At 38.8% G+C, this 288,358-nt stretch overlaps 1 protein-coding gene across 4 annotated transcripts; it reads right to left on the reverse strand.

Moving 5' to 3' along the window:
• Positions 1–17,013: 17,013 nt before the first annotated feature.
• Positions 17,014–222,216, reverse strand: pcdh9 (protocadherin 9). Of its 4 annotated transcripts, none has more exons than XM_085272264.1 (5): positions 221,403–222,216; positions 217,763–220,899; positions 166,104–166,205; positions 81,222–81,297; positions 17,014–20,142 (listed from the first exon to the last, which is right to left on the reverse strand). In XM_085272264.1, exons 2-5 carry the CDS (start codon positions 220,796–220,798, stop codon positions 19,772–19,774), a joined length of 3,585 nt encoding a protein of 1,194 aa, XP_085128390.1. In that variant the 5' UTR covers positions 220,799–220,899; positions 221,403–222,216; the 3' UTR covers positions 17,014–19,771. The 4 variants fall into 4 exon arrangements, with proteins under 4 accessions (XP_085128390.1, XP_085128374.1, XP_085128399.1 ...); XM_085272248.1 differs by having other exon boundaries at positions 81,222–81,423; XM_085272273.1 differs by lacking the exon at positions 166,104–166,205.
• Between the last annotated feature and the right edge of the window lie 66,142 nt (positions 222,217–288,358).

Genomic DNA, 288,358 nt, shown 5'->3' on the forward strand with positions numbered 1-288,358 from the left:
CTGCTCCTTCCATAATTCTTCCTCTGCCCCACTGCAATCCGGAAATATTAAATATTTAGGTATTAATATCTCTCCTAAGCTTTCAGACTTAACTAAATTAAACCACATCCCACTTCTAAAGAAAGTAGAAGGCGATCTGACTAGATGGAAATCTTTACCCATATCACTCATGGGAAGGGTCGCCACTATAAAAATGATGATCTTGCCAAAAATAAATTACTTATTTTTGATGATCCCTAACAAACCATCACAAGATTGGTTCAGATCTCTGGATTCATATATTTCCAAATTCCTTTGGAAAGATAAACCCCCGCGTATTAGCTTAAAAACACTACAAAGAACCAAGGATAGAGGAGGATTAGATCTGCCTAATTTTCACCAATACTTCTTAGCCAACAGGCTTCAGTTCATCTCAGAATGGTTAAAACATACCTTCTTAGTTGAGCCCTGGCTAGATGTTGAACAGGCACTATGCAAGGATCTAGAGATTTCAGACCTACCATTTATTAGCTCAAACATCAAAAGACATGAATGCTTTAAAAGTATCAACATCAGCTTTTCTCTAACAGCATGGTGGGAGTTTCTAAAAATAACGGAGTCTTCATTAATCCCATGCAAACGTACACCTATCTGGAATAACCCTGACATATTACAAAACAATAATATGATTAATTTCCCAGAATGGAGTTGTAAAGGAATTAAATACTTAGAACATATATTAGAGGGAACAGAATTTATTCCATTTGACAGACTAGTTGAACAATATGGGATCAACAAGACAAGGTTTTTAGAATATCAACAAATTAAATCCATAGTAAAAAAGAAATTTAACCTCAGTCAAGTTGAATTACAAACACCACTAAGTGCGGCACATTTTCTTACTCTTAAATCCCCCAAATTATTATCTAAAATATACAGAACACTTTCTAAATTAGATGAATCAATATCCCTTCCTACTGCAAAGTGGGAAGCAGATTTATCAGTCAACCTAGACCAAAACTTCTGGTCTCAGATTTGCTTAAAAACTTTTAAATTAATTAAAAATCCCAGTCTGCAATTAATACAATACAAAATACTTCATAGAGTGCACTATACAGGTCATCGGATGTTCAAGATGGGCTTTACATCTTCCAACATCTGCTCACACTGTCAAGGCAATACACCAGACAATTACATTCACGCTCTTTGGTTCTGTCCACCAGTGCAAAAGTTTTGGCGCGAGATATGTGAAGACTTATCAAAATGTCTGAAATGTAACATTCCAACCTCCCCCTTAGTGTGTTTGTTGGGCAGCTTAGATAATGTCACTTCAGAAAAGAATATAGCCCATATGATCTTCACTGCCCTATGCATAGCCAAGAAAACAGTCCTCATGAACTGGAAAAATAAAAATAATCTTAATTCTAACCAATATAGAAATTATCTATTAGATTACATTAGTCTTGACACAGCCTCTGCCACCACATTAGATCAATTGCTCTGGGCCCCTTTTATCAGCTCCATCACCTAGTGGGGGTGGGGGGTCATAGTTTGGTCCCGCCTTCACTGTTGTGATTGGTGAGGGGGTAGGGACAGGCTTAGGGCGTCGGGGGGTTCCCCGGAGGCATCTTCCTTGGGGGGCTCAACCCGGGGTAGCGGTCACGTCCGGTTGAGGGCTCTGTTGGCTCTCAGGTGACTGTTTCCTCGCGGCTGCGTGCAGCGGGGCTAGGGGAGGGTCTGTGCTGACGGACGCGGGTTACTGACCTGGCAACCTGGCTGCCCCTGGGTGGGTCCGGGATGGGCGTGAGGTTCTGGGGGCGCTCCGTCTCTGGGCTGGGGCCCGGGCCGGGCCTCGGGGGCTCGGGTCCTGGTTGGTGTGTTGCCGGGGTTGTGGGCGGGTGGGTGCATGGGGGCCCGGCCCTGGAGCAGGGTGCCGCCGGTGCATCGAGCCGCCTGGGGGGCTCTTCAACTGGTGGGGGGGATGGTCACATCTTGCAGGAGCTTTCTTCTCTCAGGAACTCTCTGCAGGAGGGGGAGATACAGGAGAGGTGGAGGAAGATCTCAGCCTGGGCGTTTACCGTCTTATGTAGTCTGGAAGATGTGTGGTTGGTGGGGTGGGTGCAGTTTTCTCTGTGGTGGGGTTGGGTGGACTGTCCAGGGCTCTGTGGAGCCGGGGGGCGCTACTGCACTGGGCCCCGGTCTGATGGGCCTGGGCCCCCCTTCCTTGGCGGGTCGCGGAGGGTGGGAGTGCCTACTGGGGTCAGCGGGGGAGCTGGCCCCAGGGAGGGGTTACCTGCCCCTCCCTTCCTTCCCTCCCCATCTCCAGCTGCCTCCCTCTTCCCGCTCCTCCACAACCACCCACACATGCAGGGCCTTGGAGTGGGGGTATGTCACCAGGGTGCAGAGGAGGCTACCCCCCCCTGTTCCCTTCTGGCTGCCTCTGCCTCAATTTTATCCCACAACTTAGACATTCACATTATTCACACTCTCATTACACATACATATAGGATCTTGGGGGTGGGCACAATCACGGAGTCCAAATCACCATCAGGGTGTATACCTCACCCCTGACGTCGTTGCCCACCTCTCAATTTTAAATACACTTAGTCATTGAGGGTTAGCAGGAGGGACTATGCGCTTACCTGCTGCTCCTTGGCAGGTAGCTCCATGCCCTCCTGGGTTTTAATTGCACCTTAGAACACATATGCATCAACACTACAATGAGCGGGTGGAGGGAGGTTTGGAGTCTTCTCCCACCCCCATTCTCTGCAGCCTGCTGGAGCGGGAGGGCTAGTAGGAGGAGTTGGCCGTCCGACTGCGGTCTGGGGTGTGGGGCCTCCCTGCTGCTGCGGAGTCGGGGTGGTCTGCCTCTCCCCACCGCAGGGAAAAGGGTAACACCACCTGGGTCTGGGTGCAATTCCCCCCTCCAGGGGCAAGGGTACCTAGACCCGGTTTGTAGAGTACGCTTGGGGAGTGTGATTGTGTGTACAGCGTCTCTTTATGTCTGTCTCCACGTTGGTTGAGTGTGGAGTGAGTGCATATGAGAGCATGAGGGTGGGAATGGATGTTTGTGTCTGTGTGTGCCTGTATGTCTGTGTCTATATGTCAGGTTGGGTATCAGACGCCACCTCTCTGGGGACACCTCAGGCCCTCGAAGGTTTGGAGGCCTATCTCCACCCACCACCACTTCCCCTGCCGGTGGCGGACTCCCTCAGGTGTCGGTGTGTTGGTGGTTCTTTGTGTCTGGGGGTGGGCGTCCGGGTACACACCGGCTCACTCCTTGGCGGCCGCTTGTCGGGGCCTGGGGCCTGGGGCTCGCTCGGGCCCCTTTGGAGGTGGGGTGCCCCCGGCCTCTCGGCCTGGGGCTCGGTCACTCAGGCACAGCTGGGGGCCGGCGGAGCTCACGGGCGCGTCACTGCAACTCCCCCTGACTTCTGCTCCGCGGCTGCTGGGCGAGCCCTCATCTGGGACTCTCCTCAGCTCTTACTGGGACAGTGGCGCGGCTGCCCCTCTGTTGGTCTTCCATGGTCTCTTGTGTTCTGGGGGCCTCTGGATGTCTGGAGTTTTGATCTCCTCCATACCCGCTTCACACCCTGGAGGACGGGGCTGTGGCCCCCCCACACTCCCTAGCAGATCATTACATGGAGAAACCTTTGGAATGCAAGCATGCTGATCCACACAGGTATGCACACATGGGTATTCACAGACGCGGACTAAAGCTTTCTTGGCTGCTGCCTCAAAGCACACTGTGCGCTGTCTATCTTGCGTGCTGCACAATATCGTTTATTACTTAGTAAATACTGATATCTATGACTAGCTAGTTTATTGTGATGGTGCTTTGTTTTCTCTATTATTATGTTGCTCTTTGTTGTTTGCTGTCTCCTCTGTTTGTTTTTGTTTGTTTGTTTGTTTTTTTTTCTCCATACAGGTGACCCAGGAGTTTTTTTTTTTTTTTTTTCTCTCTCTTCCCCCCCCCTTCTCACCGTCTCTTCTCCCCTTTGGTTTTCTTTCTTTCTCTCCCCCTCTCTCTCTCATTCATTCCCCCTGTCCTATTTATTAAAAAAAAAAAAAAAAAAAAAAAAAAATGACAAAGGATGAACTGAAGCTCTGCCATCACGTAATGTCGCATACTGCTGTTTCTGATGTCATTTAGAAAAAAAAAAAAAAAGAAAAACAACAACAACAAAAAACCCTCCCACATACTTGGATCCACATCAAAAACGGTGATTATGGCAAGAATGTCAGCACGAGTCTGTATTGAGCTCCACCAACATCAATATTAACTTGTTTGTTGCAGGTGTACAATCTGGATTACTCTGAGCTATTTTGATTGTGTTTGCTAGGTACAAATTAAATGCCGAGATCATTTCTGCCACATCTCCTGCAGCTTGATTTCAAGGTGGCGTTTCTTTGATTCATTTCTATTCCTACTTGGCAAAATCATGATTAAATGGAATGACTGCAAATCAAATCAAATCAAATCACTTTTTATTGTCACATAAATAAAAAAGAAAAAGAAAAAAATAAATAAATAAATAAATAAATTTTGGGCGACGTGGGGTCTGGCCTTGCAACTTCTGACTGGTTGAAGTGATGTGAATGCAGCATTGTTACCTTGATTCTATTGGCTCAAATGATTAAAAAGAGGCGCCAATCATACAAATTGGCCAAAAGAAGACGGAGCTACAGGCCCTCAGACTTTTAAGCACCAGAGGCCATTTAAAAACTCCATGCGCAGGGCAGAAAGAGCCCGTCACCTGTGAATGTGTGCTTGATTCTTCACAAATATTCAGAAAATAGGCATTTTTAGGCATGTTAATGAAATTAAATAATTTCTGCTGTTTAATACCTAAAAAAATTCAGCTCACATATAGTTTCCAATGTGTGCCAAAATTGGACAGGGCTGGACAACGCCTGAATATTTATTTATCAAAAATGCTGTCATTTTTCACTGTTTCACTTTAGAAACATAAATCTTTGCACAGATGATGTTTATATATTGATTACTGAATTTGTGGGTTAAAATGTAAACTAAAGCATATTCTTGAGTCATATTTTAGTCATATGCTAAAAATAAATAAATAAATAAATTAGGTAAGGAAAAAATCTACTTACTTTTTCTGTGTTCCAGCCTCAGTAACTATGACACAGTAACATCTGCAATTTTTACACCTCTGATGAAATTTCACAAGTGTTAGCTTTATTTTGATGCCAAGATTGTTTACACAGAATTTATAATTGCAGAGAAATACTGTGTTCATTTTGGGCATGTCATTTTTTCAAGCAGGAAGCTCAAAAAGGGCCTGTCAAAACATAGTATTACCATTGTTCAAGTGAGTTAGTTTAGTGGAAGAACTCTAAGTTTTGAAAGCAGAATAATTACATGATTATTCTCTCTCATTTTTCACAGTTAGTGTGGACTTAATACTTTTAGAGGGGGAGGCCACTGGTATTTTTTTCCCTTCTCATCTTTTTTGACTGTTGGTCATCTGGCCAGGGTCAGTGTCAGTACTGGTAACATGAGTCTATATCCAGACCGTGCAGAGGTTGCACAGGTTGCCCAACTCCTCCAGGATTGCAAGAAGATTGGCTATGTCTCCCAGCACAGTCTCAAGAGCATGGAAGTGATTCCAAGAATCAGGCAGTTACTCTGAGTAAAAAAAGCTGTAAAAGGTCAGAAGGACCAGTATCTGCTTCTTTGTGCAAGGAGAAACTGCATAGGTTCTGGTCACAGCCCTACAAAATGGCCTCTAGTACCCAACTGGTGTGAATGTCTCCAAACAATAAGAAACAGACTTGACAGTGGGCTGAGTGCAGAACGTCCTCTAGTGGGCCCTGTGCTCACTACGCAGCACCATGGAGTGACTGACTGGCTGAGAGCGGGTTCACCCTGAGCATATGTGACTGATGTAAAATGGTCTGGAGAAAGTGTGTAGATTGTTATGCTGCTTGTAACATCATTCAGCATGCCCAGTTCGGTGGTGGGTTACTGATGATCTAGGGTCATGGTGGAACATACTGACCTCTACACGCTAGACAATTGCACGTTGACTGTCATTAGGTATCGGGATGACCCATGGACACCATTACCAGCACTGGTGTAGTGGCTACTGCATCTTCTCTACATCATATATGTTGGCCTAGGTGTTTAGCAAGTAAAAACTCATCTGTTGGGATCCTAAATACCTGAAGCTCACTTAGTGCCAGCTGGGTTTCACCCAAATTCACGCAGATAGCAACTGATCTCAGAGCAGCTTGTCTCACACGCTGGCCTCACAGCTTGCAGACATGTCCATAAAATGGAGGCAGCTACAGTTCTCTATGAGTAAAAGACAAGCGGCGCTTTCAGCGACAATAGCTAACTGGAGCCACGTGACGGCAGTTATGAATAGAATATAAATATCCTTTATTGTTGCTCATTGGGGAAATTCATACAAAGGATGGGTAAGGAGCTTCACAAAAGCCCTTTCTTACATGAGAGGAAAAAGAGCACTTTACTTTGGTATGTTTTTAATTTGTCTATTTTTAGATTTGACATCCACTTTCATGAGTAAATCATATATGTTTTTACTATTTCTTTTCCATATGGGCAGGAAACATGCATATCAACGTATTTTGTTTCTTCTAAAATCAATGTGTCAGTGAATTATTCTAAATGAATTGGCTCATGCTTACTGTCTGCAATCTTCATACTCCCACACTTTTTGTCAACATAAGGACACAAGTTTTTCCTGAAGGGGCGGAATCATGATAGTTTTATATATATTAAAAGAAGCAGCAATAAGGCTGCTATAACCGAAGTAGTATAATTTATTTGTGACACAAGCAGTGTGGGTGAATGTGTTTTAATAAATGTGGTTTCATGTATTAAGCGTTTATAGCTAATAATATCTTTGGATTTTTTTCTGTTCGGTCTTTGTGCTGGTACAGTAAACCTAACTGTGAAAGGGTTATTAATTAAAATATGTTATATCAGAAGGTATAAAGTTTTCATGTTTTCTGTAAATATTTCATATATTTTACATTTCATTTGTTTTTGTTATTACTTTACTTACTTTTCATGAACCCACTGTTTCTGAATGGGGTTTTTTATACATAAAACAAAAAGGTTGACGTGAGTTTTGCAGAGATTTGAATTTATCAAAGAGAATTTCAAAAGTTTAAAAACAAATTTATAAAACAAAAAGTATGTGAAATCTTTTCAGGAATGGTATGAATGTGTCATTGGTGAGTTTATCACTTGCCCACAAAGCAAACCTTGAAAGCAAACTCATATGCCCACTCCTCTAGTCCAGCCCTCCAGTCTTCCCCAGCTGATTCACCTTTCTGTTTATTTTCTCTCTGTCTTTAAGAATGTGTGTGATTAACCAGTTCTCTGCTTGCAGGGGTGGGATCCCCCTGGGTTTCCTGACCTTAGTTCTTTTACACCTGGACTTGATGAGTACACCTGTGTGTCATCAGCTCATCCTGCTTCCCTTACTTAAACTGACAGAAGTTCATCAGAAGATGTCTGATCCTTTAACTAACACCATTAGTGCAGTTGGCTCCTCCCCAATGTATGTATGCTATGTTTTGGTCCTGTGACTGGCACTTATTTCTCTTTCTGTGTAGGACAACCTGTATGGAGAGAAATATGTCTGAAAAGGGTTACAAATGTGTAAGGTATGATCCACAAGCATAAACTAAGATTTACGAATGTATGCAGTCATTTGTGTGTAACTTTTGAGAGATGTTACTTGGAATTTGAAATTTTTATGCACACAAAGATACAATTATACCATTTGTGAAGCTGAACTTAATAAGTTGTGTATAAATGATGAGTATTTATTCATGTTTTGATGTAAAGATTTGTAAGACAGTTTCACGTGTAGTAAAATTGCTTTGCTTTTATGTGTGGATTTAAGCACATACTTGTGAGACCTCAAACGTTATTAAAAAAAGATGTCAATCTCAGTTTGCTCTTGTGGAGCATACTGTTTGCATTTGTAACGATTTTGAGATGAATGTCTCAAAAACATAGAACATAAACTGGGTTTCTGGGAGAGTTTTGAGAGAGGACCCATTGTGGAAGGACCATACTTTGGAATTTTGTGTTTGTGGACCTGGACCTGCACTAACTAGAATATTTTTGCCTCAATGTTCTGTTGCACTTTTTTTTTTCTAAATAAACTTGTGAACTTTTATTCATTTACACTGAAAAATGTGCTGCAAGTAGCAATCGTGTAAAAGGAATACACCTATTCACTGGGCCATGCTCAAAGGCTACACAAAAATAATCAAAGATAATCTACACCACATCACGAACCACAGTTAAGACCATGTGTGTGGTGTGCTCATAGAGCAATTTAGCCACATCGATAAAAGTGTGAAAAATACTTGCCACAGTGTACAAAGAGGAAGACAGGCATCTCCGAAAACGTTAGAGCACTTATGCAAGTATGTGATGTCTTGATAAATCGAGCAGATATGTGAAGTTTACACTGCACCATTCTCGCATGAAAATATCTTAAATGTTTATTTTGTGACCCAGAAAGAGTAATATTTCAAACTCCGCCACTCTGTGTTCCTCCGCCCCCTCCTCGTTTGAGTTTTGGACGAAATGGATTCTGGGATATTGCATTTCGTCATTTCGAGCTGATTGGAGACCAAAACAGCCAATGAGATTTTTTTGCATCCAAGTCTGTGATTGGCTGGTTTTGTGGCACAAATATAACGGTGTACAGAAAGAGTTGAGCGCGCACGGGCAGAAATGTTGAGAGCGCAAGCAACACATTGCGAGCGAGCGCAAATGCAAAAACTGAGCGACAGGGGCTGCTATTGTGTGTGTGTGTGTGTGTGTGTGTGTGTGTGTGTGGATAATAGCAAACACTGAAATACATTTTTTGCACGCAGCACTGAATTTTGTTCACTCAAATTTAGCTTTTCTTCGCTCAAAATAAATTTCTCCTCAAAATACAACACTTGCATCTGCAAAATTTTTTTACGTGCGCTCAACTTTTTTTTGCGTGTGCTCAGAATAGTGGCACAAAAATAACGCCATAGTAGATGTTTATACTTTTCATTTCAAATCAGCATCAGAATGACTTATGTCAACAGGCCAGATGAAGCTGAAGTGGCACAGTGACCTCTTTAGAAGGGCCTGGATCCCAAATACCAGCACATAGTGCTGATGGTGCAGAATAGACTTTTTGTCCTGAATTGTTTAAACTCTGTCTTAAAAAGAGAACCTTCATTTAACTGACTTATATTAAAATCAAGACCTCTGGTATTTTGAAAAACCATACACAAAAATGACACTGACGATTTGGCTTTTTTTTTTTTTAACTGTGTCAGTGTTTTGAAACTGAAGATTTACAGGACAGTTTCAGCCTTACAGAGGTACTCTCTTGTTTGCATTTGAAACAGTACGTGTTGAAGCATTTTTAGTGACACCCTCAGTATTCAGCTTTGACCTACAGTAGTGACCTCTAGGGATGTAATAACTCAAATGCCTCAGATTTGTGGTTTAAGGTCATAGTAAGAGGGAATAGTAAAGGTACAATTTCTTCTGACAGACTCTTAATCTGTCATAGTTATTGCAGTGGCTATTGCATGACAGTTCCTGTTCACTTATCATCTTCTCCACTGACCTTCATGATTCATTTGGCCAGCCAAGTCTTTTACTGGGTAGATAAAATTAATATATGCCCTGCTGTTTATTTAAATTCTGACCATTAAGAAGAGTGTTATAGACAAAATGCATATAATCTATCCGATTGTTAAGTGATGACGTGACGAATCCTACTTCCGGGCCTAAAGTAGTCTGCGTTTAATATGGCTTTTGTGTTGTTAACATGTTTAATGTTATGTATTTTCTTCTATTTAATCTCAAAAAGCTCCTAAAACAGTCAGTGATCACTGTTGACCTCCCTCGGCTTTTATTATCGCTAATCATTTATTTAATCTCAGTTTTTAAAACCTTAGGATGTAACTACAGCCCAGCCCATGCAGCAGTATATGAATGACTAACCTCATATTGTGGATGGATTATCTCAGTTGTTCTCCTGGCTGAAGTTTGGTCCTTTTACAGCATCCTGCCATATCTGCTCGATTTATCAAGACATCACATTTGTTCCTGACCACCGAGAACACTCGCGTTAACTTTTATCGAGTGGAAAAAAAGTTAGCTTGTTTATATTATGCTAACATAGCTGTGTCGCTAGCGGTCACGTAGCACATCATTATATACCAGCTAGCCCAACTTCAGTAACCCTACAAACGTCACTGCTGTTTAGTTTTCTGTCTTCATTTATGTTGGAAGTGATAACAGAGCTGTACGTTTTAATTTGTTTCCAAAACCCCGCAGTCAGGACATGCTATATTGTATTTAGATAGAAGCTAGCGAGCTAACTCCCTGCTAACTTCTAACTCCGTTAAATGTCATAAATTCCATTTTCATGGATGCCTGGATGTTAAACTCAATTGTTACACCTGGTAGAGCAGAACGCTGATCAATTTATTAAAGACTTCCTCCCCTCCCTCCTTTTCCTCCCCATCCCCGGCTACCTCCCTCTTCCCGCTCCACCACACTCACCCACACAGGTAGGGCCTTGGGGTGCGGGTGTGTCACAAGGGTGCAGGGGAGACATTCCCCCCCTCTGTCCCCTTCTGGCCACCTGTGCCTCAATTTTATCTCACAACTTAGACATCCACATTACTTACACTCTCATAACACACACATATATATAGGGCCTTGAGGGTGGGCACGTTAACGGCGTCCAGTGGACGGTCTGTGTACTCAAACCTACCTCTGGCGCTGGTGCCCACCTCTCAATTTTAAATCCATGTAGACATTGAGGGTTCTCGGGAGGGGCCGTGCTAACACCTGCTGCTCTCTGGCAGCAGCACCCTTGTTTTAAATGCACTTTAGAACAATATGCAGCAACACTACACATGAGCGGGAGGAGGGAGGTATGGGGTCTTCACACACTCCCGTTCTCTGCTAGCCATTGGGGGGGGCTGGGAGGAGATGTTAGCTGTCCGATTGGCCTCCCTGCTGCTGCGGAGCCTGGGACGGTCTGCTTGCCTCCACCCCGGGGGGAAGGGTAACATCTCTTGGGTCTGGGTTCTGTTTCCCCATCTGGGGGCGAGGATACCTGGACCCGGGGTATAGAGTATGTTTGGGGAGTGTGATTGTGTGTACATGTCCATTTATGTCAATCCTTACGTTGGGTGAGTGCTGAGTGTTTGTATATGTGTGCATGAGGGTGGGAATGCATGTTTGTGTCTGTGTGTGCCTGTTTGTCTGTGTCTATATGTCAGGTCGGGTCTTAGACTCCACCTCTCTGGGAACTCCCAGGCCCTCCAAGGCCTATCTCCCCTCACCACACTCCCTGCCGGTGACTGATGCCCTCAGGGGTCGGTGCATTGGTGGTTCTTGGTGTCCGGGGCTGGGCACTCAGGTATGTACCGGCTCACTCCCGGTGGCTACCTGGCGGGGCCTGGCGCCTGTTGCTCGGTCAGGCCTCCTCCGGGGTGCGGGCCCTTGGGCCTCCGGCCTCTGGGCCTGCGGCTCGGTTCACTCTGGCACAGCTGGCTGCTGGCAGAGCCGGCGGGCACGCCGGTGCAGCCCCCTCTAGCTTCTGCTCGGTGGCTACTGGGTGACACCTCGTCTGGGGATCCTCAGCCCTTCCCATGAGGGTGGCACGGATGCCCCTCCGGTGGTGCTCCTTGGGCTCTCGCACTCTGAGGCCTCTGGATGTCTGGGGCTTGGATCTCCTCCATGCCTGCTTCATGCCCTGGGGGAAGGGGCTATGGCTCGCTACATCCTCTTGCAGACCATTACATGTGGAAACCATTTGAATACAAGCGCGCTGATCCACACAGGTATGCACACGGGTGTTCACTGCTCGTAGACTTAAATTACACCTTTCTTGGCTGCTACTTCAAAGCACATTGTGCGCTGTCTGTCCTGCGTGCTGCACAACAACATTGAATATTTAGTATTTACTGCTGTTTACACTTAGCTAGATTAATGCGATGGTGTTGTGTTTAGTATGTTGCTTTGGGGTTGTTTTTTTTTGCTTGTTTTCTATTCTTCTCTCAACAGGTGATCCAGGAGATTTTTTCTCCCCCCCCTTTCTCACTGTCCCTCTCCCCTTCTGTTTTTCTTTTCCTTCCTCTTTCTTTCTCCCTTTCCTATCCCTCACTCATGTCTGTCCCGTCTGTAACATCTGAAAATAAAATATAATAAATAATAAAAACAAAGTTCGATCAAATGGACCAATACGGCAATGCCATGATGATCCATTTGGCAAAGTAAATCCATTGAGTATCCTTGTTGGTCTTCAGACAACAATTCTGATGGCTAAAGAACCAAATGGGACAGGCAAAAAAAAAAAAAAAAAAAAAAAAAAAGATGATAGACTTTAGACAGTTTTTCAACTCTCAGTAATGCCATAGTGATCGTTTGATATATGAACCTGCAGCGGAGTTTAGGTCCAGACACGGCTAGTGATGTCAGACTCAACAACCGGATAGCTTTTGGGAGGTATTCAGAAATTTCCATATAATACAAGAAAACCCACTACAGTTATGTAGTGCACTTTCAACCGGTGTTAAAGGCCAGAACAAACTGAACGAGTTACAATTAAGAGTATCTGTAAATGATTAATTGATTGTAATTTGTGTGTCACTTAGGCGCACAGTCAGTCTGTGGGAGCCACGATTGTTTATTTCACTCAGTAACTTGTAAATCAATTTATAAGTTTTATGTTATGTATTTTTCTAGATGTTTGGTTGTTGGTTGTCTCTCTCCATTAAAATCGAATTGCCATAAAAATGTGAGACTCTTCATTTCTTTCTAAGTGAACAAAAATACAAATTCAGCAGGGGGTCAAATTATTATTTTCCTCGCTGCTCAAAAAAAATTTAAGGATGACTTTTTTATCAGAGTTTGGGGGTTGTTTCAGTTTAGCTGCTTTGGTGTTAATGAAATAAACAACAGGTAAACCAGGGGCAACAACGAGACAACCCCCAAAACAGAAATGGTTCTACAGATGGAAGTCGCTGACAGTTTTCCTCTCCTTGTCTTTTTTTACTGTATTTCCCTAGTTTTGCATTTGGCTAGAATCAGTGACTTAATTGTTGCATGATGATATTTGTAGACCCTACAGAGGTTGCAGAAGTGGTCAAAGTCCTTCAGGATGGCGAATCAATATGTGCCATTGCCAGAAGGTTTGCTCTGTCTTCCAGCACAGTCAGAAGAGCATCGAGATTTCCAGGAGTCAGGCAGTTGCTCTAGGAGTTGGACAGAGGTGTTAAAGATCGTTAACCCATAAGCAGAACTAGTATCTGCTCTTTTGTGCAAAGAATTACAGGACTGCACTGCCACAGCCCAAAATGACACTAGCATGAATGTCTCCAAACAATCAGAAACAGACTTCATGAGCATGGGCTGAGGGTCTCCAGTGGGCCCCATGCTAAATACCCACCACCATGGAGTCCTATTGGCATTTGCCTTACAACACCAGAATTAGTATGTCCACCAATGGCACTTTCACAGATGAGAGCAGGTTCACCTTTAGCACCTTTGACAGACATGAAATGTTCTGGACAAGCTGTAGAGAATGATATACTGGATGATATGATATGTAGCATCATTCAGCATGACCTGTTCAGTGGTCTGGGAAGGCATATCCTTGAACGTACGCACCTCTACCTAATGACTGATAGCTAATAGCACAAACCTGCCATTTGGTATCGGGATGAAATCTTTGGAAACTTTATCCAGTCCATACCAGTATAGAGAGACAGCATGATGTTTTCTTCAAACATGTGCTGGTGTGCTCAGTGTAGCAGTGAGGGCAGAATAAAACAAATTCAACAAATGTTCAGCTATGAATTAATTAAGCTTTTCTTGCAAACAACCAACAATGGTTATGTTTTGTACAATAAGCTTAAAAAATGTTTTAAACTTTTGAAATTATCTTTGATAAATTCAAATCTCTCATGTCAACCTAATGTTATGAAAATAAAGTATTTAGTGCAAGTAGCTAAAGTGGGGGTGGGGAAAAAATCTGTCCTGCAGATGTGTTCTTGATCCAACACAGCTGATTTAAATGGCAAATTACCTCCTCAACATGTCTTGAAGTTCTCCAGAGGCCTGGCAATGAACTCTTCATTTAATTCAGATGTGTTGACCTAGGGTGATATCTAAAACCTGAAGGACAATGGCCCTTGAGGCCCCGAGTTCCCTACCCCTGATCTAAAGCATGAGTAGAGGGGAGACCTATCTTGCCAAACAAGGCTGCTTGGGATCCAAAGCTTTGGAGTACTGTCCTTCATTTCACTACAATTGACAGAGAAATGTGATACTTTTACATTTCCACAGCAACCAGTTTTAGATCTTGGTCTCCAGCAGAGCTCTCTTTTTTTAAATGAGCCATCCAGGAATCTCTGCTAACTCACGAGGTTCACAAGGCCACAGGGTCTTTTAGATTGTTTAAAATTCAGAATAGATATTCCCATGCTATTTACATAAAAAAGAAATTTATTTAAGTGTTTCAGAAAACTGAGCTTGATTTCTGCTCTTATTATACTAAAAGCTACCTCTAACAATATATAGATGCTGCTGCTTATGCCTACTGTATCCGTATGGAGAGTTCTCTTCGTCTGTCTGATGTGCATGCTCTCTCTGTGACTGATTCCCTGCTGAACATTCACTCAGTTCCACTTTGTGCACAGAGACTTCCCTGTCTGAAAAATATTCTCAAAGCCATATAAAAAGCAAATGCGATTGGGAACCTTTTTTCTTGGTTGTGGCGTGACACTAATTTAGTTCGCCTCACACTTCCAAGGCAATTAGCTTTGAAGCTTCTCAGAAACTATTCTTGCACCAGTCGATAGCTAGCATGGCAAGTAAGAATTTAAGCAGGTCCATTGGGCGACAACTGATAAATATATCAAATGAGGTTACACTGAAAAAGAGAAACCTAAAAGAATAAAGAAAATATAATTACTTCACCAATTTCACTGGTTGCCCGGCCCTTCATTACTGGCCAGAGGTATGAAAATTTATATCTGACTGGCTTTGACTTGATGAGCACAACAAACTGCAAGTTTTTTTGTGAGGAAACTTTGATGATTAAACCATGTAATGATACGTTCACTGAAGCACATTTTGTGTAAAGGAACAGCCTATGCAGGCATTTAGGACACCAGAAAAATTGAATATACATACATTTAACTTACCGTATACTGTTAATTGAATGTTCATTCTCTATGCGATTTGTAAATGAACTCAGACATGTTCATGTTTCAACGCATGATGAGACTCATGTGGTTGTTTGATGATTTTTTTTATTAGGTGATTGATAATTGATAAATTATAACAAAATATCTTCTCAGAGTTTTTACAAACCTGATTTATTGATCATTGTAAGCTTATAGGTGTATACTGCAATCTTGTCACTTAAAAACAAGTCGAATGGCCACAACTTCATTATTTTACCTGTTATGGAACTTGAAACTTGACACTGATACCCAAGACGGTGAAAAAAAGGTTCTTGTTTTCCATGTTGCTCGGATCTAATTCGAACCAATTACACATCACCACTTCTTAATGTGGTGTTAAAAGGGTATGATCATTTCATGTTATTTTTTCGCTTAGAGCATTGCAAGAAGCTGTTAAGGGCTCAATATCTTGAAAATGAGTGTGGATTGTGTTTTAGAAAGGTTATTAACTTTTAGATATGAATTAAGCAGTGTGAAAATATGCCACCTAATTTTACAGTGGCGCTAGTAGTAAGCACATTCTGTTGTTATCATGCATTCACCACTTACGCTGTTTTTCCCACTCCAGTGACAAAAAATCAAGATATATTTACAGTAAAATGCAGACTGAGTTTCCTCGTTTACGGATGCCCCATAAATATGTTGTTGTAACATTGATCCAAAAAGGGATAAAAATGAAGTTTACATCTCTGTAACACCAACTTGCATGCTCCCAAACACATCTGCAAAGGGTTAAAGTAGCGAAAGTCCGCGGTGATCTGAAAATGATGTGTCGGGAGTTGTGCCGTTCTCAGCGGCTCCAGTGACTCTCAAGCTCTCGGCTACTTATCGAACTGGTGGGTAGCAGACGCCTCCGAAAACGTCGGAGCACTTTTGCAAATATGCAATATCTTGATAAGCCGAGCAGATATTTGAAGTTTACACACCCACATTCTCGCCTGAAAATTAGTTAAAACTTTATTTTCTGACCCAGAAAGAGTAATAAGAGTAATATTAAAAACTTAGTAGCGGCCGCCATTGTTGAAAACTGGAATTGGCTGGGCCGTGCTATAAATTCTGGGATATGGTGGGCCACGAAGGACACACCCGACCCAGCCTTCAAATTCGGGGAAAAGGAGGACGCATTTGTCGGCCGCATTCGGAGGAGTCTACGAATTTGGACAGCCTCCGTTGCGTCTCTGTGACGCGTCGCTGCATCCTCCTGAGGCCTACAAATGCGACCTCAGGAGGATGCAGCCCATGAATTTGGACACGACCATGGTGTGTTATGTGGCTAGTTACAAAGCTACAGATAATATAAACACATTAGCACAGTGAAGCTGGAGGATAAACGCTAACTTTTTTCCCCTCAATAAAAGTTCATGTGAGGGCCCTGATGGGCAGATCCAAATGCAATCGCATGGCAGGAAAAAGATGCTGAAATCTCCAGCATTAATATAGTGCTGCATGGTTTGGATGACTTTCTATGAAAAATTCCTGATCCTCAGCTCCATGTACCCATTCAAAGATTTGTAAGTCTCAGAGTGATTCTTTTCTAACCTGTTCAAATATTTGTTGTCTGGCAAATAGTGAGGCAATGGGCTGTAGTTACATCGCAAGGTTTTACAAACTGAGCTTTAAAACATGCTGATGAATAGTGATGATAAAAACCCAGAGAGGCTCATTGACTATTCTTAGGGGGTTGTTCAGATTAGAGCAGGATATAAAGCATTAAAACACGTAAAAAAGACAGCGAGTCAAAAAGACAAAAGAGTCCTTCAGTTGATTCGGCACTCATCACATCAAGTTTTAAGACACCAAGGTGGCAATAACAAATGCTGAGTTTAAGTCTTCACAGCAGGACTTGACTAACTGATTGGTGATAGTATGGTGGTTTCAGCCATTGTTTATTTGTAGTCTTTGGTCAAAGCTACATGAGCTACCTGCCATGCCGTGATGTGACTGACTATCATCCCCATTCTGATGCTCAAGATGACATGCTGAAATTAAAATTGGCGGTGTAATGGTGTATGTCCATTCCTTCAGGACCACAATACACTCATCTGATGGCTGCTTCCAGCAGAAAAAGGCTCCATGTAACAAGCACAAATCAAACTGGTTGCTTGAACATGTGAGTGAGTGCACTGTCACTAGATCTCAATCTAATAGAGCACCCTTTGGAATATGGTGGAGCTGGAGAGTCACATCAAGGATATGCAGCAAAAAATTTACCAGGTTTGATACAAAAAAAATCCAGAAAGAGACCTGTTCTTTACTGTTACTAAACATAGTGAAGCTGAAAACCAAAGAAAAGTTACTGAAAGAAACTACTGGGAGTTTTTTTTTTTTCATGTTCTTTGGATGTTTAAGCCGTCTTCATTTCCATGGCAACTCACTTCCAGAAATTTGACCTTCCTAGATTGCTTCCCTCAGGATTTGACGCACAGTGACCCTGACATTAATGCTTTAAGGAAGCATTATGTGTATGGTAAGGACACAACATGCAAACTAAAGCAACAGGCAGAGGGATTATTACTCAAGAATCAGTCGTATCAAGGCTGTTTTGACACCTTTTTAAGGTAAAATATTTTAAGCAGAAAATGGGACCTGATAACAGGAAGAATCTCGCTGTGTTCAAAGAAATAAAAAAAAATTAGGAAAAACTAAATTGTACCTCATGAATGCACTGTGCTCTCAAAATAAAGGGGCTGGCTTGCTTTTTTTTACACTAAATTATTAAGGAAAAATGACCCAAGTGGGAATACATTTACAGCACACACATAGCTGCTGAGGCGATTATCCTGCACACAAATTAAGCATACACGTACTTAAAACATTTATTGCAGTAGCTGTATACCTGTAGAGTAGTAACAAGGATTAACTGTTCAGTATCTGTGTTGTCAAACACCCTCACAACTGACAAACATACTGCGATAAGCAAATCACTCCATCCCACTTAACTTCATTATATTGTGACATAAATATGAAAGTGCTTTACAAACTGAATCTCTCCTTAATGCACAAATCAACGCTATTCCAACAAAGTAAAATGACACAAAAATGATCAAGTTAATTTTAAAAGCTATATCTTTTAGCATGCTTTTTCCATCGTGTAATTTGCCCTCCATGCTGTGGAATAAAACAAACCTTTTCAGACAGTGGAATGACAGAAAATGGTCTCTCATGGTTAACCCATTATCTGCACATGCCTTTGTGTTTTTCTTCAGTATCATCTACTTGATTTTGTACTTTAACATGTGTGTGATTATGTCTCTAAATTTGGCAAACATTCAATGCGTAAGGCATTTGATTATCATACAGAATATTCTTTGTAGCCAACATGTTGTCATTGAAATAAGCACAATTCAGTATTTGAAGAAACATCATGAAGGCACAGTGATTAAAGTGTGATCTTAACCTGTGTTTTCTTATGTATGGAAAATAATAGTTTGTGTGGAAATAATACAGATATATACATATGCCAGGAAACTGCAGATACTACTGAGGGATTTTTCTCAGTCAAATCACAATTCGAATAAAATCTATACAGTAATAAGATCAACATTAGATAAAACATTTAGCCATTTACAAATATATTGCTATTTAATTTGTACTGAACACCTTCAAAACTGGTTTATGGAGAGCTTTCAGAACTTTTCATTTTTATAATGCACATATTGAGCACTGACATCCTTCATACAAAACATTTTGCTTTTTTGTTTTTTGTTTGTTTGTGTTTTTCTTTTGTTTTTTATAGAAAAAAAGATTTGGTTGTGGTTTTGCATTACTTGAAGAAAATTATTAAGAAATATGGGCAACACTGGGTATATTACGAGATGGAAAATTTGCTTAAATCAACAGTATTTTTTCCAAGAAATACATAAATGTCTTGTTGTTGTACATTTTCCCTTATTATAGAGCTCAGTCCAGCTAAAATCCCAAATTCTGATGACAAGGCATTATAATGATAACGGCCAAAAACTGTCCTATTCACTTTGGATATTACAGATACATGATAGTGGTTAATAAGTCTTATTTACAAACACAGAGACAATGACAGAATAAACAAGTGTTCACAAACAGTGTTAGAACAACACTTTCTGAAGTGTAATTCCATTTTCTTTGATTGTGTCGATTAAATATAGTCCTGAACAACTCAATAACAACCACACCACAAATATTTGTATATATTGGTCAGCTATGGTAGTTTTTTTTTCCTTTCTTCTAATTTCTTTTAATTTATGCACGTCCCCGTGGCACTTGTCCAATTCACACTCAACAAAAAAACCTTGCTGAATGTTAAAGAAATCCATAGAGGATCACACACACAGTTTCCTCTAGAGCCATGGTAACACAGCATAAGCACTATTTTGTGACCACCATAGTAAATGTGGCTCTTACACTGCAGAAGCATCAACTTAAGCGCGAAGAACAGAAATAAGAGAGAAAAAATAAAATGGGGAGGAGCTCCGATGATTGCTCCGCCTGTTCACTGTGTCCAGATGTAAGGACATCTAACAGCACAGAAGGAAAGTCCCTCTTATAGCTGCTGGTCCTTTGGGCTGTCTGGGCAAGAGGCTGGCTGGCAGGACTTGAGACTCACCAGTGGAATATCAGCCATGCCACTGCTGGTGAAGTGTCCCTCCCCACTTCCAAACTGCTTTCTGTCACCAAAATGCTCTGACCGCCCACTCTCATTTTTCCAGGTTCTGCTCAGAGTATGTCCATTGAGCAGTTTGTCCTTGGGACCCCACTCCCTCTGAGACCCGAAGCTGGTTACAGGTGACTTGGGCTGTTGGTATGTTCCCAGTGTTGGCGGCATCCAGCAGTTGTCTGAATGTCCCAGGACAAGGCACTCCTGTGTACACATCTCTGTAGCTTCCACTAGACCGCGTGGTCCAAGGGGGCCATCTAAAACAGAAGAACCAGAAAGAGAGTTGTTATATATTTTGCTGTTCTCGCTGAACGTAAGGTTCTCCACTCCAGAATAGCCCAGAATATGAGAGGGGGAACTTCGCATACTTTAGTGATTCAGAAAACAAGCTAGGAATGTAACAGAGAAGGAGATTTGCTTTGGGGAACTGGGAGACATGGTAGTGCTATAGATCTTAGGAAAGCCACCGTCTGGCAGATTTAAAATTGTTTCTAATAGTCTTTATTATTTATTTGTTAATCTAAACAGGTTTTTAAACACGTCAGCCAACGGTTATGTTATAAGCTATTCAAAGGCATAGAAGTTCACTAATTCCTTATTGTAAATCATGTTGCTGTCTCCACTATAAATGATTTTCTGGAAATTAGCCTACCTCACTTCACCTAAACCGGGAGGTGGGGGGAAGAAAGTTGAAGGACAATTTGCATCACAACAAATCATCTTTCCTTGCCAGCTCTCTGCCACCATCTGGCTACTCCTTGGCTGAACATACATCACCATCAAACAGTAAATATTTCAGGTGGTATTTGTTGAAATCTCATTTGATAGAAAACATGCATAATGCATGAAACGTAATGGAATTCTCCCATTTGAATAAATCTCCTTCTTTGAATCAGTTTTATTTTCTTAAAATTGAAAAACAAAGCAGTCATGTTTGTGTTTGTATAGTATAGCATTAGTGGGTAATTAATTCATATGGGTTTTTTTTCTGTTTTACCTAAAAGAGAAAATTATACCTATTTGTCCTAATTTGTCCCTTTGCTTCACAAACTGCTAATCGGCTGGTGCATCAGCTAAAAGGGGTTGCTTTTTGTTTTTTGCAAACCTGGGCATGAACTGGTTTTTCTCCTTCTTCATTTACATATATAAAATTTCAGATTAGTTATGTTACAAAGATATACCAGAAAATGGTATAGAGTGGTAAAACGTTTTTGCTAATTAAAGTTTAACTTAATATTCAGTGAATGGTCAAAGCCTTGCTGCAATGTTTACAGTGTGCAAGGTCTACTGAGAATCCATAACAAACACTTTTGGCTTAGAATAACATCATCACCTAACTGTTTTAGTCTGCTGACCTTTAAGGTCTGCATAACCTTTATCCTGTACCAATGTGATCAGAAAATTCAGCTGTAAACATTTCAAGGTCAGTTAAACATTTTGCATTGAAAGCAACCTTGCTGTACTTTACTTCTGGGATTAAGTTTGAAAAACACTGGAAATGTCTAAGAACCAAACTCACTACATCGGGCAGCTACTTTTATATTGAAACTGTTTTTGTGAGCTCTGTCAAAGACTTCTAGATGGATCAATATAATAACAATACAATAATTAGTAAATGTTAATGCTAAAATGCAATTGTGTGTATGTTTAGCACTGACTTTTAAGGGATTTTGATACATAAAACACCCACTTCATATAAAATATTGAGTCTGTAGTTCAAATTGCGAATTCATATTTTCAAAATTGATGTTGAGTTAACTGTAATCTAACATGATTGTCTTGGATTATGCAACACAGCATACAAATTGACATTTACATTTTTTATATTTGGAGATTCACATATTGTTTGTTTCTGACAGTCACTGCTTGGCCTATAAACCTTTTTATAAAGCTCATCTTGGGCAAAAATAAAACTGTTTTGCATGAGGAGAGCAATTTTTTCCTATTGCTATAATTATTCATGTCTTCTGATCCAAATGGGAACATTTTCTCATACTCCACTAAGCCTCGCTTCTTTAATACTGCTTTCTGACTTTTACAGCACATACTGGAAAATGATGTGAAGAAAGCAGAAGCAGGAGTCAGTCACTCTTCTGTGTGAATGTAGAGTCCATCACAATAACAGGCACCCATAATTGGCATATGAGGAGTATAACCAAGATACACATTATCATAGTTGCATGAAGAACCACAGAGAGCAATAATACATGGTACCCAGGAGACGGCAAGATGAATTCCTCAAATGAAATTGTAGATGAGTGAGTAGATATCTGGGGAACTCTTAAGGAAGAGAGATGGTAAGAAGGAAAAATGCCGTGTACATATACAGTACATGGTGTGCAGTTGAGAACAAATGAACAAGAAAGAAGGCTCCCATTTGCATCTACTTTTTTTAATAAGATAATAATGACGACATTAAAATCATTATGTCTCTGATGGCATTTCTTCTAACTTTGCAATCACTGGACACTTGAGAAATAATAATGTAATAACACAAGGTTGTAAATTAGACTATATACATATGATGAATTTGGACTTTGTGTATTGATTACAGCAGGATCAAATGACTGTAATGTCTATGTTTCCTGTTTAATTTTGATTCCTTTTTTAACAAAGCAGAGCCAGTCATTAATCAAGAACACTTTGTGCTTTGCTTTTCCCCTGGTGTAATAAACATGACCATTTGCATGCAGATTGGTACAATCAGTGGCCCCAGTGGGCAGCAGAGGATAATTTGAATCAGCCATTTTCACCGTTAATCTCTGTATACCTGCTGTTTGAGAAAATGCAGAGACAAAGCCTGATTGAAAAGACCACTTGAGGTATAGAGCTGATAGGTTACAAAATCTATTCATATACAAGAGTCTTATAATACCGGCCTATAATTCCCATACAGGGAAAGCAAATGAGTAGGGAAGTCAAAATAAATTGGATACCTAAATATAAAGGATAAAAGATTGAAATGTCCACACTCCACTGTACCCCAAGAGATGCTATGGAAAATACAGTAACATGACCATACATTGCAAAATAAATCAATCCAATAAAACATATGACAGGATTATCAGAACACTGTCCCTTCAGGTTTTTAGTCTTTTTTTTTAAAAACATTTATCTGAGGCACTGTTAGTAAAGCAACATATTTAAACTTCAGCAACAACTCCAGGATATCACTTCGCTATTACCAGCTTAATAAAAGTTCTGTGGTATATCACTCTCCAGGAGCCCGACTCCACACTTCCAAAAATGAAAGAAATGGAGAGTATTTAAAACTCAGACTCAGCAGACCAATTTCAAACAAAACCAAAACACCAGCAATCCTTCTTTACTGGCTCCCCATTGATGCACGCATGCGAACGGAGCCCTGTTCTTAAGTGTGCAGAAATATGTGAGTCTGTTTAATTGAAAGTACACTGTAAGAGCAGGAATTTTATCCCATTAGTCCACGTTGCCCTGGAGAAGACTTTTTGACACTGCAAGAGAATGCCTCCTCTTAGAGTGGGTGAAACCCATTTATTAAGAACAAAACCCTCATTTTAGCCAGCATTATTATTTTTCTTTATATTTTTTAATAATTTTTGTCATGTCCTTTTTTTTTGCTGGACTAGTCACAGTTTCCATATCCATAATCAATATGCACACGTAGTTAATTATGCATTTTTTAAAATAATTTCTTTTCCTTTCATTGCTCTTTATTTTAATCTTACCTGTTGATTGGGCTCAATTACCGAACTGGATAACACTGACTACCAGCACTTATTAGCTGCTAACTTTTCCTGGTTATCTTGTTCCGAAGAAAAGCTTCCCTTTTTGCCTCATTACCTTCTGACTTCCCAACTCTGTTCTCAGAGTTACATCTCATGTCATGTATTACAATTCGGAGTGGACTGGTGATGGACCATATAATTCATGAAACCCAGTTTCCTATTTGGATTGTAATTTATTTAAACATTCTTGCATAATAACATGGCTGCACATGCCAAACGTGTAATAAAAAACCTGTCACTGGTGAATGGGAATACTCCAGAGGATGTCAAATAACATCTTGTTACTCCTACTGAATCCTGAAGAGCGCTGGACGGACGAAAAGCACCAACAAACCATAACGTCACAACATCAACAGACCGAGTATGAATTCCTTTTGTGACTTGCGAAGTAATTGTAGAGAAAATACACCTCAGTGTCTCTTTTGTACCTTAGCTAAAGTTTTGATATAAACATAGCTTTCCTAAGTCACAGAGAAGTTCTTTTAATATACTGATGTTATGAACAAACAGATAGAGAAACAGAATTGTTTTCCGAATCTCCTGCCTAACATTATTGCGTTTTTGTTCATGTTTTTTTTTTTTTTTAAATACAGACAAAACGTGTCATTTGGAAACAAAACCAAAATACCCTAAGCTTTTTTAATGTTCCTTTCATTCATACAAAATTGCTTTCACATTATTTATTTCTACTTTATCTCTGCATAGTGTGTTGCTCATGGTTACTGTGCTCAGGAAGTCAAATTCCTCCCTGTGCTTGCACACACACACACACACACACACACACACACGCACACACACACGCACGCACACACACACACGCACACAAACGCACAAAGAAGCAAATAGCCGGTGGCTTGTGTTTGGTGCAGAGCCCCTGAGTACTTTAAATAACATTGTGGCACAGGTGTTGAGGAATGCAAGGGATTCAGAACTGTGTCAGATGGTTCTGACTTTTGCTTACAGCGCTGTGCAAATGTTGCAGATGTCCACAAAGACAGATACCTTAAAGACAAAGAAACCATTAGATTGCCTCCTGATACGATGTCATTAGGCTGTGCTAAGGGCTGGTGTGCTTAATTCTGCGGAAGCTGTGGAATAAATGTGAGGTACAAGAAATAGCTGTTTAACGATGGACACTTTGACCAAAAAAGTATTTACATGCCTCTCTTTCTCTCCTCCCACTCAGCATCAAAAGATCACAGAGGTTACAGAGGAGGAGAGAATCATCCTTATTTTTGACCAGAGGTTGTTTGCAACTATAAGGGAGTCTTGTTTTAGTCTTCTGGCTATTACTAATGAGATAACATTTGGCTAATTAATTGGATGCACACTATCAGTGCTGATGTGCCAGTCCCACACCAACAACTCACAGCCTTGAGAATGGCAAGGGGGAACGGGTGGAGAGGGAATGAGAGTGATTGAGTGTGGGGGATTTAGTGTCCACAGGGCTTGTTTATTTATCCATGCTGTTAAGCATGCCCAGATGTTGTTATTTAGGGATGAATGAGGCTTGTTTTAGTCCAGCACAGAGGCTAAAAGTTCCATAGTGCTGTTTTTCCACTACCACTCAAAAACCCTCAAGATATGTCAGAGAGATTTATTCTGTATGCTTCTGGTGTAAGTTTTTTCTTTGTGACCCTTTTATCTTCTACTACTAAGGATATATACGCATGCCACCTTTCCATCACTGTGCACACTAAGGCATGTAATGGCACACAATGTTATAAACATAACCAATACATAAAGGTCCGTCTTGTAGTAAAAGTGTATATATATATATATATATATATATATATATATATATATATATATATATATATATATATATATATATATATATATATATATATATATTGTAAATAGCCTGGGGAAATGTGTGAGTCTTATAGTGGTTGGTAACCAACGAGGCATAGAATCGCAGCTTCATACTGCTATGCAGCAAATTTGAAAACAGGCCCTGTGATCTACAGTAAAGGCTATCTAGGGTTGGATAGATATAATAGTGAGTGGAGCAGAACAGAGCAAACACTGGATGCATTCTCCTGAGAATACCAGTCTGGCTGATGGATCCTTTCTTGTGCTCCCTTTGAGGCCAGCAAGAAGCTTCTCATGAGAGGAGATGAAGCGCAGGATGGAGTCAAAATAGAAAAAAAAGACAAAGTTTGAGAATGGAAGTGAAGGGTGGTCAGATAAAAAAATTGAAGGGGAGCGAAGAAAAATAAAAGGGAAGTGAAGGTGAGCAATTGTAAGAAAAAAAACCACAAAGCCTGTCAAAAAATGACTATCATTTACATAATTTTCCATGATCAGTGGTAAATATTATTATCTTAGACCTCACTTAAAGCTATTCTCAGATCAATTTGTAATTCAAATTTTCAGTTAAAGCTACTCTCTCTCTCTCGACCAGACTTTTTTAATGTCAGCTGTACAGTATGGTGTGTGAAGAAGTATGTGTGAAACTGAACTTTGTGTGTTTCTTGGAAAAGAACCTCGAGAAATGTAATTAGCATTTTCCCTCCTTTTCACTTTTCAAAGAATAAGTCTCTTAACCTCCTATTTGCTCCTGTTCATTCTTCCAACATGTGCCCTGGACTACGGTTTGCCTGATTAGTAAGATTAATGATGATTTGGAAGCACACTAAAGTGGTAATTCTACAGTAGCATGGCTTGTTGCTTAAATGGCCTAGAGTGCTTTAAAACAGCATGTGGTCTGATAGCTCGCATTACCAAGTAACATAAATTACAAATTACAAGTTTCCTTCAACAAATCAACACGTGAGAGCATTTGGTGAGCATTTTCATTATTCACCTCTGTTAAAAACTCAATTAAACTCCTTGGCATGATATAAAGGTTTAAATCTGGAGCTACTAAGCCTTAGTGAAAAAGAGTTATCTTAGAAAAAGTTATTTCAGCTTCTTTCGACTTTCCAGCATTCTGCTTTAACTGCTAAGCCTTACAATAACTAATTCTGTAATCACATACCATATTTGTTATTCCTCTTTTTGCTCTTACATTTTCTACATGACTCTCTAAAAGTGATACAACAGATACTATTAAAATCATCTGGGCTCTCACACTTGGAAAACAAGTTTAAAGTTACTGGAATAATAGCACAGGGACAATACAGATGTTGAGGTTTTTTTGTCCATCTACTGTACACCACAAATTTCTGGGTCGTGCCACCTACAACCACTCTTAGCTGAAACTGCTTTTCACAGTGCAGCACTTGTGAGAAGAGAATTGGATTGTAGAAACATGAAGAGCTTTGGCAGTGTGGGAAAGCAAAATAAATTTCCTCAAAATCTGAAATACATTTGGGGGCAGCACGGTGGTGCGGTTAGCGCTGTTGCCTTACAGCAAGAAGGCCCTGAGTTCTACTCCACCAACTAGCCGGGATCTTTCTGTGTGAAGTTTGCATGTTCTCCCCCGTGTCTCCTCCCACAGTCTGAAGACGTGGTTAATTGGTGATTGTGATTGTAAATGGTTGTCTGCCCTGTGTGTCTCACCCTATGACAGCTCTGCGAGGCACATCGCAACCCTAAATTGGATAAGCAAAAAAGGATGATCGAATGGCTGAAAGACAAATGACCTTCTGAGACCAGAGTCTCCATTCAAGATTTCCAAAAGATCAAATATTTGATTTTTATATGAATGGAACCAAAATGCATTTTCATGTCTTCCTATATTTGCCTTAATACTATACATATCCACAGCAAACATCAACTCCCAGAGCAACACCGGCACCAGATATAGACAACTGACAAACTTGCCTCTACTGATTTTTTGGAAATAAATATATTCCTAGAGGAATAAGTAACTGAGAATGTGAGTAAGCACAGTGAAAATATGCTGAAGCTGCATTTGAAGACGTGGTGAGATTTCCATATTAAAAACAAACTGTGCTGTGCTGATAACATAGAGAGTTGGGGAGAAGAAGGGCAGATTAGACTGTTGTTGTTGAGCTCTGACTCTTAAGTGCATGCAGCAGACCATATGCACAGTATCAGCTCGGGGAAGCAACACTGTTCTTTGTGACGACGAAGAAGAAAAGGTACCGACAAGGAATTAATAAACTGGTGAAAAACCGCTGTTTGGCCTGGAGGCAACAGTAAAAAGGGATGATGAGGACTGAACTAAATTTCACTGTAGAAAACACCTTGCATCCTATTTATAGTGAGATCCAAAACACCTCAGCATCTGCACTTTTGTCACTGTTAGACTGTACATCGCACTATGACCCAGGGTAAGGATGAGTACTAGGTTTGGGACCAAATACAACTATAGTGCAAGTTAAAGAAAGAATTTAGGAAGGATCTCTACATTACACTGCAGAAAGCGACTCTTTTCTACACTGGAAAATTCAAAATATTTTTAGACTTCTGTTGTAATGTTGCATGCAGATTCTTTGCATGACACATTACATAGTTACTTGTGTAATGTAACTATGAGGTTAATTTATTCACTTCACTCACTTTTTCATGCTCAGATGACATAAATGTTCAAGAGTTAAGACTCGATGACAGTAATTTAAGTTTTGAGTTCAGTTGGAGAAAATTGCTTGACATCCAATTTAGGATTTCACACCATTATTAATCAATCTCAGCATATCTGGATAGGATCATTTAATGGGCAAATATATCTTTGTGTCATCAGCATAAAAAGGAGACATCAGCATTTTGAGATAAAAAGGTCACTTAGAAACTGGCCTATGATTTTAAAGGAAAGAGGGATCTAGCCCAAGTCTTCGGGAACAAACTACTTAACAAGGAAATATTAAAAATACCAAGAAGACTGAGCTCAATAGTATATATTACTTCAAGTAAAAAGAAGGCAGTATATATCAAAGGAAAGCACTCTCATGTGTGACAGCACTTCTAAAAGTACAGACAAAGTAATCAAATAAAACTGGTTTGAACAGTACACTTGTAATCAAAGACACAGTAGTAAGTTGGGTGTAATCAAATGCTAAGTGACTTCATTTTATCAGTAAAATAGGATTTAAAAAAAGAAAGAAAAAAACATTTCATGATGAGCAAAAGTGAAAGATGGGGATGGATTTATCAGTTTATCAAAATTCTTAAATAAAAGTATGACATAGTCTTAACAGGTGAAATGATATTCAATGAGGACACGCTGACTGTGTTGAAGGGATCAGCCAGGTTGTTTATGTGGGAATATTCAGACACGCGAGCCTTGGCTGTCAAATAGGGCACAGAATATTGAGACACTTTGATCACTGGCAGTGTTAATAGGGGATGATTCAGTTTGTGGTCAAAAGCAGCCATCCATCCATCCATCCATCTTCATCCGCTTTATCCGAGGCCGGGTCGCGGGGGCAGCAGCCTAAGCAGAGAGGCCCAGACCTCCCTCTCCCCAGCCACCTCCTCCAGCTTATCCGGGGGAACACCAAGGCGTTCCCAGGCCAGCCGAGAGATATAATCTCTCCAGCGTGTCCTGGGTCTGCCCCGGGGCCTCCTCCCGGTGGGATATGCCCGGAACACCTCACCCAGGAGGCGCCCAGGAGGCATCCTTGTCAAATGCCCGAACCACCTCAGCTGGCTCCTTTTGATGTGGAGCAGCAGCGGCTCTACGTGAGCCCCTCCCGGATGGCCGAACTTCTCACCCTATCTCTAAGGCAGAGGCCAGCTGGAGGAAGCTCATTTCTGTCGCTTGTATCCGCAATCTCGTTCTTTCGGTCACTACCCACAGCTTGTGGCCATAGGTGAGGGACGTAGATTGACCAGTAAATTGAGAGCTTCGCTTTTACACTCAGCTCCCTCTTCACCACGATGGACCGTGTCTGCATCACTGCAGCCGCAGCCCCAATCCGTCTGTCGATCTCCGGCTCCCTTCTCCCATCACTCGCGAACAAGACCCCGAGATACTTGAACTCCTCCACTTGGGGCAGGAACTCATCCCCGACCTGGAGTGGGCACTCCACGCTTTTCCGGCTGAGAACCATGGCCTCAGATTTGGAGGTGCTGATCCTCTTTCCCGCTGCTTCACACTCGGCTGCGAACCGTTCCAGTGCGAGCTGGAGGCCCTCACCCGATGAAGCCAACAGAACCACATCATCCGCAAAAAGCAGAGATGAGATTCTGAGGGCACCAAAGCGAAAGCCCTCCGCCACTTGGCTGCGCCTAGAAATCCAGTCCATAAAAATTATGAACAGAACCGGTGACAAAGGGCAGCCCTGGCGGAGCCCATCACCCACCGGGAATGAGTCCGACTTGTTGCCGGTAATGCAAACCAAGCTCTTGCAATGGTTGTATAGGGATCGAATGGCCCGTAGCAATGGGCCAGACACCCCATACTCCCGCAACACCTCCCACAGGACACTCCGAGGGACACAGTCGAAGGCCTTCTCCAAGTCCACAAAACACATGTAGACTGGTTGGGCAAACTCCCATGCACCCTCAAGTATCCTGGAGAGGATAAAGAGCTGGTCCAGTGTTCCGCGACCAGGACGAAAACCGCATTGTTCCTCCTGTATCCAAGGTTCGACTAGCGGACGAACTCTCCTTTCCAGCACCCTGGCATAGACTTTCCCAGGGAGGCTGAGGAGTGTGATCCCCCTGTAGTTGGAACACACCCTCCGGTCCTGCTTCTTAAAGATGGGGATCACCACCCCGGTCTGCCAGTCCACAGGTACTGCCCCTGATCTCCACGCAACATTGCAGAGGCGTGTCAACCAGGACAGTCTTACAACGTCCAGAGCCTTCAGGAACTCGGGGCAGACCTCATCAACACCAGGGGCTTTCCCCTCCTGAGACGCCTGACGGTTTGCCAGAATCTCTTCGAGGCAGTCCGAAAGTCTTTTTCCATGGCCTCTCCGAACTCCTCCCACACCCGAGTTTTTGCTTCAGCCACTGCCCGAGCTGTATTCCGCTTGGCCTGTCGATACCTGTCGGCTGCCTCCAGAGTTCATACATGTTTACAAAAATTTAGTTGGTATAAGTGCAGTAATAAACATTTATCTTTCATAAGGTTAAACAAAAGTAACATTAATGTAGATGGAAAATTAAAAAAAGGAGGAAAAATTGTGTATTTTAGATTTAGAAACTGATGATTAGGACAAGATGGCATGAAGAATGTTTTATTAAGTTCACGGTTCCTTGTAGACAAAGGTGAAGTCCAAGGTTTAAAAGGTTAAAGTTGTCAGTTGTAAATGATTATTTTCATAGTCAACATAAGTTAAAAAAAAGCTATAAAAAAATTGCAAAATACAGCCAGTAAAATATAATTTTAGGTAAGATAAAATTGTAAGATCAGCATATATTGCTGTAGCTCAGGTGGCAGAGCAGGTCAGCCACTAATCAGAAGGTCGGTGGTTCGATCCCAGGCTGCCTCCTGGCTGCATGCCAAATGTCCTTGGGCAAGATACTAACCCCATGTTTGCTTACTGGTGGTGGTCAGAGGGCCCGGTGGCGCCAGTGTCCGGCAGCCTCGCCTCTGTCAGTGCGCCCCAGGGCAGCTGTGGCTACAATGTAGCTTGCCATCGCCAGTGTGTGAATGTGTGTGTGAATGGGTGAATGACTGAATGTAGTGTGAAGCGCTTTGGGGTCCTTAGGGACTAGAAAAGCGCTATACAAATGCAGGCCATTTACCATTTACCATATATAATGCTACATTGTCAAACAGGAAATGACTGTGACCTGGCTTTTGCTGGTATTTCTTGTCATACTGCTTCTGAGGTCAACTTTCACTGTGGGTGGGGCCCAGGCCACTGCTCAACAGACAGCCAAAGAATATGTGTTACTCAGGGCTAACAAGCGCTTTTTGTTGTAAGAATCATTTGTACTACAACGTTTAGAAGAATAATTTCAAATGCAGATTGTTTCAAAGCTGCGCTTTACAGCACTGCTGTAGATACATTAACATTAACAGAAAAAGACAGAGGACGCAAAAAATGGCTAACTAGCTAAAGCTAACTGAAAGTATAACAGAGAGATGGACTTTATAATTCTTTGCTAATGTATAATTTTATTACCAGAACCTAAGAGTATATTATTGTTGTAGTTTTTATTCATTTTCTTTAAAGTATTACTATAATTTTTACTGTTTTTTTTTTTTTTTGATGACATAACATACTGTAAACCTACATAACTGCCAAAAAAATCCTTAAAGAATATATGATACTAATTTCTGGTTATGCCTAGTGTGACTTGATGTGTTACCTTGTGCACACTTACAATTACAGAAAGTGTTATATTATGTGTTTTTTTTATATATATATTATGAAGTGCATAGGGTTTTAAGACAAACGCTGCATATCTTTCTTACTAAACTATACTGTACTATACAATTTTTTTACAGAAAATTCTTTTACTTTTGAAAGCACTGCTATCTCTAACATAAGTAACACATATAACCCCCAAAAAAGTACCAAAAGAAATCCCATCGATACCAGAATAAAACCCACCAAAGACAAAGCGCATTATTCATGTTTATTGAGCAATGAATAGTTAAAGGGTTGCTAATGACAAATTTGCTGGAAGCATTCTAGCTTTGGAACAATAATGTCATTTTTCAGCAGTAGGCCTAATTAATTACAGTTTATGAGTCTGAACACCCAAATCTGAATGGTTAAATTAAGTCAGCTGTGCTACTGAAATGATTCTTTGTAGGGCACTGAGATAAGAAAATCCCTAATCCTTTCGTATTGTTATTCTTAAGTTTAAACAACTGTTGTTCTTATTTTATTTAAGAATTATATTAGCTAAATACACAGTACCATAATGATTTAATTGAACAAAGACTTGTTTTTAAATTTCTTTTCATTCTTTAAATTCTTCCTTGTTAGTAATTCACTTTCTTTATTAAGTTATTGTGCAAGGCAGTGTAAATACAAAGTTTGGTACGGTCCTGTGGAAGTGTTCAGTCGCCATGACAACAATTGGCATATGTAACTGATTTCATCTCCTTCTTTAATCTTCTACTACATAAAACTCAGTCACTGACCTTTTAATATGATTTCTCATCTAAGACAGTGAGTATCTCAACAGTGACACAAATGCATTTATTCATATTTTATATTACTATAGTTGATTACAATAACGAATAAAGTATGTGATGATAAATACAGTTTTCACAGTTGCCTCTTGCAGTCTAGTGAACGAATTTTATGGCAGGGGAGAATAAATTTTATTAAGCCAATTTTCTGGAAAACTCTTGGACAAATTGGTGCCCTGACAGTCCAAATATCAATTATTGAGGGACATAAATATATTACAATCCTGTCCTCAAACACACATACAAAAAACCCACCCAGATGATGGTTATTATGTTGCCATATGACGAATAGATTTCCAATTGAAAACAAGAGCATAATCTTTTAATTAGTGTGGGCTTGCTGTGCTTTTAATGATATAAGTAATGTAACATACAGATAATGATCAAGTTGACCCCATAAAAAAGTAATAGTGCACCAAAGCCCTAATTCTCTTTCCTGTATTAAAGAAGACATTAGAAAGTAAAATCTAAATGAAAGAAAATAATGACTGCTTCAGTGTAGCTCAGCGGTTCAGTTCAGTTGCTTCACGGCGTGCCATAATGCAGCGTGTCTTTATGTTTTTGTTTGTGATGTGGATCTTTGTTTTATGTAGTGAGTATTGATTTTAATCTTGAAGGGATAAGAAGAAAACAAATTGTCACTGGCAGCACAATCGCTATGTATTACATTTCATGTGAGCAAAAAAAATTGGTTTAGTGGTGTGTAACAGTGTAAACTACTGGTAATCAGCATCTCAAATTGTATGGTAGTGATTATATGCTACTGAAACAATATTCAGCAAGTATATTATTACGAATTGAAGCAGCCATTAGAATAAGAATAAACTTCAAAGTTGGGAGGTACAATTTACAGATTATTCACCTAATTCACAGCTCTCCTCTCTCTGCTGAGAGTTGTGTTTAAAACTGATTCTTCTATACTAGCTAAGGTATTTAGAATTGCAATACATTTGATTAACATATGTCAAAGATTTTATTCTGTTTAATAATATTAGATAAACTTATATTCAAAAATGTCAGATGTCAAAACTCGCTCTATATATATTCAAAACTCAAAATGTCTGTCTTCCATTGGTGTCCTGGTTAACACATTTGCTTGTCAGGCAAAAGGTTACTGGTTTAATTCCAGCTGGAGAAGACACAAATCGCCTTTGGTGAACCCTTGTGTAGGGGAGTATCTGTAGCAGCATCATGTTACCAAGCAACATGCTAATATCACAGACCAAATAATGCCATAGTATGGTATTGCAGTATAACTAATAAGCCTCTTTTTTTAGTAAAACACTGTATTTCCATCCATTTCTACAATTTTCAGTCTTACTTTGCTCTTTGCTTAAGTTGGCACAGTACTTTTGTAAAGGCATGAAATGTTGCTTGTAAAAAATATAATCAAATAACCCTTGAAAATCAGATGCATATAATATAATTTGTAGGAGACTGGGTTGAACTCTGTGGTTTACTGCAGTGCATGCATTAGGTTATATTGCAATTTTCTTTCATGGCTCCCCACAAAACTTGTACCTCAATAACATTCATTGCCTTCCATCATATATTTTACAATGTGTTGTAAAGCCATAATTATGTTTCGTTAATTAATCATTAATTCACACACACACACACACACACACACACACACACACACACACACACACACACACACACACACACACACACACACACACACACACACACACACACTTCTTTTCTTAAGTCTCTAAAACTGGGTAAATTTTTTGGCAACTCTTCATAGCTTCATCCCGTGATATAAAGCGCAGGTTTGCATGTCAATTCCATTAAAGTATGTAACAAGCTACTGAAGGGCACAGTAGGTCCAGTGAATGCTCATTTGCAGAGATACAGCAAGTGGGTAGCACAAAAAATGAAAATGGATGGGGGTGGGTGGGAGGCATAGACTGTAATGACAGAAAGACATGTAATTCTCTGTGTTGATCAGTACCTGGAGCCTGAAGGAATTTGATAATAAAACAGAATTTTGTTAATCCCAGGAGAGCTCTGTAATTGCAATATTGAGGTACATCTCCTCTCTGTTAATAACTGTAATTTCAGACAACGTTCTGCCTACATATACATTTATTCATAATTACCTGAGGGAGAGGACAGTGCCATAGTGTCTATTAAAATGTTCTGAATCAAATGGAAATAATGTATGCTTGAAAACTTGTGGCCCATAATCTATGATTTTGTATAAAACTTCAGCTTGTAAAAAAATGAAGGGTTGTCTCTTTTTTTTATTATTTCCAAGGTCACCTATATACTGCATGGATTATTCATTTCATGCAGATTACTTCAAAGTAACTGCATGCTATTTGTACTCTTGGCATTAACAGTGTATTGCTACTTGTTTTTGGTCCCTCACATCTAAACATAAGCTTGTAGCTACATCATACCATGTAGTTCGCAATGATTTCTACCTGTTAAATAAGCAAATGTGTCAAAATTTGCAAGTTGTTCAGGCATTAAATTGGCAGTGACAAAAAAGTTAGCACCTCCTCCTCAACTGTGAGAACCGTCTGCCTCGGCTACAGTGGTGTTAAGGTGTTATATATTTAAAGCTACTGGATCACATGAAGCTGTGTCCTCAGTAGTAGAAAATAATATTAGAAATGTACTAAAAATGCAAAGTCTAAATAAGAAACAGTCAAAGCGATGCAAGTTTGCAAAATAAAACTTTTAAAGTTTGTATTTCAGTCATCTGTGTCAAAGCTTTTCTTTAATGTACGTCTCTCACACTCGGGATAGATATTGTACAAATGCAAAAATCCCCACTGATTTGATAAACGTAAATTTAATGACAATCATCAGTAAATGATGATTTCCTACAGATTTATTGCAGTAATGAAAAATGAGTATTGTATTTCAGTGCATGTGTTTGCACAAAGCGACAAAGCAAGACTAAAAATGAAATAAAACCTGATAATAATAACATGGAATGTGACTGATAGCCATATGCAGAAATCTGCTCTGTGAGCTGGTGGGTGCACTGGGAGGAAGTGGAGGTCAGGGCCTGGCAGAAACCCCTGTTGGGTGCAGGTGGCGAATAACTTCTGTCAGCCAAGTAATTAAGTGTCCATCACATCTTTGCAGGAGGTCTGTGCAACCCAGAAGTCTCTTCCAATCTCCATCTGTGAGAGGGACCGGATCTACAATATGGCCCACGTATGATTGCTATATATATTCTTACAGACAAAAAGATGCACTGGTAAAAATATAGCATATATTTAGTTTGAGAGACTGTTTAAACTTCTCCAAAGAAATTTGTTTAAAAAGTACTGTATATATTCTATATCACTAATGCCATACCTCTTATGTGTAACAGACATTTTGTAGCTGAAAGCACAAACAAATTAAGAAGGTAAAAGATCTAAGTAAGCAGGAGGTAACAGCGACCTACTTAGTTATATCAAAAGTTTCAAAACAACACTTCCTAGTCCTTCATTGTCAGATTGTAACAACTATATGTCACGATGGTTGAGAAGAAAGTGTTTTTGCAGTTATTCTCACACTTTAAAAACACACTATATGTTAACTTTAATAAGACTGCATGATGAACAAAGCTGTCTTAATGGAATAAGAACCTTTACATCTCTTTTGGTTCCAGGCTAAATTCAGTCTTTCCAATTATTAAGAGTTTGAAAATGTGACTTGTTGATGGGCTGATGTATTTTACCTCACTACTTGAAAGATAAAAGGGAAGTCTAATTTACGGCTGAAGATGAAAGTGTGATTATCGAACTAGAAATAGTAGGAGATCAGCTTCCCATTTTCATCTTTTTGAAGAGAGAAATTAATCAGAACTAATGATGAAGTGGGATAATCAAAAACATTGATTTAATTTACATCGTTTCTGACCTTTAATGACATTCATGTCAAAAGCAAAAGGAGAACATACAACTATGTGAAGGTGGTATATTATTAATTTAGCCCACCAGTTCTATAGAAGTCAAATCTACATTTTCTCAGATGAAGAGGAAAAACCACTTTATTGTGATTACTTTGTAACAGTGGCAAACTCACATGACACCGAGCACCAATGTGGTCGGGAATTTTTGTGACAGGCTAGATGTTGTTACGTGGGGTTACTCAGTCTTAATGTCAGAACATGTGTGAAACTAATTTGTTGTTTTTGAAGATGGCAGCAATTAATCTCTCAAATGACCTAGCTAGATTAAATCAGAAGAAAGAGAGGATGCTAAGAAAATAAATGCCAGCATTAGGGAAGAAATTACAAGATGACCTTACTGAACAATGATTTATGGATCCCCCAGTCAAGCAATTACAGCAGGTGATACCTTTGAAAATTCAAACCATGGAAATTAAATTTGCTCCTTTGCAAACTGTGCACTTGTCAAGGACATTTAAACTGTTACCCACATCCTCTGCAGCCATATCCCTCTTCCCTTAACAAATCACTCAGCTTTCAGAGCAACAGAGCATATAAGGATGGAAAAATATTATTTTTCATGTTACATAAATATTAATAAGTGAAAAAAAGAAGCAGTAGAGCTCAAAGATGTAGATTTCAGAAGTGCCGGTTAGTAGGGATTGAAAATGTGCAATTGCATGAAGTTAACCTTTTAAATGATATTTGGACAAATGACAATGCTTCGCTTTTAACCAGCACAAGCAATCTGGTATGATTTTCTCTGTTTATCACAAGAAATAGATATGGTGGGTTGTAGTCACTGTTTAGATGAAATGCAACCATCTGGAATAAGTAAAATATGAAATAGTCATTATAACTCCCACTCATCAAAATGTTTTTTCTTTTCCTTCACTAATTTTACACATCTTGCATCTTTTGCTACTTCAAATGTGCTTTGGTGATAATACTCAGTTGACCTGTTAAGTGTAGATTTGTTTTTGTTTTTTTCCCAACACACTTTGACGTTCAACTTTACTGAAAAGAGGCATTCGGCATTCATTTCTGACACTGACAAATTTGACTATAATTGTAAATGTGGAAATTAGGGCTCTTTTTGAAATGTAAGGCTTTTTAAAAAAATTCTACCATTTCAGTTTTGAAAAAGGTACTCATAAAATCAACAGTCGAGCAGATATCATTATGCTGTCAGTGTACGCTTCTTTTCCACCTCACTTGTTTCGATAGAGGAGAACGATTATAACAACCTTGCTATTTTGAATCCTGTTGGAAGAAACAAATCAATCAAACTAATCTTAAGGATTATGTTCCCTCATTGGCTCTCTAAAGGACTGTTGTTAAGAGAATACCTTTGTCATGCTGCCTGTGTAAATGCTAGGCATTGAGGTACTCCTAAATCCTTACATCTGTGCCTACCACCATGACTCTCCCTTGCTACTCCTGTTGTAATAGCTCTTTCCAGCATGGAGCTGCAGAACATGAGGCATGAGGATGAAAGCAAAGTAATACACCACTCAGGTGTGTTTGGAACACATGTCTCAGTCCCGTATGCCACAGAAACATAAAACTACAAGGTAGATGAAAATACAAATGTAATATTGTTTTTATAGACAACTCTATGCCTACAATTATCAAACATATCTGTTGGTTTTAAAAAAAACCTTCAAATTCTATTTTAGTGCAGAAGTTTTCAGCTCACCTTAACAGCTGAAAAGAATAAACAAACAAATGGAGAGTTAAATAGATAATATAAAGTAGGTATTACAAATGCAGATGTTTCACACCATAAAGTATACAAAATATGAAAAATGTGCTACTGTAAAGAAATTCCACTCCATAATCTTCTCTAGCAATAACATTTTGTTTGTTTTTGTTGTTGACAATTAAACTAATATGGTGGTAAGTTGCCTTATTGTTGACATTTCTGTGCTTATGCAGTGTACATCCTCATAGGTTGCTTTGCAGTATTTATTTGAGTCCAGCCTCTCCATTTTTGAAATAGCAAAAAACAAAAACAGATCTTTCAATGTTTACCTCACAGAAATGTTCACAAAGGATATGCTGAGAAAACTAATATTTAAATAATAATAAGCGGCAACACAAACCCTTTTCAAGCTGTTGTTGAGGCAAAGAATAGGTAGTAAATTGTAAATGGCATTGTATCAAAAACCATTCCTCCTACAGTTCTCTCAGTCATTGGACATTTGATGAGTAGCTTTGTCTGTTCCCCTCTCAATGTCAAAAAATCAGCAGGCGCTCTGACTCTCTGATGGGGTCAAAGACCTTTGCCGCTGTGAGAGGGTGACCACGTTGAGTCGAGGACACGCTCTGTCATCACAAATAGACACAGAGAAACACATTTCCTGGGACATAATTCAAACAGTAGACTAGTATGATAAAAAATAAAATAAGTGAAATGAAATGTGCACAAGATAGTAATAACAGCCAGACATGTGGTGTCATTGCTGTGAACGTCTGCAGTTGTTATTTTTATCCTACATTTGAATCCTGTGACACATTAAATAATGCAAATCTGAATTCCCTGACAAAGGAGTGGATATGAAAAGGAAAGACATGTATGGGGCATTAGCAGAAATGGTGCCAGCGGCCTCATCATTTCATTTCCTTTAGCCCATCTATAAATGGCATGCATTTTAATCCTTTTAATTATGGATCCTCGCTACAATTACCTCAAATTAAATTACTTTGCAAACCTCAGAAGGATACATAGCTAACTGAGAAGAAGAGGATCATATTGCCAGGGATTTAACCTCAGTTTCTCTGTGACACATTGAGCTATCACCCCACCTCCTAAATCCAACTCCATATGGAACTGAAATATTGAGAATGCCTAAAAGCCCATACCGTACCCATTCTAGAACCCAATCAGCCCTCAAACTCCTCCAAATCCCCTCTTTCCCAGTCCTACTCTATTCATGGGGCTGTAGAGATTACAGAGAAGAACCCTGCCTGGCAGGCATGCCACACTTAAATAATCTCTGGGTGAAATCCCAGTGTTAATGTGGGGTTTCTGGATCATGGCACCGCAGTGCGTTGCGGCGCTCTGTGCCACGCTGGTCGCAGATGACAGCATGCACCAGGAGGCAGAAGATGTACAGAGAGAGGGCTAGACAATTAAGATGAAAGGAGGGAGGCCAAGAAGAGTGATGAGAAGCGAGAGAGAGAAGGAAATGGAGAATAGGAACAGACTGAAGAAAGAGAATTCAACAATGTGGCATGCAGCAATGGAGCAGATGAAAAGAAGAGGCAGGGGAAACATAGAGGGAATAGAGAGGATGAGAGAGATAGCACTGTGGAGGCGAGATAGTCCCCTGAGTGGGACACAAGAAGCTTGCCAAGGTCTAAATGACATTACTCTGCATGTTATATACTTCATGGCCTTGGGTGGGTGTCCCATGTGCCAAGAGATGCATAAAATCCTGACTGCTATTCTTACCCTTCTCAACAGCTGACCCATAAACACACTCGTCTCACACTCGAAGTGTGACATCAACCCAAGTATGCTCAACATACAAAATGAATTAATTACTTGATGTTTCAATTGCAGCGCAATAATTGCTTAAGTCCACAGGATAACCAAGAAAGTGAAAAGATATGCCAGTGAAGACGACAGCATAATGACAGGATTAGTGTGGGTCTTAAAGACTTCATCTTTCACAGATAGACATGGTAGAGGAGGGGGAGATAAAGACAGAATGACAGAGATGAATCTTTCCAAAGGAATACTCTTTAACAACAGCGCAGTGGCAGATAATTGCAGATGCAGGCGTGCTGTTTTTGCAAAATATCTGTGCATGCTCCCGAATCCTACACATTAATTTAATAATGAAAAGAACAACCCACAAAAGCCCTTAAGCTGTGCGTTCTTACTCCACCAATGGTTCTTCATTCGTGCAGGTAACCTTGTCATTACTTCATCACCTGGCCTTGATTCTTCCCTCTCTTGCCTCTCCAGTGAAATGAACTTCCCACTCAAGTCAGGACAGCAGAGTTACTCATCAAGAGCAAAAACTTGTCTGTTCAAAAGACACTTTACACATACCGTATATATCCTCCTCCTCAGCCTGCCTACAGGTGTTCTCTAAAGCATAAAGGACAAAGAAAATTATTCATACTCTCCTATAAAACATATGTTTGGTAGTAACACACAATAATGTGTATTCACAGCATTGCTGGGGCATTATGGCTATAATATATACGCTCTGGATGATGCTTGAAATGTGTGCAATTCAATAGTATAAAGTTATTCTGGCCATAAATTATAAATGGAAAAATATATAAATGCAAAGAAAAAAAGCATTGATATGTATTCAAAGTTGTATTAAAAGTTAATGCAGTGACGAATGGTGTTTTGGATGATAGGTCAAAAGTAGGTTTGTCACCATAAAAAGTGTTCACAGGCACTCTGTTTAGACAAGTTGAAAGAGTAATTAGGAGTAAATGGTATAACATTAGCTTGCGTCAAGGCCTTTGACACATCTAATTGTGTTTATTTAAGGACTTGACCTCTCGGCTCCAGGGAAATTCATTAGAAGGTGAAGCTGCCTGAATATCCAACAATGAATGTCAAGAGTTTGTAAAGAACACAAGATTTTGTATGGTTGCAAGAGGCGGAGGGGCTGGCGTAGACTGTTTGGTGTGTAGATGCAGTGGGGTGAGGGGAACAATCTGTACCAGTTAATTAGCACACACAAGAGGGCACGTCTAAATCCTCCCCTTCATCTCGTGCCACTACAACAAGACCTGCTAGATTAACCTGCACATAACATCATCTCAGCCAGTGGGGCTGTCAATACACCACAATGCTGGACATCTTCTACTTAAGTAGGAATATACACATGCAAAAGGAGTATAATTAGACTTTAATAAGAGCAGGCTGATGTGTTATACTGCCATATCCAGTTCTTCTGGCATTAGAAGTTATCCATGAAATGACACAAGCTTTGTTGCTTCACATTTCTTTTTTTTCTTTTTGTGAATGATGATTTATTTTTATGTGAGTGACAAAGAAAAAAGTCAAACTTTTAAATTCAGTGAGGAAAACATGAAGAAGGATTTAAAACTGACATTGTTTTAAAAACCCGCCTTTATAAATCATGTGAGGAGGACAAAATCACAGTATTTAAATAATTGCAGTACATAGCACATTACACTCCAGGTGGAAGCACAGTATGCTGCACAAAGCATAAGCTACCACAGCAGTTGCAGCAATGAAAGCAGGTTCACCAGTATTGGTGGAGACCAGTCTCGGTACAGTAGCTCTCGCCTACGCCTCAGCTGCAAGGAATAAATGGTCACAGTGCAAACCATTTAGGAAATGGCAATGGCACTGCATTAAAGCACTGCATGAAAGTGTGATGCTGGCAGTACCACTGCATGAAACTATTCCACATTATGTGAAGCAGCAGCTTCTACAGTCTTTCCTTGTTTCTGGGAGATACTAAAGAGCTGGGCCAATAGTGACACACTTTAGGGAGACAACCAGTGCCTTGTTTCCACTGAGTCAGCTGACCAATCACAACAGACTTTAAACACAATGCAACAAAACAGCAGTCTAGAAAGTGAAAAAAAAAAACCTAAAGTGTTAAAAATGAGCAATTTTTTGAACATTAAATTATGTAGACCTCAAAAAATTCATTCAGCAAATGAGTATAACATTCATACTCAACTTGAGACATGTCATATAATTTTTTAAGCACAAATATAAATAATAAGATGGTACATTCTTGTTCTATTCAAATGATACTGAACCTGACAAGGTAACAAAACCGCACTGGATTCTTTGACATGTCCAAATTGCGAGATGCATTTAATTAACTTCTCTATTACTTTGGCAGCATCACAAATGATCTCAGTGTGATAATTAACCTAATACCTCCCAATTAAAGTGATTCTAGTATATTAGCCCTGGGGAAGAAACTGCATCTAAGCTCTTTGCACATTTTATTGTAATGCAGCGGCACTAAAATGCATCAGGTTACGGCAGTAATATTTATGGGCTAATTAAATCTTTAAATCAATGTCTTTATTTAGCTTTTTTAGCTAAACCTTCCTAAAAGAATACTTGTTTAGATAATGCAACTTATGGTCCTTTTCACTTCCTTTAACGTCTCCCTGCTCAATATAACCTCCGCTTTAAACTTGACAAACATCAGGCACAAAGCACATGATCAAAAGTCACTCTCTTTCATGATATTTCTGGTCCTTCTCTCTACCGCCTTTGCTCAAAGTATTTCTCTTTCAAAGCATACATCATCATGCTCGAAAACGACTCCACTTTTTTCAATAAAAGATAAAGACCATCTTATTACCTTCCCATTAAGAACATAACATTTTGTTAAATGGACTCCTATTTAAAACACTCCTTCGAGCTCTGAGCCAGATTCAATGAATCTCAGCTGCATTTAATCAACTCTGGCTCTGCTATTTCCACATAGCCTTTTCATGATTAAGAAGAATAAAAATTCATAGTATTTGATTATTCCAAGTCCTAATTCAAAGAAGAGTCAAAGTCCCCACAGGGTAATCTTACATATATCTACATCCACAGTATGAAATATCAATATAATTTCCATTTTAGGGCAAGTGGAAGTGACACAGGTATCAGATATAAAGCAGCTCTCTCCCTTTTCTCACTCTCGTTCTCACATGCAGGAACACACACTCACACAATACAAGCCTGGGTGCACAGAACCAGTCACATGTGTTTAGTAACACACCGTACTCAGTGAAGTGGAAGGGATTCACACACATGTGTCGTGGGTGTGTGTGGTGTGTAATGTTTTTTTTAATTTTTACCAGCCAATTCACAACAGTCATCTTGGGGTACTTTACATTTTAACACAGTTAGTGCTAAGACAGTAATATGTTGCATTAATTTGACACTATCTATCAATCCAGAATGATGCATTTATATGTGACGCCTTTATATTCAAGACAAAAACATTAATTCCACATAAAAAAAAAAAATGTGAGAACAATTGGAAAGGCTGATAGCAGAGGTCATTTGGATGTAGATTTAAGCACACTAAGCCCATCAACCCAGATCATGAAGACTGTGAATAACAGAGCTTCTGGCAGAAAAGGTTATGAACATTGAAGATGCTTTGTAAATAGCAAAAGTGCTGCAGCACTAACAGCTGCATCAGCTGTTCTCTTCCAGACCGCTCTTGTACCCAAGAGAAAGGTCACAGTGTCCCATTTTAAGAGCCTTAACTCCAAGTGACTCATATCAGAGTCCATCATAACTGATCATGTGACACCCCAGGCAGTAACTGGCAGTTGTCAACATCAGTGAGTGCTTGTCATTTACTCAATTTCAAGCCTTTCCTGTGTTTTTCCCCTTAGCCTGTATCTGCAAAACGTCTTTATGTGATAACTTGGGCTTTAATGTTGAAACGACCTCAATTAGACCAATGTGATCTTAGTCCAGTAAAAAGAGCAGTCACATTAATGAATTAAAGGTAATAAAGGATACATCTCAAGTACTAACTCTGTGTGTTTCTTAAAACCTTCTCATATAATTTATAGCCTCATCCTCTAACTGACTTGTAGATAAAATGTGAGGATGACATCAGCTTTGTTCTAATCATGCAGCGATATGTTCCCCTGTTTTATATAATGAAATTTGTCAGGAATAAAAGGTTCTATGATACAATATGTTCGCTGTTTTGCACCATGCGAACAGAATTACTTCTTCCATTTTGTCGTTTCTGGTGCTGTTGTTTTAAAGTGTGCAAGTGCAATCTTAAAGCAAACATCTGCCACTTTTACGCACCAAGAGTTGGGATGCTATCCAAAGCACATATGGCCCCCCTGATAGGGTAGGTTTACTCTTTGTCTCTTCTGTAAACCCATCTGCTGCTATGTTACATCATGCCTTTTTGTACACTTCAACTTTATTTTTTTTTTCCCCAAGCAGCCATTTTGCTACAGTGAAGAATGAGAATTTGTTTATGTTTTTATTTATTTATTTTAAGCAAATAATTGCTTCAACAGTTGAATTCAAATTTGGAAGATACTTTGATTTGTGATGAACATTCATGTATGTGCATGGATATGTAAACGGAGCAGCAGTAATTCTGATACATTTAGTGTGCTTTTTATAATAAAGATCAGCATCTGATGCTAGCAGAACCAGGGAAGGATAGAGAGTTTTTTATTCCAATTTACCGAGCTAATTTTGAAGGGCCTAAACTCCACTGTTGTATCATTTAGCATGCGTTGAGCATATCATCCACTGCAGCAAATAATAGGCATCATAAGGGATAGTGCTTCATGTGCTTCCATTCATTATATGATATTTGCATATTGTGTGACACTACATTACTTTCAAATTAGTTTCAAAATTAAAATATGTAAATTAGTAACCACATCATGTTTGACGCCATCACAACCCCTAATGGTCATTAGTGCTTGTGACTCTTTTAGCTTTGTGACTCCTGTTATGTGTTTCATTTTCATATGTTAATGTGGCTTGCTTTAAATTAGCCTAAGCATTTAGTTATAAAACCACACAGACACAGACACACACATATATCTATATATACACACAACATTTTTGGTATTGGAAAATTTCTTGTACACTGAGTCCTGTTGAACAATCAAGTTGGAGTAGGATCTGATTGCACAGTTCACTCTCCGTGGAGTAAAAAAGAGAAGGATTACATTCCACTACATGGAATCTGAAACCAGCAGCTATAAACAATGAATGACAGGTAAAACTGGAAATCTTGGCCTGGATATTTGTTACCCACTATTCCTGATAGGCAGGCTCAAATGGAATCCCTGTAATATTGGCTGATGTGATGTGATATGAAATAGTTTATGTATCTAATAATGTGGAAAATTCCCAATTTTCTTGGGAAAATTTGTTGTCCCAAGAGGCTGAATTACAAAATAGCTGAAGCGTTCCTAATATTAATCAGATCAACAATTCTATAATAATTCTAACTAAAATGAATATATGGAAACACAAAATACTTCAAGTCTTCGTTCAGACTCTTACTTTATTTACATATATTTTCTTTCCCTGCTCACATCTCTTCCTTTATGTGGCCCACGCAAACAAATAGCTATTGAAAAGGGTGACAGCTAATTAGTAAATGACTGCAAAAAGTATAGCTTTCATCATTGCTTTCCTTTCATTTATGAATTTTATTTGTTTTTACATAGTGCCACTATATTATATTGAAAAATAGGGGAAGATTAGCATTGTCAGTGTGGATTTGTTGTGGCAAAACTTAGACAGACTTTGCTCACCATAGGCGTGAACAAAATAAAAACAAAGTTCAAATGCAGTTGTCAACCAATAGGAGCATTTTAGAGGCATGAAATAGAGACAAACTATCATATTTTTCTTTCTTGCATTGCTTGCAGACGTATCATTAACTGAAACTGCTGGATGCTGTGTGCTCTGTGGTTCACTCGCTCTCAATCCTGTGCGTTAGTAGATGCTCCAGTGTTTTTAGGGGAGTTCAAATGAGGATTTTTGACAGCTGTAGGAGCCCCAGAGCAAACAAACAAGAGATTGGAAATGGATTAAGATTTATTTATCTATGAAAAACAGTTACCAACAATTGATTAAAAATGTTTCGACTCAATTTGTTGTTCTAGCCGTAACAGACATATTCATTTGCCTGCAGTGTATGATCTAGCGCCATTGTGCAAGAAATAAAAGAACTGGGCAATATGTACCAGTAATGCAATTTTTAGGGGCTGCATTACCATTTATTTACCATGTATTAATAATAATAATGGTTGATGCTGACACGCTTGTGCGAGCATTTTTTGATAAGGATGATAATGACCAGGTTGGCCTTGATATCCTGTGCCTTCAGTGAATTCTCCAAATACACATTGTGTTTTATTTTCAATTATGTGATTAATATTTAATTTTTAATATTGTTTTGCATTAATTGTTGTTCTAATGGAAGCACTGTGAAGCCCTTTGAGCTCAGGATGTTTGTGTAGCCCTCAGCAGTGATTAAGGACTATCCAAATAAGCCCTTTGCTTTGTAGGGGTGTGTGGGTGTATGCCAGTGAGTGAGTGACATAGGAACTTGCACTGAGCAAACAGTGAGTGTGTGGTTGTTGTTTGTGAGCTTTACTCTTGCACACTCTCTACATTTCCTTATTTTTTTGAGCAAGATTATGTTGTAAAGTGAGACTTTTATGATAACTGGGACTTTTATGATCTCAATATATTTGTGTCCAAAGTATCTGTAAGTATCTTGGGGTTTACATATATTGCTGGATGTTGTGGTGTTGCCATTACTGCCTCTGGAAAATGGTTTTAATCTGAGCAAGAGAAGCCATATTTGCTCAGATGTTAACAAGAGCCACATTAGTTGTTGAGGAACCAGAACATACTGATAAAACTGGACTACAGCAAATAAGACATGCATGGACTGAGAAGATAATATTGATTTGACAGCTGATCACATGACAGAAGCTAAATGCAAAAATAGGGGACCTGCAGCATCATAGAAACCAATCCAAAGAGCATGTATCTGCCACTGCCACAGTTATCATAGAAACAATAAGATGAAGGATACTTGCAGTGAGAGCCTCCAGTGGCAATGGGTCTTGTGAACAGAGTGAAGTTTTTTTTCTTTTTGTTTGGGAGGGGGGCATTTTGTGGCATTTTGTTATCATACATCTGAATGGTCTAGACTGTCAAAGCTGTCAAAACATCTGCCTTTATAGAGTATGTCCTCATACTTGATCAGCTAATCATGCAATTTCTTAGCTGCCACTGAGTTTGATTAATTCCCAGTATGGGTGTAATTATTTTTTTCATAGGATGACATAGAATTCTATGAAGCGTTTCCTTTTCACATGACTTTATGCCCTTCTGGTCATCAGATACCCAGCTAGCAAGACGAGGAGAAGGAAGCTGCTGATGTCAAGACAGGAAAACTCACAATGCACAGAGGTTTCAACCATGAGGCAGGAATGTGTCAGAGTCACGATCCAGGATGAAACGAGGAGCATCTGTGAAGTAATCAGCAAGGTGGTCTGCTACAAGAGTGCCTCAGGCAGCTGAAGACAGATGGTCTGATAAGAAACAGGAGCAGGAAGAATCACGGAAGACGGTGCCCCTCCATGTGATGCCCCACTGACAGATTGAGAAGTGGTTGACATCAAGAAATTCTACCAGTAGCTATAAAAGGCTAGCATAAGGAGAGCACAGAGGCCCTGATCATGGCAGCAGAAAAACTGCCCTAAGCTGCAAATCCATAGAGGCAGAAGCCCACCATGGCCTACATGACCCAAGTAGCAGGCTGCGCAAAGGTGGACTGTCATTAACTGTCGCAGGCACCATCACTGTTTGTGTTCATAGACAAATCTAGACAGACATGTAAATCCAACAGAGTTTCAAAGTGATTTTGTTGTTTGAATTATGACAAATCAAGATGTAGTCATTTTGGTGTCCTTGCTACATTGTTACTAGATTTGTAAATTAATATAATTTTTCACATCATGAACTGGTCTTGGAGCAGTAAGTTCTGTGTAGAACGTTTCAACACAGACGGGCTTTACGCGTTACAATAAATGGAAGATGCATTGGACAGAATGCATTGTGGACACTAATTTACAACTGTGTGTATCTTTATAGCGGAAATGTACACATTTGTTCTTCACTGGGTAATGTAGGCTCGAGGGAATAAATACATTTTGATGTGTGATATCTTAAAAGCATTATATAGCCACAGTAAGTCTATAATAATCTGACATCTCAGGCGGGAAAAATAAATTATACTTGAGGTTTTAAGGAGATCTTCTTAAGGAGATTGTGTTTTCATCCCATAAATTTCACATACAGTGTCTGTCACATATTTGTTTCTATTTCTATCGTGTTCAAAGCCCTTCTTGTTCTGTCTTTTATTTTGATTTTTAATTTAAAAAAAAAAAACCTTAAAAATGGAAACAACTCTTCACTGCTCTTAAAGTGAAAACAACAAAACAATGAATTGACATGAAAAGATGTTTGTTTGGACAAATAGGTGAGTATACCAGTATTGATATATTGGTTAAAATATTTCTTTAGCATGCATGCCTGCGCCGTTATTTCACCTAACCTGAAGCACAAACCCTCTCATTAGTGGAATTTGCATTTCATTATTATTAGGCTTTGTGCCAGAGTGAGAAAAAAGTGCAAAGAAACATGATCGTATGTCCATACGTGGCTCAGTATAACCACCATGGTGATCAGGCTTCATTCCTGTTCACTGGTATTTTTTCTTTTTCGATTACTTCACATACAAAGCAAAGATAAATATCCAGCAAAACGATCTGACAAAAGCTTTGCACTCAAAATCCTTTAATAATACTTAAAAATAGACAGACATACATGTCCAAAAAAGAAAGAAAAATAACCGCAGACAAACATATTTTGGGGTGATTCAGCACTCCATTTGAGCGTGTGAAGACTCAGCAGCATACCAACCAGCAACACTGTCATTTCATCTGTTTTTTGTTTTTTTGGATTTGTTCCCTTCCTCACAGCAGGTTAACTGTCCCCAGACAGTGAGACTTGGCTCTGCTTCAGGGTCTACAGAGTAGGGACACTAGATAGACAGACAGGCCTTGTATTCAGGCAGAGCCGATAGGCCTGGCAAGTGTGTCCTGTTTGGCATTTAAAACACCTCCGCTCACTCTTATGTCGTGGGAGAAGTGACGGACCTGACAGGCTCAGTCTCTTGGGAGCCACTGGGCCTCTTTCCAATCTCCCTGGGTCAGTGCGGGGGTGAGACGCCAGTGAGGAGCTCCTGGCTAGAAACACTAATTATCATGGCTGCTTGCATTTAGTAGCACTGTGTTCAGCACTAGGTAGTGTGCACCTCCTGGTCACGCTGTCAGATACCTCACAGGACTGGCTCTAATTGTGGAGATTGTAAAGCTATGGGTGTTTAGGTTCAAGCTGCCAAAGGCAACTCTCTGCATCACTGACTTATGTAAATAAATGGGTAAACAAACAAGAATTTAATGCCACACCCCCAATTTACTGCTGCTGTTGATATTGTTTGTACGTGGTGTTAATAATGGTCCTGTTTTTAATTTGTGTGGAATCTTTTGATTGGTGGATCAGGGAGCGGTCCTGTCACAGATGGTGCACGTACTTACACCGCACTGCTGTGCTCTCACTAACACACACAGTAATGCCTCTGCCCAAACTCATGATAATTTAATAAATGCCTGAAGGCAGAGTTTGAGGCAGTGGACAAATATAAATATTAATTAACACACCAGGGACCCAAGTAGTGTGTGAAAACTTCTCTGCCTATTGGCTGCTGCCATATTAAAGGAAACTCCGGTCAGATTTTTAATGAGAATATGGATTAGAACTTCAAACATTAACTTCTAAAGTTAACATATTCTGATTTACAGTTGGAACTCGATGTAAGCTGCTGTAAGGGCAACATGCTTAAAATAAATCAATTAAAACATTTTAAAAATGGGTGGTTGACTTTGAGGAGTCAATACGTATTCTTTGACATGCTTTATAATGTGTAACTCACTAATGATAGTTACTCGTCAAAGTCTCAAACCTCTCATCTCGTGGCACGTGATCAATGCAAAGAAAATTATGGAGTCATCGTATGGAGTCCTTCTGCATTCTTTTAAAGACTCTGAGTGTTTGGATACAGAGCATCAACAGTGTGCCTGTGTGGCAGCTTTGAGGGCCCCTTAAATCTCTTAACTCCTACACTGTCTGACTTTTGCGTAGTAAAACTGAGGGAGTGAGCAAGTGGGATGTGTGACAGCTCGTGCTGAAAGAGGTGGGCTGAGTCTTGACATTTCTCATTTCCTTCTACATCGACGGCAGCCCATGCTAGTCATCTAAACAGCTGTCACTCCCACAGTGTTATTGATTACAAAGGTCTCCGAGTTAGTATAAGTGCTACGTGTTATCTAGTATGTAGTACTGAATTTAATACATTTGGTGTATTTTAAACACAGGAATCCGGTGATGTGAAGACCTGGGATTAATCTGCAGACCATCTGCACACTGTGTAGTTATCATAGTACAGTTTTTAAGGTGTGTGATTAGGAAAGAACAAAAAATGAAGAGCTGTATAAAGGCCACAGCTCGATAAGCACTGATGAGAAACACGGCTTCTAGACATAATCGTTAAGGTCGCATAAAATGCAGGTAGCAATGTAATTTCACTGCAACACGCCAGTATTTATCAATTAAATTAAAACATTTCATAAGTTTATAACACACAATGCAAATAACTCTCCAAACGCTGCTGGCGATTCCTCCCTTGAGTGAAATCCCTGCCATGTTACTTATTCAAGCGAATTCTCGCGTGTAGTCACAAAAGAGCCAAGATAACATCAGCTGGCAGGCTAAGCTTGAACTGAACACACACACACAGAAGCTCAATTACTCAGCCTACACCACAGTAATAAAAAAACCCTAATAATTAAAAAAAGCGATCTGCATGATTGATGTAGGTCAGATTTTCAGGTTCAATTTAAGGGACCGAGTTTTCAGTCCAACATGGTGTAGTCTATGATGTAGTTTTGTCAGTGGAAAGGCTAAGACATCAAGACATACATTATAGGAATTTCTTCAGTGATTGAGACAGCACTGGACAGCTGTAGTGACATACATGCTCAGCTGAGTTCTTTCATGTGTGAATTACAAAGCCGTAGACAAACAATGAACTCTCTCATCTCTCATAAGGAGAGTGCTGAAGTGCCAAGTAGAGGGAAGAGAGATGGGTGTGAGTTTTTTCTGCCAACTGTCTATACTGCCTTACACTGAACCATCACAGTTTGGCACACATGCTGTAAACCTCTTTTTTTTTAAGGGAATGTCTTATACAATAAATGTTATGGCTACAAGTTGGCAAGGAACACTTGTGGTTTAAATCGCCTGGTCAGCACTTCAACTCCAGCAAAACTACTGTGTAGTACTGACTGACTGATAAATCTATGACATAAAAATAATACAGACAGGGATTCTAGGGAGGAGAAGCTAAAGGTGTAAAAGTTGAGTAGAAGTAAAGGATAACACAGGGTAGCTGCTTTAACAAAACATAGGTACTGTAGTGTATACAGTAAAGTTTGTCCATATTTGCTGTAACTTAGACATGGAGCACATTAAACGTAAGACAAGTGTGTATAGCAGAATGCAGAACCTACTTAGCTAAAAACAAAATCTTCCAGCTTAGAGGTGACCAAAATGCAAATTACAGATCATTTGAAAATGTGAAAATGTATCCAAAACTCATTAGTTTTTTAAAAAGAATTTCCAAGTGAGATGCTGACCATTTTAAAGTTAAAAAGTTTGAGTTTAGTCCCTTAGGGATTGCCCTCTGTAAATCATAGTGTAAACTCCACTAAACACTTTATCTGAGTAATGCTGTCTACCATGCAAAATTGCAGCTTGTAATGGAGGATAGATTAAATGGAATCACTCTCACCTAGTGGCAAATTCCACACCAGTAAGCAACAAATGACTTGCCAAGCTCTGGGTGACATTTCTAGTGATTAGCTCATGATGTTAGAGGTTGAGGCAGGACCCAGTGGGAGGGGCAGTATCATAACATACTCCGCTCTAACAAACACACATATACTACCTTTTATTTAACTTATATATATATATTTCTAATAAAACCTCTAAATCCTACAAACTAATTTAAATAATTAATTCAAAGCACATTATTGAAAAAGCATTGTGCTGGAACTGACAGACCTCTTCCTGTACCTATGCATTTCTACTGTATGTATTCACTGTCAGCTTAAGTGTAAAGCCATGGATGCAAACTGGAACAGATGAGAAAATCAAAAATGTGGCTTTTTTTTTCAGAGGATCCTAACCTACAATTACTTACTGGCTCCTGACTTTATTTTTAGTCAGTAACTGATTGCCTTGTTCTGTATGTGTGTCACCAAATAAGTGTGCCTGTATCGCAGCCTTGCCTCTTGTTTTGTTTCATAAGGGTAATGCATGCAGATATGACATTGCATTTGTTTATTTTCCATTTCTTCTTTCTTCAGTCAAGTTGGGTCTTGTACTTCAGAATATTCCTCACCTTTGTTTTGACCCTTTGCCTTTAGCGCAACAGTGTGAACTGAGAGAGGGGAAGTGAAAACAATGCAAAGCTACCCTCTAGCTTCTTATACAAAATCAACTATTAATGCTGATGATGGAAATGTGGTCTAAGTAATGATGAGCTGAGGTAGGTAAGGAAGTGAGGATGGACGGAAGCAGCAGGGATAAATGAAAGGAAGCAGTTGATGTGTGGAGTGAACAGAAGAGAACGTATAGGGAGGGTGTTGCACCTCCCCTTCAGCTTGGAGTATACACATAAAGGCAATGACATTAGCTGAGTCAGAATACCGTCAATCAATTTTCGGTCTCCTAGAATTAAATTACAATGAATTACATTTAAATGGTCAGCTTGGGAACTATAGGATCCCTTTAGACACCTCTAATGTGCAAAATCACTATGATGAAAGGTTGAACCACAAAGAGAAAATCTTTATCCTAAAGGTTGTTTTTATTTACCAATGACAAAACACCACTACCAGTTCTCTGTACACTTCAAAAACATGAATGTGCATTAAGCATCTTAAAATACAGCTGATCTGAGTTTTCTTTTACAGTTTTACAAAAAAATGTAAAATGTGGTTTGTTTGTTTGTTTTTTTCCCCACATTTAAACTCTAAATGTACTTTATAATAAAGTGGCCTCGTTTTCATTTTTATATGATATATTCTGCAATCAAGGACCATGGACAGAAATTTTGCACAGTACAAGTCATCATGTTGTCATCACATACACAAAGTGAAGCCAACCACAGAAAACCTCCGTGTTTAGCTGTGACATTATTATGTGGCAGAGCTCGCTATTGACCACAGGATTTGTCAGTAGTGTAGGTAAATAACTGAATCAATGATCCATTCCAGGCTGTGATATATCAGAATTACTATACATTCACTTATACTATCAACCACCATCGCAGTGTCAGCCTGTGGGAAACTCTGCCTTTATTCTTTCGCTGTGCTATTGTCGACGCAGAGAAGCTCTGAGTGTTTGCAAAAATTTCTCTTCTCAAATCTGCTTTATTTTGTCTATGACCTTTTCCCACTTATCGCTTGCAGTATCAGTATGCATTCTACTCCTACAGTGATTACTTCTCACTCTGTCAGCTCACCTTGACTTTACCTGTCATCCCTCTGTCTATTTTTTTTCTCACCTCTTATTAGTTGTGCCTATCTGAGTCTGTGTTAAGTACTCATCTTTCTGTCTCCTTCTCTGTCACACACACACACAACTTCATCAGCTATTTCCTCAACTATTAATTCATTATTTCGTTAAATATCAATGAAAAAGAACCCAACACAAACTGAAGAAAAAAAATGTTAATCCCATTCCTCATACGGCAAGCTTTACCTTTACTTTAAAATCATGAAAATATTGTCCTAAAAGTGCTAAAAGCTATGAATGCATTTGTAAACATTCCAAATTAGAGCAATACTCCTTACTAGTACATTCGTTTCATGCTTTTACCAGTTTGTATGACACAAACATCATCATTCACACGAATATAGGAGTAAGAAGTACTTGAACGTTTCTTGTAAAACAAAAAATATATATCTAAACCACTATTCTGTCTGAAAACAGAATAAAATGCAGCAGTATCTAATACCAAGAGTAAACATGTTGTCCTCTATTGCCGTGAAGCCCCTGTCAGCCTGTCACTAACAAATATGTCACCTTTGTTGACCCTTAATTGTTGATCTGCCTTCAGCTATTCAGTGTCATTTTAAATACTTGAGTGCAGCAGTGAGATGCATCATGCTACCACGCTGTGTCAAAATCAGATCAACAGTCCCTGAGATATTGTGCTTGACACATGGGGGAGCAAACAAATAATTCAGCACCTCTTATGTTTTCTTGCATTTGCAATACTTTAGGACTTATTTTAGATCTGACTCATCACAAGCGATGCCTGGCAATTTATTGTATTTACATGTTGTATTTACATAGAAAATGTCAAAGTGGTTCTAGCCCAGTAACACTAACCTATTTTAAACTGACATTTACAAGCATCAAATGCTTATTGGATCATATATTATAACTGTATTGTTCAATTATGCTTCATAATGTGTTTCATATTTGGTGAAGTAGTAGATGTGTGGAAGTTTTGTACTCATAGTACAAAAAAACAGATTATCATTATAAGAAATTAATATCTTAATGAAACCACACGCAAATTACTTTACAAAAAAAGGATCATAAAATAACATTTTGAATGCAAATGAAGGATCATGTGGGCCATTCAGTCATTAGATAAGAATAAAAAGAAAACAACTTTCAAGGTTCTACTATCATACTAATTAAACAAGTAGGTATATAAAAGATAGTTGTCAATTGAACCTGTGTTTGCTTCACGTGTTAATACTGCACCGTCTAATGTGCACCTGGGAATTTTTTATTTTTTTAAATGTAACGTTCCAAACATCTGCCAGAGTTCTCAGTGTCACAATCTGAAATCTAAATTGGTAAATTTCTGCAATTAACCAGGAGGCATCAGCAAGACTCCTAGTGGAGTTTTCCAAAAGCTAAATATGCTTGTGCCATATGCTTCACTGAGAAATTCACTGTATCCCCACCCACCCACCCACACACACACACACACGCACGCACGCACGCACGCACGCACGCACACACACACACACACACACACACAGAAACACAGTCTTCCTGTAGAATCATGCAATGCATACGGTTTAAGATTCCATCCCATTTTGAAAAGATGTCTGAAAGGATTCATCACGGTGACAGCACCACTTCAACACATTTTTCAGTTTGTCAGAAGTCTCTTTCTTAGCACTTGTTCCTCACTTCTCCTTGGTGTCCTCTGGTGTATTACCCTGAGTCCCGCTCAAAGCGCACAGCAGGGGATTAGTCCCTATCACAGCACTCACTACCCCCAGATCAGTTCACCAGGGTTAAGGTGCAGCTTTTTTCTGAAGATACCGCTTTTCTTTGGGAGAATTCTCATAGTGACGCGTTAAAGGAGACCAGTCAAAGTGGAACATTAATGCTATGATAACCTATTTAAATTGCATTCCTATAAATACTCTTTCTATTGCACACTTTTGGTCTGTCCCCCCTTCCGTCTCTTTAACTCTTAGGGTCTGTAGGTTTACATTACTCCATTACACTCTAGCAAAAAAACCCACAATATTTAAGATTTATATTCTAATATATATCTCACCTAATATATATTAGGTGAGATATATCTTTGATATATATTTATATATATATCAAAGCACTGTGGGATCTGGACTATTAAATGTGACAGCAAACATCAATGACATGGGTGAAAGACAAATAGAAAAATCCAACATATGGTCATGTGAAAGAGTTTTCACAGGACTGCAGACTCAGTCCTGCAGATTAGCACAGACTCTGCAGTCCTGTGAAAAACTAAGCACACGCATATTGCTTCCATAGAATTAGGAGAGTAAGTAGCAGCCAGGTGCTGGTAATCAAATCCATTTGACCAGCATTAATATGTCCGAATACCTTTATAAAAGCAGAAGCAACTTGCTTTTATAGCAATTTTTTGGGCAATTTAATGGTCTGAAGCCAAAGGCTTACCAGGAGTGGACATTCCAGCAAATTCATCAAAGTCAAACCATGCAATACTCAAAGAAAATGCAAAAAGTCTGCATCTCAGACTTATTCATTGCAGTGATTTTCTCATCATGGTCCGACAGATCTTGTGCTCCTTCCGTTTTTGTCCTCCACCTGCTTTCTTCTTTTTCCAGCAGTCTGTTAGTCTTTTCTCATAACTTAACTTTAAGTCACTTGAACCACAGTAAGTTTCTCAGGGGAAACATTATTCAGCGTCCCCATTATTTCAGCCCAAACATCACATTTTAGTTATTTTTTAATGGTTGCCGCTCCTGTAGAAATACTTCGGAAAGTTGCCCCTTTTCTGGCTTTCTCTCTGGACCTCAGACATAACTAGAAAAATTTGCATTTCCTGCGAAAATGCAGTGTGGATGCTTAAAGCTGAAGCTGTATGCAAAAACTAGCTGAAAAAGCTGAAAAGTTGCAGAAATTGTAAAAACTTTGCAGAAGCAAAAGAAGTTTGCTAAAATGGAATAACTTAGCAGAACTGCAATATCTTAGAGGAAACATAATACTTGGCAGAAATACAATAGCATAGCAGAATTTAGCAGAAATATTGTAACTTACCAGAAACATGATAACTTCTCAAAAATACAAGAATTTAGGAGAAATAGTATAAGATAACAGAAAGAATATATTTAGCCAAAAATACTTAAACATTACAGAAACACTATGATTTAGAAAAATAGTACAAAAGAGCAGAAATATTGTGATTTACCAGAGACACTGTGATGAACTATGAATATTGTAATTTTAAATTAAGACTATGTTTTAGCACAAATATTATAATTTGGCAGAAATACTATAATTTAGCACAAATACTATAAAAAGCAGAAATACTATAATTTAGCAGAAATACTATATTAAACACAAACCCTATAAAAAGCAGAAATACTGTACTATGATTTGGTAGAAAAAACTATAATTAATCAGAAATACTATATTTGGCAGAAATACGGTATTTGGCACAAATCTTATAAAATAGCAGAAATAGTATGATTTAGCACAATAGTAATAACTTAAACAGAAAAATTGGAAAAGCAAAAATGGACAGCTGAAAAAATGATGAACATGCTGAAGGTCCCTCAACTATACTTGTTAAATGAAAAAAATCAGCAAAAAAATCTATAACAGCCACACAATCACAAATATGTACACATGAGGAAACACACATGCACAGAGAGACACACACACAAGATCCAATTCAGTCAACCAGTCTAAATATATTGAATTTGAATCTTAGAATGAGATCATCCCATTAAAAGCCTTTCTCTCTCTCTCTCTCTCTGTCACACACACACACACACACACACACACACACACACACACACACACACACACACACACACACACACACACAGGGAGAGAAAAGTGAGTTTCTAGGTCAGCCTGGGAGCTGCTGAATTTGAATCCACCAATCAGAGAGCCTGTGCACTCTTTCCCTCCAAAACAGGTGCATCCTTTTTACACAAGCAGCACAGAGAGACACAGGATCATTGCAGTCTATTTCTCATAATGACGACTCCCCTCAAACAAATGACCATAATTTCCTAACCGTAGGAGCTAGAACGGTCATTCTTACACCGTTTTGTTCAGAAGAGATGGGGGAATCTTCAAGTGTTGACAATTTATCATTAAAATATGAATTTTTAGAGATATATGACACGGATGACTTGTTGACTTAGAAGCCACGAATTCCCCAATATGCAAATTTGAATACCTGGAGCCCACATACATGATTGGCTGGCTGGGAAGCTGTGCAGGCCCTGATTTGTGGATTTGAATTCCTCAGCCCTCAGATATGATTGGCTGGCTTAGAAGCCATGAAGTCCCCAATATGCAAATTTGAATGCCTCAGGACACATATATGATTGGCTGGGAAACCGTGCAGGGCCTGATTTGAAAATTTGAATGTCTAAGTCCTCACAGAGGATTGGCTGCCTGGGGACTTGGCAGAAATATATAGAAATAGTATGATTAAGCATAAATACTACATTTAGTAGAAATACTATGTTTTAGCACAAATACTATAAAAAGCAGAAATACTATAATTTAGCAGAAATACTATATTAAGCACAAACCCTATAAAAAGCAAAAATAGTATGATTAAGCATAAATACTACATTTAGTAGAAATACTATGTTTTAGCACAAATACTATAAAAAGCAGAAATACTGTACTATGATTTAGTAGAAAAACTATAATTAATCAGAAATACTATATTTGGCAGAAATACTATATTTTGCACAAATCTTATGAAATAGCAGAAACAGTATGATTTAGCACAATAGTAATAACTTAAACAGAAAAACTGGAAAAGCAAAATGGACAGCTGAAAAAATGCTGAACATGCTGAGGGTCCCTCAAATATACTTGTTAAATGAAAAAAATCAGCAAAAAAATCTATAACAGCCACAAAATCACAAATATGTACACATAAGGAAACACACATGCACAGAGAGATTCAGTCACCCAGTCTAAATATATTAAATTAGAATCTTAGAATGAGATCATCCCATTAAAAGCCTCTCTCTCTCTCTCTCTCTCTCTCTCTCTCTCACACACACACACACACACACACACACACACACACACACACACACACACACACACACACACACACACACAGACAGACACAGAGGGAGAGAGCTGCCACCAATCAGAGTGGCTGTTTACTTTTTCCCGCCAAAACAGGTGCATCCTTTTTACACACGCAGCACAGAGAGGCACAGGATTATTGCAGTCTATTTCTCATAGTGACGACTCCCCTCAAACAAATGACCATAATTTCCTAACCGTAGGGGCTAGAGCGGTCATTCTTACACCGTTTTGTTCAGAAGAGATGGGGGAATCTTCCAGTGTTAACAATTTATCATTAAAATGTGAATTTTTAGAGATATATGACATGGATGACTTGTTGACTTAGAAGCCACGAATTCCCCCAATATGCAAATTTGAATGCCTGAGGCCACATATATGATTGGCTGCCTGGGAAGCCGTGCAGGCCCTGATTTGTGGATTTGAATTCCTCAGCCCTCAGATATGATTGGCTGGCTTAGAAGCCATGAAGGCCCCAATATGCAAATTTGAATGCCTCAGGACACATATATGATTGGCTGGGAAACCGTGCAGGCCCTGATTTGAAAATTTGAATGTCTAAGTCCTCACAGAGGATTGGCTGCCTGGGGACCTGGCAGAAATATATAGAAATACTATGATTAAGCATAAATACTACATTTAGTAGAAATACTATGTTTTAGCACAAATACTATAAAAAGCAGAAATACTATAATTTAGCAGAAATACTATATTAAGCACAAATCCTATAAAAAGCAGAAATACTATATTAAGCACAAATTCTATAAAAAGCAGAAATACTATATTAAGCACAAATTCTATAAAAAGCAGAAATACTATATTAAGCACAAATTCTATAAAAAGCAGAAATACTATATTAAGCACAAATCCTATTAAAAGCAGAAATACTATATTAAGCACAAATCTTATAAAATAGAAGAAAAAGTATGATTTAGCACAATAGTAATAAGTTAAACAGAAAAATTGGAAAAGCAAAATGGACAGCTGAAAAAATGCTGAACATGCTGAGGGTCCCTCAAATATACTTGTTAAATGAAAAAATCAGCAAAAAAATGCACAGGGAGAGAGAAGTAAGTTTCTAGGTCAGCCTGAGAGCTGCTGAATTTGAATCCACCAATCAGAGAGCCTGTGTACTTTTTCCCGCCAAAACAGGTGCATCTTTTTACACACGCAGCAGAGAGAGGCACAGGATTATTGCAGCCTATTTCTCATAGTGAGGACTCCCCTCAAACAAATGACCATAATTTCTAAACCGTAGGGGCTAGAGCGGTCATTCTTACACCGTTTTGTTCAGAAGAGATGGGGGAATCTTCCAGTGTTAACAATTTATCATTAAAATGTGAATTTTTAGAGATATACGACATGGATGACTTGTTGACTTAGAAGCCACGAATTCCCCCAATATGCAAATTTGAATGCCTGAGGCCACATATATGATTGGCTGGCTGGGAAGCCGTGCAGGCCCTGATTTGTGGATTTGAATTCCTCAGCCCTCAGATATGATTGGCTGGCTTAGAAGCCATGAAGGCCCCAATATGCAAATTTGAATGCCTCAGGACACATATATGATTGGCTGGGAAACCGTGCAGGCCCTGATTTGAAAATTTGAATGTCTAAGTCCTCACAGAGGATTGGCTGCCTGGGGACCTGGCAGAAATATATAGAAATACTATGATTAAGCATAAATACTACATTTAGTAGAAATACTATGTTTTAGCACAAATACTATAAAAAGCAGAAATACTATAATTTAGCAGAAATACTATATTAAGCACAAATCCTATAAAAAGCAGAAATAGGATGATTAAGCATAAACACTACATTTAGTAGAACTACTATGTTTGAGCAAAAATCCTATAAAAAGCAGAAATACTATATTAGGCACAAATCCCATAAAAAGCAGAAATAGTATGATTAAGCATAAATACTACATTTAGTAGAAATACTATGTTTTAGCACAAATAGTATAAAAAGCAGAAATATTATAATTTAGCACAAATAGTATAAAAAGCAGAAATACTACATTTAGTAGAAATACTATGTTTTAGCACAAATACTATAAAAAGCAGAAATACTATAATTTAGTAGAAATACTATATTAAGCACAAATCGTATAAAAAGCAGAAATACTATATTAGGCACAAATCCTATAAAAAGCAGAAATACTATATTAGGCACAAATCCTATAAAAAGCAGAAATACTATATTTAGCAGAATAGTAATAACTTACAAAATTACAAATATGGAGGCATATTGGAACACAAATGCACAGAGGGACACACAAACACAGGCTCTAATCCAGTCAACCAGTCTAACTATATTCAATTTAAATCCTACAATGACATGCTGCCGAATAAGGGCAGGGTCCTCTCTCTCCCACTAAACACACACACACACACACACACACACACAGACAGACACAGAGGGAGAGAGCTGCCGAATTTAAATCCACCAATCAGAGTGGCTGTTTACGTTTTCCCGCCAAAACAGGTGCATCTTTTTACACACGCAGGACAGAGAGGCACAGGATTATTGCAGCCTATTTCTCATAGTGAGGACTCCCCTCAAACAAATGACCATAATTTCCTAACCGTAGGGGCTAGAGCGGTCATTCTTACACCGTTTTGTTCAGAAGAGATGGGGGAATCTTCCAGTGTTAACAATTTATCATTAAAATATGAATTATTAAAGATATTAGACTTCTAATGCACCATAACTGAGCAGAGCGAAGCAAAAACTGCCTTGACTTGCCCTCAAACAACGCTTTCTAACTCTAAATCTATTTGGAGTATCGATATCATTCTTTCACCGTAAGAGACAGCAGGCTTTGGTGAACAGTCATAGAAATTTTCAGGTCTCTGTGGAAATCCAACAAAAAGTTATGACGAGAGAAAAAAGTGGTTCATTTCCACAGTTTGAAATCTGAAGAAATCTGAGCGAAGGACAAATTTCCTACCCTCAAACAAGTCCAACTCATTTCAGAACGGTAATACGTGAGAAAGAAATTCTTGAATTGTGAGCGTCAGGAGTGTCTGAAGATATACGGGGACAAGCCTCATGTCTTAACTTTGCTTCGTTAAGGAGATATGACGATTCGAATATGCCTCTCATTACAGAAATGTAGCGATGATTTTGAACAAGCTCTCCATTCACTTTATATGGAGAGTTTTCTGACCTTGTGTTAGTCTGAGGAGATTTGCCAAAATTCTATAAATCCCACAACAATGATGGTGACATTTTCTGAAAGCCAGCAAAAATACCTACGTTTTGATGTATAATTTGTGGAAGTTGAGTGAAAATTGAGCAAGTAGCAGGAAGTTGTTCGGACATGAAGTGAAAATTGCAAAACCTTCAGTGGCACACTGGAAGCCAAGAGCATAGCAACCATAACAACACATGTATTTTGTGAAAAATCACAATTTTGCAACTCAAAACTTTAAGAGGCATAAAAGTAAAACAGTAAAACATTTGAAAAAGCTGAATCATACCTGAATAGCCCAATAATTTGTGAACATTTTAAAATTTGAATGGTTGTTCTAGGTGAAAGTATGAGGAAGTAGTTAAGTTTCAAAAACAAGCAAAATTTAGCAGAATTGCAGAAGTTTCCCATTCATTTCAATGGGACAAATTAAAGGAAAAAAGCTTAATATTTTAAAAAGTATAATAGTTAAAAATAGCAAAAATCGTAGCAGGAATTAGCAAAAATAGCAGAATAGTTTAAAATTTGAACGGTGAAAATCGGCTGAAAATTGTGGAAGTAGTTAAACGGCGAAAAGTGTACGGAAGCAACTAGAATAATAATAATAAAGAATAAAGAGAAACAGGAACTCAATAGTGTGGATGCTTAAAGCATCCACACAATTATCTTATGTTCTCAAGTCAGTCTTTCTCCTACTTTTCTGCCTCAGTGGTGCCGGCTTCTCTCTTACATTGTTGGTGCTTTCTCCACCTCACATTCAGGTAAGCATGCATACTATCTGTATACTATCTGGCAGCACAGCAATAGTATGCAGATGCTTGATTGACTGCTCTTATTTACTAACATATGGAATTTTGTAAGATCAAAATTGTTGGATGTTTCTATACGCATGAAATGAGTGCCACTGTCTTTTGAGCACACAAGAGGAAATGTACAGTCATGTCTGGCAAAAACCAACCACAGCAAATAAGCTCACCTCATACCAACTGTCGAATACGCTAGTTGAGGGGTGGTAATTTGTTCTTGTTTTGAATCCACGGGACTTGGGTATCGTGCAGTCATTGAGTTGACCATGGACTCCTCTGTATACAAAAGTATTCTAAAGTCAGATGTGACTTTATCTGTCTGACAAGTAAAGTTTGTTCAAAAATTAGTCATGCAACAGAAAAATGAAAACAATCATGAAGTGTCAATGGCTCAGTCCAGACCTCAACCTGAATAAAACGCTGTGGGAGGACCTGTGCTGAACTGTGCATAAAGGAATGACGACAAACCTCAATGAACTGAAGCAGCATTTTAAAAAAGAATGGGCCAAAATCTGATGTGAGAGATGAGAGACATCAGCGAGAGACTGATAATACCCTATTGGTTTAAAGGTAATTCTACAAGCTACTGAATGAAAGGCTGTACCTAAGTTCTTCAATGAACCTTATATGTCGACTGATTATGTATGTAAACAAGCACAAATTATACATCGGCATCTGCAAGTGTGAAAACATTAGCTGTGACAGTCCACATCTGTCTGCAATATCAATTTTTTCGTCTTAAACTTTTGGGTGCTCTTAATTTTCCAGGAACTCTCAACTGATAATTCAAGTTTGATATTTATTTTTGTAACTGTCTGAAAAATGTGTTTTTAGCACATTTTTACAATCTGCTTATATAGAACATCACATAAGGTCTTCTTATATGAACACCCAGTGTCCATGCTACTAACATTAACATGTAACATTAACTTTGCTCCTAGCTCAGGGTTTACTTAAATATTAATAAAATTATAATGCTGCCTGGTCAATACAACACAGCAAAAATGAATTACATTGAGTAAAAGCCATGCTTCCTATATGTTCATAAGACCATCATAATCAATAAATAGGCAGATGCACATCTGTGCATACAGTCAAATTTCTAAAATGTTTTATCAGATTCAAACCTTTCAACATTTTCATCAAACGGCCATGTCTGTCAACTTCTATATACTTGTCTTGGCCATTATACACCTTTTAAAATTTTGCTTCATCACTGCAGTGTAACAGCATATTACAGTACATTTCCTACAGAGAAATATTTTCACAAGTTTGTGATTCAAAATTTCCTTTTAGGGGTAAATCTATTTTACTGCAACATTTGATTCTAATGGCACTAAAAAGGAAGAAGTAATATTGAGCATTCAAACACTTCACGAAGAGATACGTCAACAATCCTGATTATTAAGAATTTACAAATGCAAGAACAATTATGATCATATTAAAAATGTATAAGTTTTTAATATGTGTGCGAGTTTGTGTTTTTCCAGCCCCTCACAGACATTTAAAACTCTGCCTCTCTGTGAATATTGTGAATATTACTAAATTCTTTTTTTTTATATCACTAGGTATTCTTGTAGCAATCTGGCATGCCAACTTTTGCCCAAAGCATTTTGATATATTGTGATAAGCTCATGTCTCAGGAATCCTAAAAAGAGATCAGTGGCTACAGAAATGTGATAAAATAGTTATATTCTGATTTTGCTAAACTGTGAGTATGATATCAGGGTAAGTCAAAAAACTCTCAAGCTTCTTGAAAACATTCACTTTTTCTATATTTTCTATTTTCTACACAAACAAATGGCTGACCAAGCACTATGACTTGACTAATACATACACATAAATATAGTTGCCAAGAGTAAATATACTTCTACACTGATCAGCTACGATATTAAAATTGTCTGCCTTGACCTCAAGACCTCTAAAGACATACCGTTTTGTCAGGCATCTAGAAGTTAAAAGCAGATCCTTTTAGTCAGTCTGGCTATTCCATTGGATCCCATATTGTAGATGCTCAATTAGATTGAGATCAGGGGTATTTGGAGGCTAAGGATACACACGCTACTGTGCCATCTGGTTCAATTGCAGTCAGGCACATTATGCATGTAGTGTGTTTGCTAGTCTTGGCCAAGCATGGAATGCCAGTAATAATAATAATAATAATAATACATTTTATTTAAATAGCGCCTTTCAAAGCACCCAAGGACACTGTACAACAGATAAAAACTGGAAATATACACAATGGTAAAAATAGAAGATATATAAATAGCTGTGCTTCCCACAGCTATTTAACTGAAAATACCTTAATTAATTGACTTAGTTTTTAAGTCTTATTCTGCAAAAGGGCTTTTCAAGAGTGGGAGTTTTAAGCATAATGTGAGGACAGCCAGTGGGAGATCAGAAAGTGGGGACAATCGAGACTTTGCAAGGAACATAGGCAATTGTGCTCAGGAATGGTACACTTCTGGGTACAACAAATTGAACTCTTTGACATATTATTGAGACCATTTTTGAACAAAATTTGAAGCATGCCAAGAATTAAATGTGGTCATCAAGAGTGTTTAGGCTGGTTAGATTTATCATTATAAAATCCACGAATGGTATAACTCAAGGCTTCCTGCCTGAACATTAACCAGAGCATCATACCACCTCCACCGACTTGCCTTCCTATAGTTCATCCGTCTGTTTCTTTTCAAGTAAATGATCATGAACACAAGACAGCAGGTCACCTTTCTGGGCTACAATAAGTCATCTCGGGGATTGAATAACGCAGTCTGCCTTCACTGCCCATGCACGAGCTTGACCCTTTTGGTGGTTTGCTAGCAGTCCTTTCTAGGAACAGGTTCTTTCACTCCTCTTTCAAGAAGCCATCTATATCCACTGTGAGCGACCATCTTTGAACAGAGGCGGGGGTTTACGACACCAACTCTCTGCCATCTATAATCCAGTTTTGAGATCCCTTCCCAGACGCCTTAACGCCCACTCACATCCTGGGCCATCTGACCTCAGGAATTCGCATGATAAGGTGGGGCCAGGTTTCACAATGAAAACACCCGAAACTCTGGCTGATTGGGACCCACACCCAGTTTCACACCTTGGCTCAGGCGATTAGAGGATCATCAGGGGGTCCTTTTGTCCCTCCGTGGGGGGTTACTCCCACTAGGTTATATCTGGGACTCTCCACCATTTGACCTTAGAACTGAAGAAGCTTCTCGGATGAGAGGTGAAACGTCTTCAAGCAACTTAAAGAAGTCCAGACGCTTTTCTTTGCAAGCTCCTTTGACTACGATGACCTGGATGACTGAGAACCTTCACAGACACTTTCTAGGAACACTTTTTACTGGTGCAAACTTTGTCTTTAATTGCTTATATCTGCCAATTTTTTGTGCCTATCTCAACAAATTACAGAACTGTCTAGCTGATGCCAAATATATTCCACCTTCGAAGAGCTTCATAACAAGGTGTTTTTCACTTCACCCTTGGGTGCTACTGCTGAAATGTTAAAATAATTGAAATATGAAAATGCTGCTACGCAAGGGATCAGACAAATTACGAAAAAAATATATTTTTGGAAAAATTCGATAACACAAAATTTGTCAAAAAATAACTGTAATTTGTTGTAATTAGCCACTTTACTTTTAACAAAGACAATTGTCATTCCCAGCAGTATAATCCAATAGACCTCAGATTGTCCTCCTCCCTATTGTGACTAATCATCTGCATAGAAGATGCTCTTCATCAGCCCTCCCGTCTGCTCACCCTAGCTGTTGGCACCGGCTGCCATGATAATGACTGAGGCTACTCTGAGACTATGTTTACTAGCTGACAGCGGCACCCTGCTCTCTCTGTATGCTCCAGCAAGCATTTCCATTTAGCTCACTTCTGAAGCTCCTGCCTAATTTCTCTTTGGAGACAGAAATCCTTTAAACCCCATTGTATCCCGGGGCAACATATTTACTGAGGGCTGGCTTTCCAATACCTGAGAGAGATTAACACTGCTCCCTGATTTATGAATCCATGCCACCCACCCACAGGCTTGGTCAGGGGCCCTAGCTACTCTACCCTGCTACTTCCTCTTCTCTCAATGGGATTTAGGAACACACAAACACACACTTCCCTACATACGGCAGAAGTGGGTTTAAGGGGAATATGCATAGATCATCTCTCTGAATTTCCCCCAAGAGAAGAGAAAACAGAAATGACCTGGGTGCAACTGGCTGTCTCGTGAGTCAGTTAACAAGGTAAAATCAAACTCTAAAGTAAACTTAATATGGCCTAGACAGAATCAAGCTGAACTATTTAGAAAACTATCTTTTGAACTGAGTTAAATTATATGTAAATAGATACTCTAGATCTGTCATTATAATATAGAGATGTAGTCAAAAGATCTGTGACAGCCATCTACTGTTTTTGGCATCCCACCATCTCAATAGCATCACTGGCTGTCTGTGACTGAGGTGGTCGGACGGCTGCCAGACTGAGTGACAGCCTGCTATTTGTTCATCCTGGATAGTCAATTGCTGAGCATCTGTACTACAGAAACAACAAAGCTGCTGGCAAAGAGTCCAGTGTATCAGACTAATACACCGAGCAGACTATTATTCTTATTCAGTCGAGAGGGTGTTTTAAAATTCTTCTAATTTGTGTAGTAAAGCACTGAATTACAATACAAATTAGCAATTCAATGTGTTATGCCATGAATTATGAATACAAGTGCAACACTAAAAAATCAGACCGTTATAGACCTGGCAATATCCTTGCAACATATGTCTGATGGTGCAATCAAAACACGTGCGGAGGCCTCAGGGTACTAAAAGAACTTCTAGAGGGTCACGCAACGGTACTACGGTACCAAAGCAGTTCATGTATATCTCTCATTTTTTGTCTTGTGATCATTTATTAATTTCATGACGAGGAAAACAGTTTTTGTAAGAGACTGCTATTGTCTTAGAGACACAGAGTATAAGAAAATGATGCATGAATAGAATTAAATATGGAATATAAGAAATTGCTGGAAGAGCGTGGGAGATTCTCTATCCCTTTATAGGCCAGTAGCTTCTGCTCAACCCTTCTCACACGAATCACCCTCGTAGTCAAATCCCCAAACCATGAAAGTATGTTTTTTGTTTGTGTTTAAATTTGTTTGTTTACCTGTGAGAGCCAGATGATGGAACATCACTAAAAATTAATGTTGCAGTCTTGTCATATGTGCTTACCATTTCAATGCAATGACCTTCACTTCCCTTCTTCCACAGAATATAAAATAATGGAATATTACTCAACATGGAAGGTATCCAATTTCCAAGGATAAACCTGCAAGAGGACACTCTTACTTCACCTCAGAAGTCTAGGAAAAGGCCATACTGTGATATGGTAATCAATTTAATTGCCCAGACATGGAAACTTGTAATGATACTGTACATCACGTTGCTGTGAATTGAAATGAACAAAGAAAAGATGACAGACTTTTTCACCGCTTTGAAGCACAAAGTGATATTTTATTCACAAGCCTTAAACACATTTTACCCCAGCACTGAGAAGAAGTCATCATAATTAAAATACATAATGATCTTTGGTATTTTTATCTCTTTGCCCTAACTCTCTTCCTCTCTCCAAACATACCATATTATAAGATTTACTGTAAAATCTATGTCTGAATGGTTAACTATATCGGTATTTTGTCAGATTCCATAGTTTACATGCTGTGTTAAAATTATTTAGTAATATCTCAGTATTTTTGAAAGATAAATATGTGATATTTAATGTCAGTGAAGCCCTGGTAGCATCAAGAGCCCAAATCTACTACTCTCTTTCAGGGGAAATTTGTCTTCTTTATACCAGCATGATTCAAAACATCTCACAGCAGTTACCAGCTGCTTCCCGTAACGCTAAGAAACAATTATACATAGTTCATGTCTTGTATAGTTTCACTACCAAGCTACATTTTCTTCTCATTATGTATCTCTGTCTCATTTTATTTGTGAATATGTTAGTATTTTACTTCTGATTGTGAAGCTGCATTAACTTTATCAGGCACTTTATTAGGTACACCCTGCTTATATCAGGTGATTCAATAAGGTGGTAAAAGTATTCTTCAGAGATTATGGTCCAGAGTGACACCGTCATATGGATCCAACAGGTTAGTGAGCTGCATGACCAGTTTAACCCCATCCCAAAAGTAGTCTACTGAATTGAGATTGCCACTTGAGTTGTGTGAACTGACTGCCATGTTCAGGAAATCACTCATCCTGCCGGAAGAAGCCATCAGAAAAAACATGTGACACTGAAACAACGATCAGTACCAACTGGGCATTGTTCCAGAGCTCATGAACAAATGAACATGCCAAGAACATATCCCCCATACCAGAATACCACCACCACCAGCAGCCTAAATGATTGACAAGACTGGATAGATTAATACTATTATGTTGTCCATGCCAAATTCTGACTTTACTATCTGAATGTTGCCATAATGTGTTCAATAATTATACACAGTAGTATACAGAAACTTCCCATTTGTAGTTTCTACTGTATGTATTCCAAATCTATTTTGTACTGCCACACTCAACTACAGCAAAGCAGTAGAAAAAGAAAATACAATAAATTCAAAGTAAATCAGTTCTGTTTTTGTGTGAAGCATTAAACGTGATCTTAAACGTGTTCACTCACAAGAAGCTTGGTGTCTTGTTGTTGTCACTCACAAAAGTAAAATGCAGTGAAGATGGCAATTGTTTTTGCAGTAGAGACATAGTTGGAATGGATTTTGAAATATAGCACCAGAAATTTGGCACTAAGAATTACAAAAACATGGAACTGTGACAGCTTTCTTGCCTGAAGCATATTTACATGATACTGAGAGGAACTAAACAGCCAACACCCTGATAAAAATATCCTTAGAAAATTAAACAAAATTATATTACCTAATCCCAATGGCCAGACATGTGTTGGTGATTAACAAAATGGAAATATGATATTTCACAGTAACAAAACATATTTGATGAAAAATTGAAAATATTTAATGAAATATTTTCTTCTTTCCAAATTGAGAATCAAATAGGGGTAGTGATACTTGATGGATGTGGGGCTTGAAAAGATGCTTTGATGTTTTAGAGCATAGGTGTCAAACTCTGGCCCGTGGGCCAGATTTGGCCCGCAGCCTAATTACATTTGGCCCGCGAAGCCATACCAAATTACTATTAGAGCTGGCCTACTGGTATAATACAGCTAATATATATATTGTTTAGTATTAAGCTTTGCTTGTTCCATATTCAGTTTTCCAGCAAAACGTGTTTGAGTCCATAAGAAAATATTCATTCTTATATCTAATATATTTCAATAAATATTAACGTTAGCCCGCGACTTTGTTCCAGTTTTGAATTTTGGCCCACTGTGTATTTGAGTTTGACACCCCTGTTTTAGAGAAAGCAGGGTGGAATGCAATGGAGCAGGATACTTGAACAAAGGAGTTAGTCATCATTTCCTGCTTATCAATGACTAATGGCTAATGTAGTTTCACAGTCACTGTAGACGACATAACAATCTTGCATTTGAGTATTTTGTTCTCATGTTTCTGTTAAGCTCATTAATCTTCAAACATTTCAAATATAAACTTCAGCTAATGATCAACTACACAACAAATAAGTATAAGCATTTCTCAACGTGAACCATCAATCCATCCATCTATCCATTTTCTTGTACATTAGGCTCCATCTTCCTGCAAACCTATCTCAGATGTCATCGAGCTAGAGGCAGGGTACATCCTTGAGAGGTTGCCAATCTGTTGCAGGACTAGCACAGAGACAGACAACCATTCACATCTATGATCAAATTAGAATCACCAATTAACCTCCAGAGAACATGTGAATGCCAAAAGAGGCCCAGACTGGATTCAGAACTTCTTGCTGTAAGTTCTTTCTTTGTGGTGTGCTGACCACCACAAAGAAAGCTGTAGGGATGCAGTTTCCACTAGGGTCCTAAACATCATTTGTTATTTTGTGAATAGAATAATCACTTGCTGTAGTATGTAAAGCACGGTTTGTTTGCTGTAATCTTAAGCACATTAGCACATATTATTAAAGTTTTACAGACATATGACCAATAATCATGTAACATTAACTTGCCCACCAGTTTGGACAATGTGGGATCAAGTAAATAAGGTCTAGAGTCTAGGTCTAGAGACAGCCATCTGCCAAACACTGGTAACGAAGGAAAAATTTGTATTTCTCCACTATTCTGGAGACTGATGACAGTTGCTGGGAAAAGGATTGCTGAAGTCCCATTTATGCAGGCCTACAGACCAATCGGTGACAACCTGGCAAATAACAAAAAACAAAAGTGTATTTCCCAAAGGGGTTGGCAAGAAACTCCTTGTGATTACTTTGGTTTCCATCATACTGCTGCAGTCACCCATAGTATGCATGGGGTTGGGGTACTTCTCCATTTCCAATATGTCTCACATTTCATCAGATTTTAGTAAAGCTGGACTAGTAGTTAGTGAGTATTTTCAGACAAAGCTGCTAGCAATCATAAGGACATTTCTGGTGCAGTCCAACTGATTTCAACCAGTGACAGCCAGGAACCTCCAGGAACAGTCAGGGAATGCTCATTTTTCCTTAATGGATACATCCATTGGTGTATCACCTCCAATACAGTCAACAATTTTTGAGCAATGTCTGCATTGTGTCAAACAAGAAATGTCAATAATCAGTGACAATGATTTTTCAGAATGCTAAACTCACTTGACAAACTTCTTTATGACAAATAGTGTTCTGCATTGTTCTAAGTGTTGTTTGACCACAATCTAATGATCACAGTTATTAGGGTTTATTAAACCCTTGTCACACACAACTCTTGTTTTTGTAAACATGTTGTCAGCTGATAAATGAATGTTTCTCATTTAAAGTTAAACATGTTACTTGCAGCTTGTTCACTTGTTTATCCATGTCAGAAAACAATGATCCTTAGTTGTATGGCATTCTTACCAATATAATGCAATTTTCTCATTTTAAAAAAATCATCTTTCATGTATTATGTATTGTGTATTTATTTATTATTAAAAAAGAGAGTGTTCCTTCATTTATATTGTCACTGATGATGATAATTGCTCCATCACAGCTCATGGATTTCAGCATGGTTCTAAACAGCTGTTTAGACTGCAAGTAAAGTCTATGTTTAAAGTATATAACCAGTGTTTGGTAAGTCACTTTAAAAAAGTAATTAATTACTAATTACTAATTACTTAGCCAAAATTGTATTTAAAATACTTATCTAATTACTGTGTCAGAAAAGTAACTTAATTACTAAATAAGTAATTTAACTAAATACTTCTTAAAATCCCTATAAACCTTGAGTGGGCAAACAATAGAAATCAAACTCTTTAAATAATAAATACATTTTTAAAGACGGAGACTCTACAGTACGCAGCGGTAGCATCTCTTCCACAATGTAGCCTGCAATCATTTTTTTTAAGCTCACCTTCAGACATTTTCTGTGCTGCTGAAGTAAAATCAGGTTTTGCCTGCTTAGCAGGAGTTGCCGCAGTGTTCTCCATGGATGAAGAACAAGGATCACTCAGAAGTGTTTGTCTATGCTTACGTGTCAGGCGCTTCAGTAGATTACTCCTGCTATTAACAGTGGCCGATAGTTTTTTCTCCCCAGGACATAGCTTACATATTACGATAATATTCTTGTCTGCTTGTTTCAGAAAAGTGAAGAGACGGGAATATGTCCATTTCATAAAACAGCCACTCGCTTCAGCCGAGTCCTACGACTATGCAGCAAACTGGCGCGAAATGACGCGCACCTGCACTGCAACGATGTTAAAGCGGCAGAGTTTACGTCTACGTTTAGAAGATAAAATTTTTTTTTAATTATTTTACAATGTAACGCAAGTACATTGTAAGTAACTGTAATTAAAATACCTAAAAATGAACAGTAATTAGTTACTCTACTTTTTCAGTGGAAAAGTAATTTAATTACAGTAACGCGTTACTTAGTAACGCATTACGCCCAACACTGTATATAACAGATAGAAAAAAATGCTTTATTCACCCAGTCAAATTAAATGCTCAAGACAAGAGCAAAATGTTCAGAGGAACCCACACTATTTTTATTTTTATTTCGTTTTTGATTGATTAATTTATTAATTAATTCATAGGTAGCCCATTGAATTGCACGGTTACATGTCATGGAGCACTTTTGTCTGCCACTGTGTCAGTATAGGTGATGCTGTATAAGCTCAATGGTTATCAAGCTATGATATGGAATTCCTGCAATATTGGATTTCTTTGAATTAATTTTACCTTGGTTAGGTTAACTGGTGATTCTAAATTGGTCATATATCGTATGTCTTTCTGTATGTGTAGCCATGCAATAGTTTAGCAACCTGTCCTTTGTTGCCCTATGACCAGGAAAGACTCCCACCGGGCCTGAATTGATGAGCATTTAAGAACATTGATTGGTCTTTATCCATCAGAACCATCCATCCATCCATCCATTCGCTTCCGCTTGTCCTTTTCAGGGTCGCGGGGGGCGCTGGAGCCTATCCCAGCTGTCATAGGGCGAGAGGCGGGGTACACCCTGGACAGGTCGCCAGTCTGTCACAGAGCCAACACACAGGGACAGACAACCATTCGCACTCACATTCATTCGCACATTCACACCTAGTGACAATTTGGATTATCCATCAGAACCTAGGGCTGGGCGATATGACCCAAAATTCATATCTCGATATTCTTTAGCTGGATGGCGATATAAGATATATATCTCGATTTTTCTTTTTAAAGCCATAAGTTAAGAACAAAAAGAGAGTTCTTAGTCACACTGTGTCCCAGATGTCACACGGGCACTTTTATTTACATACAGCGTAGATATTACTCAAAAATAAATTATCAGCATATATTAAATAATCATGGTCCATAAATAAAAGAAAATAATGTTGTTTTTGTGCATAACAAAAAGCTCACAATTGTGCAGTCAAAATGTAAACTAAAAGACGCTGAGCATAATAACAAAGAGACAGATTTCACAGCTGCTCCACGTCTCTGAACAGGTGCCTTATACACACACTGTACGTATCACTCCGCGAGGCTCCTCCTCTGTAGCCGTAATTCTCCGACAATCCATCAAGCGGTGCAGCTCCGTAGCTTAGCAAAGTCATATTAAAACATTTTTTGACAGATTGCTGAGCGCTGTGTACCACATAAAATCGGTTCGCGGTCAGTAAGCACAACCAGAATTCATACATATTGCGCACTGTCGATTTTTGAGAAAAGGAAAGGATTTTAGGCCGTGCAGCCCCTCTGGGCTGCATGTCGTTAGCGTGGTTAGCTCGCTAACACGTTGACGCCATCCAGCCCCACGCACGGTAACTCGCTAACGGAGATTTTCCGCTTTCATCTTGTCATTGCCTGCAGGTGAAGCTATGGGGGAGGGGGAGTTGTGTTCAGTGCAGGAGAGGCGAGGCCGAGTAACGTTGCGTAGAGACAAAAGTGGACGAAAGAGAGGCAAACCTGCGGCTCCACAAGTATAATTATAACGTAACATAGATTATATCGATATAAACGATATTGTCACATCTTATATCTCGTATGAAAATATATCGATATTTTTAAAAAACTCGATATATCGCCCAGCCCTATCAGAACCAATAAAATGCAAAATGAAATGTAAAAAAAAAATTCACTTTGAAATGTATTTAACTACAGATTTAAAGATTTACACCCACACTGCATGATACATATCACATGATAAGATAAAGCTGCCTATGTGAGTGTGCTCTTTTAAACTGTATGAGCACACTTTTGCTTGTTAGAAGTACTCTATGTTTAGTATAAGTCATTGCTCAGCCACACAGACCTGCAGCCACCAAGACAATTATCAACAACACAGTGTGGCTAGTATTGTTATCACTCTGTGAACCTGTCTTTGTGTATGTGAGTGTCGCAATGAAAAAGTGGTCCTGGAGACACCTATTTTGGTGGGAATCCTTCCCACTTTACAATCCAGTTCCACTTCCACAGCCTTTATAATAATAATAATAATAATAATAATAAAAAACAATGTAATTTGCACACAATGGTATTATCATATATTGCATATATGTGATTTTTAAATGCACAGAAAGGAATTCCTTAGGGTAACCGATATTTCTATCTGTATATATTTTAAATATGCATGTGTTTCTCCATCGCCTTCTGACTTAAAAGAAATTATTCATGCATGCTCACTTGGATATACACTATTGTCTCAGGAAAGTCTTCTGATAAACATCAGGTAGACTACCCAGCTGGCAGATTGTCCTCAAATCAGAAACTACTTAAAGATTCTGTTGTTGTTTGTGAGACTGATTTATTACATTTCTGTTTGTTTTGATCCCATTTGTTCCGTAGAACGCTAAGGTCATCAGGCATGCGACTCTTGGCTGTTTTATTGTCTATATTTTAAGCTTAAGGATTGTTGCTGGAGCAGAAAAACAACCTTTCTCATTACATCAGTTCCACCCACTCCAACAACTTCATTCAGATTTCATCTCACAGTCTATATCTATTGGCCTTTGACTTTGTGTGTGTGTGTGTGTGTGTGTGTGTGTGTATTTCTGTATGCGTGATTGTGCAAGTGATCTTTTTTGTCTTACTGCTCTATATTTCTTGTCTCCAATGTTTTTAAATAATTTATGTAGCACTTTAGTCAATAATGGCTGGTTTATCTAGCTCACCCCACTTGTTTCTCTGTTTATTCTGGGCACTCTCCAATCATGTATTATTTCAACTTCTTTGCAGTCTAGGGAGCCTCATCCATGCACATCCAGTGTGAAAGACCAAAAAAACCTATTAATGAAAACAACTTTTTATAGCCATTCAAGTACTGCAGCTGATTTCTTCTGTTTGTTTTGAAGGAACTGTTGAGAATGACTTTACAATAAACCTTATCGTTTATTGCATTAGTTTTTATTAGTGTAACCTAATAAAATAAAATAAAATAAAATAAAAACTTTAATTTCAAGTCAATAGATTTACTCAGTAAAGTTCATTCTTTAAAATATAAACTATGATGAAAGATGGACGTTAGAAATGCTCCTGGGCTCTATTACCTAAATGCACGTTAAGGTAAAATATTAAACCTATTTCTCACATCTCTGGCGATTTCTAGCATGCCTCCAGAACACTTTTTAGATACTCCTAGAAACTCTTTCTCATAGGAATCAAATGTTTTCAGTCCACATGCAACTTGTATATTAACTCTATGAACTTTGCCAGCCATGGCGCAAAACACAGTGTCCCTGCACAAACTGGTATTTCCCGAGGGTGTGCTGAGGTTATTTCCTAAACTGCAACAGATTCGTATCTTGCTGACTCTTCACGCACTACAGTGGCCACAGTAGGAGGAATGCCTCAGTACAGGCCATGGACATGCCAATCCAGCGGTGCACTGCAATCTCTGAGGCAAAGAATGAACACATTCGCCCACCATTTTCCAGCTCAGAGCAAAATTTTGCATGTTTGTGTTCTTTAATATTTTGATCGCTGTATGTAAACCTCTCTGAAATCTCTTCAAATTATGTTCAGGTTTTTTTTAATTGCATTTTGCTCACATTCTATTTTAAATATCTGTGATACAGCATTACTGCCAGACAGTCGAAATAGAGATTACTGAACAATTCTTACCAACTCAATAATCTGTAAGATTTAGGAGCCTACACTGACAGCTTTTTCTTTGCCCTTTGCATCCATCCCAAGGCTCCAGGTATCTGCTCCATCTGCAATAATGTTTGTGATAATGAGCACGAGCGAGCCATAATTACACATTACAGATCCACTGGTTAAATCTAAGTCTAAGACTAAAGCAAAATAACCATAAAGAATCTCTGCACTTATGTGTAATTCAAACGTTTAATTATTCTACTGTTTCTAACGCATTGTAAATTATGGATGGTAGACGCATTAAAAACAGTTCACATAGCCTAACAATTAAAACTTCTTCATTAAAAACTCCCCAGGATCTTCCATTTCTGCTACTCTACATCTGGAGTCGAAGCTCAAAACAACAGTAACTGGAATGACTAATGAACGGATTGAGTTTCTTGTATTGAGCCAGTTCAGGAGTAAAAAAAATCTTGATTACAATACAAGTGACATAATAAGATACATGAACTACTGATAAGCTTTAAATTATTATTTTTGGGCAATTCCTTTCTAGTTTTGGATCAGAAAATGAATCAAATTTATAATATCAAACTTAATTAAACAAATACCTTACTAAATAAAACATGCCCAAAGAACCAGGTTCATTTCTATGTGTAATTATGTAGTGACTTTTGACAGAGTATTTAGCAGCAGATGTAAGTGATACTGGTTTGTAAATAGATCCAATAATTTCAAAAAATATTGTATTACATTTACTGGGTGCTATTAATGCACTTAAAAAGTCTGATTCAGAACTAATTTGTTAGATGAGTGGGCTGTTTTATGTGCGTTACACAGACATCAGTCTCACAGATTTCAGAGCTTTCTAAATGATGACTGCAAACACTATCATGAGGGGGAGTGCAGAGTAGTGGATTTTGGCAACATGATGTTTATGCTTACATGTTTTTGTTTGTACTCCTTTAAATCAGAGTTGAGAGAATTTTGCCTGTAGGTTTAATACTCTATGATTCATCTGCTCTCTATCCTAATTATGTGTTTTGTTTGTTTGTTCTGTTTTTATTTCACAGTTGTGTGCTTAAATTGGTGGTTATTTTCTTTTTTCAATGTCCATTTATCAAGTGATCTGAGTACAGTAACATTAATTTAATAACAAAATGGCTTAATGTGTGCATAGGAATACGTCGAGCACAAGCTAAATCGATCAAATTAGATTTCACAAAGTTCACTCTGAAACTTACTTCCACCCACTAACATAAAATGCCAAAGGCTGAAGGCTGTCACTGCTGACTGCAAAATGTGTTTCTTTCCTGCTACGCAATCAAGCTGTTCGTTCTACTGTGTCATTTGTGTCGTATGTTACATTTTATATATTTTAATAATATATAATATTTAATATATATTTATATATTTAATATTTTAATATCCAGAACTCCTCTATGGAGTATTCAATGTTATAGGTTAGTTTCAATCAATTCATCCTCCTCCTCAACAGCATTAACAGAACTCCATGTGGACTTGTTTGTAAGTGTTGTTTTGAGAAAATACAACAGCTTTTATATATAAAAAAAGCTCCAAAAAGCACTCCTAACCTTTAAAATCAATCATTGCTGGGAAACCGGGCCCTGCAAGGTCTTAAGATTTAACTACATTTGCTTATGTAGCACTGGCTCATAGATTACTGTGAGGTTTTTTCTCTTTTTTTATATCAAAAAACTACAATGCTGACTGAAACTGCTACATCCCTGGTTACCATCCATCTGTTAATATTTCTTTTTGGGGGTTGTTGTTGTTTTTTTAATTTGTTTTCATCATAGTGAAACTAAGGAAAATTTTCCAACTTACAAAGACAGTCTTTATGTTGTTCTTAAAAAAAGGAAAAAGGGACGTTATCAGATACCCAGTAGTATGCACGCTGTATTTCTGTAATTTAGATGAAAGCCGCAACCTATATATAACTATTAATACTTTCCTGTATTACTTCAAATAAATCATTTTTCAATATTCTGCTTGCAAAACGACAACTGGAGACTTGTAATAATTTAATAATTCATGTCATTTTGTCATTTTGATTCTTGAAGTTCTTTTGAACGGTCTTAACATTTTAGAAAACAAGGCACAAGTAATATTATTGTCAAATCTTGAATAAAGCCTCGTGGAAAGACCACCTACTGTCAAGGTCGGCATTTAAAATGTTGCACTGAATGGGGTTCTTTTGAATAGCGTTAGAAGATACTTTGGAGCTCAGAACACGAAAGTGTCAAACACCTTTTAGATACTGTTTGCCTTTGTCAACAGAATGACTCGTATTGTACAGCTAGTAGGAAAACAGTGTGAGGCTTTTTAAGTCTGACAGAGACTTACTCAAAACGAGTTAACCTGGGTCCACTGAGTTCACGTATTAGAGAGTGCCACAGCAGGTAACATATCGCTCATACACAGGACATAAAATCATTATCCTGCCAAGAAGCAGGTCAATGATCAAAGACCACTGCTGTCACTGTTAATAGTTTGCTGACAGGCAAACAACACTAACAAAAGAGAAGGCCGCTGATTAAGGACAAAAATGATGCAGTGTGCTGAAAAACTACAAATATTTAAGCTAGTAAGTCATGTTTAATGGATGAGGCCTTCTTTGAGGTGCTGCTTCTAAAATTAGCATTTTACATTGTATCTTACCTGTAAAATACTGCTAACAGAATGAAATTAATACAATTTTATTTTATGCTTTATTTAATTGTTTATTTCTTTTATTTTTCGAGCTTCTGAAAGCCAAGGCAGTTAGAGTTTATCTGTCTCTGCGCACCAAATTGTGTAAGCATATCCATAGCCTTATTTGTATTTATAGACAGTAGGACGGAAGGTGTGAGATATGTACAGCTCATTATTCATTAATTGTTATGCAGTAAATACCAGTTGAACAAATAGCATAAATTTCTGACCTGCCATAGGATGAAATGCTTTCCTTAGCCAACAGTTCATGACATTTGAAAATCCCACATTCATATAATGTAACACTGTAAATCTCTATTCTTTCGAGATTCCAATGAATTCATGAACATTGTCCCCTGATGTCAGTACAAGATATGTAATGTGGTTCAAAGGTAGTGTAAATTTGCTGGACCACTGAGTACGTTGTCTAATTGTTAATTATACAGTCAACATTTAAGGATGTTGACTGTTGACTGAAACTGTTTTAATGAATTTTCTCTTATAATTCTTCTACTGTATGAATTTGGGTTGACTGGTTGCCAAAAGCCAAAAACCAAACCACTTGATTAGGCTCTTGATTGGCTTAAATACTTTTAAAGTTGTTATTGACTTTGAGTATGGGATAACCTAAAGCCCTGTTCACCAATAATCTATTTGGTAATCACTTGTTTTGAAGTTGATATGATTCCTTGTTGCTAATTGGTAATCCAATGCATTACATTTATTTTAGCTGTCATCCCAACAGGTGAATTTCAACGAGTATAGACAACAATAAACTTAACCAAAGAAGAAAAAAAAATTAAACAGTGAATTCAAACCAAATTTAACAAAAAAAAAAAAAAAAACTAACAAAAAAAAAAAACCTAAACAAACCTAAAAAACAGTGTGTGAGACAATAAGAGATGAATGGTAGCTATGCATTCACCAGTTTTTCAAACCAAGCTTTGTGGACTTTTTTACCTTTTTTGCATATTGTAGGAACATTTGTGCCCAGCATCAAATGTCGCTATAACTGGTGTAGCAACTCCAAAGGACACTTGCGCATATCTCAGAGATGCCAGCAGCTCTGACAAAATCGCAGTATTTAAAGTCTCTGGGAATGAGAATGGGTTGTTTCTGAAGATAGTGAGTGGGTAGGCCTACACAAAGCTCACTGAATACATTTGCCAACTGTGAGTGCATCTGCTAAGTTAAATCTGTTTTAAATCATATGCACCCACAGTTTACTCACTGCACTTGTATTTATGCGGTGCTAGCTGCTCCACCCTCAGCAGGCAAGCTGGCATCGACCTTGAGGCGATGCGCTTGATCTTTGCGCACACCTCACCTCTTAATGATAAAATGAGAAAACTGGGTCGGAGATGTACATCCCCACCAGAAATAGTGGGAAGTTAACATCTTCAGCTGAGAACAAGGCTTCCAACTGGGAAATCATCTCTAAATAAATCAAATGAGTTTCACAAATAGGTGAGGAGCCTATGGGAGGCCCAGGTTTGCTCCTGGGAGGAATGAACAAGTCTGGATGATTAACTGAGAAATGAATGACCTGCTCATGTATCCACTAGAAACCTACTTGAGCAATCAAATAACTCTAAATTAAATGATTTTTGGTGTGTTGAGTCCATTATGGAGACAGATGTTGCTTTTCATGAGAATTTATTATCTCTTTTCAAGAGGTTTTAGTCATCCCTCAAAGCCAGATATGAAACGTTTTCATTTTCTTCAACCTGTAGACAATGAATGTTCTGATTTCACCATCCTGCATACAATAAGTAGAAAAATGAATAAAATCATATTGGATTTGAAAGAAAAGACACCATCACTATGCGCACAATGTCCACCAAATTGAGTCAACGTGAACATGTTGCAGCTGTTTCACAATGCCACCAATGTTGATTTAAGCTATAGAGTTTGAAAAAAAGAAGAAGAAGAAGAATGGTAGATTTAAAGTTAGATAAGAAAATCCAAACTATGCATATATGCTAGAAAGAATATAATTCAACTTACCAGAGTTGGGATCGGAGTTTCCATCAGCTTCAGTCCTCTTATCAGGGGAGGCCTGCTCGTAGAAGTCGTCCTGCGCCTGCACCAGAGGGAGAGGTTGTGTGAGGAGGGAGCCACTGCCTACAGGCTCGTGGTCCCCCAGACCGCTGTCACTGCAGCTCTCCTGGGAGCCATCCGGCAGGTGAAACGTGACGCGCCGCTGTGACTAGAACCAAGAGCACAAAACAGAGCCTCTGATGTTAGTGCTCTGCTCTGCCCCCTTAATTTAATTTTTTTTTCTTTTTTATTTACAGTTTTATTTGACACTGAGCTGAACAAGCTCAAGCATGCTGCTTTTGCACACTGAGCGCTGATCAGGACTGCAGTGTGAATTCATTTTGCCCGAACAATGTAAAATGTAATATATATCATCACGGCCGACTGAGAAGAATTGTCGAATAAAACGTCTATTTTGACTTAAGCCCAGATATTGATGGGGAAAGAGTTTGCACACTGTAAATACAGTCACGTTTCACTGCACAATGACAACCATTAACTGCATGCAAATAAACAAGGAGCACTATTAGAAAAATTCCTCAAAGTGAAAAGTGTAAAAACTTTTGAAAAAACAAACAAACTGTGTTTTCATTAAAGTATTACATAACTGCAAAGGGACAATAAAATAATGGAGGCAAAATTCTATCATGTTTGTCGATTCTACTGCAGGGACTTTTACAGGCTGATTGTTTAGTTTGTGTTGTTAATTTGTTTGGTGCTAGCAAAGTCAAAGGGGCCTGTGGAGCTAACAGAAGTCACCCCCAGGGTGCCCTTCCTATCACATTCTGCAGTCTCACAAGGAAAGGAAAACACAAGTTTTCCTGGGACTATGTCTTGCACATACACACAAACACATATACACGCACACACATGCCATCCTTAAAGCCATCCTGATTGAATTTCCAATTGTTAATTCTGAGTGTCTTTTCCCTTGCTCTAATGACATTTTCCTCAGGCTTTTTCATAAGTCCAGACGCAAGCCTCCAGCTAACCTTTCGTGAGCACAGAGAGGTCCCTGCCACATCCTTGGTGATGACAGACAGAGACGGGTTTTACTGTAATTATTGGCAAAAGCAAAGGTCACCCAATCTGCAGTCTAATGCAAATGACCTCATTATATATTTTAGAACTGCTCCAAACATTCAATTAAACAAAAAGGAAGAATAAAGAAAGGGAATAAAGGGGGAGGGGGGGGGGGGGGGGGGGGGTTTGCAGTTAGACCCAGGACACTAGCACAAAAACTGGCTTCATATTTAAATACAGTGTGTAAATTGAATAATGATGGATGGAGGGATGGTTTAAACAATTAACTCATATTCTCCAATGACAATTGCAAGTATGACTGGCTGTAAATGCCTTGTAAAACTGCAGGTAAAACTGGGTAAATGTTATTGTCAGTAATTTAAAAACGGCCGCTGATCAGATCTGGCCTTTTGAATGAAGATAACAGGGAGAAGACCTTTCTAAAGGAATTCATTGCATTGTTTGTTTCTGTGAAAGCTAATGTATACTGATATGGTAATATAGCGCTATCAGTTTCACATTTGGGGAGACACGCTATGTCTATGAAGCCTGAAAAACACTTTATAAAGAAAATGAAGCCAGCGAAAGAGAAAAGCAATGGAAGGTGGCAGGTGTAGTGTGTCTGCACTTAATTAACAGTGTCTGCATATGTTTTTATTGCTGCTAATGCCAAAGAAGTTGGCCTTAGGCAAGGTAGCCATCTATTTGTTGGCAGCCCTGAGAGTGTCCAGCCAGGAAAACGAACACTGGCAGTTTTTTTTTCTACCAGTTCTTGTCAGACTTATGGAAACACTGTATATTTCACAACACAGTCACATGCAGATTGTATAAATGCATTACAGTTTTATAAAGTGATTTATGTGGCATGAATGTAGTTTAATTATTAATTGATTGGGTGAATAAAAAGTCAAATCCATACTGGAAACAATGTCTGCTATTATCCAAAGCCCAGAATAGCGAACAGCAATCTACATTTTATATGACATGACAAATGTAATATTACAAAGTCGTCTACTTGTATATATGACAAGTGCAAGAAATTATTTAATAGAACAGTACTCTAGAGATGTTATTTCCTTTGATTCTGACTTCTAGCAGAGAAGAAATGGTTTATAATTAATTGGGATAATGGTAGTGTGTGCTGTCAGACACTGGTGGGACCTTGAAAAGATTCTAGGCTCTGTTTGGACAAAGTGGAGAAGTTCAGTGTAAAGAAATAATTCTACATACACCGTAAAATGAATTAGACTTCTTTAAAAAAGTCAATTAAAAAAATATCGTTACAAGCAAAGGAATGTATAAATGTGTAACATTTGAGGATGTAACTGCACTACCACAGTAGCTGTAAGGCTTTAAAATGCACACAGTGATTCTGTGGATGTTTCTGCTTGTGTTTTTGCATATGTTTATTTGTAAGTTTAAGCATGTTTGAAGATGTTTGTATTTCTCTGTTGCTGACTGTCACTTGTAGTAATATTAGCATAAGACCAGCTTAAACTATCCCCGCTGCCAGTTTACAAGATATTATGGCTTATCACGCCTGCTAACCCTTGTTATCCGCTTGTTTTTATAATTTGCCTGACCAAACACAGTCACTTTAACAAACACAAAGCAACTAGCAGCACTTTGCTGCTGGAAGGTTTCAATTCCAGCAAGCCAGCAAATAAACAGGAATAGGATTTGCCCAAGGGTCTTCACAGAAAGCACAATATTAAGTAAAGGGAAAATAAAAACTGCCAGGGGACCATAAATGTCTCATTTGACACCAGCTCCAACTTTATACGTGTTTCTTAAAAAGCATAAATGTGAAGTTTTGCATTCTAAAACCAATCTGTCTGCCTTTGTGTTTTCTTTGAAGTGGGCCAACCCACGTGAGTATTAAAATCGTTATTAACACTATTAGTTATTGGAAAGCTCGACAGCAGTTTCATTGATCTCAATTGCTGTTGCCTCTTAAAGACTAAATGCAAGCTAAGCACTTAGTTTATTCTGTTTTTATTATTTTTCCTTTTTGGCACAGTCGGGAGTCACACACACAGCGTATTGTAAAAGTACCGTAGCAGATTCAATGATTTCTCAAGGCACGCTTTGCCTTTTTTGTTAAAATCACTATCAGAATGACTCCACACTAAAGCCTGAATCCCACAGAACACAAAAGCATTATAACTTTTGGTTTTGTAAAACAGAAACAAACAGGGATAGGGCTTATGACACGGAGCGCAGGCTTTCTCTTCGCTTCCCCGTCTTTCTCCTCCTGAGTTTGACCATATGGAGCTCAGTGTGCAAGTCGAAAACAACTTCTGTGTTGTACTGTGTTCCAACCGAACACAATGTAGCACTACATTTCTATCAGGCAGACATTTAATGAGAAGAAGCACACAACGAGAAGTGGTGCATGCGCACGCAGACAAACAAGCGTGCGTACACACATGCACACACAAATAATGCAACCTCCTCACTACCGCAAATAATCTTATCTAACAGCAGTCTGACACCTGTGGTGAGAGAACACTTCCCACGAGTCCGTTCTCACAATCAGACCACTGAGGGAGATCAGTCAACCAGGAAAGCAAAACTCACGAAAAGATCTCTTTCTCTGCCTGCCCTGCTCTCTCGCTCTTGTTCAGGCCTTAGAGCCCAAAGGTGCTCTGCCATCTGCTGGTCACCTTGGGAAAAACTTTATTTCTTTAATATCAACAAAAACCCACTGAAGTGTTTGCCCTTCTGTGTTCCACAGCGAGTGTTGATTGATTCCCCCCCCCTTTTTTTCTATTGTATCCCCTCTATCTCACACCTTTGTGCTGCTATTGCTGACTTTAACTCTTCCTGACATGACAAAATGACACACCTGAGTTTTTCTAACCCTCAAATAGAAAAGAATGCATGTCCTTGTTTGATATTTTATTGTGTTTTGAAAAAAGTACATTCGTGCATCATACTCTATTCCCCACAGTGTTCATCCACAATCCTGACAAGCTGTAGCATTTCGCAAAACATCAAATCAAGTGACATATTAGCAGCTGATAGACACCGCCTCCTGTCAAGGTAACGTTCGGATTTCCTTTGGGCTCATCCATAAAATGCATCACAGTCGCAGTCAGGCATTGCTTTATTTTGATGACATAAACACAGTCAAAAACAAGCTTTTCGAACTGCTTAAAAAAGATGAAAGACACAGAGATAAAAAGAGTTCCCAAACGTGTTTCTGTAAGTAACACTCAAATAAAAAGTGACAAATAAATCACAATCTTCCCCGTCTTTGATTCTGACTCTAATATTGACGTAGTCTGCTCCCGCTGCCTCTCCAGAGTCTAAGTCTGCTGCCTTCTGCTTTTCATCATTAAATCATAGCTAGGCAGTTCTGAGAAACATCTGCATTCTGCCACATCCACAATAAAGCCTGCGCAGTCACTCCCTCACTTTTTAGCTTACCACAAGCACACGAGCGCACAAAGAAAAAACACAAAGATACATAAATCTAAGTCACATCTGACCCATTTCCCAAATTGCAAGCTTGGGAAAGCAGGCATGTATGTGAGTGCATGTGAGTGCGTGTTTGTATTGTCTATCAGCACTGTGCTCTCTCTTTTTCATTTACAGAACACAAGCTTAGCATGTGATTATTAGCGCAGTCCATCATTTTGACTCTTTCTAGCCTAACTGATCTTATAAAGATTTATGGATCCTGTACATAGATTGCATGTTTGTTTATCCGTTTACTGTCTAACTGACATAAGGGACTTTTTTCCCCACCAAAAAGCATAAATCTAGTCTAGTCATACAGCATGCTTGTCACCAGACTCACACTCTCACCTGTCATCTTTCACAGATGACAAAAGCTGTGACAAGCTCCTTCTTGCTTGTGCCTCCAAAGTCCAATTTGCTTGATTTTCATCTGCCAACACTTCCCTAATAAACTAAATCTCATCCCACTTTCATAAGTTATCATGAATACTGCTCCTCCATTGTGTGTGCTTGTTTGAAATGAAAAAAAGAAAGATACTAGTGCTTTACTCTATATTTTTGAGCAAGCTACCATATTTATGACATGTAGCAATCTAACATAAAAACATAATAAAGTCAAGAATCTCAAAAAAACTGTATATACAACTATGAAAAAATATATATATCTGCGCTTATGCGCCGAGTGGCAGTTCGGAGTACCCAGCCTTCTTAGAGTCCCTGGGGGGGGTGCTGGAAGGTGCTCCACCTGGAGACTCTGTTGTCCTGCTGGGAGACTTCAATGCTCACGTGGGTAACGACAGCGAGACCTGGAGGGGCGTGATTGGGAGGAACGGCCTCCCTGATCTGAACCCGAGCGGTGCTTTGTTATTGGACTTCTGTGCTAATCACAGTTTGGCCATAACGAACACCCTGTTCGAACATAAGAGTGTCCATAAGTGCACGTGGCACCAGGATGCTCTAGGCCGTAGGTCGATGATCGATTTTGTAATCGTATCACCAGACCTGCGACCATATGTTCTGGACACTCGGGTAAAGAGAGGGGCTGAGCTGTCAACTGATCACCACCTGGTGGTGAGTTGGATCAGGTGGCGGGGGAGGACGCTGGACAGACCTGGTGCACCTAAACGCGTAGTGAGGGTGTGCTGGGAACGTCTAGCAGAGGCCCCAGTCCGCGAGATCTTCAACGCACACCTCCGGCAGAGCTTCAACAGCATCCCGAGGGAGACTGGGGACATTGAGTCCGAATGGACCATGTTCAGCGTCTCCATTGCCGAAGCTGCTGCATTGAGCTGCGGCCGCAAGGTGGTTGGTGCCTGCCGTGGTGGTAATCCCCGAACCAAATGGTGGACACCAGAGGTGAAGGGAGCCACCAGGCTGAAGAAGGAGGCCTATCGGGCTTGGTTAGCCTGTGGGACTCCAGAGGCAGCCGACAGGTATCGACAGGCCAAGCGGAATGCGGCTCGGGCAGTGGCTGAAGCAAAAACTCGGGTGTGGGAGGAGTTCGGAGAGGCCATGGAAAAAGACTTTCGGACTGCCTCGAAGAGATTCTGGCAAACCGTCAGGCGTCTCAGGAGGGGAAAGCGGTGCTCTACCTGCACTGTGTATAGTGCTGGCGGAGCGCTGTTGACGTCGACTGAGAAAATTGTCGGGCGGTGGAAGGAATACTTCGAGGACCTCCTTAATCCCACTGACACGTCTTCCGGGGAGGAAGCAGAGTCTGGGGATGAGGGGTGTGACCCACCGATTTCCGGGGGCGAGGTCACTGAGGCAGTTAAACAACTCCTTGGTGGCAGAGCCCCTGGTGTCGATGAGGTCCGCCCCGAGTTCCTGAAGGCTCTGGACGTTGTAGGGCTGTCTTGGTTGACACGTCTCTGCAATGTTGCGTGGAGATCAGGGGCAGTACCTGTGGACTGGCAGACCGGGGTGGTGGTCCCCATCTTCAAGAAGGGGGACCGGAGGGTGTGTTCCAACTACAGGGGGATCACACTCCTCAGCCTCCCCGGGAAAGTCTATGCCAGGGTGCTGGAGAGGAGGGTTCGTCCGCTAGTCGAACCTCGGATACAGGAGGAACAATGCGGTTTTCGTCCTGGTCGCGGAACACTGGACCAGCTCTTTGTCCTCTCGAGGATACTTGAGGGTGCATGGGAGTTTGCCCAACCAGTCTACATGTGTTTTGTGGACCTGGAGAAGGCATTCGACCGTGTCCCTCGGGGCGTCCTGTGGGAGGTGTTGCGCGAGTATGGGGTGTCTGGCCCATTGCTACGGGCCATTCAATCCCTATACAACCGTTGCAAGAGCTTGGTTCGCATTGCCGGCAATAAGTCGGACTCGTTCCCGGTGGGTGATGGGCTCCGCCAGGGCTGCCCTTTGTCTCCGGTTCTGTTCATAATTTTTATGGACAGGATTTCTAGGCGCAGCCAAGTGGCGGAGGGCTTTCGCTTTGGTGGCCTCAGAATCTCATCTCTGATTTTTGCGGATGATGTGGTTCTGTTGGCTTCATCGGGTGAGGGCCTCCAGCTCGCACTGGAGCGGTTCGCAGCCGAGTGTAACGCAGCGGGAATGAGGATCAGCACCTCCAAATCTGAGGCCATGGTTCTCAGCCGGAAAAGGGTGGAGTGCCCACTCCGGGTCGGGGATGAGTTCCTGCCCCAAGTGGAGGAGTTCAAGTATCTCGGGGTCTTGTTCGCGAGTGATGGGAGAAGGGAGCTGGAGATCGACAGACGGATTGGGGCTGCGGCTGCAGTAATGCGGACGCTGCACCGGTCCGTCGTGGTGAAGAGGGAGCTGAGTGTAAAAGCGAAGCTCTCAATTTACCGGTCGATCTACGTCCCTACCCTCACCTATGGCCACGAGCTGTGGGTAGTGACCGAAAGAACGAGATCGCGGATACAAGCGGCGGAAATGAGCTTCCTCCGAAGGGTGGCTGGCCTCTCCCTTAGAGATAGGGTGAGAAGTTCGGCCATCCGGGAGGGGCTTAGAGTAGAGCAGCTGCTGCTCCACATCGAAAGGAGCCAGCTGAGGTGGTTCGGGCATCTGGCAAGGATGCCCCCTGGGCGCCTCCTGGGTGAGGTGTTCCAGGCATGTCCCACCGGGAGGAGGCCCCGGGGCAGACCCAGGACACGCTGGAGAGATTATATCTCTCGGCTGGCCTGGGAACGCCTTGGTATTCCCCCGGACAAGCTGGAGGAGGTGGCTGGGGAGAGGGAGGTCTGGACCTCTTTGCTTAGGCTGCTACCCCCGCGACCCGACCTCGGATAAGCGGATGAAGATGGATGGATGGATGGATGGAAAAAATATAGTTGCAAGTCCGATGAACTGATAAGTATATTAAAGTTTCTTAATAAATTTGAAAGGCCCAGGATGGATTCGAACACAGGACTTTGCACTAACCTTCCTGCATATTGGTCACTAGCTGACTTAAAAAACAAACAAACAAGTGGCGCCCCCTTGTGAAATAGTGGAAACTGAATGTTTGATTTGGCTGATTTTTACACCACATGGCGCTTCCTGACACAAACCCCCCCAAGGGATTTGTGTCGCCTCCCACAATCAAACTAAGGATCTTTCAAATAATTAGGCAAATTTGGAAACCACTACACTTAGATACAGATAGAGGGAAGCGCCACTTTTTCAAATGTTAAATACACTCACAATGTATATCAGCCAATAGAAAAACAGAATACTTGGTTACATGATGACCAATCTCTACACAATAACTAATAAGAATTCATTAATACTTAAATAAAAAAGACTGAAATGAGTAAATGCGTATGAGTAGTCAGTGACATAAACACATGAAATGACTGATGTTGCCATTAGGATAGAGGGATAGATTGATGCATGCTATAAAGTAAAACAATGCGACTGAACATTTTTTTTGTCTCTGAAAAGAGCAGGAAAATCTCTAAACTAAAAAGATCTGACCTGAAAAGGCTTCTTCAGAAGGGTGAAATTTCATTTATAATTAATGTCATCTAACTCTACCTGGGGCTAGATTTGGACATCTTAGACTCATCTACTTTTATTTTCCTCTCCGAACTGCAGCTCTTTCTTTTCTGTAGGAGGTTTCACTCCCCTCTCCCCATACATCTACCTCTCCCTTTTCATCCTAACCTTGGTATGCTGTTAAAGAACCTGACTTGGCTGAGTGAGAACTGTGAGACAGTTGTAACTCAACCAGCTTCCCTATGTGCCTCAAGCTGAGCTGAAGAAACCTGTGCAACTGCCACAGAGCATTAGCTACAAAGTTAACCACTACTGACTCACTCATCGGCTCTACCCTCTGCCGACATCCAAATCCATAAAATGAGAGACACAGCAATTCTTCTCTATGTGTGTCTCCTGCATCAGGATGAAGGATTTGACAGTCAGAGACAGTTAACTACAGAGCAGAGCAGGCTAGGCCCTGAGCACTGAATGGGGAATCTTGATGTGTTTATGAGTTACAGTCCATGTGATCTCGCTGCTACACTCAGCTGTAGACAGTGAAGTCGGTGTTCGGTGGTACTGCGCTGATAAAATGAATGACGGATACTAAAAAAACCCAAATCCAAATCAAGTAAAACATGTTAACGGTCCATTAAAACCACCGATTTATTTTGTAGGGAAATATAGAATTATCACAATGTACACTATAATTCATAATAACCTACAACCCTATTACTTGTCATGAAATCCTATTTGTGAGTCCATTACATCAAATAGGTGGAAGCACACGTTTGTTTAGTTGGATCTGTGTTTATCCTGTGGAAATAATGGCTATTTACACAGCCATGATTATCCAGCTTTTAGAGATCAAATGTAAATCAATGCAGTGCAGTCTGGTTGACTGGCAACTGGTAATTTAAATTTCACAATGGTTCCTTGGTTTCTTTAGGTTATATAATTAATAACCTATATACATATATAACATAAAACATTTAATATAATTTTTGCACAGTCAGTTCATCAATTCCAGCATATTAATTGAAAATAATAGCCATAAAGTTTAACAACATTATGTTCTGAGAATGTCATTTCTGCTTCCAATACGATAAATTGCACTGAAACAAATTCAATCTTCATTTCTTAATCTCAGTTTTAATGAATAGAATACATGATTAGATAAACAGTCAAGTAGAGTTTGGTTGGAAATATTCCTCCATCTTATCAGGTCAGCGAAAAGGTAACTCTAACCAAACTGGTGACGCGCCACAAAGTTTTATAATATAACGAGAAGCTTGTCTGATAATGCAGCTTAAACGGAATCTGAAAGGATAGCTGCTGTTTAAACAAAGCACAGCAGTAAAAGGCTATTGCACAGTTTTGTAATCAGACTTGGGGTTTGAAGTTATGGTCTGAGTTGCAAAACCTTTGTTGAATTTTATGCCACACCAAGAAAACCTTTTTCCAGAGAGAGAAGGACATTTTGTAATCTCTGTTCGTGTTAAAACACTTGAGAAGGCAACTTGTAACCTCTCCCAAAAGCAGCAGATGTTCATGCCACTTGGTAATGGAAAGAAAGTGATAACGGAAGGGATGTTTGATACTGAAGCACCATGGCAAGGTGTTGACAGCGCCACCAAATATCCTTATCGACACCCTGCACTTGCGGTACGTGTCAGCCGTTATGGTGCTACATGGGCTTACACACTAGACATATTGGTGCTTGTATACACTAAGATGTTACACGTCTAACATGTTTACTGAAAACTCTTCAAAATGTTTCCAAAGTGTGTGCTCTGGCTATAAAATATAGATGTGAATAGCGAATTATGATATTCAGTGTACTTTGGAGCTTAGTTTTACCTCTAAGCAGATGGTGGATTTCTGTACCTACATGCTTTCAATGGATTCAGGTGAGTACAAGTTACAGAAAATTAGAACTACAGTAACTTTCTGTTCTTTTATCTGACAGGAATTCACAGTACAGACATACATTAAGCTCTAGCCATAATAATTAATTTTATGGCCAATGATGTTACTAACAATAATTGTGATGCAGCTAATCATCTGAAAAAAAAATCACCCAGACCCTTTTTCCATTTGTTTTGTTGCCAAGCAGCCAGTAATTTCCATCCAACCGTTCCTAGTGAAAGCAAGGTGCCAGCATAATGCATAGTGGTGGATAGTGTGTGTCACAGTGCATAATTTGTTTTTGTTTGTATGTGATCGCCTGCCTGTTTGCATTTTGGGGGAGAGTGTGACAAAAAAGGAGCAGTTCTCAGTTTCTCTGCTATGTTTTGCATTTCTTCCTCAGAAGGAAAACCATTCAGCTGCTGCTTTATACATACATACATTTGTATATGGGATGGGTAGATAAAAATTAATGCTGATCTTGAAGGAGATAATTTGTTTTCCTTTCCTGAGGTATGATCTAACACTGATAGAGAATAATTATCATTTTACAGCTCAGCAAGCAGCAGCGTTAGCCTGAGTATACCCCTCACTTACGCCTCTCACTGTTTTTTGCAAATTTTCTATATATATGTCATATATTACTATTTTATGTTCAGATTCTTTGGGCTATTTTCTTCTCAGGTCTCCCCTGTTAACAAAAGACATATATATATAAAAAAAAGAAAAAAAAGAAACATGAATACAGATGAACAACGCTCAAATAAAAAAAATCCAAATATTACAGCATATTACACCATATAACAGTATATTTTAAAAATTCTGACTTCTATTTAGGGGTCCAGATAAATGGGAAGAGCTCATAATCAACATGATATAGTTGTTCTACGTTTGACTGACATTATCACAATAAGATGAAACATTGCTATACTATATAATTGCACATGGCAACCCAAAGTTGGGTACGCAGTTAAGAAAACGAACAGATGGAAATCGGCTCATCAGGATCAATGACCAGCAGCTCCAACTATGACCAGTAATTTAAGATTGTTCCACATGCACAGCCTGTTCCTAGAAACTGTGGTCCAATATAAATCATGCAAAAATGAATCAAGCCACCAATTCTCTGTCAGTTTCCCCCACTTTTGGTGGTATAAGCAGTCTTGATGAACCTAAGCAGTTCAACGGGGCACAGGACTGTTGCCATGGCAACTCATTCTGATCATGTTTTTAAAAAAAATGGCTGTGAGCGTAAAGGAGATTATTGTTAATGCGCTCCTCATTGGTCAAATGTAAATAACTAGAGTTTTCCACGCACGTTCGTTGGCCCCCAGCATGACTGATACTGTGCTTTAACACTGATATACAATCCTTTGCGCTTTATCTTTATGGCTGGAAATGCCCCCTGGTGTGAAATTTCTGGTTTGATCAGTAGAGTAAGTTGTTGTTTCTTGGTTTGACAGTTGGCTGTAAACAGAAAATATCTGCTATGCTGCTAAGTTCTGAACAATATCAACTGTACAGAAAGCACCATGGTCTCTGCTGTCAGTTCAGCTGCGTCTCCTCACCAAATCTGGCAAGATACAGAGTTAATGTGCAGCAGGGGCGCTGTTGACTTACACCACCAGTAAAATATGGGTGACTCTGAACAACTCTTCTTGAAACTAAACAAGCCTAACCAAGACAGGTCTGTAACTTTAGAATCCCAATAACATCACTAAATGGATGCCAGAGTTAGCTTCTTCTTGTACTGGGTACCCGGTGGCTCTACTGTTACCAGATGTGAGATGACTGTGTGAAATGGATAAATATGTATTGCATTCTATCAGCACCAAGTTTACTTTCTTCCTCCTTTCTTCTTTAGTCATCGTTCTTTTTCTCTCTGCGTGTTTTCCTGACCTGCTCAGTGGCAGCTTCTGTACTCTAAGTACTTACACCAACAGCCTAAGGCAGGATGCCCTGATTTCCCATAGAGGGAAAATGGCTTGCCTGTGATGGCAGTGTCTTTTATACGGGTGCTGAGGTTGTGGCAGTAGATAGTTGTACTTAACAGCTGATCTTCTCTAGCCACTATGCCCACTGACTAGAGCTTTTTCCAGCAATAGGGTAGCATTCTTGTTTCTGAGAAGAATTTTAAGCAATAAACAAGCACAAGGAGACATTTAGTCATGTTAACGATCGCTGAACACTGAAATTACATGTGTCCTATAGTACTTTTTGGATTTTTTTATTTGTTTGTTGGCAGATTTAAAAGAAAAGTAAAGCTAATCTAAGAAAAGGCTGCTTCAAACATTTATCCAACCATTATTTAAAGAAACTATTAAAATAAGGAATCACAATATCAATTATAGACTATGACAAAGAAAAAAGGTGACATATTGACCAGATCTCAATTATTCATGTGATTTTATGTTATTACAAAGTAAAACAGCCCATTTGAATCTGCCACCTAAGGCTGAGAATCAGACTAGAGATATGCAGCATTCCCGGTGAAGACTGCAGGCTTGTCACATACCCCTATTATACAGAGGTGTCATTCCTTCAGTAATGATTTCAGTTTGGCACAAATATGTGTTTTGCAAGGCATGGATACGCACTCAAAATATTATTTGCTGTTGAAGAATATCCTCGAGCAATAACTTATTACACATCTAGTAATAAAATCCCTAGAGAGAGAAAAACAAAGATGTCTGGAAGTTACATAAGCTGTAGCACAAGCTCAGCTGTTTTCGTAAAGATGGGTACCTCCGTTCCCTATCCATATAAAAGAAAACTAAATGGCATAGACTAAGAAAAACTAGTACATAAGTGTTTATAAATTTGCATGTGCTCACTTGGGATTCTCTTACAACTTGGCAAATAATAATCCAACTGAGACACAGCACTGCCATCAGAGAAAAAAAAGAAAGAGAAAAAAAGCAAAGTATATTGGCTTTTCCCTCTCATCATCTCTTGTTACCAGTTTATGACAGAAGTGCAAGGGGAGAAAGACAATATTGGTGTGAGGAAAATGGAGATGACAGACAGGACCAAGAGAAAAAAATGATGTAGAGTGAAAATCCCAATATTAGTTTAAAGAGACAGCTGCAATATTCAAACAATCATTCACAAGCACTGGCTCCAATGGCTCACTGGCAGCATGTAAACAAACTTAATGTCTACAGCCTGTATCACCATGAATCTCATAACCCGTCTTGGCCCTGAAGCCTTTTCTCAGCCTCCCCCACGAGTCCGGCAGCTTATCACATAAACGATTATTGACTGCTGTGCAACTCATCAATACGATCAGTGCAGTTTTACATATGGTAAGCCAGGCAACTTCATCATTGTAAGCCAGTAGAGGCAGGACGCCTGAGAAGCAATAGTGCTACACTAGCTTCTACAATAAGATGCATTTCTTTAAATTGAACGTGGGCTATACTGGATTACCGTAAATGAGAATATTCTGTTGAAAGCGTATTGATTTATCTCATCATGTCTTCCTAGATGTATCTGTTAGGACAAATTAAAGGTAAAAGTGAGGGCAGAGCAATTAAGAATTAAGAGCGAATTGCTGCAAAACAAAAGCTCACGTACCGCAGTTGTTTGATGGTGCACTGTATTGGTACATAAAATGGTGCCTCAGGTCTTGCAGCTGAGCCAAAACAACTTAATGGATTAATTGGAAACCAACAGAGATAATTAGGCCTTTGGGGTTGTATGATTCCACCCTTCGTCGACTGTTGCCTCAGAACTGTGATGTAGTGCGTTCCTGCTGTGTAATCGAGATAATTAGCAAGAATGTTGTGTCACTGTCCAAAGATTAGCAAAAGGGAAAGGCCAAACCAGGCTCATTAAAATGTGGTTCCAACTTAGACAGACTTGATAGGATTTCTTTACTGACAGAGGTTACGTCTGGTTTTCGTTTACCTTATTTGTGTCCTGAAGGAAGAGAGAGATATAAAAAGATAATTTTTATTTCATCTCGTGAAAAGTGTTGTTCTCTTCATGAACAGACACCACAATTAGTGGAAATGATCCAGCCTTTAATTTGGCACCCATTAACTAGCTTGCACATGAATACAAAGACACTTTTAAAAAAATGGAGAATGATGCACACTATCTTCATATATGTTTGTCTTGATGAAAAATTACTAGGGATAGGTAGCGGTTAGCTGAGACTAACTGAGCCAAGGCTTCAGTTGTTTACTGTGCTCCTATTATTGGATGCCAAGGTGTCCTTCTGTGAGGCTGACAGGCACTGAGTAGTAGGCCAAATTGATTGGTCTGCTCTTGCCCACCAAAAGGACCTGAACTCAATTTGCTTGTGATGGCTTCAATTTCCTGGCTGGACAAAATCCCCCCACTCCTCTCTCCCTTGCTCTCTCTCTCTCTCAGCATCCCTTCCTCGCTCAAGAGCTGTCATTTAATTTCATTACTCAACAGGGGAGGTTCATGCCCTGTCACAGTTTCTGCCTTTTGTCCCTTGTTCTGTTCATATGACGCTTACCATCATTTGCCAGAAAGAAAGGCTTGTTTTTAAGACGCCGGTCGTTTGAGTTTTTTCCTGGAATAGTATAATTTGCAGTTTTTGCCTGGCAACATCCGTACCGAACCTCAGTACATTCTGTTTTCATTAAAGGAGGGTTGGGGGCTTGATTATTCTTCTGCCCTGTAGATGAGAAAGCAAGAGAGCACATTTTCAAGAAAAGCTCCTTTTTAGGGTGTCAAAAGATAAAAGCAAAGACATAATACAGAAAGTAAAGTCCACATAAACATGCTGCCTGGCTCCATTTGGGTGTGGCGTCTGAAATAAGTGGAAGACTCTGGTGGAGAGATATTTTACAGATCGGTTTTGTGTCATTATTCATGCCAGTATTAAGCTGGTTATTCAAGAATAAGTCATCAAAGGTAGGACTAATTTAGGTCTTGCTTTACAAAGCTTATTTTCTTCCGCAACATTTCTCAGGAGCAAAGACCCAATTTGCTTCTCCCAACATACTCTAGCAACATTTCGTAAACTAATTTCCGATGCACATAATGCCTACACGGTCAACGGCTGATTAGAAAGAAAACAGGATCTAACACTGGAGTTGAGCAGAGGTCTTTGATGTGATTACCTTACATGTTTTGGCCCTGCTTTTGTTGCTGTAAGATAAACATGCAGAGCCACTCAGCATATGCCAGCTTATGTCAAGATGAAAGATTTTACAAGCCATTATCAGAGACCTGCAGATTGTTCTGAGGGTATTAGCTGGCCTCAGAAATGTGCTACAACTGCAAAGATCTTGCCCTGATTTCAGAAACTGTGGATGAGGGGTCAGCCTCTCAGCACTTTTAGATGATCTCAGTGACTGGCAGGAGATTAAGGGTTGGCAAAATGGGAGGTCTTAAAGATAGCCAACAACGTAGTTTATAATATAACATTAAAAAAAAAAAAAAGAGTCCTGACACATTCACAGAATATTCTATCAGGAATCCAAAAAAAAAAAAGCCAAGAGGAATTTGCAACATCCCTCTATCATTTTCTCTTGTTTTTACTCCCCTTTATCTCAGAGGATATGCTCTCTTCTGGGTGTATTTACCAGCGGTCTTACAAGCTTTTACCTCCAGGAAACAAGCGGCTGATCTTGCTCATATTTTACAATGATTCATCTTGCTCAGTATCAACCACGAGGCATAAATGCGATACAACTAAATTAAGGCCGCTCAGCCAGACAAACAAGCTGGGGAATTTCAAACCTATGCCTTTTTTTTTCCATCTTGCTTTGTGAGCCAGTCCAATTTATTGCTATATTAAGACAGATTTCTTGCTGTTTTTTCATGTTATACCTGTTTACCATATACTGTGTGTGTATATTTATATACAAAAAACAAGTAGTTTTTTACAGGGCTCTATGCAGACTTTGGAAAAACTAAATATACCTCATGATTTAGTAGCTTGAAGTCTCCTACATGATTGTGGCACACTCTTCTGTACAAAGTTGCTTGAGTTCATTGCAATTTGCATGCATTTGTTTATGCACAGCCACAATCCTGGCACATGGTTTCCATCAGGTTGAAGTCTGGGCTTGACTGGGCCATTTTTTTCTTTTCCAGCCATTCTGTTGTAGATTTGCTTTTATGAAAGGGATCATTATCCTGTTGCGTGACCCAGTTTCAGGTGCTTGCCTGTTGATTGTATTGAATTGTTTCGCACTTGGTGACCAGCTGCAAGAAGTTGCAGTGAACCAACCGGTTGCCCACCCTCAACTTCTGGGCGACCACTTTTGATCGCAAGGCAATTGCACAGGCTGCCTAGTGAGAGGTAACCTGTCTCCTACCAATTGCAGTCAGACTTGGATTGCAGACTGATAGCAAACTGAGTCAATCAATTTATCACCATCTTTATGCACCCAAGTCCCTCTGAAGATGGCTACCAACGGCTGTTTTGAAAACTATCATTTAAAAGACAACAGCATGTTTCATTAATCACAGTCACAATCATTTTTTGTAAGTGTTTGTGAAACTTTTATTTAATTTTCATGTAAATGTATATATAATTAATAGTTTTAACAATATAACTATACATACTAACTGGACACTGGAAGCAAATGACTATTTCAGAATCTTTTCTAGGTCTATGTTTTAAGCATTTGTGGCTGGTATTGTCTTCACCTTGTGTGTCTGACTGTCTGTTTGCCTGCCTGTTTGTTTGCTTTCCTGTGTGTCATCATCAAATGTTGTACCGGACACACCTACTGTGTGAACTACCACAAAGGCGGTTTTCAGCGCAGCACTTTGTCTGTTTGCGAACAGATTTTGCCATTACAATAGTTCTGTAACAATGCAAGCTACAGTCACGAAACTTTGATGACTGGTCAATTTATTGAACTCATTCTATTCATAGGCAGTGTTATATCTTCTGAGCTGTTTGATCAGCTAAAGCAAAGATGATTTTTGCAGAAAAAAGTGTGTTTACTTTGTACAGACATGCTATGCCCTGCCATCAATTGAGGTGTCTGCTCTGACTTTCTTCAAGTGAATCAAAAAAACCCAGAGGGGAAAACCCAGAAGTCTGGCCATTGTGTGCGGGGAACAAAGGAGAAAGCACCTTGTAACTGCAACAAAGGAAAAAAGCATGTTGGACACTTATAGGTATACTTAGCTTCAAGGAAATTGCACGTATATATGCTAAGAAATTGCACTGATGCACCAAAAAATACTCTTTTCTTGTGATTCTCTATATCCATTTGTTCCACATGGTGAAATGAGAGTTTTCATTATCTTATCGATCCCATTATCAGCCTGAGATAAATATACTCTGTGATTTTGTAGAGGATAAGGGTAATTTCCCTGTTCACTAATAATGTTTCATTATTGTCTTTCTTGAAACAAATTAGTAAATCAACCCATTAAAGTTTTACAATAGCGCTGCAGTTAAACTGAATTATGTGTTGTATTGAGTAAAATACACATGGAAATATTTAACATATATACCAATGAATTAAATTCTGTTACTGCATATCACTTTATTTTAAGGCCATTTGAGAGTAGGATTGCTTTAAAAATAATTGTGAGTTTACTTGGAAAAAAATACATGTAGTACATCCAGCACATCACAGCTATGCACTTACAGTAATTCATAATCTTATTACTCTCTTTATCATGTAGGTTAAAATATATTAAAGTAGTATCAAGGTTTTAGAGGAAATTACCATATCCATCCAGTTTGATTAAAAGTATAATAAATAGTTAGCAACTCTCTTATATATAATTTAATTTGTAATCTGGAAGTTTCTTACTGTGAAAAGGGAGCCTTTTTCTTGTCACTGTTGACAAGTGTTTGCTCAAAGGGGTCATGTGATTTTTAGGATTTCTTTTTAATATTGTAGGGTGTTTACCTTACAGTATAAAATGCCTTGAGGTGATTGTTGTTGTGATTTGAATTGAACTGAATTGAAAAAAGGCTTAATTTTTTTTTATTTGTTTTTTTACATTTAGTCTACCTTTTAAGGTAAATGCACAGCAGAATTTCATTACCGTCACTGCACTATCTGACCACGATGTTAAACTATTAGCAATTTAGCATAAAAAAATGGATATGGCTTATATAACACTAACATTGAGCAGCAGATCTTGACTTTTAGCAAAGGTTTTCCAGCAGACACTGTGGAAATCATGTGCAAGTTACTATAAGAAAGGAACCAAAAATGTTCAGATGAATCGAGAAGACTTTCTCCTGAGACAGAATAAAATAGTGTGAAGCGCTGTCTCTCTGTAGCAACAAGCCAGTTTCCTTCTCCTGTCTCTTTTTGAAGGGTAGTGATGTGTATAATACTTCTCACCCTGAAAGGTTTGGTGGTAGAAAGAAATAACTGAAGTAGAGGGAAATACAAAGTGAAGCTGGCAAAGCTTCTTGGTAGCAGAAGGGGAGTAGTTCACTTCAGATGAGCTGACCTTCAGAAGCAATGGGCACACAGGTTCAGGACGAGCAGGTCAGAGAATAAAAGAAAAGAGGCCTCCCAAAGAAGCCGTTACACCATCCCCACTGGTATGTGTTTATATATATATATATATATATATATATATATATATATATATATATATATATATATATATATATATATATATATATATATGTAGTATTGACTTTCTGTCAGGGTGCTGTTGTGATGCAGCCAGTTAAATTGCATTCTAAAACAAGATAGATTGTACTGCGCACACAGCTGTGCCAAGCAGATAAATCAATTAAAGTGACCTGATCTGACAAGTAGCCTTGTCCTCTGACAGGCTTAATATCAAAACACACGTCCATGAAACTCGTGCCTATCTCTGTCTCTTACCATGAAACCTTTCTCCTGAGATACTCAGATAAAAGACAGGTTGACAATGGTTCAAGAGGACAAACCAGCATATAATTACACTTTGGCAAAGATATGATACAATCTCTTTATTTCTCTTAAGTAGATGAATATTTTAATACGAATTTTCATCAAATGGTAGTCAGATGCCTGACCTGGAAGTCATTTTAATATGGCCAAATTAAAATAAAATCCCATAAGGAATTTTTCGTTTGAGGATTTTCTTTCAATCAGGGTCTGAAACCAAACGACAGCTACATCTTGATGGAAGTAAAAACTTCGGTCACGTCAAGACAATTCATTCTTTTTTTCAGTTAGACATTATATTTTGGACATTTGGTCATTCGAATATCGAATGTGCAGAAAAACACAATATTGCTGTCCATGTTCTCAATACCAATTCTAACTACTAAAATGATCTACTCAACAGATTCCCATTTACATTATGGTTTGTTAATGTGAAATGACAGCAGAGAAACAGGCCACTTCCTTTCTAATATGATTGTACTCACAAAAAGGCGATGCACTTTGTACTGTATGAAATGTGCCTTGCTTATTTTTTTGTATATGTGAAAAAGGAACCTTGTATTTTTATAACAATGAAATGTGGGATGTGATGACATCTCGGCAATGCTTATATATGAATGTCATTCGGCTTTTCACTGTTGTCCGTATCTGTATTCTTACAATATGTCCCAGTGGGTAAACACTGCATGTTATATGTAATATAAATGCAAAAATCTATGGACAATAAAAACTTCTCTGTAGAGATGTCGGTGGTATTTACAATGCTGTGCAAAAGTCTTGAGACACCCTTCTTTTCTTTATATTTTGCTGGAAGAAAAGGAAATAGGTACAGTCATTTTTTGAAATACAAACATAAGTGAAAATACAGTACAAATGGGGGGGAAAGAGTTTGCACAGTTATAATGAGTTTAAAAGTTAATATTTATGCTGTTAGAAGCTGTTAGAACTCTCTTAGGCAAACGTTCATGAAATTTTGTAAGTACTGTAGTCTTCAAGAATAGTTCTCCAGGCTTCTTGAAGGACATTTTAAGGCTCTACTTTGGATGTTGGCTGGCTTCTGTTATCATTCATTATCATCAGGATGATCCCAGACAGCTTTAATAACGTTGATGTATGTTCATATTTGGATTCTTGACTCCATAAGACCTGTTTCCACTGATGTTCACTCCAGTTCTTGTGTAATTTGGTATACCTTAACTTTTACTCCCCATTTTGCTTCCTTAAGAATGGTTTCTTGACAGTCAGCCATTAACCGAGACCATCTTTGCTGATGTTTTTTAGTGAACAGTAGATCATGTCCTGGGTTACTGATCATCTAGACAGTTTTTAGGTCTGCCACTTTTTCTTTGGTCCTCACATATTTTTAAGGACACACTGCACACCATGCCAATATAGGGATTTTTTGGGGTTTAATAGCTGGGAATCACCTGGTTGGCGCAAAAATATTATTTTATGCCTGTCTTCTTGTTATTTTTTCCATTTTAATAGATTCAGATAAAGAAATGGGAACAAATTATGTTTTTGCAGTAGGCTGCTAGTGGCCAGAGATATCATTTGAAATGGGTTCTTTGAAAAGTTACCTATTACCTTTAGGCACCACTGGTACATTCCTTAAGTTAGGTGCTTTTTTTCATGCCTGAATGATTCATAAGTCAGTGTTGAGTGTCTTAACCAATGGAATCAGGCCAGTTCAGTCAAGAATTGGACTACAAAAGAAAAAAGACCTCCAGAAAACCCAGAGAATATTGCTCAAGACTAATTTTTAAAATTGCAAGAAAGGGTAGCTCTTTGAAAGCAAAATAAATTTAGTTCATGTAAAGACAATCTTAAAAAAAAAAGGGGGGGTTTTAGACTAACCTCCAACCAAGCCTTTCTCGGACTGAGAAAAAACGCCATTCTATGCAGTGTAGAGGACAGCTCAGAGGATTTTTATCCTTAACTCATCAGCAGCTTTCATCTTGAGGGTCGGTTTCTAAGTATCAATCATCTCAGTGCTCCAGCCTCCAAAAAGTCTTGTTAATCAGAAAATCTATTGCATACACATCAAAGAGATTTTTAGAAAAGCTGTCTTCCAGGCATGGCTTTTTCAAACTGTATTACCACTGAAGATACAAATGGATTTACATTGCACCTTAACATGACAAAAGTATGCTGAAACCCAAGGTGAACACAATTACAGGCACAACTGATATAGCTAATTAATACACATAGAGAGAGGTCTGGGTCTTTAATCATCTCAAGCACACGCTCTCTTTTATCAAGCCGCAGATGGAGTGAAATCGCAAAGTTCCTAAAATGCTATTTGTCTCAAGTAGATCAAAAAAAAGTTTAATTTTTAATCATTTGTCTTGGGAAATAACGTTGTGCTTTATTCAAATAGTACAGCTGTGGACTGTGATCTGTTTCCGAATATCCAATGGCAAAATCACTTAGAGAATTAAGCAAACAAAGGCAAAAATTCAAGGAGATAAAGGGAAAAGACAAAAGAGGGGGAAAAAAAGTACCAGGACAGATTAGAAAGGGGAGAGGGAGAGAAGTCAAGTGTGGAAAAAAAAGAAACAAATGAAATTCCAATATATAGCAAAATATGTACTAAAGGAGCCTGTAAGTATGAGTGTATTCCTTTGTTTTCTACAGCGCTGACTGGTTGGCTATCATGATAACCCTTCACAGCAGCTGTCAGCTGATGAAGTACAGCATGAAGAGGGAGCGTGAGGGAGAGCGAAAGATGCAACACACTTACTCTATCGGTCTATCAATATCTCCCTGTATCTCTGTCTCTTTTCATTCCTGTCTATCTCAATTCAGTTCAGTTTGAATCTGCTTCACTGGCACGACAGGGGAAGAATCCATTGAACGCTATAAGTATCATACAAAATGTCTAGACAAATAATGGACGTTCATAAATGATGGATACTGAATAAATAATTGAAGATTTTATATCACCACCAATGAAACATTTGAATTGAGCAGTTCATAAATCAGTTCAATATATTCAATGTAATTTGGCTCCAAACAACAGAAGGCAATGGGAGAGAAAAGCTTTACAAACTTCTTCTACATTTGACATGTATTTAGTGATATTTTGAAGCAAATTGTGCTATTTTTTTTTCTAATGCCCAGTAACACTTTAAAACATTAGTAACACTTTACATTTTCAGTCGGCGGCTGAGATATTGAGGCGTGTACTGTTCACATTATATAAAGAAGTGAGGGTCTCTTTTTACGTCTTCAGAGTGACAAAAGAAGCAGAGTCCGTTTCTTGGTCAAGAATGTGTTTCTGTACTTTCATCTGGCAAATCCACGGCAACTACATCTCTCTTGGTCTCTCCCTCTCCATCTGCCTCTCTCACTCACCCTTTCAACAAGCCTCGTGGCCTTTTAGAACAAATTAGTGGTGTTTTTGATGTGAGCTTGACAGGTCCTGCTTGTTCAGAAAACTAGAGATGACAGAATGTTTAGGCTTAACTCCATATACGGCTCACAATTTTTTGTTTCCTTTGCATCAAAACTCAACATTGCGCAAAAATGTTGTTATGTTCAGTAAAGTGATTTATTAATCAATTTAACAAAGAGTGGCAGGTTCATTATACCACACAGAGGTGAGTGTAGAAGACTTTAGCCCAGGAAAATTCTTGTTAGTTCATACAAAAGAAGAAGTTTTAAACTGCTCAAACAAACGATAATGTTTTCTTTCCAAGCCAATAAGAAACTACATCGCTGCAGAGACACAAAATTATAAAAGGACTTGGGACTGGCTCAGAAAAGCATAATGTGACATCCCTATCAATGAGTAAAGTTAATGCAATAAAGCCATTCAAATCATGCCTCTCCTTAGTATTTTTCACAAGCAGAAATATCGCACAAGCTTTGATGTTTACCTAAAGGATTCCTCTCATGTCTTGTAACTCGGGTGTTGATTCCAATTTCAATGTATTTTTCAGATGTTATACTTTTTCGGTGAAAGTATACCTGCACAGTCCTTTCCCTGTCTTCACAGTGTCTACATTTTCTATTTAAATGCTCCCTTTTTGATCAGCAGCCAAACTCTCAATATCCCCAGAGTAAATGTCACGTTCCCCACTCGGATATTCACAAACAAATTTTACTACATGACAGCTGAATGTATTACTGCTGGGTCACATGACCAGTTGATTCAATATTTACAGCAAATTTAACCCCCCCCCCCCCGAGAGATACATGGATACAGGCTAACTTCACGACCATGAGGAGTGATGGAACAAAAACATTCCCATTCATTTCTGAGAGGTATGATGGGGTAAATGATTTCAATGACACTCACAAACTGGGCATTTAGCTAACACTTAACCCCCAACTCGTCTCGAGAGGTTTTGTCCCATCTCTCTCTTTCTCAACAGCTGTAAAGCATTGGTTTTAGCTCATGTTACCGCCGTTGCTCTGGCTTCCCAGGGTATCCAACCTTTAGGGCTATCCGTCTCTGTGTTTCAGGCTCCATCTTCATCTGTCTGTCTCTTGATCTGTCTCTGTTCTCTCCTTCTCTCCTTGCCAACACATACACAACCACACACAAACTCTCAAGCACTTACCCTCATGATCCGGTAATGCGAGTCTAGCACTTGTACTCCAATTATTCTCCTGTACTTGTTCTTGAAAGGGTTCTTGCCTCTCTCTTAGCTAAAGAATGTCATGCCCCCTGTGATTTCTGCTGGACCCTCAGAGGCCTTCCAGTGTTCATCTCTTCAAGCTCATCCATTTTCAAATGCACATTTCAATGCTATTTGACCTGAAATTGATTCAACATGTAGTTTAGCATAGAGTAGATGTTTCAGTCTAAATGTGTGAGCCCTAATCAGTTATACACTCACAACTGAACACTGGTGCAGCAATTAGAGAGCCAACCAGCACTATAAGATTCCCCTGTTTGTCTCTACAAAACGTAAAATTACATAATACATAATTTTTTGTATTTTATTCCTTTATGCTATCATTTCTGCAACAGCTACCGTACGTTAGAAATATTAGTAAAGTGAAGCACAAATGAAGGAAAATGTGTGTTAAAAAATTACTCTGAGAGTGTAGATGTGTGTTAGACACACCCTTTCAATATCTACCATGCACCAAAAAGTGTACTCTCTATTCCCTCACTCTATTTAAATTATAACCCAGCATCACACAAACACTTTTTCTCCCAGTGGTGTTAGTGGTCAATCTCCACGTAATCTTTGCAAAGATTTTCCTGTTGGAAAATGACACTTTTATGCAATCCATAACAAGCAGATTTTCTCTGACCTAAAATAGAGTTAATCCTCACATGAGGTCAATAAAGAGAATATATTCATAGGGATATCGTCTCTCTGTATCGTTGTTGTCAGACTAAATACAGTTCGCGGTCATATTCGCAGCATTAGCACTGCAGTTGTTTTGTTATGTAAGTCCTTTCAGAAGGCTCGCAGAAAAGTGGCACGTTCTGATATCATGAATAAACTAAAGCTCCAAGCTCCATGCAGCTGAACATTAGGCTGCCAGGGAAAACTGAGAGCATTGGTACTAACTTTCAGCAGTGTAGAGATAGCTGCACAGAGATAATCTGCCCCATCTCGCTTGCGCATTTGAGGAATAATCTCCATCTTTCATTGTAAAGTGTCATCAACAGCTTAAAACCAGCCCCATAACCGTGGAGACGCGCAGTGGTATCGAGACATCTTAGAATGACAGCCATATAGTATAAGCTCTTGGGGCAGTACGGGATTAATGGCATCTTTGCAGCAATGGGATGGCCATATGCTTGGACATTTGGTGAACATACAAGCATGCTCACACACTTTATACCGGGAACTGCTAACAGCCGAAGTGACACAAGGTCCAGCTTTGACGTGTCTCCCTTCCTTCTGTCGGTCAGTTTTGTTAAATTCCCAAATTAATCCACGAGGCCACAACGAGTGACTGTAACTTTGAAATTTAGCATACTCCACTTTCTAATTTTACATTTAGACCAAACCTACTCGACTAAGTGTATACATTTAATGTCTGCAAAGTTCAGAGATGAAACGCTTCAAAACTTAGTGCCGTACCGTCTCCCGCAGTAGCTTCTTTCACTCTCTCTTAATCTCTTTGTATGTCTGTCTTCTCTTTCACTGGTGCCCTCTAAAAACCGGTCGTCAGCATAAGTGGCCTGACCTCTATAGTTCTGCAGGAGCAAGAAGATCTAGGGGCTGTAAAAAGGAAATCTGGCCGGATATGACAGAGATGTGGGATTTTCAATGGTCACTTAAGACTAATCTCATTACTCAGTAGAGACCACATACTGTATCACTAGAAAGCATGGGACGGAAGAGATAGTGACTAAAGTGAAATTCATAAAGCAATTTTCTCTTTTGGTGTACAACATCTGCCAGTGATGACTGATAAGATTTCCCAATTTGCTCGACTGAAAGAAAACAAAATTGAATTTCTGAGTGTCTGAGTTAAGTTCTTTCTTGTTTGTGATGCAGGATTGAGAGGTCATGTACTTTTAAGTTTTATCCTAGTAACGTTTTAACATCTTGTTTACATATTCTTAAAATATATTCAAGTTAGGCTTCTTTAAAGGAATAAAAAAGGCTAAAATGGGTACCGGCTTTCTTCAACCTTTGAAATGGTTCAATCAGGGGTGAAAGTCTCAAACATAAAGTCTACAGTGGGTCTCACTTCAACAGAAAGTCCCTGATCGGATGTGAGTCACATCTGTTTGCTGTTTCCTTTCATACTAATTAAAGATATTTGTATTTTTCAGGGTGTGTGAGAGAAAGAGACAGAGTGGGTTAGTTGAGAAGGCAAACAAACAGAGATCAAAATTGAACACTGGGCTTAATTTCCATGTCCTTTTCATTCCCCAGGGGGCACACAGTCACTGCACTCAGCAAACTCCAGCCCCCGTTTCCCCAGATGCTTTGCTTGGCTTTTAAAGACACACTACAAAGACATCCTACCTGCTTTCCAGCACCACAAGGGGGAAACATTGTCCATCAACTCTACACTCTCACTACAAGCCGCTCTTTTTTTCCTCTTTTTTTCCTTGTAATTTGTGGGATTGTATGTTTGTCTCTCACCCCACTCCCAAACTCTCTCTGTAACGTAATCAATACGTTCCATCCCTGTCAATCTAAAACTTAAAACTCACTTACATCAAAGCCCAGCATCCATCATACATCTCAAGGTCACAGATGGACCGAGGATGAGGGGCTGAGATAAATGTGTGTGTGTTTTCCTGTAAATGTCTGTGCAGACAGAGATAGAGAGAGAGAAAAGAGAGACAGAGACAGGGACGAAAGATAGAATGTGTGTGTGTGTGTGTGTGTGTGTGTGTGTGTGTGTGTGTGTGTGTGTGTGTGTGTGTGTGTGTGTGTGTTGGAGAAAGACACAGTCAGACACAGAAACAGTGACAGAGACAAAGGCGGAGACGGTGGTGGGGGGCGACTAATGGAGGAGTTGTACAGAGCTCAGCACCACCCTAAGAGCCTCTGTAAGCCAGACTGAGTTGTGCTCTGAAATTAGCTGATTTTTCACTGTGAGCACTGCACATTATCTGGGTGGGGAATGGGGAGCGGAGTCGAGCAGAGGAGCACTGAGAGAGGAGGTGGGGGTCGGCGTTTAACTTAACAAGATTAATATGTTTGCCTCATCTCTCTGGATTTTATTTCCTTCTCCTTGCAGGGCCCTTGTCAAATCTCTTTGGACAGGCTCACACATGACGCTGGAAGGAGACCTGAAGGACACTCTGCAGAGTGTCAAGAAAAAGGAAGAGCATCCATTTTGCGACTTTGTGATTAACATTGGCGTAAACGTATGTCAAAGCACGGCCGGCGTTCTCCTGTTGATTTCCATTAACTTCCTGCACCAGTCGCTTGCCTCAGATACCTTCATTTCTGCCCTATACATTAACCTTTAAAGTGAAACGGACAGTCGGCTGCACGTCGCATGTGTTTCCCGTGTTTATGGGGTGTGGATACTCGCACAGATGTTCAGTGGTTACCTAGATTAGCGAGCGGTAATGAAATCAAATCTTAGCCCCAAAAGAAAAAAAAACGGAAACATGCTCATTTGGACTATATATCCATAATGATTATGTTAAGAATAACCGTGTATGCAGACAGAGTATTTCTCTGAGGAGATTAAAGAATAGGTATGATGAGATTAAGGAAAGGGATGAAGCGATTAAGACTGACTACTTTAAAATGATTATGAAAGGCTTAGAAGGGTAGGTCGCATACAGCATATTAGAGAGACACAGAGAGAGGCAGGACACAGAGCACAGAGTTTTTGATCCATGGAAACAACAAAGACGAGCACGCTGTGCTTGTTATATCCTTATTGTAATAGAGTGAATTGTTGCCCCCCAGTGGTAAAATACAGAAGTGCCTGTTACAGGGCTAGTTCTTGGTTGACCAATATATAACAACAAAAAAGGGTAGTTTTCTGCACCGCTAAGAAACAACAAGTTAGTGTGTGATGTCCTGCTGTTCAATAAAGGCACCTATCCACGTCCTTCTGTCCTGATCCTTTTAAGAGCCTAATCCAGAATATCACAACTGGCGACGAGGATTCTAAAGATTTCCACAGCGTGACAGAGGCTGTAGGAGGGTTGTGTTCACATGTAAAGAAAAAGACAAATCAAGACGTTTTCTTCACGGCTGCAGCGGAACAGCTTTTGGTGAGCTAACATGGCGATGCATGTGGGTCGTGTTCAGTGTTGGGTAAGTTACTTTAAAATAGTAACTTAGTTACATTACTAGTTACTTCTCTCAAAAGTAACTCAGTTACTTCAAGTTACTCGTTACTTTCAAAGTAACTAGTTACTAGGGAAAGTAACTTTGGTTTTACTCAGAATTTTCTTGTTAATGTGTTGCTTCCATAACTTTGCCAGTCTTCTAGCTTGCTTACTTGCCACAAGTGCACTGTGCCACCGACAAATAGAAAGGAAAAGATAATGTGCATATTTCCACGAGAGAAATCCCACGCCTGGACCGTCATTGACTGCTGCCATGATTCTAGCCTACGTCACAGCGTCATGTGCGCCTTTTACATCCAACACAAAAACTGCAGTCGTGGTGCTTTGATTGTACTCAGAACTCGGAAATTCTGCCTTCTGAATAGGAAGATGTAGGTAACACCAGACTGCAGATGAGCTGCATACAGAGCTGGACTGGGACAAAAAAATCGTCCTGGGCATTTTGACTAGAGACCAGCCCACCATTATAGGAAAAATCATAAAGCCTTTGAATGAAAACAAACGCTGTTGTGACAGTGATGTACACTGTTTTGATGGTATATATGCATCAATCTATCAATCGTTTGTTGTAAGATTCAGATAATTATTTTTTAAAAGCTAGACATTTTAAATGAGAATAAGAAAGAAAAGTATTTCTTTGTGCCCCCCTTTCCCTGTTAATGCCCTACCTGGCCCCCCTGGCAACACTTTGCTAGATCCGCCCCTGCACAGTTACCAGCTGTCAGCTACCTAAAAAAGGATCCTGGGGTTATTTGTCTCTCAGAAACAGTTCATAACTTCCCTTCAACTCATTCATGTCACCTAAAAGGTAAACCTGTTTCTCCATCACCTGTTCAGCTCTGATGATCCAGTAAGGACATCTCCTGGTTTCATCTTCATGTTTCCCTCTCACCAGATAACCAAACCATATCATGACCAGCAGCTTTTTTGCAGCTGTGGCTCCAGCAAACATCAGCTGATACTAGAAATTAATATTAAATAAATTCTAACGATAGCTGATCAAGCTTAAACGTGCTGCTGTTGTTTAGCGCAACATCCGCTGGTTTCCTCTTTCGGCGCAAAGTGAGCGATAAACAAACAAGAGAGAAAAGCCGATCAGCTGATCATTGATCAGTTTCATGATTTAAGTAGAAACGGGAGAGGGAGGGGGAGAGAATGAGAGGCAGCTGTGCAGCGTAAACACAGAATAACTCCAGCGTTGTGCCTTTTTCATTGTAGCTGAAGTCCGGGACAAACTGTTCCTTTTCACCTCAATAAGAAACGCGTAATATTTTCTCTGAATACCAGACGGGACAGTTGGCAACTCTAATAACTTATGAACAAAATAAAGTTCAACATCATTAACTTCATAGCACCACCCAGCTGTATAGAAACTCCGTCATGCTAGCTAGCACGCAGTACGGAAAAAGTCAGAATAACGAAAATAAACTCCACCTAAACTTGGTTTATATCTGACCCAGAGAGACTGCAGGTCATAACTTCTTACCTGAAGTTCAGTTCACACTTGGACCGGCGGCCGCCTCGGGTCTCTTTTCCTTCTGCGTCCCTTTTCCTTCATCCACCCGCTGGCCTCCACCACTTGCTAATGTTATTGAATCTGTGGAAGCTCCGCGATGCCACCACACGAAGTAACGAGTAACGACCCTATCTAAATCCCAGTAACGAGTAACGCGTTCCTAGTTTTGGCATAATAACTAGTTACCGTGCTCGTTACCACAATAATAACGTAGTTACTGTAACGCGTTACTTAATAACGCGTTAGTCCCAACACTGGTCGTGTTGAAGAGTATAATGAATCGAAGGAAGATTTTGAGTCATATTTGGAGCGGTTGGAGCAATGGATGTTGGCAAATGATGTTTCCGATGTGATCGGAGCAGATACATACAGGCTGCTAAAGAATCTTGTGTCTCCGAGGGTACCGAGTACCATGGGATATGCAGCGCTGACTGGGGCGTTAAGTGCGCATTATAAGCCGACTCCAGTGGTGATAGCTGAGCTTTTTTCGTTTTCAGAAACGTAACCAGAAAGAAGGGGAGGCAGTTTCTGACTATGTTGTCGCCCTGAGGCAGTTGTCAGCCACATGTGATTTTGGACAATATTTGGATGAGGCCCTGAGGGATCGTTTTGTTAGTGGGCTGCGTTCTGATGCTGTGCAGCGCAAGCTACTATCGGAAAAGGATCTTACATTTCCACGTGCATGTGAGATTGCCGTATCCATGGAACTCGCTTCGAAAAATACGATGGAGTTCTCAGGACGCCAGGACCCTCACCACGTAAATGCCTTGACAAATGCTCCAAATTTTTTCAACAAAGGATGGAAAGGACAGAACAGGCAAGAGGGCAATAACAAGCCAAAGAACTGGAAGGGACCTAAAAAAGACACAGGAATGAAGCAACCATGTTATCGTTGTGGTGGAAAGCATTCAGCACGTGAGTGCAAATTTAAGAGCGAAAAGTGTCATGTTTGTGCAAAAATAGGACACATTGCACGTGCTTGCAGGAATAAAAAATTCAGTCAGCAAACTCAGTATTTGGAAACTGAGGATGAATGCTCAAGTAGGAATGATGAAGCTGAACTTTTTGGAGTTTATTCAATGTACTCCATCACCTCCAGTGAGAAGGGATACACAGTGGATGTTGCGCTTGGGAGCAAGAACACCACCATGCTGCTGGATACAGGATCAGCAGTGTCGGTAGTATCAGACAAGTATTATCAGATGCATCTCACTCATTTCCCTATAAAACCAGCCAGTGGGCTAAAGCTCAAGTCCTACTCAGGCCAACACATTGCTGTGCGTGGATATATTATGTTACCAGTACAGTATGGGACTCAAAACATCACCCTACCACTGATCGTTGTTCAGGGAGACAGACCAGCTCTGATTGGACGAAACTGGTTAAAGAAACTACAGCTGAACTGGAAACAGATTTTCACAGTACACAAGGTACTGGTGCAGAAAGAAGCAAAGCCAGGAGTACTAGAAGTGATTCAGCGCCATCAGGCAGTGTTTTCGGATGACCAAGGCTGCATAAAGGGATTTAAAGCTAGAATCCACACTAAACCAAACACCACACCAATTTTCTGTAAAGCTCGCCCAGTTCCTTATGCACTAAAAGAAGCTGTGGAAAAGGAGCTGGACAGATTGGAAAAGGTGAAGGTTATTTCAAAGGTTGAGAAAAGTGAGTGGGCATCCCCTATTGTTACTGTTCCAAAGGCAGACAAAACAATTAGGATATGTGGTGACTACAAAGTCAGTGTCAACCAGGGTGTTGAAGAGGAAGATATCCACTTCCAAATACTGAAGATTTGTTTGCCACTTTAGCTGGAGGAATATCCTTCAGTAAACTTGACCTTTCTCATGCCTAATAGCAGCTACAGTTAGATGAAGAATCAGAGAAGTATCTGGTCATCAACACACACAAAGGTCTCTATAAGTACAATCGCCTCAGCTATGGTGTTTCCAGTGCTCCGGCTCTTTTCCAGTCTGTGATGGATCAAATCCTTCAGGGGATGGAGCATGTCACCTGCTTTTTGGATGACATCCTCATCACTGCTTCATCTGAAAGGGATCATTTGAAGAGGTTGGAGGAAGTACTCACACGTCTGGAGAAGCATGGTGTCAGAGTGAAGCTTTCCAAGTGCCACTTTCTTCAGAGCAGTGTGGAGTACCTGGGACATCGTATTGACAGGGATGGTCTGCATCCTTTAGAGGAAAAGGTAGCAGCCATAGCAAATGCACCAGAACCAACAAACGTCACTGAACTGAAGTCCTTTCTTGGTCTTCTAAATTACTACAGTCGATTTTTGGAAAATCCATCCACCATTCTTCAGCCTTTGCATAACCTGTTGAGAAAAGATGCTAAATGGATTTGGACCATGGAATGTGCAAAAGCATTCAGGGATGCAAAAAGTCTACTGCTGCAGAACAAAGTGTTGGTGCACTACAGCACAAATCTGCCATTGAAGTTAGCCTGCGATGCATCACCTTATGGATTGGGCGCAGTCATCTCTCATGTCATGGAAAATGGAGAGGAAAGGCCTGTGGCTTTCGCATCAAGAACATTAACTGAAGCTGAGCGAAAGTATGCCCAGATAGAAAAAGAGGCCCTTGCCATAATTTTTGGAGTAAAGAAATTCCATAAATATCTGTATGGAAGGAAATTCACCCTCATAACAGATCATAAGCCACTGCTGGCTATACTAGGGCCAAAGTCAGCTGTCCCAACACTCGCTGCACTAAGAATGCAACGCTGGGCTCTTATTCTAATGGCATACAATTATGACATTGAATATAGAAGATCAGCTGAACATGCTAATGCAGATGCATTGTTACGTCTACCTCGGAATACGCCAGACAACATTGCCGCTGAGGGAAGTATCTTCTATTTCTCACATGTGGAAGAGCTACCAATAGTAGCTAAAGACATTGAGAGAGCAACCATGAAGGATCCAATCCTCAGCAAGGTCTGGAGCTACACCATGAATGGGTGGCCAAGTTATATGCAAGACGAATCACTTAAGCCTTACTTTACACGCAGACACGAGCTGTCAGCAGAACAAGGATGTGTTCTTTGGGGACAACGGGTCATCATTCCACCGGTTTACCAACAGAAAGTGCTGGAAGACCTGCATCATGAACATCCAGGTATCTGTCGTATGAAAGCACTCGCTCGCAGTTACCTGTGGTGGCCAGGCTGTGATGGTGATATACAAGAACTGGTTCAAAGCTGCTCAGTCTGTCAGGCTGTACAGAAGTCACCACCCGTTGCACCACTCCATCCGTGGAAGTGGCCTGAGAGAGTTTGGCAACGGATTCACATTGATTTCGCTGAAAAAGGCAAGCAGTACTTTTTAGTTGTCATTGACAGTCATTCAAAATGGTTGGAAGTGTTCCCTATGCCATCCATTACCTCACACAACACCATTGAGGTTTTGAGAGGGTTATTTGCTTCATATGGACTTCCAGAAGAGCTTGTTTCAGACAATGGACCTCAACTTGTGTCAAAGGAATTCAATCAGTTTCTGGAGTTAAATGGGATCAGACACACAGCTGTTCCTGCCTATCATCCTGCATCAAACGGGGCAGCAGAGAGGTCAGTACAAATCCTGAAACGATCCCTGATGAAAAATGTGCTGGAAGCAGATGGTAAGCCCACATTGCCACTCAGTCATCGTTTAGCAAACTTCCTTATCATGTATCGCAGTACACCGCACACTGTAACGGGTCGTACACCAGCAGAGTTGTTCCTGAAACGTCAGATCCGGACTCGCTTCAGCCTGCTGAAACCTGAACTAAGCAGACACATTGAACAGAAACAGTCTGAGCAGAAGCGACACCATGATTACAAAACCCAACCTGTTCGTGTTTTTTCGGAGGGAGACGCTGTGCGTATCCGAAACTTCAGGGGGGGGGAAACAAAATGGACTCAGGGAACAGTTCGGAAGAAAATGGGAAGTGTTACTTACCTGATACAAGAGGGACAGAGAACACGCACAATACATGTGGATCACCTGTTACCATGGAGACAGACTGTGGAGAAACCCCCAGTTATATTTTCACCGGTTTCAGAGGGACGGCCAGAAGTGATTATGGACAGTGTTGTTCCAGAGATACCACCAAGTCCACCTGGGATTTTAACATCACACTCCTTACCTCCTGAACCACCTAAACAGACAACCGATGAACCACCAGTATCCAACCCAGAAACTACCCAAAGCCCATCTGTGGAACGCAGATACCCAGAGAGACGCAGAGTTCCCCCAAAGAGACTGAATCTTTGAAAATGTAGAGTTATGTTTTAGTTATTTACTGCCAGTTATTTTAGAAGTGAAGAGTTAATAATGGAAGTAATGGCTACATTTGTTCATTGTTCGTAAGGGCCACAGAATATTTCTTTTTGGTGGGGGCAGTGAAATACATTCTTTAAAGGGTTGCTTACTTCAATTACAAATCTAAAAGGGGAGGAATGTAATAGAGTGAATTGTTGCCCCCCAGCGGTAAAATACAGAAGTGCCTGTTACAGGGCTAGTTCTTGGTTGACCAATATATAACAACAAAAAAGGGTAGTTTTCTGCACCGCTAAGAAACAACAAGTTAGTGTGTGATGTCCTGCTGTTCAATAAAGGCACCTATCCACGTCCTTCTGTCCTGATCCTTTTAAGAGCCTAATCCAGAATATCACACTTATGTCAATGGCATTTTTAACAGTGCTCCTTGATATTACTGGGGAGAAAGAAAGAACAGAAGAGGGAAAACAAAAAGAATAGAAACAAGGCGTATGCACTCCCACATGACCTAGGAGAAACAATGACAATCAAATGGCCTGCAGCAGACCTTCCCCTTCCTCTCTCTCCCTCTGTCTCTTGCTCTCTCTCTCTCTCCTTTTCTGTGTACTTTGATGTACAAAATAGCCCCAATCCATAAACAGCACCATTACTTTCACTGCCTACCTACAGTGCTCTCGCTCTGTGTTTCTTCTTTCTTTTTCCCATCACCTCTTACTCTCTCTCTCACACACACACACACATGCACACACACAAACACACACTTTCCATTCACTCTCAAGCTACTTTCAAGGTATATTTTGCCAGAGGCTTTTTTCTTGTGGTCATGGGTAATATGGAACGGAGTAGAAAATTGTGGGCCATCCGTGCTGCCGACGCTCGCAATCAGATACTACAGGTTGAAAAATTACGTATGACTGACAGCGACATATAACAATTTTTCACACCTTTTCCATTGTATCAGCCTACCTCTCTTTATTGTTCTATCATTCTGTCAAGCCTTTCACACCTGACTGGAAAGTAGCAGATATATGAAATTCTGATCAAATTGCCTTGGTTGAACAATGGTTCATCCGCCGTAATTCATCTTTCTGCGAATTAAATTGGTTACCCGTGTTATTTACTTATTCCGCTATATTCATCATGTGTTATTTTCCTTGTCACCGTGTTCTGATAATGGATGAGTAGTTGACCTTTGCGACTGCAAGAGCTAATGACCTATGTTTACGTTCGGCACAAGAACAGACACACTGCTGCTGAGACGTGGCATATAACACAAGCAAAAGTTATGGGGTCGTATTGAGGATGGATGGACGGGAAAAGAAGGGGAGTGTTTTGTCATATGAACAAATCAGCAAATGTGATTTAAATTGCTTTTTCTGTTATCCAAAACTGAATGACTTTACCTTTAATGACTGTGATTTAGCATTTCTATTCCATGCTAAAGTTTAGGAAATGGTTTACAAGCTACGAATAAGGGGTTTTGTGTGTCTGTGTGTGTATTTGTCAAGGACTAACTCCTAAGCGGCGCCTGTTACTTTAAAATAAGAAGACAGGTAGGTATTTTAAATGACCTTTCATCTTTTAAACGACTACCTGTGCATCTCTTTAGCTTTATTCTAACATCCGTATTTTTATAGCAATGCTTGACGAGAGCTAAGTGTTTATACCCCGATGCGGAAGAGATGCAGCAACTCACCTGCATTTAATGTGCATATGCTAAAGGGCTTCTTGAACAAAAGAATGAACAAAACCTGCTGATTTCACATAACCAGCATTAGAAGACACCATGGAAACATTGCAAATGCTTGACCTTAAGACCACACATATAATAATAAACAGAACTGACACCAATTAAAGCATAGCCTTGATAGAAATGAACTGTGAAACATCACAATGAGAAAGCTTGAATCAAGATTTACCTTTTGAACTAATGCTCTTGAAAGAAGCTTACTTTAACCGTAGCTGTTTACATCATAAAATGATGCTTTGTGCATGGCTGACAGGCCAGCCAGTCAGGTATTTAGGTAGCTAGCTGACATTTCATTAGTGGCAATTGTTAGTGAATAAAGCTTTCATATTTAATGGCGTCCTTCTGCAGATCTGTGGTTATATTTGGCAGCAACTTAATTGAGCTCATTGTGTGTACTTTTTAAAAGCTTGCGCCTCGTAAGGAAAATCCACTGTGTGAAAGATAAAAGAATGAGAGCAGAATCTATTATAAATACTAAAATTATTAATTATGTTGAAGCAAACTGTTCATCCCAAAACTAAACCGAAATAAGACGCAAAGCAGAACACTCAGCATTTCCAATTACAATGTGATCAACGGTTGATAATTATTTTGAATGAAGGTCTTTTTGATGGTATAATAATGGTAACATTGATATGTGTTTTGTATTAATCCTGAAAGTGGTTAACAGATTTTGACACCGTGACAATCAACAATATGGCCTTTTGTACAGCTTTCCTATTTATAGTCTCTCCTTCCTGTCATGCATACTGAATCTCATACAGAGATACAGCCCTTATTCCCAGCACTAACAATGGCAACATGGTGATACTGAATTATCAACATATTGTACAAGTGAAATGTTCAGTCCTTCTCTCACTCCGAAGGCTACAGCAAAGGGTATTTGAAGAAATCCACACGACCACGAGCAGGCTGAAATACTTGCACAGCGGAGCAACAGATTTTTTGACATCGAAAAGGGAGCACAACAAAATCACAAGCAGGGAGTCACCTGTAGGTTTCATTTAGCTGAATGGCCTTCATGTCACATAGGACATTGGTGCTGGCTTGGCAAAATGATATGGATGAGTAATGGGATGCCGTACACATCCGGACACTCTGGGAAGGTGAGGGGCTGCTGCCAAGCTCCAGTCCCTGATGACCTCTCCTTCGTGAGCACTCAGCAAATTTGCCAATGACACCCCACGGGCCAGCCTGACCGGTAGTGACTTCTGTCAGCCATTTTTTTGTTCTTTTGTAATTGTTGGAAACATGGCACTATGGATGTAAGAAATGACCACCTACCTTGAACAGTTTGCCAGTCATTCAGCTGCACTGATGAAAAGATGAACAAGCAAAAACCAAGGAAGCCAAGCATGTAACCTCATAGTGTCCACATGCCAACTTATGTTCTTTTGCTTTTGCCGTCTTCTTTTATTTATTTTTTAATCTTATTTTTTTATTTATTTCCTTTTTGATGAGCAGAATTTGGATTTCACTCTGGGGGCAGGCAGACACAAAAAGGGCCTCCTAGCACACTGCTGATTCAAGGTTTTAGCCAAGCAAATCTTAGGCAGGGAGCTGAGAGCAAAGAGCTGGCCATTTTGCAGTTTGCTCTCATCTGCCAATTTCTTCCTGGGGCTTTCAGAGTCAATCAAAGAGCTACCAGAATGCTCACACAAGTCTTTTAATTATTCATGGTAATTCTATGCCACTACACACTCTCTCTGCAGCCCCTGTCGCCTCCCCCAAGCAAGGTGTGCTCTGATGTGTTTATGTGTACTGAATATATAAAGAAAAAAATCTTCCATCCATTACAAAACAGACTCTTTAGTTCGCCCGGTGCTTTGCTGGCAGGTTTTTCAGGGTCATCTGGCTTCCACTTCTGTGGGAAGCTGAGCTGATAAATGTTGTGTCCCATAAAACCAAATTTCTTTTTTTTTGCCCTTTTGATCTTTTCTCTGGACATTTTGAAAACTCGCATTCAGCTTTTCCAAGCTCAAATATTTGTAATAATATAGATTTTTTTAAAATATCTAGCATTTCATTACAATCTTTTAGTGCGAGAAGCCTAACCTCTCAATACATCTGTAGTTACTGTGCCTATTCAAACGGCTCCAATTCCTTTTAATAGTGCTGCCTAGAAGGCCACGCTGGTGTAAAAAGGCCTGTCTATCATCATGTCTGCAGGGGGAATGGAATTTTTTTGATAAGCGCTAGCCTTGCTGAAACTGCATTCATTTCCTTCTATGAACTAATTAGCTAGAAAGGGGGCAACTCCGCCATTCTTGGCTGTCCATCAACCTGCCAACAACCACTGACATCACAAGGTAGATGTCAAGTTCAGCCTTTTGTGTCTGAGACAAGCCTATTACCAGGAAGTGTGAGCAGAAGGTTTTAAGAGAGTAGAAGCAGCTTGATATGATCAAAATCTCTTTGTGGGAAAAAAAAGGCAAACATGTAATAAAAACGTATCTTGGACTCATAAAGTATAAGAACTATAAAAGAGCTATATCAAATATCTGAAATTAGTACAGTAGGCTACATTAGATAAGACAAATATGATGCTGACTGTAAGCTAGCATCTTGAGTATGCAGTATAGTACACTGTGTGCTCTTGATGTCCCTTCAGAACTTTTATTTCTGAAATCTCAAAGATTGTTGCTGCTTCTGCTTTTTGGGCCTTTGAGGGAAAGGTGATCTCTCCAGAGCAGAGAAGCTGTTATATTTTGTTGGTTGTGCGGTTGAAGAAAAATGGCACACCTCCTCTCTCCGACATGTCTTCACAAGACTTGTCAAGCTTAAAAAAAAAAGGAAAAAAATGGGGAAATGTTTCATGTCTCCTGTCTTTTCCTGCCAAAAGCAAAAAGGAGGGCAAAAGAAAACTGGGATAGATACAGTGACATACCAAGGGAGGATGTAGCAGGGATGAAAGCATGTCATTTTGTAACAGATGATCATGAGACTGCCCCCCTTTTCTTTTTTCTTTTTTTTTTGAATCAGACTTTGTCAGAATTTGAGGGATATATTGTTTCTGTTTTGCCGTACCGCTCAAAACAGGAATGGAACTTTGAAACTGGGTGTTTACAAGCCAGTCAGATGTGTCCTTTTGACAAGAAGTGGAAGAACTAGACTGAAAGGTCTGCAATCAACCCCAGCCGACAGTATTCACCACTGTTTTAACGGAAAAAGGAATCACTAATTGATCCTGCAACAGCCGGTAACTACTTTATTTTAGGATTTGAAATGATTTTTGTTTGCTCGCAGATTTGTGGTCATTACCAGATAACAGAATGCAGATTCTATTCTCTGGACACATTCGCCATAACTGCACACATTTACTCCAGCACCCTCTCCATCTTCAGAGCATAGCAACAGATGCTCTTTTAAACTCGTTATCTACAATGGCGCACATGTGAACAGTTTGTATGTCTTTGTTTTGGCCTAATATTTCTGTAATAATTCCACGTTTTAATGCATCTATTTTTGTCGCCATTAAAACGAAATGAATAAAAACTGCTATTCCAACTGCTACGTTATCAGAAACTGTGAAAAGAGAAATAAAAATAAAGATCCGCAATTATCAGGTTACTCTTGCCGGCTAGATCACAGGTGTTTTTGCCTTTTCTAAAGCTCAGAAAATCAGTGCAATTTTAAAATGTATGAAGAATTAAAACAGCTAAAAAAAAAAAAAAACCCTGAAGAGTAAACATTAACACATACGGTGATTGCAAAGTGTTTTGCATGAATAAAAATACTGAAAAAAACAAAACTTTGGTGAACTTATATGACCTTTTTTATTATATGAAACTGTATTCATTTAATCTGCAAAAGTTTTGAACCACCCCTCATTTCTTTACCTTTTCTGAGAAAAATTGGAAATATGAGCAGCAGTTTATTAAAACAAGTGCAGACACACATGGAAATACAGTACATAAGACGAAAATAGAGATTGTGCAGGTCTAATAAGCTTGAAAGTCGATATTTAGTATTACCACCTTTATTCTTCACCGCCTGAGCTCACTTAGACAAGCTTACTTGTGATTTCTTTAAATAGTCTTCAGGAATAGTTTTCTAGGCTTCTTGAAGGACATTCAAAGCTCTTCTTTAGATATCAGCTGCTGTTTTTCTGTTCTCTGTCAAGATGATCCCACACTGCTTAAATGTTCCAGCTCTGGGGAGGCCAATCCATGACTGATAGTGATCCACTGTGTGTTTTTCTATCCGGGCATGTTTTTACTGCATTGTTGTTTGGGATCATTACCATGCTCAAATATGAAACTGCTGCCAATCGGATGCTTTCCAGATGCACGGTGGATCAAAATCTGATGATATTTTTCTGTGTTCGTAATTTCATACATTTTAACAAGATCTCCCAAACCACTGGCTGAAATGCAGTGTTGGGGAGTAACGGAATACATGTACCGCCGTTACGTATTTAGAATACAAAATATGAGTAACTGTATTCCGTTACAGTTACCGTTTAAAAAGGTGGTATTCAGAATACAGTTACTTTGTTGAAATAAATGGATTACACTGCGGTACTTTCCTGTTTCATATTGTCGCGGGTCAGGACTGTTTGGGTTTTGTTTGACAGCTACGTTCTTTCGTTCCAGGCGGCAGCGTTACGGTTGCCATGGTTACAGGGCGACGCTCTCTCTCTCTCTCTGCGACTGTGTGTTTCCTGGGTGAGAGAGCGCCTTTTCGTTGTTGTTGTTGTGCTAAGCTAACAGGCAGAATGCTACAAGCATAGCTCTAAAGAATGTAGCCTCATGGGCAGTGTAGTCCGTGTTGCAGGGAGAATGGACTGCCATACACGTTATGTGTCTGTGAGCGCGAGGAGGGAGAAAAAGGAGAGTGGAAAGGTACGAGTTGTCGTCGAGGAAAAACGGGAGCTGGAAGCATGTAAATATAATAATAACCACTGCAGCCAAGAAGAGTGCCTGACGAGCCCAGTTGTAAGTAAGCTATTAAGACTCGACTGTACACTGTGTTCGTGTTTTCCTCCGAAAACAATAAGTTCCGTTGGAGCAGCCTTTCAACGCCTCTCTCTGTCTCTCGCAAGAAAAATTGACCCACACAACAAAGTAAAGCTATTTTTCGGCTATGAGCCGACAGGGACCCCGCCGTATTAGTCAGAGGTCCCTTTACTACAGTTCGGAGTCGCGGACCTTCAGTAATAGTAATAAATCACACAGCAATAGTACATTCACGTTGTTGTAAAAAGCACGATAATATATTAAGTAATCCAAAGTATTCAGAATACGTTACTCTCATTGAGTAACGTAACGGAATACGTTACAGAATACATTTTGGGGCATGTATTCTGTATTCTGTAACGGAATACATTTTAAAAGTAACCTTCCCAACACTGCTGAAATGCAGCCCGAAACCTTGACAGAGTCTCGATGTTTTACACTCTCATTGCTGTACCTCTGTCTATACCTACTGACAACAATTTGAACCAAATATTTAAAATTTGGATTCATCGCTCCATCAGATGTATCACCACTTATTTTCAGTCCAGTTAATCTGGCACACCTCAGACTCCTTCCCACTCACCATTTTCCTGCTTTAAGAAAGGCTTTTTGGCAGCCACTTCAACCAAGATTATTTCTGATGAAGCTTCAGAGAACATTAGATGGATCAACTGAAGGGCCAGATGTATAGATTGTTTTCCTTAAAATCGTTCCGTCGTAGATAGTTTTTAGGGGCATATGACACACCGTTCCAAATAAGTTTTTGCCAATCGCTCTCTAAGAATCACCATCTTAATGCAAAAAACTATTTTTCTGACACACCGCTGTAACAAAACACTTAAAAACAAGATTTAAAATTGGTTTGTCGTCGAGTTGTCAGTTATGTGTAGACACTAATTCATCCCTTGAGTTAGTTGCCTTTTTTATTCTTGAATGTTTGAGGTCAGTGTTAAGTGGTTCAACAAACATTTGTCAGAAAATGGTCAAGGATTAGACTGAAAAGGAATGAAATATAAAAAAAAATGGGGCGCAGCTTAAGACTTTTGCACATTACCGTATTTTAGCAGCACGGATTCTGTAGTCAGTACTACCAAATAAAGGAAACACTATTCATAATACCCCTTATCTCTCCCACGACGACACGGTTGCTTGTTTGTAAACATACCATTTACTAAGTAATCCAGGTCAGCCTACAGGCAAGGAATTCCAATTCAACGTCCTCTAAATAATGACGGAAGACACACTTGGCCTCAAGCATAATGTTTATCACTGGCAACATCAAAAGACCAGCATCTCATAATATCACTCTACATTCAGAGCATGATTCCTCCATCCCCACAGTGGTGGTGATAAATGCCTAACACCGAGGCAGTGCTCACCTTTGAGAACCTTGGCCTTACCCTTGTGAGTGTCCTGTAAAGCATTCATTCTGATTGCAAACAGCACTGCTAGTTCACACAGGTGCCACAAAACACACAGCAGATGACAAGATTATGGTTTTTTTTTTCTCCTCTTTTCTTTTGCAAAGAGAGTAATTGTAATGGATGACTGTACTTTTTTAATATAACAGAAGTAACAGCGACAGTGTAAAAACAGAAATTTGATGTGGAGATTATGCAAATTATAGTCTGTCTGTGTGTGTTTGTAGAAGGGGTAGCTCGGGGTGGGGCTTTACTGCACTGGCTTACAGGAAACCGAATGAGACAAAAACCCATCGGGCAAGCCAATGAGAAATAATGAGAAATGTGGGATGATAGCAAGTATGTCCAGAGCTTAGTGGGCAAGGCTGCAGGAGGAGATCAATGATGCAGAACACAACATAGATGCATGTAGTGTCTTCTGAGTTTCCTGGGTGGCCAAGATCTTCACTCTTCTTTCTCCTCTCTTTTTTGTCACTTTTTGCATTCATGATTTTCTCTCTATTTAGTCTTAATTGAGTGGTTAATAGCCATAAGGACGACTGCTACCGCTCTCCCTAAAATATGCTCAAAACTCATCGCCATGGCCGTGTGCACACGCTCTATTAACTGTCAAATGCTTTAACATGGGGCACGATTCTGACAAATACTTCTACTGAAGTGCCTGTTTGGAAAATGCTCAATTTGTCTTGCATTTAGTGGGAACTGTGTAGGCGGAGAAGAGAATAAACACTGAGAAGCATCAAGTAATCCCTGAATGGATATTTTATATTGAAAATAACAACAAAGTGAGTCTGCTGTGTTTGGGGGTCATACTGAGCCTTCAGAGGATAACAACAGAGGGAGCACAGGCAGCAAGGGAAATAAAGTGAATTCTGTGATGTCTGTAGGATCCCTGATTTCCTCTGCTCAGTGAAAGAAAAAAAAAATATTGCTGCGCTGCCAAGTATTGGCTTCAAAATTTTGACTCACTCTGATGTAGCTGTCATCCTTTCAAAGGAAGTGGATAGCGAGGGGAAATGGGTGCATGTACCATGTCTTTCACTGAGCTTTTCTGAAGTCCAGAGGAAGATGCAGGACTTCTTCTTCAATCTGCATGGAAAGAATGCTGAGCCCGGTGTTAATTCAACATGCCATTCAAGGCGCTCTTCTTTTGAGTAGGTTGACCTCGATCTTAGCTATTCACTCGCAGATAGTACCTTAGAAGAAGACCAAAAGAAAAATTCCTATAGAACAGAGCATGAAAAAGTAACAAGTGAAAATATTAAGGCATTCATCTGATTTTGTTGCCATCTACCTGTTCTATTGGCTTGAACCCGGGCAACAATTTTAACTGAATTAAGGCGTCTTAAATAGAGAAGTAAGAGTCTGTTCTGGTCAAGGTAAGAAGATTAGACGTAGGAAGGCTGTGCTGTTTTCACTTTCCAGTTACTTTTTACAGCTGGCTGGTTAGTTTGTTCATTGAAAACGCTGTCATGCTTTTGCTTATGCCAGGTTCTGTAAGAAATATCACTGCACTTTTCATAAATCCATCTTTTGTGGACATGTTAGGTGCATTCATCATGCATCCATCCGAGCCTTCAAGATTTCCAGAATGAGCAGCAATTGCACCATCAGTAACTAAGCGTGTGCTGACAACCTGTCCGCCTGAAAGTCTTTTTATTGCCACAGTTTGCCTCTGGGCAGAACATCACCCATATTCAGCACACTCTGCACAGGCTGAGGGGAAGGGTACTTCCGTGCCTCTAGACTTCTGCATTATCTATTTAGTATTGAAAATACTCATTGTGGCAAAAAAGACACTACAAAGCAGTACAATACTTCCCAAAGCTCCAGTCAGTGCATTTCGACTGCGTTGCACAAATCTGTGCTTTCAGCATCTCAATAACAGTGCTTTGCTCTGAAATGCTTTTATTGGTAAAGTATGGGTGTATAAATTGACGTACAAAGCTTTTAGTCGCTGCTATAAGTTTTATGGAATGTGCTATTAAATCATGTCATAATCAGTTTGTAATTTCAGCTTCTTTTTTTTCCCCCGGTCTTTCTTCTTAGCTTTATTCACTAACCAGAAAGTGTCCTTGTGGAATGTATTGGTGTAAATTTCTGCAAATTAAAGAAATCCTTAGAGTATATGTTGTTCATTGCCTATTATTAATCTTAGTAAATTAGAAAATAGAGCAATGAACCATTTTAATGACTTTGAATCCAGGTTTTCTTTCTGTCTGACATGATTGGAGTCATAGCCCACTTCCCATCACTTACAGGGACTCTGAGGGTTTTGCAGTCATGAAGATGTGCTGTTATTCACTGTTAAACACTGACAGCGAACTTCATTTCTCATACCGTCTGTATTTGTTGTAAAATCACATTAAATTTCATCTCAGCAAAGCAATCATTCTTTTCTCTCCTTTTTGCTGCATCCTGCTTAAGACATATTTGTGCAGATTTGTAGTGATTTTCCTTTTTGCATATTGCAAAGACATGACATAAAAGCCACCCTGGAATATTGGCCGTCTTCAACTGCAAAAATGTGTGGCTGTGAATTCCCTTTAAAAGGCTTAGAAATGTGATTTACGCAAACAAACGAGAGAAAGAAAATGATCGAACTGCTGCATTCCACCTCCTTCCATCTCCCACACTAATGTGTGTGTCGAGTGTAAAATGCAATAACAGATTTTGAACTCAGACACCATAAAAGGTACACCAGAAGGTTATGTAGAAGCCATTACAATTGAATGTACTTCTTTTAATACACATAAAGTCTTCTCATATTAAATATACTTACAGTGCCATCCTGAAAATTTGATTTGTGAAAATCAATGGGGTGTTTTTAAATGTACTATGCGATCACATACGCCGCTCGCTATCTCTCGTTCATTCTGTTTTTCCAATCCCAGGCACTGTCTTCAGCCACTTCTAGATCAGGAGTGGTGATCTCCTCTGTATGACTGAAAGCTTCTGAACTGCTCTTTATACAACAGAATTTTTCACTCCACTCCTTTTTCAAGTCCTTGGTTATGTATTTCTTTATTTCACCAGCAGTGAGCAGGATTAGTCAGCAGCGGCAGCACCACTATCAGTCCAAGATGTGCTCCTTCATCCTGCTGCTCTGCTCTGATAAAGGAACTGCTAGACGAGTGACTCAGGTGCACCTTGTAGCCTTGTAGAAAACAACATTTCTCTCACTGAAGCACAGTCTTGCATGTCAATTACTGCCATTAAACAATGGGAGAATCTCACTTGCGGTACATGTAACTACATGTGCTACCTGGCACACATGAACATTGAGCACCTTGTGCTTAAACCTGCCAAAGGAGCAGGTTACAAGCTTTTCACAAAGTCATACCTCAATACGTCACCTTCTTGCTCCTTTATAGTATAATGCATGTAATGGGAAGCTTGGATAACTAACTGACTACTCTTCTTTTAAATAAAAGTGTAAAAAAAAAAAAGCTAATTTGTTTGTGAATAGAAAGATATACCTATTGCCATAAATTTCTCTTATGAAAAAAAAAAGCTTCTCTCCACTTCAGGTTTTCTGGAGCTTCTAGTTCACTAGTTTCATTGCAGTGTGCTACACTATGATGTAGCCACGTAAACATCCATGTTTCAACTGACTGAATACAAGGTGACAGGGCAGACTGCTGACCTGAATTTGCTCCTTTAAAATACATATTGTGATGCAGAGAAAAATAACTCCACTTGCACTCGTTTTTATTATTCGCAGTATTGCACTTTCCTACTCTCAGTTGAAAAACATATGTCTTCTTTACGGCCAGTAGTCTTGTGACAAAGATACGAATCCAGGTATTATCAAGTGTATAATTTCCCTTGCAGTCCTTAAACAACCTATATGACATTCGACTATCATCTATATTACCCTGATAACAAGGAATTTAATTAAATAACATACCTATGATGCCCCAAGTAATTTAAAGCCTCACTAACCAGTGCAGAAATTACCTTACACATTGGGTAAGAAGATAGACTTACTCTAAGGAGACATGACTGTGCCACCTGGTGGCACAGCAGATTAGCCTCAGACAAAAGTTATTATTTGATACTGTCATTTAATGGTGCACCGCTGTCCAAATCAGTAACTACTCCACCATCAGAGAGACAAGTTAAGTCAGCATATCTGTGCATGGACGCTGAGAAGCTTGGCCAAATGGGGCAGAAATAATATTTGTAAAGTACTCTTACTTTCAGGAGGCAGAATTCCCCCCTGTTACTGTCTTACCGAGTAATTTCTGATAAGTTCAGGCACTGGCTACACAGTTCTGGGCTTCTAAAGTGCTCTGAATTACAAATGAGTGAAAAGGACTTTTACAGTGATCTCGCCCGACTTCTGAAGGGATGGGCACATCAACTTACAAGAGCAGCAGAAAAAGACTGATGCATGCATGTTTAGCAGAAAATATGTGGAAGATGACTCATAGCATGTTGGATTATATATACTGAACCTCCCTTATACTTTCCACAGGCCTTTTTAAATTTGAACAAGATGAACCCAAGAAGACCCTTCTTGTATCCATCCTCCAAATGGTTCTCTCTTTCCTTCTGTGTCTCAGTCTCTCAAACTGTAAAGAGTGGCAGCAATGCAAAACTGCACCCACGAACTGTAAGTATACAAAAACTCCTCAGGGCCTGAGACGCACAAAGCCACACACAGACACACACAGACACACACACAAGAATAGTATGTCCATGGGCATTGATGGATGGAAATACAAATATTGCTGTACAGAGCTCTTTATTATTATCTTCGTGATTAAATTCTATTCATCATCCTGAGTTTATACATAATCTACACATATTTTAATCATGTCACAATCGCGACGCTTCTTATAACCCTAACATGGGCCAAATGTAATGACTTATTTTTGTTGCAACCAGCTTTTCAGACCCTCAAATGCAAGTGACAGAGATTTATATTATACAGTGTAATGAAGAGTATGTCACCCACAAACATGCGCACCGGTTCTCAGAATCTGACACTGTGACCACATTGCTATTCACTGTAATATGATGCCGTTCATAATATTGCATTTCGAAACTAAGACCAAATAAGCAAATTAAGCCACATGATAATATCCTCTTATATTATCAGCAGCATTAAACAGTTTTGAGGGCTTATTTGATCATAAGAGCTAAAAATACTACACGTTGCCCACACCCAATGTCAAATTTTTCAGTTGAATAAAAGCTTTTAAAGAACTGTCAACATTTCTTGCTAAGCCTGAATGTGTCTCTTAGTCAGCAGTGCCCGAAAATGTCACATGCCGTATGTCTGAGGTGAATCATTTTTAAATAATGAAAAAAGAAAAAAGGGGAAGAGATGTCCTTCGGAGAGGATTTAAAACTAAACATGTGAAATGAGGAAAATATGAGATGACACAGGGATGGTAAACAGTCCATCTGTGTTCTCCCAAAGGAGGCATGCCATGCTTTGAAATGCACTTAAAGAGGAAGTACGGCAATTCAATATCAATCTAAGAGCATTCTAATGGTATTGCAACTTTTGCTGATTTTACTCTGAAGAAAAAAAGATAAGAGAGTGGCTGCATAGAGTTGAAAATGACTAAGGACTAATGCATTATGGATAGTTTCCGAATACTTCAGTAGAAAGAACAAAAGTGCACTTCTAAACTCACAGAATACAGTAATAAGTTTAAGAAATGATTTCTGGTGTGTTATTTTATTAATTAATTTAATTTTGTAGGAAATTATGCAGTCATGAAATCTGGCTACCATCCAGCTTTCAAAGAAAATTATATGCTATCAAAATACTAATTATGTCATTAATATAAACCAGTAAAACCCAAAGTCTGAAGATAGAGATTATCTAAAGAATTAGCAATTCTTTTAAAACCATATGTAATGTTTGTTCTTTACTTTCTTTCCTTTTTTCCATTTGAAATTTGAATGTCAGCCGTGTTGAAATGTCATACTATGTCATAATCGATTGCTGGTTGCAATCTTCATGCCGGGTCTGAAGAGTAGTTAAGTTACCAACCACAGCTACTGGTCATGCTATTCCTCTGAGAGCAAAGACGGATGATTTTGATTATTGGTTTTGATCAAGCAATGAGCAAGATGGTACAACAAGCCACCGTGAAGCTTCATGAAGCTGGAGAGTAGAAGGATGGACAAAGACAGAACAAGATTTTTCTTTTTATATTATTGTTGCAAATACAGATTTCTTTCCCCCCTGTTCTTGTTTTCTCTTACAGAGTTATCTGCCACTGTTTTTAGCAATGAGAAGCATTTGCCTGTAAGATGATATATAATATATAATCAAAGGTTATATTTTATGTAACTAAAAGGGAGCCTAACATTATTTTTAAAGTAAAAAAAAAAAACTGTATCGAAAACGACCTGCTGTGAAATGTCACATTTCAAAGTACGAGAGTGATGTTGTGGCTTTTCATTCTGTCATGCTTCAGTATAATAGAAAATGCCTCTACACTTGATGTACAACAATGTGCCTGTATGTGACAAGAGCTGAGCAGCAGGGGGGTATATCAGAGAGGGAACCAATCATTACTTATCGAGAGACACTCAAAGTAATTAATGACTTGCGCAAACTGTTGCAAGTGGAAAACATTAATGAATAATTTTCGATACATAATCAAGTAATTAGGAAATGAACTCAAGAGTAAATCCAGGAACCATGATAATGAATACTGGTGATTATCAATTTGAAGCTATCTCCCTTATGCCCTCGAGGGACCTGTGCTAGTTTTAGAGGGAGTAAAAGGAGGGAGGAAGGATTTCTGTTCTGACACCACGATAATGTGCCACTGCCACTCAAAGATCCAGAGTGACACACAGCTGTGGTGAGACTGAATTTCTTCAGTATTTCACAATTTTCTGTCTAAAGCACTGTCATGTCTGCTCCAGTTCAGTCCATTATATCAAGTGGAATCATCTTTACGTCTACTAATCTGCAGCCTTGTATGCCAGGCTTTTTCCACTTCTAATAACAAACATGCTGAAAACTGTTCTAATTATTTATACCAGGTCCCCATTCTGTCAGCTATTCAAGGATGATTTCAAGTGTCTCATGAAGATTTCTGATTTTTATGACATGCCAGGAATGGGTTGAGCTATCCCTGCCTAAGCCACCGATTTATTTCCTTGAATGCCCTCTTTTCTTGTTTGTTGGTGACTTCATTGCTTTTTCTTTCTGACTTCAAAGGCATTAACTACACAAAAGTCTCAAGCTTAAACAGCCTTGAAACAGATATGGCTTTAGGCACAAGTCTAAAATGAGCATTAAACACAAGTTTGTGTCCTATGACTTGGAAAGTCCCTATTTGGTATCTTGTTTACCAGTTAAATAAGCATGTATCGTGTATCTGATGTTTCCTCAAGACCAAGGAGTACACGTAAAAACACTTGCCCTATAATATACTAGGTCTCAATCAAAATTATAATATTTTTTAGAAACCTAAAACTTGCATTTGCATCTAGATTGTTCAGCAGATTGTCTCATTTCAAATCAGAAAACATTTCTGTGATTTGTTTCTTCAATGTTCGTTAGGGCCATTTCAAACTGCAATAACAAATGACCTATTTTTCAACTTAGGCATAAGGACTTGGATAAACGGTACCTCGAGGCAAAATCATTATTTACAGCAGCAACAGCTATTAACAAAGGATGATAAGTGGTAGAATAAAAATAGACACAAGTAGCTTTTGCCTCAAGAGGGGAACAATTTAGCAAATACACAAAATGTGTAAACAAACTCCTTTGTCTACAAGTTTTTCCCCTGACCTTAAACCATTAGCAAACTTATTTTGAGTTCTTATTGGCAGAGTGAGGTTCAAATTATTGATTTGTGAAGCTAGCGGCTCCCTGAAAGACACTGTAAAAATCCCCCCCAAAAAAACCGATTGGACATGCTCATCCAGCACATTATCATTTCAGTGCATCCAGCACGGTTGTTTTGTCAGAAGCCACTAGAGTCATAAAGATGATGAAGGTGTCCTTTTCAGTCAGTGGCTTGCCACCTGCTGTGGTAATACTGGATGCAAAGAGCTAGCAACACTGTTCAAAAAGATGAGGATACGGGAAGTGTGTCCAAGCTGGAAACTATGGTTAGTATGCTGTTTGTGGGGTTTCTGTTTTGCAGATAAATGACTCTTAATGGCGTTTAAATGTGACCTGAAGTAGTCCTGGACAACCATCTCCATGTGAGTTGGGAGTGCCTGTCTCCCTGCTGCAGTAGCCCACGTATCACTGTTATGAATGCCAAAGGACACCTTGTTCATATCTTTCCAAGAGCAGTGTCCAGAATAAAGCTGCATTATTTGAGTCGCCTCACTCATTAAAAGTATTTCCAGCATGTTGTTCAAAGCCGTGAACCGAAACTCTGAAATAGAAAATAAAATGGGTCTAAAAACGAACAAGAATGCCCACATTGTTACAAAGCCTGATCTGCTCTGAGAGTGACATATAGTGAGTAAGCAATTATTGGTCCTGTTGGTCTTTGTCATATTGTATCTGTGGCCTACTAACACCTTAGAGAAATAACAAATGTGTTGGGTGGGAAGAAAACAGAGACAGTGACAAGGTTAACATGTCCCATTGTACACACCCTGGCCTTTGGTCGGGATCAGGGACCGGACAAAGAGACAGAAAAGTGCTTTTTGCACTCTGACTACTACAGCAACTCATACAAAATAAAACAAGACAGTAGGCTGATAGGAAGAAAGCTGAACTAAAAATGTTACACAAAAGCAACATCTATATGATGCAATACTCCATTGTCAAGATTTATTACTATTTCTGTCACCACCAATGACTGATCTGGCGTATATACTAATGTCTGTTATAATGCTATATATTCCAGAATCAATTTCCTTGTTTCATTGTTTTTGCTTTCCTCTGTTTTACATCTCTATGGATTTAATTTGGGTCAGCATTGTGAAGGAAGACAGGGTATTGATTTCTGTCTAAGGGGGCTTATGGGAACCACGTTCCGCTTGTCTTCTTGAGGCTTTGCAGGCGGTTGTGACAACACACAGAATATACCCTTAAATCTCAGTGCAAATCTGAGGCCACACCAGGCTAAACTCGGAATCACCTGATGCCTCCCACCTTAACTCGGGTTGGTAGTCACGTATTCACTTCTCTAGAGAAAAAGGATAGCGGTGGAAAAATATCTCATTGTTAAGCAAAAGTATGACATTCAGGTCTAGCTGCGCGTTCAAGCTGTAGGAGGATCTTATCTTGTAATGCTGGCATGCAGCATCCCAGGCACACACATAGGTCAGAATGCTTACCAGCTGAAGTTGTTTGTTGATTCAAAAGTGGTGATAATTGTCCACTGCTTCACATCTTCAAAATGGCCTTCGCGGTCAACCTAGCTCTTCAATCCATAACTCAGAAATACATATTCGCTTTGACAAGAGAAGAACAAGTGGAACAGAGCACAAGTGGAATCCAAATTTATGAGATAGCTGAGAACTTTAACATATTATGCAAAACAGCTAAACTTTTTATCAAGTGTTTTAAGTAGAGATGCAGAATGGTTTTATAGTAGACAGTAACCAGGGCTAAGTTCATTTACTTCAGGCTGTTTGTTTGGAAAATAATACAAATCATGCACACTGCCAACTAATCCTACTCGTAATACAATTTCAATTTAAGTGTTTTTTGCTATTCAAATTAATTCACACAGTAATTTGACCTGCGCAAAGTCTGATTTCATTCATCAGTATGAAATGCTATCCAGACTGGACTTAGAAGTCTATACTTGCTTATGTCTGTGATAAATATGAGAAGGTTTGGGCCTGATACAACACATTTGTTATCTGAGTATCATACAAAAGTTGCAAGTGATAAAAATGTCAGCAAAACAGAAGAGCACTTGGACCATGTAAGCTGTATTTTAACACAAGCACACCTTTTTATATTGCATAATGAATTTCGCGTTTGCTGAGCAAACACACAAGTGTGCAGTTATAGTCATTCCAGATGCACGTCAACACTGTGGACAATATCAGTATTTTTCCTAAAATGCAAAATAGTCCAACAGAAACACCACATGGGAAACGGTAGTTCAAAATATTACCATAAGTGGTTCGCTGGTGTTAGAAACCAGAAGCATATTTGAAAATATTCTGGCCTGACTGATTGGGTCAACTATCCCTGCATGACAAATGGGTTTGAAAAGGACATGAGTTTATGAAAAAAAGGCCTGATGGGGTTGGAGGTCATATGAATGGTTCAATAGATGATAAAAATGAAAGCAAATTGTTAAAAAGGCAAGCACACGGAGCTACGTTGCCTATTTCTGGGTAAGCTGAAACAACCGAAAATACTGGGCAATCTCTTTGAGAATGGACGAGTTTTAATTCTTTAGATGTTTCAAGTGACCAAGGGATAATTGAAATTGGGTGCTGCCTGGATGACCTTGATTCCATTCCTGCTGATGAAACGACTACCATCCAAACACCCACACACCACATGCATAAAAAAATAATCCACAAGGATAGCAGAAAGCACAGACAGACCTTGTTTCAAAATAATGCCTACAGGGTCTCTATTTCCCAGTTTTTTGTTCCACTTCTGACTCACAAGCATCATCTCTGTATATCAATGTTTGGGTACCAGCTAGCATAATGGCTGTATTATTTATGTAAGCATAATCAATAAACCATGGCATCCTCTGTAGATGTATTTGTCTTTCGGAAGAGTGACAGCCAGGATGTATTTTTTGAAGATACGGTGGAGCAAGTATTCCTCTGCCCACTGATAAACACTACTGACACGCCACTCTGTGAGTTTGGCAATCTAAAATTACATGTTTGTGTACATCCCAGAAATATCCAAAAGAATATCTGGGCAGTGTGGCTAGATGAGATGGAGGTGCTGCCAGCAACATGAAGAGAACGCTAATGACTCAAGGGTTGATTTATTTAGCTTTCGTCGTACGAACAGTGTCTGATGGTCAACAGAGTACAATAACAGCACCAACGTGCTCAAGGATAAAGGATGACCTTTACCACCAAAAGGAATTCTCCAGGCATCCTCTGGATAAGGACTTTGTCAACCTGCTAACATGCTGACTACAGCATAACGGTCTGAGGCAGAGATGTTGGAACTGGTCTTGCCATGTCATCAGAAGCCAGAATAGATTCATCAGAAGAAAAGCACAACACTGGAGGGGAAACACAAAAGTTGGTGACCCAAATCCTGATGTCAGAAGCCCGTGGAGGCTGAGGTCAAGATTCCCAACCAGAGTTGGAGCACCACTGAAACACTTGTCTGAGAATGACAAAAGTGGAAAGGCTTTGTTGCTGTCCGACAGCCCAGGAAAAAAACACACAAAGCTCATAAATACTACCCTAAGATTAAAGGTCTGTGTTTCTCTTAATGACAAAATATTTCACTGTTTTTTGCAGTTTTTTCCTCATCAGTCAAAGTATTTCTGTTTGTCCTTTCTGCAAAAATACATATAACAAACAATAACCCACTGGTATTCTATGAAACTAAGATAGTGCTACATCCTCAGTGACATGTGTCATTAGTTTTTCAAGCAAGGTCAAGCACTGTCTCTGTTGTTTGTCGGTCCTGTAGCACAAAAGCAAAAAAAGAGTCCGCATCATTTCATGCATTGTGTCTTAATCACTTCTCTGCCAGCACTTATCATATAGCTACTGTTAACTTCCTTTCCTCTGCTGCTCTTTATGTATGCCTCCCCCCAGTGCCTTCCACCCAACACTTTGTGCTATCGATCCGTACCATGGCACCCTTGTCTTATTGTCAGCACTGAACATGGGATCGTCAGCCTCTCAAGTTTCTCTCTTGTGTTTACAAACACGCCTCTGCTGCTATTGGAAACACTCCTACACAAGGAACATACAGATGTCCTGCTCTCACTGTCCTGCAAGAGGGTTTGCTTTCACTGGCTTCCTTGGCTTTTCCTCTTGGGAACGAGGTTAAGCCTCGTCAAAAATAACCTCAGCATGACTCTCAGATTAAAGGTCACAACTTTATCCTTCACCTCTTTGTTGACCCCTGATATTACTATGTCAAAATACATCAGGATTAATGCCTTACCTTACCTATAGACTTTCTTATCTTAAACCATGGAAGCTCTATTTCATTTATAGGATTCCCATTCTCCTTTTCTACTCTTTACTGTGTGTGTGTGTGTGTGTCCTGTATTCCTCGAATCAACCCTGCTCTTGGCGGGTAGCTCAATCTCAATATCATGTTATCGGACTCAGGGGCCAAGGATATAAATACCACGCACCATAACTCTCTCCTGTTCAATAACCATTATATGCTCTACTTTATACATTAGAAGTACCTGATGGGGCAGTAAATTCACAGCTGCAGCTCGACCGTCAGAGTGCATCCAGAGGAAAAATTGATGCTAAAGCCAAGGAAAAGTTTCAATGACAAGTAAAAATTGAAAATTTTGGAATTAAATGAAAAAATAGAAAAGGCCAAGAAGGGAAAGCATGTGACTCAGAGGGGGCTCTAGTGAGCAGCGGTTGTATGTGAGAAATAGAGAAAAACAGAGTAAAGAGCTGAGGGGAAAATGGAGAAAGCCAGCTGGGCCTGACTTTCTCATTGTTACAATTATCTATTGTATTTCTGCAATAAGCTTTGTACATCCAATGAATCGTGCACTCTTTTTCCTAAAGTCTTCCTTAGACCTGCCTGGCCCTTCACTATGAAATCTATCTTCTCACACAAAAGGTTCATGTTGCCCTTGCTGAGACTATTTCAGCTCTTCCGCCAGCATCTCCTCACTTCCCAGGGACAGCAATCAATAGAAACATATTTCCATCCAACACTACAGATAAAGTAAAACCCACGCTGAACAGAACATGGAAATGGCAATAAATGTCCATCCTCAAAACTCAAAACACATCGCAGGCAAGTACACACACACACACACACACACACACACACACACACATACACACACACACACACACACACACTATTGTTTACCACATGAGCATGACTGGATGCAGCAAAGAGTTTACGCTTCAATGCACTTTTTCATTTGGAAAGCTAGGGTGGTTACCCACTGAGCGAGAGAGAGCTGATTAAGAAAACAGTCCCATTTAATTCCTTTCTCCTCAACGGCTAGCAAGAGAAATGTAATTAAAGCCACTAAATCTCCCATGGGCCCTGCTACCTGCTACACGACCAACATGACACGTCGTGTAATTCGCCCGACCTACAAAGGCGACTGCAGTTTTTTTTTCTTTTTTTTTTTGCTACGCTTGCAGGGTGAGCACAGACCTTTGAACAGACAGACAGAGAAACAGACAAAAAAGAGAGGATGGGAAACAGAGACAGTGGGCTGGGCTGGGGTAAAATTGGAACCTGTGGTAGTTAACCTCTACTGAAGGTCCAAGAACACTGGAATACACCCACATGAGTAAAAACATATTAAACATAATTAAGCCACAAGTATTCACACTTACAAAATATACTACATAGCCAAATGCTGTTGCAAAAGAAACCATAGTTTGTATTGTTCTAAGGCAAAAAAAAAAAAAACAACAAAAAATTGAACATTTGATGATCAGAAGTCTGACCATCCTGGCCTGGGCAGGAATATTATTCGCCTCATAAATATATAAATTGATCAAACTTTCTCTCGATGATAACTGACATCCTTCAGTGTCGGTGCAGCATGCGGTGTAACTTATTTAGTAATTGGACATAGAGAAGCATTTTCGTCAAACTCTGAGTGCTGGTTTCCTGACCTGCCAATCAGTACTGAAATATCTTAAAGCCCTGAAATCTTTTAACCGTGACCGTGATCTTCCCCAACTTCCTTCAGCAGTCTAACACCAGCCAACCGTCTGATCCAATCCAGTGATGTGGTCGAAAAAGTTGCAAATTCCATCAGCTGGCACTTGTCATTACAGCTGCAGACAAATAAATAATAATACCTTAAAAGCGTTGATTGCTTACCTATTTGTAGCTCCTAACGTTGTTTTGCAAGTTGTTTTGTTTTGTTTTTTCAGTTGTTAATGAATGATGAGGAGTTTAATTATTAATCTCCTTTAGACATGCAGACATACAAATGCTTTTAATGGTGATGTTGTTTGGCTGATCAGACCAACAGGATGCATCATGTAATATGCAAGAAGAAAATAAAAAAAGCTGTGTACAATAAAACCTTCAATAAGGAAATAAGGATGTCAACCAAAAGCAGAAGATACTTTCTGACAGCTGGTAACACGACCACTTGCCCAAAACCTAATTTCTTCTTCAAAGTTTTGTCACAGTGTGTCTTAGAGGTAGCTGCTGTGCTCCATGGGAGTCTATATTCTCGGAAAACAAGACAGCAGGCACACTTACTAGCAAGACACGCTTTATTTCTTTAAGGAACAAGCCATGTTTTCTCTATAAATATAAAATGAACAAGACCTCAATGAACTCTCATGCTGCTTAAATATACGCCATGTTTCTGAGGGGTGCCAGCTAAATTTTGTTGGGCCAAGACTTCTCACACTGTGATGCTCAGAAAATAAAAGGATGGTAGAGACTTCTCTGCATTCAATATAATCCCCTACCAGGACTAAAACGCATTAAACCCCTTTATATTCTGTCTTGACTTATTGCTTGACTCAAGAAAAAGAAAAAGTGTTTTAGCCCTTTGGAAAAAAAGATGCTGAAATTTGCTGATTTCACTCCTACTGATTCGGCTGTGGTGACATAGACTGTGACCTTTGCCCTGTGACTTGGAATTATAATGTTTGTTGATAGCATAGAGCATGAAACAGTCTACTTAGCACTATCACATAACAAAACAATTAGAAAGACAATGTATTTGTGCTCCCTCAGCCATTTAGAAAAACAGCGGTACTAAGGCCTGCTATGTGACAATCTCTTGCTGCACAGTGGCAAATTTGTGAAGGCAGCATGAAATATCTGTGGCAAGCGCTGCTTTGTTTGCTGGTTTCATTAATTCTTCAGGAGGGTATATCTCAAAAGTGCCAACAAATACAGTGGAGAAACATGTGCTCTGGCAACAATCCATGCTTCTAATTGGGAACCATGGGCTTCAGGAGTGCAGGATGCACCTTCGCTCTGAAAGTCTCCTCCATTATTTATAAAAATGTAAGAATTATAGAACAAGAACTAGCAGCCCTTCTGACTAAGCTCCTAGAAAGGATGCTGGCTGCACACAGATAAATGCTTAACAATCTATTTTCTTTCAGTAGCATACACTTCAAAATCTAGTCCACCTGCATATGTTTTTTTCTAAAAGAATTAACATTGCTGTGAAAACCAAGCAGACCTTTACTATGTGTCCCTGGTTATAAAGAACCTTAATATATGTGACAGATAATGAGGCTTATACTGACATTAAAATGTGATTTACCATCAGTAACTGTGAAGGCCAAACAAATAACAAAATAGCATAAGTGTATTTGGACGTGTTTTGTTTCAACATAAGTAAATAAAACCTATCGCTGCAAATAACTTAGTCCACTACAAGCATGGAATGAATGGACAGATGTCGTTCTAAAGAAGTAATAAAAGAGCAACTTTCTTAGATGTGCATGGAATGCATATAGGCTCACACAATGAAAACAATCATTTATATGAATCCTATTAATGTAGTATTTACTATACAAACACCATTAATGGAACTTCAACACAGTTAAAACCTCACTATGATACAATTGAAACTTGCCATACGCTTGGCTTCTCCCACTCAGAGCTATTTTCATGGTCGACCTGAGGATCAGCGCAAACTGAAAAGACACTGATTTTCTATAAATGTTGCTGAAAAACACACAAACTGATGCTTTTATAGCTACAAGCAGTGTTGCCCCGGCTGATACTTAAAAAAATATTTTGAGAGCTTTTACGAAAACTGAACATCACACCAGTTTGCATGTGAGACATGAAAGCACACGTCAGAAGGAGGTAAAAATGTACAGTACAAAGGCTAAAATGCTCATTGTTCAAACATCAATATCTGCTTGTTATATTATATATCAGTAAGGTGCAGTGAATTTTATAGATAGGCAAACAAATATGGTAGCCCACCCGCAACACACACAAACACACACAAAAACAACTTCCTCCACCATTTAACTATTTGAAAAGATAAACTGGATCAAATTTTACAATACCATTGTTGCTTATTTTCTGCATTCTGCATGCATGTCTTCACCTTTCTGTACTCCTTCTTGGTTGAAGAATTGTAAAATATAATTACTTATATGGTTAATCAAATATCTATTATATTGGCAAAAAGTAATTGCTATTAGCGGACAATGGCAAGTTGTAGATTTTTTTCAACTTTTTCAAACAAAATTGCACATAAAGTTTAAAAAGTCAGTATAATTATTCTGCAGAAAAATAAAAGGAGAGAAATTAATTTTAATTCATAGATATTAGACTGATGGAATTATACTGAGGTCAAAATCTTTTTATCATGTTACAGTTTTGTCTTTTTTGTTAATTTAATAGAAACAAGCTCCCAAAATAATTAGCAGTCATTCTTGAACAATCCAGCTTTTTAAATCATTATTTTTGTGTAGCACATCTTTAGGCTAAAGTTTTCAAAAATGTGCACACTACAGTCATAGTAACATGTCTGCAAACCAAATATTTGAACTTTGGTTGACTCAAATCTTATTGTAGACATCAATTTTAGGAACAGGATTTTCGTTTCAAAGCGAATAATCCAAAATGCACAACATAATAATGACTAGGTTCATGTTGGGGATTATCTCACACATTTGCTTGGCTGAAGTTTGGATCTGCCCACTGGGGAGCCTCAAAATTAACTTTTATTGAGAACAGTTTTAGCCTCGTCCTACATCATCCCTTTCTAAAGTGGTTATATTAGCCTAACCATAGTGCTATAGCTAGCCACCAGCTAGTATATAATTATATGTCAGCTGGTCCAGCTTAACTGATGTTTAGTTTTCTGTCTTTGTTTACATCTAAAGAGATGTAGATTGTAGTTTTTCAGAAATACTTACTGTGAAAATATGGACTTCTGTCTTTGTTAGATAAAAAGCAGTTAGCTAACTTACTGCTAACTTCCAACTTCTAAACCTTGTAAATAGCGTTCTTCATGGATGCCTTAAGGTTGAACTTCATTGCAAAATTATTGCGATGAGCCAAAGTGATCAGTAAAGATGAATGATTATGGACTGTTTTTAACTCTCAGTCTCTCACTTTTTATTTGATTTTGGAAACCCAAGGCCAGTTGGATCTGAATGCCCTAATGATGCCAGAACTAACAAGCAGATAATATATAGAATTTTCTTTGAGATAACAATGCCTCCTTTTCCTTGGAATTCTCCTTTTATACTATATACGCATATCATCATTCCACTGCAAAAGAGAAACTTTGAAACTCTTATAGTTTCCCCACTTCCTAATGCAATGCAAGGTCAAGTCTAAGTGACTTGTATCCGTTGTCCTCCCCTGTGAGGATGTTGGGAAATACAAAATACTTTATTGCATTTGATCCTCCATTTATCTCTCATGTGGTAGGCCTAACCAGCTTTCAGAAGTAGATATGAGTCAGGAACAAAAGATAAAACTGTGACCATTCTTCAATACTTATTAGAGTTGCGGCCATCAATGTCAATGAGTTAAGCAGACAGCAAAAAGGAGAGAGAATAGGGAAAAGAACAAAGACTGAAGATGGAAGGAAATTGAGGTTGGGAATAGATAGGAACATAAGAGGGAGGACAACAAAAAACAGATTATAAGAAAAGAAGCCAGCCCATGAATTGGATATTGAAAGAAAAACGAGATGAAATGTTTTAAGACATAGTTGGTGCAAAAGTTTGGATTGTGATGTTCAGATGAGACTACCAAAATGAATTATACATGCAAATCATAGATTATTAAAACTGTCTGGATACATAAAAAGAATCTGAAACATTTGTGATATAAAAATTACTTGAAAGAATTAAAAAATCTAAATGTAAACAATGTGATCTTTACCGAAGTGTATACAAATAAAATATATATGTATATGTATTGTAAAGGTACACTGTTTATTACTTGCTTGGGAGTAAAGGAAAACCATTTTCCCCTTGCTTTTCTGCTACTGCTGCAAGACAGTCAACTCAGGAGTGATGTCACTTCCTTTAAACTAGATGTAAAAGAAAAGCAGTAACAGATTTTTTTATGGCAAATTGTCAGTAAGTGTACACACAAACCTGGAAGCAGTTATCTCCTACAGGTAGAGATATAATTAGTTAGTTGACATGGTAGATAGAATGGATACCACCTTGGGAAACACAGCCATCCCAAATAAAAGAGCTACTTAATTAGAAGAAGTACAGTGAGCCAAGAGAGCGTGACAGAAGATGGGACAAAGGAAGACCTTGAATAAACCGTTGCATTAAGAATTTCTAGATTTAGGTTGTTTTAAAAGAGACATTCAGAAGGTCTTATTTGTGCTACAGTCTTTTTGTAATGCTGTATTAGTAAGTAACCTTTTTGCCTGTTATCTAACTTACTATTTTTGTAAGAATTTACTCTATTGCTGAAAAATCTAATTGGAGTTTAAAGGGGCATTCTTGGGACTAATTAGCGACATTAGCTTTAGCTATGTAGCTAACCATTAGAGGTTACTAGGTTAGTAGTTAAAAATACAGCTGCGATCTATTAATAAGCAGGAAACAATCACAAACAATGAAGTGGGAACTCTGTTTCTGAAAAAAGAATGCTAAAAAATTTGCCAGTGATAGCACGTTGGCAGCCTGTTGGTTCACAGGAAGCTGCCTGTCTACCTGCAGAGAGCATCTGTTGTCAGATGGGGGCAGTGTTATAAATAAATATGGGGCACAACCAGGGTACTCCTGTACTTTTGTTGGTCAGCTGCGGAAAAGAGTGAAGAGTACAGCAAGGACCTGGAGGACTGTGCAAGAGCATGTTTGAAGTATTGAACATGTCACCAATTTTTCAAAGTAAATATATTTCTAAAAGTGCTACTGAAATGAAATTCGCAGATGTCGGCATCAACCCATCCAATCCACAAATGCTGTTACATTCCTCTAAAAGATTGGACAACTCTTCTAAAATGAAATGCTGTCCAAGAGCCAAGGACCACTTGTGGAGTTCTACAGAAAGACCTGGAATCACGAGTACAACTGTTACAAAGAATACAATAAGAAATGCACTCAACCGCCCTGAGCTGCATGCACGCTCCCCATGCCAAAATCCATTGCTGAAGAAAAAGCAGGTTGAGGTGCGTTTAAAGTTTACTTAGCAAGCCTGTAAAATATTGTGAAATAACTGCAGCAGGGATAAATACAAAAATCAACTAACGATTTTTATGAAGAATGTATTGGTTATCTACCACATGTTGATGAAGAAGAATGAGGGTGAACGTTGCAGCGAGACAATGATCCCAAACAGAAAGTCAAGGAAAGAAAATAAAAATGCTAAAATGACCCAGCCGATCACGTGAGCTGAATCCAACTGAAAAACTATGGAAAGAACTAAACCTCAGAGTTCATAGAAGGTACCCACAGAACCATCAGGATTTCAAGAATAGTGGTTTTATTGCTTTGCATGTATGGATTGGATGGCTTGTTATCTGCTGTACGTGCAAATTGACACAACTGTGGCACTATAAAGGATTAGGCATGTTCCCTAATGTGACCACGTGACAAAAAGCTTCGCATGAAGAACAAATTTGGTTAATTGAGCGACTGCCAGGGACTGCATAGGGAGAGAGGCAGGATACACCCTAGACAGGTTGCCAATCTGTCTGAAGGCCAATGCAGGGAGACAGACAACCGTCCGCACTCACATTCATACCTATAAGCAATTAAAGGTCACCAATAAACAACCAGGTACCTGGAGAAAACCCATACAGACACAGAGACTATGCAAACGCTACACAGAAAGGCTTCGGCCAGTTAGTGTAATCAAGTCCAGGACCTTCATATTAATAGTTTTACTCACCTTGTTCAACCCTGAATACTCTGTCTCCTCTGAAAAAAGGGGCCTCAGATCAGAAGTGCTTGACTGCCTGGCATAACTCACAAGTGCAGATGAAACTGTTAACCTGGAGAAATGGCATCTCACTAATTTAGAAAATCTTCATTTAGTTTGGAAAAAGAGTTTGATATTCTAAAAAGCTTCTAAAAAGCCCTCTATAAAATAAGAACATCGTACTATCCATTACTGATTGAAAAAAAATAAGAACAACTTCACCCTTTTTTTAAGAACTACAGCCAGGCTGACAAAGAATCAGACATCTCTTGGGCCAACCATTATTTCAAATTTAACTAGTAATAACTTCACAAATAAATGTTGAACCATTAGAGAAGAAATATATAACCATCCCACAGATGTATCATTGTGTACAGCAATTTTCAATATGACTGGTATTTATTTAGACTCTGAGTTAACTTCAATAATTATTTCCTCTGAACCATCAACATCTCTATTAGACACCATTCCTACAGCTTCTCAAGGAAGTCCTACCATTCATTAATGCTTCTATCTTAAATATGATCAGATATTACAGTCATCTTATGGTGTGAGTAATTAAAATAATACTTAAAAAGCTATCACTTCTTTTATTTAAAAGTTTTTCTGAAAGTATAGTTGTGAAACAGATAACTTATCAAATTATTTATTTGATGTGTTCCAGTCAGGATTCAGAATTTACATCACAGAAATCTTCTTATAGCCTCTGACAGTAGATAGACTTTTTTTGTAAGATTCTTCTGGCAAAAAATATGAAGTGATATGAATTTGTGACATAATGAAAAAAACACAATATAGACTTACACTGAAAACCTGATAAATATTTATCATAGATTAGAAATACAAACATCAGCTACGCTATGGCCAAATGCTGAGGTTCGATTTCAGAAACAAGGGATAATAATATTTTCGTAAAAATTTAACTATTAAACCCAAAGCAAACAATATATTTAAATGCTAAGAGAGTCAGAAGGATGCCACAGTCCATGCATACCAAATGTCCCCATGTGTTTGCTACTGTTTATAAGCTTGTGGTGAGGTATGTAATATCTGCTTCAAATAACAATTTATCTAATCACTGGTTGATATGTTGGAATATTTAAATACGTCATATTCACAAGCTGTCGCAGTTGAAAAATGGGATCAAGTCTCTTGTTTGGCGCTTTAGTGCAAAATTGCATTTTATAAAAAAGAATGTCCAAGAGGTTCAAGTGTAGGTTGAATAAGCACTTTTTTATAATAGGAGATTGTATTTCTGGTAACCTCTGTGTTTCGTAATAAGAAAATATAAATAGCTACATTGACCTTTGAGTGCTTTCAGGCTAAAATACAACAGTGTGTTGTTGCTTCTCCTTTGATGATTTTTTTAATGCTTATTAAGTTCACTTTCTTTTTCCTGCACTGATATAGATTTGTTGGTTTTAGTTACTATTTTTCCCAGCCAGTTTATGTTTCTTTTCCTTCTTTTTTTTTTTTTTACAAAACAATTCCAATCCAGTGCTTACCAACCAATCCCAGTCATACTCTGCAGTAACTCAACTATTTACCAAGCTAAATAACAAACTTGCAGTAGGGAAAAAAGAAAGAAAGAGATAAGAAAGAGTATTATCCTAATTATTGGAAAAAAGAATTATCAAGAAGGTCCACTATTCGGCCTTTATATGTGGAGTTTGCAGATTCTAACTGTGTCTGTGCAGATTCTCTCCAGGAACTCCCACAGTCCAAAGACATGCAGTCAATGGGGATACTTTATTGGTGAATCTAAATTGCCCATAGCTGTGAATGTGAGTGCGAATGGTTGTCCGTCTCTCTGTGTTAGCTAGCTGCCCCCAACCTCCTCTGTTACCCTTACACGGATAACCGGAAGCGAATGGATAGATGGATGGATGGAGAAAGTAGGTAACGTATAGAGTTGCTGCAGTTGCCAAATATCCTTGGGCAAGATACTAACTCCATGTTTGCCTACTGGTGGTGGTTAGTGGGCCCGGTGGCACCAGTGTCCGGCAGCCTCGCCTCTGTCAGTGCGCCCCAGGGCAGCTGTGGCTACAGTGTAGCTTGCCATCACCAGTGTGTGAATGTGTGAATGTCTGCCTGTAGTGTAAAGCGCTTTGGGGTCCTTAGGGACTAAGTAAAGTGCTACACAAATGCAGACCATCTCAGGTACAGTACACATGTGGCTGATTAAAGTAGCTATGCTATAGGCCATCTCTCTTCAATTTTGTTAGTCTTTACCACCAACATTTTAGCTGCACAAGCTACAGGCCGAGTCTGCTGGTAGCAACACTCCCACCGCAAGTTCTCCAGACGTGGTATAGTCTAGTTTTCAGTACTTTTTAAATATAGACCCAGATGATAATTCCCATGTCCTCTTTCATATGTAGTTAAAGTATTTCTTGCATAGCTAGAGAGTTAAAACAATGGATGCTAGAAACTAGACAATTAGAACTAGACACCCTCCTGCCTCAAAACCTGTGCTGAACAGCTGGCTCCCATCTTTACTCACATCTTCAACAGATCCCTGGAGCTGTGTGACGTTCCCTCTTGCTTCAAACGCTCCACCATCATCCCTGTTCCCAAGAAACCCACCATCACAGGACTGAATGACTACAGACCTGTCGCCTTGACGTCTGTGGTCATGAAATCCTTCGAACGACTGGTGTTAGCCCATCTGAAAGACATTACAGGCCACCAGCTGGACCCTCTGCAGTTTGTCTACCGGACAAACAGGTCGGTGGATGATGCAGTAAACATGGGGCTGCATTACATCCTGCAACACCTCGACCACCCGGGAACTTATGCCAGGGTCCTGTTTGTGGACTTTAGTTCGGCTTTTAACACCATTGTGCCTGAACTTCTCTCCTCCAAACTCTCCCAGCTCAGCGTGTCACCAGCTACCTGTCAATGGATCACCAGCTTCCTGACAGATAGAAAGCAACAAGTGAGGCTGGGGGAGATCACCTCTGAAACTCGGTCCCTCAGTATTGGTGCCCCTCAAGGATGTGTCCTCTCACCACTACTGTTCTCCCTCTACACTAACGACTGCACCTCCAAGAACTCGGCTGTTAAACTCCTAAAGTTTGCAGATGACACCACTGTCATTGGCCTGATTCAGGATGGTGATGAGTCTGCATACCGGCAGGAAGTTGAGCGGCTGGTACTCTGGTGCAGTCAGCACAATCTGGAGCTGAACACTCTTAAAACTGTAGAGATGACAGTGGACTTCAGGAGACATCCCTCAACTCTGCTCCCCCTCACCATATCAGACAGCCCTGTGACAACTGTGAAGACCTTCAAGTTCCTGGGTACAACCATCTCCCAGGACCTGAAGTGGGAGACCAACATCAACTCCATCCTCAAAAAGACTCAGCAGAGGATGTACTTCCTGAGACAACTGGGGAAGTACAGTCCCCCACAGGAGCTGCTGATCCAATTCTACACTGCGGTCATTGAGTCTGTCCTGTGCTCCTCCATCACAGTCTGGTATGGTGCAGCCACTAAACAGGACAGGAGCAGACTGCAGCGGACTGTACGGGCAGCAGAAAGGATCATCGGCGCCCCCCTGCCCTCCATCCAGGATCTGTACCTCTCAAGAACCGGGAAATGGGCAGGGAAAATCATCGCAGACCCCTCACACCCTGGTCACAGACTTTTTGATCTGCTGCCCTCTGGCAGACGGTACAGAAGCCTGCAGACCAGGACCACCCGACATAGGAACAGTTTCTTTCCCCTCGACATCTCCCTTCTAAACAGTTGACCTGTCACACTGCTCCCACTGCCAGACTGCAGCTGCACCTTATGTACATTCTGTAGTATTCATTCCACCTCATTTCATTTCTGTATTTTATGTATACAAGTTTAGATTAGTTATTTATAGTTGGTTTACACAGCGTTGTGTATGTATGTGTATGTATGTGTAACGTATATATAGACACGTGTGTGTGATTTACATTGCTGTGCTTGAGAGCCACCATCTACCGGAACCAAATTCCTTGTATGTGTCTGCACATATACTTGGCCAATAAACACGATTCTGATTCTGATTAAATTTAAGGAACTTCTTTATAAGGAACTTATAAGGAACTTGTAAGGAACTTCTTTATAAACATTAAAAGTTCAAACATATATTTATTCGTTAATGACTTAATTAATGCTAGTAATAGCATATTGATTTAGTGTCCATATGAATCATAGAGTAATTTAGATCATTTTAATTCACATATTTACATTTGAGTGGCCCCAAAAATGGTTTAGATTCACAAATTGATTTCTCACCCCCTGGGTGGTATGTAATGAAAGTTACAAAGCATGAAATGCAATCTTTCAGCTCTCAAAAGCCTAAGTTACGAACTCTAATGTGTTTTTATCTTTTACTTTCTTCTCCAATACCTGAATCTACTTTCCTCAAGGTTCAAAGATGAATGAGTCAATATGAGCTGGGATGGTTTCGATTTCTGGGTAACACTGAAATAAAGGCCCAACTGACAGAAATCTTCATTTTTAAAGAAGGTATTCTTAAGATATTTAAGTAATTCTGTAAGTATTAGTACCTTTTTTCAAAGCAGTAATATTCAGTATAGCTACAATATGCCAAAAAACTGGCACGCTAGACTGACAGCTGAGTATTAGGGTGGATAAAGTAAGTTTTCCAGGAAAGTGACTGAAATGGATATTACTATTAATAATAAACTATTAAAAGAAATAAACCGCTGTTTAAACAGTGCACATGCAGTAATGAAGATACACATATTAACTGCTTTAAATCTTGATTTTTTATTTTTTCACTGACCTTGAGAGGATCTTAATTTTTCATCTTGCTTCATTGATAGAAAACCATGCACACAGCCAAATTTCAACTGTTTAGTGAGACAAAAATGAACAAAGACGCACTACTATTGCCCTGAAATATGTGGTTGGTGTTTTTTAGTAATACAACAGTTAAATGGTTTAACAGAATGTTTCTTGTAGCTCTGTTTCAGGTGGTTCTCTTTTACCACTTATAATAGATTAATTAAGTGGTTAAAAAACCCAATTAGTCACCAGAATGGTAGTTTTGCCAGATGAATATTCTGATTCCAACTCTATACAAGAGTTGGAATATAGCCCCGAGGCTTGATTACCTTAAGGTCTTCAACCCTATCTTTGGAGTAGCAAGAACCCTGCCTGAGGGTCCAATGCCATACACTGGGTAACTTGGAGGCAAAAAAGCCTGTAAATTCTTGTAGCTTGAGGCCATATCCAGATATGTTTCAGATCAGGTGATCAAGAAAATTTATAAAACAATCAGGTGTCCAGAGTAGAGATTATGTGATTTTCTTTTTTCTTTTCCTTTTTTTTTATATGCATAAACTGAAGCATATCGACAGTTGAGTGATCTATTATATTTATCAAGGTAAAGTTATAGCTAGAACATTGTCATATTTGACTAAAAAGTGCATGATTGCATGATTTGCATAAATTGATCAAATAAGCATTTGATCCCAACAACCCAGCCCTCAATTCTGATTCCAATCAATCAATCAGTTAAAGATCCTCCTGATCTCATTAAAAGTAAACTACAATAAAAATTAAAGACTGTTAATTTCTTAATTGAGCAAATTTACAAATTCACCAGGAGATCTAATAATTATTTCCCCTGTTGTAACCACATTGTTTAGTTCAAATAGCCATCGAGTCTTTATAGTATGTAACCACTCGTGATATTCTAATAAAACTCTCCATCCGTTTTAATCTGTTACAATATACATACACGTCATATATTATAAGCTCTCATATAGCTGTAATTATTTTCTTGTCTCATATGCGTTCCCTCTTGTTCTCAAACTGTTAAGAGGTCTTCTGCTTACAAAGGGGTGCTGGAGCCTATCCCAGCTGCCAACACAGAGTGGCAGACGACCACTCACAGTCACACCTATAGGCAATTTTGGTTCACCAGTTAATCTAACCCTTGACTGCACGTCTTTGGACTGTGGGAGGAAGCTGAGTACCCAGAGAGAACCCATGCATGGGCAGAACAAGAGCAAACTCCACAGAGGCTTTAGTCAGATAAGGGATTTGAACCCAGAACCTTCTTGCTAACCATCGCACCATGCTGCCCTAAATTAAGTGGTACTGAGTTAATTCATTTCAGTATTCTCTTTTAACAGGAAATGTGTTTTTTTTTTTATCTGAGCCCATCAAAGTGAATATTCAACATCAAAACTGCTTTGTTTTGTTTACAGTTTCAACAATAATGGTGATTTTGCAACTGTATTATTTAAGAAAAGGGGAAAAAAATTCTCCTAAGCTTACTTAAACACAGCAACATTTGCATCATCCTTTTTTTCAGAAACAAAATGTATTTATGCAGCATTTCATATTTAATTGCTCTACTACAGGTCACTAATAATCCCTTTGCACTAACATGTAAAGATCAGATTATTCTGTAAGTAGGCTAAATGTTCAAGTTTATAGCTGTGAATCTGGTAAAAGATTGAATAAATGCGATTCATTCCCTCCAAATTGTAAAGCTGGTCTGGTTATGGATGGGAACAACTTTAGAATATAAACAGTTCCTGGAGGATGAAGGAATTCATACCATCAACTGCCCACAACAATTGCCTGACTTACGTCCAATATAACAGCACTGGGACATTATGTTTTGGTCCATCCGAACCCACCAGGTTACTCCTGGAGTCCTGGTCCAGATCTGGGAAGAGATCCTCTTCGATCATCACAATAAAGAGTATGCAGCAATGTTGTCAGTACATTATAAGCACCCAGGGGCCATACTGAGTACTATTTTTAGTTGCTTTAATACATATTCAATCAAGAGGGTAAAACTGACTGTGACTATACTCTTTAACTTTACATAAATGCAATAAAAGAACAAGTTCCAGTTGCACAAGCTACACACTGTCTTGGGTAATCATTTTAAAATGTGTGCCTATAAATAGCAGAATAAATTCTAAAATTATAACCTAAAGTTAACTCACACACTATAATGTGTTGTTATTAATGTTAAATGTAGCAAAAAAAAAAGTATTTACCTCAGATATGTCTCTTATGGTGACTAGAGTGTGCAATTTGAGTTTTCTTCTCAGGCTCATGGACTGGAATCAAAGATCATCGTATTACAGCAACTAAAAGAGAAAGACAATCTGATACCTTTACTGCACAGTGATTCAGTGCTTATTTAGTGCTCTTTTAATGCATACAAACATTTCCTTACACTACATTCATGCTTCAAACATTTGTATTTGTTTTTAAAAACTGAAAAACTAAAATAACAAGGAGGAACATGCTTCAGTTTCACTGGGTACTTTTAAGATATCTAAACAAATCAAATCAAATGATTTTCATTACTTAAAATCAAGCAGCACAGGTAGAAATGACCATTACAGGCAACAATTTTAGTCCTAATAGCTGCTATGTCTAAGATTAAACCACTGATTTTAGTGAACTTTTTATGGCTGAGTGGTGCAGATCAGCAGCAAGTACCGAAATTATACAGCAAAAAACCTTAATCAAAGATAAAAAGCATGAATTGTCTCCTGGAGCTCACAGAAGACTTTTTCAACAAGACAACAAAAGTGAAGAAGTAATCTCTGAAACCCAAAGCTGGTTCTTATTTTATTTGAGAAATCAATGACTTTACTTTAAGGAAAAGAAATCTTGATCATGTCTTGATGCATTCTCAATCATCCAGGTAAGTAAATCTCCAAAAGTCGATTCTGTTCATCTAGATGTAGCGTTTTCAGTGTTTATAAGATTAGGGAAACCTGCAGTCAGTGGAGACTGAAGAAGTCACTTGGATGAGTGACGAAACGTTTCTCCCACTGAAAATGTTGCGTCCAGTTGAACCTATTTTTTTAATTGTTCAATTTTTTTTATAAAAAAGTTGTGTTAAACACAGTAATTTAAACTACACCGGCCATTTCATTCTGACAAATCCCAAATACAAACCTTCAGAAGAATCCCATAACCAGGTAAAATCTAATCAAGTTTTGCTGTTACAAAGACACAGAGACACTCACTCATTATGTGAATTAACATAACATTTGATGCTTACTTGTAGACTGATAATGCTGGAGTTACTTGGACACTACTGAACATGGGGGTTTTGACTGGCCAGGGATTTGAAGACTTACTTCAAATCCCCAACCAAATACTTACTGGACCAAAAAGTGCCTAAAATATATTGCTAGCGGGCAGAACTGTGGTCAATTAATATTTGCTTGTATCATCAAAAATAAGGCAACAGCTACTAGCATCCAGTTATTATTGCATTTACTTTAACTTGCTAGAAGCATTTCCTGCTGCTCGGAGTTCCACATGCATGTGTTTAGATTAAGTAGATAATCTAATCAGAATACAATCTGCAAGGCTTTATCTGTTTTGACGGCTCAAGGTTAGAACTGCCATACTAAGACTGTTCAAGGGTGGTAAGAGGAAAATTACATTTTAAAAGTTCAACCTCCTCCCGGGAGAATGGTACTTGAACCAAACACACTCAAAGAGATTACTTCAAAGACAGTATTCCTTTAGGAAATAACAGCATTAACATATTGGAAACAATAAGCCCTCCACTATTTGAGCAAAGGAAAACAATGTGCTACTATACAAAGACCCCATTGTTATGGAAATTATTCAGAGAAATTAAGGTGTTGCCGCTACAGCATAGAAAACCTATCTCCCTCAAGCACGGGGGATACTCTTCACGTAGGCTTTCAATATATCTGATCCATATACACTGTAATTCTTCCTGACATTGGGGGTGTAAGTGCTTCTTCACGTTGCAATTTATGTTTTGTAATGAAACTTTAAAATTGTGGTGGATTCTCTAACATGCTTCATATTCTTGATGGCATGGCTTAGAGAGGTTTTTTTTTTCAAAACAAAACAAATTTTGCTTAAAATAGGTCACTGAGGCTGAAAGGGTGCTTATATTATATTCAAGGATTAACAAGTAAAAGGTATTCAGTAAATTTCAATATTAAACTAGGTCATGGCAACTTACACTAGGATTAGGAAAATCCATATGAAATAGAAATGACTATGTTATGAGATTTTCATCTAAACTAAAATAATCATCTTTATTGTAAGCTATTTATGCTTCCAATTTAAGGCATAATCAAAACAAAAGAAAATCAACGGAAGTGAAACAGTGGTTTTAGTGCTTTTAAAACCATATCACAAATGTACCTTTCTCAGCATTTCAGTCAACTTTGCTATCACAAGACATGAAGTCTTATCTGCTTAAAAGATTGCGACTATTATGGACAAGAAACCTGAAAGGATTCAATCTCTGAAATTCTCTCACTAGAACAATATTTCCATTGATGATTTTTGTTTTTGTAGTTGTTCATTTGTTTTCTTTTTTTTCATTAACCCATTCAAATGAACCATCTGCCAAGTTCTCTGCGTATTATCTAAATTGTATTGTTTTAGTTGAGGAAGAAATAAATAGATTAATCATATTGTGAATGCTAACTCTTTCCACCCACACAAGTACACAGCCTCATGGACACAGAATGGGTATGAATCAAAATCCCTGATGTATAATCCTTCAAATAGAAAATCCACTTCAAAGTCTTATTTCATCCATCCAAGACTCATATGCTCATGTCTGCACCACTACAGTCAGGCCCCTCAGGTACTAGTTTTAGGGTCAATGTTCTGATAAAACCAGCTAATGATGCCTTCAAAGACCACTAGGTCTATAGAGGCTGACCACAAGAGATTTAATTTATTTTATTTCAATATTTATAAATATATATATGCAACCATTAATTTATTACCCCCCCACCTCACCTTAACTTAATCCTTTGTACTATTAGATGAATACATCTAATATTCATCAATGAAATCTGTTCAGATTGTCAGCTGATTTTGTTTGGCAGGTCTAATTAGCCTCGGCTCAATGAGCATCACTGACATTTGTGGGTGTGTTTGTGAGAGGTTTATTGTGAATTTGTAGATGTGTCCCTGACGTGACTGAATGCTTTTCTTTAAAAGGAGAGAAGCATAAACATCTTTTTATAGCAACAAACATACCCTTGCCTAAGTTAGAAACTGTGCCTTTTTTATAACTTCTGAGTTGCAAATCAACAGCAAAACAAGCGACTTTATATCTGTGCATGCCATGACCTTGTCAATGCAAGCGTGAAGAATCAGTTTTAGTTGTATTTTGTTCAGGGAAATGATTGTAATTTTAATCATGATCTAAATGAATTGATTGAACGAATATTTTAGTCAAGTTTTTGCTGTTGCATCAGTTTTGTGTTGAGTGTTTAATCTGTATTTATTCTAAAGTTGGAGAAGTATCATCTTTGTAATATGCAGTTAGAGCAATAATGTGGTAAGTATGTTTTCTACAGTGTTAGTAAAAAACCTACTTTTTTCTTAATTCCACAAGTACTCCACATTTTTTGCTGTCCCTTCTAACCTGACAACAAGATGCTCTGCTCAGGAAAAAGTAATTCAGCAGCTCTCTAAAATGGAGCGACACGGGTCTCGAAAATGAAAAATATGCACTTATTTAACTTTTCTGAGTTGTAATTAGTGAAACTTCGGGAAACTGAATAATTGCACTTCATTTTTAATTAGACTATTTAAGATTTTTGTACTTTTTGGTACAGCTTGCTGTATGCTGCATGAAAATTGAATGAAAATGCCATTTTCTTCTTTTATGTGAGAATTTAAAGCATGCTTGATTTTGTAGTATTGTGAGATTCAACTACATACTATTCCAAAATTGTGACTATCTGCCTTGTGCAATTTGAAGCTTTTAATTTGTGTGTGGTCAAATATGAAACTTTGCAGGAGTGCTGCCCCTTTTTTCATATTTTAACTAGTAAAACATGGTTTAATCTCCATTCCAAAAGTACAAATGCTGATTAATTTTAATGGTAAAAAGATCAGTAAAAAATTTCATGCATTATCTTTAATAGTTCTAGAGATAAGCTTGTTTAAACATTTCCACAGAGTTCAGTGTGCAAAAAATAAAAGCCTGAACGTGGGTCAATGAACCACTTTTTTTTTTTTTTTTTAAATGCTTGGAAATATATCCATCCATTTGTTTTCTTCTGCCAATCCTTATTAGGATAGGGTGAGAGGCACAGTACATGCTTAACATATCGCCAGTCTGTCACAGGGCTTCACGCTCACATTCACAACTACTGGTATGTACCTTTTGGAGCCACCAGTTAACTTAACCACCCTGACTGCATGGGTAACCCACCCAGACACAGGGAGAAAATGCAAACTCCATAGAGAAAAGCCCCAGTCAGAATTGAACCCAGGACCTTCTTGCTGTGAGGCAACACCGCTAAAATTTGACAGCAGTCTTCAAATATGTTGAAATTTTTTTTTTTTCATTTTTCAATTTTTTTATTCTAAAAATTGTGTTTTGTAACCCTGTAGTTCAAGACAAAGATCAAAACATTCTGTTGTGTTTGATTTTTAAAGGCAGGTAGTTTCCCACCTAGCTTGCCGAAATTAAAGCCAATCTCCCACTGACTTTATGCTGAAAATAGTTTTGCACTTGATTTGAAATCGTGTGTACTCATAAAAATTGAAAGTAAAAGTGATTGTTTCTATAGAAGATTTCAAAGGGACACATATGTGTTGAACTGTTTTATCAGTTTTCATGTACACTGTTCCAAAAAATAGTAATGTCAAATTATTTTACTGTGTATTTTACAGTTGTGTACTGTTTTTCTAGAATATCATTACATTCACATAAGTAGACTGTGATCTGACACGTCAAATGTAAAATAACATAACATCACTGTAAATGTAATAAAACACAATTTACTTGTTTGTTAAATATATTTTGTTCTACATATGCATATTTAGATTGTAAAAATACATCCAGAAATGTCTCCCATCATGCGTTGGGACATGTGCTGCTGTTTAGATGTTCTTGTTTTATTGTTTATGGTTACGTTACTTTTAACTGTTATCTTGAATGTTGTGTTTACGCCGTGGTGCAGCGTCACTGACAGTTGTTGTTTTGTAGAGAGAGTGCTGTACCATGAGTGACTTCTGTTGTGCTGTTGTTGAACCTTGAGGCACATTGTAGCACCGGCAAGTGTTTTAATAAAGAGCTCCCCCTACCAGCTTGGGGTTAAATAACAAGCTCAATCTCTCTCTGTGAGCTTCTTTGTTAAGATTTCTCTGCATGCCACAATGTAAAACGTTGCACGGACACGCTGTGCTAATTATATATTTTGAAAAAGAAATGTAGAGGTAGGAATTGCAATTAATATAAATAACATGACGCTAAGCATCGGCCAATGAATGTGAACTAACAACAACAAGGTCGCGGGTATGGCTGTGACCGTAGGAAAAAACCCTAATATGAAGGTATTTTACTGTGAATTTTACAGTAATGTTCTGTTCTTCTAGAATATCATTAAAGTTACGTAAATAGACTTTGACTTCACATTTTGAATGTAAATTAACGTTAAATCACTGTAATGTAATACAACATAATTGTCATGATTATTAAATGTATCTGTCTGTACATATGCATATTTAGATTGTTAAAATACATTCACAAATGTATCATGATTTCACAAATATCTGTCCGTTATTTGAAAGATTGAACTGTTGAATTCAAATGTAATGCTATGGAAAAGTATATAACATGATCCCTATAAGCTTGTGTTACATCACATAAGTATTATTATCATTGCTAGTTAGGGCCATCGTGGCTCAAGAGTTGGCAGTTCGCCTTGTGATTAGAAGATTGCCGGTTCGCGCCCCGGCTCGGACACTCTCCGTCGTTGTGTCCGTGGTCAAGACTCTTCACCTACCGCCTACTAGTGATAGCCAAAGGGTGCGATATGGCAGCCTCGCCTCTGTCAGTCTGTCCCAGGGCATGCAATCAATTGTTATTTAAACCAACTGTTAACTGTATATTTCTGTACATTTACGTATTATGATTCATATTTCCACATTCAGTGACCTTGTTTATAGGTAATTTCATTGTTTGATCACGTAAAAATGTTCCTAATTTAATGTCTAAAAGCACTTGGAAAAGGCAGAATCCCATGTCAAATTAGCGCAACAAACTCTATTTTCATTACTGGAAATAACCGTATTTTTATGGGGAGTTATTTTCTGTTATTTCACGGTCGTATTTTGGCGCCCCAGCTGCTGGAATATTACCGTTGTTTTAGGATGTTTTTTTTAACAGTGTACAGACACGACAACACTTGAATGCATTAGTATATTTGTTGATGTTGATAGGAAAAAAATAATCATTAAAGTATTATCTATTATTATTATTTGTTTATCTGCTGCTGAATTTTAGAAGCAAGTATTTAATCCACAAGCAAAATATGACTTAGTATTTGATGGAGAAACCTTTGTTGACAAGCTCAGTGGTAAGAGATTTCTTGAGGTTCATCAGCTTTTCTTTTTTTGGGGGGCTTTTTTTTTGGGCTTTTTTGTGTTAAAATTAAAAATTCTTTAAATAGCAATTCTGTGAACTGGCGATGAATCACCATCATTTTTGTGACTCATTATCCAGCTGAATAAATTGAACTCTTAACAAATCAGATGATACCCGTTATAGCTAATAATTGTTACTGCAGAATTTCTGCTAAATTCTATTATCAGTAAGGTTGTTCGTAGCATACCTTTCACCAGTTACTGTAGTAATGTATACATCTTGTGTGGCTTGGGTTTTAAAACTTACTTCTTAGCATGATTGTTGCTACATATAAATATACATATATAGCATGATATATATAGAGAATTTTGGGATAACATTATTTTTAATTCAGATGGTTTTTTATAGCATCTGAGAACTTTGATAGCTTAATTACTTTTCTGGATAAATAAGGCATTAACTCCATCATACTGTACTGCATCTGCTCCAACACAGTGAAAAAGCATTAAGATGAAAATATCAGACAAACAAAACTACTAAGCACTAGATAAGCACCAAGAAGTGAATGTGCTTTTTCTGCTAACTTATTTTGAAAGTGCAACAATTTATGTTCCAGTGTCTCATAACCTCAAAAATGGTCATGGAACAGTTTTATAGGTCAGACATCTGAAACTCCTCCAGCACACCCTGGATATATTCCAACAAGTCAACTGCACTGTGGGTATGTTGTACATACTAAGATTTTTTTTTGTTAGTATCTAGATTTGGACTGCATGTGTTCACAGTACTGGGCAAAACATCAAAAGCTGCCACGATATGCTCTGCCTCTGAGGCTGAATTTTAGTGATCTCATCTAACTATATAATGCTGTAGAAATGGATGAACCTTAACATACTGTAACAATCAGTCAGTTATCTTTTGTGTTGCTGTCAGAAGGATTAATGGTAGCAGAACATCTAACTTCTCCCTTTAGATGTAGACAAAAAAGAAATTATCAGAAAATTAAATTCTTCTTTTTGGCAAAGCCCAATAGCAAACAGTATTCAATGAATAGTGAATAACCAGCTGCTATGGTGATGTTGGGTGAGTTTAACTGTGTTTCTCTGAACAAATTCAGAGCAGTAAATGAATAAAAAATGTTTCTTCGTTGTCAGCGTTCTAACAGATTGGGTTTGAGTGAACTAAAAACAAAAGATTAATAAGAATTGCTGTGGTAGAGAGAAGGAATCTTCTTACAATTTCAAAGTTTTTTGATGATGATTTCCCATGATAAATTGCATGTATTGTATTTCCCAAGGTGCACAGCACGTGGCTGTTGTTGAGTGACAAGGAGTTTGAAGCTGCTAATGTGACTGACAACAGAAAATCATTTGAGCATTTCAAGGGATGACTGGCCCTTGAGAGGATGTAATGTGGCTGGAGGAGATTAAGCAATCACAGCTGTTGAAACTATCTATCTATCTATCTATCTATCTATCTATCTATCTATCTATGGCCCTCATAGATAGAAATAAATCAAATTTCAATAGCAGAAGCACTTAACAGCATAATTACTGGCTCAGAAACCAGTTCATTAAGAAAACATCTAAGGTAAAAGGCATAACTGTTAAGAGCTCTCTTAAAAGTGCAGTTCACAAACACCACAGTAAGAACAACTGTATAACTGAACACATGACAGCAATTAATTACTATGAACTAGGAATAAAGCAGTTCAATGCAGTCAAGATAAGATCACTTTTAATACCAACCTCCAAGATAGTATCAGTGTAATATCCAATCCACAGTAACATAGTTTTTTTTGTTATTGCAAAAAAAACAAAAACAAAACAAAACAAAAAAGCATAACTGCATTCACAGAGAGACCAGAACTGTTAACATGACTTTAATCAGCAAGCAATAAATGCAAAAGCTTGACAACCCCCCCCCCCCCCCCCAACACTTAATAGCTTAGTAGGTTAAATATATATAAGTGAATGAACCGTGTATGAAGAAGAGAGAAGGGCACTGATATAGGCCCGATGAGTGAGAAAATAGTGCATTCTACTGAATGAAATTACAGTCTGCATCGTCATAAATCTTCCTGTAGCATAATTATAAGAATATGCTGTCATGGCCTCTTTATATATTGTCTTTATATTTACTGTAAACAAATGCAGTGCTGCATGCAGTATGTTTGTTTTGAACAGCGTATTTTTTTAACTGTGTATTTTGTTATGACAACAACATGATGTCCTCTCTGCAGTTAGATAATTAAAAAAAACAATGAGTAAAGGTGGAAAATGAGGTTGAACACACATATTTCCCATGAGAGTGTCCTCTGATTTTACATTTCTTGTTTCCACAGCTCCAATTAACAGCTTTGGTACCAATTAGTAAAATCAAGCCTTTGCTGATGAAAAACCCATGGGGTTATATGTGTCAAGAACTAATGCTTGAGTTAAAAAAAAAGAAGAAGAAGTAAGCGTAGATCTGAATCTAGAATAATTGGGACAATGGGGTAAATGACTTTGTTCTATATATTCTATATGTTGTTAGTCGCTTTAGTCGTTATTTTACTAAGCATATATGTAATAGTGGGTAGCAACAAAGCTGGATCACTTTTACTATTGACATTTTGAGATTTCTTATATCTGAATTGAGGAAAAAAAAATACTGTATAGTACCCACTTCCTTCTCTAGTGCTTTTCCTTCAATACCCCCCCATATTCGTCTCATCCTAAGCATCCTCTTGGGATAACATGGTATCTAGGTGTGGCTGTGGCAGGAGTATCAATCTGAACTGCTCATGCAACCTGTAGACCTTGCCCAAAGCCAACATGTTTGTTAGTATGCCAGGGATAACAAATGACTTAACATGCTTCCCTCTTTAATAACCTTGTACACCTACAAGACAACAATAACAGAGAAACCTCCCTGAGTGCTCCTTAATTCAATTAAAAAGCATGGACGATGAGCGTGCCATGCAAAAAGAAGACCTCGGAGCAGTGATAAACTTCACAGCTCTACATTTCTTTGAAAGATGTTAGATGGTCTTTTTAAAGTGGATTTTCAGTACCAGTGAATGTTCAGGTCAAATTTTCTTACTATATTTTCATTATAAATAATATTTTCATATATTGTTCTTGTGCATGATTGTTTGACTGCTGACTGACGTGTAGCACAATGTTCTTGATTCAATTACTTACTGTAATAAAAATAGGGGCAAAATTATATTGCATACAAAAATACTACATGAAAAAATAACAGAAAACCGTATGTAACCCTAAGAAGCACACAAATACAAGACTGTGGCACTACTTTGTATAAGGTGCTGCTGCTGTGCTGCTGTTTTTGTAAGTGTACAACATTCACAATTACTGACTTTCACGAACAATAATTTTGTGATGCTCACCCCAAATATCAAGTTAAAACATTTTTACCAACTAACTGCAGTCTGAAACAAAGCAAGAAAATTGTGTGGCTTTTAATGGCAAAAAGTATGAATGTGGTTATTCTGCATCTTCTATGTTTATGTGTCTGTGTTATGTCTGAGGCTATAGTTATGTAGCATGGCGTCCACTGGTATGTCTATATGCCATGTGTACAGTACAGTACAGTACAGTACATACTGTATATGCATGGCATACATAAATATCTATGGCATCTGGGGCCACTGCTACCTCTGTCCACCTGCAACACAAAATTTGACCTAGACATTTTTGCATCTTCTCGAGTCCCCATTATTGGTCCTGTTTTTTGTTAAGTGGTTGGTAATTGGTTCATGATTCATATTGAAATAAGTACAAAAACTAAGGAATCTAAGCGACTATTCTTTACCTCAAGACAAACTATGAAAACCTGCACTTGACGTTTTGCAGAAACAGGGAGAAAACAGAGCCATTATGCATATTTTGAATTTCTTGACCTTTCAACACACTCATCGGTTTTATTCTCTCCATGTCGAATACAGAGAAGTGTATCTTTATCCATGAACCTGGCTCTCTCGCTAATGTTCCTCCTTGTCAGAGACAAAGGGGTTTTAAGACTGGATGATTTGGCAGGCTCTACCACTTGCAGGCAATATTTCAACCCATCCATCTAGCTAGGATAATAGAGTGTCCTTGCCTTTCAGCGCCTTGAGGAGTGACCAGTTATCACTAGCCACCAGCTCTGTTGTTAATAAAACAGGGGATTGGAGGATTGAGTTGAGAAAGAGGATAAAAAAGAAGGAAGGATGGAGAGAAGGGTAAAAGAGAAAAGGGTGCATGTTATTTTGACAGGCGCCTCGCAAAGGTGAAGCTGATCACGATCAGCAGTCAGTTACCAAGCTGGCAGGAGTTCTCTTTTAACATCTTAGCTTTGGTTTCTGTGAAGATAAATTTAGCCCCATCACATCTCTCTTCAGACTGTGGAGAGGGGAGGAGAAGAGAGGAGAGAGTAGATGAGAAGAATTGGAGTGGAGAGGTGGGGCAGACAGTGTTAGGCTGATCTAGCTAATGGCCAAACTGACCTTCACATAAAGTCAAATGGTAAGAAGAGTAAGTAGCGTGTCATACTAAGCCACTGCAGTTTAATCAAGGCTATTTCCATTATGCCAGACTTTCCTACTGCCTTGTGATTTTAAACAAGTAGTTAAAATTTCATTGATTGCTCAGTATGTGTTGCACAACTTCAACATTAATATTAGAAAAGATAAAAATGATATCGGATCGGACAAAAAAAGGGATAAACCATATATGTTTTTTGTCTCATAAAGAGTGGAATACATCTAAACAACTTGTATTTTTTGGTAATTCCTAAATGTAAACAAATTCATTCTTCCTAAGGCAGAAATTTGCAGCATAATTTCAATGATTTTATCTACCTTGGGAGTTTTTTCCATCATGAATTTACATCAGTGCTCAAGAAGTGGAAAGGCTGACTAAAGCATAATAATGTACTGTATATAGGCAATATCATTTGAAATTTTAGGATAGCACAGAGCTGGTTTCATATAAAGTAAAATTACCCCAGGCATATCCTCCACTATCTGGTCTTCATCACATCTTTCCACTTTACAGTCTGTGGAGCATTTCTCTGCTATACCTGATTGAGACATAGTCTCAGGCAAACACTCACAATGACAACTGCACCTCTCTCAGGATTACTGTTGAATCTCACATTAAAGTTTATATTTATTTATTTATTTTTCTGTCAACATGGTTTGTAAAAATATAGAACAGTTTTTTTTGTGGTATTTTGTTATTGGGATGCAAAGCATAGATTATAGTAAGAGCTTAAAGAGGACTATTGAGTAGTTAAGTAAGTTTCTTTTGGAGTTCTTTTTATATTAGACTTTAAAAAAACCTTGATTAATTCATTAATATCTCTAAGTAGCAGGAGTTACTGTGAAAGATGAAAACTACCTAGAAAAAAGAAAATACATGTAAATAGGACCCAAATAAAAATTTGAAAAGCCCAAATGTATTTTAAAAATCTGTCCATAAAGTGCCCATAAAAAGGGTACCACACTACAAAAACTAGGAGCAAATAGTTACATGTCATGAGAAGCTGTTTAATAAGATAAAGAGTTCTTATGTTATTAAACAGGTGCCAAACCCGTGTATTAGGCCACACATTTTAATTCAAAACTGACTAATTTTTCAGTGATATTGTTTGACTTTGGACAGAATACTTGCCAAAGACAAAACAACAAAAAACATGAGATCTCACAATCTAAAAACTGACTAAAGGAGTTAATCATCATCAGAAAGATTAATTCATTATTTACTGCTGTGTAGTTGTGTTTTACAATGCTCTTTGCAATTGTATAGCTGGCCAAACACTCTTCCTCATCTCTGCTTAAAGCAGTTCATCATGGTCTAAATACTGTAATCATTAATAGATGTATGAATCTATAGCATTTTCCTAATGTGATTTTCCAGCTTGATCAATAAGTACATTTCAGACAATAAAGCACATTTCACAGAATAAAACTGTTGCCCTATACACAGGTATACGTTATAACTCTATCTGACATTGGTTCATTTCAGCTTCCAAAGAAACACCTACAGAGATTGTCCCTGACAGTATGCCTAATGTCGCTTTAGAAGAGGAAGCATGCATAACTGGAATCTTGTATGAATCCTGAAAGTCGCTGATTTGTCACAATTTTCCAAAAATCAATGATTACTTCAAGCATGTTAAAACACACACATGCTGTTTTATCTGCTATATGGAGTAAGAGTAAGCTGCCTAAATTTATGAGTACAAAAATTAGTCTGAAGGTCTACTTTCCTTTCTAGTCTTATCAATATTTTCAGTCAAGACACTTTCAGATTGATTAAATCAAATTGTACGTAATACATCACTAATCTAAGCTTAGCAGCTGGACTTGCATTCCGAACATCCTGCACCATAGTTTTAACGATACATTCTCTCCATTGTTAGATTATGTTTCATCCTCTAATCCAGGTGTACTATAAGTGGCCACACAGTCTCTTCCAGACAGATGTATAAAATAAAGCATCTAGCTTTGCAGCATCTTTACAAAGATTTGTAAACAAATCACACCACCATGCTCAACTCTATGTGGTGTTTTTGCAAAGTTGAACTGTTCAGGGACTACAGCAGTTATAAAGAGGGGTTACAAAGGTACACTTTTGCTGACACTTTGATGATTCAGCAACTGCGGAGACCCAAACCTCCTTTGGAATTAACATCAGTACAAAAACTGTGTGCCGGGAGCTCCATGGCACAGGCTTCCTCTCTCAGCTGTAATATGTAGGTGGTTTGTCTCAAGTTACCTCAGACTAGTTTCATCAAATTCTTACACCTACTGTTCAGTCCTGTACTTTCAGAGACTTAATTAAAGATGTTAAACTTAATTTCCAGTATGCCACTACAGTAATTAAAGACAATCTTATCAGAAACAAGATAAGAGTAATCTGATGTCATAAACAAAAAACAAAGTCCCATGAAACATCAGTTACTTACTACATAGGGCATCTGTCTTGCAATTTACAATGGAAAAATAACTGATTTTTAAATGTATTCTGGTAATTTTATCCTTTATCTAATAGTTTTATCCTTACAGGGACATGTGGCCTGCATCCTGGTTGTTTTAGATTCCCCCTACCCCAATACTTTACAATGGATATAATCACATGGCAGTAAATGCATTGATCTTTATGATTTCAAGGACCACGGAGTGACAAAATTCCCAATAAATCGTTGTGACAAAAGCAGTCTACGAGGATACTTTTCCAATTAGCTAATGGATTCATTCAGCTGTTAAAATGACTCTGGAGGATGTATGTGTGTTGTGACTAGTTTACATGATAACTGCAATACTCCATTTCTATAGACATGATTTCTGAATACAATTAAACCATTAATGAATGCACATGTGTGGCCAAGGACTCTTAAACAATAAACAATCAGCCCAAGCACTTACCAACCAGAGAAGGGAATATTTTCAGCCAGCTGTGCCATTTCACGTTAGTTCTTGCCACATTCCCAACCCCTTTCTCCCCATGCAACAACTCCCCTATGCACTCCGAATGACAGAGGAAAGGAAATTATCGAACACCAATACAATAAAGCTGTCTGGTAACTTAATAGGGCTGCTGAGTAGGGGCACTGTGGCCTTCTTGCTTTGAGGCGATAATGAGAGTCATCATTCCCTCTTGGGCTGGAAGAAAGGGGCCTCCTCAGTGGTGATAGTGTGTGTTTGCACATGCATTTGTGTATATGCGCATGCAAGTAGTCTTTGAGATTTTTTTTTAGTCCGGTGAGGCCCAATAAGCAAACAGCATAGTGCTACAACAAAGAAAGATAGATCTCCGACTGAATACAGCTTGGGAGAGATGTCTGAGAAATACTGTTCATTAAATCAGGCTAAAGTCCAAATATTGAGTTTATAAACTTTAGCGAGACACAGAACATGGACTGCCCCATTTATCATATTATTGGTCCCTCAGCCATTTATATGTTTGGGGAATATGTCTCAGGATGATAAAAGAAACCTGTCTCTAACGAAAAAGAAAAGTACCACTTGTTATTGGAATGCAACATGAATTATTGTCTAACAAGAGATCCACAATGACGAATCCTTTTGTTTGAAAGGAAGCCGTGTTACTGCTGGATCCGTAATCATTAGAATCTTTTTTCAAACTGAAAAAAAGAGTTTCTATTTATCTAGTAGGTTTAATGTATTGGTTCAAATTTTTGAGTTTTGCTTGCTCCAAAATCCTGACAGAGATATTTACATATATGCAGCATTCGTAGTTCATTAATACACATTATGATGATGAATGGAACTTTATTCAGGAATTTTGATCACCTACTTTCTCTCTGAGGCCAGTAATGCTGTAAGTTAAACATAGCGCAGTTATAAATGAAGGGATGAGAAGTGAAAGGAATTCTTATGCTCAAAGACATTTGTTTAATTTAATTTCAGCTCCTATGGTGTGTACAGTGTGCTCTATCTCTCACACTACATCAACTGTCCACGTAGGAATGATTTTTAAAACTGGCTTTTACAATGACCCGAGGGTTCAAGCTCCATGATAATAAAATATTCCAACTGTTGTCTGTGCTGACTCTGGCTACTAGAAGTACAATCAGTGCAACACGATGGTGTACCACAGGACTTGATTCCCACCCAGGGGAGTTTAGGTAAGAGAGACCTCATTGTGTTTATACCAACACCTTGTTATCTTTTCCCATTTGCTGATGGTGAGCCCCAAGGGTGAGCAACTTGCAATAAATATTTAATGCTGAGAAAAGGAGTACAACTATTGTGAACAATATTGCTGTTAAATAAATAATTAAAGAAATTAAATGTAATATATCTACTTTCGAATTTAAAAGGCAAAACATATTAGTCCACATTGCCCTTACAGCACATGAGACAATTAATCGATGGCTCCCGTTAAGTAACTTCAAGAAAAACATCAAATCATTCACAGTAGTTTTATACAAAGGTGGTATATGCTGTATAAATGGTCAGAAAATTAACCTCTAACTACTGCTGTGTGTAATATACACTGATGAGTAAGTAATTTACAGGCAGCAAATTATTCCTGCGTTAAAACAGGACAAAAATAAATAAACTTAGCACTGCAGATTGCAATGGAGGCAGAATATGGTTGGAGTCCAAGTTTACAAAACCCCCTGTTCCATGTTGATATAGTGTGGTTGATAACAGTAAGAAAACTGACATCATTAAGATTCACAACTGTGCAAGCAAAGCAACACAAGCCAACCTCCTCCAACCCCCAGATGACTATCAAGCACTGTGTTTTCCAAGCATGGAGGTAATGAGACAAATACTTATTACTCAAGTAAAAATGGCATGAATATTAGCATCACATTAGGCCCCATATTTAATGATGTTGTAAGTACAATATGTCACTGTTACTCGGAGGCAAAACATATTTAAACATTATATAGAGAAGAAGGAGGAAATATGAAGAAACTGCAATCTATTTCACTGCAGTGTCTCACAGAGAAACATGGCTGAACAAGGATGGAAACATGAATGAGAAAATCATCACCATAACAGGCTTTCATATGCTACTTCATGGATACCTGATGTGAAAATGGAACACAAAATGATTAGAGTTGTTAAAAAATAACAAACTATATGAAGTGAATCTACAGTGAGCGATTAGTAGAAATGGGACCATCAGTACTCACTAAAGGGGTGCAAGGGGTCCAATATTCAGGGTTCAGCTCAGCTCGAGGACGAAGGTCCAGATATTCAGGGTTCAGTTCAGTTCGGGCACGAGTTAATGTTCCCTTCATGGAAGATTGAAAAAAAAAGGTTAGAACTGCTCACTGTGTCATTTTAGATTGGTTGTTATTTATACAAGTAGTTGAGTCCACGAAACCCAATATAAGGTAACTAAACAGAGTAAAAAACACAATATGTTTTTACTAATCACTGTTTAAACTGAATTTACTGTTCAAATTAACTCTTTACCACCTTTATTTGACTGAACAAACTAAGCCTCACTGTTTTCTGTCTCCACCAGCCAGTCGTGTTCAGGTTACATGCATGTCTGTCAAGAGTCATACATGTAATAAACATGGAAATCAGGATGTTGTTCTTAACTGTTGTTTCTAAGTGTTTGGCCAAAAAAATCTATTCCTGATTAAAAGCACAGCTGTAGTAACAACAGCAGATATGATCTGTATGCTTTTGCAATGAAGTTACAAATTCTAGAATATGTGCGCTTCAACCTGCCATCAATTTCGAGGTGAGCACCAAATCTGAATGTCATTAATTCAGTTCATTTAAGTTCACTTCAGTTCAGATCACTTGACTAAATTATCTTCTGGAGCAACCTGGGTTATGATTCTGAAGAACTGTCAGAAAAGTCTAGTTTCAAAACATTATACTTTCACGGTGAAGTTTACCTTTGATATTTGTGTTGAATGCTGTCATAGCTATAGCATTAGTAAAACACAGAGTTGCAAAAACTAGAATTTGGAAGTGTGAGAGTAAGCTTCAGCATCTAAAAGTGAATCAGTTGATTTTGAGTGAAGAATGGGACAGTCAAATGGACAACACAAAAAAACAGTCACCATCATGGAGGTACAGAAATGTTACTGAGTATCTATAGTAGAGCAATTAAAGAAAAAAAAAAGTAAATTTTATATACATAACATATTTAAACAGAAGTTTCTATAAAATGAAGAGCAAATGAGGTTAGAATCCTGTTTTTCCTTGGGCCTTCTCCCCTAAATGACAGGCTAGTGGAATGGTCTGAATCTGCTGGGCCCCATGAGCTCTATGATGTATACTGTAATTATCTGCTGATTCTCAAAATGGCTGTGTGTAATGAGGCTATGCCGCATGAAGTTCCAGGCATAAATCACTGTCTTTAACTGACTTCCAGATGACCAACAACACAGAGCAGAAGCAGAGAGAAAGGAGGAAATGGGTTATCTGGGTAGCAGAACCACAGCATCCAACTTGTGCTTCTTATCAGCAAAGGCCACATTGTTAGCTGAGCTTGCTGACTTAAGACAGTTGTCTGTCTCTGTTAACTCACATGCACTTATTCAGAGGTATCTGTTTATAGCTTGTCTACCAATGTATTAACTTCTCACAGCTTTATTTAGCTATGCAACACAGGTGGAGACTTTTTAGGAGCTATGCTCATCTGTGCTGAATGGAAACATGCCAGTGAGCCCATCAGGCTGCATGCTGTTCTTGGCATAAAACTGCCTTGACTCACACAAATAATCATAATCAAATGTCATAAACAAGTAAACTGCAGCCGCACACACATAAACTGGAAACATATTCTGAATATTAACGAACGAGGGTTTTTTTTATAGTCATACAGCTACTTACAGAATGTAATGGACTGTATACATAGTTGGGTAGAAACCACGTCATCTTCTTTTAAGGGTTATATCCATATATTACATGCTTTTATCATGACTGCTTATTGTGTTAATTTTATCTTAATTTTACTTCACTTTTATTTTTACATTTTTTTCTTTTCATAGATAAATACTCTTATATAGTAATATGTATAGGGGGTCAAGGGTGGTAACTGCCCCTGTGCTGTAGAGCCTTGCCCTCCCCCCAGCTGCCCCCAAATTTTATGTCTTTAAATACTTGTAAGAACTAATTGCTTGTTTGCCCCCCCCCCCCCCCCAATTTAACACTATTATAGCATAAAAAAGAGAAACATGCTCTTTGACTATGTTAGCAATATCTAATTTTCTGTACAGGAAGAATGTGTGCAACCTCAAATTGTTTTAGTGAACCCCTATATATAATCACCATACTACAAAAACACATCAAATCACCTTTAATATTAGGGAGAAATTAGGGAGTATCAACCAAAAAAACGTACCTATATCTTGCTCTATAGCCCGTAATAACAAAAAAATTCATCAACAATTATTTTAATAGTAAGTAAAGATGGCAGACCATCTTGGTGAACCATTTGTGAAACAAATGGCCTCTTTAAGTCCAAAAAATTTGGGGAGTTTCACAAGAAGTTAAATAATTACAAATATTCATTAAATTATATTTAATATGTTTTAAATATATATTTAAAATAGTTATACAGATTTCTAATCTGTCATTTTATTGTTACTTTGGGGCCGTAGTCTATATACCAGCTGGGACAGCAACCTAGTCCACATTGCTTAGATGTGTCATCTTTATGAAATTTTCAAAATGTGCTATCAATTTACACAACAGATTTACTCCTTAGTGAAGTATTTTACCAGAAACACTGTATCCTTGAGTAAGCAGTTAACTAGTATTTGTGAGTGGCTAACGGTAATTTTAGTTCCTTTAAAACTTTTAACAGTATAAATCTCTTAAAAGTTTAAATAAACTGGAACTGTGCAGACTTGTGTTGGTGTTGCTTTTACTAGACCAATAAAAACAAACTTTTCCTCACAAATGTTCCCCAGCAAATTCTTCCAATTATTTGAGAAAGAAATGGAAATGGGTGAATAGGGTAAAGCAATACTTAGAACCCCGATTTCATTATGCATCTTCGTAATATATTCCGCTTGTCTGTCACTCTAATTAATGGCTGTCCTTCTCCATAAACCGCCCAGAATGTGAGATTATTTATTAGTACCTAGCCATTTATCACCAGCGTGATAAGTGACAGAGAGAGGGGAAGTGAGAGTTGGCAACACTGTAATTGATCATTTTTCACTCGATATAGTCAGAGTGATTGTGGTAAACTCTTGGTTGCAGTATGTGATTCTGTCAACACTGACAACAAAAATAAGGTGCATGAATAAAGCAGGTTATTTAGATTGATTAAGTGCTGGCAGTAACATTAGGTTTCAATAGACTTCCCAATACCTGAACAGAAAATAGTAAAAGATCAGATCTATTAGTAACGACTCTACTCTTGCATTTATATTTTATTCTTTATACTGCTAATGCTACAGTTTAGTGGTGGTGCTACAACAAAGTATCACTTCTGATCCTTGATGGATAGAAGGAGTACTTTCACACTACATCAAGACTCAAAAATTTGGTCTTCCACATCTTTTTTTCCTGTCTTTGGGAACTGGGAGGGAACGTATTTTAATAAAAAAGGTGAATTACAAGCACCAGCATGTTCGTTTATGGGTGTGTCATACAAACAAAGGTACCTGCTGATTAATGACATGGAATTTCAGAACAACACCACTGAGTTGGCCACACTGTTTGTTTGATGCTGCAATAAAAAGAATCTTGAAAACCAACCAATATCACAAACATGGTTTAGGGGTCCAGTTCAGAGACTCTTTTCACGTGATGCACAGCAGATAGCCTGCGGGTCCAAGTACTTGTGGCCTTAAATATCAAGTTGTTAGCATCCCTTAGTAGCCTTAATAAAACTTAAATGGGTTACTATTTAAAATATTCACCTCTCATACAGTTGTTATGAAGACTGAATCTTGATATGAATACTGAAATAATTTTTCATGTACCAGTATCTAAACATGTCTCGTCTCTTATCAAGGGAATCTATGGGGATTGACATGCTTATGGCGTTAGTCTCAAGGAACTTTGGTTTTTGGCACTCTGATACTGGTAACATATTAGTTTGGAAGCAGTGCACATACACTTTGAGATCTAGGTTTTGCTCTTTTGGAGGTAGGATCTATATATTTTTAAGGTATCTGCAAAATAAAACCAAGATTTTATAGAAGCTCTTAAGTTAAAAATTTCAAGATGTAAGATAAAAAGGTCTAGTGTTTTTTCTGGAACAGCTAATTGAAAACACACAGACGAACTGGTGGGGGTTAATCAATTACAAGGTAGTGTTTTTACATTGGTAAACCCAGTGAAAATGCTCTTTAATGACCGACATGTACAGGTAAAAATAACAACATACTGCTAAAAGTCTCTCTGGACTTGTAAAGCTATTCTTTTGAACTTTCCTCTATACCGTGAGCTGAGAAGATGAGTTTCATTAGGGGGATAAAACACACCTTAATTAACTTTACCATTAGTCTATTCCTGCCAAGCTTTTCCAGTCACAGCAGACCTTTAATTCTGTTTAATTACCTTGGAGATTCCACTGTATGCACTCTTCCTTGACATTACGAGAAAACATTAATTTCTCAACAAGTTCTGTGCATGTGTGTGTCTACCACTAAGAGAACTACATGATGTTTATCTTGTGTGTTTATCTTGCAAGACTTATGAAGATGGTATGACACATAATGCATTACAGTTTGCATATGACTTATTCAAGCATTTCTTCAATCATTTTTTATTAAATTAGCAATTTACTTGTTTATTTATTAACTAATCATATCAAAATATCAAAACAATTTGTTTTTAGGAAGATTTGATGTGAAATTTTAATTAAAAAATCTCTTTCATGAGATGGATAGGGGGACACCTACAAAGCTGGCAGTGGAAGAAAAAATGTGTAGATTGGTCTACAGTCGGTTGACTTACGGGAAAGGCTTATCAATCACATTATCATCTGACTTGTCTTTAAAATTGTTCGCTATTGGTTAATATATTATAGCTATAATCACCCTGTGCTGGCATGGAAGTCTCCTTCTTAGCAGCCTGCTGACTTACAGTTGGAGCTCTAGTAATGCAAATGAGCCTATAAAGTGTCCCTGTGTGGGGAATTCCCCTCTGGACATTGGACTGACATCAGCTGAGAAGTGCTCTCTGTTATTCAACAATTTAGTCTCTTCTTTGTACAAGATAATCTGATTTTATTCTATACTTTGGTCTTTTTTGTCCATATAATAAATGAAAAAAGAGCTTGGAAAACGAATATACAACAGGCTTTGGAGGGTAAAGAGGCAAAGCGTTTGGGGCCAAGATAGAAGGAAATTGGTGATGATAGGAAATGAAAGCACACCATAGGGTGCTACTAAGTTATTTATATTAAGCTATTGAGAAGGCTAGGCAAGAAATTATGTGATTATTATTCTTTGATTTGCAAAGCTATGTTGTGATTGGCCCTTTCATGGGTGGTGGCATTAAACTTTATGTTTATGGGTCCCAGTGTTAAGCTCATTTCCACGCTCCCTATTGCACACACAAAGTATTGACATTCCATTTAAGTTGACAACAGTGAGGAGGGTATTTTATGACAGAAATGTAATGGAAATGCATGCAGGAGGCATTGCAGTAAAAGATATCACCCAATTACATTTTTGCATAGTTGAGAGTAAAAAAGAAAACGAGTGCATGATGCACCACTGCTTTGTTCATAAAGAAGAAAGGGAGAGGGAATCATTTTAGCTATTCACACACAAACAGAATAATAGTCTACAAAGAAAATCTCCCTATGCGTATGTATAGTGGGAAATAATAACACTAAAATGATGTTTGATATGATAATTACTTATAAAAGTTTAAAAGTGTAACATCTATATGTAAAAGCACAATCTCGTAACTGTGTTCAAAGCTGAGAAAGAAATACATCTGGATTGTTAACATGGCTGTTCAATGAAGGTGCTTTGTGAGCAAATGGGAAAACAAATTAGGTTAACATCTTGTGACAAGATAAATAAAACCTTGATCAATTAAGTGGTTGAAAAAGACGGGAGTCCGGCATTCAGCGGGAGCAGTCTTGCTGTTACAGTTTAATTCTTGAGCCACAGAGAAGCATTGATTCTCCTTGGCACCCTGTCCTTGTCATTACAATTGATGCTGAGGCCAGCCCAAACCATTTTCAGCAACCACTAATGGCTTCAAGGAATTCAGCTGGACTTGTGGCAGAATTCTAATAAGCAGATTTTATGAATTTGGAGTGCAGGAACTAGAAGGCAGATTGCTGCAGGTCGTTCAGAGAACACAGTGAATGCATTAACAAAACAATTCTCTCCCATTACTGCACAGTTGGAATTACCTCTGTTCTAAGATGCTGAAATAAGATCGAGATGCCAGAGAGGTCAGCTTTTCTGATGAAACAAGTTGCAATACTGATAATTGTAACCTGGCTGAACAAACATTTCAGCTGTTTAAAAAGCAGTTTCTTTGACTATCTAACACACTAATGTTTGACATTCAAGCAACAAACAAAGTTTTCTTTTTCGCCTGAGCTCTTCATATATGCTGTAAGAACATATTTTATCTCTCAAGTGTTGGACTTCATCTTTCCTCCCTAAGGGGGCATATACAGAAAGAGAGGAAAGTTGTTTCAGTGCAGCTCATTTCTCTGAGATCAGGTTGGTTTTTTAACTGGTCACTCCTTTTTTTAACAATCGCTTCTTATTTGTTTCGTTTTTAATCATGGTAACCTTAATTATGGTAACCTCTTTATAACCAAACATTATAATTAAAAATTAAGTTACCCATAAACAAGAATAATTTCCTCTGGAATCCACCGAGGCAGAAACTGACAAAAATATAAACTTCTGCTGCACTGTCAGAACAGTGAGAGACAGTTTGTGTACAACCCCACAGCCATTCTTACACAACAGAGACATTTTCTGCCTGTCTCCTGTATGCCTCTGTCTTTGGTTCTCCATCTAGTCAAAAGTTCTTTGTTCAATCTGGAACTGCAGCTCTACTTCAAAAGAATTCAGTGAATTGAAGACGCTGTTGCAGTAAAAGTGCAGTGTTTAAGTCAACTGAGCATTCACCCTTGAGGCCAAGCAATGTTTTCATCCACATAAGTCGAATACAGCAACTTTCAGATCTGCTCTACTCCACCCTATTAAATCGAACCCTGGACAATGAAGGGTGGAATAGTTGTAAGAATTTGAAGTAGTCTAAATCCTGCTATATCCAATTTATGTGTATGGCTTACAAAGAAAAAGGGTATTGCCCACATACAGTTCAAGCTATAGAATGAGGGACATTATTCTCTAAGCTCCATGCACTGAGTGTATTAAATTGCTCTCTTCCTGATGGGGATTCTTACATTCTTGAAAAATACCAGTTTACAAGATTGAATGTTGTACAGCCTACAGGTAGGACACGGTATACGTTTAAGTTGAATGCCAACTTCTCTTTTTATGTGTCAACTCTTGAACAGCAACACTAGCAAATGTGCATAGCTCCAAGGATGGCATTGCCAGTTATCAAAAGGAAGCAGCACTTTCTTCAAATGTCTTAACTGCAATATTACTGTACTACTGCTATTAAGGGCTGAAACTTAAAAAAAAAAAAAGTTGCAAATACTTTTACTATACTCAAATTACAAATGTTAGAATACTTCATAAAAGAATTGCAACTGTAATTGTTCAAATTGGTTTGATTTGAAGCCTGAAGAGCAGTCATTGAGTGCAGGCTTCCACAAAAGTCAGTGGCTCTGATTAAACATCCTACTCATTTATTAAAAAATAATAACACCAGGTACACTCATAGATTGGAATATTTTAAGAACAACAGTGTAACATTAAACATTAGCTCACAATAGTTCCTCAAACAACCCGTTCTCACTCCCAAAGCGTAACATTTTACGCTAGGTGACAAATCGTCACCATATTACGTTTTCGGCTACCCACCACGTTCCTAAATGACGACCTCGGAAAAAAGAGGAAATATGAGAACCGTCTGGACTGAATCTACACATGTTCGCTCTTTTTCTTCAAATCGCTTAGAAACACGCTATTTAACATCATTAAAGTCCTGGTTAAGGTCAGGAATAAGGTTATGGTCAGGGCTAGGGATAAGGTTAGGTTTAGGGCTGGAATACAGGGCTGGAACGTCTATTACCGCGGAAGCGTCATTGCACTGGATCCCAGCCATAACCCGCCGCGTACCATAAGAACGCCGAAGGTCTCCTTTCGCGTTCCTCAGGAACGCCGCGGGACGTGACAAAACGTCGACATGTTACGCCTCGGGAGTGAGAACGCTCTGCCTCAAAACACTGTAAAACCTTTGGTGTTACCATTCATGACATAAACCATTCTTTTGTTTTAGGCCCCTCTCACACAGGTCTAGAGACCTGTCAGGGACACCCTGGCAACTGCCAGCTGGTATTGAAAACTCAGTATTCCCCAACTGACTGGTGAGTAGCTGCAGTTGGCTACTGTCAGTCACTGAGTGAAATTGGTCCCTTAAGCTACGCTGCTCTGAAAACTTTGTTGCAATTGCTTTGGTCACAGCAGGTTGCCACAGTTACCTATAGTTTACAAGGAAGATGCTAACTTCCTTGCAAATACTCACAAACCACTCGCCAAGACCTAGTGGTGCTATGAAGAACATGAAGCAAAGTAGAAAAGAGTAAGAAAAAATAACAATACACTTCTAAATATCACCAGATCCGTACCAAACATAGTGAGTTCTTCCTCTAGCCCAGCGATCCCCAACCTTTTTTGCGCCATGGACCGGTTTATGCCCGACAATATTTTCACGGACCGGCCTTTAATGTGTCGCGGATAAATACAACAAAATAAAACTACCGGTACCGAAAAAAAAGAAGATTTATTCATAACACACGTGAAAAGACCCAGGAAAACAGAGTTAACGATAAAAACGATAACAAAATAACGCTGAAAACCAATAAAAACCCTGAAAACCATACATTTCACACCTGAGCCTCAACTCTCGCGACCCGGTACCAAGCGACTCACGGACTGGTACCGGTCCGAGGCCCGGGAGTTGGGGACCGCTGCTCTAGCCCATCTCTTTTCAAGCTTCATAAAAACTGCCTCTTCAGTTTCTATCCATGCTAACAGAATGACTAACAGACAAACAAACATCAACAAAAACAAGCTCCTTGGCAGAAGTGATTTCAAATATTTTAAAAGCAATAAAACATTTCATTGAATCCAGCTTAAACTGTCAATATGGAATTACTGCCTTTTTCAGTTTCTCTCAAATAGTCAGGAAGGCTGCTCCAGTGGTTTGGAGTATAATGGCTGTATAGAGCACCATCCAATGTTTCTGCTGTGCTTTTAGGAACAGCAAAAGGAACAAAAGCAACCGAGAAGGCTTTGTGGTCTATAAATTAAAAGCATTTATCATCTATAGTCTATGGTGCACACTACCACCATTATAAATATTAAAGAGCTATTTCAAATCAATGAGAAAGATAACAGGCAACTGGTAAAAGTCTTAAAAATTGGCATGTTGTATACTCTCCTTTTGGTTTTTAGTAAGCAGTTGTATAGCAGAAGTAATTATAACAGATTGATAGCATTCTTCAGTATCCCAGAAGTCAGAGTGCTGTAATCGTAGGATGCCCTGTGTGCATCTCTCTGTTGTCTCTCTGAGTTGCTCAGTAGTTTTTATAAAAAGGATAATGGATAAAAAACAGTTTTGTCGCACCCTGCACATGAACCTCTAAAGTTAAAAATCTGAATCAAAAGTGAAGTCACTGAGGTGTCCTGATGCTTGGCGTTGGGGTGAGTAACAGTAATGAGTATATATCTCCTTTCTGTCTTTTATCTTGGGTGAGCTACAGAAAAAGGAGGGCAGTAGAGTAGTTAAAAAGTGAGACGACTATACAATGTCTGTAACCAGAGTAACTGCTCCAAATGCTTTCTACAGTCTTTTAGTTGGAATAGACAGTTGTGGCCAACACCACAGTGACTGATTTATGCTATAAAATGGGTGGATGAATAGATTTCATCCATCCATCCAACAGTTTATTTATTATTTTGCATTTCTTTTTTGTTTTGCCACTATCATAGTTTATTTCCCCATGAAAAAAAGGTGAACTCTTATGGTCATCTTTGCTCCCATTTAACTGAGTCAAAATGTGGCACATGAGTTCTTTGTCAGTGGCCTTCTCAAAAATTAATTGAATCATATCATTAAATTGTAATGATATCAGCGCAAAGTTTGCTATTGGAAGCAGTTGTTTTAGTCTGTGGTTTTTCTTATCAGACACTAGTAGTCACAGCTTGATGCCAAAAAGGAAGGCGGATACCCACATGGCTCAGACAAAAACCTAACCATCAGACACTGATCGTCAATTAAAATTTCATCAGCCACTTGAAAAGATTCATGGATTTGTGTTTGTCAGCTTACTGAATGCTGTTTGAGAATTTTTATGTTTATGTTAGAGAGTGTTTCAGCTGACAGTGTCAGAATATACCCGTATTTGTCAGCACGTTTTTAGCAGTTGTCAAACTTGCACTGTGTGCTGGAGAGGGTTAGAACATAAACCTTCATTTTATTATTGCTACAGCTGAAGTAGAAGGAATATTCACATGTAATGTCATTTTTTGGCTCATTTATGGGATCCTTGATTCTTTTCTGGAGGCAGGAATATCAGTGTTTAATTGTAAATTGCTCCTGATATATAGGTCTTACAGTATTTGAAAGTAAATTCGTGAGTTCAAGTTTATTCAAAAAATAGATTCTTTCCTACCAATAACCTAACAGGTCTTCTCACTTTCCACATTTACCAGTGAAAAGAAAAATTAACAAGTGACAAGACAAAGTGTAACAAACCTGTCATTCCTGTCATTTTAAGTTTGCATATGCACTATGTCTTATATTGTGACATCAAGACATCGTTATATTGTGATATATTGTTGTACTTTGCTATTATCTAGAAGTATTTGAAGGTCTTAGTCGGCATGTAATAAATATCATCATCAGACAATGAAAGCAACGCCACGCACTCACATGCCCTCCAATTTGTTGTGACCTTGCAGACTTGTTGATGCAGTTACCCTATAGGTAACTATTATGTGTGTGACCTCCAACACAGTAGAAAATACAACAATAAGAACAACTTTTCATCTGTTTCATCAGCAGCTGTCCCAAACTTAGGCGAAACCACCACTCCCAGCTTTGGTTACAGAACATTTCTATTACGGGGAGTGCAGAATTAATAGGCAAGTTGTATTTTTGAGGAATAATTTTATTATTGAACAACAACCATGTTCTCAATGAACCCAAAAAACTCATTAATATCAAAGCTGAATGTTTTTGGAAGTAGTTTTTAGTTTGTTTTTAGTTTTAGCTATTTTAGGGGGATATCTGTGTGTGCAGGTGACTATTACTGTGCATAATTATTAGGCAACTTAACAAAAAACAAATATATACCCATTTCAATTATTTATTTTTACCAGTGAAACCAATATAACATCTCCACATTCACAAATATACATTTCTGACATTCAAAAACAAAACCAAAAACAAATCAGCGACCAATATAGCCACCTTTCTTTGCAAGGACACTCAAAAGCCTGCCATCCATGGATCCTGTCAGTGTTTTGATCTGTTCACTATCAACATTGCGTGCAGCAGCAACCACAGCCTCCCAGACACTGTTCAGAGAGGTGTACTGTTTTCCCTCCTTGTAAATCTCACATTTGATGATGGACCACAGGTTCTCAATGGGGTTCAGATCAGGTGAACAAGGAGGCCATGTCATTAGTTTTTCTTCTTTTATACCCTTTCTTGCCAGCCACGCTGTGGAGTACTTGGACGCGTGTGATGGAGCATTGTCCTGCATGAAAATCATGTTTTTCTTGAAGGATGCAGACTTCTTCCTGTACCACTGCTTGAAGAAGGTGTCTTCCAGAAACTGGCAGTAGGACTGGGAGTTGAGCTTGACTCCATCCTCAACCCGAAAAGGCCCCACAAGCTCATCTTTGATGATACCAGCCCAAACCAGTACTCCACCTCCACCTTGCTGGCGTCTGAGTCGGACTGGAGCTCTCTGCCCTTTACCAATCCAGCCACGGGCCCATCCATCTGGCCCATCAAGACTCACTCTCATTTCATCAGTCCATAAAACCTTAAAAAAACCAGTCTTGAGATATTTCTTGGCCCAGTCTTGACGTTTCAGCTTGTGTGTCTTGTTCAGTGGTGGTCGTCTTTCAGCCTTTCTTACCTTGGCCATGTCTCTGAGTATTGCACACCTTGTGCTTTTGGGCACTCCAGTGATGTTGCAGCTCTGAAATATGGCCAAACTGGTGGCATCTTGGCAGCTTCACGCTTGACTTTTCTCAGTTCATGGGCAGTTATTCGGCGCCTTGGTTTTTCCACGCGCTGTTGACTATTTTGAATGAAACGCTTGATTGTTCGATGATCACACTTCAGAAGCTTTGCAATTTTGAGACTGCTGCATCCCTCTGCAAGATATCTCACTATTTTTGACTTTTCTGAGCCTGTCAAGTCCTTCTTTTGACCCATTTTGCCAAAGAAAAGGACGTTGCCTAATAATTATGCACACCTGATATAGGGTGTTGATGTCATTAGACCACACCCCTTCTCATTACAGAGATGCACATCACCTAATATGCTTAATTGGTAGTGGGCTTTCGAGCCTATACAGCTTGGAGTAAGACAACATGCATGAAGAGGATGATGTGGACAAAATACTCATTTGCCTAATAATTCTGCACTCCCTGTATTGTTGTTGTTTTGGGGGTTTTTTTTGCAATGATCTTTTCTATTGATGTAAAACTTTATAGGCAAAGTAATTTTAAATCATACTGTATAACTTTACTCGTCTTATTGTAAGGTCCACAGCCTTACAACATGTGTACATATTTAAAACAGCCCTGTTTACAGCATAGTATTATGCATTCAATTCTGGCCCCATCATTTCTCTTATTAATGTGGAATACAGTATTTCTAATAATATAACTAGAACTGATATGCTATAGCCAAAAATAAACAATAAATATGCAGAAGATGATATAAGGTGGAACTAGCATATAATGCAAAGTCTATTTGTAACCTTTGAAGCTACTGAAGGTTGAAATTAAAAGCTTGTTACTTTTTATATCTTATGGATAAGTATCTTGTTAACCATCCACCAATGTCAAAAATATGTAATTTGCTATAATTAAAACACTTTCTTGTATCAAAGGAGCATCTGGCAGCTTCATCTGTGGGTTGCAATGAACCTTCTCCTCATGAATATGTAAATCAACAGTGAACCTGAAAGAATCAACGTAAAGCCACAGGCCAAACCCAGCCAGTGATAAATCACAAAGCGATAAGAAATAATATTAGAGAGAATTCAAATGAGTCAACAGTAGGGCCACATAAGGTAATCCACAATTAATAACACAAAGACATCAGATGTTATCTGCTCTGGTCAATCCCTAGTGTCAGGGAATTAGATGAAGTCAAGTGTGTCAGCGAAGCTAATGGTCCAGATAGATTATCTCCAGGCTGATGTAGCTTGCAGACAAACCCAAGTCAGCTAATTCAATGCTTCCTGTCAGTGTCACTATTTTTACAGCAAATGTAAACCTCCTGGACTTTGAAAATCTGGAACTGCACAGAGACAAATTGAACATTTAGTAGGTCGGCAATGCTTTAGATTGAGCACAGTCCCTGATAGAATAATAGATTCAGGAACTGTAATGTCATTTTAACCTGTGATGAAGTCAGGACTGTGAAAGGATATTTTTGTACTTTGAATTTATTTTTGAACCGCTAATGTTGAACCACAATTCAGATTTAACTGATGTCTACAGCATCTTTCAGAAACGTGATCTCCTTTCACCTCCTCACAATGAACACCCCAAATTGCTGGTCAGGGAAAATACAGCTGGATGTTTAACAGAGGTTCACTTGATATTGCAGTATTGATTCTGCCTCGCACTTCAGAAAAATTTCTTATGCCCTAAAGGTAACAAGAGAAATAAAAGTGAAAGAAATCACAGATCCAAGATTTCCAGTCCTTTGGGAAGAAATTAAGTTCGGTTAGACTTTAAAGGGGCTGTTAGATGGAATGTTGGATGTGATTTTACCATCAACCTTTCACTTGTTCCACCATCTGCTATTACAATAAATTGTAAAAGCTGCTCTCCCTCTGTTCAGTGCCATAAAGCACTTTTCTTTGTGAGATCCAGCATATTATCCATGAAATCCAAGCCTAGAGCACAAGGTTGTAAATGCAGCATACAAAGCTGTAAAGGCTGCCAATATTTTAATTGTACTACAGCACCATATATGTGTGTGTCTCTGTGATTATTTTAAGATTGTTTTAAAATAATGGAATTCAGAGACCTAACCTACTTTCATCATATTATTCCTGAACTTTAAATGACAGTATGACAGCTAAACCCAAGGCTTAACAGGCACAAAAGGAAATGCATACGAGTCTTGAAAAAAATGTTTGTCCTGTTACTTACCAACAAAGTGCTGTACTTGTTTTGCTTTCTGCATGAAGCACTTTTATCCCCTATTGCATCCCACTCTAGACCAGTAAGGAAATACCTGATTAAAAATGAATTTCCACTTAACATTCAAAAATGTCCATTGTTATGTTCACGCAAGGAGAAAAACAAATTTACTTCTTGTAGTACATTCTTACTTTGTACTACAGTGACGTGCAAAAATAGAATACACCACCCTATTGTGAAGGGTAAGAGCACGGCTTTCTGTTGGCCAAAATATCTCAATCTTAAAATATTAATCAAGAAGAGTTAACAGTTCAAGAAGAAAGCAAATAACATCTTTGTTAGAACCGCCTTTTCTAGCACACACCTGCATTTCCCACACTTAACATCTTAAACTTGAACAATACTTTGTGTTTAGTTATTATTCTATTCTATTCTATTATGCTATACTATAATGCCAGACTTCCACCGGTAATTTAATTTAATAAGGTATAGTTCTCTGGGGTCTCGCTAGGTCCTTAAGAAATTTGATCCCTTTCTGCTTACTTTCAGTCCAGTCCTTGAACCTGACTATTTTCAGAGAAAATTTTCTTGTTGTTAAGCCACATAAAACTGACCTCAATCAAATCAAATCAAATCAAATCAAATCAAATCAATCAAGCGTAAAAAACACACTCTACTCAAGTTATGAATCAGTGTTGTGTCTGCACATGACAGACAAGAACTAATTTCAAATTGTATCTTTTTCTGTTCTAAAATCATATAATGTCTTCCATTCCTTTGAATGAACATGTAAAAAATGCCAAAGATAACACAGTTTGACAGACATTAAAAATTATATTTGCACCAACAAGTAAATTGACAAAGAATCATTAGCTAACAAACTGGCATATCTCTGCATGGTGTGCAGAGTGTCCTTAAAAATGTTGAGGAAACTGCACAAATGAACGATAAAAGAAGAGATGCCGGACCTAAAAAAAAAAAACTACATGAGAGCTACAAAAGATGAATAATATCTGAAAGTTAAACGTGAAATGATTGGCTCAGATCAGGAACATTATGTACAGTAAACTATATCTGAAGACAACTTAAAGAAATTACAAGAAAGCTTGTTATTCCTGTTTATGTTTGAGTGTTTCGTTAAATCATTGCACCGATATTCCAGTTTCCTAACAAAATATAAAGAAGATGTGGCTAGTACTGGCACAGTGTATTACTGGCACAATACTGTATTTTTTTTCTTTGAGAGTCACAGAGCAGATTAAGGAGGACATCAGTAGTCTTTATGTCAAGTAGAATATTGTCTTGCATAAAATCAGCGGAGGGCCCTTGTGACTTGAGCTACAGCCCATGTTTCTTGTGGTATTAGACAATTCTAAGATTCTCCTTCATTCCTCAAATAGTAAAACGTAACATGGAAATCACACCTAGTCAGACTATATTGGCTTCTTACTTTCTTGGGAGGTTGAATCTGCCCACAGGCCTCTGATTAAGTCCTTTCCCTGTCTTATCATTCTGAAGAATCAAACAGAGCAAATGGAAAGCATTTTCCATGGGGATATTTCTTCAGCAGCAGCACAAACAGAAACCACTTGCAGCCTCAAACTGAATTCAAACTTTTTGAGATAACGTTGTCAGGTGTGATTACTGTTTATATCACAACTCTTTCCTTCTTATATACAGTTTAGAAGCTCCTCTGCTGTATTAGCACTCTATTAACTTTTGTATTCACGTTTCATTTACTTGAAAGGTATCTTTTAGGGTGGTCAAAACGTGATCAGTAAATAAATAAATAAATTCTTAATCATTTTAAGGAAGCATTGACGTTCTCTTGAGTGTTGGAGAGCAGGAGCGTAACGATCTGTCAAACCTGTAACTTTCTGTTATATCTTGATCTGCAAGACCATCTGTAAACTCCTCCTTTTTTGGAAGGGGGGGGGGGGGGTCATTTGGGATGGTAGAAGTATTAAAAAATGACCTGAATTACATTTAAACCTTACAACCTTTACCAGATTAGCATGTTTTACCCTGCATTAACCACCACAGATTCACATGGCTAATTACCATAAGTAATGTGAGCCTGAAGCTAATTTGCATGCTATTACTGCATATGCTAAAGCTTTTTCTCAGCCTATGTTTACACACACACATGCGGTACACAACAACATCAATGTTTGTTTTTTTTTAAAGTGTTTAAACAGACATTGCTTTAAACTGTATTTCACAACAAAGCTAAGGTAACATACCAGTAGTGTCCTTGCAGTTAGCTACAGTGGTGAAGCTATCCCTCTTTCATTGCCATGGTTCACATAATCCTCCTGAATATCTCTGTCACCTAATCCTCCTCCTGTGTCTGTGTTTACATTCGTGCACCGAGCTGCTGCATTCCCCATAACTTTTACAATTTCTCTTCTGCACAGTCCACGAAGGTTTGCATCACGGATTCGGACACAGTTTCAGATCCCTTGGTGACCCGAGTCTTTTCAAGGCAACCAGCAATGTACTCTGTATGGATGTGCACACACTTCCACAACCTATAATAATGTGTAGATCTGCTGTAGTGATCACTGTCTCCCTCCTCAGAGATAGTTAATGCCTAAATCTCTTTCTAACTGGCAGGGAATCACATAATTGGCTGTGGTCCATTTGCTCACCCGCGTGTGTGTCCTCTCACTAACAGCAGATTTTAATGAATCAGTTTTACAGTGATTAGAGCTCCTGGCTATGAGGAGGTCAGGGAAGGAGTGAAGACTCTGACCGCTGAGAGACGGCCAAGCATGGATGTCTGTAGTCTAAATGGTCTTAGCACAGTGTGATGGGCTTAATCAAAACGCTGCAGTTTTCTTTCTCCCTTGATAATTCTTTGTCTGCTGCGTCACTGAAACTCACTATCTCTTTCTAAGAATGTATGTTTCTATCTCTGTGTGTGGATAAGCTCTCCCCCTCACTCATACACACACTCTTTCTCCTCACTCTGCAGTATCTCTCTCTATCCTCCGTCCCATAATGCTTTTAGTTTCTATGTCGAGTATCCATGATAGCCAAAACGTGTCTGGGGGGTGATGAACTACACTTAACTAAAGCAATTTGCAATTAGCCTCACTCATGTCTGTTTCCTATGACGGTTTATATTGTGCTATAGTTAACAGAAAAAGACACACACACAAGAAAAAGAAAACAGAGGCCTAAATTTTGATCATTAATTGACTCATATATGTGTCATTTTAATCAACTGAAATTTTGCAGTAATTAGAATGTTTGCAAATTAAATGGCTGAATTATTGATCAGTTTTCTTAAAATCCTTTGAACAATGTTCACATTATAATGCGATCTATGCCAGCGTTCCCCTTAGGAAAACTGGATCTAGAGTACATCACTAAATGGAACCTAAATATTCAGTTTAACTGCAGGCATACAGAATTTGCACATGTATTTTGCTTAACTGTTGCCATTTTATGCTACTTTATGCTTCTGCTCCAGTAAATTTCAGAGTTGTCATTTAAATTCATTTAGTTACTAAAGGGTTAAAATACACACAAAAATCACCACATGCCACTAAAGCACTGTGCCTTAGTATTGATTTTACAAGTCCCTGGATCTCCTCTCTTACCAATATCTCCTCAATTTGCTGTTTTGATGATGAGAGTGGAGAGTGTAGTCTAACACGTTGGTTTTAAATCTAGGTTTAGCTCTATTGACTCATAAGGCCACAGCCTATGATGCACATTTTTATTCTCATCAAACCATTCAGTGACTCCTCCGGACCTTTGGTTGGGGCCACTGAAAATGTTTCATCACAGGATAAAGGTCGTCACTTTGGACAGTGTTTTATTGATTTACAGTGACTCTTCTTTATAAATGGACAATACCAACAAAATAGCCAAGAGTTTACATGATGCCTTTACTGGGGATTCAACTTTGGTTTTATTTTTTCACTGATAAAGATGTTAAAATCAGTGTGTCTGTGACACAAAGCACTACTTACAGAAATATGCATCTGCAGTAATTATCTGTTAAAATAATTGGACACTGACAGAGGCTTCTGTTGACTATTATTTTTCAATATTTTCAATATTGGCAATATTGTAACTGGAAGTTAGCAAGAGGTGATAAAATACATGCAACCCTTTTTTTGTCATTACACCAAAATCCCACATATTTCTAATTAAATTTAGAAATTTTGCTTTGTTTTGGCTGATGATATTTGCCCAGCATTTGCTTTTGATGTTTCAGAACACTAATTGGGAAACTCTTAAAATGCCGAAAACATAAATATGCACAGATACAAAAACCTTCACTGGCATCTGCTGGTTGATAAGCACTACTCATAGCCTGAAGCCCAGCCTCTGCAGTGATACAAAGCCTGGCTCATAGCAGTGCACCGCCGAGCCAACTCCACTGATTTACCATGTCAACTTCTCTAATTCACCATGTTCTCCATGTTGGCCAGACAATCCATGTAGACAGCCTCAAACCAACCACAGTGACAGGGAAGGCAACGGCAGTTGGGGGTCTGCCCAATGCGTCTCTGGCTATGACACACCTGTCAATCAAATGGAAATACCACAATATGCAAGCCAGAGAGCTGTTGTGCTGGTGCTCCTGCCAAAAAGAACCATGGATATAATTTCTTTGTCAGCACTGCAACCTACATCTCAAATTACTAATAGTACGAGTTTGTGCTTTCTGTGTTATTAACACACACTTGAATATTTGTTTTATTTGATATTGTTTGTCATTCTGCGGTGCTACATTTTCATTACCACATAAAATATATATATGTGGAAATTCTGCTTCTGTCAACACTTTGTAGTGCACAATAATGCTTCTGTGTGCTTAATTTGGTCTTTAAATGATTTTTTTTGTTTTAAACACAGTTATAAGGTTTTCTGTTTAATAAATTGGTTCAGCAGCAACTCAAATATATAGGATAAAGAGGAAACTGTCAAACCTTTTTTCCACCAATAAATGTATTATTTTCTATTATGTGCACTCATTTCATTCATCCTATCATTGCTCTCTTTAGTAACAGTGTATTTGCACACATGTAGCTCGAGTATAGAAATGGAAAGTGGATCTGAACTCATTTATTGTTCAAAATCAACCTTCTTAACACTGATTGAAACTCAACTTACCTTTGTTGTTGTAAAAGAATTATACCCTCTTGGGTATAGCAGATAAAGGCCTTTTTAAAGATGTAAAATATCTTTTTAATTTGCCCATGGGGCATATAGTGCAAAGGCAAATGTTACTATAGGTTATCTTTCCAATTATATAGTGCTTTATCCCTCTCTGTGATCAAAAGTCTTCACCATCATTCTAATATGATTTTTGGCTACTGACAATGACAGCCTGCTGTCTTATTCTACTGATTCTAGTTACTTTAGATTGTCCAGCTCTCAAAGGCTACTTTTTTCTAGTGTTACACACTAGACGCACAGTCTTATACCTTCAAATCAGATCAGAGGATGTCCTAATATAGTCTACTTATTATTGTCTGTCACTGAAGGAAATGATTCAAAATGGAAAAACAGGAGAAATTCTGCATATTGCATTTTGCAGTAATCGAAAGAAACAGCTGAGAAACAGAGTAATTAACAGCTATCAGTTTGGAAATGGTTACAAAACCATTTCTAAGGCCTTGGGACTCCAATGAACCACGGTGAGATTCACAAATAGAGAAGACTTGGAACAGTGCTGAACCTTTCCCATAGTGACTGGTCAACCAACATTATTCCAAGAGTGCATCAAAGACGTATCCAGGAGGTCCCAAAATAACCCAAAACAACATCTAACTGCAGGCCTCACTTGTCTTTAGTTGAGGTCAGAGTTCATATTTCAGCAATAAGAAAGAGACTGGACAGAAGTGGCATCCATGAGAGAGTTCCAATGTACAATTACTGCTGACCAAAGAGAACACAAAGTCTCACATTTAAAAAAAAAAAAAATCTTGATGATCCCTGAGACTTTTGGGAAAACATTCTGTGGAGTGACAAGAAAAATATACAATTTTGTGGAAGGTTTGAGTTGCATTACATCTGCCATGCAAAGTGTAAACAAGGGTACCATAATGAGAACATCATACCAACAGTGATGATGATGGTCATGATGGTCTCGGGCTGTTTTGCTGCTTTGGGAGCTGGACGACTTGCTGTAATTGATGGAACTGTGAATTTTGCTCTACCAGAAAATCCTGGAAAGGAAAATGTGTGTCCATCCCTTTTGCTCTGAAACTCGAGTGCATTTTTGTTATGCAGCAGGATAATAATCCAAAACACACCACAAAGTCCACCTGTGAATGGCTCAAAGAACGAAAGAAAATGAGGGTTTTGGAGTGGCATAGTTAAATCAGATTGAGATGTTTTCTGCATGATATTAAATGGGCTTTCATACTCGAAACCCCTCCAGTGTGGCTGAATTAAAGCAATTCTGGAAAGAAGAGTTCAGTGCTCCAGAGATATGTGAAAGACTGAGAAAAGTGGGACAACCAGTTATTAGGTTTTAGGGGGCAGTTACTTTTTCAAACAGGGACAGGTAGGTTTGGATAACCTCTTTTTCTTAAAAAATGAAATCATCACTTAAAAATTGTATTTTGTTTTTGATTGGGTTATCTTATCTAATATTCAAATGTATTCGATAATCTGAAAAGTGTGACAAATATGCCAAAAAAAATTTTTTTGATTGATTTTTATTCTGTAACCCTTTCCAGTCAAGGTTGAAAGAGTTTGTTAAATGGACTATACTGAGTTTTATTACTGAACTATACTACTGAATTTTGGAGAGATTAGCTTGCTGGTTAGCCTACCATTACATGATGACAAAACAAAAATTATCCATGTGTCCCTGGCAGATTGTTTGCACCAGTGCTCATCCTTCCACTCAGCCTGCACTAGCATTGACTGGCAGTGTAGCTGACTGAAGGGCCGAATGGAGTAAGACTATTTACACCTACTATAAAAGTGTAATGTGCATCTGGAAATGCTATACAGACAATGAACAAACCGATTGTGCCCTTGCATTTACACATAGAAGTTGATGACTGCATCTGTCGGCTTAGTAATTGGATCTTGTTTTTTTTATGAGGGCTTTGCAAAATAAGGACGGTGCAGGAGAGGTAAAGCTGTGCCAAGTCTGTGTGTTGTCACATGCTGTACATGGGCAGGTGTAGTGTCGTGAGGGCTGTGGATGCTACAGAGCCAAGACTTATTTCCGTTTTTGCAGCAAGACTTGTCCTCTGAGACTCTTTAGTGAGAGGCATGGCAAGAAGACATGGTAATAATGTCTGTGTCCTGTCAGTGGATACTTTTTCACTAATGCAAACACACGGTGCAGATTGCATTTCCACTTGGCTGACTCCCTGGCTGAGATCTGATGATAATATGAGCCAAGCCACCTCCTGAGGTCCCCAACCATCATATGGATCTCTAATGAAAGAAGCAACTACTATGTCACAATGTTTGGCAACTTGCTTGTTTACAGATTTGATAATTAGCATGCATTTGTTTTATGCGACCAAAGGTGGTCTTCTTCTTTGGTTTAAACAAAAATCAAACAAAGTTTGCGTAAAGGACCATTTCTAAATTGATAGGATCAGCTTGTCATCATCTGTCATCCGCAAAGCCATTTTTTTTTAAAAGAAAAAGTCTGAAGACTGCAGCATTTCTTTCAAGTCTTTCAACTTATATTAACACAATGCACTTTAAGTGGAGCTAGTGAGTGGCTCATATCGATCTTAAAGGTTGACACTTTACTGAAATAAAGGCTGCTTCTTAAATCATAGAAATGGCCAGTTTCCCAGTACACTACTTTTGTAAGACTCCAAGACTTTCTTATTAACAGCACATCAGCTATAAAATCTTCCTTTTTAATGGCCATAAATATACCTCTAACATGTATTTTGTATTAGAGAGGTGATATTTCTTACACATTTTTTTCTGAAACAACACAAGCAATCCATAATCCATGTAAATATTCAAATGAGAAATAATCAGCATATTATAGTCTGACGTCATAAATCTTATCTTTGGAAAAGTCTGCAGTGCTCTATCAGAATGAGAGTTTGACATTAAAGCCAATGACATTAAAGATAATGCAAGTGTGTTACTCTGACAGCGTGCATGAAAATAACCACCATGACAGTTTAGCAGGAAAAGGTCAGAATGGAAATGACTGTTCACTCATTATGGAGCTCCTGAGGCAACTTTTTACTGTCACTTGCTAATAATTGCTAAGGCAGTTGCTGCCAGTGACTGTTACTTTTGACTGTTTTTGGAAGTGTACTCCTCTCAACTACTTTCTAAAAGGTGATAAGCAATAAATTACCTTTACTGTACCCAAGTATATTTCTGTGCAAATGTTTTAGGCAGATCAGATGTTGAGATTTTTGTTAACTGTGTAATAGCCTGCCATTAGGCAGGCGTTTGATTTGTCTCAGATTCAGTGTGCAGTGTGATAAGGACTGTAAATATACAGCTGGAGTGATTAAGAACGTTCTTCAGTGCCAAGCAGAACAAGGAGCACTACAACAGATGTTATTGCCACCACAGAGCACTAATCTCAATACCACTGAGTCAATCTGGGATTACATAAAGAGACAAAAGTGCTGTGACAAGTTCTTGAAGATGCGTGAAACAACCTACCTGCCAAATACATTGAAGAGCTTACTAAGGAGAATTACAGTGAATTAAAGCACAGGATGATTAAAGATCGTCTTATTTAAGTTGTTTGTGTTTACCTGTTTCATGGCATTTTACTATAATCAGTTTAAAGCATTTGCACAGAACTGTATATCATATTTATACTAAATACACTAACTGCTAACTTCATTAGGTAAACCTTTTCCAAGTATCCCCTTTCCCTAGAGAACTGCCTCAATTCTTTGTGGCACAGGTTCAATTATTGGCATAATAGCAGCACACAGTTGTTCCAGGTTGATCAGCTGGTTTGCCCAGATTGGTCATGTTCAAAAAACAAGTGTCAGATGATTTGAGCTTTGTGACATGATGTGTTATCCTGCTGGAAACAGCCATCAGAAGGGTCAGCATGAAGGGTCAATATGGTCACCAAGAGTAGTCTGTGGTCTTTAAATGATGCTCAGATGGTATTAAGGAACTCAATGTGTGTTTAAAAAAACATAACCCCATTACACTACCAACATAGATCCACGCTTTCATGTTACTTATGCCAAAATCTGCCCCTACTAAAACACCAGGCAATATTTTTCCAATCCTCTGTCCAATTTTGGACAGCCTGTGGGAACTCTAGCCTCAGTTTCTTGCTCTAAGATGACCAGAACAGCCTCTGCTGTGAAGTGGTCTTCTGGTTATGTAGCTCATCTATTTCAGGGTTTAATGTGTTTTGCATTCAGAGATGCTTTTTTGCATACCTTGGTTGTGACGACTGCTTATTTTAGTTGCTGTTGCTAACTCATTATCTGCATAGAAATGGTTTATTCGACAAACTTCAGTGAGGATTCAGAACTTAACACAGTACAGAAACGACACTAGTGATAGACAACTAGTGATCAGTTAAAAATTAGGTCATTGCACTCAACCCTGAAAATTACCTGCGCAAACCCAGTGTGTTTATAAATCATTTTGCATTTAATCATTAGTTATTATTAAACTCTCCCCTAACCCCCAGTCAGGTAGACTGTTGCAGATGGGTGTCCCTCCCTGACCCTGGTTTGACCAGAGGTTTTTATCAGGGTTTTTTTTCCTCCCACTGTCGCCAAGTGCTTGTTTATAGGGGCCTATCCAGTTTGTTGGGGTTTTCTGTCCATTAACTAGTTTGTTTACCTTATAGCACAAAGTTTCCTACTCAGTTTAAAGTCTGCCATTCTCCTCTGGCCTCTTGCATCAACATGACATTTTCCCCTAGAGAACTGCCTCTCACTTGATAGTTTATGTTTTTGGAATAATTCTTTGTAAAGCGTAGAAATTGTTATATGGGAAAATCCCAGTAGATCAGCAGTTTCGGAAATACTCAGATAAGTCTGCCACCAATAAGCATTTAAAGCCACTTAGATCCCATTTCTTACACAGTCTCATCCTCAGTTTAAACCACAGCAGGTCTTCTTGTGCATGTCTGCATGCCTAAATGCACTGACCTGCTGCCATGTGATTGGCTGATTGGATTTTTACATTAACAGGCAGCTAAACAGCTGTATCTCAGAAATCACTTTAATATAGATACCATGTTTTAATTTTGATCTACACTGTTTTGGCATTAATAACAAAGAGTCTTTGCATCGAAATGAAAGCCATCTGCTCATATGACAACCATGAAAAAACTTGAATTTACCACATAAATAAATGGCTGAGGCTTTAACTACATGGGATTGCTTCGGTTGTTCACTAAACTAACAACTAGGCTGATTACATTTTATAAAACGCTGAAAACCTCAGTAGCAGAAAAACTCCTAGAAAGAGGCATAAGAGGTTGGTGGTTTAACTAGAAATTTATTTGCATTCAAAAGTTTGTTTTAAACTCCTAAAATAGGTTTCGGTACATGGTGAGACTTCATAATAACATCCGTGTTGAAACAGGAATTTGGATTGCTCCCTTTGATTTGCTTACAGCAAGATAAGATGTTGGCTAAGGCAAGCTATATTATACAGAGTCCAAAAGAAGCATCAAAGTATAAAAGTCTAAACCCATTATATTGATGAGAAGTGTACTACATTATCCCTTAAATAGTTCAGATTTCATCATGACTAGTATATAGTAAATCAGTTGCTTTAGCAGAGAGAGAAAGAGTGTGATAGAGAGAGAGAAGGCACTGTGTGCCAAGGACTAAATTAATAAATAAACTTTCTTAAAAATAACTAGCGTGAAGATTCTCAGTAGCCCAGGTTATATAATTTCAGAAAGGGTAAATCAAAGCAACTTGGTGTAGTCAAGATATTTTATTTAGCTGGCTGAATCTTCAAAGAAATATATATTTTCAGACATTTACTAATTCAAGCTTGAAAGATGGTAAATTCACAGCAACAAACAACTTGCTAGGAAAAACAAATATAAATATTGGCCCGAACAGCTGCTACACATTATATTAACTAGAATGCATATCCATTTGTAGAGAAAAAACAAACTAAGCTCTCACAATCTTCTAACATAACATTTCTCATGTGATCGAAACACAAATGCTGACAAATCTCAAGCATTAAAGTTTTCTCCAGCAATTTATGCTGCTCTCTCTTTCTCCAATTACACTGTAATATTTAAAGATTGCAAGGCAAAATCTTTAAGCCCTGCAACAAATCTAGAACATCTGCTGTATCTCAAGTTAAATAACTTTTCTTTTTTTTTTTACTCTGTCACCCCTGCCTCTTCCCACCTCTCTTTTCCCTGTGCACACATTCAATCCCCCATGTTGAATGGCCAAGATAAGACATCAGCTGCGAGTCATCAGGCACAAAAATGGCCTGCAGCACGCGGCTTTGCCTCGTCTTGACTCGCCTCACAGCGAGGGACACATCTCTCCATCCCTGCAGCAATCGATGACACCCTGGTCACCTCTTATCCACGCACCCCCTCCTCCTCACAGATCTCCTCCACTAACGTGTATTCCTTTTGTGTGTGTGTTGCGACTCATGACTCACTCGTGTCTGTACTTGGCCGTGCATGTACGGAGCTGAAAAGCATTAACAAAAGTGCAAACATGGAGACACACAGACACACACTCACACACGCACACAGAGAAAGGTAATTAAATGCTTAGTGAGGAAATCTAATAAATTTTAAAGCCACCTGGGTTTTCATTTCGATGGCGATGTATGAATGCATATGAACTGCACATTTCCACAGAGATGCTTTGGTGTAAATTTCATTGTGTTGAGAAATGTAGAATATAATAATGAGAAAAATATATGCATATGTATATTATTAACATAAAGTACAATAAAAATTAATAAATACTTTAATTTTCTTTAAATGTTTCTCAGGAATAATGCTCCAGGCTTCATGAAGAACATTCAAAGCTTTTCTTTGGATATCGGCTGCCTTTTGTTCTCTTCTGTGTCAAGATGATCCCTCACGGCTTCAGCAATGTTGATGTCTGGGGAGGCCAATCGATGACATGTGTTTGATTGTTTGCTTTTCTCTCCAGGTAGGCTTTGAATGCATTTGCAGTGTCTGGGATAAATGGCCAGTGTGAATATTGAAGCAGTTGCCAATCAGATGCTTTCCAGATGGTACTGCATGGTGAATGAAAATCTGGCATAATTTTCTATGTTCATCATTCAATTGATTTTTGACCTTCAACGCCAATGGCTGAAATGTAGCCTAGAATCATGACAGAGCCCTCACCACGTTTGTAGACATGGGCTGTTGTATCTCTCTCCTGACCACTGCTGTCCATACTGAAACTACTTTAACATTTGGATTCATCACTCCTTCAGATCTGTTGCCATTGATTGTAAGCCCAGTCCTCGTGTAATTTGGCACCTCAGCCTTTTCTCCCTGTTTCACTTACTTAAGAATGGCTTCATGACAGGCACCCTTCCACTGAGATGATTTCTTATGAGCCTTTGGCCAACAGTAGATTGACCATATTCAAATACAAGTGAAGGACCATATGCATTTCTCAGGTTCTGTGAGAGCTGTTTACTGTATATCTTCCTATATATTAAGGACATGAATTTCCGATAATGTTCATCTTTTGTCGATATTTTCTAAGTCCTCCCACTTCTTCTTTTGTCCTCCAGTTGTTTAGTTTCCTCATGTTTTTCTTTTTTAAGGACTCACTGAACACCGAGATATTAAGAGATGCGTAATTTTCATCTTATAGCTCTTTATTAATCACCTTGTTGATGCAAAACTACCATTTTTATGCCTGTTAAACTCTGCTATGCTTGATATTTTTTGTAGATTTGAAAACCCCCCAAACAAACAGAAAAGGAACAAATAAAATGTTTTTGCAATGGGCTGCTACTGACAAAGTGCCAAAGCACACAGTTTAAATTTGGCTCTCTGCTAAGTTGTTTCTTTTTTGTTCATCCCTTGAATCAGGTGGCTTTTTTATGCTAAAATGATTCATAGGTCAGTGTTAAACGGATTAACAAACAAAAAGAAGCAGCACTCTGAAAATAGTCAGGTTCAAGGACTGGACTAAAAAACAGTGAAAAGGCAACCAACAGAAAAACTTGAAGGCCTTCAGAGACCTTGAAGAACTAATACTCATGACCAGAAGAACTAAGTACCAAAGATCAGTGGTGGTTTTCTAGGGATCATGCATTGCATTGTTTGTAGGCCAGTGTCTGCCTGTTTGCAAACGCTCAGCAAACTAGAGACAAAAACATAATGTATTTTTCCCCAAATCCCAAATTAGTTACTTATGAAAAGTGAAATACAACAAAAAAGAGCAAACAAAACTTCAAAACACGAAAACAAGCTGTAAAATTAACCATAAAAATGTTTTCTTTAAATATTGAGTTAAAGTTTTTCAAGTTGTCATCTGAGGCTAACTTTGCTAATCTTCACTAATCTTCACTAATCTTCACTAATCTCCACTCTTTTTTTTTTCAACCATTATCCAATTATTCCTTCTGTTCTAACTTTTTTTCTTACTTTTCCTTTTGGGAAGAGATCATCCTCCATAAGATCACAGCAGACGGGCTTGCTTGTAAAATCACAACAACTAGCTACCTTAATGTGCTGGTAATAAAATGTGTTTGATGAGAAGAGAGAAAGGTTGCTTTGAGAAGTACAAGCTCAGAGGATGAGCAGCCCTGTGAATAATAGGACTCGTCAAACTTACAAACCAGAAGGATCACAGGCAATCGGAGCTAAAATAAGACCTCCAGTAGTAATGAAATTTAAAAGACTATCCCTCTATCCTCTGATTAGAACCAAAGAGACTGTTGCAATTTAAACCTTTTCACATGAGAAACCATTTCAGTGTGAGAAATGTGTGAGGCAGGTGTTCGTATCCCTATCTGTGTGTGTGTGTGTGTGTGTGTGTGTGTGTGTGTGTGTGTGTGTGTGTGTGTGTGTATTTGCATGAACTTAGGATATTAATAGGAAAAGACCAGCATTGAGCTGCCACCTTCAGTAGATCTGATGTTTTTGTAATACTTACATTTTTTAAAAGTTGACATTGAAACTGTGATCTGTGGTTGTATCTGATTCATTACCATAACTTGTTCTTATATACTTCAAATGGCCATGCCTCTTGACTCCATTGTTTTCCCGCAACAAGGTAACGTCACTCTGAAAAGACTGAAGATTTTACATATGTTTTTTCTCCATCCATCCATTCATCTCCACTTATCCAATTCAGGGTCACTAGAGCCAGTCCCCGCTGTCATGGGGCAGCAGTCAGTCACAGGTGATCACCCTAAACAATCGATCAGTAATGTAATTTGTCTTACGCTAACCTTTTCCCTAGCCTAATCAAGCTGATTTGTTTCTGAGTCTGTGTACTATGCTATATCTATGCACTATGTCTGAAAACAGTGGTCCATCACAGGACACAAAATTCAGTCAGCTTGGTGAAAGTCCTACACTAAACTACCATCTCCTAAAATGGATCTGTTGATTTTATTTTGCTACCTCCCAAGACGTAGGGCACCGGTGTGTCCGCCACTGCAATGTTCCTTTTTTGACTTCCTTTTGGCAGTGTTTACTGTGCAGGCGTGCCACTCAGAAAAGGGTAACAATGTTAAAGAGGTGGTGTGGGTGTGGTGTGGTGTTGAGGTTTTTGGATAACTTACCGAGTGGTCCTTTAACATTTTAATAATTGATACAGTATTTCTATAATTGAAGCTACTAGCTTTCCAAAATGTATTTTTTTGTTTTGTGGAAAGAAAATGCATGCTGAGTGGACTCTGTAAAAACAACTGGAATATTGTGTGTGTTATTTTATTAAACTGATGTGCTCTGTGAATATTTTGATTATATGGCATATGGATTATTCATTGTTCACCACTGTGAAGCCAACTGTTGTTATGGTCTTGGCACACCTGATTAAGAGACAAGAAAACCTTTGAACAACCTTTACTGTCAGCAGATGTGAATGTCTATCATAAGTAATGGCATTTTTCAAATTCTTCCTGCTTAAAATGTCAAATGAAACCATTTAACTGTGCTGAATACTGGATTGCTCAGGTTTAGTGTTTACTATGTAGATGTTCTTACTGGAGCTAACATTGTCAAAATAAATATAAAAATGTCAGTGGTATACCAAGCTACAGTAAATGCCTTGTGTTTTTACCTTGGATTTTTAGATGTTTGACTCCTTATCGTGAAACTTTTAGCACAGCTAGTACATTTTACTCTATGCTTGATTCTATTTGTGTGAGAACAAACAGTGAAAACACTGCTCAGGAATGCACTTACACATAAATTGCAATGTAGCTTGAAACAGATTGGGTTAGGACTTTCTTTGCATTCCAGAAATTAAGGACCAGAGAAAATTAATAAATAAATAAAACTGGTATAGGTTTAGATTCAGTGCTAGATCCTCCCTTCCAACCCTTTTCTGACAACATGAAGTTTCCAAGCAACATACTGCACATAAACAAGACGAAGCGGAAGCCTGTGACAGGGTGCAAGCAGATCAGTCTGATCCAAAAGAGGTGGCTCGTAGAAAGGATATGAGTGAGTGTTCAAGCCTAGAAAGAAGGAGAATAACAAATTCAAAATGTCAGCCTGACTGTCAGTACTGTGATTGGACTAATGCTCTGTGGTTTTCCAAAGCAGCCTCTGCCTGTGCACATCGGCTGCAGCACGTCAAACCCTATCAGAAAGACCACTCTATACAGCAACGCACAGCTCAGCACAATACAACGCAACAGCACAAACAACAAAGATCAAGAGCCACAGTATCTCAGTGTGACACTCCTTAAGACAGTCGAAACGCCAACCAAATCTCCTCTAACTCATGCACATACAAATGCATGCTAAAAAAAAAAGCCCATTCGCTTACATGTATACATGCATTATACATGTATAGATATATAATACATGTGTACAGATTATCACAGTCTGTAAGGTTCTATCTTGCAGATGAAACAAAGCTTTTGTGTTGTTCTTCCATCACCTAAAGTGATGGTGTCAGTTGCATTTCTGAGGGTGTTCAATAATCAGCAGTGCTGCCTACTTTACAATAGGAGCATACATCCTGTTGTTAACACGGCTGTGCACACCTGATCTTGTTTGGAGCAATTGGGCAGTGAGATCATTTCCTTTGTTTTTAGCATCTAATGGCATAATTGTGTGCCATGGTGCACAGCTCCCCAGTGCCTAGGTAATGGTGGGGAGATGCCACCCTCTTTCCAAAGCAAGCCATGTTTACTCTTATGCAGAATGACAAGCACATGCAGGGAAACTGACAATGTGCAAGTGTAAATTAGGTCCCCAGTCTGCTCCGCATTAATTATGAATTAAGTATAATTGCGGTGGGATTTTCTGAAGTCAATTCATTTGGACTGACTATAATATGAATATCTTTTGAGCAAACAAGCTGTAAGTTTTAACAGGCTTAAAAAGAAAAGCACAGGCAGAGCAGAGTTTCTGCCGCATCTGCTCGAGAAACACAAAAACAAGTTGAACAATGATTTAAAGAAAAGTCTACATAGTGCTCGGAGTGCTTTGTGATATAGTGCAGCAGAATAGTGACTGATCGAAATGATGTGGTGTTTCTTGAGAAAGCCTTTTTTTATCGCTGAATTTCTATTTCATGCTCTGCTTATCTACTTGTTTTTGCATTTTTATAACAATAACAAAGTCAAATATGAAATGCATGTGCAGAGGTGTTTTTTTGCAAATTTGAAAGTGTGCGGCAACCCAATGAGTCACCTATAAAATAGAATGATCCCTTATCCCCTCTGTCTACGTTGCTTTGTTGACCATCCTCCTGATTAAACCAATTGAGTTTCTCTGGATTTGTGTTACAGAGAAAGAAGAATCCAATTACAAGCTAACTAAAATAAGGTACCATCAAAACAAACTACTGCAAGCCAGTTATTTACAGATACAGATGAGCTCAAAAACGGCAAAACAGCAACCTTGCTGTAAAGGGCCGTGTGTTTTGGCAGAGCTTGCTGAGTTTTCTCTTTTTTTCTATTTTTGAGGCATTGAAGGATTAAATCCCTACTCTCCCAGGTGAGAGTCTTCTGCCTGTCCTATTGCACAACTCCTACATAGATTTTTTTGTCTCTTTATACTACTTTATACTATTCACCTGATGTGATCTGTAAAGACTTGTGATCAACCAAAATTCTCCATCAGGGGCTCGATTTTTGAAGCTTAAAATCAGGAACTCAGAGGAGGTGTAGGAGTCAAGTTACTTATGAGGTGTTAAAAAACACTATGAATTTTTTTGTGATTTATTTAGCTCATGTTGATTTTGTTTAAAAGCTCATCTAATCCAGCGTATTTTCCTGAAATATATAACTAAAATCAAAGATAGATATTCCAATGAGATGAATATGCAACAAATATGTGTGGAGATTTCTTAAAATGGTTTGTGCTCTTAATGGTGAAGTTCTCAAGTCAATTGTTGCTTTTTCAAATAAAATAATGATTCAGAAATTCAAAGGTTCTTCACTGTGTTCATTTCTCACTTAAGTTGTAGTAAGCTGCAAGAAGAGCAGAGAGAGATATTTTACTTTAAGCTAACATGAAAACAGACACATTTACACAGACACCTAGCTCAGTCGTTTCTGGTGATTAAGGACCCTGGAATGTACTTAATATGTTTTGTTTGGTTTTTTTTGCTCACTACCGACTTCTTGGCAATAAATATCTCTCCCTGCTGGTAATTGAACTTCTGCATGCGTGTACGTTTCACACTTTGGAGTGTCAAAGCGTGAAATGGACACGGTGGACCGGTGTGTCTGTTCCACGTTTTGTCATGATACTGGGTTGTCTTGGGAACCAACTTCATAATGCACTCCAGTTACAAGAGGCTAATACTGGCTACATTCACTGCAGGCTTCGGCGGAGCTATCTAGCCAGTGAGAAAGGTGCTATTGTCTGCTAAAAGTCACTGCAGGTTTTAAACTGCATAGTTAGAATAAATATGAAATGATAAAAAGCTTAGCGTTCTTAAAGCTCGCTAGAAGGACAACTAGGAACAAGCAGTAAACAATAAGTAAAGTCCTTATATAACTATAACTGCATTTTTAAAATATTTTGTCAGTATTTACCAAAGATGTGAGCATTCAAAAGTCTGCTGTTGAAAATAATGTCTGACCTTGGTTAGGGAAAACTAAACTCCCTTGAAAGCAGTCTTGTGACTCTCTGCCTGAACATATCTCGCCTCCAGTCAGTTTGAAAGTAAACTTTTTGCTTCTTTCATGGACAACGAATGACTCTAAATCATATGTATAACTACATTAGCTCACAGTACATCAACATATTTTCACTCCACAACCATAAATTATTAGGTATTATTTTGCAGGGGTTTATGTTTCCAGATTTGCATAGCATTAATTTACAGGATTCTGGCATCCTTATTATGAAAATAATGAAACACTCAGTACTGAGCAATAGTCTTTTATTAAGTAGGATTTTTGGAATGAAAAGTATTTAGTGTTTACACAATAATTAGTCATAGTAATGAGAGTGATTTAGAGTGAGCTTGACTGGTTGGCTGTTGAACATCATGAATACACACTCACATGGGCACTGTACACAAACACTGAACATTCACAGCCTGGAAATGACCTATAGAGCTGAAAACAGCCTCCCCACTCACGGAGAATAGGCCTATTATCATGACAACAGATATGTCGGACTGTCCAGTGAAGAGGAGGCTACTGCACTACTGAGAGAGAGGGGCTAATTTCCACTCAGTGGGGTTGTAATGAGCCTTTCATCCTCTTATCCAGCCCGGTTACCATTAGAAACCATACCAGCTCTGACAGGAGCAGCGAAGAACAGCAGAACTACCACAGCATTTATAATAAGGCAGAATAAATATGTGTAATTTTAAGATCCAGATATTGTGCTGTATGCTTTCCAGAAGGCTAACGATGTGTCTCATCTTTATGTGAAAATCAGCATGACAAATTACCACTGGACCTTAAAATGGAGAAGTTTTATGAAACTGAAAAATAATATCTACAAATTAGTCATTGTACACAAAGACTATAATATAAATGAGAAAAAAGTTTTCTTGAAAGATGACTTCATGCTGTGTAGCAAGTCTTTTTTTACAGGAGAAAATTTAAAAGGCTATAAAGTGCACCGCCCAGCTAAAGCGACATTAATGTTTTTTTAATGTTTTTTTTTTCTTGGTGAAATGCTAAACACAAGTTTCATCCAAATTTAGCGTCATTGTCTTGCATATTTCATTGGAGTTTTATAACACTGAAACACGTACGGTATTGAATATATTGAAACAATTTCTGTAGCTGAAGCATAAAAGTCATGCAGTGTGTCTGTAAAGATAAATTCACATTGCAGAGCTAATTAGAACCAGTATGACGTTGACAAGAAGGGCCAGATTACAGAGTATGGCTGCATGTGCTCCGTGTACAATAAAAAGGTTTCCTGCTGGGTCATATGCAATCAAAATAGCAGGTATAAATCATTTCTTTAATCAGTACGCAGGCACAGGTAAGGGTTGCTGCACTAAATCTCTCCATGGTTATCAGTGCAGAATTGAACACTTTTCTAAAGACATCCTTCGAGTGAGACAAAGGAAAGAAAGCGATTGTGCAATTGTGAGACCTCTTGGAAGGTTTTATTGTTCCAGTCTTAATGCGTGGTCTTGTGAAAGCCTTGAGCTTGTAAAGAAGTCCTGCAGCATTTCTGATAAAGGTGTGAATCACCAAGGTGATGCAGATAATACAAAAGATAGCACAAAATACACTCAGTGACACATGGACATGAAGTAGCTCAGCTGAAATGGCCTGAATACGAGAAGGTTAGCCAAACAAACAGATTGCATATGAATGACAATGAGGCAGAAAATTGGTGAGAGCAGCAACATACATCAGCAGAAGAATAAGACGCAATATTGCATGAGGGCTTTAAAATATGCAGGTAGGTTGTGAAGTTGGTTCTAAGTGCACAGGCTGTTGCTGCTGCCACCCAGCAAGCACTCCCACATATATTTGCTATTCTCTCTCTCTCGCTCACTCTCTGCCTTTCCTCATTCACTCATAAAACCACAGAAATAAAGGGAGAGAATGACAGAGTGAGCATTAGAGGTTAAGGGATGAATTTCCCAGCATCTTTTGCCTCCGCCTCTGACCATCTGCCTCTCTGGCAATAGCCTTCCTCTCCTGAGGTTAAACTCTAAATTGGCAGTCGGCTAAGCAGCCACTTAGACAGGAAGGTTCAGGTGGGTAAAGTCAAATAGATATATACTATGTTGTGCTATACACATTGGGTAAGTGCATATTGAAAACAAGAGAATAAAATGTGAAATAGTGGCAAATTGGACGAGTGAAATGTTCACTTCCAACAAACAGGGATGGAGAGATGGCTGGGGTGAAAGTAAATTGACAGGCAGATGGTGAATGATGAAAATTGAGAAATAAATTAGAGGACAAAATGAGAAATGCATAGGAAGGAATGAAATGCAAGTGTAAAAAGAGAGAAGATTGAGGAACACAGATGGAGAAAGGAATGAGTGGAGCAGCGGGCAAGAAATGGAGATGAAAATACAGGCATGAAAATTAGAAATCGAAGAAGAGAGATGAAGAGACAGGCAAGGTCAAAGAGAAAAATCTGAAATAAAATAATGGTAAATAGCTTATTCTTTGATATCACAGGGCACAAAAAATACATTTATGTAAAGAACAGCTTGTCACTGAGGTAGCCTATGGTCTTGTCCCTGCACTCAAGCAGAGACAGAAAATGAATACTGACAGAGAGAGAAGAAGAGAAAAGGAAGAAAAAAACCCACAAATGTCAGGCTAGTATTAAGTCAGAATCTTAAGTCAACCCTCTCATCTCACATCACACCAACAGGGCCTCTCTAAAAAATGAATAACCAGGATAGAAAGCCTGCAATAGAACCTCCTATCCAAATTAATTAGACTCCTCGGTGCAGACTTTTCTCACTGAACAGTGACGTAATGCTGAGAAGCGATGACACGTCTAGGATGGTGTTTCATCAGTTTCATTAGTTTCAATGTGTGGCCAACAACAGGCGGATTTACAACTGGACTGCCACCCAAGGATTGGGCACTCGTCCCACAATCTCATGGTTACCCCACATTCAGTCTGGCATCGCAAAATGCCACCGCCTGTGCAGCCTCACACACAAAATAATCAGCACAGCCGTATTTGTCACATAAACCCAACAAAACACAAAAGCATTAAAATGTCCTGTTGAAATTCATTCAGTGAAAACTGATTGATTTGATGTAAAATGAAGCCTGTGCAGTCTTTATGCATCTACGTGGGAGCACCATATTTGCATGTGTTCGCTTGCTCGTTGGCCTGGCAGCAGCTTCTCAGAAAGTAGGACTGAGAGTCTGTTACAGCAGTCCCAGTGTGTAGCCTCCCTTGGCACACAAACACAAATTTGCTGAGGGACGACTGCTGTGGCAGAAAGCTTCTCTGCAGACAAAACCTCTTAATATTCCTTCCAAGTCCATTAAGGCCTCAAGAGATTGGCCGGGATTGATTGTTTGTACTTGATATTACCAGGGGCTTCAAGGCCAGATCCTCGTCGAAAATTAGAGATGGCATTTTGTAAAGCCTAAGGAATTGAAAAACTAAATACAAACCTGTGCGTTGCTATCATCCTCACAATGAGCAGTGATGGAGGAAGCCTTCATCTAATTAGCAAATGCTTGTTGCCATCTCTTTTTAGCTGTAGGGTTCATTGACAATTGGAATGTTTTTCCAAGTCAGTGACTTTCAAGTTTTTTGTATGTTTTCGGGCAAGAAAGAGTTTTTCCAGTCAATTATTCAATTATAGAGCAGTGACCTCTCCTCACCCCCTCCTCAAGCACATACACAGACACACAAGAAGAAGAAAGAAAGGATTCCTTCTTGCGAAGCCCAGTGCAGACTGTCAGGTGCAGAGTAAAAAGTTGTCAGATCAAATCTTGCTTTACGGATTTCCTTAAAAAATAACAGGCTAAAGCTTTCAGGTATTGATTCATAATGATACAAAAAGCCTTATATTCTGAGAGGATAGTATAATAAAGCTAGCCTGTTTTACTTGCTTTATTCAACACAAAGGGGCGTTATAGATAAAATATAATGGAACTTTAAGTAACCCGAAAATCCTTTGTGGTGATCTCTTACAAACTGGGTATTCTTAAATGGAATAACAATTATTTGAAATCACTGAAATCTTCACTCTTCAATGAAGAACTTACATTTACAAAAAAGGAAGAAAAATGAGCTGCCTTTACTTAGACAGACACGTACATATCAGAAATAAAAGCATTCCAAACATGCTGAAGTTTAGTAGTTATAACATTTACCTCAGTGTACAAGTGTATTAGCATTAGGTAAAACAAAACAGATATCAAAACTGAAGCTGACTGCAGTTTTACAAGTATTTAGTCATAAACCAAAGTAGGCTATTGGACAAAAATTGAATTTTTAATGTGAAAAGGGAATCACTGAAGTGATTACAATTTATCCTGAGGGGCACATGAATGTCTATCTAATTTCTTATGACAATATATCTAAAGCTTAAGAGATTTTACATCTAAACACAGATAACCCATCATTTCTTTATTGATGCACTTTCAAAGGGAGCTGTCCTGCACCTGCAGGTGGACCGGCTACCAAAACACTGCTTGGACCGCAAAACACACAGAGGGAGTGTGACTAAGACCATTACTTCCCGTTTTTACACAGCAAGTAGTTGTTTACTGATCTAATAATGTTCATACTCTTACTTATAAAAACATCATGGAACAACCAGCATCCAAGGGATTCATGCTTTGGAGAGCACTGGTCAATTTTGCCAGTATTACAGGAGCTGACTGATAGGATGAGGTAGCCAAGTTAAACCTGTAAGATACATTAATAATGGAATATGAGTGTGTGTGTGTGTGTGTGTGTGTGTACGTGTGCACACTCATGCAAAAAATGTTAAGTGACAAACTGACCCTTCATTGCACCAAACAAGTCATTTAGTCTCTCACTGAGCCATCAACACTCTAAATTGCGTGTCCACAGTGTATCCAATAAAAAGGGAGCAGTTTTGGCAAAATGCTGAATTCACAGTTCTTTATTTAAGGACGTGTGTATCTCCACTTGAGATGTGGATAGTTATATGAATGCAATATTAGGAAGAGAATTTTTGTTCTATAAAGGTAAAGTTGCTTAAAATCTAAAATTATTAAAAACATCTTAGCTCAACCTTTACAAATCAATAACGCACATCTTTGACGGCAAACTGTGTGTTCCTAATCACAAAATAAACACAAGATCAAAGCACGTCCTCTTTTAAGATATGAATCAGTCCAATCTGCCAAGTGTGCTGCATAAAACCCCCCTCTGTCCTGCTCTGGTTATGAATATCATCCAAGAGGCTGGGCTATTAATAAGTGGACACACACATGCACACACTTCCTACAGGGAAGATATGGACCAGAACAAGGGAGTCACTAATCTCAATGGGTGAACAGCTTAGAGCAGTGTTGAATAAGTGTTGAGGGAATACAGTCCCATCATCACCACAACAAAATACACACTTCCACTCAGACACACATGTATTCGATTCATGTGGGATTTCATGTGATGTATGGCCTGGGGCAACCAAAGTCCCGAGTCTGTGGTGATGAAGGAACCTTATTGTTCCCAGCACAGAGACTGGGCTGGTTTCTGGGACACTGAAACGCCCTAGCAAGTATGTCGTGGGGTCATATGTCACATGACAAACAAAGCCAACGCTTCTGAAAGATTTAAGAGGGAAGGGGCAAATATAGTCAAACTAGGGCCTGTGATGTTCTCTCGGGTCATCTATAAGTCACTCAGACCATCTCCCATACAGTAAACTTTGCGAGACTGGATTTCAAATTTTGACCAATAAATGACCAACTAATTTTCATCCATGATAGCCTAATAAATCAGATGGCCATGAGACCATTCCAGCAACAGAGAGACTATAATGAAATGCTCTGTGTTACCGTAGTTTCTTGCAATGATGCCAAGTGGGATACAAACTCTGTGAGCAGGCACTGAGGCAGACAAATCAGCAGAGTGGAAGTTTCACTTCCTTTGCATCTGAACTTCCATTATATCCTTTTTATATATGTTACAGTAAAAGTTTCAGGCCACAAAAGAGCACCCTCTTCTATTTTTTGCATGGCAAATGTTCCCCTCAATTCTCTGCTACTGGAACTCTGCCGTCTGAATGTCACAGCTGAAAGCAGCCATAAAACTCATACATTAAAAAAAGTTTCTTGGAAAAGCAGTTGTGGCAGGAAATAGAAAATAAATCTGGGTGCATATATCCATTATCAGGGCACGTTATCGTCAGAAGGGAGTCTGTGGAGAGAGAGGAAACCGGGCTGGGTCTCTATGTGTGCCGTAAGATAGTGGAAACCAATTTTCACCTCCTCCCTCCTCATCCCCAACACACTACTTGATTCAGCCTTCGCTAACTCTGCGCAACCAGGACTAAATCATTTCATCTAAATAAGCTAGCCAAATGTTTTACACCTCTGCATATTACTGAGAGAAGATAAGGTGCTGGTTCACCATTCTGTGCAAAGCATCTCTTCCTTTCCTTCCCCCATTTTTTTTTTTAGGTCTGTTCCATGGGCCTAACAAAGATGAGCAGGACTGCAAACTTCTGTGCATATGAGGGCTGCAGAGATAGAAAAGTGCAAAAATACAGAGGTGAGAGTATTTTAAAACCTTGCCATTTCTTATACCCTCGACAATAAAACAACAGACAAGCCATTTTTTATGTTTGTGTTAAATATTCCCATGTGCGCCACCTCTATGACAGCTTATTCTCAGGCAGATTTATCACAACCTTTATCTGCTCAACTCAACAGACAAAGGCAAGGCGCATGGCTTACACTGCGGCGTGCTGATGCCTGAGGCACGAGACAAAGCATACGATCAATACAAATCTTCAGTCTATACGTCGGACAGGGCCGAGTTGACACACATCCTTCTAGCAGCCATACATCACAACTTCTTATTTAATTAGCTCCCTGAAGAGCTTTATATGTCTGCTAATTCAGTCATTGTACTCTCTGCCAGAAAAGAAATAATAAGCCATCCACGCTAAGTGTTGTTGCTTTTTGTTGTTGTGATGAAGGGAATCTATTAATGATACAGTACAGATTTAAGGAAATATATAATTAGTCTTAACACCATTTAATCAATGGCCTTCATCTGTTTCACCATGGGAAATAATGTGGGCTTAATTCTATGATCTGCAGCAGTTCAATCACAAGATCAAACCTCTTCCAAACCTAATACCAATGTAGCTGCTGCTCCTCTCTCAAGCGATACCTTCTGGAGTCACTGTGTCAACGTTAAATGTTTTCCCAACAGAATCTGCACAGATGTGGTATTATTTTGAAGTCTAGGAACAAATCTGCAAAGCGCCAAAGGGTCAAAAGTTTAATTTACTACTTAAGAGTATTTTTGGTAGAAAGCTGTTTATGCTCATAAAGGCAGCAAAAATGTTGCAGGTTGCAGCATCGCTTCTATTTTCATGTTTTTCATTACTGTGCTCTTAAATGGAAATCCTTCAGAATCCCTATAAAATGATATTCATGCATTTTAAGTCTGAGGTGTTTGCCGTAAGAATCCATGTGGAATCAACTAACCAAGTTGTAAGAAGACTACAGCTAAATATCGTGTTTATGTGCTTAAAAGACCCAGGAGTGGCGGTTAAATTTCAATCCAGGGTCAAAATGTCATAGAGAAGAGAAGCATAAAGATCAATTCACCACTCTTTCCCTCGGTGCGAAGTTTTATCTTTTTAAATACAGGGTAGATTCACCGAGCAAATATCTCTTTCCAGAATTATCCTGCTTCACACTCACATGGGTTTACACATCTACACTTGAAAGTTGCAGTTTTTATCTACTAAGTAACCCCACTGGAACAAAAGCGCCTTGCTTACAGGCATATAAGCGGCTGTTTTTTGTTTTATTTTATTATTTCTAATATATCTTGCCAGGCCAAAGCTGACCCTACAACCTTCCGGTCCAGAGGTCACCTCAGGAACCCTTGGGCCACTTTTATTTTTATTTTACTCAGCTGTTTGGTTGGTCTTGTTGTTTGCTGTCTTTGGAAATAAAAGTAAACAGAAAAATCACACTTGGCTCAGGCCCTAAGTAATGTGGCCACTGCGAAGCGAGACCTTCTTCCAAGATAGAGACACATTATGCTAGATGGGGTTTTCCCCGCCTGCAACTTCAGTGCACAACACACTGCTGTCCTGATGGATTCTGTGTTACTGTTGTAACAGTAAAAATGAACAGTTTTCTCTTTCTCTAGAGTTAAAATACATTCGGGAATTAAAATGTAAGAAATGCAGTAAACATTCGTAATGTTTCCCTACATGGGAAATTACAAAAAACTATAAACTGGTTATAGATCAATAACCCACTGTGGGGAAATGTTTGTGTAACTAGACTAAAGGCGAATATGACAGCATGTGCATCAGCACGTGCAGAAATAATAATAACAATAATGGCAGAAAAATAATTTCGAGTGTCTGACTGATGCTGATTTTAATTCAGTGGAATGACATCGGGCGCATGAATAATTTGGTGACGCTCCAAGCAAAAAGAATTTTCAAAAGACATCAGTCAATTCATGGAAAAATATGAGTGGAACATATGTGAGAATATTCAGTCAAGTCATGTTTGCTAAAAACTTAAAGCAGCTATTTGGCCCTTTTAATGTAAATTGCACTTTGCCCAAATATATCAACTGTTGCTTTGTTTATTACTTACTTAAACTTTTTGTTTCTTTTTGTCACCTAAATTTGTCAAAACACGAAAAAAAAAAAAGCCCAGCATCTATGAAATTTCTCCAGTCTATTAAGCTTAATCTGTTAATCTCCATAATAAGACATCTGCTTGTGAATATGTAGAATCTGTAGGCAAGAGGGAGAAATCTTTGGTACTGGAAGCTTTTTGACATTCACTTGTAGTCTCAGTGCTATTGACCAATCAGGATTGAGCAGGGTTTTCTTGCATGCTGGTTAGCGGCCCATTTGGGAAGCAAAAGAGAGATTGCATTTTCCGAAAGCAATCTCAAAACAGTCGGCTATCATCTGACATTGATTTAGCTTTTTATTACCTTTTTAAAATTATCTGCATTTCTAAACAATTACCTGCAAACGTGTCAGCCCTGATATTGGCTGGCTACACTGGAAGCTCTGAAAAATTGGTTGTTGCCCCCAGAGTGCAAGTCAGCCTCCTAGCTAATGTGAACCAAATTTGATAAAAATATTGATTTCAACATTATGTAGGGGCAATTATCAGTTTAATAACAAAGGTAAAGCTGAAGTCAGTTTTGAAATTAACCTTTTTCACTTCAGTCCCTTGTGTTCACAGACCACTTCAAAAACACATCCTCATATTTATAAAAATGCAATCCACAGTGTATGAAGACAGCCTTTTATGACGGAGAAGAGCTTGATGCTGCAATGCAGCAAAGAGAAAGGAAACCCCCGAAAGAGACTTTGGAGCCTTCATCTTTTTTTTTTTCTTTTTGCACATTAGAGTTCTTTTGAATTTCTGATCAGAGTTCAGCGTTTTTCATGTGTGTCGTTACAACATATAGTTGTAGCACGCATAATCTTCCCCAAATTGGGCTGTATAATAGGTAGCCTCTCAAGTGAACAGCAGCGTGGAACGCACACAAGTGCATTCACTCTACTGTTGTGATCAGATTTAATCAGAAAACACTCTCTAGGGGGATTTTTTCCCCCTGCATAATGAGTTTGATTCTAATGTAAACCTTGATAATACTTTACATTTATCATTCAGAACTTGTCCTTCTAACCAGGTGGATTGCTGCTGAAAATGTGAAGACTTCTTCGACTACCGGAAGCGAGTCATATGTTCGAACACCTATGGGTCATGAGACGATCATGTTTATTAGCATCCATGTTAATGCATAGTGACTATGCATAATGAAACAAGTGCTGCTTTGAGGACACGGCTGGTAGAAGACCAGGAACAGAATTAATCTGATTTCTGCCCAAACAAGGTTAAAAAGGCATGTGACATCATCCACATGTGGATAATTGTTCAAGTGGATGTTCAGCTCTGTCATGCGCAGTTTCATGATGAACTGTGTAACAGAACAGTCTGAATGCTGGAGCTTTATAAATTTGCTGCACAGACTGTCTACGCCTGATTGTGGTAGACACACGGTTCTTTCTGCGAAGCATCCACGCACAGCTTAATGCATCTGGTTGCTGAAGTGGTTCAGCTTCAATATGTGAGACAAGACTTTTGTATTGCGCAGTCTGTTATTTTCCTCCACTTTGGCAAAGCTTACATTACATCTTGCGCCTGGGATATTAATTGAAGACGTGGTTTGTGGAGAACATTCAGTCTTTCACTAACCAGTATATGCACATAGAGGTGGTACATGAGATCATGTGAGGCATTAAATTTGGCCTGTAGGAGCAAAAGAAAGTCTCATCAAATTCAGTGGTGGGAGAGCAGTTTTTTTCTAGCTCTATGCAATGTGTTCCCTCAATTGTCCACAAATGATACTAAATTTAGGACATGATTTACAAGACTGAGAAACACTGAAAATATATTTCTCATAAAATGTTTGGAAGTGCAAGATTAGGATTGCCTACCTAACCTGATCACCACCCCAACTTTTTTTTTCATAGACCAGCACTATGATTATCCTTTAGGTCAGAAGTCAGGTTTCAAATTCTACTCAGTAAGTGCAGACAGCTTTTTTGAAAGTGACCATATATATGAGGTCAAACTTTAAAGCCTATATTTATTTATTTATCCTTTCTTCCCCCCCTCCTCATCTTCACTCAAATGCAGACTAAGCTCTGCCTTTGGCTTTCAGACTCAGTGGACAGATTAAGCTGAGTTAGCCCTACTTTCCATGGATGTGTTGTCGTAGCAATTTGAAATCCACCCCCCACCCCCTACCCCATCACCCTTTCTCCAAAAACCAGTTAAGAGGTGACACATCTACACTGCTTTAACTGGAAAACAGCTGAAGATTTAAAAAAAAATGGAAGCATCAGTACAAAAATGCCAATAGCTGCAAAAAATATATCTTTTTTTCATAAATATTTCATAGATATATAGACATATTCACAATATATACATTTTCACGGCGTTAGGGTTTATTAGGATGCAGCTGGCAGTGATGATGATGATGATGATGAAGATGGTATAGGTTAGGAACTCCCAGCTGCTAATGGTTAGTATGTTTCCCGTTCACATGTATATGTGATAATACAAAAATCTGATGTGAAAGAGTGAAGAGGCAACACAATCTGAGTGTTTTAGAACTCAATTTTAAAATACTACCATAAAGAAAATTCACTTGCGCATTTTTTCTCTGTGCAGCCTTACAGTCAGACAATTCATGAAAGGCTTCATGTTCTTTGAAGTCATATTAGACTATTATCCACATTTAGCTTACAGCCATGTCAGATTTGTACAAATATATGCACACCGTATGTTTTAAAATTGGTTTTAAAGTCCTGCTGTAGAAGGATGTGAGCAACTGCAAAGAAACTCACTGTAACGGTTCCTCGGGTCCATATTGGTTGTGGGGCATCACACTTATAAAACTGAAGCTGTAGAAGGTAGTCAGATGGATGCATGGCTGGAAGTTTTATGAAAATTTTAGGATCAATTTTTCATAAAGGAAAAGCTTTTCTCTCATGTCCTTTATTTATTTATTTTAAAAAAAGATTTGATCTCTTCATGGCCAGTAGAGACAGGAGGAAACATACGAGACTTGGAAAAAACTCTGAACCCATTTTCTGGTGCTATCCAAACAAGCACTACAGTATGTGTAAAAATCCGTCACCGTCACATGTTTAGAGCAGCTGCTAACTTGATCTCATTAACATTCATGTATTTAGGTCAGCTGGAAGGAAAATTAAAGACAGCATTTGCACGTGTGACTGTTTAAGACTGAGGAACAGTGAAATCCCCCCAAATGACATACCTCTGTAAATTAACCTTGAATTAAATTTCCCTTCCACTCTAAGTGAATTATCGGGTTGGCTGTGTGTCAGTGACTTTGTATGCCTCTTTAAAAACACCAGATCAGTCAAAGCAGAAAATCTGTTTGCTTCTTAAAATACACGAGTTGGCAACGTAATGAGCCGAAGCACATGTATATGAGCAAACGCTGATTAGAATCGGTGTGCACATGGTAGCTTGACTGAAACATATCCCAGTTTATACATAATGTCCCATCACAACATCACAGAGGCAGAACAAACGGACAAATTCCAAACAAGAAAGATATGATCTCTTTGAAACATTTATTATGAAATTGTAAAGGTAGAATACCACTGTTCAAATAAAGGCTTTATAAACAGAGTGGGATTTGCAGTGTACTGGAGATTTGGAAGAGTTTATTTCAGATGTAATTAATGTATAGCCAGCAATGAAAAAAAAGGAAAAGGAGAAGGCAGCGGAAATAAATAATACAAAACTAAAATAAAACAAGTCCATTATTGTTTAACACAGCACATTAGGCAAGATTACCAGGAGTTCAATTTACATGAAACATCTCATATATACAAGATTTACATCGATGAGGGTTACAGAGTCTTTGTGAGCTATGAGGCCCAGTGGCAAAGCAGTCAATGGCAGTCACATTTCAAGTCAAGTGAGGCTCTTAGCTTGAGGGGGGTTTTGGCTGGCAATGCCATTATCACAACTATTAGTCTAGACACTGGCACACGCTAGTGACAGAGCAGCGGCCTGTGTGTTATTTGACGCAACACCCCAATGACAAGGACACATCTCCCTCTGGGTTTGTCATGTCAGAATAGACAGCGCCGCTTTGCCCATCTTTTACCCGCACACCCTTTTTCTCTGATGATAAACGGAGAGAGGATGGTAACAGGGAAAAAAAGAATGAAAGTTGGGCTATGTGTTGAACACAAAGCACCCTCATCTGTCACAAATGATCAGAACACAAAGGTGAACACACCTTTGGTGATTTAACATCGTATGTAACGGCGCTGACCCCAGTAAAACACGGGTGAGAGGTTAGGGCTGGAGACGGGGAAGATAAGGAGTGGGTGGAGGAGCCAAGTGAGGAGTGGAAAGGAGAGATGGGTTGTTGTTGGTGGGGAGGAAGGGGGGATTGGGGGCATTCAAACAATGACGTAGCATCATAACTCCATCTTTTTTTATATAATATATATAGAGATAGATAGATTTATAGACAAGCAAGCAGTCAAGAAACATTTTCTTCCACCCTCTACTCTTATTTTTAAGGAAAATTCAAGAGAATTTCAGATGAGGTGTTGATACCTTAAGTGTTTTAAGCTGCAGTTTGTCTTTTCACGTCATGCAGTGTTGGGAAAAAAAAGAAAAGGAAAAAAAACACGAAGCTAGTATGTCAACTTGATTGATTGCCTTAGAAAAATGGGAAATGCGTTTTGTGGATTAGTGAAAACATGGAGATGAATTAAGTAATGACAGTCCTACAAAAGCCGCTATGACTTTTGTGCATTAATTTCACAAAGCAAAGCCCCTGAAGACTGATCATCAATCAATGCGCTTCGAGAATTTGCAGAAATGGATGATAAATTTAAGATGAATGGGTTGCCAGCCAAAAGTGACGGACAAACAACAAAGCAGCTGTGAAAAAAATCAAATAAAATCACATATGAACACACTTGCAAGAGACCTTTTGATAAGAGACAATATTTGTCATTATCAAAACGGTGTCGTATATTTTGGACAGAATGAAACAGCGCAATGATGAGAAGGTTTCTGTAGATGAGGGAAAAATTCATGAAATGTTCACAAAAAACAAACAAACAAAGGAACAACAACAACAACAAACATGTAATTCCTGGTAATTTGCCATCATCTGTGTTTGGCAATTATGTCCCTGGCAGTTACAAAGAAAAAAGAAAAAACAGGCCAATAAATTAATAAATATATAAATATATTAGAAATCAGTAGCACTTCATTTTTCTGAAACAGGGGAAAATAAAAACATATAAATGAACTCCATAGTTCAGCCAGTGTATCAACAGGGAGCTTTGATTTATTTTGTTGTTTTGTGCAGACAAAACTGGATCCCCCTTGGGGCAATAATCTACTCTGATAGTACTCACACCCACTACCATAGTATAGCTCGCAATCCATTTCATTTCCTCTTACCCACCTAGAATATAAAGGACATGACAAGTTTTTTAAAGACGCAGATACAATGTTCTCTGTGGTGAAGGGCTTTGCAAATCCTCCACTGATAATTTAAAGCTTTGATAGAAACTTCACTCGCACACTTCCTGTCTTACTTTCTCCAGACAGCTACATTTGTTTTGAGGATCTGCTACATTTTACTCAATAAGAAGATGCAGCGCTAAAGATCTATCTTCTTGGATTTACCTGCTGTTTTCTTAATTATTCAGCAGATGTTGGCAACAGACCTAACTTCACAGAGCTTGCTCACAGATTTGGTTAATTAATATCTTTACTTAGTGACCCAATTTAACCTTTTGTACATGTTGGTGTCCTTTTTCCGTTCTTCCTCTTATTACAAAAAATGCTAAGGCTGTTGGAACGCCATTAGTTAAATGTATGAAGGACATGCTCAGTGTAAGAGATCACAAACACGGTATCCTGATTAAGTGACAGGATAGCTTGGGAGAAACGATGTATGATCACAGTCGGCAGCAATCACTGGCCTCTCTCCATCTTCCTCTTTCATACTGCCAAACTCTGTGTCAGCACAACCCATAAGATATTGCAACAGACTTTTCCCCTCAGGTGCAACATTGTCATAGTTCATTAATCTTCTCAAACTTCTCCTGCTGCCATCAGCCCCCGTACATACTACTAATCCCCTTATTAATGTGGCAAATGAACCTGCACAAGAAGGACGACTCCCTCAAGGCTCCATAATTACAATGGTCTGTACAAACTCCTGTTTGCATAGAATGTCCATTCATTACATTCATTACATTACTGACAACTCCAGGAATCTTCTCGCTGAGGATTCCCCCCTTTTTTTTCCACAAGTCTTCTAATATCCTGCGCTTTAAACTGAATACTCCAGTTACTGTGATATTTAAAACCCTGCTTGTTGTTTATGAGATAATGTACCATACGCCTATTTTCACTGTAGTGCTCAACACAGAGAAGGAAATGATCCATGAGTCAGATGTAGACAGAAATACTGAATCAAATTTTAAATACCTCCAGTATTATTTGGAATAATTAACCCATATTCACATGTTGCCATTTGCTCTATATGTGCGGAAACTAAACTGAGACTGCTCAGATAGAAAGCTGTTACATGTCCCCCAGCCTGAGGCAGATTTGGGGTGAAGAAAAGCACATCACAGCAATAGGAGATGGGTTAATTGTCAATGCACGCTTCCTTTCCGTGTTTGCATGTGCATGAAAAAAACCCAACAACAACCTAGAAGCCTACAGCCTACATGTTACAGATTAGGTGTTCAGACCACAAGGTTGCACAACTGAAAAATGTCATACAGGGCCCATAACTGTGGATTCTCACATACGTAATGTTGCTTCCGCAAAGTGACGGAAGAGAGAACACATCTTGTGTGAACTTGTCAATATGTGGTAGCAAACGTAATAATTAACATCCCTTTATTCGCGTTTACTACAAGATTTGTTCAAGTTTAATTCTGAAGACTAGATATATGGAAAATGTAGATTGCAATCAGTCAGCAATGATGTTGCATTCGCTGTCTCTGAGACTACTTTCAAACCCTGCTCCCCTCAGCAAAACCATGTTAACGTATTCTTAACACGAGCCTTGGGATCTGATGCACAGTACATAGTTAATGCATAGCCACTGGGCTCATGTTGTGGTAGTGAGCCACATCTATGTCTATGACTACTGACAGGATGAGAATAAGAATGATGATGATTATTATCCTCCGTTTCTTAGATGCTTGTGTTGCCTAGTGAAACTAGGACAGTGTTTTCATGCTTTTTTCCCTCTGTGTTGTTTACACTAATGTAGGTCCCTAGAGGGTAAAAAAATAAGTGAGAAAAATGAAAGGAAAGGCAAAGATTCCCCTATTGCTATAAGCTATAAGGATCTGTATAAAACTGATTGCACTAGGCATTAGTGCGTAATAACGCTACTGCAGATAAGCTATTTCTTTTACTTATACGCTCTATATCACCTAAAAAGAAGACAGCACTGACGTCTTCGTGCTTTGCTGTTGTTCGCAGTGTCTTATTCTCTGTCTAATCGTTTGTCAATTTCCTTTCAGTTTCCTTATTTTTTTGACTGGTGCTGATGTTGCATAGAAGTGACTCTTGAAAACTGGAAGAAAATGGCTTTTCAATTCCTTGAGAGAAGGTCAATCTTAAAAGCGATCCACCCACAGCTTCGCTTGTGTCTTCCTCTTGAACTTCCTATTTTACTGTTTCGTGTTAACTTCAGGCACCAGTTGTTTATTGGTGTTGGTTTGTTAGTCATAGGGCAGCAAACTAAGTGCTAAATTTGATCTTCCTACCGTATACCTTTTTGGATCCTTTAACTATGGCAGCAGTTTAACACCTTTAGCTTTAATTTCAATATATTACATCAAATCACATTTTCCAACCAAAAACTAACCAGTAATAACTTTAAATGAAATTGGCTCATTTTTGTTATCTGTATATATAAGAAATCTTTTAATAATGTAGCTCTTATCTTCTTCTAAAGCGCTTCTACTCTGCAGAGAATGATATGATAATCCGGTGATATTACCTTTTGGATATACTGTCTGTTTAAAGATTCAGTCAAAGGTAATTGGTATTTTCTTGATCTTCTTTTTTTTTAAAACTACAGCACAAATCCAAAAGGCATAGAATTTAGTGGATGGGCATCTCCGCATGAATGATCATGAAATGGAGATGACATGTGCATGTCAATACAAATGGCTGCATTGTACAAAACAATCAAAACAATGGATGGAACAGTGGCATTGATAACATACCCTGGTTTATCCAGAAAGACATGTCAGTGCAGTCGGGGCAGTCTAATCATTTAACCACAATCAATAACTGCCAATCTGAGCTGGAGTCTTTGTCTGTGAGATGTTTTTTGGAGTAATTATGACTAAGAACCAACCGCATGCTGTAAGGGCCTTCTTTACAAATTTGAAAGATTGATATCAGCCAATAATGGAAAGACGGATAATCACTATTTAATGGAGATAAAGTGCTTTGTTGTATGGAGTCGCAATGTAACCATGCATACTGGTAAGAAAAGGAACTCATACTTCTTTTCTGTGCATATCTGTATGATAATGTTGTTTTAATATGTAAGCAAATGCATCTTTAGAGTTTTTAAAGATATGATTCTCTTATTCCCTTTCATAAAAATAAAAGACAATGGACTTATTTCAACTAATTTATATCAGTAAGTAATAGCAGAACAGTAGTAGAATTAGACTGGGGCACAACTTACACAAGTTCAGAGAAAAACACGAAACTGTACAGAACATTTTAGACATAAGTCTGTGCCCAAAAGCGTCTGTAACAGTGCATCATTTATAATATCGGTGGCACAATATAGAATACACTGGCTCTGTTTGTGTGCTTCTTTGAATCATTTGTCAGAATTATTGATCCCAATAAATCTTGTGTGGAATTGTAGGATGACTGAGCAAATCAATGAAGTTGTGCTTACAGTATAGTGTCATATCTCATGTGTCCTCCTCTAGGGTTGAATAGTGGCCCCCACCTCACCCCACCCGCTGCCACCGCCAGCATCACCCATTTCATCGCCTCGTCTCATCTCTCTCTCACACATCACCAACCCCCCCCCCACACACACACACACACACACACACAAACACACACTAACGGCGCCTGGCAAATGATGGCACACTGAATGCCTCTTTTGACTGCTACCTCTCACACAGAAACACATTAAATGCAACCCCAGATGCAGTGACCCGGAGGTATGCATCGACAGGAGTCGCACAGTGTCACCCCTGTAATTCCACTCGCTCGTCCGGATAGATCTTATCACTCACATCTCTAACTGCCATTATCAATCTTTCCTGTGCAGCCTCTGCATCATTAGGCGAGAGTATTTCACTAAGAACACTAACATAGGTTTCACTCCTTTCTTCTCCTCCCTTGCATTTATAAGTCCACTGCAGGTTGGCGTAGTGCCAAGCTCTGCCATGCAGCGCAACACTGCCACCTAAAGGTTCAGTACCACCGTCAAGCCTGACCCGTCGACAACAGCCTCTGTCTCTGCCTTCCCTTCTCCTTCTGCGCTCTTTCTTCACTCTTTTCTGCAGTTCCCAATATTTGTCCACGTGTGTTCCATTAGATTAAAACTGTGTGTTGTGTAGTGGTGCTTTATTAGCAGAAAAATTAATAGGGCTTTGATAAAAAGCAGCATGGATTACGTTGAAATTTGAGGCTCATTATTGGCTAATCCTTTTTGAATTGGATGTGTATCAAGTTCCAGACAAGCTTCACTCAGTTCGCTAGTGTGCTTTGAGAGGAGGCATTTAATTCAAGCTCAGATGATGTGGCAAAGCCTACAGTGACATTCACAATACCATTGCAGCAGTCTAATTATTGAATGTTGTTATTGCTGCAGGTGTTGAAAAGGTTACAAAGTCTTTCATGATATTACAATGCACACCAAAAAAATAATAATAATAAAGAAACAAACAAACAAAAAAACATGAATACACTCAAGAGTTTTATGAAGAGAGAGAGAGAGAGAGAAAGAGAGAGGTGAAAAGTCAACTACTTTTTGGAGGATGTGTGCAGCATTTGTCTATGATGAAAAGCAGCAATCTGAGTAGATAGGCAAGAAAAAAATGTTTCTTTTACAAAGATCGTTGGGTTACAGTTAATGTTATGTTGGTACATGTTTGCCAGTGATCTAACCTGGGTACTGAAGAGACAAAATAAGGCAAAGCAGTCACTCGTCCACTTGCATTTTGGTAAATATGAATTAAATATATATTAAATACAAAACATGGGTTTGCAAGTGTTACCCCCAAATTATGCATTGTGTGATTGCTGAGTCCATAATCAACTCCATTAATCAGCTGTTGTTCAAGTTACTTTTTCTCTCTTTTCTTTTTATGTTTAGGTTGGAAAATCTGCTGAAGCAGTGTGTCTCCTGAACAGTTTTCTGTTGCTTCACAGTACCTTAGAGTCAGTCCCTAATCTAGACTGGCACTTTAGCACTGTGGAACAGGGCAGTTATACGCAGTACTTATAGACCAGTAAAAGTGCTCTTTTACCTGCTGTCTGGTGTGCATGGGCCCCTTCGTCTTGAACCCTCCTTGGGAGCTGCACTCTGAGGCACTGAAGTGGTCGGAGCTCGTGGAAGATCTCTTGGAAAGGGTGTCACAGCCCCCCACAAATGTGTTATCCAATGGGAGCTCTTGTATCACGTGATGCTTCTTCACTGAGACCGGTGTGTCAGCCTTGAGATGAAAGGCCGACTGCGGTGAGGCGGACTTGTAGTGCCGGGCCAGGTCTGGGCTGCTAGGTTTGAAGGTTGTGGTCGGCGTGGCATTCCAATCGAAGCGTCCAATCCCTTGCTCTTCCAGCTCGGTGGGCAGACTGATGGTTCCGTTGATTGGCTCATGGGCAGGATCGTCAGGTTTGTTCCCCTCTATGGTGACAAAGTTGAGCAAGGAGTTTTTGGGGGACTTCCTTTTCTTGCGCTTTTTCTTCTTGTTCTGTTTGTTTTCTGTGTTGGGTGACATCCACTCTGCCCCCTGCTTTTTTCTCTGTGCGGCTTTGAATCTAGAAGCATGGCGGCAGCGCAGCAACACAGTCACAAAGATGACAATAATCACCACCAAGGCGCCGGTAACAAAGGCTATCATTATGGTTAAATAGTCACCACTCTGATAGGTTTCACTGCTTTCACCAATGTTTCGGTCAATTGGGGTCTCCATGGTGCGTCGAATGAGATCATTGATGAGTGTTGAGTTGCCCACAGTGTCATTAACATACAAAAACACCAGCACAAGAGTATGGAGAGATTTGGGATAACCCAGGTCACTGATATTGACCACTAATCTGTGCAAGCCTATGTCGGTTAGTGCTGGCTTTTCCTCCAAAGTAATATTCCCTGTGACTGGGTCAATTCGAAACAGACCTTTGTTATTCCCACTCACAATTGTGTATTTGAGTTCCGCATTCATCCCTGTATCACCGTCTACAGCAAACACCTCTGCTACCACAGATCCTGGGATAGAGGAGAGAGGCACGAGCTTGAAAGACGTGTTGGAGGGTGGGTAGATAACGATGGGTGTGTTGTCGTTCACATCAATGACATTGATGGTCACCTTGGCAGCTGAGGAGCAAGGAGGCCTGCCACTGTCCACAGCCCTTACATCAAAAGTGTAGGAACTCTGCTGCTCTCTGTCGAAGGATACATTAGACTTTATCACCCCAGAGTAAGGATCTAGTATAAAGTTCTCATTGTCATTCAGAATAGAAAGAGAAACAGCAGCATTTTCTCCGGCGTCTGAATCTGTCACAGTTATCACCCCCACAGTACTGTACTTAGGAAGATTCTCTGACACAAAGAACTGGAAGTGGTTATGTGTGAACTTGGGGTTGTTATCATTTTCATCCAGCACGGTTACAATAACGGCTGCCTGCGTTTGTAGAGGGGGCGTCCCGTTATCTCTTGCTGTTACAGTGAAGAGGAACCTATCCTGATCCTCCCGGTCAAAAACCCTGGATGCAGTCAGAACACCTGTTTTACGGTCAAGATCAAAAAATGATGCATTTGGTCCCAGCTGGTAAACAATTTCTGCATTTTTCCCACTGTCCTCATCTGTGGCGCTAAGAGTCGTGAGGAACAAGTCACGTTTGTTGTTTTCCATAACAGCCAGCTCAATAACTGGCTGAGTAAAAATAGGCGGGTTGTCATTCTCATCCTCCAGCCTCACTCTCACCAAGGCAGTCTGATTCAAGCTCGGCTTTCCAGAGTCAGACGCTACAATTTTAAAGTTATATTCCTTTGTCCCTTCGTAGTCAAGCAGTGCGGACGTCTCTAACAGATACTGGTTGTCATACACAGCTTTTAGATGGAAGGGCACATCCTTCTCTATGAAACAAATGACCTTGCCGTTAATGTCAGTGTCTTTGTCTGACACTGTGATGAGTGCTATCTTTGTATTGATGGGATCCTTCTCTGAGAGGAAAACAGTGCCATTAATGGGACTGATTATGTATCTCAGGTCTATATTAGGTGGATTGTCATTAACATCAGTCACATTTATGGTAACAGTAGCTCTGGCTGGACTTGAGCTGCCATCACTAGCTAAAACAGAGAGCTTATGGATAGCAGTTTCTTCCCTGTCCAAAGGTCTCTGCACTGTAATTAGGCCAGATGTTGCATTCAGTGCAAACAGTCTTTTTGTAGCAGGAGACACCTGAGTCCCAAATACATAATGTATCTCTGCATTTGCCCCTATGTCTGCATCTGTAGCTTGGAGCTGCACTACAGATGTGCCAATAATGGAGTTCTCCGGTATATGAACCTCTATCTGACTCTCTTTAAACACCGGTTTGTTGTCATTGACATCTGTCACAGTAACCTGGAGAATGGCAGTGCTGGATTTCTGTGGACTGCCACCATCCTCTACTTTAATCTTCATCACATACGTGTCCTTCTGCTCTCTGTCCAGATTCTGCTGCACAATAAGCTGGGGCCACTTTTCCCCCTCAGGCGTTTCTACTATGTCTAAGCCGAAGGCACTTTGCCCATTGATCAGCTCGTATTTGTGGACACTGTTGGGGCCAGTGTCTGGGTCAGTGGCAGAAGGAATAGCAAAGCGGCTGTTAATGAGCGTGTTCTCTGGGATAGAGATGTTGATCACAGGGGACGGGAACATGGGGGCATTATCGTTTGTGTCTTTAACGATTATTTTGATCTTAATCAGCCTGAAATAATCATTAGGCAGGATGACCACTTCAATTTCAAAGGAGCACTCGCTGTCCTCAAATGAGGGACCGGGGCATAACTTCTCTCTGTCAATTCGGTTTGATGTTGTGAATATTTCTCCAGTGCTGCTCAGAACACGGACCAGTGGGTTATCTCCTGCTTTGGAGACGAGCCGGTACACAAGATTAGCACTCGTTCCGGTGGCAGCATTTGTATGGGAAATGTTTAGGTCCTTTGGTATGTTCCCAATGAGGACATTTTCTTGCAACTCCTCCCTGATGGGGTAGATTAGCTCTTGGGCTATTGAAGGATCTAGCCATATGCAGGCAAGCAGTGCACCCAACAGGTAATAGTCTTTTAGATCCATAACAGTGTTAATATGCTTCCAGCCTTCAAAACTCAAAGGTTTCTTTCTATGCAGTGTTGTTACAGACAGTGACTCCTGGCAGGAATCTTCCACGAATAAACCTATGAATACAGGACAGAGATTCCCTTCAGTGAAGTAACTTTATTATGCACAGTAAATAAATTTAATTAACAATCATCCAATCCCTCTCCTCACAGTCAGCTGATTCATGCACTATATTTTTTTCCCCTCTTCTTTAGGATTTACCCTTAAATCTGAACATAGCCACAAATCATGACTTCATTCAAACAGTAAAATGAAAATCCCAAAATAAACTGCATTAACCTTTTAAGCAGCCATTAATGTCTGTTACTCTCTTTCTACATCCTCTACGTTTTACGGTCACTATGAATTTTCAGTGCCTCGAACACCCCCACGGCAACAAAACTTCACAACACATTACACAGTCTTATTAATTTTTCCACTTAAACTGTCAAAATTAAAGAGCTTAGGCTGTGAGTGGGCTGCTTAACGAGTGAATAAGCATAAATGAAGCCAACAAAGTAAGCTCAGTGAGATTTTGAATTCTTAGTGGGCAAAAGAGACCCATGCTTGTATTACATACCCAAATCGGTTGCAGCACAGAAGAAAAACTGGAGTGTGTCAGCTCATAGTCTTCTCATCCACAGTAGTACAGTAGTTCATTCAGGTAAAGATATCCTCCTCTGTCGATCTGCTTTTGGCTCCAGGTAAATAATAATAACAACAATCACCCAGCAGCACTGGGTTAATCAGACACGAGTACAGGTTTTAAATAAAAGCAGCCGGTCGCAGAAACTGGGGTAAATTAGAAGCTGCATATGTCGCAGTTCCTTTCCCCCCCATTTAACTTCAGGAATTGACTGGATCTAATTGTGCGACCTGCGGTGATTGCGGTGATCAGCGTCGCTCTCCAGCAGACACAGCAAGGTGGTCAGTGGTTTGCGGTGTCTTCAATTAAACGGGTCCCAAAATCAATGCTCATCTCCTGTGCATGTCCAGAGAGAACCGGCGTCTTTCCCCCTTTCTTTCTTTCCTTTTCTCCCCGGCTACCTGTGAAGGTTAAGGCGCAGACGAGGTGAACCCAAAAAGAGACACGCGTGTCCCATTATGTTTCAAGTTCACGGAGCTCCATCAATAATCAGACTCAAGGTTAAAAAGAAAGAAAAAAAAGATCACGAGGACATTTATGAAAAAGACAAAAAAAAAAAAGCCAACAACAAAAAAGGTGTAAAAGCTCAGAGTCGATCCCACTTAGAAACACCAGCCTTACGGCTGCTCAGTGTGACACGGATGCGCAGCGTGTGTGTGGCGTTTATCCTTGCACTCTCACTCCCAGAGCAGAATATCTTGCACTAACTCTGTGTAAACCCATAGGAGGGGTTGGCGATGCACACCACACCGACTAACCACCCCGCACCCCCACCCGGCCGACCCTCGTCATTGGACACCGCCCCTCGCTTTCAATGGCGTTGGCAACCCGAGCGAGGACGGGATTGGCCCGATGTCACGTCACTTAAAGCGAACCGGAGGGCTGTCCGCGGTGAGATTCTCCGCGAAGATGCTGCAGGCTGAAGAGACGCTTAACCAAAAACCCCGTGGCTGGGCTGGAGGAGGAGGATGACGACGATGATGATGATGAAGCTGCTGCTGATGATAGTGTAAAAAAAGACACTGGGAGAAAAGAATAAAGAGATAGTGGATGTCCTCTAGCTTTTATAGTGTGTGTGTGATTATATAAAAGCAGATAACACTCATTGGCTCTACAGGGACGCATCAAAAGCATACGCCAACCTGTTAGGCTGTTGTCAGGTAGGCTACAATAGCCTAATTGGGGTGGACATAAAAGCCACTAGACTGAAGCACATTAGAAAGATGCGCTATGGCGGTTTCCCGTGCATATTGACTTGCCAAGAATAAACACTGGCATATACAATACAAGCCTTGTGTGAGAGTCAGTTATAATTGCACTCTAAACAGAGAATCCGTTGTCTAAGCATGTTTGCGCCGGGTGCATATTCACGCTCCGTCCACCGCACTTAGCACCCTGCAGCCAGTCGTCAGCATTTGTTTATGAGAAATAACCTTGACAGTTATCCTAGTCATCAAGGCTACAAAGCCGCGTGTGGCCGGAGTTCTTGGTTTAACGGGTGAATTGCACTTCTTATTTTAAGTTTACTGCCTCTTGCTGTGGTGCTCCGAGGAGTCTGTGGCGTGACTTTGGAATAAACGCAGATGACCTTACGTGACAAGTTTCAAAGCAACAAGAGGCTGAACTGTTCCGAGTCGCCCCGAATGTTATAAGGTAAGTAGAAAATAGCAATTTCATAAAATGCAAATCAGACTGAGCCATACAGATCCAGACATCATTTATTACCAGCTTCCATCCAATCATTACTTAATTTCAATGCAGGAGATAACCCTCAATTTAAGCCTGGGCTCAGTGCTGTTGCTGTTGCTGAGAAATGGCAAGCTGTTGAGCTCAGTGCCTGTCGTGGTGAACACTGCCATCTTGAGGTGGACTTTCACAAACGCCTCAGCTATGATTTGAGCTTCAAGTCTTAAAACATGATCAGCCACGCAACCCTGGGTCAACTTAGCGTGACAACTAAGACAACATAGTGCATCATCGGCAGCTCAGAGGAAGAAGAAACAATGCGTGAATGGGAAATCAAGCAAAATGAGAATATGCCCCAGTTTGGGCAAGTGGTGATGAAAGTGATGCAAAGGACATTAGACCGGCACAGTTGAGGTGAGAACTAGGCTGCCAATGTCTCTTGAGAGGCTGGCTTATTGCCTGGTCAGCAGTCCATTAGCACAACCAACCTGGTGGCCTGACCTTTCTGCCTCTGGATGCAGCCGTCACTGTCCTTAGCTGGAAGGGAGCAGCTAAAGGAGTGATCTGTCACTTCAGCTTAAAGCTTGACACCCTGATGTAGAAAGAAAAGTGACAACATAACTGTCTGTAGTGGTGAAACACTTTCTTGCTCTGCTGGCCAACTGCAGTCATTAGGAACTCATCACCTGCCTTTAGTTGCTCTCTGGGAACCTGTGTGGTATGTGTGTCCTGGATTTTTTTTCTTCTTTATCTGGAAAATGAGAAATATGCTTCGATTTGGTAGAAATTTCCACCTTTGTCAAGTCTCTAAGGTATCTGTGTGGGTGATGCAAGTGAATAAGCAGTAATTAGGAGTATTGGACAAAAAGTAAACCAGAAAGCGAAAAATACCCATATTGTGAAGCAACTGTTAAAACATTGGTATTGATTACCAACCCTATCAGAACTCCACACAAGAAATGTGGACATTTCGTTCCATGGCTTAGTAAAACTTTTTTATCCTCACAGATGTGTTAAATGTCACACGATGGTGATATAAACACTAGACAAGGACAAAGTTAGTAGCTGTATGGCTGATAATTCCAATTCTACCAGAGCTCTAGAGTCTCTTATCATCTTATTAAGCCTGTTTTAAATCAGCTAAAGCTTATGTTTCTGCCAGTCAAGTCACTGACAAGTGATGAATAATGTAGTTTGTTAATATGTAATGTAGGTCTTACCTCCTACAAACTCACGTCGAAGAGAGAGCCTAAGGGAAGTGTCCAAACCTTAGGCCCTATGATTCCCCATATACCAGGTGAAGTCAGTCAGATTATTCACCTTATTGACTTGTTCTTACTCTTGAATTGGCTTCATGAATAATACAAGGAACAAGTATGTGTATTTTTCGTGTGTGTCAAAACACAAGATCAAACAAGTAATATCTATCTATCTATTTAAACTTAAAGGAGGTCTGAGTATAGCTGGAGGTGGATGGTAATAAACACAACTTCTGTGTTGATAGAAGTAAGGAGCAGCAAACATGGCTGAGGGCTGTAATCAGCAGGGTTAAGCAGCAGTTTTTCTGTAATTACATCTTAATTATTTAATATGAAACTTCTTCCTTTTATTTAAAGAAATGCGGAGGAGAAACAATTTGGGAAATTTAAACTTTAAAAGCACTATTGGGGTAAACATAATTTGGGTAATTTTCTGTTATGGCCCTCACTAGTACAAGTGAGAAAATCTATGCTGGTTGGTGAGAAGCAGTATTAATAAGAGGCCAGCTCAGAGTGTGAAAGCTCTTTGACAGTCAGTGATGTCTTTTCCAGCACACTGTGAACAGGGTACACAGTGTAAGCGTCTATATTATTTGGAAAAACATGCTTTCCCCATACTCTAATGACTGCTGAAAATTTTCACTACTTTCCATCGCAGTTCACGTAATCAGCTGACTCAGGCAAAACATTAGTGAGGCTATTATCACACAAGCTGAATCCTTCTGTTTGAGGCGCTCTACCACCTGCCAGCTAAACAAATGTGCGCAGAAACTGACTTGTGCAATAATCAAGTCTATAGAGGGTATTTACTCAGTGCCGGAACTGCTTTGTGTTACTCAAGTCAAAATGTTGGGCTGCATTTACAAAGATGAGGTCGTCTACCTATGTTTTGTATAAATAGAAACCAATAATTTTCTATTTTATCTCAGCTCGCTCTTTCTCTTGTTCCACTGAGAAGACTGGTTTCATTTGTACTTTGTCAAAGAGCCACTGCAACCGCTGATGAAAATTTAGGCCTTTTTCCTTAAATGCCTTTTGCTAGTGCGACTTCTCTCCAGAGTGGTAATGACCCGGTGGATAATTGGCATCACACATGCTGTGGACCCTGAATACTAATCAGATCTTCTAATCAGGCATCTCCAACTTAAAAATCCAAATACATGGGAGTGAACTGAATAGGAAATGCATATGATTTTCTTTGGAACAGATTTCACTGTATTCAAATCTTTGAATTCCCCCAAGGAATTTGCCTTATATCACTTAACAAGGCTGTAACAAGGTGCTTTGATTTGTGTTGAGACAGAACTTTACACCTGTGAGTTTATGAGTTAAAATATAAATGCTTGCTCAAGGTAATTGTTTTGATTCACCATATGGCAACCCCAAAGATATCCCGTAGTTGCTACTGAGCCCTCCTAATTACTGCAAAACCATTTTCATGCACACAGCACATCCGTTACTGCCTTATGGTTGGCATTTTGGGAGGTATAATGCCATTCATGATAATCCCTTGAATATTGATTGACACATTGTTTGATCAAAAAAAAGATATTCTGGGTGGATTAGAGTTTCAAGATGTCAGAAGTTGCAAGATACGCCTTATAAGAAATGCCTCTTCTGTCTTCAAACCTTCCCTTGGACTGTAATTTGCTCTCTCCCTTTGCTTTCTGTCTCTCCCCATTTTTTTCTTCTCCCTGACACATTTGAATCACATATCACTTTCCAGACTGTGCACCGAAAAAGGTCAAACATTCCCTCCCATTCTCTTTTCTTGCTGATGTGAAAGCCAGAAGGCTGCCTGTAGTAGCTGAAATAGATCCTGGTCAAACCAGGGAAAGAGAGTCGAGCAAGATCCCTCTCTGCTCAGTGCACAGGCTGATTTGACCTTGTGCAGTATGAATGAAGCAATACAAAGTTATAAGATACTTGACTGCGCTCAAATACCAGTACTTTTTTTTCCAGATCACATCAAATTGATTTGGATATTTTTGACACGGGCGATCTTGCACTCAAAGGTCATCTTTATTCGTAGAAGCTTTAACTATATGTGTCAGGTGATCCTGAGTTACATTCTCAGATTTCTTTTTGTTTGTCCCAAGTAACTCGTTTACATATATAAATGCAGGACTCCACAAGCTGGCTTTGAAGTGTCAGTTTATTTCTACACGATTACTATTTTTATAGCCCCTGTGCAATTAAATACCATTTCCTCAGAGGTTTGATGTCACTTATCTTTTATCAGGCTGCGAAATTTCTAGACTCCAGCCAACTGTGACATATTTAATGATTCCATACAGTACTCGAGTACATACTTGGAGAACTGCAGCTTTAAAAAATGTCTGGATCAACATGAGTGTAACCTACATTGAACTAATTTATATCTTGTAGTAATTATGACTCTGACAGTGAGGACAGCTCATGAAGAAGAGAGGGGATGGCAAGAAAATGCCCACATGTTGTACATACTGAGACTCTAGTGTGTCATTCTAAAGGTCAGACTTCTACATGGCAGTTTTTTATCATGCAGTAGCCAAGTGGCTTCACATTTACAAAAAGGGATCTGGCTAATTTATCATTTGCACAGTTATTCCAGTAATATACTGATTCCGTTCTGCATGAAAATGTGAGATACGAGGTAGTTAGGTGTGGTAGCGTTACTGGTTCCCCACTGTTTATTTCCCCCACACCGAAATGGATTAAATTAGTGTGATTGGGCTTTACTGTGAAGAAGGTTTAAGAATATTTTGCAGGTATTATTCACATTGTATTTGTGGACCAAATCCACTGAAGTGCTGAAATTTGAAAATTTGAATTAACAAAATTTGAAAACCAGGCAGTTTATAGCTTTGTTTCTTCACTTTATATTGTACTGTAAAAAAAAATTGTAAAAATAATCTTGAAAAGTTAAAGGGAAGACAGCCATCATACAGGCACACACTCTGCTAAATCTCAAGCTATAGCACTATATCTGCTGAATACCTGTCATCATTAAAGAATTGATGTTAATAAAGCCATTATGAGTAAAAATACAGTCTCCTATGAAAAATGCTAATATCACCCTGTAGGTGTCCAGTAATTGTTGCACCTAGATTTTTATGTAAAAAGGAGAAAAAAAACCACCCACTTATCAGTTTTAATCATTGGTCTACAAGAGAGAATGAGTCATTGCCTCAGAATGAGGTGCCATAGATTTGTTCTGTAAATGCAAAAGAATATTTCTAATGTCGACAATGGACACTGGGGAGAAAACAGAAGAAGCGAATAAAAAGGACAAACTGTGTCTCAAACATAAGCAAATGACGCTTGTCAACAATGACCCAGACCTCTTCTTACAGCATTCATATAATGGGTTATTTATCAGTTTCAAACTAGTAAATATCCCATCAGTGCTAATCAAAACAGGCTTTTGTGTATTCTAAAAGTTGTTGTGGAAGTTGACAATAAATATGTGTCTGAGAAGATGACTAACGCATTTACCTCACAGCAGCTGCAATTTAATTTAATGCTACTTTGTTGAATGCATACTTTTTAACCATATGTCAAACTCCTTGACAAATTCCAACCATATGGTAACTATGCTCATTATTTCAAAATGAATAAATGTCATATTCTATTCGATATACATAGCTTTGTATTTTACACAATGTTGCATAATATTGTTTTAGTGTATCTGTATCTTAAGTCTATGTTGATTTAACAATCTACACACACAGAAATCACGTTGTTGGTGGGAAAGTTACGAATCTTTGTTGCTTGTTTGTTTTTTCTTAGCCTCTTCACATGCTAATGCTTGCTTCTGTTGAACAAATGCCAGGGTACCAACTCTACACATCATTTTACAGGCAACACAAGCTCTTAGCATTCAAATCACTGGTCAAAATGATACGGTATAATCAGTGACAACATACAATTAATGTTTAGCAGATGACACAGAGAATGGAAAATGCCACTCTCCCTCATGTCCACATTTTCAAAAGCACAGATTCAGCTAAGAAAATAATGTCATGTGTTGTTGTTATTCATTCTGTGTGGCATGATGTTTGACGCTGGGGACTGCCAATAAATCCTTTTTGCATGATGAATATAGCAAGCAACCCCACATGACTGACAACTTTGAGGGTACCTGAAGGATAATTCTTGCCTTTTCATATGTTCATGTCTGGTCTCATTCAGCTGTAAAGACTTGTCAATTGAAAGAACCCATACTTGGCGTGGAGCAAAAACACAAATACCCATACACTGTGGCTGACATCGCCTATGAAAACTTGCAAGGCGGAGCAAAATTTTATGAGTAGCTCCTGATTTATATTAAATCTTGAAGTCTTCGGAGTCTATCTTTGTGCCAATCAATGTTTTATCTAGCGATTTACCTCTTTCACTCTATATTGTACTGATCCGCTGGCCTGTGTAACATCTTCACCAGCTTAGGTAGAAAGCCATATTCTTGGATGTTACAGGCAACATGAATGCTATTTTCAGGCATAGTGACCCTGCGAGATCTAAACACTGCTATTCTCTGGTTCCACAGAAGAGCGCAGAATATTCCAACCATCCATCCATGCATCGATCTATTTTCTGCCTCGTATCCAGGTCGTGATGGCAACAACTTAAACAAGGTACCTTTCACTGAAAACCATTTTCTATTTTATCCTTAATAGATATTTAAACTTAACCTTTACCTCCAGCCGTTAATGGGCTGCAGCTGGTGGAGATCTGGAAGAGGAATCACAGGTGCAGAGTGATGCATTTCACTTTCTTCATCTTCAGATTTTCATTTCACAACCTGGGACAAGCAGCGAGACTGCTCAGTGGGGATTCGCACGGATGTGTGACTGTAATTGTTTCCTAATGAGTTCCCTTTTTTCACTAATTGAGGATCACATTCTATTGCAACCTATGGTTTATACACACAAACATCAGCAAAATGTTACCACAACTGTTGACTAATGAATTGTGTTCTTCCCTGGAAACATTCCTAATATAAACTCGCATACTCAGTGAATTACATGACCCCCTTTAGTTTGCTTTGTCTGTCAGACTGCAGTCACTTAGCAATCTTTTTTCCAGCCTCTAGTTCTTTAAGAGATATACCGTACATATATTTCTGGACCTGTAAGTCTAAACAACAACCCTTCCAAAAAAATAAAGATAACTAGTTCAAGTCATAACAAAAACTGAATATTGTTAGGCATCTCACAAGCTTTTTAACCCCACAGTCAACTCACTGTTGACTCTGTAGCACAAGAGAAATCTGATAAAAAAAAATCCTTCCTAATTGTTCTCCTTTTGTGTCTCTCAGAGAAAATAATTCAAGGAAACTTTTAACGAGAAAACTTGGAGGGGAAAAGTAACATCTTGAAGAATTAAATAATCACATGATTAATACAAGTTCTCAAAAGAAAGAGAGTCGTCTCTGTGCAATGATGTGGACCTTATGCTTTTTATGAACTTTAAAGCTTGTGGCTTACTGCTCTCATGTCATATGTGAGTTTCAAAGGTTAAAGTAACCCCTGTGCCTGCAATTTGCCTACACATGGAAACTCCTTTAGAAGATTGTCTCTTTACTGTGAATTCACATTCAAAAAGCATTTTCCTACGAGAGATGTGTCTTAGTTTGTTTGGAGAGGACAGAAAATTACATCATGCCTTCAAAGCTTCATTTTGGATGTCATGGATGTTCTGCTTGAATCATCCATGACTTTTTCTTGTTATTTAAAAATTTAGTCAGACATTTGAAATATAATCTAATCAATATGTTCCCATTTCAGTTCACCTGGATTAAAAAATTTATTTAAGTATAAATGAGTTATGCTTTTGGTTTAAAAATACTGTGAGAAATTGTAACTTTTTTGTATGCCAAAAAAATAATAAACTTGTCCATCAAAGTCATTAACCACTGAGCATGTCCGATAATCCTTCTTTTTGAAAGACAGTATTTGTTTGCAGTGACCCAAAATTTGTGGCCTGGACCATAAAATCATAAAAATTAAAATTAAAAATAAAAAAAAAAGCATGTGTGTAAACTTCTATATGGTTTAAATGCCTTGTTTCAAACACAACTATCATCATCTGGTGACTCTCAGATAGAAATCAGGTTTGAGACATTGCTTTGGTTTTTATTTTTTTAAGACTCAGAAGCTGTGTCCATCTTTTATACTACACTGTAAAAAAAAAATCCTAAAAAAACCAGTAATATTCCGGCAGCTGGGGCGGTGAAATAATACCAGAAAATAACAGAAAATAACTTTCTAATGAATAATACGGTTATTTTCAGTAATGACAATACAGTTTGTTGCCCTAATTTTACATGGGATTTTTCCTTTTTCAAGTGCTTTTAAACATTAAATTAGGAACATTTTAATGTGATTAAACAATGAAATTACCTATAAACAAGGTCAATGAATGCGGCAATATGAATAATTATACGTAAATGTACAGAAATATACAGTTAACAGTTGGTTTAAATAATAATGGATTGCATGCCCGGGGACAGAGGCGAGGCTGCCATATCGCACCATTGGCCCCTCTGGTCATCACCAGTAGGAGAAGTGTCTTGCCCAAGGACACAACGTCCGAGAGTGTCCGAGCCGGGGCTCGAACCAGCAATCTTCTGATTACAAGGCGAACTGCCAACTCTTGAGCCACGATCGCCCTAAATAACAATAATAATAATAATTATTTGATGTAAAAAAAGTTTATACGAGTCATTTTATATATTTTTCCATAGCATTACATTTGAATTTAACAGTTCAATCTTTCAAATAACGGACAAATATTTGTGAAATTATGATACATTTGTGAATGTATTTTAACAATCTAAATATGCATATGTACAGACAAATATATTTAAAAACAAGAAAATTATGTTTTATTACATTTACAGTGATTTTACGTTAATTTACATTTGAAATGTTAAACCACAGTCTATTTATGTAAATTTAATGATATTCTAGAAGAACAGTACAAAACTGTAAAATACACAGTAAAATACTTTTATATTACAATTTATTTTTACAGTGTATCTATGGGTACTTTAGTGTTTACTTTAGTGTTTAGGCTGAATGCTAATCTTTGCTAGCATGCTAAGGTAGTAATAATAACCATGTCAGCATACTTGACATAGTTATTGTATTTATGTTACAAGTACTATAATCCTTGGTGTTGTAGTAGAATGAACAAACAAAACCAGCTGGCAGATTGACTGTGTCATCTTGACATACGTCTCTACCATAGCTAAAACTCTGACCAGTGTAAATAACATCTTCCCAAGTAGTCATCTTCTATTTCAGCTGAAATACATCTCACAATAGGTCTTACAAGAAACAGCAGTTAAGTAATACTCAGGCTGACTTTCAATGCAAAAAACAAAAATTGTTTTGTAACACTGGTTCAACATTGACAGCTTCAATTGATCTGTTTATCTCCAGTCTGTTAGATTCATTAAACAGATTCATTAAACAGGACATATAGATGCAATGGCAATCGCAGGGGCCAGGGAGAAGCCCATCTAGTAGAGTGCAGTGCAATGAAGACCTGCCTACTTGTCTGTCTTGCCGTGATTGGAGGATTGCAGCAATGCTCATATCGCTGACTTCCTGTTTGTGTTGTCGCTGTCAACTGTGTCATAGATAAGTGATCTGCAATAAATAACAAGACTGATGCTGACAGGACTGTTAAAACTATTTACTCACCTCGATAAGAAATGGTAACTGTGGCCATTACAGCTGTCTTGCACAGTGACTTAGACTATAATAATCAATTATTTTAAATAATGCAAGCATCTTCTATCCAGTAGCCTTTCTGAGAAAAGAAGTTCCTGATGCTTATCTACTGCAGTTATAGCACTGACACTGTGATAGTAATACCTAAACCCTGTGCTACACACATCACAGTAGTTCAAGCAGTGGCTCAAAAACTGTTTTTTCAGAAAGGCCTTTTTTTTTCAGGGTAGTAGTTCAGAAACAGGGTGCCACATTGGTGCTGTGGTTAGCACTGTCACCTAATACCAAGAAGGTTCTGGGTTCTATACCATCAGCTGGCTGAAGCCTTTCTTTGTGGAGTTTGAATGTTCTCCCTGAGTTATCTCTGGCTACTCTACCTTCCTCCTCCAGTACAAAGGGACGCTTCGTAGGTTAACTGATGATTCTAAATTGGCCATAGGTATGACTCTGAACATAAACTGTTGTTTGTCTCTCTGTGTTAGCCCTATGATGGACTGCTGACCTGTCCAGGGTGTACCCTACCTCTCAGACAGCTGGAATAGGGTTCACCCTCTTACTCCCTGTAACCCTGAACTCGATAAGCTGTAAAGAAAATGAATGGATGGACAGTTCTGAAACAGATGCAACAGTGTAAAGAAAAAATGCACTTCGGTTGGTTGTTAATAGTTAATAGTTAGGCTTTGAATGTGGTGGCAATGAGGTAAACAATGCATAGATTAGTGTTAACTATAACTTCCACGGCCCTCATTAGTGTTTATTCTGATTGTTTAGTTGCAGTTTTCCTATGTGGGTTTCTCCTGCATGCTTCTTTGGGTTACATGTGGAACACAAGCCACAACTATGGGAAAAAAGTGCATTTGTCACCTATAGTCACACTCCAGATGCGAAATGGAGACAGGAAAATTAGTCAAATTACCAACACATTCTCACCCCTAACTCCCCATAAAGTATCATGGTCAGGACCCCTTGTCTTCATAACACACATGGAAGCAGTTAACATCATTACCCATTCACCCAGTTTTTCACCACTTGTCCAGTTTGAGATTGTCCAACGTACAAAGCAGTGCTGTGGAAAACATATAGCTTGACAAAAAGGCGTATAAACTGACAAATTTTGATGTTGGTAGTATCGTGGTGGGTGTACAAACAAAAAGCCTTTAAACTTGAAGATTTTGTGTAGGACACTTGTTTTTAGATGTTGGCAGATTAACTTTAGGAATCAAATACTTGGTTACATCTAGCTACTATTATCATGGTTTGGGGTAAAATGTGTACACACACATGCACACGCTTTTTTATAAGTCCAACCACAAGTACGCAGGGCAGGATTACTGGGAGGCTACTTCCAGAGAGAAGTGGCAAAGGAAAACTCTAATAGTGAGTTGCATGTGAGGCTGGACACTGTGGATACTAACAAAAGGGAAAAGCATTTGTATCAGATGGCTGAACAAAGAGATCAAGCTGTTTAGGATGTGCAGCAGGTTGGGTTGATTTAGGACATAGATGAAAATGTACTAGGGAGTAACAAGATGTCTTGAGAAAATGGAAGGAGTACTTTCAAGAGCTCATGAGTGAAGAAAATAAGAGAGAACCTGAGAGACGGAGGACAGAAAGTTTTGAGGATTAGTAATGAGAATGTGAGGGCAGCTCTGATGAGGATGAAGAGTGAAAAAGGTGGTTGCCGAGATGACATAACTGTGGAGGTGTGCAGTTGTGAAGATGTCTTGGAGAAAGGGCAGTGGACCTTTTGGCCAGATTATGCTAAACAATCTTGGAGAGTACGAAAATGCCAGAGGAATAGAGAAGAATCGTACTGGTACAAGTTTGCAAGGACAAACATGATGTGCAGAGATGTAGTAACTACAGTGACATACATAACAATTCAAAAAATATAGGAAAGAACTGTTGAAGTTCAGTTAAGAAGAGGGGTGACAAGTGAGCGGCAGCATGGCTTCATGCTGAGAAAGAGCACTACAGATGCAATGTTTGCTGTGGGAGTGTTGATATAGACGTATAGAGAAAATCAGAAGGCGCTGTGCTGTGTCTTTGTGGATCTAGAGAAAGCATGCGATAGGGTGCCAAGAAAAGAACTGTGGTACAGCATGAGGAAGTCAGGAGTGACAGAGAATTATATGATGGTGGTGCAGATATGCAAGGGACATGGGGACACATTGAGGCAGTGGTGAAGTGTGCAGTAGGAGTGACAAAAAGGTGCAAGGTATGGATAGAGTTTATCAGGAATCAGCTCTGACTTCTTTGCATTGGTGATTGATAAATTGACAGATGAGGTCAGGAAGGATTCTCTGTCGTATATGGTTTTTGCAGACAATCGCGTGATCTATACTGAGAGTAGAGAGCAGGTGAAAGAGATTGGAGAGGTAGAGGTATGCGCTGGAGAAAGGAGGAATGAAAGTCAGTAGACACAAGGCAGAATATGTGTCCGTATAAATGAGAAGGTGTCAAAAGGCAAAGGCAACATACAAGGAGTAGAAATCATGAAGGCAGATGAGTTTAAATACCTGGGGTTAACAACCAAAGCAACAGACAGTGCACGAGAGAAGTGAAGAAGAGAGTTCAGGCAGGGTGGAGTGAGTAGAGATGACTGTCACCAAAAGTGAAAGGGAAGATTTACAAAATGGTATTGAGACCTGCTATGGTGTATGGTTTGGAGACAGTGGCATTGTCAAAAAGACACAAGGCTGACCTGTAAAACAGAGCTGAAAATATTAAGATTTTTATTGGCAGTGACTAGGATGGACAAGATTAGAAATGAGTATATCAGAGGGACAGCTCAGGTTGAGCAGTTTGGAGACAAAGTTAGGAAGGGCAAGCTGAGATGGTTTGGACATGTACAGAGGAGAGACAGTCAATATATTTGACAATGTATGTTTAATATTGAGCTGCCAGGCAGGAGCACGACCACAGAGAAGATTCATAGATGTAGTGGACATGCAGAGGGTCGGTGTGACAAAGAACAATATTAGGGATATGATGAGAGCAGATGACCAGCTGTGGAATCCCCTAAAGCAGGGCGAGGGAACTCCAGGCCTCAAGCGCCGATGTGCTGCAGGTTTTAAATATCACCCTGGGTCAGCACACCTAAATCAAATCATTAATTCATTACCAGGCCTCTGGGGAACTTCGAGATATGTTGAGGAGGTAATTTAGCCATTTAAATCAACTGTGTTGGATCATGGACACATCTAAAACCTGCAGGATACCGGCCCTTAAGGCCTGGAGTTCCCCCACCCCTGACTTAAAGGAAGCAACTGAAAAAAGAACAAGAACCACTACAAGAACCACGGCAGAAATTGCAATAACACCAGCAGAGAACTTTTCATGACAATAAACTTTTAATCCTAACAGGTGTATTCAATATATGGATGCTTTATCGGGGCCATCTTTTTTGGGGGGGATACAAGGTGTATCACTGCAGCATCATTTTCTGATTTGTCACTGTATCTCAGTGTCAAAGTCAAAGTCAAACAGAGCATGTCTCATTGTTGTTCAAGTCATTCACTACCTCAAGAACCTTACTATAGGGTACCTAGTGCATTAAAATGAAAAACCAAGGAGTTCTACCCAGCATTAGGATTGAAGTTAGAAGCATAAATAAGTAATAGTAAATAATAGGACATGGAAGTGAATAGTGAAAAAAATTTAATTGTATTTCTATTATATCATCCCAGAGCAAGAAAGTCTTCACATCTGAAAAGCTGTAAAATACTTGTTATCAACTGATGCAGTAGTAATTTCACATCAGCAGTTAAGATGCGTGAATGCAAAAAAATAAAAATACTATGGTGAAGCTGCTGATGTTCATTTTGTTTGCTTGGGTCAAGTGTTGACTCAACTCTACGCTCATCTTTGAGACTGTTTTCTGTATTAGACTGCATGGTAATGAGCACCCCGAGGTTGCATTGGTAATCAGGTTTTTAATGCTTTCTGGAAGCTTTTCCATCTGGATTTTATGTGTTGTGCACTATCCAATTACAACAAAATCACCTAGGACATGTAAATGACACCTGCAATACAATATAAAAAGGTCAGAGAGATAACCCTGACTCCCACTCAACTAACTCCCACCTCTTCTTCCATTCAGCCCATACACAAAGACTGCAGTATCCGTAGTGTTAGATTTGAATTTATTTCAGATTTAATGGTAAAAATTTTAGTTGTAAATGTGCTGGTTTTGGTAACTTGCCACGATGGATCATACAACTGGGTCCTAGTTTTACTTTTAAAATTTCAATAAATAGCCTAAAGCTATTTGCACTGTTTGTGGACCCAAGATTCATGTGCATTACTTATTTCCTTTATAAGACAATGTAAAAGAACAAAGTCTTTTGGTGCATCCCACAACTGTGCTTCACATTTAAGCTTTATTACTTTAAGTTAATGTTAATACCTAATTTCTAATTTCTAAGCAAGCATAGAAAATACAGGATCAAATGCATCACATATTCTAGTATTGTGATGCCAAGTCGCTCTCATGAATTTCCATTAAGTACTAAATACAACCAGGGGACCCAATACAGTAATTAAAAACACATTATTGTAGTAAGGTTAGTGATAGGATAATAGCCTCATCATTCCTTCGTGTTTATATGCAGATCAGCACAAATCCCCTTATAAATAAACTGCTTTTCCGACAAACCAGACCCCTGTGCCCTCGCAGTGATTTTCCATGTATAGGAGGCTTAACAGTGGGGCTCTGCAGTGTTCTGGATCTTCCTGCTACAAATTAAATTTGAGTTGTTCCATAAAGGGTCAAACATCTTGAGAGAATAAACACGACACACCATGAAATTAGACTGTTGTTGGAAACGGCAGAGGTATACTTAGATACAAATTTCTTATTACAGAAGTGTTTGCACACAGATCCGTGTTGTGGCTGGCTGATCTGCTGCAATATTGAGCAGACAAACATCTCCCCCTTTCATCCCCCTGGTACACAACAGGTTTAAGGCTGCACAGATATCCAGCCTTATGGAGTACATTTGAGTTTATTTGGGGTGATAGGATGAAGACGCAAGTTAAAAGATTCTTTTTTTTATTTCATTTTTTTGCACTTTGTTGTAGTTAATGAATGTAATCATCACAAACATAGGAATAACAATTACGTTGGTTCCGTTTAGCCATTAAAATATTTCTCAATGAAACTCAAAATGGATTCAGAAGGAACATTACAATTTTAAATGTTGCTTTTATTGTGTTAGTAGGGGTAGATAAATGGATAAATATGGAGATGTTTTTGTTGAACTACCATAATCAGTGGTTGTACGCATCCAGCATCACCACCACAACTATGCCTAGTTGTGTTTGGCAAATACTCTAGGCTTTTACAGCAGCGGAGGGAAGGTGTGAAGAGTGAGTTTTGAGGCTAGGTGCCTTGGAAACTGACCAGCGGCTTGTGTATGCCAGATCAGTGTTTCCAAAACATAGGCCTTCCCTTGGAAACCAGCCCAGGCAAACCTGTTCCCACCCAGGAAAATACTTTTTAACTCAAATTCAAATTTACACCACAAAATACCAGCCTGCCTCCACAAAAAATAAATCTTCCTGCGTAACACCAAAATAACACGAAGAATATACTGTTCATTTTTGGACCAGAATCACAGAGTAAAGGGCAGGTCAGGGCTTACTATTCACCAGAAGAAGTATCATCTGTAAAACCACTACTACATATTTGAGAACTATATCTGTATAATCAGTCATATTCTGAAATCTTTATGTTATAGCTGGGAGACATCATTTTTTAAATACTGTTTTATAGAAACTGAATGGCAGCAAAGTATCTGTTTTGTGGACATGACATCACAGTACAATATTATTACAGTCAATACATAAATCAATAAATATGTACAGAATTTAGAAACTACACCAACTGAACTATGCAGCTGCATAAACAAACAACATTATGAGGCTGATACATTTTGCAATACGTGTTGCACACCCATATGAACCTATATTACTTACCTTACTTGGGCTCAATAAGAATTGATCAGCTTTCAACGTAGGATATAGATATACCAGTAGATTATATACAACGTGTAAATGTTGTTTTTTATTTAGATTTTATGAGATTTTGCTTTAAAAACAAATCTTTTTGCATCTGTTCGACATATTCTCCTACCAGAACATCAAATACTGCCATTTGTATTTTAGCTTTTGGCATCACAGAGACATGCAAAAAGTGCCCTTTGGCTTCCAACCCTTGACACAGTGATGGAAGAAATACTGGACGGTGAGAGCAGCTTGAAAGAACAGCAACATATACACACAGGCGGATGCACTGTTTGGTATCTTTTGTTTTGTTTTCATTTATTTTTACTTTGGCTTTTACTTGCTGCCTGGTTAAATTTAGATCATTGTTTAGGCTAAAATATCCCTCCTCACTACACTATCCCTGCAACACTGAAAAATAATACGCGAGGGTACTCAGTGCACAAAATGAGAGTATTTGAGTCCCTGGCGTAATTCAACAGACTTCCTTGAGTTGATGTTACATGATTGTTATTATAATGCTATTGATAACCCTTACAAACATCTGATATGCATCTCATGGAGTGACTGACTGGCTGACCATTATCTTTGTGTCCTCAGGCAAAATTACCCAATACAAAAGCCTGCAACTTTGCAAAACAAGATGATAGTGAAGTGTCTAAGGAAAATGAAAAAAGAACAGCGAGCACATCACTTGTGGCTGGCTACGTGAGCGCTTGGACCTATTCTGGCGGACATCCAATCATTGCTCAGACAACAAAAGTCTTTTGTACTTTAAACACATAGTTTAGTGCACACTTTAGAAATTATTTCCAGTTTTATTCAGTGGGAGGCTGCTGCCAGACTGACAGTAAGAAGTCTTCGGTAATGTACTAAAATATTTAACACCTATTTCTCTGTCCTTTAAATGCATTTTTCTTCACAAACACTTTCACAAGTTTGCAAAGTGGGATTCACACTTTCTAAAATGCTACTCAAAGAAGAGAGCAACTGCAAGTTTTGAGATTGTAACAGACTCTTTGTTCCCTGCTTGGTTCCTTTCCCTTTGTATCCAACTCGTGGTATGATGCACAGCCTGTTAAGAAGCTCCTCCCCGACAGCTGCAGCCACTCCCACCTCTGATCATCAGTCAGCCTCAACAAGGGAGCAGCTGCACGGCACATGTGTTGATAAACTGAACTGGAAAAAGTAAATATAATGAGCATTAATAATTGACTATTCTCATTCTCATATCACTGTGTGTGTGTGTGTAGAGGGGGAGGATCCTGGTTAATCATACAAAAGTTCCACTGTTTCGTCCTCTTCTCAGTCCAACTCAGGTCGTCCACTGTCTTTTTTCAGTGATTATTTTCACTGCAAGTAAATAGAAATTAAAAGACACCTAATGTGTGCGTGTGTGTGTGTGTGTGTGTGTGTGTGTGTGTGTGTGTGTGTGTGTGTGTGTGTGTATTTCTTCTACAATCTTTCTGAAATTTGCTGAAATTCTTAAATATGCAAATATGGCATTAATAATGCAAACTTTTCAGAAGAGAAGTTTAAATGTTGGATAAAGCCTGGTTTAAAAATTTTGTTCTTTATCTTCCTCCAATAAACTAGAAGGTTCTTGCACCTAAATCATACATCATACTGTCAATGGCACATGAGCAACGCATTGTCTAAATCCCTGCAGTATATATACAAAATTCAAACTGTGAAGTCTGCTGTATGTAAGTGCTACTGAAGAGTGTCAAAAAGACACTTTCCTAGAAAAGGTAAAAGTTCTGTTCAAGTTAAAAAATTATGTAACAAAACATGAAATGTGGCCAGTTTATTTGTTACATAATGTCAGTTATGTTGCTCATTGGATAACTTTTTTATTTTTTGAAAAAGGCAAATAAACAGTGCAACAGAAGTCTTTCAGAAATCTTCAGTCTCTTCAAGCTAAGCATTCACTATTTGATACTTAATTGAAATGTGGATGTAAACGGAGGTATTGCTTGTTAATATTAAGACTTATTAGCTACCACTTCATATCATTTGTGGATATTCACTCTTGGGGAACTCACACAAAGTACCACCTGAGTAGTTTAGCTAATCATAGCTGAAGAGTGGTCGTAATGAGACTTATTTGATGCAGATGGCTTTGGACAGTTTGTCTGTGCAAATAGGAAACAACAACAGGCCTTTTAGCACATATCTTGCCTTGACATGGCAGTAAAAGTGTTGCTGGTGGCTCTGTTCTATTCACAGTGTGACAGTGGCTAGGCATGCTTAATTTCAGGACCTTGAATCTAAAGCAGTTAAATAGAATCTAGCAGTCATTAGTTTCATTTTTCGCACATGTGAAAATGTATTCAGTGTAAAAAGCCCTATGCCACAGCTGCACAAGCAAAGATCTTTTTTCTGTTAATACAAATTTGCATCTTAAAAAATCACTAGTTCAAAAATATCATCTGTGGGATTTCTCACATGTTCGCTGTTTGTTTGTGGTTGCCCTTTTAATGGCACATTAGTCGTTGTGTGTGCAGACACAACAGCATTTGTTTTGACACCACATGTGATAAGTTCATGTTTTCCTCTGTAGAATATGAAAAATACTTGCTCTTAACAGCAAATAAATAGTCACTGTGTCGCCATTCATGATGTGAATCATATAACCGTGGCAGGCGTATAATGAAAGTCATCTGTGATCTATTATAGGCATATTAAAGCATACTATACTGGAATGTCTTTGTTCCTAACTATGATAACAGTGGTGTTGGATAAGTGTGCATGGCTTTTCACTAAAAATAAGTGCATTTGCATTATTTAAATATATTTCCAGGGACATAATTTACATCTGTTTTTTTATTGTTTTTATTATAGCATTTTGTTGTTTAATTAATCCTCTGTTGGCTTTGAAGGAAATATATTTTATTTTAGTCCAAGTTATTCTTAAAGTGTCTTAAAGTACACTCACAGTTTAAACCGTAAAAAGAAAAGTGAGTAAATTCTGTGAAGTACGAGGGTGAAATCAAGGCTCTCTTATAGTCCGTGTCTGTTTGTGAAACTAAGACATGACCTCTACATCTGCGGGCCTGTTAAGCTCTTAGAGCTGATATCACCTGTCGCTCTGCTGTTTGCCTAAGAACTGTGTACATAAACACACCTGGCTCAAGATCCTGCAAATTTCTGATTATAGCCCTCTCTCATTTCTCTGGGACTTATTTACCGCATCACCTGACATTGTGTTAACAAGCTGCAGAAAAATCAAGCCTTCCTCCTGTTCGTACTTTTTAATAGCCCACAATTTCCTCTGTCTCCCTGCTCTTGTCACGTTTGTGTTGACCACTTTAGATAGCCGTCTTTTCCTTTTTATTTCTTACAGTCATTCTCTTTTGTCTCTCTCAAAGCTGGCAGAAGGATGCCATCGATCTTCATGAGGTTTTGATACACATCGTTTCACCTCCTGCAGTACCTGCTTTATCAGGAGATTGGAGGAGGACGGATGACTGATCAGACTGATATAGCTTCTCTCGCATTTCAGTGACAACCCCCCACCCCCACCCCCACCTTCTCTTTTCTCATTCCACTTCATCCTTCTTTTCTATCCTCCTCTTACCTCCTTCTGAGTAATTGAAATTTGAACGGCTTTGGCTGTGTGTTTGACTCATTTCTGACACCATCATACCTTCATTTTTTTTTTTTGTGTATTTCTACTTCGCTTGGTAAAGGCACTTGCTGCATACAATTTAAGTCAATTTTAGTTAAGAAAATGCGGCATTATTTTCGCAGGATTTCTAACACCCTATTTCAGTGTATGTTTACAACCATCTGGAGTGTAATGGAAATTAGCTCATCATAACCAACTGACTATGAAAATTGTTTAAATCTTCAAAAAGGAAAAAAAAGCTAATGCTTTGATCAGGCTATTCAAGTCAATTCAGTTCCCTGTTCTAGTTCATTTAAGACAGGTCAAGCTGATAGTGGAATTTATATGAGAATGATTGATTTCCAGAATGACAGATTTGTTTTAGTAGACCATACCAGGGAGTTGGTACAACATACACACTTGAGGACACAGCAGAAGATGCAGGGAAAGGTCACATGGCAAGCTTTCTTGTCATTAATCCTAAGCAGGGATAACCTTGAATGATCATAAATGTAAGGATATATGATATATGAAATGCATGAGCTTGATCTCAGCTGCGAGGCTGGTAACTGTTCCACTGTTCACTAGCACTGAGGCGAAATTATTAATTTCTATCACTGATAAACCTTCACAAAGGCCTGGCAATAAAAGCCTAACCTATATCTGTTATTCTGTTGTCTATAAGACAATTCACTTTTTGTCTCTGAGGTAAAGATTTAGTGTCAGACTCTATACATTATTGTATCATAGCAAACGCTTCCTGCATTTCATGATAAAATACCATAATAGGTTTTCAGGCCATTTAAACATAATGTTACCACAGAAATATGACAATAAAGACAACAAGAAGGAGCTGCAATGGAAAACAGCCACCTTGAAATATTTCCACAAATTTTTGGAGATAGGTCTTGTTTTTATGTATTTCTTTATTTTGTAAAAATATATTATTGAAATATTGACACACAAAATGTCCTACCCAAAAGAGATGATGAATATACTGTACACATGTGATAAAAAAAAGAGGTGTCTAACAAATACAACAAGCTGTTCATCCCCGAGGCCTTAGAAACTGCCAAGCAAAGACTCACAGTCTTAGCTACCACTTGAAGAGGTATACCAGAGGGCTAGAGGCCAGGAGAATAAACCAGATGTCCCCCACTGAACAATTCAAGGTGTATTCTCAAAGGCACAATATGACAACCACTCCAACAAGGCTGGAGACACTGCAATACTGGAAGAGCATATAGGAGACAGATGCAACCAGGGCTGGACTGGGACAAAAAAATCGGCCCGGGCATTTTGACTAGAGACCGGCCCACCAAAAATGTGACGTCATTCAGGGGTAAAACCGCAAAGGATTCTGGGAACTTGTGGCAAGAGGTACTAGCGCATGCAGGCTTTCAATTGAACTCAGTTACATCTTGGCAGCTGCACGCTTGACTTTTCTCAGTTCATGGGCAGTTATTTGGCACCTTGGTTTTTCCACACGCTTCTTGCGACCCTGTTGACTATTTTGAATGAAACGCTTGATTGGTCGATGATCACGCTTCAGAAGCTTTGCAATTTTGAGACTGCTGCATCCCTCTGCAAGATATCTCACTATTTTTGACTTTTCTGAGCCTGTCAAGTTCTCCTTTTGACCCATTTTGCCAAAGGAAAGGACGTTGCCTAATAATTATGCACACCTGATATAGGGTGTTGATGTCATTAGACCACACCCCTTCTCATTACAGAGTTGCACATCACCTAATATGCTTAATTGGTAGTAGGCTTTCGAGCCTATACAGCTTGGAGTAAGACAACATGCATGGAGGGGATGATGTGGACAAAATACTCATTTGCCTAATAATTCTGCACTCCCTGTATACAGGAACATCTGTGTCAAGTACGACCTGGAAGTCCCAATGTTAAAATGGGATAAACCCCCTAGGGTGGCACCAACCAGACATAATAGACAAGCTCCAGCAGATTCCAGGAACATCATCTTAGATCTCTCTCCAGAAGTATGCAGTCCTGGGAACAGAAAAGATACTGAACAGGACCCTCAAGCTCCCAGCCCTATGGTAGAGGACCCAGGCTCAAAGGATAATAATGAAGAGGAATTATATGTGTGTAAGATCGATGAAAGATTGAATGACTGTACACAGTATAATCTCCTTTGTGTAGGACATTGTGTCTGGATATACTCCTTCTGCTTCGATGTGACAAAAATCAACTCTGAAGTACCCGAGATGAATTCAGAGAGGATTTTAAAATGTATTAGTTAAGCATTCATATTAAGCTAAGGATAATGCAGCATGGTATTGAAGCATCATAAATAGTCTCTGTACCGCAGGTTTTTTTAAGCCTACGTTTCTTTTTATTACTGTTTTTTGTTCTTGTTGCTTTTTTTGGCACAGCATTTTCCACCCCCAGCTCACAGCTTCTTAACACCACAGGTTTCAGTTGCAGCCCCATGTTTTTACCATACTGCATTTGCATTTTGTCCCCACTGGGGTGGGGTGGAGTGTGTGTGTGTGTGTGTGTGTTTGGGGTGGGGGGTCTTTGCACTGCTTTCACCACTGCACAAGCATGCAATGGATGGGTAAAGGTGTCACAGGTGCAAGTGGGGTTGTGAATATGTACATCTGTGCTCACTGAATACTCATTACCCAACATATTTGGATAATGAGCATTCAAACTGTTCTTCAGATCGTCACTGGCGAACTAATAAATCTTCCCCTATATTACAAGAAGAGCCATTTTTACACTGTCCTCAAAAGTAGTCTATAGCTCCAAACCTATGTAATCTTACCCTTGATAAGAAATGAAAATATCGCCTTATCTCTGAAACAGATTCACCTCCACTACCACCACCACCATCCTCCTCCTACCCCTCAACTGTGGAGTGCCTGAAGATGTTTTTATATTACATGCCATCCTTTTGATTTTAATAATTAAAGCCTGAACCATTGATGTTGATTTGAAGCTTTCAGCAGCCTCATAACGAAAAACAGCTGCATGTAAAAAGCACCACTTTTTATTACTTTAGATGTGATTTCATCCAAGACACATTCTTGATGCACTTCAGCACTGAACATCCTTTTGAGTTGCTATAGTGTACTGAAGCAACTTATTCATGTACATTTTCAAAGAGGGTGAAAATAGCTTGTCTTGCTTTTAGGGTTTTAGACTGACAGCTCAAAACCCCATGCCTTGCAAAATGTTTCTTGTCGTAGCCTTGGTAACTGTACAGTCTGGTTTTTGTTCTGTCTTAAACTACAGCTACTTTGTTGTATAAATTATTAGGACTAAAATTAGAACTAATGGTAATTTTGCCATCTATGGTATCCTGCTAAGGTAAAGTCATGCAGCTGGACTGATGCTGGAAGTTATCCAGCTAAAAAAAAAGAAATTCACTTTTGTGCAGGCTCATTTAAGTGTTAAGCTGTGAGACAGATTGTCTTGATCAGGAACAGTGACTTCACAGCTGGACTATGCATTAAAATAACGTGAACATTTCTCCCAGCTTGAATTAAATAACGGATGTGAAAAGGTGACAATAATTGCCAACAAAAATATTAGGAGAAAGGGATTCCTCTGGTTAAATTACCTGGTATTAATTTTAAGCAGTTAGAACAGCAGGGTCTACTAAGTCTGCGTGAGCACAATGGGAGAGACTGTGTTAAATTAGGAGCATGCTAAATGAAGGATAAGGTCAGAATTGGAAAACCAAAGTGTTGGGAACAGATAAAGAGCTCTGGGAGGGAAAAAGAGCAAGAATAGGTGGGGATGCCAAGCCTTTGCAGGTGGCCCCATCACCACCCAAACGTGCTCGTAATAGCTGCCATTCATTATCGAATGTGCGACTGCTTGGTGCAGTACCAAGTACGCCATCCATCCCTGTCAGCTCATGCCATGTCAATGACAAAACCTTAATTACACCATTAATTAATAGAACGATTTTTTTCAGCGTGTGCTCTGCGCCTGATGTTCGTTGAGCCTCCTTGTGAGCGACTGCTCATGCCACAATGCCATTTAGCTGACAGAAGAACATAGAGAAAAAAACAAGTCAATGAACTTGCATCCTGAGGAAGGGAGGCTCTGAAAAGCACTACAGAGTTCTATTGATTGACAAGATAAGAAGAGAAATTGGTTGATCTTGTTAGACACCACATCATCAGTTGAAGTAATTCACATCCTTTCAAAACCCCCCATTGGTTATTTGACTTGCAATCAGAATGTCAAACAGCGCTAGAGGACAAAGTGCTTTTGAAAGGGGAGATCTGGTCTTCAAAAGGAAGAAAAGCTTGAGATATATAAATATTGTTATATATCTCGAACTAATGTGATGCCAAATTAGAGGAGGATGAACAAAAGGCGAAAAGACAGGGGAGGAGAAAATCAAGAGGCACAGCAGCAACCCTTGAGGCTCTTTGCTCTCAGTGTCCTGCTCAGAAACGAACTAGTTTCAAAATCATCTCTTATAAGAGCTGCAGCCTCTGCTCCAGCCTCTGCTTTCAACTAAACTGTAGAGAGCCCTATTGCATCTGTGTCCATCTACAGCATATATTAATGATTACTGATGACTGAGCGGCATTGCAGTTGAAACAAGGAGTGAATAGTCAGTAGGGAAACATGTGGAATATGCTGTGCATAGGTGACAAAAGCAAAGTCTTAATTTATTAGAATTTTACTTTTTTTCCATAAATTCTGAATCGAACATTTTCAATATCTGAAGTGAGTCATATTTAAACTACCATCTCAACAAATCTTTTCAGTGCTGTGATGAAAACTGAACAGATAATCACATGCTATTAATCACAGCACACATTACACACTACGCCATAAAAGAGATATTATTAAGGTCACGATAACTATGATGATGAATGTGAGGCATCCCAGTGTGACTGCACTGCACTTAGTCTGTCTCACACAATCACTGCAAAAACAATGAAAAACACTGTTAATGGTTAATCTCTTTAAAATGTTCATGAAGACATCTCACGATTAGTAAAACGAGAAAAAGCACTGCCAAATTAGCTCTGCTAAAAAGGCAGAGAGAAGAAGGTAAACAAAAAAAAAAGAGGAAAGGTTGAACTACTTGAAATTGACAGTGTAGTGCAGGGAGCCCAGCTACAGGGCTGTAACCGGTGTCAAGGCCTCATCAGCGAAAAAGGAATGGGTGGCCAAAAAGCTGAATAAAACCACCTGACTGCAGCAGAGGAGCAGACTGAGGTCATGGCTGCAGTGGAAGTTTAAATAAAGACCTGTTTTCCCAAAATTTAGTTCAACAGTGGGTTAAGAGGTAGTTAATACAGAAATTATAGAATAACTCAAAAAGAGCCACAGGTTTTTTTTTAGTAAGTAATTAGGTTGAATAAACACACATGAGCAACACAGAATACAATATTATGCCTGTCTGAATAGATGAGTTTTAAATTGTTTATTTAAAATGATGCTACAGAGTCAAGGGTATGAATAGAGAGTGGTAAGCTCTTCCAAAATCTTGTTGCTAAGGTTTAGCACAATTCCCCTTAGTTTTTAGATGGGTACATGGGATCACAAGAGGACTTCTAGCTTCTGATCTAAGGATCCAACTTGAAGACTAGGGATGGTACTGAGTTGAGCAACATTCTTTAAATGGAAATTGTGCCAGATACTTTATGCGAGCGTCACAAGGCAAAGACGGATCAAAATTAAACCAAAGTTCCTTGGTTAGCTTTTACAGTGAAAGACTGTGATGTTCTAACTTGGGAATAATGGCCCCCTTATCTGATAATGGTCCTTATCTGATGGATGCACGTGGATGTACATGCTGTTGGAGGAGAAACTATGCTGTTCACTTTATCGAATCCTTAGGATCCCTTTTTTATGCTGTAAGTAATTTAGAGAAGAGGCTCTCACGTCTTTCACCATGTTATTATAGGTAGACAAGAGTTCCTTCAGATAAAGCTCGTGGACCTCTTGTTTCCTGGCTTTCGACAGGTACTCAGTTTTATAGGAAATCTGTGGATGGATTCAGTGACCCAAGGAGTCGGTTTAACAGTGCTGACTTAATACGTTTAAGAGGTGCCACTATTTTGAATACAAAGTCTTCTGTCAGCATTATAACATCCTATAAGTTGCCTTCACAGCAACTGATTTAGTAGGAATGGTTTTGGGTGAGTGTTTTTAGGTGACTAGAGGTTTCATGTCACATAGAGCGATCAGTCCTTAATGGCATTTTTTTTTCTTTGTGCATGCATTACATCCATGTAGCATTGAAATTATAATTTTAATTATGGTATTTTCTTCAGTGTGCAAGCACGTTTTTCATTTAGTCGATCAGAACAACAATAACAATAATAGCAAATATGTTGGTTGCTTGACTTGCTTCAAAAGTACAGACTTCAGAACTCTAGTGGAAGATAGATACATAGAGCTGCTGAGTAGGTAGTTACAGGTGAAAAAATAATAAATAAACTAGAATAACTATCGAAGGGGTCTGAAAACAGAAGAAGCCAAAAGCCAAAGACACAGATGGAAAGTCATATTTACATAAAACCTATGCGCTGATCTGTATGTCATTGAGTGAAATAAGTATTTGATCCCCTACAACTCCTCAACAAACTGTTACCAAAAGTAAAGCAAGAAGTCAGCCATTTTTTAAAAACGTCCCATCGAGTCATCACACATATTCATCCCTACAGACAATATCTGCACTTAGTGGAAATATACCAGGCTGAAATAACCATAATTATCTTTTAATGTTAAGAGTCTGTGGTTCGGTTTAAAAGGAAGCATTACTGACTGTTCAAAGACATTGATTCAAACCTTTGGCCTCCCATCTTAAAGTCTGAAAGTTTGCATGACCACAGTCTAGCTCAACTTTCTGCTTAAGACATTCTGTGGTACAATGTGGTAGAATACCATACTTCTCTCTTTGTAGCCAACTAATGTACGATTCATAATTTATCATTTATTTATTTATTATTATTATTTATTTAATAGGGCAGGAATCTGAAATTTTTCATTACTGCTGTGAAACCAGAAAATACTCGTCTTCTATAACTTCATGTGCTTTAGATCAATTTCTACCACACATTTCTGAAAATGTAACACAGTAACACATAAGATTTGGACTGCATTTATCTAGTGCTTTTCTAGTGTTATTAACAAGCCACATTTATCCATGCATTCATACAGAATATGTTTTTTCTTTGCAGCTCACATCCATGAATGATTCAACAATTAACCTTATATGTATGTCAATGAACTATGTGAGTGACCCTCAGACCCGCAGGGCAACATGCAAACTCTGCACGTCAAGGTCTTGTCATGTGCCACCACAATGCTGACATCGTATTTTGTTTCTTTCTTGTTTGCTTGTTCGTTTGTTTTTATTTTTTTGAAGGAAGGACTTTTGTAGTAGAGAGCTGTAAGCCATCTACAACAATACACCAATCAAACATAACTATATGATCCCTGACAGGTCAAGTGAATAATAATGATTCCCCGTTGTGATGATATATTAGCACGCAAGTGAGCATTTTGTCCTCTAAGTTTCTTTATTAGAAGCAGGAAAAATATAAAAAAATATATATTATTATCAGGTTCTTCTAAAAATTCCTTAAAAAGCCTCCAATTAATCCAAAATGCTGTTTCAAGAGTACTAACAGGGATGAGAAAGACACGTTTCTACCATATTGACTTTTTTGTTATTGGCTTCATGTCCCATCCTGCCTTAAAGATATAGTATTATCCTAATAGAACACTTTGCTCCTAGACTACAGACTTACTTGCGACTTCTTGAGTTTCTAAAAGTAGAATCTGACATCTTTCAATTTCATTGTACCTGTGACAATGACAATAAAGAATATTCATTCATTCATTCATTCATTCATTCATTCATTCATGAATATTCATTCAATTGGAGGCAAAGGATTCAGCTTTCAGGCCCTCTCCTGACATTCTTTCATTTTAAGATTAGTCTCAAAACTTTCCATTTTGATAAAGTTTGTAGTTACATGGACCAGGTATCCCTTAGCCATCTCTTAATTATGCTGCTATAGACTGCTCCAGGACTTCATGTGATGCACTGAGCACTACTTCTCCACTCACCTTTTTTGATTCCTCAGGTGTTAATATACTACTGGAGCATGTTATTCAACTTTGGTCTTCTCTTTTCTCAATCCCCAACCAGTTATAGCAGATTCAATTCAATTTTATTTATTTAGCGCCAAATCACAACAACAGTCGCCTCAAGGCGCTTTATATTGTACAGTAGATCGCACAATAATAGATACAGAGAAAAACCCAGCAATCATATAATAATAACAATGGATTGCATTTATATAGCGCTTATGAGCAGGCACTTTGGCGACAGTGGGAATGAAAAACTCCCTTTTAACAGGAAGAAACCTCCGGCGGAACCAGGCTCAGGGAGGGCCGGCCATCTGCTGCAACCGGTTGGGGTGAGAGAAGGAAGACAGGATAAAGACATGCTGTGGAAGAGAGACAGAGATTAATAACAGGTATGATTCAATGCAGAGAGTGAGTGAGAAAGGTGAGTGGAAAGGAAAAACTCAATGCATCATGGGAATCCCCCAGCAGCCTATGTCTATTGCAGCATAACTAAGGGAGGATTCAGGGTCACCTAGTCCAGCCCTAACTATATGCTTTAGCAAAAAGGAAAGTTTTAAGCCAAATCTTAAAAGTGGAGATAGTGTCTGTCTCCCAAATCCAAACTGGAAGCTGGTTCCACAGAAGAGGGGCCTGAAAACTGAAGGCTCTCCCTCCCAGGAGATGCCTGCTCCTCCCTAAGTCTGGTTCTGCCAAAGGCTTCTTCCTGTTAAAAGGGAGTTTTTTCTTCCCACTGTCTCAAAGTGCTTGCTCACAGTGGGTTGCTTGATTTTTGGGGTTTTCTTCAGTCCTGTACACCACTTTGAGGTGACTATTGTTGTGAATTAGCACTATATGAATGATCATGAATTGAATTGAAATGAATTAAGGATTATGTCAAAAGAAAGTAAATTTATGTCAACACAAACACTGCACTTAAGTGAAATTTGGAGGCATTAGAAATTGTTTTAGCCATATTATGCTTCCAAAAATAAAAGTTTATAACAAAACCATGGGCAGCATGGTGGCACGGTGGTTAGCACTGTTGCCGCACAGCAAGGTCTTGAGTTCATTTCCACCATCAGGGCAGGATCTGTCTGTGTGGAGTTTGCATCCCCCCCCTGTGTTTGCGTGGGGTCTCTCCGGGTACTCCGACTGCCTCCCACAATCCAAAGACATGCAGTTATTGGGGATAGGTTAATTGATCAATCTAAATTGCCCATAGATGTGAATGCGGGAATGGTTGTCTGTCTCTGTGTGTTAGCCCTGCGACAGACTGGCGACCTGTCCATGGTGTACCTCTTGCCCTATGACAGCTGGGATAGGCTCCAGCGGTCCCCGCAACCCTGAAAAAGGATAAGCGCATGGATGGATGAATAAAACCATGTTACATTATCAAACTATTGTGCTCCAACTATGTTGGTTTTCTAATTCTTTAAAAAATATATATATCTTGCTTTAGGGGTGTTAGCATTTCCACCAAACAAATTTTTTTTCTCTAATCTTCTTGATAATTAGCTGAAAGGTCTGAATACATGTTCTGTCAGGTCTTATTTACTAACCAATAATTATTATAAAAATCTTAATCTAAATCTAAGCAGGTTCCATGTAAAATCCAGCTCTCGGTGGCAAAGTCAGGTCAGATAACACATGGTGGGCCATTCAAAATATAAGAAGGAATACAGACAGATATATAGACAGTGAAACTCAAAGGGAAGAAGAACATCTTAAACATGTTTATTATGTACTTGCATGAGATAATGTGATCACGCATTAACTGCAGGCTGCACATGCATGCAGTTGCACTGCATGATCCTTATGGCAGATAATGGAGTAGTTTGTCATGTTTAGGTTAGGTACAAAGATAAGTCCCATATTATCACAGAGCCCTATAAAGTCTGTGTTGTACTTTGTTCCCAGTGGGAGCTGATTTGTTGTTAGATTTTCTTCTCTGTTACAGTTGATTTACTGCTTTATGGAAGTAACAAATTCTCACAGGTATTAAACAGATTCAAGAATGACACTGTAGCTGAAAAGCAAGCCAAGCCTTTCCTTGCAGGCTCTTTATTACAGTGTGTCTGCATCATTATTACAATAAGCACACAGGACAATCACACCTTATTAGTTATGTTTGATATTAATAGGGGCAATAAAAATAAATTCCCTCAGTGTTTCAGATGGCTAAGCAAGAAAACACATAGCCCTTTTCTCACTGCTAATGTGGTCTGGGTAAATTATTGGGCTTTGTGCTGCTTATGCCCGGGAGAGTGAATATGCAAACATTCCTTATTGATCTACAGATGGTTCTGAGCTGAGTGGCTGCATATATGATGGTATGATGACAGAAATGATTCAAGACCAACCCTAAAAGACCAGATGTATGTCATGGCTTTCTCAGAAGATGTTTCTCAAATCCAACAAGTTGTGATATATTTATGTCTGTGCATATATATTGGAATGTGGGTAAGGAGAGGAGAGCATAACTGAAAAAGAAGGTCATGCTATGACATATCCATATTCAGTAATAGACTATGGCAGACTGTGTGTGATGCTGAAATCTATCAGATCTCCCTGCCCAGCCTCACTCTCTGTGTGTCCTGCTTGAAATTTCTGTTTGATTCTTCGCTGGGGAAAAGAGACAGTCATTAATACACCGCAATATCTTCCATGTCCTTTGGTGCTGAGGGAATCCTTTACCGCATCCCTCCTCCAAAGTTATGTAAATCAAAATGTGCATCAAAAGCCATTTGCCACGTTAAGCACAGCCTGCAAATATATGTGTACATGCAAGCAACCTTGACAAGCCTATGACTCCCCGTTGTATTTCAAATTCCCTCACCTCATTTAAAAATCAACCATGCTTAAAAAATGAAGACATAATCAAGCAGCTTCCTTTGAAAATCAATGGATTCCACTTGTTTACTTATGAATAAGAGAAATGTGCTATTTGCGTCCATCAGAAATTCTCTGTTTGATATTCTCTGCCTGAGATATGGAGGAGAAAAGTATCATACATTATTTAAACTACAACACTTTAAACCGTGTTGCTTTAGCGTATATTCTTAATACTAAATCTGCGATTGTGTCAAACAAGTACTAAACGAACAAGGTGCTTTTTAATTCCATCATTTTCCAAGTCAGCTCTTCGAAAGATCCGTGTGCGTAGAAAGAAAAAAATATCCCCATGACAATGCCCTTCTGTGAAGTCAGAGTCATACTTATGCATCAGAGTGTCTCTCTGCTCCCACTGATGGCATCTCCTCAAAAATGTGACTACGCACAGAGGCTATAAACACCATATACTCTCGCTATAGCTGGTCAGTTTGTTTTAAAGTGCTGGTATATAGCAAACGTTCATTACCAAACACAATGCTTGTATTTTTTGCCAATAATGGTGACACAGAAGATTCTGCAACCAAACTATTGCTTTGTACATTTGGAAAGTAAGTCTAATATTTATCTCATGAAGAAAAATTTGAGTCCTGAGTCAGGACCTGAAATATGAGCTGAATCTGTGTCACAATATGTGAACAAAGAACACCAAAATTAGTCATACAAAAGCAAGAAAAGGGTAGAGAGAAGGGAACTGCAACCCATGAAAGTGCTTCTGCCATGTACAAAGTATGCCTGGTTTAAGGTTTCAGTTATCGGAATATAATAAAAAATAATCTTGTCCTTGAAATTAGGTAAATTTGATGAACTACAAAACATATACCGTGTCACTATTTATTTAGCAACGATTAAGTCTAAATGCAGAAACATGTGTGGAAAACTAAGTATATACTGTTTCCATAGAGTAGGTAGCAGTCATTTGGCGTTAAACAAATGCACTCAATTAATTAATCATCTGGAAAAGTGACAACCTCAGGTTTCAGGAGCGTATTATGACAGTGTGAGGGAGGAAAGAGATCAGCAATAGTGTTAAAGAAGCAATTGTTGCTGCCCACCAATCTGGGAAGGATTATGAGGCCATTCCCAAACAATTTGAAGTCCATCATTCGAGAGAGAAAGATTATTCACAAATGGAAAACATTCTGGACAATTGCCATGCTTCTTAGGAGTAGAAGTCCCAGAAAATTCACCCCAAGCTGAGACCATGCAGTGCTCAGAGAAATTGCAAAAAAAACCAAAACTCAACGCTACATCTCAGACTCTATAGGCCTCAGTTAGCATTTTAATTGTTAAACTTTGTGAAAGTACAATTAGAAAAAGAAAAGTATGACTTGTTTGGAAAGGTTCAAGAGGAAATAGCCTCTTTTCTCTTGAAAGAACATGTCAGCATGTCTCACACTTGTAAAGTTACAGCTGAACAAACTGCAAGACTCCTGGAACAATGTCCTGTAGAAAGACAAGACCAAAGTCGTGATTGTTGGCAATAATGCAACCCACCATGTTTGGCAAAAAACAAACATAAACACGACCACCCCATGCCAGCTGTCACACATGGTGTTGGTGGGGTGATGATTAGGAACTGCACACCCTGCAGCCATTGAGTTAACCATGAACTCCTCCGCATACCAAAGTAGTCTAGAGTCAAATATGAGGTCACGTGTCTGACAGCTTGCACATACTTTGATCATGCCACAGGACAATGATCCCAAGCACAGCAGCAAATGTAACACAAAACCTCTGGAAAAGAATAGAATCAAGGTGTTCCAATGGACCAGTCGAAGTCCAAACCTAAACCTGACTGAAAAGCTGTGGCAAAGCCTTGAAAGTGCTTTGAATAAAAAATCACTGTAAGCAAAAAGGTACTGAAGCAACATTAAAAAGAAGAGTGAGCCAAAATTCCCCCCACAGTGATCTGAGTGACTGTTAAATTTATACGGAAAATGTTTTTAACTGTTACTTTAATTACTTCATTTTATTTTATTACTATTAAAAGTGTTTCTACAAGCTAGTGTATCATGGGGCATGCTTTGTTTTTCATACACTGCATTTTGATTTAGTTTTTGTTAAATAATAATAAATAATGACGCAGTGTAATATGTCACATGTTGCATTTACCTCATGTTAAATCCTGGTAATAAATATGTATTTTTCGTGTTACATTTTGAATAGTAAAGCCTCAGAACTGACTGAAATTTCTTTTTATAGTGACTGCAGATAAAAAATTGTAGCTTTTATAGCTTTCCTTAGGACCATTTTAGTTTCAGTTCCAGAGTGGGCAAGTATTACAGCATTGCATGCCCAGCTGCATCCCTCTCACATGCAAAGGAGATTGTCTGACATGTTGTTAGATATAAGATCTCCTTTGCAATATCAATTAACTTCTTCACTTTAAGTGATAAGATTTATGTTCTATTGATGTCACATAACATTACTGTTAAACAAAAATTGATTTTGCTAAGCCATTTTTGCATAAAATCATCAAAGTCAAAATTCAACATTTCCACAATATAGTGATTGTTGAATTCACAGTTGTATCCAGATTAGAAAAATCCCAAAAAATAAAATAAATAATCATAATTTAACAGCAAAACTGTTACAATTATCTGTTTTACATTCAAGAAAAACATGTGGCTTGGTTAGAAAGCAGCAACCTTGGGGAAATATACATTCTTTATTGTTGTTAATTATGTATAACATTGACAGCCTGTCAGTCTGCTTAAAGTTAAGCTATAAATAGATATTCAAAATGTTTTTCCTTGAAATTATATCAGCCAGAGGACATTTTAATGCTCAAATGGATTCCCACAGTGGAGCAGATTGGCGTGGAGGTGGCTTGACCGCAAGAATTAATATGTACAAAAGAGGCTAAACAGGAGAATAGATTGCTGTCACAGTGGGTAATTCCACAGCTTGATTGATTGCTGGCATATTGTATTGCTACTATCGAGGTGATTAATCTGCCTTTGCATAGTTCAAAACCTCTAGTCCCTGACTTGTTTGCCTTGCCAGCTATGCCATAGAACAGAAATGCGTGTAGCTTTTCTTTTTATTCTATTTGTCTCTTAATTCTTCTTTAAGTACCCTTGTCTTTATTAATAAGTGTGAATGTCTGCAAGCTCAACTGTGAGTGAAGGAGTGACGGAATGTCTGACTGAGTGTTATTAACCTTGCATTGTTTATTCGGGCTTACGCATATGCATGAGTTGGCGGTTAATAATCCCACACTGATAAAAAACCATTTAAAAATTTCAGACAGAAAATGAAACCTGTCAAAAACATACACAATTGAAATTTGTTAAATTAATGAGATGAAAAGAATATGAAAGGGCAGCAGCAGGTAGACCAGATGACGGGGTCAATAGGAGACACTATAAAACTGATCATGATTGATTGTGACAGACTGGAACATTTGTGCGGGCAGGGGAAAATTAATTGGAAAATTAGGAACCATAGTTAAATCGTTAGTATAAAACAAACAATGTGCATAGAGTGTATTTATATTAACACAATTGTAATGCATATTTCTACCTTTAAACATTTCGTGCATGTCTTTGTTTGTTTCTATGCTTTTCTAAAATACTGTCAAACACTATATAAATAAAATATCAGTTTAGACAAACCAGTTTAGAAAGCATGGAATATATACTCTGTAATTACATGCACTTATATCCGGGGAGACATGTTTCAAAATGCAGATTGAGTGTTCAACCGATAACTTCCATGCCTGTCGATTTTATTTTCCCACAGAAAACCATGCAATAATCTTCAGGTCAGAGCACATTTTCATAAATAACTCAGTTCAAGATATTGTACCAGCTACGCATGATATTGCAATTTCCTCCCTAAGATTGTAGAGCTATAAAATAATTGGACATCCAGGCAGTCATTTAGCTTAATCGGTTTTCCACTGAAATTCTAGCACACTGTTTGCAGCTGTTTCTTATTGCTGGTACTACAAAAATCAGAAGAATTAGACACAGAGCTTTAAAAATTATGCTTCTCTAAGTAGCAGTTTTGACAATAATGCTAACTACTAGTTATCCATACTGTAGAGATTATAAAGTATTTGATGTAATAAACATTAAAGCTGGAAAACATATAAAACATTTTGTAAACGTGAGAGGTTATTTTCAATGAATCTAACTAAAATAAGATTATTCAAATTGGTTTAACTTATCATTTTTTAATTTATTTATGGACAAAGGACCTGGAGACAGAGATTTAAAAAATAGCTTTTAGTGAATTAATTCCTCTATTCAGCTATCAAGCCACAGGTTCATTAATATAGACTTGGCTTAACTTTTACATAATTTGTTGTTATTATAACTCACGACTAAGAGTCTTGGTGGGACTTTCATACCCAGAGCATTCATCCCCACTTTCCCTCCCGCAAGTCTGGAAGAATCTCTTGATCAGAGCCGTGGACAGCACAAGGAGGTATGAAAATGTGAATTTAAAAAAAAATTGCCTCCTTAAAATTACAAAATAAAATTCATAAATACACACATGCACAAAAGCTAAGTCAGTTGTGTATATTTGAATGATTTATTAATTTCAGAAACGGTGGTATGACAGGCCGAGTGTAATATGAAGAAAAGACATATCTCTGGAACTACAGGGAGTGCAGAATTATTAGGCAAATGAGTATTTTGTCCACATCATCCTCTTCATGCATGTTGTCTTACTCCAAGCTGTATAGGCTCGAAAGCCTACTACCAATTAAGCATATTAGGTGATGTGCAACTCTGTAATGAGAAGGGGTGTGGTCTAATGACATCAACACCCTATATCAGGTGTGCATAATTATTAGGCAACGTCCTTTTCTTTGGCAAAATGGGTCAAAAGAAGGACTTGACAGGCTCAGAAAAGTCAAAAATAGTGAGATATCTTGCAGAGGGATGCAGCAGTCTCAAAATTGCAAAGCTTCTGAAGCGTGATCATCGAACAATCAAGCGTTTCATTCAAAATAGTCAACAGGGTCGCAAGAAGCGTGTGGAAAAACCAAGGCGCCAAATAACTGCCCATGAACTGAGAAAAGTCAAGCGTGCAGCTGCCAAGATGCCACTTGCCACCAGTTTGGCCATATTTCAGAGCTGCAACATCACTGGAGTGCCCAAAAGCACAAGGTGTGCAATACTCAGAGACATGGCCAAGGTAAGAAAGGCTGAAAGACGACCACCACTGAACAAGACACACAAGCTGAAACGTCAAGACTGGGCCAAGAAATATCTCAAGACTGTTTTTTCTAAAGTTTTATGGACTGATGAAATGAGAGTGAGTCTTGATGGGCCAGATGGATGGGCCCGTGGCTGGATTGGTAAAGGGCAGAGAGCTCCAGTCCGACTCAGACGCCAGCAAGGTGGAGGTGGAGTACTGGTTTGGACTGGTATCATCAAAGATGAGCTTGTGGGGCCTTTTCGGGTTGAGGATGGAGTCAAGCTCAACTCCCAGTCCTACTGCCAGTTTCTGGAAGACACCTTCTTCAAGCAGTGGTACAGGAAGAAGTCTGCATCCTTCAAGAAAAACATGATTTCCATGCAGGACAATGCTCCATCACACGCGTCCAAGTACTCCACAGCGTGGCTGGCAAGAAAGGGTATAAAAGAAAAAAAACTAATGACATGGCCTCCTTGTTCACCTGATCTGAACCCCATTGAGAACCTGTGGTCCATCATCAAATGTGAGATTTACAAGGAGGGAAAACAGTACACCTCTCTGAACAGTGTCTGGGAGGCTGTGGTTGCTGCTGCACGCAATGTTGATGGTGAACAGATCAAAACACTGACAGAATCCATGGATGGCAGGCTTTTGAGTGTCCTTGCAAAGAAAGGTGGCTATATTGGTCGCTGATTTGTTTTTGTTTTGTTTTTGAATGTCAGAAATGTATATTTGTGAATGTGGAGATGTTATATTGGTTTCACTGGTAAAAATAAATAATTGAAATGGGTATATATTTGTTTTTTGTTAAGTTGCCTAATAATTATGCACAGTAATCGTCACCTGCACACACAGATATCCCCTTAAAATAGCTAAAACTAAAAACAAACCAGAGGTGTGGACTCGAGTCACATGACTTGGACTCGAGTCAGACTCGAGTCATTAATTTTATGACTTTAGACTTGACTTGAAAAAATGTTCTAAGACTTGTGACTTGACTTGGACTTTTACACCAATGACTTGGGACTTGAATTGGACTTGAACCGGTTTACTTGAAAAGACTTGATATTTTACCCCAAATATAAAATTTAACATGCGTATTATATAGAGATTGAAAATGTGACGTCATTCACGGGTAGAACCGCAAAGGATTCTGGGAACTCGTGGCAAGCGGTACTAGCGCACGCAGGCTTTCAATTAAAATCAGTTATACAGCGATAAAAAGAAACACAAAAATGTCAAGAAGCTGTTGTATTATTAACTGCAATAGCCGGTCGCATGACAGCCACGGGAAGCCGACGGGTAAAGAGATCGGTTGTTATCGGATTACGTCGTTGAAGAGAAATTGTTCATGTTTCCGAAGTAACAAAGACGCGACGGATGGCCTGGATTGCAGCCATTCAAAGACCAAATATAACGTCCCAGAACACTCCAGCTCACAGGTTAGTCTGCTCCAAGCATTTACACGAAGGTCAGTGTTTTTTAGTAGTTAATACGTCATTTTCATAACATAATTGGTGATATAGGTTACAAGCAAGAACAGAAATTGTCGCGCTATGCTCCTTTATTTATTGTGCATAAATAGTGAATTGTCCTGACACAATATTGCGTTTCGCTTCTGTTATTATGGTACATTGACAAAAACATATACTTTTATTCACAGGATAAAACAGGTTTTTTGTATCACCAATTGTCCAGTACGATTACAGCATACAATATTGTTGTCACTGCTACATTTCTGTGATGCTACCAGAAATTATTTCCACTACTAATTAATTACCGTTGAGCTCAAAGGTCCTATTAATAAACGGTTAAGGAATGTGTATTTATGATGACAATTTGTGAGACTGGTAAACTTATGATACGTACGATGGTCTTTCGTTCTACACGGTGCATTTCAAGGTCCTGCACCTATCCGGCGGTAAACTGTACCTGGGCTTGTTGCAGTGACCGGAAGTTACTAAACTTCATGAGTGTATGCACTCACTCCAAGAACCGTATAATTATAAATATGCATATAAATATGCTACGATGAGATAGCTGACTTCATCTAACTAGCAAATGTTGTCCAGGCTACGTTGGTGATGCAGTTTTTTTTAATATGTATGATATTTTTGTCATGCGATTTTAAAGCTGGTCCTACAACCGCATCCAAGAATAACATGCAGCTTATCTCAGAACTGTCGGTGAAAATTATTCTTGGAGCTAGGTTTAATTGAGCTGCATTTTAAAGAGGTGCAATTTCACAATTTGTGTATATTTTCTAAGTTCACTATTTTGTCATGTGTTGAGAAAAACACAGATTTAAAAATTACATGGTCTAATATTTACATTTAGCATAACTGCAACATTATTTTTTCGTTTTTTTTTTTTTAAAGACTCGAAAGGACTTGAAATTCAAAGTTTCAGACTTGTGACTTGACTCGGACTTTTACACCAGTGACTTGAGACTCGACTCTGACTTGCCTGACATTACTTGAGACTTGACTTGAGACTTGAGGATAAAGACTTGAGACTTACTTGAGACTTGCAAAACAATGACTTGGTCCCACCTCTGAAACAAACTAAAAACTACTTCCAAAAACATTCAGCTTTGATATTAATGAGTTTTTTGGCTTCATTGAGAACATGGTTGTTGTTCAATAATAAAATTATTCCTCAAAAATACAACTTGCCTAATAATTCTGCACTCCCTGTAGTGTGAAAATGGTAATGGGATATAATGGCTGGGCAATATGAACCAGTATGGCCCTCCCCCCAATAATTTCTTGTAGTAATTTTGGGGTTTAATAGTGACACGTAACAATATTTTCTACAAAGTAGGCTAAATGGTCAGTTGCAAGTTGAAATGCCACAAGCAATTATTAAAACTGAGAAAATCACTTTGTGTTCATGTAGGCAGTTTTTTTTATTTAGCAGCCAATGTAGATTTCATGAAACTTGATCAGTTGATGCATTTTACCATGGTATTTCAAATGATAAGTCAGACCGGAGGAATGCATAAAAGGTCATCGAGGAGAGCTGAAAAGGGATGTGCCTCCGAGAGCACTAGGCTTTGATGCCTTACTGCTAGTGACACAGTTTGATACCTTGTTAACAACACTGAATGAAACCAGGGGCATGGTATACAAAGCTAGATTTTGTTTGACTTCAGGGCCAAATAATTCTATACAGTACAAGTTATTATACTGGACTCTGTAAAAACTTTCTGGTGGAGTCTGTTGACAGCACTTGGAATGATCAAGGTCATTCTTCCATTTATTCTAAATCAACAAGCTTGATGCAGAACTAGCCTTTTGAGAGACTCTGAAGATAGAACATATGACACATCTGCTGGAGTGCCAGATTTTATAAAACACTCCATCATCATCTGAGAGCACATCCACACGGACTAAATGTACTGACTCAGACTTGCTGTCTGCGCTTAGAGAATGCCTGCGTTTGTCCCAAATTACTTAATATCCTCTACAACACTACATCCCAGTTTCCACCATAATGTTCTTCATGGAAGTATTAATCAGGTGGTATCACCCCCAACAAAGATTATAGTAATAGGATGTGCCACCTCCACAACTTCATTTATAGTTGCAGGTTGTACTGTAAGGAGTCAAATTCAAAACATAGCTAACTCTAGGTAGCTACATATATGGTGTAACCATCATTCTCCAAATAGTAACTGGCACAAACTTGATTTTTAGGAAAACTGAAAAAAACTTCTTGCTGGGCCAGGATCATTCCAACCGATCAATCCGGCAAACATCTTGAAAAGAATTTGTCTTACTGTGATAGTGTATAGAGGGAGAATCCCCTTGTTAGCGCATGTCCTGGCTGTATACAGTACAGCAGAGCCCCACACAAGCATATGTCAACCACAGTGTTTCATCACATTTCTGAAGGTCTGGAAAAGGTAGATAAGAGCCAACAGGTTGACAGCAGGAGTAGTGCTACTAGTCAGAAGGGTACTGGACAACATGGGAGGGAATCATCAAGATGAACTGGATTGACATGTGCTCCAAGCCTGAATGAGTTTCCTAATCCAAGCTACATATGATGCCATGCCCAGTCCCAGCAATCAACTGCAGAAAATTGCCTCCTCTGCAACTCTCCAAACCCCAAACCCATCCAACCGTAAGATTTGTTGTTTAAAGGTTACTGCCCTTATGACATGATCCTGCAGAAAAAGACAATAACCTCAGAGGTCCACTGTCTGGAGACAAATAGAGCTTAGCCATTTCTAAAACGTCAGCTGGATTCCTTCTTTAGACAATGTGGAAGATGACAGCAGATCCTGCTAAGTGGGCATCAGTCTTAAATGCTATTGTGAAGTTATTTATTATATTAAAATTCATCTTAGAATTTTAGGTTTCTTTTATTACTAGTAATTATTAACATTATTTTTTCAACTTCTGAGGATGGATATGCCATAACCATTTTGGGAACCACTGCCAACCAAGACTCTGTTAAGGTATCGCATGGCATTTTACATTAGACTTTTGAAATTGTGTTCATCTCCTGTGAGTTGTTACAGCTGTCGGTATGCCTCTTATATGGTACTGGCACTGTTGTCTGCCATAAGCCAATCATCTTTTCAAATCTAAACCTTATTAATTACACTGACAGAGTCCAAAACTCACCCAGTTTTTAAGTGAGGAATGTTGTGCACTAATATAAACTGATTCTTTAACCATCACACAATGAATGTTTAAAGTTTTTAACAATATCTTAGTAGCTATAATGTTTTTGCAAAGATCCCCTCCAAAGAAGAAGATATTGCTATGAATGCATTTTTCTGGGGAAAAAATGCAAAAGAGTCAAAGTGGACATGATGCAATGCTGCAAGACTTGACCACATGCATAGGAATAAATCTGCCTATTCAGCACTTTTCTCCTTGTTACTTACCCCTGACCTGCTCTTAAAAAATATAGTCAGCAGCATTGCACTACCTCTAATGATGTGTAATCACACTGGTTTCCTGCATAATGCCTTCAGTGTTGAGAGAGTTTATCAAGAACCAGAGATATCCAGGGACATTTTAGGCAGATGGTGATACTCTACTTCACTTAACAGAAAAAGCACGAGAAGACATATTTTCACACCTCAGTAAATAGACCTCAGAACACATTCATATTTGAAATAGAAGATCATGAATTTGTCTAATTTCTTGATGATTTTATGCTATACTGCATGGTGGGAAGCATGAATGGCTTTGATCAGTGTTTCTCCTTGTGTGCTGTATGTATTCCATCATTTCCTTAAGAGCGGGGAGAGAAAACTATTAAAGTTATTCATGTCAATCTTTAAGCTCTCTTGGAAAAAGAAAGAGAGAGCAAGGCTGTTTGAAAACTCATATCCATGTTTGCTTGTGCTCTTTTCATTACGCCTCGTACTTCATTCTGTTTCAAGGCAACTGAGAGCAAAGTAGAACCTCAGTTGAATTCAAATGGAGCTGCAATTAAATGCAAAAGCACTGAGAACCAAACGTGGCTATGGGAATGTTCATGCACTGCAGATTTCATTGTATCATTGCAAGACTTGACCTCACTCTAGAGGCGAGTCTTAATTAAATGTTATGTGAAATTTACTAAATACATGAATTAGCATCATCCTGAAAAGAAGTAAAAGGGCTAGTTAAAAAGCTCTGAGTCCCTTTTATTATTTTCCTCTAAAAGTAATGTTATTTAATGTCATCAGGTAACATACGTAGTCTCTCAGCCAGATGACCCAACACTTTGATCCAGGATTATATGTATATATCAGCATCTTTTAATTTAATTAACTATATTAATTTTAAAGAAATAAACTATATTACCCTAAGTTGATAATGTATTTATTTAATTTTTTTCAAATGACATCATCTGGTTAAAAGTTAAACATTTCCAAAATGTCAGTTTATGGCAAAATTCCTAGTACGCGATTTGTCTTAATACTGCTCAGCAATGGACCGTACTGTGCTAATGTCTTGAGCCACCCCTCATTTTTTTTTTTAAATCGAACGAGGCAGTCTTTGTTCATTTTCTCTTTCTCATGTGGTCCTGAGCAATACTTCTCAAGGCTTTCTCAAAAGTATGGACATCGACTGCTTTTTCACTTATTTTCAGTCCAGTCCTTTTACTGTATCTGAAGCTTTTCACTGGATCTTGTTGTTGTTGTTTATACCACTTACTGTTCTAACCCAAGACTCATTCATGTCACGGTACTGGGTCGGTGCGACCCAGTATTTTGAGTTCTAATGTTTTGGTTTATTTTTGAATGATCGTTTTGTTGTCCTTTGATTATTATTTGTCTGTTTATTCATGTTTAAGGATTTGTTCGTTGGTTGTGTCTGTTTAGTATAGTTCAAGTTCCATGTGTCGAGTCTGCGTCTCTGTGTAGTGATTTCTTGTTTCCTATTTTATTGTGAAGGTCTGCGTCTCATGTGAGCGTGTTCAGTCTACCTCCCTTGTCTCGTCTCGTTAATCACTCCCAATTGAGTCCCCCACCTGTGTGTAATCTCCCTGTGTTTCTCTGAGTGTATTTAAGTCGTGTTTTCTGTCATTGTAGTCGCTGGTCCGTCTGTGTATCCAGCATGCTTCATCTGTGTGTTCTCCCTGCTGTCCGTTGTTATTTACCTCTGCTCGTCCTCCTTCATGTTCAGGTCCTGGTTTGTGTTCAGTAGTTTAGTTGTTCTCAGTTTAAATAGTTTTGAGTCCCATTTGCCGTTTCTCCATTTGCATTTTGTGTTCAATAAACCACCTCACCTTCACGAGTGCCTGCGACTGGATCCTCCTTTAATCTTTCCACACGGCTCATCTCACTCGCCGTGACAATTCAAGCACAAAAAAGGCACCAAACTTAGAAAATAATCTATTTTAAATGTATCCTTGGGCACTAGCACCCAGGCACAAAATCACAAAATTAGTTGAATCTTTGTAAAACATCAATGATGACACTGTTTAACAGGTATAAAATATTACATTTGCAACAACAAGGTGTTTTCTGAAGAACAATAAGCTAAACATTTGGTATGCCTTTGCTTGTTTAGTGGTGTCCTGGTGTGCTGGAAAGTGGACAAGTGAAGAACAAAGGATTTAAAAAGTCATGTCCTTGAGAAAAAGGAAAAGAAAACAGTAAAGACTTGAAACTGAGATGCATCTGGCCCATCAGCTGATCCATCTACTCTTCTATGAAAGGCAGCTCCACTAAAGCACAGTTGAGGGTGTGTCATGGTTTGGGGCTACAGTTCATCAACTCATGTTGGAATCTTGGTAAAATTCATAGAATTATGAACACAGAAAAGTACCATCAGACTTTGATTCACCATGCAGTACCATCTGAAATGTGACTGATAATAGCTTCGTTGTTCAGGGAGACAATGATCCCTGATATGCTGCCAACAGTAAAAACATACCTGGATGGAAAAACACAAATGAACACTATGAGTCTTGGATTGACCTCCCCAGAACCCATTAATCAACATTACCGAAGCATTGTGGGATCATATTGATTGGGAACAGAACAAAAGGCAGCCAACATCCAAAAAAGAGCTTTGCAGATTGCTACTATTTTTAACACACACGAGAATGTGTGTTTATGTGTAAAAAAAAAAAAGAAAGAAAGAAAAAAAGAAAAAAAAGAAAAGGAGGGGGGGGAAAGCGATTTTTCTCAATTGTTTTTAAAGTAATTTGTTGATATCTAAAATATCTAACTTGTAGATGCTTGTTAGCAGTGGATTAATGTGAATCAAGCCATAAGTGTGTGTTGGCCAGCAGCTGTTTGAGGCCTAAGTCCAATCTCAAGAAGCTTTAGACCTCCCAAACAAGTGCTAGCTGCAATGAGGTGCATCACAGTAACTCTTAATTTCCTTCTTTGCCACATCATATTTGCAGCAAGCCAAGAAAGGAAGAAGAGGAAATAGATCTCTTGATTGCTTCCATCTATAATTTCTTATCTTGTGGCATACACTCATTCTGCCTCTCCCTTTCTCAGCCACAACCCATCCCCACCCCCTACCCCCCAAAGGCTATGCCTTTAACTGAATGGGTGTGCCGCCCATCTCAAAATTGAATTGGAGGGGAGAAAATTAGAAATGAGGGAATTTAAATTTCAATTTATCTTTTAAATGAGACAATTTTGATGTAAGTCCTTTTAATGTTACAGCAAGGAACTCCCACATCCTTGATACCCTTCACCATATGACCTTGTCACCTATACCCCACTGCCTCCCTTTAAAGCCATAGCAGCATCTCCCTGTCTGCTCTCCCACCCATTTAAACAGCTCTACATCTTTAAAACAGTCAATTTCCAAGCCAAAGTATGCCACCTGCTTTTGGCAGCTGGAAGCCCTGGAAAATGTAGATAAATGAACAGAGCCACCTGAGGGATTTTATGAATCTACTGCTGCTTGGCAGATTTATTTGCTCCCTGCCACAGAGAGCTGCACTGGTAAGCACAGATTACACTGTACAGCATAACTGCCCCCAGCCCATTCTCCTGTCTTATCCTCTGTGTGTCCACCCATACAAGAACTGAGAGGTTGTTGACCTGTAATTCATCAGTATTTCAAATTGTAAACTGCAACCTTGTGTTTTTCTGTCTTCCCTACCTCATCATTACAGCTCTGTAACAGATTGCATAGTGCCCTTGGGAGCCTATGAATATGTTTGTTTAGTGCTTGATATAATCTTATATCATTATGCACAAGCATATTTGAAAAAATCTTATAAAATTGTAATCTAAATTGCAATCTATTGTATTGCTGCCCTGTACTATACAGCATTTGTATGTAAATGTTTGTTGCTTTACAGAATATTGTCTCAAAAGGTGCCATTCTGTATTTCATTAGCTTTAATTATAACTTAATTAAATTGTGGAATAAGATTTATTTGTTTCTCACTGTTAATTATTTAAAAATATAAAAAGAATGTTCGTCTTTCATTGTAATCAAAATTTTTAACAGTGTGCCATGTCACTGCATTATCACTACGTTTATATTTTCTTAAAAATTAAACATATGTAACTGATACGTTAAAATTTTATTCAGCGTGAAGTTTATTTTTTCCCTCCCTCAGCCCGAGGCTACCATATGTTGTACCACTGCAGACTGAATGGAACTAGAAAAAAACACGTAACATCTGCTTCACAGGTGGCAAATACAATATGTTATATGTAGGACATTTAAAAATGTAAAAAACATTACAAGAAGTCTCAAAATGCTAAAGTCAAGAAAAGGGCCTTTTGTGATTCTTGACATGAAAGTTGGTCGGTCGGTAGGGATGGGTATCGAAAACCGGTTCTTGTTGAGAACCGGTTCCCACTGTTTCGATTCCTTGGAATTGTTTGCCATTTTTGCAAACGATTCCCTTATCGATTCCAGTCGCCCCGAATGACGTCACCACGTTGCGGAGCGTCATTTACCCGGCAGGAAACACGACGCCTAAGCGGCTCAAACGCTCAAAAGTTTGGTTATACTTTACGAGAACGGGTGACAACAGGACAACTTGCAATACTTGAAAAGTAGAGATTTCATTTAAGGGAGGAAACACGACGAATATGCAAAAGAATTTGCTCACAAAACACACGATAACTTTAAATGAATGTCGTGTTTTTAATTCCGCTCCGGACTCATGAATCTCAACCCAGCAGCAGCGGTAACGTTTGCACGTCCTCTCCCGTTAATGCGGCAGGTAAACTAACAGTGCATATTATGTTAGCGCGATCTGCCTTATTACAAAACCTGCCATTACTGTGCATTTAGGTGACCATGATGAGAGACACAGACAGAGTCTGGCTGGCTCAGATGCTGGCAGTTCTCGCTGCAGTCTACCGTTAGCGTCCCCTTTCAGGCCAGGATAGACGAATGTCACCGAGTAGTGACTAAGTTTGTGGTCAAAGGCTGCCACAGCAGATGCCCCCGATTTCACTTTGGTAAGTGAATGTGTTTAATTGGAGGCAGGGACATTACTGGATATTCTTGTGTAATTGCTACAGAATAATTTATGTTATACTTTGTTATTGCTATGGGAGAATATTTATTTTATTATTTTACATTTACAATTTTTTTTCCTGGGGACCCTGTGACACCCCATTGAAGAGCCCTAGGCTGGATCTCTTAAGATCTCACTGTTGGGTTTGTAAGGCCATGTTACTCCTAAATTTCCATCTTGTTCAAAGATACAAAGTTCTAGGCTAATCGACCTTAGTGTTCTCCTTTTTTAAAAAATAATCGATAAGAGAATTGATAAAGAATCGAATCGTTAAACAGAATCGAAAATGGAATCGGAATCATGAAAATCTTATCAATACCCATCCCTATCGGTCAGTTTACTTACCTCGAAGTACCAAAATCATCAACGGGATTCAATTAATTTACCACGCCAACATTAAAAGCTAAACAACATAGCATTTTTTTTGAAACACTGCTATGAAACAATGTCTGTTGAGCTATTCAGAGCTGTAACATTAGCTGGCTTAAGTTAACCAAATAAAGCAAACATTGTCTGTGTGTATTTTTTTTTAAATAATTAAGCTACATCTCTATTTATTTAATATTTATTATTTATTCACATTTATTGCTTGAGATAAACAGATTTAAAAACTTGCCATATCCTATAATAATGATTTTAATTTGTTACTATATCCAATCCTGTCATCAACTCACAATTTACTTAAAGTGCAAAATTGAAGCTGAGCCACTTCTTTTTTTTACAAATATCTGGAAATTACATCAATGTAAACAGCATCAAATATCAAATTTTTGATATTATAAATTGCCACAAAAGCATGCAATGGACACCTGATAATATCTGTGTGCAGTTAGCCACATCTGTGGCTAAGTTTTTATGAATGTTAAAAAGTTAATCGCATCATTTTCGGCTTTGTATTGACTGATTTGTTTATATTCATTATGCCAATCTTAACTTTTAGATGATGAGGAAGTAAAAAGTAAACAAGCAGATGTTTTCAAGTTAGACTTAGAGACTCATACTAAATAGAAATACAATGAGTTTTCCACTGAGTCTTCAAGTACCTGCAATATTGTGCGTTGATTAGATTTTATTCATCAAGTTAAAAGAGCTTTTAACAAACAGGCTCAAAGTTGTGCAGACTCTAAAATCTAAATACAGATAAAGACAAGATATGAATAATTACCAATGTAAATATGTGGGGTGTGTGTTTATGTTTTTGTGTGTCAGAGAGAGAGACAGAGAGAAAGATAAAGGGACACAGGAAGAAAGGCTATCTGTAAAAGTGACAGTGCTAGGCAACACGGCGAATCATGCAGGCACAACAATTAAATGATGAGACTGCTGCCGGGAGAGACAAGACTGAAAAGATAAAATGCGAGACAAAACACAAGTGCTATTGGACTGAAGATATAGTCTCATAAAAAAACCACTAATGTCAACATATTTGCACGGAAGTGAAAAAACAGAGGATACAGTAAATATGCACAGATGCACACAATAAAAAAAATTGCATTGTGTAGGTTACTATCACTTGTCTATGACCATCTTTATATGTGCTGTAATGTTGTACCTGTGGGTTTCTGTTGCTTAGAATACTTAAATTAGACAACACTTTAGTCAGTATTAAAATTCTTGAAAATAACTAATTTTACAAATTAGTTATATCCATAACTGGATAGCACCACAAGGAATGGCATCATAACAATTTTTAAAACCCTGGTATAATTTAGCACTGAGACATGACAACCTAAGATAGCTACAAATAACAATAATAGGCGCTATTAGCGCAAAGCCTGGGCATTCATGAGTTAGACTGCCTGTGTGCTGAGTCAAGGTAAGACCTGTGTTTTTGTGTGACCTTGTTTTCACTGACTGGTTACATTTTGAAACTAAAATCTACCCATATCTTTTAAGGTTAGTAAAATATTGTGATTTGGGTTAGAATATGCTCCTTTACAACAGTAACCCTGCAAACTGATTAATGCAGAGTTGGGGATGACATACCTGTCTCATTAATGCCATAACCTGGCACCTTACAGCACTGGCTATAGACATGAAAAATATGAAGATAATATGCTGTCATATATCTAGGATTCTGTGACCATTCCAGCATGAGCTGAGGTTAAGTTTAGACTTCCTCAAACAACTAAATCACAACTGGGGTCATGACACAACCAAAACTTTCTAAGATCCTGACTATTTTGTGATTTTCCGTCTTGTCTCCTGCTGTACGACTTCCAGGTGCCCCTAGCAGCTCCTTTCAATTCCATTAACCTGACTTACACACACACACACACACACACACACACACATTTTCAATCCCCAATCAGACCTATGTGTATACTATAATATTTATAAGAGCTGCCATCTCACCTGAGGTGTTTAGGCAGGTTTATTGTCAATTTCGTCCCCTCAGTTCTTGGCTGTTGCCCTCCAGCCCCAACCAGTGTGTTACTATTTTCCTGTCTGCCTGTAATTTCAGTCAAACAAAGCTAAGTTTCTTTTTGGACTGTTTGGATGATTTGTTTAAAAATATCTATCTCTGGGAGCTACACATATATTTCTGTGTCACCAGCAACATCAGACAGAACAGTAGTACCTGATGCCCCGAGATGGCCACTCTAATTGCACCACAGTTATACCTCTACACTGAAGACCCATAAAGTTAATTGACTTTGACTATGCACAAGTGTGTCTGCAGTTTTACTTAGGTTAGAGATAATCTAAGACCCTTTCTCCTATTACCAGCCCATATATGGAAAGGAAAATTGAGTTCATTCCCATACTGGCTGAGCGTTCCAGTGGGATTGCATTTAATACTCATTAATTAATTGTATGTTGGAAGCAGTAAAACTAATACCGAGACAGACACTGGCTGAAGGCATGGTAGACACAATATCTGCAGTAAAACTTCCTATTTTACATTTATCCATCACTGCTGTTCATGCAGAGTTAGAGTCTGCAGTCATTATCTTAGAGGATAATTGTGTTGGTGTACCTGCTGCATTAACATTTTAGTGGTGATTGACTTTCCATATTCCATTTAGCAAACGAGTGAAACTGAAAGCCATTCTAACCCATGCTATGATTAAATGTAATTATAGCATCACATCTTAGCCATTAGAAATATACCTGAGATTCTTTATCTGAGTCTTTTCACAGTCCCTTTTGCTACAAAAGCAACTGAATGCGTTCTTTCAGTGAAGAACCAGCAATTTGAATTCTGTTGCTTTTTTGATAAATGACATGGCAATTAACGTGGTGTATACACACGTGTTACGTATTAAACCTCCAGATCTGCATGCTGAATATTAGGCAAAACAGACAGAATGAGAGGTTTTGCAAATTAACTAGAATTCTTATTACACTGTTCGAATAATAAGCAAAACGATAGAGCTGTGTGAAAGGGAGGGGAAATACGATATGTTATTTTCTTGTGTGAATTCCTGCTGGCCCTGGAACACCACAACCTTCACCAAACAGACATAGAGAGCATGCCAGATTAAAGTCTGACTCTTCTTACCTGGCTGTGCTTTTGTCTGTAAGGTGATTGTATTTTCATGTTTTCCTGATGACAGTTAATAGTTAATCAGCATACCTTTAGAGAATAGCACAAGAATATCCATTACAAAGTAGGCTTATTGTAATGCTGATATGCTTGTTTTCTTCTCTGCAGTTAGTTATTTTCTTGCATTTGCAATGATGTTTTGTGCATAGTTTGGTGGTAAATGGCTGTTTTCAAACTCATCTCCTTAAGGGAGAATATTTATCCGTGATTCAATTTTATTCTTGTTTTAGCAGCCAGGGGCCCATAGGAGTATTGAAAGAAGCTTTGCTTGCTCTTCGCACACACTGTTAAAGATACATTTCTAAAATGGTTTCAGTGAGAGTGATATGGGACAAAAGTCACAGTCCTCAGCATGTTTAAATGTTTTTCAAGGTTCAGCTGCACCAAATAACAATAAAACTTTATAATAACTGAGTTTTGCAGTTGCTTTTCTTATGATAACTTGAAGCCTCCAGTTCATTGTACACACTGAGTGTAAAATGTTTTTCATCGTGTTTCTAGTTAAACATTTTTTAATGAGATAAAATCAGTATTTACTTGTTGAGTTTTCTGTGAGAGAGAAAAAGTGTCTTTATTCGGCATCTAAACTACATTCGTACTTTATTGGTACGTAGCTCTGCATATATCTTATTGCCTAAATGTTAGCAAACACTGCATGCTGTCTAGTAGGCTGCATTTGGTGGTCCACACTAACTTAAGCTAATTTAACAAGTGTACCCTGCAGCTTTATGAGAGTTTATGATTTAATGAGGTAACTGGTGAGTTCAAAGGCAGAAATTGCTTAAACGAAAACCATTTTGCCCCACCACAGTAGCTGCACGGTAACCCTGGCAATGCATATGCAATTTTAGTTATTCTAGCACTAAATTAAGATGCATGACATAATATAATAAATTCCATGTTGAAGGCATGTTTGTAGAGACTCAGAAATGCTTACAACAGAGAACATTTCTCACCATAAGCATTTACATGACCTAAATTTTGACACAAGGCATATTAAAGTATAACAGGCAAGGTGACATAGAAGAGGGTTAGGGTTAGAAGTCCTTGAATTTAATGTGGTTTATTTAGTATATCCAGTGTGTTTAGATTAATGGCAAACTTAAACTCACTATAGAGGTGGAGTGTGGATCCATGAAAACCCCATGAACATTTAGACCTCCTACTTTCAAAATGCTAATTTTAACATTTGCCTTGGTGAGGGATGTCTCTTCTCACAAGAAGTACTAAAACGTGTGGTCCACATGCCATTATCATATTTGTTGTTGTTTCTTGTACCATCATCTACATTTTTCTCCCAATTATTTTATTCAGGAAAAGAAATCTGAGTTCAGTGAAAGTGGACTGTGAAGACGTATGTATTTTCTTTTATTGTTCATTTGTTTGTTTTTATTCATTGTTAATGTAACTTTTGATTTCCAAAACAAGTCTGTAAAGTATAATTTCCCTCAAATACACTTGGCCTCTATTCAACAGGAACGTATGGCCATGAAAATAACAATGAGATCCAGTCTAGCTGTTCTAGCTGGTTTAACTGTAGAAATGTACACTCCAGCCTCGGGACATGCCGGTCAGTGCCTTTTTTGTTAAAGCGGTTGCTTTTTGAAAGCGGATAAATTAGAAAATGCAGGGTTTTTCTAGCATTAGATGCCCCCACTATATCATTGCCACCCACACTTAGATTCCCTGGCACTTTTAATCTTTACGCCCTCTGAGACCAATCAACTGTACGTGTAATTAAGGTAATGGTGAAGTAACTACGGTGCTTACCCACATAAAACATAATCCTGTTCAGCTTAATGATATAGCCATCAATAAAAGGAAAGAAAAAAATGCTGAAAATTACAATTCTTGGATGACACAACTTGTGATCAGCATAATGGTCTATAGTGTAATTATAATTAGACTATTTTCAGAAATTAACTTCAATCTATATCAGCTACTTAGATGAACTCACAGAAAACGTAGCGATAAAAAAAGTATAGAAATTATCTTTCAGACTCTTTATGCATTTGCATTTCCCAATTTTCCAGTTGAAATCTATGGAAGCCCGTTTCCGCCACTAAAAAAAAACATTTCCTTGTTACCCAGAAGGATATGGCGCAAAGGGGTGCGCACTCAAAACTGGATCGTGTCGTGAGCTACTGTATAACAACAAATTGGCACCAGGTTCTTCAGTTTTGAATGCTTTCCCACAAATGATAATTGGATAAAAGGTATACAACAACGGTGTGACCGATTGTTACACACAAAGTTGACTAGAATGCAACGTGAGGGTTAACCAAAGGTACCTACAAGGTTTCTATTACACGCTAATGACACCTGTTACGTCTGGTGAAACTTATTTAAGACGATGTTTTGCTGAAAGCGTGCGTAAATAATAAGTGTACAGCACTGTATAAAAATCACAAATCACCCAAAACAGGGAATATGACTGAAAACTCCATAAATAAGGAACAAAACCAATAAAAATGCAACCAGACAACTGAGAAAATGTGGGATTGACTGTATTGTGATGCAGATTGTAGTTACAGTGCAAATGGACACTTAAAAATGCAATTCCTACTTCTCCACCATAGCTCATAAAGTAGGCCCAGATACTTTGATGATAATATGGTGGCTTTATAATAGGTCATTTTAATTTACATCCTTTCTTACAGCATGGGAGACTTGATGGAATTCTTGAAACAAAGAGAAATCTCTGAGAAATTATACAGACCTTGGAGAATGAGAAGGTACTTAATTCCAACAAGATACTGGTTGAAATGCAACTTTTCCTCATTGTTTTTAAGTTAAAAACAGGATTGTATTATCAAGGCTGGTTGTTTTAATAAATTAAATTATTTTTCCATCTTTAGATTGATGCCAGTGTCATAAGTCCAGTGTAGGGACTAATGCGTTATTAAGTAACGTGTTACAGTAACTACGTTATTATTGTGGTAACGAGCACGGTAACTAGTTATTATCCAAAATCAGGAACGTGTTAATCGTTACTGGGATTTAGATAGGGTCGTTATTCGCTACTTCTTGCGGTGGCTATCGCGGAGCTTCCACAGATTCAGTAACATTAGCAAGTGGTGGAGGCCAGCAGGTGGATGAGGGAAAGGGGAGGCAGGAGGAGCAGAGACCCGAGGCTGGGCCGGTCCGATTGCCAGGCGAACTGAACTTCAGGTAAGAAGTTATGACCTGCAGTCTATCTGGGTCAGATATAAACCAAGTTTAGGTGTAGTTTATTTTCGTTATGCTGACTTTTTTGTACTGGGTACTGGCTAGCATGACGGAGTTTCTAGACAGCTGGGTCTTCAGCTGCAATGAAAAAAAAACACAAAGCTGGAGTTATTCTGTGCCTTTGCTGCACAGCTGCCTCTTCTTCTCTCATTTTCTCCACTCCCGCTCCTGTTTCTACTTCAATCATGAAACTGAAACACCGTGGACCAAGAACAACTTGTAGACATACTTGATAACCACAGCTGCAGAAAGATACCAACAGCCTACAATGCCACTGAAGTCCTACTGGAGCTTGCACACGAAACACTTGTCCAAGAGCCTGCCTATGTTATTGAACAGTGGGCAAGAACACTCAGCACTGCATGGGAAAGCCTTTGTGATCTATCTTCAGTTTATGAAACCCTCCGACCAAATGTGAGAAAAGTTCTCAAGTGTCTCACTTTCCCTGAAACAATGGCAGCTCACCAGAAGCTGATTCAGAAATATCTAACTACATATGTGAAGAATGCTGAGAAGGAACATTTGTGTTTGTTCCTCAGGTTTTTCACAGGTTCAGATTTACATCTTGGAAAGAACATTATCATTGGGTTTAACGAACTTAAAGGTTTTCAGAGACGGCCTGTGGCACACACATGTGGATGTGTACTGGAGCTGTCGATAAATTATGACAGCTATCCTGACTTCAGATCGGAGATGAACAGTGTGTTGGAATCAATGTGGGTCATGGACATTAAACTGAGTTCCAATAAAGACTCTTTGGTGAAATACCACTGTAATCCAATTTGAGGTACTTCTTTGTGTTTGTGTGTTTTCTTATTACAACTGAGGCAATATCTTTCTAAACACTTACATATACATACAGATCCACTGTATGAAACACATCATCTGAGAAGTCCAGTCCCAAATGACTACAGCTTATCGTAGCCGTCGATATGCCACACATAGTTGGGGCCTCTGCTATGATACACTCGCCTCCGCAGTCGTCTACATGACCTCAAATCCACACCTTCTCCATCGAATAAACGGAGCAGAAGACGAACGGTTTCTCTGTCAGTAACAATGCCATTCATCCAACACCTCTGGTGCATCCAACGATACCCATGACGCTGTCCTGAGGTTGGCAATTGTGCTTGTATAAAAGCTGCCACCTCTCCCACCTCTGTTTTGTTCTTTCTGCAGCAAAGTTGGTTGTTGTGTAAAATCCTTTGAAGTGTATGAAAGCTGATAGTAATGCCATGTGATTCAGCTAATAATGCAAGAATCTCCTCATTTTTGAAGCCACGCTGAAAATACTCAGCAATTTGTGAATTCATGATGTGGAATTTATTTCCTTCTTAGTGGTGTTGGGACCATCAGTTATGTTGTGCAGAAGTCAGGTTGTTACACAGCTGACAGCCCTGTCTGACAACAAAAACCATTGAGCGCTATGATGAAACTGGCTCACATAAGGACTGCCCCAGGAAGGAAGACCAAGAGTTACTTCTGCTGCTGAGGATAAATTCATCCGAGTCACCAGCTACCTGAATCGCAAGTCAACAGCACTTCAAATTAGAGTCCAGATAAATGCCACACAGAGTTCAAGTAGCAGACACATCTCTACATCAACTGTTCAGAGTCGACTGCACCAATCAGGCTTTTATGGTCAAATAGCTGCTAAGAAACCACCACAGGGCAACAAAGCAACAAGCAGAAGAGATTCATTTGGGCAAAGAAACACAAGAAATGGACATTAAACCAGTGAAAAACTGTGCTTTGGTTTGATGAGTCCAAATGTGAGATCTTTGGTTCCACCCATCGTATCTTTGTGCGACACAAAAGAGGTGAACAGATGGTGTCTACATACATGGTTCCCACTGTGAAGAATAGAGGAGGTGTGATTGTGTGGGGGTGCTTTGCTGGTGACACTCTTGGGGATTTATTCAAAGTTGAAGGCACACTGAACCAGGATGGCTACCACAGCATCCTGCAGCAACATGCCATCCCATCCGGTTTGCATTTATTTGGACCATCATTTATTTTTCAACAGGACAATGACCCCAAACACACCTCCAGGTTGTGTAAGGGCTATTTGACCAAGAAGTGATAAACAACAACGTAAATACTCATTAAAATAAAGAAAAAACATTAAATGAGAAGGTGTTTCAAAACTTTTGACTGGTAGTGTACATCAAAACTGGTTTAGGAATTGATAAAGCAGGCTTCACAAAAGCTTTTACAAACCCAACCTCAACCCTGTTGAAAATTTCAGGACTAAACTTAAACACCAGGTCTGTGAAAGGAAACCAACCAATTTAAATTTACTCTACCACTTCTGTCAAGAAGAGTGGTCAAATATCAAGCCAGAATTATGGCATAAGCTTGTTGATGGTTACAAAAAGCATGTGGTCAAGGTGTGACTTGCTAAGAGACAGTTAAACAAATATTAGTGTGGGTGTATGTATATTTGACTCTTTGTGGATTACAGAAAACAGAAAATCAATTTAATCCATACATGGTCAGAAGAAAAATCCAAATCAAACAAAGTTACAAAAATATTTACAGGCATGTGAGTTGGTGTGACTGCAAGCTGTTGTCTGTCTGTTACTGTTACTTAGCTAACATAAACTTTTTTAGCACTCAAGCAATATTTGAATAAAAACTTTAAGTTTGCACTTGTAGTTAGAATTCTAACTAAGTAGAGACAAAGACAAAGACTATCACAACGTTTCCCAACCAGAAGCCGTGGGTGGATAAAACCATCCGCAACGCTCTGAGATCCCGCACCGCTGCCTACAACACGGGACTCACAACGGGGGACATGGACCCGTACAAAGCCGCGTCATATAACGTGCGGAGGGCGGTGAAAGAGGCGAAGCAGCGCTACGGGAGGAAACTAGAGTCACAACTCCAACAGAGTGACTCTAGGAGCCTGTGGCGGGGACTAAGGACAATAACGGACTATAAAGCACCAACAACCGGTATGACGAACGCGGCCGTGACTCTGGCAGACGAGCTGAACACTTTCTATGCTCGCTTCGAGGCTGCAGCTAAGGTCTCCAACAATGCTAGTGTTAGCGGCGCTAACGGCTGCAGACAGGAAGATACTGCCAGCACTGGAAACGTGCTCGTCATCTCCGAGCATGAAGTAAGGAGAGCCTTCAAAAGAGTGAACACCAGGAAAGCAGCAGGACCAGACGGCATCCCAGGTCGTATCCTAAGAGACTGCGCATACCAGCTAGCTCCTGTGTTCACTGAGATATTCAACATCTCTTTATCTCAGTCGGTGATCCCCACATGCTTCAAAGAGTCCATCATTGTTCCTGTCCCGAAGAAACCCCACCCTGCTTCTCTCAATGACTATCGCCCTGTAGCCCTCACCTCAGTAGTGATGAAGTGCTTTGAACGCCTGGTCAGAGACTTCATCATTTCTTCACTACCAGACACACTGGACCCACTACAGTTCGCTTACCGTCCAAATCGTTCCACAGACGATGCCATCTCTCATCTCCTCCACACATCACTCACTCACTTGGACACTAGAAGGGGGAATTATGTTAAAATGCTCTTCATAGACTACAGCTCTGCATTTAACACCATAATTCCCTCCACACTCACCACCAAGCTGGAGCATCTGGGACTCAGCTCATCTATGTGTCAGTGGATCTCCAACTTCCTAACTGGCAGACCACAGGCAGTAAGGATGGGCGGACATGTCTCAGCCTCCACCACTCTCAGCACTGGAGCCCCCCAGGGGTGTGTTCTGAGCCCCCTGCTGTACTCTTTGTACACATATGACTGTGTGGCCACTACCAGCTCCACCACCATCATCAAGTTTGCTGACGACACCGTCGTGGTGGGCCTGATCTCTGATAACAACGAGACGGCCTACCTGAAGGAGATTAGGAATCTGGAGAACTGGTGCCAGAGGAACAACCTCCTTCTAAACGTCAGTAAGACAAAGGAGCTGATAGTGGACTTCAGCACTAAGCAGGAGAGGAACTACCAGACCCCCGTCATCAACGAGTGCCCAGTGGAGAGAGTGGACAGCTTCAAATACCTCGGAGTTCACATCACGCAGGACCTGTCATGGTCCTGTCACATCAACACCGTGGTGAAAAAAGCCCGACAGTGTCTCTACCACCTCAGACGCTTGAGAGACTTCCAACTGCCCTCCAAGGTGCTCAGGAACTTTTACTCGTGCACCACAGAGAGCATCCTGGCGGGAAACATCTTAACCTGGTTCGGGAACAGCACCATGCAGGACAGACGAGCTCTACAGAGGGTTGTGCGGTCAGCTGAGCGCACCATCCGCTCCGAGCTCCCTGACCTGCACTCAATCTACAGCAGGCGGTGCTGGACCAAGGCCAGGAAGATCGTGAAGGACCTCAGCCATCCCAACAACAGACTGTTCTCTCTGTTGAGGTCAGGAAAGCGATTCCGCTCCCTGAAGACCAACACAGAGAGACTGAGGAGGAGCTTCTTCCCGCAGGCGATACGGTCTCTCAATCACACCACCACACAGTACTGACCCACACATATGGTTCTTACACACACACACTGGACTTTCTGGACATTGTTTTTGCACACATTGTTTTTTTGCACAACACTGGTCACTATATTCTTCATTTCCGGTTAATACTTGTACAGCTGCTGTTATTGTGTATATATTTATTTATATTTAGATTTCTTCATACATTCTTATATAGTTCTATATTGTGTATTTTGTTGTACAGTTATTTTATTTTCAACTTTAATTTATATATTTTATCTTATTCTTCCCAGTTAAATTTACCCTTCATTCTAATTTGTGTTGTACAGTTATTTCATTTTTAACCTTAATTTATATTTTATTCCTTCTTAGTTAAATTTACCCTTTTTAATTTTTCATATTTATTTCCTATCTTATTCATAGCCTTTTCCTTTTTTGTTTTCTTTAGGTCACGAGCAGTTGTCCAAGCATTTCACTACATATCGTACTGTGTATGACTGTGTACGTGACAAATAAAATTTGAATTATTTTTTTTTTTGAGTAGGCTAGGCTTGGTTTTAGTTTTAGCATATGCTTTAATTTCATAGATCCTTTAGCTGAGATGTTTGTTTTTTGTTTTTGTTTTTACTATTTTTGCCTCTGATTATGGTTGACACAGTTGTTTGGCAAGTAGAAGGTAAATGGTTTGATTCCAAATGGAGGGAGTAGCTAAAGGTTGATTTTTCAGTTCATGTATTATCACGGAGTTGTCATACCCTAAATTGTACCTATCTGGTTACATTAGTGGTTACAATTAAAGTGCATGACCATCTAACACTTTGACATGCTCACACGTGTTGTAGATTTTTTTTTATTTCCCACTTTACTGTAAGCATATGACTGTTTTCTGGTGTATTTTGGTGTCACTTCTATCTCATAGCCAGCTCTGGATTTAAAAAATGATTTAATCCTATTACAATGAACAGTTATTCATATGGTTCTATGAAATGTGAGCAGCAACATAGCCTTGAGAGGGAGGAAAGTTATCTAAAGGCAAAACACGACCCTGAAAATTCAGAAGCATGAAAACTAGCTTAGTAATTAGATGCTAAATTAGTCCATGTGGACCAATTAGGCAAGACAAGACATGGGGGCTCTGTAATGCTTTGTCAACAGAAATGAAACCAGTACAAGGAGACAGACGGGTTGAGGATGAACAAGTCTGAATGAGAGACAGAAAAGGGAGGGTGGCATGAGAGCATGTACCCTGATTAAAGGGGAGAGGAGGATCAAAGAGATTTTATTTGGCATGTGTGTGAAGATTAAACAAACCTTTAGAAGAAAAAAGGGTCCCATCATTTCCTGTATTAAGTTTGAATTAAATTTTAATACAGAAACATTGCTTGATCTCTTTTACAAATGATGATGCTTTGATTTGGATGCTTTAAACGTAAGTGGAGTCCCATAGCCCAGTGCTGGCTTGCTAGAACTTCTTTACATTTCTTTCTACTCTCTTCTCCAAACTTGCCAATGTTTTTCTGCTTTTTAATTAGTGAGTGATGCTGTGTTTGGAAATTCAACAAATGATAAAAGTGAAATGTTGGTTCATCCAAATTACACAAAAAAAGACTAATGACTGAATGCCTGATGAATGAAAGGTTATTTGCTTACAGAAATAAACTCCCTCCATCCGATTTCTGCTGCTTGTCTGTTGACGGGTTGCGGGGACAGCAGTCTGAGCTGGGAAGTCCAGATTTCCTCCACTCCCACCACCTCCTTCAGCTCATCATTGAGGGTGGGGGTGCACACATGCCGAGGTGTTCCCAAGCAACAACAAGTAACCTACAACCTAAAATTTTATTGCATCCAAAAACAGTTTCTGTGCAAATGGTCCAGAGTGAGGCTTGTGGATTATTCAGATTTACAGAGGTCCTGATTTGGGGGAAAGACTGGGAGGAGTCTAGATACATGGCTTAAGGTTGTCTGTTGATTTGTCTGACATCACTTTGGTCCAGACTTGATCGTAAAAAAATATTGACAGCTATTAGATGACTTTCTATTTAAAAAAAAAAAAAAAAATACATTTAATAAAAGAATGAAAAGGTGGATGTGAGTGAGCAGACTTCAGGTTAATGATGAAATACTTGCAAATTAATGGCAAAAATTGACTAAACCGAGATAGTAAGGAAGGCAAATATCAGCAAAAAACAAATATTTGCATTTTTATTTACTTATATGAATTGCAACTATCTACTTACACCAAATACAAACACAAACCTTGTGCTGAAAACATAGTGCTTAAATATTTAGTAGCATGAGTTTGTATGTATCTTTTTAAAAAAAATCAAATTTCATTAAACTTTCATATCTACAAACAAACATATCTACTCCAAGATGGTTATAAACGAAAACAATATAGGTACAGCGAATTCCACATTGTTTACACCACACTCATGCCCCTGTGCTTTTTAATAAAGCAACAATTATACCATTTTAATTTATTCTGCGATATTTTAAATGTCGGTTTCTTATCTATCTTAAGTTGATCACCTGATTACCGCTACATGGATGCTGCACTAGGCCATAAAACCTTGATTGGTATGTGCAGGCTGTTTTCGTTGTGTTGGTGCACCTGCAAGGAGAAGATAAGGGCACTGATGATAACAACCTGTCTGCATTCTGACATTATTCTGGACACTCAGCAATGAGCTGCTGGCTACAACTCTGTGAAAAGGACGGAGAACCACAGTTTGAGAGGATAAAATAGGGCTTTGTCACCTATGCCTTTGCAAAATGGAAAGCAACACATACTAAAAATGTAATGCCTATTTTGCTTTGGAAGGCACGTTATGGATTTTCTCAACAAAATTATAATACACAGCAAGCAAATGCTTGCACTTAATCAACAACAGCAGAAATGAGAAATACTAAACTATATTATGTATGCTCTACAAAAAATAATGAAATAAATGTTGATTAAGAAATTATTATTTGACAGTACATTCACTCACCTCATTTAAATTTGCATGTTAAACAAGACCCATAATGAATTTAATTGCTCAACTAAATGTAAATGTCACTTTAAAAGATATTGCTGTTCAGCTCTAATCTATTAAATGTTTCATTTACACCTAATTAAACACTTTGGATGCATGATGCAATTCTGCAAAATCTGTTACATTTTAAACATTTTAGAAATGAGGGGAAAAAACTCAACTCGGCCTCAATCATATAACAACTGACAAAGTAGTGCATGTGACAGGTGTGGTGACAAATATCCTAAAATTCTCAAAATTGCTTCCTTATGAAAAGGTGAGTAAATAAATTTGATAAATAAACAGCAATAAAAGTTTTGTTCTAAGATGGATACAGGTTCCCGGTCTGTTGTTTTTAATATAGCATTACTCCAACTTGCTTAAGAAGTACACGCTAAACATTTGGTAATGTTTGTAACCGATTTCCTGTTAGCTCTGTAGGGAAAAATAAGAAAACATTCAGTGTATGTCACTTTTGGAGTAAATACACATTATAAACCTGTTGCTGACCTTTTGCTACGTGGTCTCAAAGTGCAGAAGTACACAAACAGCACAAGATAAATACAGTTGGGTTTGATTTCTACATTAAATTTGATGACACCGTTTTGTAACATCAATCCTGGCCTATGACATCCGTCTGCAGTGTGCCAGCCATGTTGAATTATGTGAGTTGGAGGTGTTTACATTAATTTCAGGTCAGGTCTTGACATTTACAAGGTGAGAATTTCCCAGAAGTATTTTTGGTAGAATTGTGCAGTATTGGCAATGTTTTCCTCTACAAGTGCAGATTTATTATTGCCTTGCATTAGACTGTCAAGGAAGGTGATAAATGTATTGAGTCATCAATTACAAATAGAGGTCTATGCCAATGAAAACAGAACAATATGTATGTTTTACAAATGAAAGATAAAAGATCAAAGAAAGAAATTAAACTGATCGAACAAAAAATAAAGCAGTGAATCATAAAAGTTGTAAGAAATGTAAACCTTTAAATAAGATGGAAAACGGTCAATTGAAAACTTTTTCTAAATGCAGAATGAATACGTCCATATTTATTTGCTGAATCTAACTTGTCAACATGAGTAAAGCAATTGAAATTAATGACTATCCCACTAAGCACTAGCATTGAAACAGCATTCACCAAACCTTGGATGGTAGCTGTCATAAATGTACGTGTCCACCAATACCACAGTTGGGATTAAAGAAAAATTAAGGAATACAGATACTCACAAAAGTAAAATGAAATGACTTACACCTTGGGAATAACTGCCCAAGTTTATCCTCCTCACTACTAAAACTTCCAATGTGAATAACAATGACTGTGATTATATGAATGTTAATTGTTAGAATTATTCAGGTGAGGTATAATCACCTTGAATGCTCCTGGGTTACTACACCGCTGTCTTCTTTCCAGCCCAGTTGCCAAAGAAGATAAGAAAGCAAGCATTGAAGCACCTGCTCTTATCATCGAGATAATTTGACCAGCTCTTATCATTTCTGTCACTTAGAGAGTTCCAGGCAATTTCACTCAGGAATCTTTCTAAGCAAAAAGAGAGACAACCACTACCCCAGACTGTCTCAGTGGATAGGCAGGTGAAGTTTCAGTCGCTCTATTTCTAACCTAAAGCCAAGTTGAGTCATAGCAAAAAGTGCTTCCACTGGTTTAGTCTAATATACATTCAACAGACATTTCAGTAGTCACAACTTGCTGGTACTTTGCTAGACCCATTTCTGCTTTCAGTCTCAGTTCTTTGTAGCGTAGATTCAACATGGTGCTGGATACATTCCTCAGATATTTTATGATAGAATGAGATTTGGTGACTGTGGATGGAATTCAGAGTACAGTGAACTTATTATACTAGTCAGGAAACCAGTTTGAGATGATTTGAGCTTTATAACATGATGTGTTATCCTGCTGGAAACAACTAACAAATAGGTACACTGTGGAAATATATATAAGTTTCATTACTGTATTGCAACTCTGGAGTATAGAGTCTCTGCAAAGAGTAGCCTTTTCTTTTGCTTATTGGAACAAATTTGCTACACCTTAAATATGTTACATTAAGACAAAAACTGGACTTCATTGCTAAACCCTGGTTACACACCTGCTTGAGAACATATATTCATGGGTTTTATAGGCAAATATATTCCTATGGTAAACTCTACTTGCTTCTTTTATGAATGCAAGTAGTATGAAAGTAATTTTCAGCTGGCTTACATCCCTGTTTCAACATTACATCACACAATAAATTGCCACGATTTCTAAAACAATATAGTGATAATGCGATCTGCTGCAATTTAAGCAAACAGAGCATTTGTCTGGGTCCACCAAGCTCAGTCTTAGATCCAGCTATCTAATAATTCCTCGAATCCTGGAACAACTTCCAGACTCTGCCAGAGCCCTGTTTGTACTGGCTGGCATTTTGCGTAGTAAAAGGGGCTCCATTATGATTGATCAGCATATAGAGAGAGCAGCTGTCCTTTTGTGTTTCTGCAGCTACCTTGGGGGCTGTAGGCATGTGTAAGAAATAAAAGACATTTATTGCATCATCTTAAAGCATCATTTCACAGGGGCATACCTAGTGAAACTGCAAAACCATTTAATTACTGTGGGTCTGTGGAGCTTTTGTGCAGATGTGCACTTCATTCTTTTAGGGAACGGATCTTGAGGACACAGTTTTATTACTGCTGGTAAGCAATTTAATGTGCTTATGGATTTCTTTTATTTTTAGACATTTGATATGCTAGGTCCTTTCAAGAGCATCAATCAATCAGTCAATCTTTCCATCTATTTAACTTGATCTGTCTGTTGGTGTACATGCATGTCTAATGTTTGTATCTCTTGATGAAAAACAACTACTTGATAAGACAGCCATTCCTCGCTTCTGGCATGGCACGGAGAGTGGCACTGACAAATTTTAATACCACCTAGAGTATGTAAAATGAAAAGTGAAATGCAATATTCATGTATCATGATTTCATAGTACGGTAAATGGAAGAATAGAGTGGCATGCTGTTCCATAGCACTGGATTTTTAAGGATGAAATTAGCCCAGTAGCAGTCCATTATCTTACACAGCATGGTGTACATATATTTTTACTTATTTATTTATTTATTTTGTTCAGACATCAGTCAAGGTGACCTTCCTATTTCACTGATGTGGCCTCCAGCCTACATAATATCAGTGCAGTAATCTAATGGAGGTGGAGTGTCAGGGCCAAAAATAAGCACTGGGGATAGTAATCGTGCATTTTATCCCACATGGGGTGACATGATGAAATACAGTTGACGGGGAGTCTGAGAGGCCTTGCTGCCAATGTGACAACATTGGACACAGACTTTACTGCACCCACACAAATTTTGGTCTGACCAGCTAAAGAAAAATGGACTTTAAAAAGTCTTATTCATGTTTATTTTATTTTGTTTGGAGGCAGGGGTGATTTTTCCTGTTACGTGTGGCTGAATTAGGAAGTCGTTACATGTAGATTTAAAAATAAAAGCGTCTCTAAAATATAAAGATGCACTGATAACAACTGCACTTTTGAGGCAAATCAGCAAGTCCAAAGTCTTCTTACTGCTAATTAAAATAGGGTAATTGCTTGCTGTAAGCTTAGGTGTAGATTACCTGTTTCTTCATCAGTTAACATTATACAGGGAGTGCAGAATTATTAGGCAAGTTGTATTTTTGAGGAATAATTTTATTATTGAACAACAACCATGTTCTCAATGAAGCCAAAAAACTCATTAATATCAAAGCTGAATGTTTTTGGAAGTAGTTTTTAGTTTGTTTTTAGTTTTAGCTATTTTAGGGGGATATCTGTGTGTGCAGGTGACTATTACTGTGTATAATTATTAGGCAACTTAACAAAAAACAAATATATACCCATTTCAATTATTTATTTTTACCAGTGACACCAATATAACATCTCCACATTCACAAATACACATTTCTGACATTCAAAAACAAAACAAAAACAAATCAGCGACCAATATAGCCACCTTTCTTTGCAAGGACACTCAAAAGCCTGCCATCCATGGATTCTGTCAGTGTTTTGATCTGTTCACCATCAACATTGCGTGCAGCAGCAACCACAGCCTCCCAGACACTGTTCAGAGAGGTGTACTGTTTTCCCTCCTTGTAAATCTCACATTTGATGATGGACCACAGGTTCCCAGTGGGGTTCAGATCAGGTGAACAAGGAGGCCATGTCATTAGTTTTTCTTCTTTTATACCCTTTCTTGCCAGCCACGCTGTGGAGTACTTGGACGCGTGTGATGGAGCATTGTCCTGCATGAAAATCATGTTTTTCTTGAAGGATGCAGACTACTTCCTGTACCACTGCTTGAAGAAGGTGTCTTCCAGAAACTGGCAGTAGGACTGGGAGTTGAGCTTGACTCCATCCTCAACCCGAAAAGGCCCCACAAGCTCATCTTTGATGATACCAGCCCAAACCAGTACTCCACCTCCACCTTGCTGGCGTCTGAGTCGGACTGGAGCTCTCTGCCCTTTACCAATCCAGCCACGGGCCCATCCATCTGGCCCATCAAGACTCACTCTCATTTCATCAGTCCATAAAACCTTAGAAAAACCAGTCTTGAGATATTTCTTGGCCCAGTCTTGACGTTTCAGCTTGTGTGTCTTGTTCAGTGGTGGTCGTCTTTCAGCCTTTCTTACCTTGGCCATGTCTCTGAGTATTGCACACCTTGTGCTTTTGGGCACTCCAGTGATGTTGCAGCTCTGAAATATGGCCAAACTGGTGGCAAGTGGCATCTTGGCAGCTGCACGCTTGACTTTTCTCAGTTCATGGGCAGTTATTTTGCGCCTTGGTTTGTCCACACGCTTCTTGCGACCCTGTTGACTATTTTGAATGAAACACTTGATTGTTCGATGATCACGCTTCAGAAGCTTTGCAATTTTGAGACTGCTGCATCCCTCTGCAAGATATCTCACTATTTTTGACTTTTCTGAGCCTGTCAAGTCCTTCTTTTGACCCATTTTGCCAAAAGAAAGGACGTTGCCTAATAATTATGCACACCTGATATAGGGTGTTGATGTCATTAGACCACATCCCTTCTCATTACAGGGATGCACATCACCTAATATGCTTAATTGGTAGTAGGCTTTCGAGCCTATACAGCTTGGAGTAAGACAACATGCATGAAGAGGATGATGTGGACAAAATACTCATTTGCCTAATAATTCTGCACTCCCTGTAGTTGTTGGATAGTGATAATCAAGTCCAGCACTTAGTAGACAGTAAAGTCATTTCATTTGTATTTATATAGCACCAAGTCAGAACAACAGTCACATTAAGGTCCTTTATGTTGTAAATTAATTCCAGGACAATACTTAGATTTACATCTGATTTGTTAGTCATTTGTAGCTGTATCTACACCAACAGTGCCATCTTCATCTAGCTGAACACACATTTTCACATTACACCTCTGCAGACAGGCATGCAAACAACCACTTCCTTCAAGCTGAACATTTATTGATGTTCACACCACTGAAGAATACTTTTTGACAAACCTTGACAGGTCAGCAAAGCTCTTGTTTCAATGAAACTGAAGTATTAAATGTTATTTTAAATATCAATGTGGTGTCTACGTACACAAATGTTAGCCAGTAGGCTGTTACTCAGTGGATACATTAGCTGTAAGCTATGATTAAGGCATTTCCATATACAGTATATCCACAGTGTAGTGGTTAACACATTTGCCTAACAAGTTGAAACCCTGGAGAAGACCCAAATCCCAGGGAGGGTTGCATCCGGTGAAAAGTCTGTGCCAAGTCAAATATGCAGATTCATCTGCTGTGGTGACCCCTTGCGAATAAATGAGCAGTGGAAGTACGCACATTGTCATATTGAACTTAGGTTACTTCACAAAGTGCAAATATATTTTACATATGAAAGAAAAAAAAAGAGTATGCTGTCTTTGCTATATTATTTCTTCTAATACATTTTTAGCTATAAAAAAGTAACCAGTGGGTGTCATGAGCTATTTTCATAGGAGGTATATCTCTGTAGAGAGAAAGTGAGAGAGCAAGAAAGACAAGCAGAGCAAAAACTATGTCTGCTAAAGAAACTGCTTCTGTTTAAAAAGAACCTAAAGTGGATTATTTAACTACTGTGGAGTTTGGATATTATTGCAGAATAGTTGCAGCAAATTTTAAGCAGTAGGGTGACCTTTGGAGTCCTTTTACATTTTGACATATATTTTAATAACAGTCATAAAAGTGCTCTTACTAATGC

Source organism: Mchenga conophoros, linkage group LG1, assembly GCF_057382185.1.
Source record: "Mchenga conophoros isolate Kocher_MC1m ecotype Shallow Benthic linkage group LG1, M_conophoros_male_GT1.1, whole genome shotgun sequence".
Taxonomy (NCBI): Eukaryota; Metazoa; Chordata; class Actinopteri; order Cichliformes; family Cichlidae; genus Mchenga; species Mchenga conophoros.

Coding starts and splice junctions, on each gene's coding strand:
- pcdh9 (XM_085272248.1), bottom strand. CDS start 220,798: ATGGATCTAAAAGACTATTACCTGTTGGGTGCACTGCTTGCCTGCATA. Junction 81,424..166,103: donor GGACCCCTTGCACCCCTTTA/GTGAGTACTGAT, acceptor TCTTGGTTCTAG/TCACAGCGGCGCGTCACGTT. Junction 20,143..81,221: donor AAACTCCGATCCCAACTCTG/GTAAGTTGAATT, acceptor CTTCTGTTTTAG/ATGGCCCCCTTGGACCACGC.